Source organism: Marmota monax, unplaced genomic scaffold (assembly GCF_021218885.2).
Source record: "Marmota monax isolate L192 unplaced genomic scaffold, Marmota_monax_Labrador192_F-V1.1 WCK01_AAM20220418_F8-fsc00020, whole genome shotgun sequence".
Taxonomy (NCBI): Eukaryota; Metazoa; Chordata; class Mammalia; order Rodentia; family Sciuridae; genus Marmota; species Marmota monax.
Genome location: NW_026692912.1, coordinates 7,933,416 through 8,219,809, shown reverse-complemented (window position 1 = coordinate 8,219,809; position 286,394 = coordinate 7,933,416). Strand labels below are relative to the sequence as shown.

At 50.8% G+C, this 286,394-nt stretch overlaps 3 protein-coding genes and 1 long non-coding RNA gene across 24 annotated transcripts; 2 read left to right on the top strand and 2 right to left on the bottom strand.

Moving 5' to 3' along the window:
• Nucleotides 1–42,656: 42,656 nt before the first annotated feature.
• LOC124097184 (uncharacterized) lies at nucleotides 42,657–58,196 on the bottom strand. 3 transcript variants are annotated; one of them, XR_006853148.2, is made up of 5 exons: nucleotides 58,032–58,196; nucleotides 55,500–57,169; nucleotides 49,954–50,096; nucleotides 47,281–47,361; nucleotides 42,657–46,977 (listed from the first exon to the last, which is right to left on the bottom strand). It is a non-coding gene; the product is annotated as an uncharacterized LOC124097184 (long non-coding RNA). The 3 variants fall into 3 exon arrangements; XR_009227419.1 differs by having other exon boundaries at nucleotides 42,657–49,269; XR_006853147.2 differs by having other exon boundaries at nucleotides 42,657–47,361.
• Kif12 (kinesin family member 12) lies at nucleotides 45,244–52,136 on the top strand. Of its 6 annotated transcripts, none has more exons than XM_046451443.2 (19): nucleotides 45,248–45,381; nucleotides 45,477–45,542; nucleotides 45,632–45,710; nucleotides 45,867–45,922; nucleotides 46,021–46,096; nucleotides 46,490–46,624; nucleotides 46,780–46,915; nucleotides 47,605–47,696; nucleotides 47,852–48,008; nucleotides 48,645–48,763; nucleotides 48,843–48,947; nucleotides 49,512–49,614; nucleotides 49,703–49,793; nucleotides 49,978–50,064; nucleotides 50,375–50,465; nucleotides 50,539–50,643; nucleotides 51,206–51,306; nucleotides 51,394–51,512; nucleotides 51,770–52,136. In XM_046451443.2, the coding sequence occupies exons 1-19, from the start codon at nucleotides 45,335–45,337 to the stop codon at nucleotides 51,907–51,909; spliced, it is 1,905 nt and encodes a 634-aa protein (XP_046307399.1). In that variant the 5' UTR covers nucleotides 45,248–45,334; the 3' UTR covers nucleotides 51,910–52,136. The 6 variants fall into 6 exon arrangements, 4 of the variants coding, with proteins under 4 accessions (XP_046307397.1, XP_058437624.1, XP_046307399.1 ...); XM_046451442.2 differs by having other exon boundaries at nucleotides 45,795–45,922; XM_046451441.2 differs by lacking the exon at nucleotides 46,021–46,096 and having other exon boundaries at nucleotides 45,244–45,381; nucleotides 45,795–45,922.
• A 2,577-nt stretch (nucleotides 58,197–60,773) lies between the features above and the next one.
• Ambp (alpha-1-microglobulin/bikunin precursor) lies at nucleotides 60,774–73,438 on the top strand. 2 transcript variants are annotated; one of them, XM_046451238.2, is made up of 10 exons: nucleotides 60,774–60,982; nucleotides 61,759–61,901; nucleotides 63,234–63,310; nucleotides 64,234–64,350; nucleotides 64,746–64,847; nucleotides 65,542–65,588; nucleotides 70,921–71,002; nucleotides 72,047–72,214; nucleotides 72,507–72,680; nucleotides 73,304–73,438. In XM_046451238.2, exons 1-10 carry the CDS (start codon nucleotides 60,875–60,877, stop codon nucleotides 73,333–73,335), a joined length of 1,050 nt encoding a protein of 349 aa, XP_046307194.1. In that variant the 5' UTR covers nucleotides 60,774–60,874; the 3' UTR covers nucleotides 73,336–73,438. The 2 variants fall into 2 exon arrangements, with proteins under 2 accessions (XP_046307194.1, XP_046307193.1); XM_046451237.2 differs by having other exon boundaries at nucleotides 65,536–65,588.
• A 3,145-nt stretch (nucleotides 73,439–76,583) lies between these two features.
• Nucleotides 76,584–237,728, bottom strand: Znf618 (zinc finger protein 618). 13 transcript variants are annotated; one of them, XM_058581639.1, is made up of 17 exons: nucleotides 237,620–237,722; nucleotides 169,476–169,570; nucleotides 155,286–155,329; nucleotides 135,592–135,851; nucleotides 126,196–126,291; nucleotides 122,871–122,948; nucleotides 122,270–122,308; nucleotides 117,727–117,816; nucleotides 116,809–116,844; nucleotides 116,637–116,714; nucleotides 110,371–110,430; nucleotides 109,755–109,844; nucleotides 98,533–98,772; nucleotides 95,110–95,193; nucleotides 92,465–92,542; nucleotides 84,557–84,658; nucleotides 76,584–83,948 (listed from the first exon to the last, which is right to left on the bottom strand). In XM_058581639.1, exons 4-17 carry the CDS (start codon nucleotides 135,758–135,760, stop codon nucleotides 82,432–82,434), a joined length of 2,757 nt encoding a protein of 918 aa, XP_058437622.1. In that variant the 5' UTR covers nucleotides 135,761–135,851; nucleotides 155,286–155,329; nucleotides 169,476–169,570; nucleotides 237,620–237,722; the 3' UTR covers nucleotides 76,584–82,431. The 13 variants fall into 13 exon arrangements, with proteins under 13 accessions (XP_058437622.1, XP_046307179.1, XP_046307180.1 ...); XM_046451223.2 differs by lacking the exon at nucleotides 169,476–169,570 and having other exon boundaries at nucleotides 237,620–237,728; XM_046451224.2 differs by lacking the exon at nucleotides 169,476–169,570 and having other exon boundaries at nucleotides 95,110–95,190; nucleotides 237,620–237,728.
• Nucleotides 237,729–286,394: the final 48,666 nt, after the last annotated feature.

The following is a 286,394-nucleotide window of genomic DNA, read 5'->3' as shown; positions in this document are numbered from 1 at the left end:
GCCTCCTTACACCCAGCCCTTCACCACGGAGGGCCCTGGCGCAGAGACAGTGCCCCCCGTGGAGGGGTCAGGGCACCCACAAGCCAGCCCTCAGGGGGCCATCGCTGTGGGGCAGAAGGCAGTAAGCCTGGAGGCCAGGTGGACAGTGAACGCCAGGCCCACATGGGCATTTTCAGGATTGCGGCAGACAGATGGGAATCGTGGCTGATGGGGACTTCGGGGACCACATAGTGATGGACACATAGTAGGTGCTCAGTGACTGCTGCTGAGCGAACCACTAGAAGAAGTCTTCACAGGTGTCAGGGGCTGCACTGTGGCCAAGGACCCATCACATCAGTTCATCCACCAAGCTTTTTCTGATGACCTACTGTGCGCGGGCAGTGCTTCCTGCCTTCCTGCCCTTGATGTGTTACGTCCTGGGGAAAGAGGCCAGTGAGAGGGAAAGAGAGAGAGAGAGAGGGAGAGAGAGAGAGAGAGAGAGAGAGAGAGAGAGAGAGAGAGAGAGAAGCAGGGAAGAAAGTCCTGCCTCGAATCACGCTTAACAAGTTCTGCAGAACCAGGCGGAAAACTTGCTAGTTCCCACTTATCTTCCCAGGCCTGGGCGCTGCTGGACACACAGGAGGGACCCTGCTTTTGCATTTGGCCCCACCCAGCATGTAGCATGGGAGGCGCACCCAGTACACCTCTAATAAGAGTCGTTATTCCCAGGTCACTCAACCCACAGGGCAATGCTGCCCTGCACGGTGCCCTGAGATGGGCACTGGCCACCGGCTAATCAAGCTGTGGTCCTGGAGGGGAGAAGTGCCATGTTTCGTCTCTGACACCAGCACAGACACCATGTCTGGCACCTAGGAAGGGCTCCATGGATGCAGAATGAACAGGAATAAAGGGATCAAAGCGAAGCTCACCTGGTTAGACCACTCCAGCTCCTCCCGCCACCCCCACCCTCCTACAGGATGACAGACCCAGTTTTAGGTGCTACGGCTGTCCAGGTGAGCGTAACACAAAGTGTCCATCTTCACGGAGGGACAGAAAACACCCGGCAGTCTGCTGGCGATGTCAGGTTGCAGGGAGCATTCTAAAAGCCAGTAAGCTGACAGTGGGTGGGAGACCAACGGTGGGACTGTCACTAATGGAGACCAAGGTGAAGCTTCTCCGAGGAGCTATTGTTTGAGCTGCAACCTGGAAGAAGTGAGGGGCTGAGCCATGTCAGTAAAGAACCAGGCCAGTGACAGGGGCAAAGAAGGCGGGATGCCCACCGGCTCCTCCTCCCTGTCGATTCTTGTCTACTTGTATGCCACACGTTCCCTGGGGGCAGCCCAGTTCCACCCCTCACTGCTGCATTCCCCAAACCTAGAACAAAACATTTCAGGAAAATGAGTGAGCGCCTGTGGATGTGCCGAACAGGCCATTAGTGTTGAGCTCTGGGCCACCTCCAGCGGGTGACAGCGGAGACGAGCTTGGAGAGTCTCCAGGCCTCAGCTCCTGGGGCCACCTCTGCCTGGAAGGTCCTTGCTGCTCTCCCTCACTGGGGTCAGCATCTGCCCAGCCCTGCCCCGCCCTGCTCCCACCTGCCTGGTCCGCTGCGCGGTTCACGTTGGCGTAGGTATCCGTCTTGCCCATCTGCTGGATTCATGGCTGGTCGTACTCCATAGAGTACCTCGGTGAGTGCTGGATGACCAAAGGGAGGGGGGGAAGAGGGATGGAATGGGGACAGGGCAGGGGCCCATCTGCCTAAGACATCCCCAGACAGGGCACACGCCCATGGCCTGCCTTGCCGAACCAACAGATTCCCTCCTCGTCCACTCTCTTCTTGGGAATTGACCCTCCTAGGTCAAGGGTTGAATCCTGCCTGGACAGAGCCCACCAAGGTGGTCTCCGTCCCCGGCCTCTGGAATCATCCACACCGGGGCCTCTGTAGACAGCTCACCTCGAGTGCACTCTGCAGTGGGGAACCCAGACTGTGCTGCTTGGAGAGCTGGCAGCCATTTTGCTGGAATGGGGCCCCGTGTCCTGGGTCCCTGGTCAACACACAGGATGGGGAGACGGAAGGCAAAAGGAAATCAGGTCCTTAAAGACTTGTTGTTTGTTGGTTGGTTTGCAGTGCTGGGATCAAACCTGTGACCCCGTGCGTAGGTAAGGGTCCCACCGCAGAGCTGCACCCCAGCCCTGAGGACGTTATTGGATGTGAGACTGGGCACCCAGGCGGCCCTTCCTCAAAACCACTGAGGTCACTTTGAGTGGGTTTCTTTCCTCCAGCAGCTGAGAGTAGCCCAGGTCTCTACCAGAAAGACCCGTGGGTCACAGTGACCATGACAGTGGCAATCGCTCCTCTGCAGACAGCTCTAAACAGGTTCATGTCCAGCCTCTGGGGGTCCACACAGCACATGGGCGGACGGGTGGATGTCAGCGCCTCTGGTTTAGAGAAGGAAGAAACAATCATGAAAGAGCCTCGCCCCAGCTTGGCCAGCAGCAGAGGGATCCCTGGTACCAGAACGCGCTGCCACGTCCAGGGTTCCGTAGGTACCAACCTCACCTGAGCACAGGGGAGCAGGTCCCTGGGCCACGGAGCAGCCACCCAGTGCCAGCAGGTAAGGGAGGGTCAAGCGAATCTCAAAGTGTGGGGATTCCTCCAGTCACACCTGTGGCCTCTCCTGTCCACGCCTGTGACCTCTCCTGTCCACGCCTGTGACCTCTTTGTCCATACTGTGACCTCTCCTGTTCACACCTGTGACCTCTCTGTCCACACCTGTGACCTCTCTGTCCACACTGTGACCTCTCTGTCCCCGCCTGTGACCTCTCTGTCCACACTGTGACCTCTCTGTCCACGCCTGTGACCTCTTTGTCCATACTGTGACCTCTCTGTCCACACCTGTGACCTCTCTGTCCCCGCCTGTGTGGCAGATCTGCCCAGACATCAGAGACGGCGGGTCCGGGAGCCATAGCGCCCCTTCCAGCAGCCACAGGACCCTAGATCCGGTGCCCTGGGTGCTGTGCCCAGACCATGCAATGGGACATTGCCATCTGTAGGTAGCTCCAGGACAAGGTGGTGCCACCCGTCCCTGTGGCCGCTGCCCTCGTCACAACGTGAGAACGGAGGAGCCCCCACCGCCGTGCACACCAGCCTCTCCCACCTGAAGCCAGCTCTGCAAGGAGCTCTTACACGTGCCTCCCAGGTCCCCAGGCCTGCGCCCTTTACAGTGACCGTGGAGAACGGCAGCTCTACTGACAGGAGCCGACTCAGCTGAAACCACTCTGGAGGAAACAGGTTCACCCCAGTTGTCCCTTCCTCCGGGTCAGCCTTCTCATATCTGCCAATCACTCCTCGTCTTCCTCCAGCATCTCCTCCAAAGGTGTAGCAGGTTTCCATATCCAACCACTGCCAAGTGACCATCACAAAGCTCAAGGGTTCAGGTGCCATCCACCCAGCATGGAGCTGAGCAAGACTTTGTTCACCTCCCTCCACACATAGCTGGGCTCCTGTTAATGCAACCCAAGTGCTTATTAGCTTTCTGGGCATCACACGGCAATGGTCACACTAAGCTGATGACCATCAAGAAATCCTGAGATTTTGTTTCCATTTGCCTCCTCTGAGGCAGTTGAAGTTTGTCCCCCATGAACAGAGCCCTTGTTAAGTGTGATCTGTCCTTTCAGCCTGTCTGCCCACTGAATACGTTTCCTTTGTCTTTGTGGCTTGAAGGCCTGTGACGACTTGGCACCCACCTCAGGTCATAATGAGCAACATGCTGATTAGTAGCACGGCTTGTGTCCGTGGGTCTGAGGAGTTTCGGGTGGCCTGTGCCAACCTGCCAGCATTCTTAACTGATAACAGGGAGGTCACTAATGTGTGCCTGGCCCTGGTGAGACCCCCAAAGGGCTCGGCCACCAGGGCTGGTCTCACCGCAGGGTGTGCCAGCGCGACCAGCGGGGGATGGAAGACCCCAGGTGGGGCTGCACTTGGGCTCCCTGGCTCCAAGCTGTTTTGTGCACACACACGTTGGTGGCTCCTGACTGAAGGAGGGAGCGTCCTGGTATGGAGCTGCAGAGGGGACAATGGCAGCTAGTGGCTGTCCTCTCAGGCCTTGCAGCGAGGTGGCCTTGTCTTACCGTCTCCCTCCTCTTGTCCTGCAAAGGACTGTGGGGAACAGGGTGAGCACCTCATCTTCAGCCCCTGGGGCTTCCCAGCCATCAAACTCAGCATGACCGCTGTCCTCAGAGTGGGCGCTGCCACAAACATGGACTTTGCATGAAAGAAGGGAGAGAGCCCTAGCTGCTCCTCTAGGGGCCAGAGATGGCGAGCCACCTCCCCTCCTCCGGGACAGAGCCTGCTCTCACGGAAGGGTACTATTTCTCAGCCTGTTTGGTTCGTGGCTCTTGCCTGTCTGGATACCTGGGAAGGGCTGTGATTTCTGATGAACCTCGAGCCGGCCCAGCCCCTCGGGCAGCTGCAGGCTGTGGTCACACCAACGTGGGTCAATCCCAGCTCCACCGTACATTAGCCGTGGGATCTTGACAGCCCCTCTCTCCCTCTGAACTTCTTCCTCAGCTGTGAAGTTGGGGCAGCTAACAAATCTCCATGGCGAGTGTCCATTTCTCCAACCTCCTGCCCCAGGCTCTCCTGGCCTGCGAAGCTGTCTCCTGCCCTCTGCCACCTTGTCCAGGTTGGGAGCTACAGCAGCAGGCCACCCGCTCAAACCCCAGGGCGAGTCGCTGGCTGGACACGCTCTTGAACCTTTTGTACCCACATCTCTCTAGCTTTTGAAGTGGGATGATAATAGAACCCTCGTATTTTTAAATTGCCACAATAATAATCCCTCCTCGGTGCCCGTGATCGGAAAACGAAATGAACTAAATACACGAGGCACTTGGAGCAGCACCTGGCACCCGGTCAAAGCACAGCCTGGACTGCATTTATTTTTACTGTTATTATTATTTTCTCAGATGGGTTAGGTGCCAGGGACTGCAGAACAAAATAGCGCTCTTGAAGGGAGTGGTGGCCGAGGACATGGAACCTTGTGCCTGAATTGACCTTTGGCTGTTCATTTTCCTGGGCAAAAAAAAATCGGAGAATCTGCTTTTTCCTTAACTCTGGGGTCCTGGGGACCGCTGCCTCATCTTGGGAAGCCCCCCAGAGGTTTGGCCTCACATTCCTGCACACAGCAGGACAGGCTCGTGGTAAAGCCGGTCCAGTCCCTGCAGCTGGGAGAAGGAGCTAGGGACCCCCACCCCGTCATAGATACGCAGCAAGTTGGGACCCCCAACCCTCTGGTGTGCGCGGAGCTCACTGCTCAGTGCTTCTCCTGCCGGCTCCCAGGAGCAAGCATAAGCTCAATTCCACGCGCTTAAGGAAACTTGTTACAGACACAGGAGACACACTCAAACACACCTCAGAAAGTGAGAGGTGCTGTTAACCAGGGCTCTCTTCCCCTGCAGGCTCTAGTGTCCAACACGGAGCCACACGCCACTCACTGTGGCCAGTGCTCTGGGCACACAAGAAGCAGGGTGCATCCAGCTTCTCCCCTGGATCAGTCTTACTTGAGCACAGACCCAGCTACTGCTCCATCTCGGGCATCACTTGGTGCCGTGACCTTTCCCACCTTCCGGAAACTTCCTTCTTCGGCGGCATCAGACATTCCAGCTACGTTTAGCTCCTTGACGTTTCTTAAATAGCGTCCCTTTCCCCATCCCTTTGACACTTTGCACACTGAGTTCTGTCTTCGTGGAGGTGTTCTTTCTTTCTTCCTCTAGATTCTTATTCTGTAAGACCCAGAAGGTGCTGGAGTCATGGTGCAAGCCTGTCATCTCAGCTACTCGGGAAGCTAAGGCAGGAGGATTACAAATTTGAGGCCAAAAATCTGGACAACTTAGCAAGATCCTGCCTCAAAATCAAAAATAAAATTAAAAGGATTGGGGATGCTGGGTATGGTGGTGCACGCCTGGAATCCCAGCAGTTTGGGAGGCTGAGGCAGGAGGATTACGAGTTCAAAGCCAGCCTCAGCAACTTAGCAAGACCCTGAGCAACTAAGGGAGGCCTTGTCTCTAAATAAAGAATAAAAGGGTTGGGCATGTGGCTCAGTGGTTGAGAGCCCCTGGGTTTAATTCCTGATACCAAAAACCAAAACCAAAACAACATAAAAAAACTGGGATTGTGGCTCAGTGATAGAGCACCCACTTCCGGGTTCAATCTCTAGTATCCTTAAAAAAAAAGAAGATCTAGTAGTTACCCTCTCTGAAAACACTTCTTTAAGCCCCCTGGGTGGGCTAGACATATATTTAAAAACCAGCTCTCCAGAGAGGAAGTAGGGGAAAGCCCTGATGTTTAGCGTCTGCCAATTTTCAAGGTGTAAATACCCCCTGGTGGCCAATTGCAAGCTCCCAATATGCTGGCGTCGAGAGTGAGGCTGGGAAGAGATATGCCAACAGGCCTGAGCCAAGTCCAGTGCAGCATGACCTGATCAGATGTCTCTGTCTCACAGCCGCCCTTGCCTTGCTCATCCCCAGGGCTGTGGCCAGCCATATCAGAGATGAGGTCAATGCCCAGGCCAGCAGCAACGATCATGTCTTTATTTGAAAGCTGGGTCTTGCTGGATACAGTGACGCACATCTGTAATTCCAGTGACTTGGAGGTCAAGACAGAAGGATTGCAAGTTTGAGACCAGCCTCAAACTTAGAAGACCCTGTCTCAAAATAACAAAATAAAATGGCCTGGGATACAGATCAGTGGTAAAGCACCCCTGGGTTCAATCCCCAATTTAAAAAAAAAAAAATGTTTTTAAGTTGCATATTTTGTTTATCATGATTTTTTAATTAAAAAATACTGCATCAAAATATTGTTGATCTTGATCACTGCTTTTTTGGCACCACACTGGATTCCGTCACAGTCCACCTGGGAAGCCATGAAAGGAAGCTGGATTTGGAAAGTGAAAGCCACTCTAGGACCAAGGGCAGGGAGTCACAGAGAAGCGACATTCCTTGGACCCCAGGCTGCAGACGCAGCAGAGCTCCTGTCTCCATGTGGGTCCCAGGAGACTGCCATTTGTCAGGGGCGATGGCCAGAACATCCCAGTGCCAGATGCTCCAGGATGACTTTCGGGTCTATGACTGACAGGTCGTCGGCAGTCGGAGGGCAGGGGCTTGCTCCTGGGTCCCTTCCTCGTCATCCAGGAGGAAGTTTCCTGGAGATGTCCCAGAGCTGGCTTTCCAGGCTTCTCACCAGCCTCTGGGCCAGGGTGGGCCTGGATGGAGTTGAAGGGCTGCATTTCTCTAAGATTGGCCGTGGCTCCCGTTTCCAACCTGAGACTATTTCCAAGCAGAGATTCAGCGGACCCACGGCAAAGAGCTTTGCACACGTGAGCTCCTTGGTGGCTCACAAACCCCCAGCGCAGGAGCTGTTCTGCCCGTTATACAGAAGAGAAACGGAAGTTGACAGCTTGCCCCAGGTCCCCCAGCTGATCACTGGAGAAACTGAAACCCTAACCTAGAACCCTCTGGTTCTAGAGTCCATGACCTTCATCACCTCTGTCCTAACTAGGCGTGTCTAAGACAGGCCCCCTGCTGCCTGGGAAAGCCAAAATTAGGGGTGAGAAGGGGATGAAGCAGCTGTTCTGCCCTTCCTCTGACCCGGCCTTGTCACTGGCTTGGGACAGGCTCCTGCTTTCCCCAGTCCGCCATCACCGAAGCGCCGTGATCCCTCTCCACCTCTCCAACCAGTCTCCAGAGAGGCGTTGAACTGTCCTGGCTCAGAGACCGGAAGATCCTCACTTCCAGGGGCCAGGAGAGGGAAAGGCAGAGAAGCCGCAGAGCTGAGCAGTGAGCCTTTCCTGTCGTTGGCTCTGTATTCTCACCCCAGCCAGAGCGTGGGCGACTCCCATTGTCAATCATCCAATATGGTAGCCAGAGCCATGGGTGCCTGTTTAAACTGACATTCCTTCAAATTAAAACAAAAGCAGAAATGAAGTTTCTTAGTCACCCCAGCCACATTACAAGAGCCATATGTGACTATTGGCTACTGTACTGGACCGTGCAGATACAGCACATCCCAGTCCTGGCAGAAGTCCCACTGGATATAGCATGGTATTGAGACAGAACGAGGACTCTGAGAAGTCCTTGCCTAAAGCCACACAGGGAGCCGTAAACAGAACTGGGATGAGACCCATCCTTCTCGCTTCCAAAGGCTCTGCTCCCAGAGCTTGGAATATATTTGGAGCACCTGGCTCCAGAACAAGGAGGATTGTTTGCCCAGGCTGGTGGGTCCATTTGGGAAACCAAACAAGAGATCAGAAGACAGTGGGTGAATGCTCAAGTGGAGATGAGGAGCCAGCAGCTTTGGAGGATTATTTTTATCCAGCCCAGATAGGATGTGAGCTCCTCCCTCCCCACTGAGAGCTATTTTTATCTCAGAGCTGGAATGGGAACGCTGTCTTCTTGGATGGACCAGGGATCCACTAACACACGCTCATCTCTCAGCAGGGATCCCTTCTTGCTTGCTGATTTCCAAGAAAAGGGCCCAGATGTGTCCTCTAAGGCCATTCTGTACCAGCTTGTGAGGCCACAGAGTAAGTGGGGTGTGGAAGCCCCAAAGTTCGGACAGGGAAACTGAGACTTCCTTGGGTGTCCGGTGCTCTTTCCACAGTGTGTGGTGGAGCAGAGGTTTAAACTCAGGCTTCGGGTGTCCTTCCTCTCCGGGCACAATGGCACACAATTGTAATCCGATGGGCTTGGGAGGCTGAGGCAGGAGAGTGGTGAGTTGAAAGCCAGCCTCAGCAACTCAGTGACACCCTGTTTCTAAATAAAATATTTTAAAAAGGGCTGGAGATGTGACTCAGGGGTTAAGACCCCTGGATTCAATTCCAAGTACAAAAAAAAAAAAAAAAAGATGTTCTTTCCTCTTCGTGCCTAGCATGTATGAGGCCCTGGATTTAATGCTAGGAACACAAAAGTTAAAAAGGTTCCTCCTTGCAGGATGGGGACTGGGTTTCACACGAGGGGAGCCTGTCCATTAACAGCCAAAGTCCTCATCAGGGCTTCCTGGCTGAATGAGCAAAATGCTCCATATCTTTGAATTTCTCCTTACTGGTCCATACTCAGAGCTTTCTGATCTTTCTCTTGCTGCCTCAATCCCATGGGGAATCTAGCCAGTGGGAAATCTTCCAGTGAATTGGAAATGACCCAATATCAGGAAAAGATATCTCACCAGCATCATCACCAGCATCATCACCATCATGAAGTGTGAGATCCCTGCCCCTCTCTGGGCCTCAGTTTCCCCACCCGAAACCCGAGCAGTTTGGCCCAGGGAATCTCGGCAGGGCCTTCCTTCCAGCCTGGGCTCGCCGTTTCTATGACCCATTCATTCGGTCAACAAGTGTTTATTGAGCCCGAGCCGCCTGACCCAGTAGGGAAGCGAAGGACGGCTTCTCCAGAAGGCTCTCTGTTCAGGCTGTTTCAGACACATACGCAAATTTCCTTGTGCTTTCAAAAGGCAAATTATGGGAAACATGTTATTCACCAAAACACACTCACCCCATCTCTCGGGGAGAAACCTTCTCCAGCTCCACCAAGAACTAAACTAACAGAGGACAGAAACGTACCCTTGTTCCTCTGGGCAGCTTTCCAGGGGCTCACGTCCCCGCTGCAAAGGGGAAACTGTCTGCGCCCGTGAGTCTCTGGGGCTTCTGCAGGCCCGGTAAACAGCCTGTGTTTGTCTCGGCCCCTGCCATCCTGACAGGTCAGCCATAGCCAGGGAAAAACAGCCCATTCTGTGCCCCGCCTGTCCCCAGAGTGAGGAAAATTGTCCATAAATATTTTTATCTTCATGGTCACCAAGGGAGCTGAGAGGAAGGCTTTGATTCTCCCAGCCCCTGGACCACTCCCTTCCTCCAGGGACCCCGTGGTCACAGCTGACCTGAGCATCCCATCTCCCACCCCTAAATTATAGGCCCTGTCGCCTGCCCCCAGGAGGTGGTGGGATTGGAGGTGGGACCACACTGTACACCGTGGCCAGCCTCAGAGCTGTTGGCAGAGCTGGGCCCGCCAGCTGGTCTCCTGCCAGGAGCTGGGTGGTCAAGGCAAAGGAAGGGAGGACCAGGGACCGGCCTGGGGTGGAGGAGGGCCCCAGGACTGGGGCAGAGACAGCCCAGGGTGGAGTCTGGATCCTTTGTTGCCTTGCTCCTCGGGGCAGGGCCGGTAGAGAAGGTCCTGAGAGCATGGCTAGCCTGGGAGTGGGGAATGGAAGAGCACATCCTGGACCATCAATGGGCTCCAAGACCCAAGGAAAGAAGAGACCAGGGCTCCGGGTGGACTTCCAGGGGCAGCCATGGACCAAGTCTTTCAGGGTGGGAATCCAGTGCCACACCTCCTAAAGCCACCCCCCCCCCCCAGGAATCTCCTGTGTCCTGCCCTTGCTATAATCCTACCTGAAGAAGACTCTGTGACCTTCTAGAAACTTCCAGAAGGGAATGCTCCATCAGGGAGTCAACCAGACTTGGAAACAGCCAAGGTCATCCAAGGGTAAAATCCTCTGATCCTTGGGTTCCTAGATCACTGGAACCACAAAAGTTCGTGCCCAAAGGGCTGGACTTCTAATGTCTCTTGATGCCAGTGGCAGGGATCTAAGATCCTGGCATCCCACCTGGCACTGGCTTTTAGCTTCCATGACTCCAGCTCGGAGGTTAGGGTTTCTGTGACCCTTCAACTCCGCGACCTACTTCAGGCCGACAGGGACCTGGCACAGAGGGCACTCATTCCTGGCAGGGGTTTGGTGCAGAGGAACCCCGAGGGGCCGGCCCACCCCCCCTCCATCCATGACGGGCAGAACTCATGGCCCCAGGCTCCCAGAGCCCAGTGGCCTGCTGACCTTTTCCAGGCCATGTCCTCACTTGGCCCCCACTGACTGCTGCCCAGCCCCACCAGCCACGTCACCAGGTGTGGACAGCAGGCTGCAGCCTCTGGCGCCCATGCCCTGGCCTCCTTGGATCAGCATCCGTTCCCACAGGGCAGAGAGAAAGGGAGGTGGTGAGTACCGGCCGTGTGTCCCCAGGGACGCTGGACTAAGAAACTGGAGAAGGTGAGCCTGTCCCTAGACCCATGCTGACGGCTTCATCCCGACTGACCCAGCCAGCACCAGGATGGCCGACTCCAGGGGTCTCCTCTCCACAGGATTCTCCTGCAGGCAAAGGCCCCTGCGAGCTAGAGGAGGGGGCCTCCTTCCCCTTCTGCCGCCTCATTCATGGATTCGACATACATGAAGGCCAAGTCTCAGTCCTGCCTAAAACGTGACCTTCCTCTGTGTGCTTTTAATAAAGTGAAACCCAGCTTGGAGCCAACATGTCATAGGCTGCAGGAAAATCAGTCTTGGCCATCACTGAGGCTCACAGCCCCCGACCCTGGCTATGCAAAGGTCCTCGGGTCTTGAGCAGAATAACACGTCCCATAGGTCTGTCCTCTGCTCCCATCTTGGCCCTGAGGTGCCCACTACACAGTGGTCCCTTTGTGTTCCACGGCCTGGTGGCACACTTTGGACAGTCCAGCCTGGACAGAGGAGCACAGAGGGAGCCCTGGGGCTTTGCCTACTCTAAGGCGATCACCTTCTCGCCTTCAGACACTGCGCCTCCTTTCCTACCCTCCGGGACCCTTGATGCCTCTGGAAGCCCACAGAAGGCTGAATACCAACAGCCTCCGGAACTCCAGCAGCTAGGCCATCTGGGGGGCTGACCACCTGCCTGATCAGGGGCTGAGGGAGGAGCACGGCCAGCCCTAGTGCCAATGAAACCCGGCTCTTGTTGACTTGCATAGGATCTTGGAAGGTTCCTCGGAGCAGCTGCTGGTCCTCCAACAAGACAGAGCTGCCCTGGAGGGAGGGACGGGCACAGGCTGGGTTTGTGGGGTCAACTAGGAGATGAGGTCTCAGCATGGGGACCTCTGGGAAATTACAGAGGGAGGTTGGGAGGGAGGACCAAGGGAGAAGAAGGGGCACTTGGTCATCTGGGCTCTCCCCGTGCCTCGGCCTGCAGCCTGAGGAAGGATCCTGACCACGGCTAGGGAGAGAGAAGCCACCACACCTCAGGAGTAGACCTGCCAGCCGTGCAAAAACACAGAGTGCCGAGCATGGTGTCGCCCGCCCGCCATCCCAGCTCCTTGGGAGGCTGAGGCGGGAGATGGCGTGTGGAGGCCAGCTTGGGCAACCTAGCAAGACCCTGTGTCAAACAAAACGAAACCAACCAAAAGCTCAGGGTTCACAGTCAGGAACCCCAGCGGCTGGCTCGGGATAGGCCACCACCACTGTGAGACCTCAAGCAAGTGCCCTGGCCAGCTCTGCTCGCCACCTGTAGATAAGGGCATCTGTCTGGATGATACGTGGCCTTCGCCTCCTGTGGGGCCGGGTCCTGATCACTCAGCACCCACAAGGGCTCATCTCCGGCGGGCTGTCTAGCACCCGTGTTTTCTTTGGTCTCCATTGAACCTCCTGCCATCTTGAATCGAATAGGCCGTGGGTGTATGTGCGTGGAGTCTGTTCTGCGGTCACAGCAGTCAGGGCTCCTCCTGGGCCCTTTTCTCCACACTGCAGTGTGTGGCCTGGCACTCCTTCCTCCACCCGTAACCACTCCACACACATGTGCACCTGTGGAGCCTGTCCCTGTGGAGCAGAATAAGGACTCCTGGCCGGCTCCACAGCGGGCCACCTGCAGGGCATCCTGCTCCTCACAGGCAGCACGGCCTGTGGTCCAGCCCTGTCACACCTCTGCAGCCTGCCACTAGTGTCTCTAGCCCACGGGTTTGAACACTCATCCCACCTGAACCCTAGTGGCCCAGCCACACAGATCAGGCCAGGGGTGGGCAGTTGTGGTGGGAAAGAGACAGAGAGATGGATAAGGAGAGACAGACCTGGAGAGAGACAGAGGGAGAAAGGGAATGCGGGTGGGGAGAGGGGACAGTGAGGACACAGCGTCCACAAGAGCAAGATGGCAGAGGCCGGAAGGGAACAGCCATAGGAATGGCGCTGGATGGGGAGAAGAGGCAGGGGCTCAGGAATGGAGAGACAAGGACCAAGGGGGTGGGACACAGCACACCCACACACAAGACCACACGTGTACACACATGCCACACACTCCACACACATGCCACACACTCCGTACACATGCATGTCCATACACCACACACACACACACTCTACAAATACATATTCTACACACATGTGCACACACCAGACACAACACACATATACACACACACCACACATGCCACATACAACCACACACCACACATACTCATACGTGTGCACACACAGACATTACACACCATGCACAGCACACACACACACTCAAGCACAAGCCAGGAGAGGACCTAGGAGACACAGGGACAGCACTTCTCACCAGGGCTCTTCACTCAGCCAGAGTAGAGGGGGACTCCATGCTTGAGGGCCACCAGCGAGGGGAACTGAACGTGGCCCATGGGTGAGGAACCCTCCCTTCACCAGCTAGGGCGAGGCTGCCTGGGGCCTCCTCTCCCGTCCCCGCAGACGGGCCCTCAGCCCCTCCCCAGCGGCCACTCAGGACTGAGGACGGAGGCCTTGGCTGCTGAGTGGCCACGTGGAACAGAAGCTGGAGGCCCGCAGAGAGCAGGGGGCTCCCATTAGGGGTGCATCCCACGCAGAGATTCGAAGCTCCATGCTCTAGGGTGAGCAAGAGAAGGAGGCCCCCAGGTCAGGACTTAGGAAGTTCCAGACTCCCTTCACCAACCACCTAGGACGGGCATGAGCCGGCCCCTCAACTGAAGAGCAGACCCCCCACCCGGCATGCTTCACTTCATGACTTTGGCACACGGGCCGGTCGCCTCCCTGGAGTACACCTCCCCTGGCCTCCCTGTGCCCATCTCAAAGCCAAGGCAAGTGTGGCGGCCGTCCTCAGAGGCTCGCCCTGGAGACCAGGACTGGGGTGGTGTTGAAGCCTGGCATGCCTCCGGCACACCTGATGCCACAGAGCCCCGGCCTCACTCCTCCCCTTTCCTCATCCTGCAACCCTGAGCTGCCTCACACCCAGCTTTATCAATAAGCCACACATCTGAATCCCTCTCACTCTGACTTTGTCTCCAGGGAGCTCACCAGACACCCACCTCTCTGCTTCCATTCTCGCTAAAATAGAGGTGATAAGATGTGCTCACCACCACACCACCACCATCACATCACCACACCACACCACTACCACCACCACACCACCACACCACACCACTACCACACCACCACCATGACCACCATGCTAGAGTCTGTAAACAAGTCAAGATGGCGCCTGGCATTTTGCAGAGGGAGTGGTTTGTGAAGTAACGCCAGCAAGCCATTAAGTGTGGAGATTCCTTATTGGTTGACTGCTGTATCTAGTTTATGTTAATTAAGATAAGCTGTGTGGAATGTATATATACCCCTCCTGTCCTACAATAAACGGCTCCCACTCCTGCTGTATCAATCTACACAAGTTGCTCGTCACCCCCCGGTTATTTTGCTGCAGCTGGACTGCGACACCACCACATCACCACACCACCACCATCACCACCATCACCACCACCACATCACCACCACCATCACTACCACCATCACTACCACCACCATCACTACCACCACACCACTACCACCATCACAACTACCACACCACCACCACCACACCACCATCACCACCACCATCACCACCACCATCACTACCACCACCATGACTACTACCACACCACTACCACCATCACCACCACCACACCACCACCACCACACCACCACCATACCACCACCATCACATCACCACACCACCACCACACCACTACCATCATACCACCATACCACCACCACCATACCACCTCCATCACCACCATCACCATTACCACACCACCATCATCACCACCACCATATGACCACACCACCACCACCACCACACCACCATCACCACCACCACATCACCATCATCACCACCACCATATGACCACACCACCACCACCACCACACCACCATCACCACCACCACATCACCATCATCACCACCACCACACCACCACACCACCACCATCGTACCACCACACCATTACACCATTATACCACCATCACCACCACACTACCACCATCACCACAAACACATCACCATCACCAACATCAACACCACACCACCACCATCATACCACCACACTACTACACCACTATACCACCACCACCACCACCACCACCACCACCAATCACCACCAACACCACCATCATCACCACCAACATCACCATCACCACCACATCACCAAACCACCACACCATCACACTGTCAATACCATTGTCGCCATCATCACTGCCACTGTCTCTGTTACTACCAAGACTGCACAGAGATGCCCAGGGAAGTGATGGGGGCTGTGGATGAATTCCGGGTTTGCTTGTGCCCTCTCAAGGCAGGGGCGTTGCTCTTCCCAGGACTCTGGGGCCCTCCCTCTGTGGAGACCGCCCAGTTTACGCAGATACCCTGCCCCTCAGCTTAGACAGCAGTAGAGGAGGGAGGCTAACCTGAAGTCCCAGCCAGTGTCTTTGTCACCCTCATCCTGTTTCCTCAGGAAGTTCTTCACGCTGGGTCCCTTTGGTGTTCCTACCTATATAATTAAAGCAGGGCTCCATTTTGTTGTCACACCCAGTTTCTACCAGAACTGGTCACCCACCATGCCCTGCTTTTCACTTAAAACTGAGTCTTTGTCTCATTTTTTAATTTCTAATTAATTTTCCCAACCCGTTCACTGCCTGCCATCGGTTTATTTCCGCTGTTTACCGGTGACGAGTCCTTGCTTCCCCAACGCTGAAGTATCACACAGAGAAGCACCGAGGCCAGTGGAGAGTGGAGAGTGGAAACTTTATTAAAGGACAGCAGAAAAGACTTCTCCCCGGAGGAGGAAGGGACGGAGGAAGGGGACCAGAAAGGTGGAATCTGTGGAAGAGCTGGAAGGGCGAGGTCCCCCCTTTTTTATAGCTAAGGTCTTCTTTCAGTCCTCCCACATTCCTGTCCTTTGTTTCCTTTATCCTGCAGTGATGGAACGCAGGTGGGAAGGCCAAAGGTGGGAGACAGGTGGGCTGCAGGAGTAACCTGGGCAGGAAGGGCCTGGGGGGTTGGATCAGCACCTCCCTGTTTGCTGCTTCATTAAGAGTTCCTTAGGATGGGTACGGGGCCTTGGGGACATTAACATTTCAATGTCCCCAAGGGCTGCTCTGCTTTCCTGGATCCATTCTCTATAATGGTCTCCATTTTCTTTATCTTCCTCGGTATTAGACCTAACTACACTAACTACCTATCTGTAAATCTGGCTTCAGGTTAACTGTCCGGCCACTGCCCAGGTTCCCGGTGGATATCAGAAGTGGACACAGTGGGGCCAGGCAATCCTTGGGGTGGGTGGCCTGTCTCTAGCACAATCATCTCCCATGAACTTCATGCCCATTTGCCCAGCTCCCGTGGGTCCTCCCCACTGTCTAATGGACACATCAAATTCAACTGTCCAAGACTAAACTGTCATCTCCCCTGCCTCCCTCTCTCCAGGGCTTCCCTCCGCCTCCTCGAACCCCATTCCATCCATTGCCCAAGATGAACATGTGGGAATCATCCTCGAGGCCCTTCTCTGCCGTGAAAAATTTGCAATCTAGGAGACCTTCCTGCCCCAAGGAAGGGGTCATTTATATTTCTATTGTCGAGGATAGAACCCGGAGTAGAGGTGATACTAAGTGCCTGACCAATGAACTAGTGGGACATGTCAACAAGGAAGCACGTGACTTGTCTAAGAACACGCTGAGCGTGGTGGAAGCTGGAGCCCAGACCCAGCACTCCTTCCGGCCACTTCCACAGGCTCAGCAGGCAGCAGAAGCTGCTGTGCGCCATCCATGGGCAACATCTGTCCCCATCCTGGGTGCTCGTAAATCTAGGGCAACCCCTTCCTGCCAGCCCGGCCTCCCCTGCCAGCCTCCGGAATTAGGGAAACAGTGAGTGGCAGCAGAAGAGGCCCAGGAGACTCCCAGGCTCTCTGTGGGAGCTGGCCACAGGCCTCCGGGAGCTGCCACCCCTCCATGGTCTACCCTGGCACCACCCGCTCGCTCAGCAGGCGCCCGTGCGATGGAGGCGTCTCCTTCCCTCCTTGGAGCAGACAAGCAGCTGTTGGTCTTCGGTCCACTGGTTCCAGGACTGGACAGCCCTGGACCACTGCCCATTACCCAGATGGGAAAATGGAGGCCTGGACAGGCTCAGCCAAGATCACCCCAGGGCTGGCGCAGTGCTTTGTCAACGCATCTCTGAGGTCAGGAATCCCAACAGCTCGGAGAGCCACTATTTATTCAGCCCTTTCTCCAATCCCGGGCACCACGTGAAGTGCCCCAGCTATGGGATCGCAGGGCGCAGGTCTTATCGTCCCTGTCCCCTCTGTCAATGCAGGACGCCGTGGCCTAGAAAGGCCAAGCAAGCCGCTCAAGGTCACACAGCTTCCCACCCAGCCAGGCTGGAACACTGGTGAGCCTGGGCTGCTCCCAGTGCCAGCCGGGGCACAGCCCCTCTCTCCGCAGATGTGCCACATGCCCAGGGGCCTGGGCACAGGTACCCGGTTGGTGCCGGGGACAGGGGCTCTCAGTTCCACAGCCCTCACCAGGCATCCCTCAAAGCCCCTTTCACGGGCCTGTCCACACCCCACTGGGGAGGCCAGACAAAACCGCCAGTGTTGGTATTATTTTTCTATTTCCAGATGGATCCGTTTGCTGGCTCCATCCAGGCCTCCCATCACTGCGTGGGGGCTGGGGGCCCAGCGCCAGGTTAATATTAGGAGGAGCAGGAAAGAAAGAGCCCGACACTGCTCCTCACAGGATTCTGGGCCTTTCCCCCAGTGTAGCCTCTGAGGACTCTTCCCAGGGCATTTGAGGGGCCTGGCAGCCACATGAGCCACGAGGAAGAAAACACTGTTTTATTCCCCCCACGGAAGCTCTTGAGTGTCTCCCTTTTGGCGGAGGCCAGAACAGAGTCCCCAGGTGATCTCAGGAGCTGGGCTGGGCTCTCACACCAAGTGGGTGAGGGCGTCTTTTTTAAAACCCACCATTCACTTAGCCAACCTTTCCTGAGCACCTACTACTGCCAGTTGACCCTAAGGATCTGTAGGTTTCTACCTGGTGGAACCCCTGGTCTAGTGGGGAGATAGACACTTGTCAGATAATCACTCACCAATAGAAACTGACCACTGTTCATAAGGTACTGTGGGAAAGAAGACCAGGATAAAGACAACACCAGACATTGGCTTTTTATTTTAATCGTCCAATCTAAACATATCATTTTTTAAAAAATGAAAAACAGGTAGGACATGATTGTTTCCTAAAAAGGGAACCAGAACTAGGTCCACCCCTTTGACTGGGCCGTGACAGAGCAGTACAGATGATGGAGAGATTCTGGCAACACTGCCCTGGATCTTGGGGAAGTTACACGAAAATCAGGGTGTGGAAAACTCACTGAAGATAATTACTGAAGCCAAGTGAATAAGAAAATTGTCTCCAAAGATCCTGAAATCTGATCATGGAACCTGATTCAGTTGTGAGAAAAATCCAACCCAGATCAACGGCAGAAATGTCTCACCCATCTCTTGGCCTCTGTCTGGACCTTTGATTACCCATGTCCAGGCACAAACTCGACAGGTATGGACAACCTATTGTACGTCTGGATGGGAAGTTGGGGCAAGCCCAGATGGGGGTCTTCCAAGGACTGGTTCAAGTACCAGGGGATGGACAGAAGTCATTGTGTTAGGGGAGAGCACTGAGCATTGTTTGCCTCCAGAAGGACTTCCTGTGTCCATCACCCTTGCCAAGGGAGCCTCAGCAGCTTGCTCCAAAGGAACGGGCGATTTCAGCTCCTGCCTAGGAAGAGGGTGAAAGGGGGAGGATGGGAGGAGGCGTGAACAACCAGTCAGGGGAGGGGAGGAGGGGCGGGACAGAGATCAGTGACTCCTGGCAGAAACTTGAAGGGAAACCTCTGGCCTGTTAAGGACTTGGACCAAAGTCCAGGGCCAAACGAGGTCTAAGATGTTGTCACAAGCGGGATCCTGGCAGGAGGTTGTCCACTCTCAAGGGTTCAAGAACATCAAATGCTCCAGGAAAAATGACCAAAGAACTCGTAAATGATAGCACTGCTACCTCGACCGATGGTCATCAGAGGGGTGCGAATGGACTCCTCAGTGCAGATATCCCAAGTCTCATGTCACAGAGGAACAGGCAGCTCACGGGAACCAGCCAGGGCTGGTCAGGGACCACGGGACTGGCAACAGAGGGAAGCCCTTGCCCTCCATCCTGGAGGGGCGCAGGATGAGAACGTGTTACCGGGGCCACACGAGGGTGGGAGCCACGGAAAGGGGTGCCCGACAGGAGCTAAGGCAGCCATCGCCAAAGCACCCTCCCCGATTGCTCTTCTCTCCTGCCCACCGACCAGCCAATGCCTCTCCTTGACCAAGAGGGCAGGAAGCAAGGAAGCCAAGGCACAAACTCGGGCTGAGGGCAGGGGACCAGGGAAGCCAGGTGAGCAGCCCAGCCTAGAGAGGCCATGCTCCTTGGCAAGAAGGACCAAGGCTGCGTAGGGGTGTGGACGCCTCATGTGTGCACTGACCGGTCCCAGGGGTGCCTGGGGGTGCCCGGGGGGAGCCCTGCGCGTGTGTCTGTGAAGGTGTTTCCAGATGGGTCAGCATTTGAACCAGTGGGTTCAGTGAAGCAGATGGCCCTCGCCAATGCGGGGCTCGTGGTCCAGTATGTGGAGGAGGACTGAACAGGGAGGAAAGAGGTGTAGCTCCAACCCTCTTTTCTTCTTTTTTCTTCTCCTCCTCCTCTTCTTCTTTTTCTCCTTCCCTTCTTCCTCCCCCCCTCCTCCTTCTCCTCCTCCTTCTTTTCTTCTGCCTCTTTGTTGAAGTGGAACATTTCATTTCACCTTCTCCCACCCTTGGCCTGAGGGTTACACCATCCAATCCCCTTGTCCCCAGGCCTTTGGACTTGGACTGAATCACATCACTGGCTTTCTTGGGTCCTAATCACATGAGCCAATGCCTCATAATTAATCTCTCCCCCCGCCCTCTCTCTCCATGCACACAGTTATGCATCACTCAATGATGGTGATATGTTTTGAGAGATGTGCCAAAAGGTAATTCTGTCATTGTGTGAACATCATAGAGTATACTTACCCCAATTAACGAGGCTACAGTGACACTAGGTAATACAATCTTGTGACACTGCAGCCCATCACTGACAGAATGTCATTATGCAGTGCCTGACCATATAGATATAGATACAGATATAGATTCCTACATGTATGTTTCTCACACACACACACACAAACATCACCACCACCACCACCACCACCAACAACAACAACCTATAGACTCTGTTTCTCTGGAAAACTGACTGATCAGGAGGCTCCCAGGGAAGAAGAGGAAAGTCAGAAGAGGTGTCTTTTTAGCAGGTGTCCAAATGTCCCCACCAGTTGTCCTCAGGCCTCAGTGCTCCCAACTGTCCTAGAGTTCAACTGGCTGCACACAGTTCCTGGCTGGCCCCAGGAGGCATTCATGTTTGTGACCCCCAGAAAGATGAACTCAAAGGTGCCTTCCAAGCCCCCTCTGCTTGAGGTTATCAGGGAGGAGAGGATAAGATCAAGACAGTCACTTGTTCCACATACTCTGAGTCCCTGCTCTGTGGAGAGGCCTGGCCAGGCTTCTGGGAGCCAGGGATTGTCGAATCAGATCTGCTTAACTGCCTGATGGAGGCACAGGAATTTATTACTGAACAAATATCCTCCAGGCATGGTCAGGACAGGGCAACAGCGCTCATTCCCTTGGCCTTGTGTCCTGGTTGGGGGAGACAAAAAGAAAAAAAAAAAACACCAAAACACACAATTGCATGATTTCATAAGTCCTGTGAAGACAAACCAAGCAGGCCAAGAAAACTGAACACGAGGAGAAAGCAGAGGCTTATCAAAGTTATCAGTTGCTATATGAAAACTCAGCCACCAACTCAGGACTCCAAAACCACGGCCAACTGTCTGTTTCTGAAGGCTGTTAGGCAGGACGCAGAGGCAGGGCCTGTCTCTGCTGCGTGATACCTGGGCCTCATTGGAGAGACTCAAGCAGGAGTCATTCACCTGCGGTGGGCACAATGATGTCCCCACTCAAGAATTCCACATCCTGGTCCCTGGTGCCTGTGAACATGCTGCCTTATGTGGCAAGAAGGGTTTGCAGATAGGTCGGGCACAGAGGCGCACGCCTGTGTCCCAGCAGCTCAGGAGGCTGAGGCAGGAGGATTGAGAATTCAAAGCCAGGGTTAGAAACTTAGCAAGACCCTGTCTCTAAATAAAAATGTAAAAAAGGGCTGGGCATGTAGCTCAGGGGTTAAGTGCCTCTGGGTTAAATCCCAGAACAAAAAAAAAGAAGGGTTTGTAGATGGGATTCAATTAAAGATTCCAAGTGAGAGATCATTCTGCATTATCTGTGTGGAACCAAAGTCATCGTGACAGTTATCAGGGACAGAGGATCTTAGAGGAGTGACCACAGAAGCAGGAGTAGCCATCAGAGAGGAAGCAGAAGATGCTAGCTTTGGAGTTGGGAGAAGGGGCCCTGAGCTGAGGAGAACCTCTGGGAGCTGCCATGGCCAGGAGCCAGATTCTCCCTGCAAACACCTTGAGTCCAGCCCAGTGAGGCCCATTTGGACTTCTGGCCTCCAGAACTTGGAGGGAATAGACGTGTGTTATTTTAAGACATTTGTTACTAAGACAGCACACCTGAGGCCTTTCCTGGGTAACTGGAGAATGGGCACAGCCAGGCAGCTGATCCGAGCACCCACAGAAGACCTCTCTGGGTGGTGAGGGCTTCCTGGCAGTATGGCCGCCTCAGCGTGGCTGGACTGTCTCTGGCAGCTCAGGGCTCCAAGAACAAGTGCTCCTGCACAGAGTGTCAGAAGCTCCCTGGCCTTTTATGAGTCAGCCTCAGAAGTCCCATAGTGGCACCTCCACTCTCCACTCTCGGAGCAGTTGCAAGCCCCCCAAATTCAAAAGGAAGAGGCAGAGAGCTCACCTCTGTAGCAGGAGGGGCAGAGAATGTGGTGCTGGGTCTTTTCAGTCACCATGAGGCTGGTCAGGGGAGACTCTGCTAACACCCAGGAGAGCCTGGAGGAAGCGGGGCAGAGTCAGGAGAGTGACTCAGCAGGGCTCGAGGGGCTAAGGGAACTCAACTGAGAGCACCCAATTCAGCCTGAGAAGGTTCCAGAAGAAAGGGATGTAAGAGCAGAGGGCTGGCAATTGGAGCTGGGGTGGCCCACCCTGGAGGGTTTGGTGGTTCCTCTCTTCTGCTCCCCCCCTCCCACCGTGGAGGACCAAGGACCAGGGCACACATTTCTCAATGTGGCCCCACTGGACCTGGGCCCCCACGCCTGTGTGCCCAGCCAGGTGCCCAAGGCCCAGCCAGACCTGGGGGAAGGCCTGTGTTTCCTGGGCCTCTCTGGGCAGCTCTCTGCTGCATCCCCTGTCACCAGCCCTGCCTCACAGACGTCCTTTCACAGATGGAGTTTGGCGTCATTAGCCGAGCGAGCGCACAAGTGCACTTTCTTGGAGGTAAACAGAGCCAGTGGGGAACAGAGCGAGGCAGTGTGTGCAGGGACACAGCCTCGGAACCGGATACCGCAGGCCTGCCCGGCTGCCTGCCCTTCGGGGCCCAATCTCCGCCTTCTCCCTCCTCAGCTGCAGCGGGGAAGTGGAGGAGGCCCAGGACCAGCCTGTGAGGAAGAAGCCTCCTCCCGTGCAGGGTCTGCCCTGGGAAGACAGGTCCTTCTTGGGGAGGCCATGCCTCCAGCCCCAGCACAGACCTGGCCTGTAGAAGATGCTCAATAAATGATGGCGAGTAAAGGGGAGAGGTAGGCTTTGCTTCCATGGCCATGGGTTCAAATCTTGGTTCTGTCTTTTACTCATTTACTGGAGGCCACTTACCTGTCCAAGCCTCCGTTTCCTCATCTGTAAAATGGGGATTATGACACCCACCTTATACAATTGCCAGGAGAATTAAAAAGGCCTCCAAAAAGGACGGATGAAGATGATGCTGGTGAGGAGGAGAATGACGGAGACAAGTTTAAGCCTTTGACACAGGCCACCTGCAGCCCAAAGACCTCTGAGCATCTGCGTATCTCATCCTTCCAACAACTCAGGAAGCATGACACAGATGGGGAATCAGAGGTTCAGAGAGCAGCTGAGGGTCACAGAGTCGTAGACCGCGCAGGATGCAAACCTGATGTGGCCCTGAGCTTGCACTTGGACTGTCCCTCCTCCAGAAGGGCCCGGCCTGCAGAAGGAGCCCCAGGAGGCTGGTTCCTCTTCCCAGCGCCTGGTCTGGGGCCGAGTCCACAGAGGGGTGGCCAAGATGGGTGTGCCATCCACAGCAGTGGCACGCTCGTCACATCCTACGGCAGGATCCGAGTGCTCTGCAGTCAGGCGGCCAGGAGTTGAATCCTGGCACCGCCTTGTGCTGGCCCCAAGCCTCAGTTTCCCCAACTTCCTGCCAGTGAGAAATCAGAGTCCCCATCCCCCATGGTCTCATTAGGGAGGTCAGAAGGCACAACACCAAGCAGAGGACGGGGTCCCTCGGAGTCGTGGGGATGGGTTCTAGGACCCACGCGGATACCCAATCTGAGGCCACTCAAGTCCCTTCTATAAAATGGTTTGGCATTTGCACGTGACCTACACGCACCCTCCCGTAAGACACATTACAATCACTCCATCTCGCTGCGGCCACGGAGTCCGCCCTGTTTGACGTGACCACAGCTGCCCCTCCTCCTTTGGCTCGGACTAGTGAGGTCCAACTTTTTTATTCTTTGCTTTTGATCAATTTCTTATTTTCATATTTGACTGGGCTTTCTGGTTTTTAAACAGAGACCCCTTTTGGGTTTTGTACCCACTCTGACACCCTTTGTCTATTGCCATCCTCACCCCCTACATTGGGGATGGAACCCAGGCACATGCTCGGTAAACCCTCTGCCACTGAGCTACACCCCAGCCCTTTCCAAAATTTTATTTTTGAGACTGGGTCTTCCTAAGTTACTCGTAGTGACCTCAAACTTACGATCCTCCTGCCTCGCCGGCCTCCTGACTAGCTGGGATTACAGGTGTGCACCACCACACCTGGCTAGCCGGTGTGTTGTTAATACACAGTCATCCATCGGCACCTCTGGGGAATTGGCTGCAGGACCCCCTGAAGATATCAAGATCCATGATGCTCAAGTACCTAATATGAATGGTGTAGTACCCGCCTATGACCTAGGCACATCATCTCTGGGTGACCTATACGACCTTATACAATGTAAATGCCACATTAAGTGTTGTGATACTATGTTATTTAGGGAATAAGGACAAGAAAAGAAAAGTGTATGCTTGTTCAGGACAACACACTGTTCCCCCGCATTTCTGAAGCTCCATAGGCTGCGTCCGGGAATGCGGAGGCTGAGGGACTGTTCTGGAAGAGCCCGTGAGCCATTGTTCTTGTCTGTGTTATTCCTGCTGCTCTCCTCCCCCGGCCAGGTGTCTCAGTAGGGCCCTGGATTGCAGGGACCACGCTGCCCTCCCAGGCACGAAACAGTTAAGCAGGCTCTTTCTGGAAACAGGTAACTTGACTCCCGATCCCAGAGGCCGAGGCCAGCCCAGAAGTGGAGCTGGAAGGTGAGATGGGCCCTGGGCCTAGTGCTCCGCAGCTAAAGGGCCAGAGCTTTCACCCCGACCCTTCCTTCTCCCACCTTCCAGAGCAGTGGTCACAGACAGAGTGAAACAAGATCAGCCGCAGCAGGGCTGGGCTGGGGTGTGGGAGGTGGGAGGGAGCAGGCTGAGAGGGAGAAACACGAGCCCTCTCAGGGCTCCCCAGACAACACCCAATCTACCCTCCAACTTCCCTAGAGGCTCAGAGAGGTGAAGGGCCTGGGCCAGTATCACACAGCTTATCTGGAGGCCAGTTGGACTTTGTGAACCTGGAGGGATCTAATTCTGGACGGGGTAACACTACCTCTCCCCACCGGCCGGCCGGGATTGCTTCTCGAGGGGCCGGGGACAGCGCTGAAGGCTCCCGGAGCTTCCCCTAGGTCTTAGACGGGGAGCAGTGTGGGGAGGGCAGGGAGTCCTCAGGCAACAGGATCAGGTACCAGGCCCTGCCCCTTTGCCCACAGGTGGGGCCCCTGGGAGGATCAGTTGCTGGAAGGATCGGAGGAGGGTGTGGGGAAGGCCCGAATCCAGAGCCGGAGCCCAGGAGGGACTTTTCCCAGGGGAGGTGCAGGCCTCTCCCTGCCTGCCTCCTTGCTCTGGCCTGGCCCTGGCTGTCCTGGGCGCTCGGCACTGCTCCGGGGCTCTGTCTGCACGCCTCTGTGTCCCCTTCTCTGTGTCCTGCCCCTGTTTCAGCCCTGTCCCTCTGGTTCCCACTCCTCTGTCTCTGCTCTCCCTCTCTTCCTCCATCCAGGGTCTCTTCACTCCCCCACCCAGTTTCTGGGATCTTTCTGTCTCTCCTCATCTCCCTCTCTCTTCCTCTTCCTCCTCCCTCTTCTCTCTCCCCTCTACCTGATCATCCAGGTCACCTGGGAGGAGACAAGGCCTCCGGGGAGGAGGGTGAGCAACAGAGCTGGGAGGTCGGCTCCGGGCCTGGAGGTAGGGAGAGCCCCGGGGGCGGACAGGAGGCTACTGCCACAGTCCAGGCAGCAGTTGGCCAGGTCTGAGCCCCGTGAAAGCAACCGGTGGAGAGGAGAGGGCGCCTCTGAGGAGGATGAGAGGCGGGCCCCGGGCTGTCACAGGCTTGGCCCAGGGGCCAGCACTCAGGGAAAATTCCTGGAGGGGAGACTAGGAAGTGGGCATCTCAGTGCAGGCCTGTGCTAGGTGGCCATGTGGGCTGAACCGCAGGCCTGTGAGTCACGCGGGGAGGCAAGCGCAGGGGCAGGTGCTGAGCCCAGGGGGTTAGGCCAGAGCAGCCTGGGCAGGGCCTCGAGTGCCAACCAGGCCTGCCCTTCAGCCTACAGGTAACAACTTTTTGTGTGAATCTGGATGAGACTCCAAAATTGTCCTCAGACAAATGCACATGCCCGTGATGGGCACCCAGGTCAAGGCTGAGCCTCAGAGGCCCAGAGTGCTAAAGTTGGTTCCAGGCCCTGGGGAGCCATTGACGGTCTCAGAGCTGAGGAGGTGGAGGACTTGGAGCTACATTTTAAGAAGGTGCATCTGCACAGGTGTGGCCTTATTGTACAGCAGAGAGGCTGGGACAGCCTGGCCCACCAGACCCAGGTGTTCCCTGCTTTCTACAGACCCCACAGGCTGCTTGGGCCTAACCCACAGAAGCAGGTCTGAGCTCTAAACCAAGGTGGCTGCAGCCTAGGGTCTCCAGCATCCGATGCAGGGCCTGGGGCTTTCTCCCTGCTGCGGCGAAAGACCCTTGGTTCCTGAGCACCAGGCCCTGGCCCCAGAGCAAAGGCCTTCACTGCCTTTTGGACCCCAACCTGGGAGCTACTGGCTGAGCTTCGCCCAGCCCAGAGGCCCCTGGACATCAGTCTCAACCCCCCCAGATAACTTATGTGTTGAGACAGGAGCAGCCCTGGGGTGCTGCTCTCACCCTGCCAGCTGTGTGCAGACTCCTGTTCCTCCACCCCAACACCCCATTGAACAAATGGGGAACCTGAGTCCCAGGGAGGGGCAAGTTGGTGGCTTGGTTGACTTTTTCAGCCCCGGGACTCTGCCTGTGCTCACAGGATGGTCTTCCAGCTCCCAAAGAGCCCGGGTCCTGGCCCAGCCACCCACCCCCCCCACTCAGGCTGCCCCTGTTAGCTGGAGCAAAAGTCATTGCCTTTGCAGCAGCTGCCATTATTAAGCGCTTACTGTAGGCCAAACACGTGATATGGTGTACCCAACATGTAGGTGACAATGTTATTCCACTGTATAGATAAGGAATTGAGGCTCCAAGGGATCAAAGGAGCCTGCTGTGACCGCCCCCAACCCCCGTTACCCACAGAGGCGGGAGAAGGAGCCCTCTGTGCCTTGCTGCATGCCCCAGCTCTTGTCCCATGTGACATCCCTTTCCCTTTGTGTCATACACCAGGGGCATCACCTGGCTTGTCCAGAAGACCTAGCAATCTGCCCCAAAGACCACATGTGCAGAAGGCAACCCCCGCTGGCACCCCGAAGCCCCGCCAGGGAGACCCTCGGCGCCTGCTCTCAGGGCGGAGCTCTGCTGCCGTGCAGAGCGGAGCTCCAGGTTCCCGCTCTGCCGAGGACTTGGCCCCGCCACCCTCCCTGGCTGTGCCTCTGCCTCCATCTGACCCCGAGGGAGTGGGCCATGCCAGCCGGGTGCCTGCCATTCCTCTGGCTGGAGGAGATGTGTTGGTGCCCTCTGGCCAGAGGCGTGCCAAGCAAGGGGTTTGGCATGCCGTCTGTGCCTGCTCTGTTCAAGGGTGACTGTCTTCTTCCAACAAGGAGCCACCCCCAGGGTGGCCCACTCCAAACCCCAGTGAGTCACTTACAGAGTGAGGGGCCGGCGGGAGGAGCTGTCTCTGTGGCTCTTGGCGACTGGCAGAGCCCACGGCCCGCGAGCCCACGCCGGGCGGGAACCTGTGTCAACCACTGGCTCCTGTAAATTGCGGGGGAGGACAAGGTGGGACTGTCGGGGGGCCTCAGAGAGAAAGCTCAGCCTGTGTGCTCTGGGGAGGTGACCCGGGGGGACCCCAGGCGCTGCGCGGGGGCGTTAATGAGCGCTCCATCTGCCACCACCCTCAGCCACTTGCTGACGCTGACACAGCATTTCAGGGGGGAGAGCGTGTGCTCCAAGGCTGGCAGAGGCTCAGCTTTCCCAATCCGGAAAAATCCGTTCAAAAAGGGAAACTTGGGGATGAGGAGCTGAAGACAGCCTGATGTATGTCACCTCCGTTTGTAGCTTACAGGATGCAGAGCGAACTGTCTCCCTCCCGGTGGAGCTGGGGACACTCAGGCTCAAAGAAACCCAGAACTTCTGGGCAGCCATGTCAGGACCAGCCTGGAAACGGGACCTCTGCTCGCCCAGCCCAGGGCTCTGACCACTTAGCCATCCTGCCTCCCTCCGCCGGCAGCCGGCTCTGCCCTGACATCGGTAGAATGTGTGCCCTGGAGTCTTCTGACCCTGATTTGGATTTAGGATCTTCCCTTCTCTGAACCTGCACCACCAACAGACATTGTATTAGTAGGCACCCCGAGCAGGGCACCCAGCACCCTGCCTTTGGGGAATTTAAAGCCTTTAGGAGACAGAAGGGAGCTTAGGTGCAGAACCAGAAAAATGATCATAATGACCAGCCTGTGGAACTCAGGGCACCCGGGCACAGGTCCTCGTTAAGGGCTTTCTGTGAATTAGCCCACTTCACCCTCACAGCAACCTGTAAAGTCTTGAAGCTCCATTTTACAGATGAGGAAATTGAGGCACCCTAAGGTTAAGCTAGGAATGTGTGTTTCCAACTCAGGCAGCCTGGCTCTCGAGTCTACACCACCAGAGGAGGTACTCACATGGCAAGTGTTGGCGGGCACCATCCTCAGTATTGGAGACCCAGGTATGGAAAGAGTAGACACGGGCTCTGACCTCAGAAACTCACCATCCTTCCTTCGTCCACTCACCCATCCATCCTTCCATGGCCTACTCATGCATCCATCTGTCCATCCATCTATCTACAAATCCATCCACCCATCTGTCCATCCTCCACACATCCATCCATCTACATGTCCATCTGTCCATCCATCCATCCATCCATCCATCCATCCATGGTCTACTCATCCATGCATCAGTCCATCCATCCATCCACATATCCATCCATCCATCTATCCATTCATCCATCCATCCATCCAAACATTCATCCATTCATCCAAACATTCATCTGTCCACACATCCATCCATCTGTCCATTCATCCATCCATCCATCTACATGTCCATCTGTCCATCCATCCATCCACACATACATCCATCTGTCCATCCATCTATCCATCCATCTACATGTTCATCTGTTTATCCATCCATCCAACCACACATCCATCCATCTGTCCATCCATCCACACATCCGTCCATCTGTCCATCCATCCATCCATCCATCCATCCATCCACACAGCCATCATCCAGGACAGCCATCTGTTCCTGATTTCAGTCACTACTGAACGCCCCGTGCTCAGCATGGTACCTGGCACACAATTCCTCAACCCATACTTGCTGAAGGAATGAAAACGGATTTGGGTCTTGCCCAAGAGCTCTGGGTTCTTATCCTTCCCCAGTCTCAGTTCAAATGAGGTAGAACATGCTGCTTGCCCACTTCATGGGATTTCGGAAGGTTCTGGTGACAGGTAGGAGGATGCTCTGCAAACTGTAAAGGGCTGTAAAGATGCACTCAGCATCAGGCAACCGAGCTGGTGTGCAGGCACTGAGGCCTACAGAGCCGTGTCTCTCCTGGGGTCTGGCTGGTGAGACCTGTCACACACTTCCCCTCGACCTGCCAAGAGGCCTGAAAGGGAAAGGAAATTGACATTTAATGAGCATCCATGATGTGCCAAGGACTTTCTCACATTTTAACCCTCTCTTTTCTTTCTTGTATAGGTCAAAAAAGGAGAGGCCCAGAGAAGTCCATCATTTGCCCAAGGTCACGCAGCCAGTGAGGACCAGATCCAGGTTTAAACCCGGGTCTGTGAGCCCCAAAGTCTGTGCTCATGTTGTATACCACCTCTCCTCGAAGGGAATGGGGTTGACTTCCTGACATCCAAGTCCCCTTAAGTCCCTAAGGTTCAAGATTACACAGGAAGCTCCTGGCTAAGGCTTAAAAAAAATAAAATAAAAAATAAAAACCTTTCCCCGATTTCCTTTTGTTCTGTAGTTACTCCCCCTTTGATCTGCAAATAAAAACCAACATGATTGTTCCCCCACCCATAGATCAACCCGTGTGTGACAGGGAGATTCTGGGCAGCCATTTGGGGAGGGGACAGAGGGTCACACTGCTTGGCACAGCTTCTAGCCACGCTGCCCTTGCCACCCTTCATAAGCAGTGTGACCATGTCACCTGGTGCCATCTGTAGCAGAAGCCCCTGACTCCCAATTTACCAGCTTCTCATGACCCTCGGCACAGGACAGGCTTCTAGGACCCAGGTCAAAACCACCCCTCAAGCCCAAAGCCAAGGGCACAGTCTTCCCAGAGCCTCAGGCTGGGACAGAAAAAGAAATGTCCACAGCTGCCATCCCAGGCCACCCACAAAGCGGCTGGCACGGCCCTGGGCACTTCACCAACACCCTCTTGCTGAGTCTCCTCTGCAGGAGGCCTGGTCTCCATGACCCCATTTCACAAACCGGGAGGCTGAGGCTCAGAGAGGCAGTCACCCGCCCAAGGACACGCGGTGGCCAGGGAAAGCCAAGCTTAGGACAACGGCCTTGGTTCACGAGTTGCTGAAGTCCAGGCTAAAAATAGGACACTGTCCATGGGAAGTGTCAAGTCCCCGCCTCAGGCTCGGCACCACCCTCAGTGCCGGGGACCCTGATCCGGAGAGACGCTGGTGGCAGCCAGCACCGGACCTGCTACCGGCCTGCAGAGCGGGCCTGCGCGGTGGCTCCCTGGGCCCGCGGCCTTCCCTGAGTGAGACGAGCGGCCTCGGTGTGTCCTTTGTGACTTTCCTACGGAGCAGCTGGGTAGCAATTCCAGAGTGGGGCTTGCGGTGGGAGAAGATGGCACAGGGTGGCCCAGCCTGGCACCCTGGCTGGGAGCTCCTCCACGGCTCTCCTTCCACCCCGAGACCCTGCCAGGGCACCCAGGGGACAAAACCCCCAACCGGGGTATCAAGGACACTGGGCCTGGAGCTGAGCAGGGGAGCTGTGGCCCTGCCCAGCACCTTGGCAAGAAGGGACCGCACGAGGCAGGGGTAGGACCTCCCTGAGCTCCGTGGGAGCTCCCCCGGCCCCTGTCCCCAGCCCCTCACCAGGGCTCCTCAGGAGCTGGCCCCATCTCCAGCACGCCGGCCATTTAAGGCTCCACCTCAGCCCTTTAAATGCTATTTTTTCAGACCACATTCTTGAACTTGGCAGATAACGTGGAGCCCGACAAGAGCCCTATTTACCCGGGAGCCGTGAATGGGCCCTTTATAAGAAGCTTCATTAATATTTCTACCTATTGGCCAGCTCTCCGCTTCCTCCCCCTGTGCAAACAGATTCTCCACACAGAAAGACTTTTCAAACGCTCCTGTTGACTTTGACCGGCGGGAGGGGCCGGTGGGCTGCGGTGTGTGGGGAGGGGACCTGCAGGAAGGAAAGAGGCCGCTATTCAGGCGGCCGCGCTGGCCGGCCAGGTAGGCCCAGCTCACAAAGGCACACTGAGCCCGGCCGCCCTGCGAATTCCAGAGCCCTGGCAGGGGGAGCTGGACGGTCCCTGTCACTTCACAACCTGGGCCCTGCTGGGCGACCCTGGACCTACTGTGTGCATGTGGGTCTGGTCCACACCCTGGCGGGAAACCCTCGGCCGGTCCCTCAGCAGCCCCCGGGGGTGGCTATGCAGGACAGGCTCCCAGAAGCAGGGGTCTACCAGGTGGACCCTTCCCAGCAGCCTCCCCACGGGCTGTTCCAGGGCCCAAAGGCCATGACAGGCCTGAAACAGCGGGAGATGGCAGCCACTAAGGCTGTTTCGATGTCTCCTTGGTGGCCTCGGCCTGGCCCCCAGCTGGGGCTCAGGAAATGAATGAACAAATGCCAGAGTGAGTTGCTGAGGTCCAGGGAGCCTCGTGCTAGTGACAGAACTGATTCCCTGTCAGCAGCTGAGAAAACTGTGACCCCTTCTGTCACCCTGAGGTCGCACAGTGTTGGGAGGGAACTTCTAACAAGGCAAGGGCTGGGACCAGCTCCCTGCACTTTAGAGACATGCAAGCAGAGCGAGAGGACCTGGGATGGGAGCTGGGGGTGCCCGTGTGTGAAGGCCATGCCTCTGGCTGAGGGAAGGACACTGCGGGGCATGTGGTGTCACTGAGCATGCTCACAGGTGGCATAGGCCTCGTGGTAGACAGACCCAAGTTCAAATGCGAGCAATGCCCCCTCCAACAATGAGGGGGTGAGTGAATGCCTTCCCTTCCATGTTGATTCTATGTGTCCAGCCCTCTGCTGGACCTTGGGGACGTGATGGTCCATAAGGTAGACTGTGTCCTTGCCATCACACGGCAGAGGGACAAACAGCAATCAACAAAACTGAATGTGAATCCTGGAACAGAAGCAGAGAAGGATGGCAGACAGGACATGCGTGTGGGAGGGGAAGGAGCCTGTCACCCAGGGGAGTCCAGGAATGTGTCACTGAAAGGTGACTTTTCAAATTCAAACCTGAAGACAGAGGAATCAGTCATGTAAGGAACCAAAGCAAGGGCACTTCTAACAGGAAATGGCATGTCCAAAGGTCCTGGGGCAGGAATTGCTTGGTGATTTGAAAGGGAATCCACGTAGCAATGACGTTCCTCACGTTCCTCACGTAAGTGGGAGAGGCCACATGAGGTTTAGAATTACCCCCTCAGGGAGTCCCTGGAGAGAAGACGGCATAGGATAGGTGCTCAGATGCTTGCTCTCACCTGGCCTGAGACCCCTGCCACTGCTCAGGACATTATCAGCTGTTGCTTCTTCTTCCTATCTCTTGGGGACAGCAGTGACAGTGCCTCACCTGAGGTGATAGCCCAGGACAGGCTCAGCTGAGCTGGAGGGGCTGGACGAGGTGCCTGTGAGTCTTGGCTACCTACATCTTGCCTTTTGGGGAGGCCTGCCAGCCTCTCTGCCCTGGGCAGCCTGGACGGGAGTTCCTGACCCCCTGCCCAGGTCTCTGCAGCCAAAGGCCAGTCCCACATGAGAGCACAGAGCCTGCCAGCCCGCACCCACTCCCTGGCCAGCCTCTAGGACTGGGTTGGAAATACCTTCTTCTCTCCCCTGGGGCTGGGGCTGGCCCACCACAGGGGCTGAGGTGGCTGGACTGCAAGGGGCTGGCAGGCTGGCCCCAAAGAGGCCTCTTGGACTCCCAGGCAGGAGGCGCCTATCCGGGGCTGGTGGGGAGGGGCTGTTTCAAGCCTGAGGTGTCCATGTACTGCCCAGGAATCCCTCAAAGGCTGCTGTGACATCGGAGCTGATCACCCAGCTGAGGGTGGTCGTGGGAGTTCAACAGCGGAACAGCAGCGCGGCTTTGCCAACCAGGACAGCCCTGCCTGGCCCCGAGAAGAGCGTGGGGCTGGGGTGGAAATCGGACGTTGCATTCGAGGTCACCGATGGACGACCCACCCAGCCCCAGCTTTGCCTCGTGGACAGACCCGACATTTGTGAAGTCTTCAATCCACCTCCTGTACCACGTGGACCCTTATCCCTGCTTCAAAGGCCATTGCTGGATCCCAGTTATGCAAACACGTGCTGAGCCCCCACCGCGCTGCCCCTCCCAGGCATCGGTAGAGAGGGGGCCCCTCGTCTTCAGCCTCGAAGAATTCTTCCCGGAGGCCTCGAGATGGGGCGAGGAAACCAGACCAAGGGCAGAGGAGGAGAATTCTAGATCTCAGACCTGGTGCCTCCCCGTGACTGTCTGCAGGTGATGGTCCCAGCTCGGTCTCCTCCTGTCCCTCGACTTTGGGCAATTTACTGAGCTGCCCACAAGCCTCAGTGTCCCCGTCCATAAAGAAGGGAGAACAAGTAACACCAGAAATCTGCTGCGATGATTCAATGACATCTTTCAACACAGAGTGCTCAGCTCGGGGCTCGGTCCACCCGAACAGCAGCATGAATGTGGGAACTGCACATTCATGCTGCTGTTCAGGGTGGCCACAAAGAGCACACTGTCACCGCTGGGAGGGTGGCAGGAATAAAGTAGTGGTAGTATAAATACTAGTAGTGGTAGTTAGTTGTAGAAGTACTAGTAATGCCAGTAGCAGCAGAGGTAGAGGAAGGGATAGTTAAGAAGGGCTGGTGGTGGGTGGGAGAGGTGCTGCTGGTAGGGTGGGGGCGGGTGGGACGTGGGAAGCCCCCGCAGGCAGTACTAGAGGTCGGGAGCAGCACGGGTGAAGGGTGGTGGTAATGGTGGTGACGGAAGAGCTACCATGACAGGTGGCACAGGAGAGCCAGAGGGGGCCTAGTGCTAGGGGAGGGCAGGAGGTCTGAGAGGGCTCAGTCCCCTTCAGTTCTGCAGAGAAGAGAGAGGGTCCCGTTTCAGGAAACTGAAAGGGAGCAGGGTGCAGTTAGACAGGCTGGCGAGAAGAAGGAAGGGCGCAGAGCCCTGGCACTGGGCTGATGGAGTCCACCTGAGCTTGGTGAAGAGCTGACTCCCTGCCGGGGACAGTCTTGGGGTGTGGGGGGCTGCGTCTCCCCTGTTTTAGCCAGCTTTCCTCTGCTGTGAGTAAAGGATCTGACCAGCGCAACTGTAAGGGAGGAAAATGTATTTGAAGGGCTCAGGGTTTCAGAGGTCTTAGTCGTGAGAAGGCCGGCTCCCTTCCTGGGGCTTGGGGTGAGGCAGAGCATTAAGGCCGAAGAGCCTGACAGAGGGAAGCAGCTCCCATCACCGAGATCAGGAAGCAGATACAAAGTATGTGCCCCAGAGCCACGCCCCCAATTAACCACGACCAGTTAACCACGCCCCCAGTTAACCACGCCCCCGGTTAACCACGCCCTCCAGCCAGGGCCGCTGGGCGGGGCTCCAGTTACCCCTCAATTAATCCCTATCAGAGGATTAATTCACTGATTGGGTTAAGACTCTCACAACCCAATCATTTCTCCTTGGAACCTTCTTGCATCGTCTCACGTGAGCTTTTGGGGGACACCTCACACTCAGACCACCACAGCCCCTCAGGAAGACAAAGCCGTGTTTGCTCTTAGAAATTCCAGGTCCCTGGAAGCAGGCAGAGCCTTAGATTCCTCTGGGCGCTTCTCCTCTCTGAGCTTTAGGGCGGTGTGTAGGGGGCTCTCTCAGTCCACAGAGCCAGGAACAGTTCTGGGGACATATTCCTGCTGCTCCTGGGGACCCACTCTGAGGACCTGGCTGCTGGACCAAGATCATGTGCAAGCCCCGGCTCTGCATTGCTGCCCAGACGCGGAGTGAGCAGCAGGGCCTGGCAGACACCCAGGTCTTGGGAACTCGGTGTCCTCCATGCTGATAGGGGGTGGGGCTCCCTGGGAAGAGTCCAAAGGAGGGGGCAGGCCCACACTTGGCTCCTCCGGAAGAGTGCGTGGAGGAGAGCTTGACGCCAGGCCTGGTCCCTGGGCTTCCCAGGGCGCTTGCATCCTCTGGCAGTTTGGAGAATGAGCCCCTGATCATTCCCATCTTCCGTCCCTCCAGGCAGTAGTTTGTTCTTCTGCTTGGGCTCCCTCTGGGCCTTTGCATGTGCTCTTCTCTTTGCCCGAAATGCTCATCTCTCTTCCACCTGCCCCCATGTCTACCCATCATTTCAAGCCTCCTCCAGGAAACCTTCCCAGATCCCCACCCGACACCCTCGCTTGCGGGCAGGATTAGCGTTCCTCTTCTGTGCTCCCGCAGAACTGAACCCACTCAGATTCTCCCACGGATCCTGCTCCAGGGAGCGTAGGATTCCATGAGGTGGACAGATGTGGATACTTTACCCTCACCCCTGCCACATCAGAGAGAATGCAGCCACTCTGTCCACAACCAAATGGCACAGGGGACCACGTCCCGAGTCCGTGACCCGACAGGTCAGGGAATGCTGAGTTCACACCTCTTGGTGGGCAGCTCTGCGTCACCTCTGCAGAGGAGACCAGGAGCAGGAAGAGTCTGGAAAACTCTTAAAGGATCCCCAGAGCCCCTCCGCAGGACTGGTGGGCTGCCCCCCTCGGCCCGGCCTAGGATTTCTCAATGGATTCCAAGTTAGAAAAGTGAAGAGATCATCCAGGGACCCGGTGAGATGGCTCACCTGAAAGTCTATTCTCAAGAGAAGGGTGAGTACCCTGGAAAGAGCAGACACAAGGTCCCCAAGTGCCCTCAAGGGTCCTGGTCATGGCTGCATCAGAATCCAGCACAGGGCACCTGCTGGCCAAGCTTTGGTCACAGAGAAAACCCAGAAGCTGAGGTTGTCAACTCAGGCTGTGCTTTAAAAATACCTCTGTCCTGACTCCACCTCCAAACTAATTAATCAGAGTCTTCTGGGGCAGGGCCAGTAGGCCCAGTAGGGGTTTCCCACAAGACCAGGGCTGGGGCTCCAGGGAGGCCAGGGGTTGGAGGAAGGACCCAGGGGCAGAGGTGTCAAGGGACAGTCCTCTGCTTCCTCAGTCACTGTTCACTCCTTCAAGCGTCTGAGGCCCTGCTTCTCCCCTCCACTATACTGGGCTGGTCAGCCCTTCCAGGGGACGGGCTCTGGAGAAGGTGTGAAAGAGCAGGACCACACCTGACAAAGAGGCCTTTGTGGGGAGCCTGGGCCACGGCGTGGCTCTGCTGCCCCCTAGTGGGGCCCCGAGATGCGCCCTGCAGCAGCTGCTCAGGAGACCTGGGTTTCCGGCATCTCTCCCTCCATCACAGAGGAAGAGGGGCAGCCTGCTAATAGAGGAGAGACCCAAGACAGAGCAGGGACGGCTGGGGCACACCGAGGGACTCAGAGCCATCGCGGCTCAGGTGTGCCATGGCTGGGGCCTGATCTTGCATGATTAACCTCCCCGAATGAATAAGCACAGACTCCAGAGGAGAGCCATCAATAGTAGAAGTGGAGAGGGTGGTGGCGGTAATGGCAGGGTCGTGACACTCCCGGGCTCATGGTTGTGTTGGTAGATAGTGAAGTCTGGTGATGGTTGGCGATGGCTTGTGATGATGGTGGTGGTAGCCATGACAGATGGAGGCAATGGTGGCTACCGTGAGCCTTCCTGGGCGTGTCCTTAGGTGCCTCATCTCCCCCTGGCACAGCCCTGGAGCTGAAGTGCTGGGACACAGGACAAAGCCGGTTCACTTTAATGTCCAGTGAAGGCTTATTTATGCTCTCACCTGTAACCTGGGGGAGTTCCGGCTGCTCCTGCCCCATACACTGTGTGCTGCATTTTCTCCACTGCTTCCATCCTGGGGTGTGTGCATTGGTCCCTCCCTACGGTTTTAATTTCTCCAGCGTTTATCAGACATCTGGGTCTCACCTTCTATGAAATGTCTGTTGAAATTTCGCTGTCAATTAGAAATTGAGTTGTTAGTATATTTTTTATTGACTTGTAGTTCTGTATACATGTCAGACCTAAGTCCTCTGTCAGATAGATGCACTGCAAATAACCTCTCTCCGACTGTGTCTTGCCTTTGAATTCTCGTGGTAGAAGCTTTTGATGATCCGAATTTTAAAATTTTAATGTGGTCCAGTGCCTTCATTTTTTAATGGTTCATGCTTTTTCGTGAGTTGTCTGGATGATCTTTGTCCATGCCTGATGTCATGAAGACATTTCCTAGATTTTCTTCTAAATTTGGGCAAATGTTTCATTTCAAATTAATATCGTAGGGGCTGGAGAGTAGCTCGGCAGTAGAGTGCTCACCTTAGAGCGCTCACCTAGCACATGTGGGGTGCTGGGTTCGATCCTCAGCACTGCACAAAAATAAAATAAAGGTATTGTGTCCAACTACAACCAAAACAAAATATTTAAAAAATTATATTGTAAATGATGTGAAGGATGAAGTCGAGGATTCTGTGTTCCTTTATGTAGATATCCACTAAGTCCAGCCCAGTTTATGGAAAAGAACATTTTCTCCCAGCTGAATCACAAGGGTTCTTTGTCATGAATCTGGTGATGCAAGTGTCTTCTGTTCCACACAGCTATCCTGCACCAGTACACATTATCTTGAATGTTGTTGCTTTACATTGTCTTGATATCTGATAACAAAAGTCCTCTGATTTCGTTCTTCTTCATTATTAACTAAGACTACAGCCTTGCATTTTCATGTCAATTTTAAAATCAGCTGGTCAATTTCCATTTTTAAAAGTCTGCTGGAATACTGATTGGGATTGAATATAATCTACATGTCAGTTTGCAGAAAAGTAACATGTTCACAATACTGTGTCTTCTTATTCATGAAAACAGTAATACACCCCTTTTATTTAGGCCTTCTTGAATATCTCTGAATAATATTTTGCCAATTCTAATGTGTTGTTTTTACACATCTTTCACTGAATTTATTTCTAAGAAGTTTATTTTTTGATGCTGCTCTAAATGCTAAATTTAAAATTTTGATTATGTAATTAACATATAGGGTATGCATTAATCAGTTTTCCATGACTATACCAAAATACCCAAGGGTGGATACTTTATTTTTAAAAAGGGTGTTTAATTCACAGTTCTGGAGGCTCAAGGGCACATCACAGGCTTTGACTCAGCTCAGGTGAGGGCTCCATTGTCTGGATCATATCATGACAGATGGCATCATGGTGGGAATGTGTGAGAGGGAGAGATCTCATGGCAAGACAGGAAGCTAGAGCATGGACAGAAGTCAGGCTCACTCTTTATAACAACTCACTCTTGAGAGAACTAACTGGAACTAACTGGAGGTCTTGCAAGGACTATGTTAATCCCTTCCAGTGTCCGTGGCAGCAGCCCCAAGGCGGAACTACTTCCCACTAAGCTCCAACTCTTAAAGGTCCCACCACACCTCTTACTGCCACACTGAGGATCCAGCTTCCAATGCACGATCCTTTGTGGGCCAGACTCAAACCATGTCGATAGATAATGTTTGCACAGTGACGATGTAACAGAGAGTTTGCTAAAGTCATTTATTAACTCCAGGAGCTTTTTTGGAGAGTCTGTCTGAATTTTCTATACACCTGTGTATCTGTGAAAATGAGTTTTCCCAACTTGACTTCTTTCTTTCCAGTTGCTACATCCATTTTTTTTTCTTTTTCTTGTCTTACTACATAGCTGGACCTCTGCACCTGTAAGTTCTGCATCCGAGGATTCAAACAACTGTGGATCAATCATGTGGTTCGGCCTGCAAGGGCTTCATCTGTACTGAACACATCCGACTTTTTTCCTGGTCACTATTTCCTAAGAAATGCAATATGACAAATATTTCCGTAGAATTTACATTGCATTTGGTATTACAAATGACCTAGGGATGATTCACATTATATGGGAAGATATGTGCGCATTATATGCAAATACTATGCCACTGTTTATCAAGGACTTGATTAAGCACACATGGATTTGGGTGGGTGGGTGGGGGGTCCTGGAACCAATTCCCCAAGAATGTCAAGGACAACTGTACCAATTATCTACTAATGGTGATGGGAGAAATTATTTTATCATTAGATGTGATGCTACCTGAGGGCTTTTTTTTTTAGATAACCTTTATGAAATTAAGGAATTTTCATGTATTCCTCCTCGTTTTTGAGGCTTTTATTTATATCATGAATAAGTGTTAAATCTTATCAAGTTTTTTTAGTATCCTTTGAGATAACCACTGGTTTTCTCCTTCTCTTCTTATCAATGTGTTAAAATGACACGGATTGAGTTTCCAAAGTTAAGGCCACTTTTGAGTCACTGGAATAGATCCACATATATTAGGCAATTACATATTGCTGGATGTGATTGGTTAATAATCGTTTGGGAGCCTGACATTCGTATTCCTAAGAGATAATGGCCTGTCATTTTCTTTTTGTATGGTGTCATTGTAAGGATTGGATATCAGGGTTAAGTCAGCCTCATTTAGAAAAATCCATCTGGAAATGCCCCCTCCGGCTCCATCCCTGAAAGTGTGGGTAGGATGGATATTACTTCTTTAATGTTTAGAAAGTTTCCCGTGAAGCCATTCAGGCCAAGAGTCTCAATTCAACTTGTTTAACTGATATAAAGCTACTCAAATAGTCTGCTCTTTTCTTCTATCCATATTAGTAAATTGTTTAAGGGATCTGCAAACCCTTCTTTTTTCCTTTCATTCTGAGGATTGAACCCAGGGGTGCTTAACTACTGAGCCCCATCCTCAGCCCTTTTTTATATTTCATTGTGAGACGGGTCTCATTAAGTTGTTTAGGGCCTCACTAAGATGCCGAGACTGGCTTTGAACTTGCAATCCTCCTGCCTCATAAGCTGCTGGGATGACAGGTGTGCACCCATCTGTGATGTCTTCTTATTCTTCTCTTAATGTCTGTGAGATCTGTAGCTGTCTCATCTTTTTTATTTCTGAGATTCATAATTTGCGTTTCCTCTTTTCATTTTCTTGAGTAGTTGACTAAACATCAGTACAAAACCCCGACTTTTGGCTCTGTTATCCTCCAGCCATGTTTAGTGGTCTCTGCTCTGAGCGGTGCAATTTCTTTCCTTCTTCCTTGGATTTTGTGCAGTCTTCTTTTTGGAGCTTCCTGAGATGGAAACTTTGATAATTGATTTTTCAACCTCCCTTCTCTTCTAACATAAGTATTTTGAACTATAAAATTTCCTCTGAACACCGCTTGAGTACCTGCATTATTGTTAACTAAAAAATATTTCTAATAGTTTGCAAATCTTCTTTGATCGGAAGGTCATGTAAACGTGTCTTTTGTTTGATCTCCAATCCTGGGGGGGTGCGATTTTCTAGTGACCTTTCCTTTATTGATCCTAGGTGATTCCTCTACAGCTGGGGAACATACTCAATGGACTCTCAGTCACTTGAAATGGTTGAGGCTGACCTCACAGCCCACTGTCTATTTTGGGAAATGTGCACTAGAAGAGACTGTGGATTTTTATAGTTATTGAACCTGGTGTTCTGTAACTGTCATTTAGAGCAAAAGATAACAGTGTTGTTCAAATCTTCTGTAAATTTTTACCTGTTGGTCTTCGCTAGTGAAAGAGTCTCGCTAAGATCAAATCATGATGGTGCATTTGTCTATTCTCCTTTGATTTCTATTATTGGATGAAAAAATCATACAAAAACACATTTTGTTTGTTGTATCCAGTGTGACAATCTTTGTGAGGATCCCCAAATCCACGATGCTCAAGTCTCTTATATAAAATAGATAAGTATTAACATATAACCCCTGTAAACCGTCCCATACACTTTAACCCTCTCTAGATCAATTATAATAGATGATACACTGTAAATACTATGTAAATGGTTGTTTGTACTGTGCTGTTTAGGACAAAATGACAAGAAAAAAAAACTGTACATGTTCAGTACAGATGAGCTTTATTTCTTTCCTAGCATTTCCATCCACATTTGGTTGAATTTGCTGATTCAGAACTCAAACAGAGAGGACCAACAGGACTTACTGATAAAATTGGATTTAATTGTATCTTGTTGTTTTCTGTTTAATTTGCTCTTTATAACTTTATTTCTCCTCTTTGTCTTCTTTTGACTCAATCAAATAGTTTTGATTCTTTTTTTTCTATAACTACCATCTTAATTTTAACTCTTTTATTTATTTATTTATTTATTTATTTATTTATTTATTTTGGTACTATGGATTGGACCTAGGGGTGCTCAACCACTGGGCCATATCCCCAGTCCATGTGAGTGTGTGTGTGTGTAGAAAAAAAAATATATGTATATGTATATATATAAACTTTATAAATAAATAAATATATATATATACATATATATATATTTGTTTTGGGTTTTTTGTTTTGTTTTGGTTTGTCTTGTTTTAGAGACACGGTTTCACTACATTGCTTAGCATCTTGCTAAGTTGCTGGGGTTGGCTTTGAACTCACAATCCTCCTGCCTCAGCCTCCCAAGCTGCTGGGATGATAAGTGTGCACCACCACACATGGCTCTTTTTTAATTTTTTAATTTTATTTTGAGACGGGGTCCTTCTAAGCTGCTGAAGCTGTCCTCCAACTTGTGCTCCTCCTACCTCAGCCTCCTGAGCAGCTAGATCACAGGCATGTGCCATCAGGCCTGGCTCACCATTATTTTCAGAGCAATTATCTTAAAGATGTCACTCTACATCTCTGATGTATTACCTTAGGTCCACCTTAAGTTAGTGCTTTTATCACTCCCCAGACAATAGAAGAACTCTACAATCCACAGCTGGTCTCCCCCTCCCACCTTTTATTTCACGTGTGTTTGTTTCTCTCTCTATGATCATGGTCGCCAGACACAGTGTTTCTTTCAAGCAGTCGCAGGGATTACTTCCTCATTCTCCGGTGCTCCTTTTTTCTCCTGCCGTCCACATTTCCACGTGGGATCATTTTCATCCGTCATTTAAAAAACCAAAACGAAACTTCCTTGATATGTTTTGCCATGTTGGTCCAGCAGTGGGGAGTTAGGTCCGCTGCTCTTGGTTTGAAATGTCTGTTTTAGCTGCGCTCGTGAAGGATACTTTTGCCGGGCATCCAATTCTAGGTGGATTTTTGTTTTTTAAATTCAGCCCTTTGGAGATGTCACCTATTGTATAATTTGTACTCGAAAGTATTCGTCAGTCTTTGGGATGCCTTTTTTCAGTGCTATGTCATTTTTTCCCCATGGCTGCATTTAAGTCTTTTTCTTTGTGTTGATTTTTAAGAGTTGAAGATGTGGCCAGGTGTGATGGCGCAGGCCTCTAATCCCAGTTGCTTGGGAGGCTGAGGCAGGAGGATCTCGAGCTCAAAGCCAGCCTCAGCAACTTAGCAAGGTGTTAAGCAACTCAGTGAGACCTTGTCTCTAATAAAAATATAAAAAGGGCTGGGGATGTGGCTCAGTGGTTAAGCACCCCTGGGTTCAATCCCTAGCACCCCCCCCCCCAAAAAAAAAAAACCATTGAAGAATGCAGGTGTGCTAGTGTTTGCATTTACTTTGATTTCTCTTACATACATCATCCAATACTTTAACAAATGTTGTCAACTCTATTCAAGATCTGGACACTGCTCATCGCCTCCTTTATGAATCCAGAGTAAAAGCCCGAGTCCTTCAGAGCCCTCTGCAAGCCAGCACTGATGGAGCCCTGTGCCCTCTGGGACCTCCGGTCACCCTTCCCTTGCTCCACCCCGCCCTCCTCTGTTCCTGAACACACTGGTCTGCTCTGCCGCAGGACCTTCCCACTGACTCACCTTTCTTCTGTCTGGGCTAATCTTCCCCCAGATATTTTCTTCCTTTGTTAACTCACTCTCCTCCTTGAAGTCTTGACTCAAATGTCCCCTTCTTTCTCAAAGAGGCATCCCATGACCCCATGACCATGCTGTGTAAACTCCAACCTTCCCACCCCAGCGCTCAGTCCTCCCCACTGCTTGGGACCTGCATAGCACTTCTCCATTTTTAACATGCTCTGCAGATTACATAGGTGCTGATTTTGGTCGTTGGCCTCTTCCTGCTCATGAAAGGCCAATTCTGCAAGGACAGGGATCTCTACCTGTTTTGTTCACTCAGAATCCCAAGTGCCGAGAAGCCTGGCATACAGAGGACACATAATAAAACTCTGCTCATGAATGCTCCCTTTAAGGGTAGCAATGTCCTCATTCACTGTTAGGGAACAAAAAAAAAGGAGCAGACTCTCGCTTGTGGCGTCAGATGATGCACACATTCTGATCCAGGTTAGGATGCCTGGTGCAAAAGTCCCCTCCCAGCAGCCCTCCTGTCCCCAGCAGGCGCATATCCTGCTTTGCACTTTTATCAAATCCCATTCTGGTGGCTCATCTCTGAGCAATGTGAGCAAGGCAACAATCCGACTAAGCCCTGCACACCGGGACACCAATTTCTGATGGTCCTTAACACTCCCAAGGGCATTATAAATGCAACTTGTTCGTCTCTAAATGGAGTTATGACTCTAAGACGCTACAAGTGGCATCACAACCTACAGGTGGCATCACGAGCTACTGCCTGCAGTTTTTGATTTAAACTCTTCAGTTGGGAGGTGCACAGCTGCCTCCTTCTGTGGGGGCTTCTCCTGCTTTCACAGGAGAAAGTGCCTCTTTTCCCTCTTTTTGTTTTTTCCAGGTGAGAAACAGGGATAGTGATTCTTTCCCGATCCACCTCAGGGGTTGAAAAATGGAAAGAAGATCATTTGGGGAGTTTTATTTAGGCTTTCAGGAATTCGTTACCATGTGTGAATAACTTTCAGTTCTGTCTCATGGAACTCTCAAAACGACCATGTGAAACAGGAGAGGACCACTCACCCTGTTCACAGGGAGGACACAGGCCAGGGGGGCCCGGCTCAGGGGCCAGTTAGTGGCAGGGCTGGGGACTGTGTTTCTTGGCTCTACAGTCCCCTCCCTGTAAAGCCCGTCAGAGGACCCTGTAACTAACATGTCAAGTGGCTCTCACGTGCACACCTCCAGTGCTTGGGCAGCTTGCTGCCACCACGGTGGCCTGTATTCTAGAAATGTGGCTTTGATGGTTGGCTGTCATTTGTCACAGAGTGGGTGGATTTTAGGATTTCCAGCTGCTGTGTGTTCAGGGGGAGAGGAGTTTGTGGAAATATTCAGAGAACATATAGAGACAGCCAGCATGACAATACCACTAATAATGCCAACCTGACAGTGTCACTTCCTTGCCTGGGACACACAGTGGCTTCCTGGTTCCCTGAGGAGTGAGCCCAGCTCCTTGGTGTGCCCCCCATGAAGTGAGTCTAGCCTCAAACCACCTCTCCTTGCCACACCCATCTGCACATCCTCCAGTGCCTTCCTGAAGTAAGTGTCCTCTGTCTGGACCACCCTCACCTCCTGGCCCTCGGCTCCTACAAGCCTCTGAGCTCCGCAAAGGCCCTGCACACTGGATTGTTTTCCTTTCCCCTCAGCCAGACTGTGAGCTGGGAGGGACAGGTCTGCTTGTGATTCTTCTGCCCTGGTGCTCAGCCTGGAGACTGCAACAACATGAGCGGTTGCCCAGGCTGCGCACTCACAGACATCTCTGCTGCTCTCAGAAGCCTGAGGGGAAAGTCAAACAGCGCGCTGGCCTTGGATTAGCTTTGGCATTATAGACGCAGGCGCTCCAATATTTATCCAGATGATGGAAACCTGCTCTCAGCTCAGTGACAGGCAGCTGGGACCTCCCTAGAGTTGACTGAGACCTGGGCCTCTCCCTGGTGCCCAAGCCCCTCCCCTCTCTGTGTGCTGAACTGAAAAGTTGGAACTCTTGGGAGAGGGGCGGGTGTGTGGAGAGACAAGCCTGGTCCAGGCTCTGCCCAGGGTAGCTCTGTGGCCTTGACTGAGTCCTTCGCATCCTGGTTTCCTGTCCCTTTGTGCACAAGGAGGCTGGTCTGAGTGGCCCCATGGGTCCCTGCTGATGGAACTGGCCAGGAGTAGGAGATTCTCAGACTGAGAACCCCCTAGCGAGGGGACCTAACTTGGGACTTTCCGGGCACAGTGGTGGGCTGGGTGAATCTTTAACCAGCCTGCCCTGGGCAGGCGGGAGCTTTACGGATGGATGACCGCCGGGCTGGCGGGATGGGGGCGGGAATGTACCGTGTGGAGACAGTCCCCGTGCGGCGGAAAGGAACCAGACTCGGGCGGGGCTAATGCCGGGCGCAGAGCTGGACATGGAGGAACGTGGCTCTCCCGACGGGTAAGCAGAGCCTTGGGACGGTTCCGGGAGCCCTGAACGTCGCGCCCAGCAGACAGCGCGGGGCTCAGAGACCCTAACTCACGTTGCTGCCACAGGGACCCCGCGCGGAGCGTGGAGCAGGGGTCAGAGGGGCCGGAAACGCCCATCCAAGTGGTGCTCAGGTGGGCATAGGTTGACCAGGAGGTACCGGGGCGAAGATGGGACCCACGGAGGTATCAGGATGGACCATCTATGCTCCCTGGAATCCTAGGGTGCGTCCGATGAGCGCGGCCGAGCTGCGTCGAGGAGAGCAGAGCGCGCTGCACTGCTCGGGGACCCGGACTCTGCAGGTGAGAAACCCCTCCAGCCACCCTACAACAGCACACCCGGGGCATCTTGGCCCTTTCCAGAGTGTCCCCCACCGCCCTCCCCAGGTGAGCCCCCCGGGCGGGGGCCCGGACGTGGCGTTCCGCTTCGGCGCGGTGCTGGACGGGGCGCGCACGCAGGAGGACGTGTTCCGGGCGTGCGGCGTGCGGCGGCTGGGCGAGCTGGCTCTGCGCGGGTGAGTGGCCGGGGGCGCGGCGCGGGTGGGGGGTGGGCTCCCGCACCCGCCCGGCCCGCCGCCCCAGCCCGTGTCCAGCCGCGCCCTGCCGCCTGCAGATTCTCCTGTACCGTCTTCACCTTTGGCCAGACGGGCTCCGGGAAGACCTACACGCTGACCGGACCGCCGCCCCAGGTGCGCGGAGCGCCCGCCGAGCCCTCCAAGGTCGGGGCTGGCGGGCGGGGGTCCTGGGAGCTGCAGGCAGCCGGGGGCTCCCCGCGGACGGGGCTTGGATGATGCAGCCCCGCCCCCCCCCCCATTTATTGGCAGAGAACTGAGGATCACGGAGAAGGGACTTGCCCGTTTGGAGCCTTTGGAGTTCGATGTTTGATCCCTTAACTAGTTCTCAGTTTCTTCATTTGGAAATGATGAAAAACCTGATAAGGAAATGATAGTGGGGATTAAATGAGATATTTGGTGGGAACTGGGCAGGGTTCCTGGCGCAGAGCCCGTGCCCGGGAGGAAGGGACTTATCACTGTGCTGCTGCTGCGGGGCCAGCGCCTAGGTTCAGCTGGTTTTGCCCCCAGGGGGACGGGGTGCCTGTGCCCCCCAGCCTGGCAGGCATCATGCAGAGGACCTTCGCCTGGCTGTTGGACCGCGTGCAGCACCTGGGCGCCCCCGTCACCCTCCGCGCCTCCTACCTGGAGATCTACAACGAGCAGGTAGGGAAGGGAGGAATAAATTTAAATAGCCCAAAAGGAAAGGAGCCAGGGACAGGGGGCCGAAGGGGATGTGGGAACCCTTGTCAAGAAGGGCTGGGCGGATGGAGCGCAGAATCAGAGGGAGCCTTCCCCTCCCCTGCTCCCTCCTCTCCCAGGTTCGGGACTTGCTGAGCCTGGGGTCTCCCCGGCCGCTCCCCGTTCGATGGAATAAGACCCGGGGCTTCTACGTGGAGCAGCTGCGGGTGGTAGAGTTCAGGAGTCTGGAGACCCTGATGGACCTTCTTCAGATGGGTGCGAGCTCCTGCAGGCGCTGCCGGGTGGTGGAGGGCTGTGCCTCCACCCAGAGAACTCCCCTGGGGGAGAAGGACCAGCAAACCTGCAACTCAGACCTGGCCCAGTTGTGTCCCCAAGGCCTGGGATGGTGCCTTCCAGACTCCTTTCAGCCCCGACCTCCCTGCAGGTCCAGCCTCCAGCTGGGTCAAGCCTCTTCCCCAGCAGCCCATTTCCAAGCCCCAGGCCACATCCCTTTAGGCTCCAGGACCTCCCACCCCTGCCCTGTGGGTAGAGGTGGAACCTCTTAGTCTAGGCTGTTCGGCCCTTCTGTCCCAGTCTGGTTCCTTCAAGCTTAGAATATTGATAGAATAGTTATGGCTCACCCTCCTCCGGCAGGGACCCAGGGTGTGGGTCCCCAGCTCTGCCATTCCTCAGGTGACTCTGTGCCTGGTCTCCCCCCTCTCCTACACAGCAATAGGAGAGATGTTTATGGATGTCAGGGTGACGTCATTCTTCTGCTGGGTTCTCTCCCCTCTGCTTAGACCTGTCTGCTAGAGCCAGACCCACATCCCATCATTTCGTGAACCAACACCTGTTCTGCCTGTCTCTGCCTCTGTGTGCCGGGGGCCCTCTGCCCGGTGCTCTCTTCCTCATTGGCAGTGACCTTCTCTTCTACCAAGTGCAGCTCCCCCTGGTCGCCCCTGCAGGTCTCAGCCGGAGAAGGAGATCAGCGCATACCCTGAACCAGGCCTCCAGCCGAAGCCACGCCCTGCTCACGCTCTACATAGGTCGCCCCACTGTGAGTGCCCGATCCAGAGGGAGCTGCCCAGGGCGTGTGTGAACCACCTTGGGTGTGTGCTGGAGGTGGGGTGGCAGTGGAAACGCTTGGCCTTGCCACCTTGTGACTTTGATGGGAACCGTCCTCCCAGTCCCCATCAAGCCCTGGTCCCCCAGCCCCAGCAGATGCCTCCCGCAGACCCCGGGGCGCCCCCTGTTGGTGGGAAGCTGTGCTTCGTGGACCTGGCGGGCAGTGAGAAGGTGGCGGCCACAGGATCCCGTGGGGAGCTGATGCTCGAGGCCAACAGCATCAACCGCAGCCTGCTGGCCCTGGGTGAGGCCTGGGGACGCCAGTCTGGTTTCCTGTGTCCCTCCTGTGCACTTGCCCAATAGCTGCGCCCAGCGGGGACCAGAGACGTTGTGATGCATAGGGGTGGGCCCAGGAGCTGACCGGGAGACAGGCCTCCTCTGGCCCCACCCTAAGGCTGACTTTCTTCCCTATTTAGAATGTTGTCTTTCCGACTGTAAACTCTCAGGGTCTCGAGAGTGACATGCCAACTTAGGAGGTGCTGGTTCACCTAGAGACTGAGGCCCAGCAAGGCAGAGAACTGCACCCATGTCCCCACCCCAGGTTATGGTCCTTACGGGCCTGGGCCTTAGCACCTCCCAGTGCCACACCCGGGAGGTGCTCACGAAATTCCTTTTCATTCAGCCATTGATTAGAAACTTCCTGGGTCCCTAACAAGTGCCAGGACCCTGCTGAGCATTGCAGACTAGAGTGGCCAGGCCATCTGAGCGCTCAGGAGGCCCAGGCTGGCAGTGGACACCCATCTGAATGAGCAGTGAGGTTGTGTGGAAGATGGACTTTTGGAGTCGCCTGGGTCTGGGTGGAGCTCCGGCTCTGTAGCATCCAGCTGTGTGACTTTGGACAAGCGGTGCAACCTTTCTGGGCCTTGCTTTCCCCACCCAGGTCACTGCATCTCCCTGTTGCTGGACCCACAGCGGAAGCAGAGCCACATTCCTTTTCGGGACAGCAAGCTCACCAAGTTGCTGGCAGACTCACTAGGGGGGCGTGGGGTCACCCTCATGGTACCCTCGGGGTCTGGCTGGGAGGGCAGGGCCTGGGGGAGGGGCTCCCAGGGAGGAGCACTCAGGGGGTCCTCCCCAGGTGGCCTGCGTGTCCCCCTCTGCCCAGTGCCTCCCTGAGACTCTCAGCACCCTGCGTTATGCAAGTCGGGCCCAGCGAGTCACCACCCGGCCTCAGGCCCCCAAGGTGAATGGGCTCCCGGGTGCGGGGACGGGCAGGGGAGGTGGGCTCCCATCAGGAGGCAGGAGTCGCAGCCTGAAGGCCTCACGGCGGAAGTCTGGGACTGGGTCAGGGGTGGGCTGAGAGCTGGAATCCTGGAAGTGACATCATGGTTGGCAGGTGGGACCAGGGTCCCAGCCAAGGTCACAGTCAGCTTTGGGCTGGTCTAGGGTGGAGTGACATCTGGGACGTGATCCAGAGCCTGGCCAGGACCTCAGCTGGCATCATGGTTCAGTGCGAGTGGAGCTTGGGTCTGATGCAGGGTCCTTTGAGAGGTCAGAATCTGGGCCTTTGGAACAGAAATGAGTTTGGTTTGGACCTAGAGCCGAGTCCAGCTCAGATTGTTCCAGGAGGATGCAGTGGGCACCCCATGCCAGCTCCAGATAGAAACAGCCTGGTGCAGGGCTCGAGGCTGGCAAGTGAAACATGGACTAGATTTCAGGCCCCACTCGCTCCCCACCCCTGCAAAGCCTTGTGCAGTGCACAACTTGTACAACCTTAAAGGGTGGCTCTGGGCCTCTTTCTCTGCAGTCCCCTGTGGCAAAGCAGCCTCAGCGTTTGGAGACTGAGATGCTACAGCTTCAGGAAGAGAACCGTCACCTGCGGTTGCAGCTGGACCAAAGGGACCCCCAGGGTAGGAGCTCCCTGGGGGTGGAGGTGGATGTGGCTGGGGCCTGGGTCTGCTGCTCCTGTGGATCTTGTCACCGCCCACTCCCACACAGGCCCAGAGCTCCGTGGAGCCCGGGTGGCCTGGGCCCAGCGGAACCTCTATGGCATGCTGCAGGAGTTCATGCTGGAGAATGAGCGGCTCAGGTGCAGCCCAGCCCCAGGGGGGGACACTGACCACCGCCCCTCCCTGCCGGGTCGCTTCGGTCAGGATGTCCTGTCCCCTCCCCCCTCGTCCCCCAGCTTCCTGCAGCTGGTATTGGGCTGCAGTGAGTAGGGCCTGACCGTCACCCCAGCACCCCGTCACCTTGTGGGGCCTGTCCTCTCCCAGGAAAGAAATAAGCCAGCTGCAGAGTAGCCGAGACCTGGCCCACGACCAGCAGCGCGTCCTCTCCCAGCAGGTCCTCGAGTTGGAAAGGTGAGCGCAGCCGCAGCCTAGAGACAGGGACGCTGGGAACAGAGGGACTTAGTGACATGGCAGTGTGACCTCTGGGTCCACCTGGGTTCAGTTTCCAGCCCTGCCAGGTCCTGGCTGTGCCCGGTCAGGCCTGTCACTTGGCCCCTCGCTGCCTGGGTTTCCTCTTCTGTAAGATGGGGTCCTGGGTCACCCGCGCCACAGGGCCTGGAGGGCAGGGGAAGGGGCCCTGGGCACAGGACGTGCTGCTGAGGGGGCCTCGAGGCCAGCCCAGGGGGCCTGCGGCCACAGGCAGAGCCGGCTCTTCTTGCAGGCGCCTCTGCTCTGCCCGAACCCCCTGCCAGCTGTGCCCCGCGCCCGGCCCACCGTGCTCCTGCCTGATGGTGCCAGTTGCCCCCTGCCACGTGAGTCTCCCCTCCCAGCCTGCAAGGGTGACAAGCTACGATGCCGCGGAGCCTCTGATGTGCACTCTTGCAGGCACTGCCACCCCTCTGCTCCTGTCCCTGCTGCCACCTCTGCCCTCTGTGCCGAGCACCTCTGGCCCGCTGGGCCTGCCCGCGGAGGGAGCACCACCAGCCGCAGGTAGGAAAGGCTGGGCGTTGGGTGGGGGGGACCTGGGGGACCTGGACCTTGATCTAGAGGTCGACAGTCAGGGAACGGGGACCCCAGGGATCCTGGGTTCCAGGCTGCATCACGGTGGGTGAAGGACTGGCTTGGGGCGCCCAGCCCAGGGTGAGACACGTGCCCTCGTCCCACCCGCCGTCTCTTAGGAACACACCCCTCGTTCGCTGGTTCACTCCTGCACCTGAGTATTTGCCCCTTTGTGCATTTGCTGCTCCTGCGCTTGCCGGCCTTGTCAGTCCCCTCCCCTGAGCTCCCAGCTGTGGGCAGCCTCTGTCCCAGGTGCCCAGGGTTCAGAAATAGCCCAGGCACGGCTCCTGCCTGCCAGGGGCTCCCAGTCTCAGGACACTACATGAGTCATCTGTAGCCCAGAGGAAGGCGACCAAGACCCCGCCTGTTACACTGGCCTGACACTCTGGGCACATGGTGGGACAGGCATGGCCAGGAGTCATGGCCAGCACCAGGAAAGTGGGACACCAAGAGGGACTGAGGTCACCCAGTGTGGTCTCTGATCTTCCTATAGGTGCCAGACCCCGAGGCCCCGGGTGGCTTGCCCCTGTCTGCCCGGCCCCCCGCCTGGGCACCCCCGTGCAGCCCCGGCTCTGCCCAGTGCCCGAGAGGGAGGTGAGCCCAGCCCTGGGGCCGTTTGAGTGGGGAGGAGCCCTGGGGATGCAAATGCTCCCCTGCTACCACCCGCTCACCCTGGCCCAGGAGCCACAGTGACTGGACTGAGACCCGCGTCTTGGCAGAGATGCTGACCGGGGAGGAGGTGGTGCCCTCGGCCCCCCCGCTGCCCATGGGGCCCCCGAAGATGCCGCCAGTGCTGAAAGGTGAATGGGGAGGGGGTCCTGGGGTGCTCAGGCCTCGGAGAGGGGCCCTGGGGTGCTCGGGCCTCAGGCTTCCATGTCTGGGCGGTGGGCTTAGGAGGGACTGCTCAGAACCATCGGCTCCAAATCTTGGAATTCTCTCTTTAGGGCCCCCAGGCGCAGACAGCTGTAGGGAAGGGTGTAGGTGCTGCTCCAGAGGGAGGCCCCGGGGAGGGCAGGAGGCCCGGGGAGGGCAGGCCTCCAGTCTCGCTGCTCCATAGGTGGGGCCGGGGTCCCAAACCTCGCCCAGAGACTGGAGGCCCTCAGACTGCAGATCGGCAGCTCCCTGCGACGGGGCCAGAGCCAGCCACCCACCAGCAAGTGTGCTCAGAGCCCAGACGGAGTCCCCCCTCCCCACTGAAGGCAAAGTGGAGTCTGCCATGGGCCCCGGGCTGGCTCTCCCGGTTCTGTGAATGGCAGTGGCTGTGGCTACTCAGCCTGCAGCTGGACTGGGCAGAACACACCTCCAGGAGCTGGGGGGCTCCTTGGGGGGACAAGTGGAGGAGGCTGCCCTTGAGATAAGACTGTCCTGAGAAACCAGGCAGCAGGGGACAAAATGTATGAATAAAGAGAGGTGTTGGCTCCGGGTCTGGTTCTGTGTGTCAGTCACTTTCCTTAAGGGAATCCGAGACGGGAAGGGCTCTTTGGGGAGTCTGAGGAGGAACAAGGACTCTTGGTACGGATGTGTGTCCTCTTCTGGTCTGGGATGTCCTAGCCTCCCACCTCCCTTCATGTATTAGGCTAGTTTTAATTGAGCACCTACCATGTGCCACTGGTAGGCTTGGCACTGGGAAGGTGTGGGGGCGTGGGATGGTGAATGTCTCAATGGGGGAGGCTTGAGCTGGGGCAGTCGAGTGGCCAGGGTCCCACCTGCTCTGTGCTAGCTGCAGGTCCTGGTGCTGGTGGGCTCGGGAGACCTGGCTTCAGATGCTTCAGGCCTGCACCTTCCTGGGCCACTGTCTGGGGGGGAGACGGCACCTGTCCTGTGACCATTCATGAGGATGAAGGATGTGCGGAATGTCGTGGTCCCTGGTCTGAGTGCCCAGGAGGATGGGGGGTCTGTAGCTATGGAGAGGTCTGGATGTGACGGGAGGGATGGGGAGTGGGAGCAGGAGCGGCTCAGCACAGGAAGCCCCTGGTCAACTCCACGGTGGCGTTTACAGTCCGGGAAGCTGAGGCCCACAGGGCTCATTGGCTCATTCATTCAACAAACAGCCGGTGTCAGCTGCACTTGGAGCTGTAAGCTGCGAACGGGACCAACACGGGACAAGGTGGCTTTCCCTGGTAGCCCCCGCTGCTGCGGGGCAGACAGGCACTTCCAACCTCACACGGGCTGACGGGAAGGTCAGGGCGTTGTGGAGGCACCAAGGAGGGTCTCCCAATAAGCAATTGTGGGGGGCCAGGAAAGCTTTGCCGAGTTGGCAGGTGGAGGGGCCGGGAGGCAAAGGCCCAGAGGCCTCTGAGTTTCCAAATTTTCCAGGACTCGGAATTTCAGGGTCAGTGGGCCACATCCAGAACTGGGGCCCTGTCAAGGGCACAGGGGAGCCGTGGAAGGGGCTGGAGGAGTCACTGGCTTAGATTTGCACGTGGACCACGCTGGCCTTGCATGGATGGTGAAGGGGCTGGAGGCAGGGGACCAGAAAGGAGGCCAGTACAGAGAGGAGACCCCTCAGCCAGCAGCGCTGAGCTGGGCCTCCGGGTGGACACTGTCTGAGACCTGGGGCCTGGGCCTGGGCAAGTCCCCAGGCAGGCAGCTTTAGCCACAGGCCTGGGGAGCTCTGGGGGACCAAGCTGGCCGGGGAGGATGCTGGAGAAGATGGAGTCTCCTCATCTCTGCAACAGGGGGGCCTGGCCTGAGGACTCCCCAGTGCAGGGCCAGGCCAGGGAAGACTCAGGCTCTTCTCCCAGCACTCTGCAGAGGAACCTTGGACAGTCTCAGAATCAGCCCCAGGGGGGTGAGGACCCAGAGAAAACAACAAGGTACCTTGAGGCTACTCTGGGTGTCCTGTGTGACTTGGGACAGGCTATCAGCCCTCTCTGGACCTCGTCAATTGCAAGGCCCCTGGCTCCTGAGTCTGTGTGGCAGGACCCTGCAGCTGAGGCTAACAGGGTCAGCCCAGACTGGAGCCCCTGTGATCAGGTTCTGGGAGGCAGGACTTGTGACGGAGCATCAGGGGTGTTCACCAGTGGTGACCCTGAGGCAGGCCAGGGGCTGGAGGACCATGGCCAACCAGCCAACCAGGAGGGCAGGCTGTGGGTCAGCCACACAAGCTCCAACCTGACACCACGCACCCGGGGGGTGACCCTGGGCAAGTGACGTCACTGCTCTGAGTCCAAGTGACCACCTATCCAGAGTGGGCAGAGTAACAAGGTCCCTTTGAAGACCCCTCACGAGGATGAGACTCCCTGATATTTGGAAAGAATGTCACTGCCTGCTGCAGTGACTTTGCCACCGGCAACCTTCAGTCAGCACAAAACCATCTCCTTCCACAGGTACCTGCTGAGAACCTGCTTTGGGCCAGCACAGAACCAAGCACGAGAGCCCCCCTCAGAGCACAGGAGAAGACACACAGGACACCTCCCCGGGGCATGTGGGGCGCTGATACATCCTGGGGAGCAGAGTAGAGCAGGGGCCGGGCTGGGTCTGGCAGGGGCCCAACTCTACATATGGGGTTCTGGAAAGGTCCTGTGTGGAGGGGACGTTCGTGCAGAGACCTGAAGAGGGGCCCGGTTATCGCCGTAATGTGCTGGCACTACCTCAGCTTGGGTGGCTCAGCAGGTTCCCGCCCAGGCTACCTCCCTCTCCCAGCGCCCTTACCTTGCTGCTTCCAGGCCCTGCAGCTGGGAGGTCCTGGGCCTCCGGCAGGGGAGGCCCCTGGCACCCAGCATGAGCATTCTCCATCCCTGCGTGGGGAGGATTCATGAGGACCACCCAGGGGCCTGGCTGAGCAGTTCTTTTGTGTCTGGACGGTTCCCCTGGAGCCGGCCACGATTCCCCAGTTCCTACTGCCAACTCATGCTCCGGCTCAGCAAAACCCCACTTCTTTCTCCCCAAGAGAGACGCTGGACTTATGGGAACAGGTCCTCCCCTGCCCCGTCTCATGAGCCACGAGCCCACCTCTCCCTCAGCATCCTCCCTCCAAGACGGTGCTTTCCTAGGACCCCCCGAGGCCCTGGGCCTTCCACAGGCCTTAGGTAGCCAGCACCAGACCAAGACTTCAGTCCACCTGGCCCTTCCTGGGAACTTGTGCACTCAGGAAGGTACTTCTGGACCCCCAAGCCACAATCTGTCTGCAGATTTCTGGAACTTGGGGACAATGCTTTGGCCCCTGGAAACAGGGTAGTCGTTCTGAAGCATAGTCAAATTTCAAAGAAGGCGTCTGACCCCTTGGGACATTGGAATTGAGAGAAGCCCTTGGAATCCTGAAGCTCTGGGAATTTCCCAGAGTTCCAATCCTTAAGGATCTCTCCGATTGCAAAACCTGGTCTAGAAGTTGGGAGGGATTCTCTGCAATGGGCAGGTGATTCACGAGTTCCTAGTGCACTGACCAATTCCACGTGACCTGGCTGCCCAGACCTCTGGTGGGTTCCCCAGGTCCTGGCCAAGTGCGCTCAACCACCACGTTGACCGCCACCCAGTGGGACCTCAGCAGGAGGCGGGTAGAAGAGCAGTTTCTAGAGGGAAACTCCACCCAGCCCACACGTTCTAGAACAGCCAGGACCCAAAGAGGCTTGGTAAGGCCTCCCCACCTCCACGAGGCAGCTTCACCACCCGGTGAGGGAGGACTCTAGCTCTAGCACAGCCTCAACTAGAACCCAAAGAATTAGAGGGGGAGCCCTGAAGTCCAGGGTTGATGGCAGAGCCCTGGGTGGGGTAGCAGGACATCTGGGTGGTCTCCAGGGGGACAGACTCTGCCCCTTCGTTCCTCAGCCTACATCTGCCCAACTTACCAATTGTGGGATCCTGGACGGGAGAGTTGACCCCTTCGAGCCTCGGTTTCTTCCTCCGTGAAGTGGGGATAAAACGGAATTGACTGACCCTCACAGGAGCTAAGTGGTCACAGTGGGTAACGTCAGGATGAAGTGAATCCTTGCACACTTGAGACGCCTGGCCCACGGTGGGTGCCAAGGCAACGCTGGCTGTCATTCCTATTATTACTCCTAGCGAATGCTCTCAGTACCAGGGTCCACCATTCCCGGACTCGCCAGGGAGGAATCAGGTCCATGTCTGGACTCCTGCTGTTACAGATTTCAGGTCAGCTGTCCCTTTCCCACAGGGTGTCCCTTCTGACCCACATTCTTCCAGGGAATCAGTGGTGAGTCGGCAAGAGCCAGGGAAAGGTTCCCGCGGCGGCTCCGAGTCAGCTGAGGGGAAGAAATTCATTTGTCTTTATTGAAGAAAGAACAGTGGGGCTTTCCAAAGAGCCCCGCCTGCCTGCGGTTTCAGGAAATGTCATCTCAGTCCTTCCAAGGAGGTTGGGCTGTGTCCACTCGGTCAGCCAGGAGTCAGCGGCCCCTGGAGGTCCTGCTTCAGTGGACAGACAAGACCAGCCGGGGAGGAGTGGGCAGATGCCTGCGTCTCAAGAACATCCTGAAGCCAGGCGTGATGGCGCAGCCTACAATCCCAGCGCTGGGGAGGCTGAGGCAGGAGGATCACAAGTCCAAATCGGCCTCAGCAACTCAGCGAGACCGTCTCTAAATAAAAGATTCAAAAGGGCTGGGGATGTGGCTCAGTGGTTAAGTGCCCTTGAGTTCAATCCCTGGTAGCAATTAAAAAAAAAAATTCTGAATTCCAAACGGGTCCCACTTTATGAGCAGCTTCTTCAGGCTGAGCCACCCCCTCCTACAATCATGAACCCGAAACAGCAACATGGAAGGGCCCCGCCTAAGCTGAGGCCTCTCCAAGGAGCAAGAAGGCCACACGCTTCTTATCCTCAAATCTCCTGCACCCCATGAGCTCTGATTAGTTCATTTAACAGGGGAGGACTCGGGTTCATAAGTTGCTCACTCACACAGGCCACAGGGGCTGCAGCAGGTACGGCACCCACACCTGGGCCTGAGGTTTTGAGGCTGAACTGCTGCTCCTGCCTACAGAACAGACAACCCCCCAAAATGGCCGCAGGTGGACCCCTCAGGGCCGGGGCTCTTTGCTTTTCAGCCAGCCCAGCTGTCCTCCCTTGCTTGCGCATCCACTGGCCCTTGTGAAGGACTCTGGGTGTGATCCCCAGGCCCTGGACTCCACTTCCTGTCTTCTACTTGGGTGGCCCTTCCTGGGGTCTGCCCCAATCAGCATGCACCACGTGCCGTGCACAGTACGGGACCCCAGGGAAAAAGAGGGCTGAACTTGGTATGTCAGACCCCAAGCACACTCGGCGGAGGAGGGAGAGACGGGCTGACCCCAGCCTGGCCCCCACGGTGGAGAGCAAATGAAGGGAGATCCCTCAGCTCCGCGTGTCCTAAAGAACATGGCCAGAAGGTCCTGCTCGTGATCAGGGAGAGCATGGGCAGGCCGGCAGAGGGCCTTGGGCGTTGGGATGACAGTCCTGAGTTTGCATTGCATCTCTCTGGCTGGATGATCTTCAACACCCCATCACCTGATCTCCCAGCCTCAGTTTTCCCATCTGCAAAACAGGGCCATGGCATGGCGAGAACCTGAATAGAGAAGTCGGTGAGACATGCTCCACCCCAGGTGCTCAGCACAGACGTGGTGAGAACTTACTAAGTTCATCATTAAATGAGAACTTACTAAGTTCATCATTCAGATCCGCAGCACCTGTACCCAATCCCCATCCCTAGGCAGAGTTCCCCAAGGACATTTATGTATTCATTTTAAAGGGACCTACTCAGTCTCAAGCTAAAGGTAAAGGCTGAACATTTGACACTCAGCAGGGAGCAAGGAAGGCCCGGCTGGAGCTCAGTTTTTCTGTGGCTCCAGGACTGCTGCCCTTTGACTGTCTAGAACAATCTGAGCTCAAAGCCTCAGGTCTTCCTGGTAGCTCTCTGCTGCCCCCTCGTGGACATGTGGGGTATGCGCCTCAGTGCAATTCCAGCCAAGTACGGAGCCCTCAGCTCCAAGTGGCTGTGACAACGCGGGTCCCTCTTAGGGTGCACCCTTAGGGAGCGTTTTTCACAATGTCCGTCACTCAGTCCTTATTTCAGCCAGATAAAGAACCGGAACGACTGTCCCAGTCAGTCCCATGTCTGGGTGGCCTTGCTCTTGGGGACAGGAGGGAGGGGAATGGGCCACAGAGTCTGGAGAATGTTCCTCCCACAGCGCTGGTCACTGGGTCCTGGGGCCTGCCCGCCTCCAGCTCTGCCTTGGTGACCCTGAGGGGACAGGCTGGGGCAAGGGACTGAGGAGGGCCAGTGTCTGAGGCAAGGCCCCGGGCGTCAGCAGGGAAGGCCACCCACCCTGCCCGCGGTGTCCTCCCCGTCAGCAGGGGAGACCTGAACTCTGATGGCCCCCTCTGGCCAGAGCCTTACCCAGTGTCCTCCATGGCCCTTCCTGGAGGCCCTCCTGGGGAGTGGCTCCTCGGGGCCCCTTCCCTGGTTCCTGACTGGTCTCTCCTGATCACCCATGGACGCCCGGGATGAGGACCAGCCGCTGGGCCTGGTGGCCCTGCCTCCCCGTACCTCGCCACTCCCCCCTGCCACCAAGCTCCTGACTGGGCTTTTTTCCTTACGTTTTATTTTTCATTGCAAACGAGATTCTGCCTCCGTTTCCTCCTCTGTGCACTCGCTGTCCCCTGAGCCGGGAGCACCCGCCCCACCCACCTGCCCCTGCTCTCTGTCAGGAGGGCTCCTGCCCTCGGGGATCACTGTCCCCTCGGCCTCCACTCCCCATCACGTCTCTGTCTCGGGAGCACCAGAGGCTGCGCGCTCCCCATCCTGTCCCCAGCAGCAGCCTGGAGTGTGTGTTGGTGAGAGAACACGTCAGCAAATGGCCGTTGAGGAGACCCCCGGGGTGTCGGAGTCAGGCCCGCCCAGCCCCCAGCTCGAGCCCCTTCCCTCCCTCCTGCCCTGGGCCCCCCTGGGGTCCCTCGCGAGGCAGGCTCTCCCTGTGCCCTTACAAGGTTCTGGAAGCTGGACGAACCCTGTGGACTCTGCACCCTTGGGCCCCCTCCCTCTGCCTGGCCTCTCCGCCTCCTGGGCTTAATGTTTAAACAGCAGCTCAAAGTCCAGGTGGCCTCAGCACCTCCTCCCTCTCTGCTCTGGTTAATAATCTCAGGATCACAAACACCCCAGGGGCAGGAGGTCAACACCCTGACGTCCTGGGGCCTCTCCCAGCCTCGGGGGCTGAGCGCTGAGCGAGGCCCTGTCCAGGGAGGCCGGGACCACCTCGGCTTCTGGTTTGGACAGTGGGGTTGATAACCTGGGTCCTGCCCCCTGCCGTGAAGATCAGGTGCCATCTTGGTTCCCTGTAACAGCCCAAGTAAGGTGACAGATGCCCTGAGGTCACAGGGCGCTTTCACAAACAGTGTCTGTTGACCTCTTGGCAGGCGGAGCAGGGACTGTTGTCTTCAGCTTACAGAATGGGACAGAGGCCTTCAGAGAGAGAAAGCCGCCCAGTTCACCCAGAATAAGAAGTCAGAATGTCTGGCTTCCAGTCCTGTGCACGCCCTCTTGGTCTACGCTGCCCCCTGCTGCTGCCTTTAGCCAAACCACAGAAGACTGAGAAACTCCAGGAGCACAAGGGAAGAGAACTATTCCAGAAAGCTAAGCCAAGGCGTTTGCTGGCTTAAACATCGGTCATGGCTTTGAGCTTCCTGGCAGCCAAAGGAAAAAGGAAATGCAGTCAGTGGCCAGGCTGTCTGTTATGGAGCAGAGGAAACTTAAAAAACAGAGACATGCTCCGGATAACAGGAAAAGAGGGGTGGAACGAGATCTTACGATACACCATTTGTTCATGCACTGACAATGTAGGGAACGCCCCCAAATTCTCACACCGCAGGGGTCTTGTACTTGGAACTGTCTTTCTGAAAGGGTCACCCCCAGCTCTAGCCGGGAGGCTGCTGCCTGGGTGACAGGCCCCTCCAGGAGCAGGGGAGACAGCGGGCAGGGCTTGACCCCCGGAGAAGAGAACTTCAGGGAGAGACCACGGTGTCGCGGGCCAACAGCCTGAGCTCTGGAGACTGACGGGTCCAGTTTTCTGAGACTTCCCATCCACCATCATCAGTCGAAGGACACTGTCCTCACTTCCTGGGGACAAAGGACCACATCCAGGTGGCTGAGAACAGAAGTGAACTCTCTCGCAGGACTGGACTCCGGGGGTCCCAGAGCAAGTCGGCAGAAGAGACTGGCTCCCTCTGGGGACTCTGGAGCGGACCCTGCCTGGCCTCTTGCCAGTCTCGGTCGGTCGACCTGCGGCTGCCCCTCCAGCCTCTGCCTCGTGTCCACGCAGCCCTCTTCTCTGTGCGTCTCTGAGTCTCTGTGTTTTCTGATAAAGACACTGGACATTGGGTTCAGGATGCACTGTCACCCAGGTCACCCTTATCCCAACTAATTGCATCTGCAAGTAAGGGCCACGTTCTACAATTCTGGGTGGTCAGGAATTTTGGAGGGAACACTATTTAAGCCCCACAAACAGCTTCAGCTGTCCCCACATGGCAGAGGTGGTGGTAGTGCCTCCCCGGCGTGAACACCTTCAGTCTCACCACAATGCTGGGAACCAAGGATTGCTGCTATGTCCGAGAAAACCCAGGCACAGAGAGGTAGAGCAACTTGCCCAAAGTCACACAGAAGGAATGCCGTATAGGCTAAGTCCCTGCTCTTGACCACGGCCAAATGCTGTCCTTCTCAGCAGCTCCACTTCCCAGCTGGGGGGCCCTGACCAGTCACCTCACTTCTTGGAGACTCCAACCCTCTGTTTGTAAAGAGGGAAGATAGCACCTCTGCCTGGGTGTAGTGGGAGTGTAACTCAGTTCTGTGGCTTGTGGGACAAAGCCGGGTACCGCAGGTACTCAGTGAGGGAGGCTATTGTCACTATCATCATCTCTACTATTATTTGCAAGGACTTCGGGAAGCCGGTGCCCAGAGAGAGACCCCCGAGGCGGGCGGGAGGCCTTCTGGGGGCCGAGCCCTCTCTGCTGAGCCTGGGTCTCTTCCCAAAGGCCACTGGCCCCCTTTCTACGGGAATCAACCCCAGTGATCGATCCCAGTTGGCCTTGGGCCCTGATTGGTCCCTGTCAAGCAGAGCAAACACCACGGTCACCTACCAGCCTCGGGCCCCTTCCCTAGCCCCAGTTCCCAGCCACCCCTGCAGGAAGTTTGCAACCCCTCTGTCCCCAGAGCAGGCAGTGCACCGCCCGAGGACAGAGAGCAGAGCCATGTGGGGTCTCCGCGCCTCGCTTCTGCTGTTGGCCACCTGCGTGGCGGCGAGCGCTGACCCTGTGCCAGATGACATCCAAGTGCAGGAGAACTTCGACGTCACCCGGGTAAGGCTGTCCTCTCTGGGGGAGGTGGCTGTGGGCGCCTCATGGGCTCTCGGTCTTCCCCTGGAGCTCCAGTGGTCAGTCCCTCCTGTCATGCCATTTGGGCTCTGGGATTCTTCGGAGCTACAGCTCGACCCGTCTGTCCTTCATTCCGTGGGACCTCTCACCTCAGATCCCACAGGTCAAGCATCCTGTCCCCGCAGGCTCCAAGGAGACTCTGGGACCCTCGAGCAGCTGCCCCAGGGCAGGCTTCGTCTGGGACGGCCACCCTGCAGCCCCTCAGCCGCCCACGTGGCGTGGACCTCGGGGCTCGCCCTGTCCCCGCCTTGGTCCTCAGTGACTCACCTTCCCTACACGTCCTTCTGCTGGCCCGTCCCGGGGCCTCGTCCCCACTCATGGCGTGGACAGAACCTGGGATGGCACAGAGCAGGCGTGTGCCCATGAGCCTGGGGGCCGGGGTGGGAGATGATGGGGAGCAGGCAAGCAGGACGGAGCTGGGTCAGGGCCGGGTCCCAGGGCTCCCCGTCCCTGGAGGGGTAAAGACAGGACTGTCTCTTGAGGAGCAGTGGCCGGTGACCTGGGGACATAGAGGTCAGCCCCGTCCCCAGGAGCAACACACTGTGCTCAGGGAATCTTCTGAGTGGCAGGCGGGGTTGGGTGCACCCCTCCTTCCTGAGCCACTGGGGCCTGTGACTCCACAGTGTCGTGAGACGGGAGGCGGGAGGGGAGCAGGCAGGGTCTGGGGCCGGAGGGGACCAGACCCTGTGCCTGCCTCCTAGATCTACGGGAAGTGGTTCAACCTGGCCGTTGGCTCCACCTGCCCTTGGCTGAAGAGGATCAAGGACAAGATGAGCGTGAGCACGCTGGTGCTGGGAGAGGGGGCCACGGCGTCGGAGATCAGCGTCATCCACACCCACTGGCGGTGAGCGGGGAGCGGAGGGGGCACCCATCTTGTCTCTGAAGCCTGCAGGCCTCTGCCCAGCCACATCCTGGCCCCCAGCCCCAGGTCCCTCTCTACCTCCTGCAGGAGGGCCTCCGAGGCTGTCCCCTCTGGACCTCAGCCTCCTCCTCCTCTTCCTCCTCCTCTTCCTCCTCCTCCTCCTCCTCCTCCTCCTGGGCTGTTGCTTGGCTCAGGAAGGTCCCTGCCACCCCCAGGGGCCAGCCTGTCTTCTCCCTCCCCCCCCCCCCCCCGGGCCAAGCTGGCTCTCTCTGGTTGTCTGTAGCAACCTGTGGACTCTTGTCCCCCGTCTACCTCCATCCCCCATCCAGTCCACTCTTCACCCAGAAATCAGAAAGACCTCCTCAAACCCACATCTGCTCAGGGTGCTGGGCTCCTTGGCCTATTCATGGCTCCTGGCTGCCCTTGGGAATTAGACTGAGACCTTGGGCGCAGAGGCCTTCCGGGCCTCCCATGCCACCCGCCAGTCGCCGTCCCACGCTTTCCCATGCACTGTGACCTGCCCTGGTGGACCTGCAATTCCTGAAAACCTTCACCCACTTGACCCCCCACCCCCGCCTTTGCACGTGATGCTCCTTCTGGAAGCCCCTCTCCCCGCCCCCTGGGCTAACTCCTATGCATCCTCAGGGCTCTGGTTCCATGACACTTCCTCCAGGAGGGCCTCCCTGGACCCCAGGTCAGGCCACAGGCCTTCCTTTGAGCTGCCGGAGCACCAGGCTTCCCCAACCTGGCATGGTCATCTGGTTGTCTGCCTCTGGCCAGCCTCCTTGGTCCTCAGGGAGGTCCGCTGCAGGAGAGGCTCGGGCCGTCTTGCTGCGTCTGTATTCCCAGCACAGAGCATGGTGCTGGGTGCGAGTGCACTGCCTGATAAATGTCCCCTGGGTGGCTAGGAATCACTGCAACAGTGACAGCCACCTGCACGCAGCGCTCACCTCGGCTCCCTGAGGTAGACTCAGCGTGTGGGGTAGAGCTTCGTCGTCCCCACTGCACAGAGGGGAACTGGGGAGGCAGGAGGCCCTCGGGATCATGAAGGAACCCACACACGCAGGCACTAGCCCACCCCCAGGGCCGCGGGGTTTGGTTAGGGTCAGTGATGTTGGTGTTGGCTTTGCCAAGCGAATGGCATCGACTGGTCCCTTTGTCCCCTCATAGATAAAATGAGGGCTGGCCTGAGTATTAGACAAGATGCTTGGAAATGTTGATTTGAAATTCAATGAGACAAGAGAAACATGATGTTTGGAAAGAGCCTGGGGGAGGGCCGGGTGGTGCCGACTTCCTCTCCGGGGTTCATTCCAGGAGGGGCGTCTGCGAGGAGACGTCCGCGGCCTATGAGAAGACCAGCACGGCGGGCAAGTTCCTCTACCACAAGCCCAGTACGTCCTCGGCTCCCCTTCCCCACCCCACGACCGTCCCTCCCACCTAGCTGAGGTGTCGCCCAGCTCCCCCAGGCGCCCCTCCATCCCTCCCCCTCTTCTTCTGCCTGCCTCGTCCCCCATGAGCACGTGTGCAGAGGAGGGCAGTGGCGCTGAGCGCGGAGGGTGACGTCAAGATGCCACCAGGTCTTGCTGAGCCTGGTGCTCACTGATAGAGGGCCCTGGGCATGAGTGCATTTGTCAACTCAGCAAATACGCTCCATGTGCCAAGAAATCAGGAATTTACGAATTTTTGCACAGATGGAAGAAGGCATGGAGGGAGGGATAGATAAATAAATGAGTCCATGGATGATCGATCGGTATGGACGGCAGATCAATGAGTCCATGGGTAAATTGACGAAGGAATAAAGGAGGAAGGAGAAAGAAGGGGAGGGAGGAGGGGGAAGGGAGGAGGAGGAGGAAGGAGGAGGAGGAGGAAGGAGGAGGAGGAAGGGAGGAGGAAGAGGAAGGAGGAGGAGGAGGAAGGAGGAGGAGGGAGGGAGGAGGAAGAGGAAGGAGGAGGGGGAAGGGAGGAGGAGGAGGAAGGAGGAGGAGGAGGAAGGAGGAGGCGGAAGGGAGGAGGAAGAGGAAGGAGGAGGAGGAGGAAGGAGGAGGAGGGAGGGAGGAGGAAGAGGAAGGAGGAGGAGGGGGGGAGGTTTAGGGAGGACTGCTGGATGGAGTCATGGGCAGTCAGGGCAGGTGTGGAGGAGATGGCCCAGTGGCTGGAGAGAGGGACTGAAGATGGAGATTGGTAATAAACACCCAGGAGGGCTGGGCAGCCAGGTGGACAGGGGAAGGCACGAGGTGAGCGCGAACGGGCAGCAGGTCTCGAGGTCAAGGCTCTGACCACCGACGCCCGTGGCCTGGCTGCCTTTCCTTTGCAGAATGGAACGTGACCATGGAGTCCTACGTGGTGCACACCAACTATGACGAGTACGCCATTTTTCTGACCAAAAAAATGAGCCGCCACCATGGACCCACCATTACCGCCAAGCTCTACGGTGATGACCAGTGATGACAGCAGCCCCTTGGAGCTGGGTGGGCTTCTGGACAGTCAAGTGGGAGGAGCAGGAGGCTTTGCTTTTCCTTTTGACAAAACTCCAGGTGGGGGAAAGCCTTTGCTCTCCCCGGGGGAGGAAGGGTCCAGGTCCCCATGTGAGGCGGGACCCTTCACTTGACCTCAATCTGGAGCCTCCAGGCCCCCGAAAGAGCTGGTGGGAAGAGCCTGGGGTGGGGACTCGGGAGCCCCGTGTGGGAGCCTGAAGGGGCCCCTCTTCCTGTTGGAGAACCTTCCTTCCCCTAAGTGTGTCTCGGAGTTTGAACAGGTCAGTAGTTCTAGAACTTTCCCTAAGTGAGAACCATCCGGCCTGGTGGCTCCTCTGCTTCCCACCTGCAGGGCGGAAGCCACAGCTGAGGGACAGCCTCCTGCAGGCGTTCAGGGAGATGGCCCTGGGCGTGGGCATCCCTGAGGACTCCATCTTCACAATGGCCGACAGAGGTGAATGGCCCCCGCACCCCACCTCGAGTTCCTGTCCCCTCTTCGTTCTTCATTCCCTGTCCCCAAACCATGGATCTTTTCTATCACCCTCTGAGACAAACAGGGACAATAGTCCCCTCCCTTCTTTACAAGCAGAGAGCCGCTGGATTTGTTCATGTCCTGGGTCTATGGGGCGATAGAGCTGGGGCTAGACTCCATGTTCTCAGCAGGTTGGACAGAAATCCAACATTCCTCTAGGGGGCAACACGGAGCTGGGGTTGGGGTGCAGCGTGGGAACTGAGCGTCTGTGTTCAAGTTCAGTTGGGTGGGTGGCTTCTGGCTGGTCCACCTCGCAGAGCCTCATGTTCCCATCTGTCAAATGGGGATAATAATGCCTTCCTCTAAGGGAAGGCCGGTGAGGGGTCAGTGAGGTCAAGCCATTAAGGACCACAGCATGGGGCCCTCAGGTGCTCTCACTGTTCCCGTGATGGCGCTGGCCGGGTGGACAGATGGCGGTGCTGTGCAGCCAACAGGCTGTAACTTTTTCAGTGAATGACCTTGAGCAAGCATAGTGGTGGTGGGGGGGGTCACGAGGTGGGCTACCGCACAGGATGGTTTCTAGCAGGATGCCATTGGCACCATGAAAGAAATAGGGTCTAGGACCCCCCCAGGCCTGGTCCTCTTCTTTACTCCTTTCTCCTGTCTCCTGACCTAGGGGAATGTGTCCCTGGGGAGCAGGAGCCACAGCCCACCCCACTCTCGGTAAGTGCTGCTCCCCGCCCCCTTCAGGCTCCTCACTGGGCTGCTGCTGGCCTGGCTCAGGCCCTGCCATGGTGCAAGGGTCACTGAGGAGGTGGAGCAGCCTGCCCTGGGCATGGGTTATGAGGTCAGACCCACCTGGGCTCCACCTTGGTGCTGCCACTTGAGCTTGTTGCTGCCCCGTTGGGACCTCACTGTCCCACCTGGGAAATGGGGTCATTATGCTCACCTTCCAGGGCTGTGCTGCAACTCCAGGACCCGTTAGAAAAACTCTGAGCAGGGTCTCAAAGAGGGGAGACGCTCAGCCGGGCGTGGTGGTGCACGCCTGTCAATCCAGCAACTCGCAAGGCTGAGACAGGAGGATTGTGAGTTCAAAGCCAGCCCCAGCAATGGCGAGGCGCTAAGCAACTCAGTGCGACCCTGTCTCTAACAAAATACAAAATAGGGCGGCGAGGTGGCTCAGTGGTCCAGTGCCCCTGAGTTCAATCCCTGGTACCAAAAAAGAGACACTCATCAAGAAAGGAACAGTCTCCAATGAGGATGATGGTTTCAGTGCACAGAAATAAAGGCGGTTGGTGTCCCTGAAAAGCAGCCAATTAGAACAGGCAGCCCCCTCCTCAGCTCCTTCTGAATCTGGGCCTCCCTTTTATTTCCCTGCCTATTGCCATATTGATTACACTTTCTTCATTCTTCATGTTCTCTGTTTGGGAGTTACATTCGTCATACAGGTGTGTGTGTGTGTGTGTGTGTGTGTGTGTGAGAGAGAGAGAGAGAGAGAGAGAGAGAGAGAGAGATTGATTTAGAAACCTACTCTTGAAAATTGGAAAAAAAAAATGAGATAAGAATGTCCTTATCCCACTGGGGACGGTGGCGCACACCTGGGAGCCAAGACAGGAGGATCTTAAGCTCAAGGCCAGCCTCAGCAATTTAGCGAGGCCCTAAGCAAATTACTGAGACCTGGTCTCAAAATAAAAAATAAAAAGAACTCAGTGGTTAAGAGTCCCTGGGTTCAATGCCCAGTACAAAAAAAAAAAAAAAGATTTAAAGTTAACCCTATTGACATAGTACATAATTGCTCCTATGTTTTTAAGAAAAATTACCATTGATCTTATAAGAGTCACATATGCTCATTATGAAGAAATCCATACAGAAAAATATCAAGATAGATTAGTTTTTATTTTAAATCCCACCACCCCCAAAATAGCAGCATTCCCATCATTAAAGAAATCAAATTGTGACAGAAGGAAGGACAGATGGACACAGGGATAGACTGTTATTAAATGGGATTATGCTGCAGATGTCATCTTTAGTTACATTAATCATAGTTTTACTTGGATTTAAAAACAAAGGAGTTGAAGTGGGCTTCTTGAACTTCAAGTAAACATCTCTTCACTACGAGAGATGCGCGTCTTAAGGAAAGGCAAAGTCACGAAAAGATCAGCGGGGCCAGCACCACCGTCCACGACTTTACACAAGAGCCGCTTCTCTGATTAGCTAGACGTCCCCACTCCACGTTGGTTCCATGTCCTCCTCCTCTTCCTTTTGCATTGTCCAGGTTGACACCAGCCGTCTCCAGATTCTCACTGTCACCCCCATGGTGATCCCAGGGCGGGATGGTTAGCCTGAAGACCTGGCCCTCCCAACTCTGTGGGCAGTGGATTCCACGTGTCAACTTTAGTGAATGAAGCCACAGTCACCTGGGCTCCTGAGTCACTCATTTCCAGTGGTCTCTTAATTGGGGCCATTTCTTTGTGGAGTGGCTTTCTTGAGGTGGTTCTTGGGGGTTTGAACCTGTGAATCTTGCATGTTTGAGAATAACCGCCCCATTCTGGAGGATGCAGAGGCCACTTTGCTGGGATACAGCACCCTGGCTGTCCCTCAGAACTGTGTGAACGTGGCTCCCTTATTCTCTTGCCCTGATGACTGTGGTAGAAAACCCGAGGCCAGGGTCATACTTTCTCTCCTTCTAGGGGACTTGTTTTCTTCTGCCCTGGTGCCTGGGAAGCCTTTCTCTATTGTCAAAGTCAACAGGGACACACCTTGGTGTCAAAGATTCTACACAATCACTTCCTGGCACGCAGCGTGTTCTCTCCACATGCAGGTGACGTGTGCTCCGTGTTTCAAGGAAGTCTCCTGCACAATGTCGTGGAACCCCTCTTCTGTGCCCTTGGTCGGGAGCACCCCTTCTCTCACCTGGAGCACCTCTGTCTTCCATGTCGGCTAGTTTCTCCTGACTGTTTCAATGCTGTCTTTTCGGTTCACAATTTATTTGGCAGATCCAAATTCATGGAGTTTTCATTCTCAACTTACTTAGGCTGCGCTCTTTCTCCTACTCATCCATTTCCGAGGTGGATTTGGGTAGTTTCCGTTGTATCTTGCTTTATCTTGCTCTTGCTCTATCTGGGCTTTCTGGGTTTTTTTTTCTGATCAGGTGGGGTGGGGTGTCCTTTAACCTCTTAGTCCTCTTCCCACTGAACTTGAGCCTAAGCCTACTTTAGTGTAAGCCCTAGGTATCTTGTGTTCATCCAGGTTTCTGAAGTCCTGGGAAATGGCGTAGGGGAGGGGAGAAGCCTTCCCTGAGGTGTGCCACCTTGGTCCAGGTACCAGCTCTGATAGTTTCCTGGGGCTGCAATAATGAGGTACAGCACCCTGGAGACTTTGAAATTTATTGGATTCCATTTCTGGAGGCTGGAAATCCAAGGTCAAGGTGTCAGCAGGGCTGGTTCCTTCTGAGGGCTGCCAGGGAGGACCTCGTCTACCTCCTGGTGGGTTTCTGGCATTCTGGGGCTCCTCCTTGGCTGGTAGGTGCCTCACCGACTCCCTGCCTTTGTCTTCACATCAGTTTCTCCATGTAGGATGTCTTGGTGTCAAAATTTTTCCCTTTTATAACTACACTATTCATATTGGGCTAGTGCCCACCCTAATGATCTCATCTTAATTACATTTGTACAACCCTGTTTCCAAATAAGGCCACATTCTGAGGTCCTAGGGATTGACTCCAATGGGTGACTTTTGGAAGGGACACAATTCATTCCATAACATTTTTTCCTCTGCTTATACTTTGAAGGACTGCGAAATATTCTCGGTAGGGCTCATTGCACCTGGTTGGGCTGGTGTCATGTGCATCTGTCTCACGACAGCTCATCCTAGAGCCCTGGACTATGTCACTTCAGAACCTTTCCTTCTCTTAGAACGGAGCTGTATTTTCCATGTTTACTTGTTTATTCTCTGAGCCTATTTTCATGGCTTCCTCTGTCAGAAAAGAAAAACGACTGGGTACCCCTCAATGTTTTTCTCTCTGGATTTGGAAGAATTAGGGAGAATCACAAATTTTTGACATACCACCCCTGGAGGTCAGAGGGCACCGTTCAGAGCTGAAAGATCCATTATGTTCAGTTCCAGCACGATTTGTTTCCTTCCTTGATTGCCAATGTTAACGTTTCTGACTTTAAATCACGTCCCCTTCCCTTATTTGAGTGACATTGATGGAAATTTTGGGACTGTTTTTTTAAAATTATTTTTTCCCAAGTGTTAGGTACTTGGAAGAAACTTGTGAATTTCAATCTTCCATCTTAATCCAGATGCCAACTGGATCTTTATTTCTTTATCAGTGTCAAGAATGAAATAGTAAGTAAGTAATGACTGTCCTTACCAAAGACAGAAATACCCCACATTTCTCTTCCTCCTGTTTCTTACTTTCTATTTGTATCCTTTCGGGTTTCCCATGGTCCTGTTTTTTTTTTATGGATCTGCTCTGAGATTGATGTTGTCATTTTTCACCTTTAAAAAAATCGTTTGTAAAATTTACATTAAATTCCATAATCCATTGTAGCAATTATTTATTTCAACTCTACATTTTATTGGCTTTATAGCTTTCCATATTTCTTCGTTATCATATCTGGTATTTCTGACAGTCAGATTCCATTCTCAATGGGTGGGAATATTTCTATTAGTAATTTTTTCAAGAATGACATGTGGGTGGCAAACTTCTAGGTCCTAGCCTAGCTGAGAATGTCTTTCTGTGGTTATATCATGTGGTCAACAGCTCAAATGAGTGAAGGACAACCTTTGCCTTCTTCCAATGCTCAGATATTGTTTTTGAGCTTCTGCCATTTACTCTAAGGGCCACCAGGCACTTTGTCCTTCATTCCTTGAATATCGAAGAAGGAACTCTTCATTAATTTTTGTCCCATTTATTTTTCCCTTATAATTGGGCAACTCAAGTATTTCTCCAATTCAGAAATGTTTTCTTCTATTATTTCTCCATTGCATGCTTTCTAGGTAGAATTCCTATTATGTGGATTTATTTGCCATAGTGTCTAAACTGCAGCTTAACCCTACTATGTGGTTAAATTCAACACCTTTTCCAGCCCCAATAATTTTCTGCCTTTATACATTCACTGCCATCACTGTTGCCTCCTGTTATATTGATGCAGATCATTTTGAATTTCATTGATGGCTTCTGTTTATTCTCTCTGAGTATCATCCTGCATTGGTGGGAACATTTCTTTAACTCAATACAGTTCTTCTGAGCGGTTGTGTTATTTGACTTATCCCATGATTTTCTTTTCTTCTTCTGTGTTCATCAAGGAAGGTGCACAAGCCACCAGGTTGAGATGAGTCTGGGAGAGATTGGGAGCCCCGACAGTTTTCATTTGTACTTTGAAAGGAGCAGAGAACATTGAAGGGTCTATAATTCTGCTCTTTAAGTTCCAGGTCTCCTTGTGGCAGAAAGGCTGCCTGGTGGCAGGCAGTTTCCCTGCTCATTCTTTGTTTGATTGCGCTGGGACCTATCCTCAGGAGACCCTAGACTCGGGGATGTCTTGACCGCTTTGGCAGCCCGCCCTTCTCTGCGGGCCCCACCACTGCAGCGGGGGTGTTTGGGTCAGTCCTGGGGCTCCTTCTTACTCTTGGGTTGGAGTTTTCCTTTCCAAGCAACCTGTGATGGTCTGGGCAGCGCCTCCTGCAAATCAGCGGCACCCACACTCCAGGGTGCACAGAACGCCTTCACATTTCAAGCATGGGAACAGTGCCCCTCCGGGGTTTCCGGCTCTGGGAGAGACTTTCCCATGGTTCAGTCCCTTTAGGCATTTCACTAGAAGTTGGATATGGAGGCACTGGGCCTTGTGGTTCTGATTTTCATTTCTGACTAGAAATCTACCCTGCGATGCCCATGATGGAATTCAGGTTGATGCTCTTGGGAAAAGAATTCATTAACCAGTCTAGTAGCTCCGCTTCTACCCGTACCCCAATTCCCCAAGCAAACAATTGTTCATGTATTCCAGGGGCACAGGGGAGCACAGGGTCTCTCAACAGCTTCTTTTCTGCCCCCCAGAGAGCCCGGCGGGCTGTGCTGCCCCAAGAGGAGGAAGGATCAGGGGCTGAGCAGCCAGTACCGGGTTTCAACAGGAAGGAAGGTAAGGGGCACCTGCCTCTTCACCCACTCTGCCTTGCTGGGAGAGAAGGGCCATGGCTGGCTCACCCTGGCTACTTTATCTCTGTGAAGTCCCCCTCTTCCTGCTGCAGAGTCAGACTGGCCCGAGGAAAGGCAGAGGGGGTTCTCTGTACTATTGTAGGGTTGTAGCAGACGGGAGGAACACAAGGTCGGTCCTCAGCTCCATGGTAGAAGTGAGCTCTTGTTCTGCCTGTGTCACAGGGTGGCCTCCGGGTGGGACAGTAGCTAGTGGGCCTCTGTGATGGGATAGCAGCCAGTGGGCTGACCATCAGGGCTTCCGTAGAAGTCAGGGGAAGAGCCTGAGGATGCCTGGTGAACTTGACAGTGCTCACAATGGACTCCGTCTTCAATTCACTCGGCAGATATCAGGCCCTGTGCTGGGCACTGGGGTCTCAGAGACAAACCACTCTTGTCTTCTTGAATGTTCTGCTTTAGTGGGAGGGGGGCATCCAAGGGAGAAATTGATGGATCCCAAAGAGAGGATCGGCAAAGGGCTAAGGAAGCTCAGAGGATACTGGGGTGCGGAGGTCAGGGGGACTTCCTAGACCAAGGGAAATTCATGCTGTGTAGAGGCAAGCCCCCTGGTCCTGTGGAAGACACCCCGGAGTCAGGGACAATGAGAGCAAAGGCGTGGGGTGGCACCGCAGTGAAGGGACCAGACCAGCCAGTATGGGGTGGAAATGTATCACGCTCCTGCCACCACAGACTCTCTGGGCAGATAAGACCAACACAGGGGGTCACTAGGTGTCAACTCCCATGTGATGGAGTCAATGAGCACTGGTTTTGGAGTCCAACAGACCTGGCTTGGGACCTTAGTTCTGTGTGACCCTGGGTGAGTCACTTCGCCTTTCTTGAGAGTCAGTTGCTTCATCTATAAAATGAGCCGATGATCTGTCCTTTACCCATGAGGGGAAAATTTACAAGAGATGATGCCGACTAAGTGCCCTGCTTGGTGACAGGTATCCAGTAAGCACTCAGTAAGTGCTGCTCTTTGGCCCCTTCCCAGACTCCTGCCAGCTGGCCCACTCACCAGGTCCCTGCCTGGGCCTGTTCCCGAGGTATTTCTACAATGGATCGTCCATGGCCTGTGAGACCTTCCAATATGGCGGCTGCTTGGGCAACGACAACAACTTCATCTCTGAGAAGGAATGTTTGCAGACATGTCGCACCGTGGGTGAGTGTGGCCCCTGCTCTGCGCCTCCATTCCCCCACACCCATCCGTTCTCCCAGAAGACCCCTTGCCAATGAGCAGGGAGCCATGGGAGGGTGTCCAATGGTGGAATTCCAGGGCAAGCCTCCTGAAGCCATAGGATACAGATTTGGGTGGAGATGTCCCTTGGCCAAGGTGGATCTATTTCCTCATCTGTAAAAGAGGGACCACGGGTTCTAGCTGAGCAGGGCCCTGGCTCCGGAGCCCTTGTGTGTCCCAGGTCTCACTGAAGCACCATGCCTCTCTCTACCGACAGCGGCCTGCAACCTCCCCATAGTCCCTGGTCCCTGCAGGGCGTTCAAACAGCTCTGGGCATTTGATGCCGTCCAGGGAAAGTGCGTCCTCTTCAACTATGGGGGTTGCCAAGGCAACGGCAACAAGTTCTACTCAGAGAAGGAGTGCAAGGAGTACTGTGGCGTCCCTGGCGAAGGTAGGAGGCCCTGGGGGGTGCCGGGCTGGACCACCAGGCTGCCAGGGTCCAGGTGTGAGAATCCTGATGGGGGGTGGGTCCCGCAGAGCTGAATTCCTGGTGAGCAGGCCACCACTTTTGAGGCCTCAGATTCCCAAATGTAAAATGAGCCAAACCCAGGGTGCTACCCGTGCCAGGTTCAGGCATGCTCAGAGGCTGCAGCCCGAGGAGCTGGAGAGCTGGGTTCCCATTCTCATGCTGCCACGTTCAGGCTGGCCGCGGGGCGGGGGTGTGTGTGCCAAGGGCGATTTGAGCTTCCATTTTCTCTTGTAAAATGGGACAAAATACCCACCTCCCAGACTTCACAGTACCTGGCAGAATTAGTGCTCAGCTAATGGCAGTTTCTGCTGATAATGACTATTTGGGGACAGGAGCCACATGAGATTTCTGTGCCTTGATTTTCCCATTGCAAAATGGTACGTAAGGCAAATCAACAAAAAAAAATTCACATCATCCTGTGGCATGCCCCGGGCTGTCACTCGGCAAGTGGACGCTTTTGCCCCCACATTCAGGTGGCTTTCCCTCCCCCACCCCCTGGAGGTCCCCACCCTGGAGCCCCTTCCTGAGCCTTTCTGTGTCCACAGGGGATGAGGAGCTACTGCGCTACTCCAACTGATGGCTGGCCAGTCTGCAAACCAGAGAGTGGTCGGCGTCCCCCCCAGGGCAGGACGGGGCAGATGACCCAGGTCCAAATAAAACCAAATGGTGTCTTGCTGGAATTCCCTGTCCTGACTGCACTGCCACCATAAATGGAACAAGATGGAGGAGGTTGGGGAGGGGAAGAAGCCAGGTGGGGCGTGGCCCACCTAGCATCCAGGAAGTCCAAAGTGCATGGGTTGGAAGTGTATCGGAATCCCCTTCAGTCTGTGCAAAGTGTGCAGCCGCGGCCCCCTGCTCCACCATAGTGCAGAAGGGGATTGTTTTGTTTTGCTTTCATGAAACTCTGGGCAGTTGTTTCTGGGAGATGTTGGATGGAGGTCATGAGTGACCCAGGGTCAGAGGAAATACTGGCGCCCTAGTGTGCCCAGGGAGCTGAGGGAGCACAGCACGTGCCTGAACCATTCCCGGTCCCTGACTGACCCGACTCCTCTCTGGCACTTTCCCTCAGCCATCACCCTGTCCCCATCCCCATCCCCAGCTGCCCCGAGCTGGGTGCTGGGGCTGGTCCCCCACTCATTCTGAGCACCTGTCCCCTGGAATCCTCACCCTGGCCCTGGCCTTGGAAGGAGACTATTCCTTGCTTCCTAAGGAAGCCCTTGGGCAGGCTGCCTTCTTGCATGCTTGGGAAGGTGTAGGTGGGCAGCCAGGGCCGCTCCAGGACCAACTGACCAGAAGATACACCTCCAGGACTCTCCACTTACACACTGGATTTATAAACATCGGACTCATGACTGACTCCTGTTAGTGGCACCCTGCAGACAGCCGGCAGGGCTGGGCCCCTCTTCTCTGGGGAGGGACCAGTGTCCTGAGGGCCAGAGGCCAGTTCTGTCAAGGGCTTGCCTCTCATGCTGACTCAGCCCATGTTCTGGAGAGATCAGGAAGGAGGGAGGGAGTTCCACGTCTCTTGTTGAGGGGGTGACCCAGGGGCAAGAGGTGGGTGCAGGAAGCTCTGCAGCCCCTTCAGTCAAAGACCCTCCTCCCAATTCCAGGGCTGTGGCTTCCAGGTTCCGACAGAACTGTCCTGAAGAACAGTGTTTTTGTTCATGACCAGGACTCCCTGGACAGAAGTGGGTGGGTCAGGAGCCAGGGGAGACAGCTGTTCCAAGAGGAATGACCGGGGGCTCCTCAGCCTGACACTGACAAACATGTCATGCCCATCGTGTCCCCACGTGCCTCACACACCGGATCAGCTGCCGATGGGACTTTGAAGGTGCCACTCTGAAGAGGGGGATTTTGAAGTGACCTGAAGGACAAATGCTTAACCAGAGGGTGGACGCTACTGTTGTAGGCTGGCTTCTGCCGGTGGGAGGGACACTGGGCTCACAAGATACTTCTGTGCACTTCTGAAACCACCATTTAAAAACAGCTTCCGTATAAAACCCAGCCTTCTCAATTCTCATGAAAGCAGGTTCTGGCCAACCTGGGCTGCATCCTTAAGCCAAGGGGGCGACAAGATGCCCCTTGGAGGGCCCTCACCTTGGCGTTCACCAGCCCTATCCCTGACCTGCCTGCTCCCTGAGCCATTTCTTTCTGTGTCACTTGCTACCTATTTTCACCAAAATGAAATAAACTCAGGGATCCTGACTCTCCCTCCAGGGTGGGGTGGGGGCGCAGTGTGACCCTGTCACAGAGCTCGGCAGGCTCATCTCACAAGGTACCAGGGATCGTTCCCAGGCAAGTGGCTGCCCCTTCCCTGAAGATGCACTTGATTCTTCCATAGTTTCATCTCCAACTTTTCTTTTAATGGTGCTGCTGACATTCGTTACAAAACAGACGTGGCTGCTCAGTAAAGTAACACAACTTTCTTTTGCCTTTTAAAAGACAATCTTGTAAAACCCAGAGGCTGGCCCGTTGGCTGCAAGGGCTGGGAGCTCCTGGCCACACCCTGGCCCTATTTGACCATGACCTTCAAGAGGCTCCTCTGCAGGCCTCCAGACTCCTTATTTGAGATGCAGAGAAGCTCCTGCTTCCAACTTCCACTGCACGGCTCAGGCATGTCCAGGTCACCTGGCAGGAGGACACCTGTCCCCCAAGGAGGACAGTGGAGAGCAGGGCTGCTGTTCTTTAGGAGGTTGGTCCAGCTTCTGGAGCCTCTCAGCTGTCACAAGGGATTTGACGGGATTTTTTTCAGAGACCCAAGTAACACATCCTCTCAAAGTCCAGTGACCATTCCTGGAGACAGGAAGCAGGGTCCTGTGATTCACTCACCTGGAGAATCAGAAGGCAGCTTTACCCAGCAGCGGGCCCTGCACGGGCCACAGCTGGTCTTCCGGAAGCATCTCTCTCTCTCACTCTTGACTTGCCTTGGGTCTGAGTTACTAAAGAAAAGCACGAATGACTTGGGGCCTGGACAGGTGCCCCCGGGCGGGTCCCCAAGCTCACAGTGAGGGTGCTGAGAAGTGCCCAGGTGCCATGAGGAACTGGGCCAAAACCAGAGACACTCTTCTCCAGGAAACGGACCGTGACACACAACAGTTTCAACACGTCACATGCGCCATGAGGCCTAAGATGCTGGTAAAAGGGGCACAAGAGCCACATGAATGCCCATAGGGTCTGGCACACTCGGGTGTGTGCCTTGGGCATGGGGCCACCTCTTCTCAGCCATGACCCCCACTCATTCATCAGACACTAGCAGAGCTGGTCCAGTGAAGCTCACCAATGACTCACCGATTGACAGCTGGCATGCCCAGCCTCAGTGGCACCCCCGGCATGTCTCAAGTTGCCACCTGGGTCACCTGCCCATGGCCCACCTCCTCACTCAGTCCTTGTTATGGTTTAGACGTGTGAGACACCTGCAAGAAGGTTTGGAGGAGGAAAGACTGGGTGACCGGGGATGGATCCCTGCTGGGATCCCTGGAGTGGCCGGTGTGGCTGGAGGGGTGGGGATTAGGGCGGGGCTTGGGGGGTCTGTCTATGTATGTGGCCAGCGCAGTCTCTGCCTTCTGATCACCACGACCTGAGCTGCTTCCCTCCGCCACACTCTGCTGCCATGATGTCCTGCCTCACCTCCAGCCCAGAGGAATGGAGCCTGCCGTTGACCTCTGAAACTGACCTTGGAAACCGTGAGCTCCCAGATAAACTTCTCCTTCTCTACAGTTGTGCTGGTTGGGTCTTTAAGTCACAGCAGCAAAAAAGCTGAGCAGACCAGTCCTGCTGGATGGCACGGCCCGACCCCCAACCCAAGAGAAAACATCACACAGCGCGTCTTCCTAAAGGTCGTTTTATTGTAAAACCATAAATACAACCGACATGAATTCATTTAAGCAACTGATCCTCTCTAACCATGAAAAGGATGTTTTGCCTTGGTATCAACCACCGGGGAAGAGCGTGGTGAGAATTCAGGGGCGGGGGGGAGGGCGGGGGACTGAATCCTGGGCTGGGGCTTTTGGTGACTTAAAGAACCCGATGGAACCTTCCTCTTCTCCCTGGGAATGTTCCACTTTCGGACGAGAACAGACAGGTAAAAACAGCAACATTTAAACAGCTCAGTTTTAAATTTTATTACTTAGTAAAAATTCTTTTTTTTTTTTTTCCTGTTCCTTTCCTCCATTTGACAATCAGTAAAAGTTTTAAACATCATGAAAACTGATTTGGGCTGTAAATGGAGAAACGGTACCAAAACAAAGTGAAAAGAAAAACCCAAAGGACACACAGAAAATCCTAAATAAACCCTCAAGATTGGCCTCGGGGGTTCACATATCACAAGAACCTCAACTCAACCCCCATGCAATGACTCCTCGGAGAAGCGCCGAATGTACATCAACGACACAGGAGACCGCCAACAACGCCTTTTGTTAATCAACACAGCAAGTGTGACACTAGGTATTTTTTTTTTAAATACAGTACATGGTACACAGGGTCCCCAAGATGGCCCTGCATAAACCCCCGTGAAGACTTGAGCCAAGCACTGGCTGTTTATAAAAATATTGTGTTGCTACAAAAGTATAAATTAATGCTACCGGTATTAAGAAATATTAAACACATAAAACTTATAAGGATTAAGAAAAATATTCATTAATACCTGTAGAAAACTCTGGCCTAAAAAAGATATTTTTTTTTTGTTTGTTTTTTTGTAAATTTTTTTTGTTTTTTTTTTCTTTTTTTTCTTTTTTTTTTTTTTTTAAGATGATTTGAGTTTCTTGCACTCGGAGAGACAGACACAGTCAGATGTGTCTATGGTATTGCCTAGAACGCTGTCACTACTGAGAAGGGACGAGGGCGCACGCATGTGGTTACTGAGTGGGGGCAGGGGGGCACCAAGGCTTTCTCAAGATTTACCTGATGTGAGCGAATTGCCAACGTGGAGTGTGGGGTAAAGAAAAAGGTAGGATCAGAAAACAACTGGAAATAATTTACGCTTCTTACAAAATATCTCTGCTTCGGGTGGGTGTACAAAATGGTTTCCTGATGATCGGGATCTGTGTGGCCAGGCCGCGTGGCTCCTGATCTCTCCAGGCTGGCAAGTCCCAGCCCACGGCAGTTCAGGAGCTGGCTCACCACGGGGAAGCCACCGCCTCGGCCAGGCCAGGTGGAGAGCGGCCAGCGCCTGGGTTTGGAAGGAGCCCCTCCCTGCGGCTGGCCTCAGACCCCAGTCTGTGCCGACTGGGATTTCAGGGTGCGCCACGGGAATCCCCAGGCCCCTGAGGTTGTGGACAAGGCTGGGCTGTGCCCCTTTAAGGAACTTTGGTTCGATGAGTCAAGATGCCCAGTGGGACGCTTGGGAGGGTGGGACCCTGTGGGTCGTGATGCCACTGCCCAGCTACAGACCTGGCGACTCTTCTGCACAGGATCAGTCCTTAAAGGACGCCTGAGGTGGTGGAGAGGCATGGCTAAGTCAGACCGCGACCTCACAGTTGCCCCCTATCCCAGCGGGAGCAGGTGTGTCTGGCACAGAAACCACAGGCCTCGGCAGGTGAAAGCCAGACCCAAATGAGAGGAAGAAAAACAACTACAACAACAAAATCCCCGGAAGCCCTGGAGCGCCCTGGGGGGAAACATAAGAGGGAAACACTGTATCATTGGTTCACCAAAACTGGCCTAGCAAACATGAGCCACAGTGAGTGGGGGTCCTTCCCAGCTCTCCCACTGGGCTGGGGCTGGCAGGGTAGGGACAGGAGCCCCCATCCACTATCTCCAGGGCACAGAACGAGCCTTCGTCTCTCTGTCCCATCGAAACCAGCAGCCTTCCCAGGGGCCCTCCTTCAGACACATCCAGACAAGAGGCTGTCAAGCTCCCCAGGCCTGGGAAAAGCCCGAGCTCGGTGCAGCCTACGAGGCCAGCAGGCTGCCAGCCGTGCCCTTCGAGAACAGCACGGGTATGACAAGGTCAGGGGGTGTCCCTGCTGGGCCTCACGGGCCTCCCTTCTCCATCCACATACAGGCTTCTCTGCGAGCCTTCCTGGTGACCCCGTGGCCCCAGAGAGCATGTGTTGCATCCCTGACGTCTCTCCAGGTGCCCACCCTGCCAGGAGCCCACCCCAAGTCCAGTGACAGGTGGCCTCACTCACCAACAGGGGACTCCTAAAGGCAGAGGTTCAGCTTCACAGTGGAAAACGACTTGCAGAATTCTTCCCTGGTGTTTCATCAAAGTGCAAGAGATACAGGGTCGAACTCAAAGAGGGGATGCTGGACCAGCCCACGCAGCTGGTGTCCAACTCCTTCCTAGGGTCCCGGAGACCTGCAACTTCTCATCTGTGCCACTGGACCACCCTTCTTGCCAGGAATCCTCGATGTCCTTTCCCCAGCCCAGTGTGAAGGTACCCAGCAGATGGGATGGTGGCACTGTTGTTTCCTAGCTTCTGCGTGGCTCTGGAGGGTGGCCCGGCAGTTCAACCTCGGCACCAGCCACAGGAGGACCAGGCTGGGACGGGTGCATCCACCCATGACCGGGATGGCAGCACAGCTCCTGGTGGGCCCGAGACCGCCCCAGTCTACTCCAATCTGAGACCACAATGCTGGGGTCCTTCACTTGGGCTGTGTTGGTGACAATGTGACTTCAGATGAGGGGGAAAACCCTGCTAAGTGGAGGTGTATTCTCTCCACCTCCCCTCTTGGGGCCATGGACGTCCAAACAGAGGCCATTTCTGTCCTGGGAATCACATGGCTCGTGGCAAGCTGGATCCAAGCCAGCAGGCCACCATCTTGACAGAAAAGGCCCAGCTTCCCGGTTCCCCAGCCCTCAAAGGCCTGTGGTGGAAAGACCTGCAGTGGTCACCGAATCAGGAGGCAGATGACTCTCTGACGGTCAGGGCCAGGCCAGGCACCAGGAGATGAACTGGGAGCGCCTGCCCGGATCCTTTGGCTGAGCTAGAATTTGGTAAGGTGGATATTGCTGGAGACATGGGGCCAGCGGTTGAGCCTGTGAGATCTTTGGGTTTTGTTAAGCTGTCTGCTGCAGCAGGACTGGGGACAGGAGTCCCTGGGGAACCAGAGCTGGCAAGAGAGTAACGACCACCTACCACTTTGCTATCCATGTGGATGAGGCAGCCGCAGGAGACAGCTTGGTGCGGACACAGTGGCTTTCACATCAGACCTGCAGAGGCCAGCTAAGCCCCAAGCACTGAACTGAGGTGCAAAAGAACCAGAGAGAAGGTGACAGGTGACAGCCTGTGGCCAGATACCTTGAGTTTAGACTTTCTCTGATGTGGAGTGTTCTAATTGCACACTTGGGCTTGCTAGAAGCTTTCCAAGAGAGCGAAATGCTTACTTTCAAATTCAGTGGCCCCCAAACAGGGCCACCAGCACAGTTCTGCTCCAAGGCTGCTCTCACTGACCACACAAAGCAGGCAGCTCGGGTGTGGTGAGGAGTGCCAGGCTGTGGCCCCAGCCACATCTGTCAAGCACAGCTGTAGACGCCTGTCTATCAGCAGCAGCCGAGAGCTCCCCTTCTGGAAAGCCCAGAAGGTCAAGAGCCTGCTGCTGTTTCCACTCCAGGAAGTGACCTTAGCTCCTGTCTGGACCTCCCTGTTCTTGTTCCACTGAGGCTCTCCTGTTGACAGGATCCGAGCTGCAGATGTGGAGGAAATCATGAGAACTTCTCCAGGAGGAGAGATGGCAGAGTGGCTCCTGAGACCGGGGCTCGCTGGAGCGAATGTGGAAATGGCCCGCTTGTATTCATTCCAGAATGTCCCAGACGCCGCAGGGAGGGCTGGGCCAGTTCTCATGAGCCAAAGTGCACAGGCTCGGCCCCCAAAGACGTTGATCTGGGCCCTCAGTCATGACCAACTTCACTCCCTTCCTGCCGGGGACAAGGGACAGGGCTGTAGTACAGTGCTTTTGTAGTCGAGGTATCTCGCAGTTGAGTAATGCTTCATTACTGGGAGGGGGAGTCACGCAGCCACCCCCAGGAAGGGAGACGGTTCCTTTGCCAGTAGCCCCCACAAAGGTGGTCATTCTCTGCCTTAAGTGTGACCATCGCTGCCCCACAGCCATGATCACTGAAGGGACGTGGGACCATCAGCTCTACTGAGGTGGGGCGGGTGGGGGTTGAGAGCTGATCTTCCTCTGTGTCACTCTCAGCATCTGGACTGCGGAGAACACAACTGCTCATGGCTGAGGGCTGGCAGAGAGGCCTAAAGACCCTTTCACAGCATCAAGTCCACTGCATCCACCCACAAGGCACCACGCTCAACTACTGTCCTGGGTAGAGGGCTGAAGTGCCTTTGGGGTCCCAGGAGGGCTGTGGACCCCCTAGAACCCCGAAATAGTAGGAGAGGCTGTGGGTCTGGGGTGTGGTGGACGCGAACATGGATCAAGGCAGAAGTCCCTGTTGAGCTGGAAGGGTTAGGCCCTGGTGGGGAGCGCAGAGCACTCTGGGTACGGAAGTCAGAACTCGCGGTACCAGGCGCAGCGAAGCAGGGGGGCGGCTCTTCCGCTTATGTTCAGAACCCCTAAGCCAGGTGCTGCCCCCTATGGCTTCCACCAGACCCCGCGCCTGAGGTTCCCGCGACCCCGCCCCCACCCCTGGTCCGCAGACAGCTCAGCCAAGACCTTGCTCTTGACCTTGCTGCCAACAGGTGAAAACTGGTTGCAGGGGGAAGGCAGAAAAAAACCTTAGGGTACTGAATGTACCTCTGAGATGAGCTAGTTTACAGTGTGACTCGAGGAACGAAAAGGGCGAAACTCGGAAACATAAGTTAGACATTCAGTGCCTCCTAGCAGAGTCTAAATCAAATCGGAAGAAACAAAACAAACCCCCCAAAGAGGAGAAAACTGCTAAAATGTTAGGGAAAAAAAAACGACGTTGAGTGGAGACAGTTAGCTATACTTCTCTGAAAAATGTCTTTTTTTCCCTCTCTTATATTAAAAAGCAAAACGTCAGCTTTATATTCTTAAAGTCTCCTTTTCCTGATTTAGGGAGATAGATAGGTGTGTTTCTAAGGCGGCTGCCTGGAGACACCCCAGGGGGCTCCCCAGGCAGCAGCTCAATGCCCTGAAGGTGAACGAGAAACAAAGTCCAGTGCAGAAACTGTCCATCTGATGCAGTTTGGAGAATCCGTGGCAGAGCAGCTGGGCGGGGTGGGGGCGGGTGGGGCTGGAGGGCTGGGTGTGGGCAGGCCAGGACAGGGAGCATCAAGTCATTCAGATCTCAGCTGCCTGAACATTTCACAACGTCAGCTTCTCCTGATCTGCACACCTGAAAATGGAGTCTTTAGAGCCCCTTCCCGAGAAAAGGTGAAACTTCTCCCTCTTTCCCAGTCACTTGGCTTTCCTGACACACCCAGTCAATGCACACACACCCGCAGGCAGGTGCATGCACATGCACCAGGATTGTATGTGTGTGCACGCGTGTGCAAAGCTTCTCTGGATGTGCAGATGAGCACAAGGCCCCCCACACCCCGGGCACGTGTGTTTGGACACACGCACACACGTGTGGATGTGGACACACATGCACACACACACACACTGGAAAAAAGCACTTAAGTTTCTAGGGGGCGTTTATAATGAGGTCCACAGTGTTTAGAACTTAAATTCCTTTTCTTTGTGACAGTGTTGTGTGTTTTTTCTAACGGTCATTTCTCTGTTTTCTTCTCTTTTTCTTTGTTTCGGAGTCTTAAAGCATGTTGGATTTCAGAAACATGAGTTTGTTCATGTCTTCCGGGCTGAGCAGCCGCCTCCTTTTGATCAGGAGGGCCTGCTCACACATATTTACACACCCACTTCTGGCCCCCACGGCTGGGACCGCCAGGAGCCAGAAGGCAAGCTTGGCGAGTTTTGTGTGCTTTTGGGTCACGCAAGACCAGTACTGGAAGAGGTCAGGGGTGGCCTGGAAGAGGGGCTCCTGCAGGTAGTCGTACACCTCGCTCTTCCCCAGCCGATCATCCTCCTGAGCTGTGGGGTGCTCGCCAGCTGCGGAGCGGGGCTTCTTGGCAGCGGGCTCGAAGTCGGCCTCCTCGGCCCAGGACCCCTTCACCTCGTTGATGAGCTCGCAGACCTTGCCGATGATCTCCTCGTGCTGGTAGGGCGGCACGGGCCGCAGCTTCTGCTGCGGGTCCAGGATCATGGCCACCTTGTGGGCCGGGTGCACTTTGAAGTTCTCCTTGAGCGCCTCCAGGAAGAGGTGGCACAGCTTGCTGACGGTGCCCGCGTCGTTGGCCTTGGCCGTGAACAGCTTCTCCAGCCTGACGTAGGTGGGCAGCACCAGCTGCAGGGTGGGCTGGCTCTCGTTGCTCAACTCGATCACCGCCTGCTTCACGGGCGTCAGGATGGCGGCCAGGTTGCTGAGCAGGTGCTTGTTGAGGCTCTGGATGAGGTTCATCTTCTTGGCCCGGCTGTAGAACTCGCAGATCTGCTCGTAGCGCTCGTGCACCAGAAGCAGCGAGTCCGTCACGGAGTTCCAGCAGGGCGGTGGCGAGGTCTCCTCCAGCGACCCGAAGGTCTCCTTGGCGAGGCCCGTAGAGCCCGCCAGGTCCTCGCACACGTTGAGCAGCTCGATGACCTCGTGCATGCTGCGGGCCTGCAGCGTCCGCTTGCTCAGCACGCTCTGCACCACTGAGTTCAAGGCACAGGCTGAGCAGCGGAGGCACATGCCGGCCTTGGAAAAGGCGGACGCGCTCACCCGGCAATCCGTCACGTACACTGTCCTGATCTCCGACATCACGAACTCCGAGAGTACGTTCTGTACCCAGTGGTGCACCAGGTCACCGCTGTCACGAATGTCTGCGCCCTTCACGCCCAGCACGTAGCTCTTGATGTGGTTGCCCTCGGCCTGGTAGGCTGTGAGGATGTAGCAGGAGTCGGGGCCCACGCTCTGAGAGTGGCAGGTGACACCGATGCCCAGGCAGGCATTGCTGCCCAAGGCGCATGTCACCTTGACCTTCACCTGGTTGTACATACGAGGCAGGTGCTTGAGGGCCAGTGTGTTGAAGTTGCCCAGAATCTCGGTGACCGAGAAGGCCCCATAGCGGGCGCCGCTGTCCACCAAGGTCTGGGCCAGCTTGAGGAACTCCTTCCCGCTGACCACACTCAGCGCGCCCAGGTCGGCGCACATGACTCGCAGCAGCCGCTCGGCGATGTTCTGCCGCTCCTTCTCCGGGATCATGCTGTTGGAGGTTAACCCACTGGTTGTGGCTGGCAAGGGACACAAAGAGAGCTGTGATTAATTCTGCATCAAGGTACTTGTCCTGGCAGCAGCATAATTCTCTAAACATCTAGGACAGGATGACAAATAGAGTTCATCTCACATGGACACTGGGGGCACAGGCTACTTCTAACGTGATGGTCTCACAGGAATAAAGTTCCACAATTGATTAGTAATGTCTGCCATGGGCGTGGAAATAGTGGTATATGTGCAACATACTTGCCCTGTGTGTCATTCAACCAGACCGTTGAAGACAACTAACCTCACCCTCAACGTAGGAATCAATGAAAACCAGGGACCTTTAGTGAATAAAATAGACGGAGCCAGTGGCAGGAAGGAACAGCCAACAGAAATGGCAGGTGGTGGCTCCTAAATCTGGCACTTGCTGGTGCTCTCTGACCACAACACAATCACCTCCTCTCCCAGGGCCTCCTGTCCTGAGTTAAGGATTCCTAGCATGAGGTGCAAGTGTGTTCTGGAAGCCTCAGGCCTCCTCCTGCATCACCACAGGAGGCACAGGGGGCTGTCGGAGCAGGGGAATGGCTGGAGCGGGGCTGGCGGGCCTGGGCGGGGCTCCTGCCCTGTGGAGGAGACCTACTGTTATTGGCGCTGTTCCTCTGGGCCTGGGGCTTCCACTTCTCTTCCACTACAGCAGGTGGAGACCGGGACTGGTTGGAGGCGATGTTGTTTTCGTTGTCAGCTGTGGGCACAAGGGGACAGGGTGTTGCCTTGAAGGGCAAGAGGCTGGCCTTTACAGACAAGGCAAGACTGTGTGGTAGGTGAACCACATGAGGACTCAGGCCAGTCAACCTGGCTTCTCCGCAGACAGCTCCTCTCCCACTTCACTAAAGGATACATTTTTTGGTGTTTTCAATATGATTTTTTTAGCAGGGGAGCAGTACTCGGGATGGAACCCAGGGCCTCCCACAGTCCAGGCAAGTCATCTACTGGCCCTTTTCTATTTTGAGACAGGGTCTCATTAAGTTGCCTAGACTAGCCTTGAACTTGTGATCCTCCTGCCTCAGCCTCCCAGGTAGCTGATATGTGTGTGTCACCACACTCTGCCATATTTATTAGCAGTTTCATTAAATAAATGAAACAACACCAAAGCCCTACTTACATGACACAAAGTACAAAGTTCTGAGGTCCGTATGTAAAAAAGGTTTGCACAAGATGACAGGCAGGTGGGAAAAAGACTTCAGTGCAAGAGGAACTGGGCAGGGTCCCCATCTTACCCAGGGAACTAAATGTGCCACAGACTGAAGGCTGGTCCCTGCTTGCCATATTGTCTTGAGAACAAGCCTCAGAAGTATAAAGGTGATCCTAATGACTAGACTGCAGACAGACAAATCCAACCCTCTTTCAAGAAATACACTGAATCTGCCACTGAGTAGGCAGGGGCAGGAGGATGTCAAATTCAAGGCCAGCCTGAGCAGCTTAGTGAGATCCTGTCTCAAAATACATAAAAAGGGCTCCGGGTATAGCTCAGCGGTAGAGCACCTCCCTAGCATAAGTAAGGCCCTCAGTTCAATCCTCAGTGCCACAATATATAAATAAACAGATAAAAACCAATGACGTCCCAACAATGTAAAAGGCACAATACCAAGTATCCAGTAAGTAGTAGATGGGTACAACTAACTAGGAGAAAAACCAGGCAACAGAAACAGACCAGAGACGACGGAGCAGCCAGTGAAGTCCTCAGAGACAGCAGCTGTCCGTGTGCATGCGCTCAGAGGCACAAGGAGAAACACAAACATGAGGGGGGAGTGGAAAATGGGAAAATGCTCATGTGAAAATGACGGCACATGAGGTGAAAGGAGATCAGACGCCATCAGAGAAGAGATCGTGAACATGAAGACAAAACCAGGCTCATCCTGAACACCAGAGGTCAAGGGCTGGCAGAAACAAACGGAGCCAGAGCAGAATCAGGCCGTTCAATACCCACACACATAGACAGAAACGGGGGTCCCAGGAAAAGGGACTGGAGGGGCCCAAAACTCTCAAGTCAAAATTCTTCCAAAATAGGTGAAGACAACAAATTTTGATTCAAAAAGCTCGATTATGTCCAATGAGGAATAAACATTAAAAACAACAACAACAACAACAACGAACGCACATCATCCCATCATGATCAAGTTGTTGAAAACCAACGAAGAGAAAAAGATCTTGAAAGCAGCTATGGGGGGTGGGGTGGGGATCACGTACAGATGAGCACAAGCAGAACGGCAGCAGACTTGTCCCCAAGAACTGCACAGCCCAAGGCAAGAGAAGGACATGCTATAAGAAAAGGGCCACTGTGCGTCCTGGGTCCAGAGAGTGAAGGACAAACGAGGAACAAGTTAAAGTGAAATAACAGACTTTTAAGACAGAGACAAAAACCAGACTTCATTAGAAGAAATACAGGAAGTTCATCCGAGCTAAGAAAGAGAGGGACACTAAGAATCTGAAGGACGGCTGGGCACTGCGCCTGTGGGTAAGTACAAAACCTCTCCGCATTGTAAAGACCTTCAGAGGGGACTGACTGCCCACTGGAAAACAGTGACCACGAACTGAGGAGATCACAGGTAAGGGCACACCGTGGAACAGGGCAGGACAGGTCGGGGAAACAGAAGGTACCCCTGGAAGGTTCTAGCAACACGGAGAGAGACTGTGGGCAATTCAGCATAGATAGTTTAAGCCCAAATAAAACCATAAAAGCAGAGATTATAGTTAATAAGTCAATTGTGCAGATAAAAAAATGGAATCAAAAAATTCTCAGCCCAAAGTAAGGTAGGAAAATTAGAGAAAAAAGGAACAGAGAACAAACCAGATGAACAGTGAATCAGGAGAAGGACGGCAGATCTGTACCCAACAGGACTGAAATTACACTAAGTGCGAATGTCTCAAAATCCCAAAGAAAACTCAAGGGGTTCTTTAAAAAAACAAGGCTTGACAATACATTATCTCTAAGAAACCTCATTAAATATAAAGAGGAAGCAGTTCAAAGTAAAAGACTAAATAAAAACACCATATGAACAGGGGCAAAAGGAGAGCGGAGGGGTGGGCTATGTTACAGGAGACCAGAGCTCAGAGAATAACAGCAATAACAGGACCAGCAATAATAGGAGGCCCAGCATGATGACAAAGAGGCCAAATTTCCAAGAGTACACAGTCATTGTGAATGTGTACGCAAAAGGTATCAGAGCTTTCAAACTCATAAAGCAAAAATCCAGAGAAACGAAAAACCAGACAAATGCACAATCATAACTAGAAAGTCAGCTCTTCTCTTAGTTCCTGGAAGACTAAACATTAAGAATCTAGCGGACTACGTCAAACAACCTGATGTACATGTAACTGGATTCCCAGAAAAGGGAGTGGGGCAAAAATACAAAATCATATCAAGTTTGGTTTCTGGCTTTGGTATAACAAATTAGAAGCCAATAATAAAAAGATATTTAGAAAAATTACAACTATTGGAATATTAAACATCATCCATTTAAATAACTCATGGGTCACAAGAAAAAAAAAACAAATGAAATTAGGAAAATGTTTTCAACTTAATGAACATAACAAACATTTCAAAATGTGTGTGATTTGTCTATAAACAGGGTTTATCGGTAGCATTCAATACTGAAAAAGAAGTTAGGTTCAAAATCAGTGTTACAAGCTTCCACTTTAAGAGCTAGCTGGTCATGCACACCTGTGGTCCCGAGCAACTTGGGAGGCACAGAGGCCATGAATTTGAGGCCAGCCTGGATAATATAGTAAGACTCCATCTCAAAATAAAGGAAAAAAAGTAGTTTTATCCCTTCCTCACACCATATGCAAAAATCAACTCAACATGGAGTACAGGAGACAGCACAGGAGTCGAGCCTTTGTGATCTGGGGTTAGGCAATGGTTTGTTAGGTATAACAAAAGCACAGATGATGAGAAAAACAGGTAAATAGGCTTCAACAAACTAAAAAAAAATTGTATTTCAAAGGACAGCATCAAGAAAGCAAAAGGACAACCTACAAAATAGGAAAAACAATTTATTTGCAAATCCTCTATCTGTAGGGGTGCTCTAAATGTACAAAGAACTTGCACAACTAAATAACAAAATGAAAAACACTGAAAAAATTGACAAAAGATCTGAGTAGATATCTCTTCCCCATAAGACATACAAATGGCCCAAAAGCCCATAAACAACAACAACAAAAAGATGCTCAACGCCATTAGCCGCCAGTGAAACGCAAATCAAACCCACAATGAAATCCAGTTTCCCTTGCATTAGGATGGCTCTAGTCAAAAAGCAAGGTAACGAAAGTGTCGCGAGAGTTGAGGAACAAGACCCTCACGCACTGTTGGCAGGAATGGAAACATGCTGCAGCCACTGCAGGAAGCTGTTTGGAGAGTCCTCAAACCGTTAAACACAGCACAGGACCCAGGTCTCCACTCCTCAGTAGACACTCGAGAGTTACAACAGACACCTACACAAGGGCTCCTGCACAGCACAAGCTCACAGCAGCTTTATCTGCAATAGCCCCAAACTGGAGACCTACATGTCCATCAACGGTGAATGGATAAAGAACTTGTGACACATTGAAACCATGGAAGACTATTCACCAATTCAAAGTGATTACTGTCACCGAGCAGGAAACCTCCATATGTAAAATGCCAGGAAAGGACGAACAATAGTGAAAGCGTAGTTAGTTCTGGGTTCCATTGCCAGGGTGCGGGGGAAACAGGGAACTTTCTGGGTTGATGGTATTGTCATATATTTTGATGGTGATGGTGGCTGAACAGTGTATACAGTTGTCAAAACCCATTGAATCGTACTCTTAAAAAAAGTGGTCCATTTCATTTATGTAAATTGCCTCAGGAAATCTGATTTTAATTTAAAATAGTGTAAAGAAACCCATTAAGTTGGTAATAGTGGTTAGCTTTAAATAGAGAGACTATGGTTGATTCTTTATTTTCTAAATACCATGCATTTTCCTGGTGGAGGGAATGCATTGCTTTTGATGGACAGAGCTTCTGTTTACAAAGGGGAAATTAATGTCCCCATGGGAACCAGCAGCCTGTCTTGTTAACCTTCTCCCTGGAGCACAGGGATTGGAAAGCGCCGGATGTGAACCCAACTCTGCCACTGGACACTTCTCATTTCAACTCTCTGGGCCTCAGTTTCCCCTCCTCCATGCACAATGCTGGGGCTGGGTACCCTGCAGGGCTGATTCTCTCTGCCTTTACACAGGACGTAGAACTGACAACAATATCTAGTACTGGTCCATGTTTTGTAAATGTTTTCCTCCAGATCCCACAGACACTCCTTCTGATATAAATTAGGTCTGGTTCCAAGCTCTGAAGGGTGCGATTTATGGCTTGTACTGAAAATGAGATTCACTCCACGCAGCTACCTGGACGTGGCCCTGCCCCATGCGTTTCCGTGAGGGGCTGGGTGTGAAGGGGGAATAGTAGTTGTTTTCGGAGAGAACACTGCAGGAGGACCAAGCAGAACAGGCAGAACACGCCCACTCTGAAAATCCAAAACACTCCAAAACCTGAAAGGTTCTGAGCATGACGTCCCAAGTGGGAAATTCCACACCCGACCCCAGGTGATGGGTCGCAGGCCAAACGCAGTGTGTTAAGATAGGATAAGTCACCTTCAGCCTGTGTCTAAGGTATGTGTAAAGCCAAAGGGACCCTCAGGTTTCCACTCATCCTCAAGATAACTTCATCATGGACATGCAACTATTCCAAATTTCAAAATATCCCAAATCTGAAACACTTCTGGTCCCAAGCATTTCAATGAGAAAGACAGGCAACCTGTGCTTCTGACGGTGATGGAAAAACAGGCCCCGGCCGCTGCTGGGCTTGGGACGTGGAGCTCCGAGCACAGGCCTTTTCTGCAACCTGACGCAGCCCTGAGGAGGGTACGGATAAACTCATGCCACAGACAGGAAAACCAAGCCTGGAGAGGTAAAGCAGCTCAGAGGGATCACAAACCTGGCGCAGCCACCTCCCAACTTCATCGTTGCTGGCAAGGCCGTGGGCCTCCTCAGCCATGGTCCTCCTGAGTGGACTTCATTAAGGGGCTGGCAGGGAGGCCTGTGGCCACTGAACCTCCCCAGGGTGTGCTGGTGGCTGCAGGTAAGGAGGCTGGGCACTCGGGCTCTGGAGTTCATGTTCAGGTAGGGAGCCTGGTCTAGTCACCACAGTGATCTCATCACCTGGAGCAAGTCACAAACCACTCTGTGTGTGGGTCTCCTCTCTGTGAAGTGGGGTTAGTACGGGCACTGACTCGGGATCTTCTGAGAGGTAAGGTGAACGTGCACAGAACCCTGAGCACAAAGCCCGGCATCAAGCAGAAGCTCGAGTGATGTCAAGCCGACTCAGGGGCTGTGCGACTGGGGGCCAGTGATCACGTCCCCTGAGCCTCGTTCTTGGCCTGTGTAAATGGACCAACAACGTCAACCAGCTGATAAAAGCCCTACAGAAAGCCCCGAGTGCCACGCAGACACCCAGAGAGCGAGCGCTGAATGCCTGCTGTCGCCAGTATCATTACTGCCAGTACACACTCTGAGCTGTCGCCAGGGTGGACCGGCTTCCTACAGTAGGGAAAGGAAGTTTATTAGTGAGAATTAGCCCGTGCCATTCAGCAGCCTCTTAATGAGATTGGTGTTACTGGAGGCTGATCCTCTTTATCAGTGGCGCTGTGAACTGCGCAGCTCATGACGCTTAATTGCCCTCCCCGGAGCCAATCCTTTAATCCCGACTCAGCTGGCTGGGATTCAGCCGGGCTCTGCCTGGCTCGCTGGCCAGGCATTCTCTGGCAGCGCCGGACCAGAACAAAGCAACTGGAAACTCCTCGGAAACAAGCCGAGATGCCGGGAGAGGCGGGGCCACCGCCAGGCTCAGCCCCGATTTGCATTCTAATAGCCTCCCGTCCTCCAACTGCTGAGAGGTGGGGAAGCTCTGGCATAGACGCTTCCCTAATTAGAGCTCAGCTTCCAGAAGCAGGTCCAGAAGCTAGGAGGGGGTGGGTGGAGCATCCAGGGTTTTGAGGTGGAGGGTGGCCAAGGCCGGGTGGTACAGGGCGGTAGGCCTCGGGTCCAGGCACGTTCAGGTTCAGGTGGTCCCCACAGACTGCCAATCATCACTAGCTCAGGGATGCTGGTTGCCCTGGGGCAAGTCTAAGTGCCTTGAGGTGTCCAAGCCAGGAAAGGGAGGCTGAGGGCAAAGTCAGGAGGAAGGCCCGGGGACACAGGAAGGTGGTGTGAGCTGACAGCTGGGGACCTGGGGTCTGTGTACCCTCATTTTAGGGATGGGGACAGAGTTTCCTGCCTGAGGTCACACAGCATCAGGGCACATCCTTGCAGCAGAACTGGAACTCAAGTGTCCTGGCTGCCACTCAAGAGGTCTGACCTGATTTGAAAGAGCTCCTCAGAAATAATGGCCCAGCCCCAAGATCGTGCGGACCAGTGCCTGATATATGGCAGATCCCCAATAAATACGTGTGGGACGAAGACAAGTGGAGCTCACGGCAGAGCAGCGGCTACCCTAAGAGCCTTGTCCTGCCGTGTTCTGCGCTGGCTGAGCCCGGCATGGAGGATTATATGAAAGATCTATAACCTTCGAGGGGTACAAATGATAGCCACGACAATGACAGTAGCATCAACAGCAGCTGCCAATCAACCGAGCCACCCCGTGTGCAGGGTGCTTTCCACACATGGCTTCTAATGCCCCTGGAGGATTCCCCTGAGGCACAGAGAGACCCAAGCCAGCTGCCCCCTCCGGGATGTGCTTCCTCTTGCAACGTTGCCCGTCAGGCTGTCTAGGGGCGGTGGCTCTGAACTCGCTTTAGAGGTTCAGACTGGTCCTGGTTCAGGGGATGGTCTAGGAGTCTGCATGGAGCAGCCCTCCTGGTGACTCCCACATCTGCTTTTTTCCTGTACCCAGGATTAAACCTCGCATGCACTACCACAGACCTACATTCCCAGCCCTTTAAATTTTTTTTTTTTTTTTGTAATTTCAAGACACAGTCTTGCTAAATTGCCCAGGCTGGCCTCAAACTTGCCTCCTCCTGCCTCAGCCTCTTGAACAGCTGGGATTACAGGCAAGCACCACCAAGTCTGACTCTGAGTGCAACTGTTTTACAGGACACAGTGTTACAGTGCATGGGAGCATCCTAGACTGGCTGAAGCCCAGCCTGGGCGGGAGGCTCCTCACAGCCACCTCGGCCTCTGCTCGGCTGACCTCAGGCCACACTCAACTCTCACCTTTTCCTCAGCCTTCAGGATCAGCGCAGGGCCCAACCAGGAAGCCTTCTTTGACTCTGTACCCCTCCCCCAACGGTGCTCCCACAGGGCCTGTGCGGACCACCCTGTGTCATAAATAACTGGCTGATTAGGGCTCTCTGAGGGTGGCTTTCACATCCTGGGGGGGGGGGGCAGGAAAGTCCCTTTCCCAGGGACCTCAGTTCTCTCTTCCATTTGAGGATCTGAGGAGGGGGCAGGAGAGGAGCCAGGGTTGGCGGGGGGCCCTTACCTGCGTGGGACTGCATGTGCTCCAGCAGGTTGTTGTAGAACTGGAACTGGATCCCGCAGGCTCCGCAGGTGTAGGGCTCTGGGGGGAGACGGGGCAGCGTGAGGGGCAGCACACACCCGGGCACCTTCTGGGGGGACCCAAACATACGCTGGGTCTTTGTGCTCAGGGCTCCGGGCCCAGCCTGTCTGCTCCCCTGCACTAGGCTGGGGACACAGGGAGCAATGGAGAGAGGAAGACATGCAGCTGGAGATCACGGGATCTGGTGGAGTGCTATTTATTGAGCGCTTACTGCGTGCCAGGCACTGTTCTGGGCACTTGGGAGGGACTTGGGGAGGCCCCCATCCAGGGAGCAAGAATTCTCTGAGAACAGTGACTGGTGCCACAGCCCAGCCCTCTACCTGGGGACAACAGAAGTCACATTCACCAAGTGAACAAATGAGTGAATGAATGAATGTATGAACCAACAAAAAAACGGCAGCCGACACGTGCTCAGTGAGGAAGCAGGAGGCCAGGGTGGGGGTGGGACGAGGACAGGAGGAGGCAGCGGAAGGGAGCCAGGGCACCTGGGCCTGGACTGCCAGCTCTGTCCCCAGCACTCCAGGGAACTAAGGGGAAGGAGGAGAGGAAGGAAGTGGGAAAAGAACAGTGGAAGAGTGAGGCAGAGAGGGGAGGTGGCTGGCCAGCTCCAAGGAGGTGTCCAGAGGCTGCACTGATGGCCAGGAGGGGACGCCTGGCAGGGTTGAGGGGCAGAGGCAGGCTGCCTGGGGCCAGGGCTCTGCCCTGCCCTGTCCAAACTTGTCTACTGGCCCTGGGGCCTCCCACCTGCTGCTGCGCCTGCCCAGGAGGGTGGCCTAAGCCAGTCTCCAAAGCCCAGGTCAGGGGTGCAGGAGGCCAGCCGAGTCCTGCCCTACCTTGCCCCCTCCAGCCCCCCAACAGGATGGTCACTTACTCTGCAGGAGAGGGGAAGGATTGGGAATCAGGGGACTTGCAGTTTCTGCAAAAGAGAAACCGTTTAGCTGAGTCTCTCCCAGTCTGCGGTTCTGTGACCGCCATGACTTCTCTTTCTAACCTGTGAGCCGCATGGGGCTCCCAGGAGTGGGGAGCACCCATCAGCCAGGTGCACAATCTGGGGGGAAGCATGGGGTGGTGGTGGCATGGAGTGGGTCACACATTTCAGAGAGTGCAGGCTTCCCGTGGGTGCTGGGGCCTCCGGGCAGGGTGAGATCAGGCAGGGTCATCCCTCCAGGATTTTGTGAGGACACAGGAGTCCTAACAAGAGAACATCCACGTGGCCGTCCACCTGGGGCAGTGCCGGAAGGTGCTCCCGGGGTCTGTCGGCAGGATGGGGGAGTAGCAACAGTCTGCGGCCCATGGGGTTACGAGCAACTCTCCTGAGCTCAGTCTCCTCACTGAGCTCCCACGGGGATGTGGTAAGGATGGAAACGGGTGAGGCACATCACGCTCCGAACACACGCTAGGCACATAGTAAGCGCTCAATAAATGGTGGCTGCCGGCGGCAGCAGCCCATGACGGCATCATTCCCGACCGTGAAGTCAGCTCCAGGGCACGAGGGGCACAGGGGGTGCAGGGTGGCGTGGCTGGGAGCCCAGGGCACATCGGGAGACCTCTGTTCCAGTCCCATACTGCTACTTAGTCCTGCCTGGTGAGTCACCCCTCCACTCACAGGCTGCCCTGGAGAGGTGGTGTGCGTGACATCATCTAAAACCCCAGCCCCGTCCCTAGGCACTCAAGCTTCACTGGTTCACTAAAAAAACAAAGCAAACCAAAAACCCAACAACCAGGAAAAGCCCCACGTGCCTCAGTGCGTCACTGGCCGGGGCACTCACTGCGGCTCCGTCAGGTCACCACAGTGGGGAGAAACGGAGGCACTGGCTGAAGTCGCTAGTGGCCAGGCGGTGGAGCTGGCTCACTCCTGGGCCGGGGCTGCATCACCATCTGTGTCCCCAGCTACCGCACAGAGTCCTGTCCCCACAGGTGCCTCAGCCTAGGGAAGCCACAGTGGCGGGACGCCTGTTTCCTTAAGCCCTGGCTGTCCCTGCTGTGCCTTTCTGGGACAGAGGCTGCTTGTGACCACCTGTGGCCTGCCAGGCTGACCCCACAGCAGCCATGCTAGAGGCTGGGGTGCTCTGCCAGGGTCCTGCCCGAGGCAGTCAACAGGGGGCGCCAGACACCACCAGGAAACGGCAAAGAGCCTGTGCTGGAGGGGCTGGAAGGGAATCCTCCTTAGGACAGTGCCAGGTCCAAAGTGGGGGTGAAATCTGGGACCTCTGGCTTTCAGAGCCTTCTCTACTGTACCCCCTTTGCCTCTCTAGGAAGAAACCGGCTGCAACATTAGTGTTAAAAGCAGCAATGGCTCTCTCAGGCCATCTGGGCTGGTTGACAAGTTTTGGGAAGGGGGAGTTTCTCTCTCCACGGGGAGCAGACAAAGAAGAGCCACAGAAGGGTGGCCCTGGAAGAGAAGGCCCCTCCTGCTTCTGCCTGGCCCTGCTGTCCCTCCCCTTCCCAGCCCCAGCCTCCCCCGCTCCGAACCATCATGCACCAGGAAGACTCAGCCCATAAGGGCCTGTTGCTGGGATGGAGGTGGCTGTGGTGCCAGCCAGCACTGGTGTCACGGGCACACTCACCGCTGGAGTTCTGTGAACTGCTGTTGGTCTCTTCAAAGTGGTTTTGTGCTTTGCCTTCTACTCTCCGACTAAAGGCGCTTTCTGCTAGGAGAGGGACAGGACAGAAAACCATGGGGACAGTCAGCACGAGGTCTCCAGGGAGGGCAGGAGGAGGCCCCGGGGCTGGGTGAATGCCCAGGACTCTCTGCTGGGGGAACAGCACAGGGGGGCCCCAGGAAACCCTCCTGGCCATGCCCAGGAAGTCTAGGCACCGTGGGGGGTGAGCTGCCCAGGGACACAGATGGAATCCAGCCTGTGAGCAGATGGCACGTGGGCCTGGGTCTCCCATCTTTGGTTCCACATGTGTGACACCAATTCGTTTGAACCTGCCAACAGCCACTCCCTCAGCCAGACCCCACTCCACGGCCCCACGAAGGAGCAGGGAGGACGGCGGCCTGTTTCCTGGGGGCGGCTCTGATACAGCAGGAGGTCAAGCAGCAGACTCCAGTTTCCCAAGCTGGTGGTCACCAGCGGCAGGCAGAGCATCCTGGGTCAGGGGGCATGGCCGGCACGGAAAGCGAGGGGTCAGTTCACCGAGGGGAGGGGACCAGGGCCCGGCCACCCTTGAGTGATTTCTGGCATCTCTGCCAGTGGGCTGCAGCTTGCTGAGTGGCCGGCCCTCTCTCTGGTTCTCTTTCAAAACCCCACGATGCAGAAACAGGGTGCAGGCAGGTGGAACACCCCAGGCCCCGCCCCGCCCCACCTGCAGAAGGCACCGAAACAGAGAATCTGCGGTGGAAGAGAACCTGCTTTCCAAGACACTCTTGGCACCACAGGGACACCGCTACTCCAAGAGCTGAAGGCCTCAGGGCACACGTCAACTGGGATGTCAGCCCACCCTGTCCCCTTCGTAAGGAGAAAGAACTTGCAAGAGGACAGCCAAGGCTTGAAGTCCTCCCAGAATGAGACTGTTCGCCTTTACTTAACTCAGCTCCTACGGAACATCAGGGGTCCGTGGAACCCCATTTTAAACATACTAGATTCTGTAGTAGCCCACCAAAGTGGGGACCTAAGAACCCATTTTGGGAAATGCCAGTCTTATCCTGTCCACCCTACCCCAGAAGGGCAAGTGCTCAGCTGTGAGTGCCAGGGCTTCAATGACCATGGGGATGATGGGTGGGAAAGGAAGCCAGAGTAGCTCCACGGCCTGACACAGCTCTCCCCGCCCTCCCCCGTGACAAGGAGCCTCCCTCCTGGGGACAAGGCTCTTTTCAGAGGTGTCTGCAGACTGCCTGGGCCAAGCACCTCAGACAGCACCTGCCAGCTGTCTGTAAGGAGGCCCTCCTAACTGAGCACCTACTCTGTGCAGGCCCTGGTGCAGACACTCCTCAGCTGTGGTCTCCCTTACTCCCCCCATAGTTCTGAGAGGCTGAGAAACACAGCAGAGAGAGAGAGGCTGTTGGTTTCAGGCCCAGGGTGCATTCCCAGCCCTCTAAGACAGCAGTGAGATGTCACCGGGGGAGTCCATGCCTCCATTTATGAAGCTCTGGAGTGAGGAAGCAATTGCCTTCTCCACCTTAACCCTTGTGTCCACAAGGGGACAGGTGCCCACCTCGTGGGAGTTTTGTTCTGACCAACATCTGTTTGGAACTCAGCACAACGGATGTTGCCAACTCTTGGGAGTCCCCTACTGCTCAACCAATTGTGCAAAATTTGCACTGCTTCATGTGCCTCTGACGGAAAGCCAGTGTGTGAGGCTCCAAGCCAAGTCCCAGGCACAGGCGTGTTCTCTCCCACACAAGAGCTCCACACTCCAGGAGGATGAGGGGGTGACCACGTCCAGCTCGCACCACCTCACAGGCCCTGCCAGTTCCTGCTCCCAACCTGGTGTCCTCTGGCCTGCCCAGCTGGGAAACCCAGGAATGATCCCATCAAGACTCTTCTAAGTCACAGAGGCAGTCCAGGCATGCCCCCGGCTTGCTGGACACTTGCTTCAAAACATGGAGGTTCAATAGCTGCCACATGCCACATGCCACATCAGCCCCTGTGGGCAGTGCTCTGCAGAAACTTGGGTGCAAAGTCCCAGCCACAAAGCTCTAGTGTCAGATGGAGACTGAAAGCCAAGATCCCATTATCCAGGTGAGTCCACCTCTACCGCCAATGATATCATCATGACCTGGCTGCTTCTAACTAATTTGTAACTACTGTAGCAAAAACACAACCGTCCCCAAAACCCACGGCCTTCGAGGTGACTGACTCCTCTCCTTTCGGGAGATGTAAGCACTGTAAACATCAACCACCACACGCTGCCCAGAGCAGCCTCTAGAACCTGAGCAGAGGCAAGCACGGCTCTCACCCAGCTGGGTCCTCGGCCACACAAACCAGTGGCTCATTCATCCGAGCACTCAGATCACCTGCATGCTTAGGGGCTGGCTCTGGCCTCAAGGGAACTGAAGGGCCAGAAGTCCCCGGAGCCCCACATGGCCACTCCACCCCAACTCCCACCAAGCCAGGCAGGCAGCCGAGGCTGGTCCTGTGCAGGTATGAATTCAAGCCTTCCCGGCAGGGGTGCTCGGCACGGGCAGTTCTTGTTTGTTTTCTAGATGGAATGACCGCTGGGGACTGTCTGCTGCCTGTTCACCCTTCTGGAGCCAGACGCCTTCTTGCATTGACCAGGAAAAGACTGGAGCTGGCGTCCCCCAGTGCCCTACCAGGCCTCTGTCTCATGCAAGGGTTTCATGGGGAGTTCCAGCTACGGGGCGGCCAGGAGGACGAAGCTCTCATCAGCCGCCTGCTTCAGGGACAGCAGCTCCACAGGGAAAGGACATCCTCAGACTGAGTTGTACGAGAAGCAGAGAGTGCAAGCTCATGCCAACAGGGTCCAGGCAGGTGACAGACATGAATGGGGCGGGATGAACACAGACAACAGAGTGGACACGATGAGAGATGACCCCTGCCTGGGGCTGTGGGGGTGGAGGCAGAGGGCGGGATGGCGGGCTGGAGCACACGTGTTCCCGGGCAAAGGAGACAGTCAATTGCTACCCTGCAGGAACGTGGGCCCAAGAGCCAGGCCTGACTTCTCAGTGTCAGTTAGAAATCAAAATTCTCCTCACGTTCAAATGCTGGCCACTAATAAGTTGTAGAAGCTTACACAGGCCGAATAAAACAGACCCCTGGGCCTTAATTTGGTAGAAAATACTCTATGACTTTAAAAGTTTGCAAATCGTCTTGTACAACCTTCTTATTTAGGGCAAGGGACCTGGCTCAGAGCGGTTAGGTGGCTTGCCATGGTCACAGAGCCAGCCCGCGGCAGAGCTGGGCCCCACGTTTGTCCCAGAGCATGATGGGACCTCTGTTCTTGCTCTTGCAGGGGAACAATGGCCCCAGACACGGCTGTGGCAGGTTGGGGGTGGAGGGAGTGTGGGGTGATGTGGCCACTGGTACCTGCGGTCGCCTTGCTTGCTGGAGATCCCGAATTTGGAGTGCGGAACGTCTGGGTTTGGGCTGCTGGAGGGGTGCGGTGCAAGAGGGTGGCACAGCGGACCACGGAGGCCGGAGCTTTTTTCCCCGACTGGTTCGTCTGGGTCTTCGCTGCCACGAAGCGTGGAGACGGGGTGACCTCTGGATGTGAACACTCAGAGCCCGTGTCTGGATCGTCCGGCGGCTCCCACCCAGGGGCGGCACCTGAGAGGGGCACGCTCTCAGTCCCCGGGGGCCCTCAGGCCACAGGCAGCCATGTGCCAGAGCTGGGACAGCTCTGCCCAGCTGACCCTGGTCTACTGAGAGCAAGGCTCTCACTCCCTGGGCCTAAGAAAGTCCAGGAGTCTAGAACCTTCCCTGGCTTCCTTGAGGAATACTGTCAGCTCACACTGTTACCTGGAGGCCACTGACCAGCCCCCTCAGAGATGACCTGTCCCCCTGCCAGCCCCGTCTTCGGGGCGTCTGAATTCATTACTATAGGTCCAAGCACATCTTCTAGAAGGTGGCTTCTAAGCCCCTTTTCCTGGAAAGGCAGGCGGGCTCAGAGGTAAGGACAGCTGGTAAGGACGTGCTGGGTGGATGGGAGGCTGGGGGCAGGTACAGGGAAAGGGCTCTGCAGTACCCAGTGGACCCCAACGGGAACTGCTGTTCTCGGGGACAGTGCTCAACCCAGTGCCTGACACCGTGGTGGGCCAAATGCAGCAGTCCCCTGAGGCTGTCTGGGGAAACGCCTGTCGCACTGCCCAGGGGCCTTGTCTCCCTCTCTTTTGAGTTTTCTGTAGAAGCCGGGGTCACGGGGAACCGGAGCTGACTCTGGAAATTTCTCCCTCTGGCGGTCGTGTCCACAGTGGTGGGCGGAGCATCACCAGTGGCTCAGCCCCCAGACCTGGCCCACTCCCACGGAAACTAAGAGTGGGCAGGTCTTCTCCCTTAAGAGGTCATGCAAACTCTGCAATGCCCTTCCCTGAAGGCAGGAAGAGGAAGAGGCAAAGGAGAGGGATGCTGGGGTGCTCGCCAGGGGGCCCCAGGACCAGCAGAGCTTGGCATTCCCACGCCTGGCTCCAGCACTGCCTGGGGAGAACCTGGCTTCACTTCCTGCCTCTGGGGGTAGGCATAAGCCTTGTTCCGCCCAGCTCCTAGGACGGTGCCCAGCCGGGTCTCAGAGACTCCGCCCACTGTTTCAGAGCCCAGGATGGAAGGCCGTGACCAGATGGAAAGCTCAGGACAGAGCGGCAGGATGCAGGGCCTTGCCCAAGGCCACGCAGGAAGTGAGCAGTAGGAACCGGGGCACCAGGACCTGGTGTTCCCTACCTGGGGCACAGAGGGGCTCAGTGCACACCTCTACCACGGAGGCCAGAGGCCACGAGTGGGAGTTCTCAGTTGGGGCCCCTTAAGGAAGTCCCACCAGCCCCAGAAAGAAATCCCAAGGCCACTTGGGCTTCCACTCTCTGGACTTTGACTTAGGAACCACAGATACTTCCACACATTCCCTCTGGCTGAGGCCCAGGACCTCAGTGACCCCCAAGTTCAGCTGCAAGTACAAGGACGGTTCTTCCAATAGCATGCCCCCCCGCCTGAGGCCACAGAGTGAACCTGCACAGTCCAGCCCATGCTGCTGCCCAGAGCCCACCTCTGGTTTCTCCACTGTCTCCCTGTGTGAGTGTGGGCACCAGGGCAGGAGGCTGTCACGGGACCCGCGCTGAGACTGGAGTGAGTGAGGCCAGTCACCTCTGAATGCTACCTCTGTCCCTTTTGGCTTCCGGGTCCTGGCCTCTGTACCACCCTCTCCTGGCCTCAGTTTTCCCTGCCTCACCCCACTGCTGAGAGGGACGGCCCCTCTGGATGAGAGCCCGCAGGGATTCCATGAGAGACTCCAGAAAGCCACGGGGGCACCTGGATGGCCACTGCCAGGAGCGACTGCTGGTGTTTCTTAGAAACCAGGAAACAAGGCCCAGACAGGCTGTGAGGTTTCCCATGGCCACGCAGGAGGTCAGTGTGGACAGGACAGGAGCACCGTCTGCCAGCCACCCAGGGAGGCCGCTGCACAACGTTAGGGCCTCCGCCACCTCACCCAGGTGCCACCTCACACATTCCAGGGACTGGGGCATAGGGACAGAGAGCTGCGGACCTGGGCGGAGGGAGAGAGCTCCGAGCAAGCTGCTGTCCCTCTGCAGCCCTGCAGGACATTTTCCAGGATCCTCTCTAGACTGGCCTCTCTCATGGTTGATTTCTGCTGTAAAAACCTGGCACTCCCGGGGACAGCCCTGCTTTCTCTGCGGTAGGGGCCAAAGGGACACCATGTAGCCCCTGATCTAATGAAGCGGGCCTTCACCTATGTGCTGCCAGGACCTGCTGGCCTCTCCAGCGCTGGCCCAGGGCACTCACCTTCTCCAATACCCAGTCTCTTTCAAGTTCACATCATCCCCTCTGCCTGGGACATTCTTCCCTCAAATCCCTGACTGCTGCTCCCGTATGCTAACCTGAAACAGCTCTTCCTTAGGGAGTCCTCCCTGGTCCCTCCTCACCTGGCCACCTGTTAGCCCCCCAAGAACTGACCATCATTTACAATGACATGCTGTGTGACCATATTTCTTTCCCCATCAGCCTGCAAGCTTCCTGAGGGCAGGGGCGCTCCAGTTGCCACCCCTCACCCCATGCATGGAGTCCCCAGTCCTCCCCGACACACAGGTAGTGCTCAGCAGAAACCGCGGCCCCCATGACTGCCAGGAGAGCAGAACTCAGAACGCGGAAGCAGGGAGCATCAGAGAGGGGATGCCAACAAGGGGACAGTCAGGGCACGAAGCTATCTGACCCATCACAATCTCACTGGCCCCGAGGGTGTGAGGCCGGTGGGGCCACAGAAGCTCAGAGAGATCTGGGAACCACTTGAGAGCCACACAGGGCCAGGGCTGAGCCAGGATGAATTCCCCAGGCTCCCAACTCCAGTCACCAACAGTCTGCTCCATCCGTTGACCTTACGTGGAACGCTGGAATCCCTTCCTCAAATTGGCTGGCTTCCCTTGTCAGAAACACAGGAGCCATTCACATATTAGATACCTGAAGACACCAGCACCGGGCCTCTCCTTTGGAACACTGGGAATTTAACTGGGGCAAAAAAAATCACAGGGACACAGGGATTTGAGTGAAGTGACCAGATAACTAAGAGAGTAAGAGACCAGGGTCTCTGAGACCCCATAAGGGAGAGGAAGGTACTTCAAGGCTGATGGAGCCCTGGGCTCAGCATCTGGAGAAGGGAGTGGATGGGAGGCATGAGGTACGAGGAGCCGGCATGGGGACCCTTCCTCACTCGGGCCATGATGGAGTGCCTGGTGAGGACCAGCCCTCCTGCCATGTTCCTCTGTAAAGCTGGAATGGCGACAAAGACCCATGATGACAGGCCTTGATCCCAGGTGGTCAGAACTGTGACTCATCAGATGACAGGAGCCCCTGAGTCGTTCCGGACCTCTGCAGGGCAGAAACAAGTGTTTCCAGAGGAAGCACGCCATCCACTGAACTGCAGAGACAGCTATCAGGGTCGGACTTCTGAGGTGGCTGGAATTCACAGGGCAGAATAACAAAGAGAATTGTGCAAAGGAAAGAATTCCAGAAATGTGCAGAGGGCCCCCTGGATGTCTCTGGCTGAATCCACAACTGCATGTGTGCAGCTCTCTGCAAAGCTGAGCCCAAGACAGACAGCAGAGGGCTGCGACTGAGCCAAGATCAGGAGGTCACACAAGGCCGGGGCTGTCCCACCTGCCCGAGAGCAGCAACGTTGCTGAATGGGTCACACGTTCAACGGAGACCCAGCAAGGCCGTGTGCTAAAGGAGCTAGTGTAACCCTGGAATCAGAAGGTTCCAGACCGGCCCTCCCTGCCTGAAAACAAGCTTTTGAAGTATCCAGTCCACCTGTCAGTAAATAGCTGCTCGCCACTCACGCTCAGCACTTTCCAAAGGAAAACCCCAGATCCAGTCGCTCCACAAGGTAACATTCCAATGTGCAGAACAGAATGAGTATTCTCCTGGTGAGGCAGGAAACTGAGATTAGCAACCAAGAGGAAAACCAGTCAACTGCATCACAGAAATGAGAGGGATGATGGAATTAGGAGACAAGCACCCCAAACAGCTGTTATAAATATGCTCCAAGGTTTAAGGAGGGCTGGGCTTGCAGCTCAGGGGCACAGCATTTGCCTGGCAAGTGCAAGGACCTTGGTTCAATCCTCATTAATAGGGGAAAAAATACGTTTTAAAGGGGAACACAAATATAATGAAGATAAAAATAAAAGCTTTAAAAAAAGAACCAATGGAACTTACAGAGATTAGATGATGCAGAAGAAAAGATCAGTGAATTTGAAGACAGGGCAGCAGAATATACCCAACCAGAAGCATAAAATATATGCAATGGAAGTATTCTTTCAACAAAGCTGAAAGAATGAACAGCTTCAGTTGATCTGTACACATTATCAAATGTGCATCTATATGTAATTAAAGTCTCAATAGGAAGGAAAAATTACATAAAAATATCTAAAAATATACTGATTAAAAACTCCCCAAACTCTTATAAAAACATAAACTAACTGAAGAAGCTCAATAAATCTCAGATAGACAAAACTTTAACCTAGAATTCCATATCCAGAGGAAACATCCTTCAAAAGAGAGGATGAAATAAAAACATCTCAGTGGAGAGCACCTTTCATCAATAGACTTATAATATAAGAAATGTTAAAGGAAGTTCTTCAGGAACAGAAAAAAATGGTAATAAAAGGAATTCATATTTATACAAAGAAAGCACAGAAATGGCACATATGTGGGTAAACATAAAAGGCGTTTTTTCAATTCTTAACTACTTCAACAAATACTTAGCTGTTTAAAGCTAAAAGAGCAATTCTTAGACAATGATAAGAACAGCACAGACTAGGAAGGTAGCAATAAGAAGTATACTGTTGGGGCAGGAGATGTGGCTCAGTGACAGAGCATTTCGCTTAGCAGATGCAAGGTGCTGCGTTCAATCCCCAACACTGAAAAAAAAAAAAGTATATCATTTCAAGGCTTCTACACTGGATGTCATGTATTTGATATACATTCATGATCGACGATAATACATTAAAGATACATAATATAAACCACAGCGTGAAAAAGAATTACTAGTAGAAAGTAAAACAACAAACAACAACAAAAAAACCCCACATTGATTAATACTAAAGAAGGCAAAAAAGAGAAAAGGATAAATGACAAGAACAAATGGAATAAGTAGAAAAAATACAAGATGTTAGACTTAAATCCAACCACATCAATAAATTATATTAAAAGTAAATGGATTAAACACTTCAATTAAAAGGCAAAGATCACTATTCTGGATAAAAGAATAAGAACCAACTATATTACACTTCAAATATAAAGGTATAAATACACTAAAAGAAAAGGTGAAAATAAATATACCATGCAAACCCTAATTCACAAAGGAAGACAAGAAGATTTCAGAAAACCAGGAATCATCAGAGATAAAGAAGGGCATAGCACAGTTTTAAAAACGGTCAACTCATCATGACATGACACCAGCGTGTACACCTAATGACAGTGTTTCAAGTAAGATGAATCAAAACCTGGAAGACCTAAAAAAGGGAAATAACACTTTCCTCTCTGTACCTGATAAGACAAACTAAACAAAAAAAAAGTCAAGAACAGGTGTGATGGTTTGGCTCTTAAAGGTCCCCAAAAGCTCATGTGTTGAAGGTTTGATTTCCAAGGAGGCAGTGTCCGGAGATGTGGCTTTTAAGAGGCAATTCAACCATGAGGACTCAGTTCATGAATGGATTAATCCACTGATGGATTATAGTTTAATGCTTGGGGAGGAGCTTTGTTATAAAAAGTGAGCTCTCTCTGCTTCCTGCCTGCCATGAAGGGAGCAGTGTTTCTCTTCCACGTGCTCCTACCCTGATGTATTGCCTCTCCACAGGCCTAAAAGCAGCTGGGCCAGAGGACCATGTACTGAAACCTCAGGACAAAATAAACCTTCCCCCCTCTTGTTTTTCTCAGGTATTTTGTCACAGCAAAGCAAGCAGACTAATTCAAAGGGCACAGAGATTTGAACAGCACCAACCACTGACCTAACCTACTACAGTATACACCATATAGAAGTGTGCAGAGGGGTGTATTCTTTGTTCTTTTTCTTTTTTCCTTGCAGGTAAACATAAAAGGCATTTGGTTACTGAAAATCAGCAAGTAAGACCATATGTCATATCATAGAACATGTCTCAACAAATTCAGAAGACAAGCAGTCACCCTACGTATGTACTCTGAGCACAATGGAATTAAATTAGAAATCAATCCCCAAACTCTCAATGATTCCGAAATACTTGGAAATGGAATACATTTTCTAAATAATCCTTCCTACAAAGACCAAACTGGAAAAGAAAATTCAAATGACCAACCATGAATGAACAGATAGGGGAAACTGTGGCCTGTACACCTAGACAACAAAACTACTTGTCACATGATGCACAATAATATTTGGGTTGATGACAAACAGATCATGTACATAACGGTGGCCCCATAAGATGAGAACACGTAATGATAAGGCCATCTCAGGTTGTAGAAGCACACTCCTTAATGAACAACAATGAAACCCTCTAGCAATGCATTTCTCCAGTGTGAATCCACCCCTAAGCAAATGCGTGACTGTGTTCATTAATTAGAAGGATGAACTACTGATACCTCCAAACATGGATGATTCCGGAAAAGATTATGCGGAGTGAAAGCCAGATTTCCCCCCAGGTTAAAAAAAAAAAAAAAAAAAGAGTACGTCCTGTAAGTTTCCATATATGTGAAACTGTAGGCAAACTGTAGTGCAAACTACTCCACGGTAACATAAAGCAGATGAGTGTTGGCCAGGGGATGACAATCGAGGAATTAAAAAGGACACTGGGAAGTATTGGGAGTGAGGCATATTGTCCATGTTCGGAATTTTGGTGATCAATTCATGGGTACATACGTCGGTCAGAACTTATTAAACTGTATACTTTAAATCACAAGCACTTTATTGTGTGACTATATACCTCAATAACTTTTTAAAAAAATTTTCACTAGAAATACTTATTTCCTTGATTACAACTGTCATTAATACACAACAGGTTGAATGTGGGGTACTCTATAATCCTAGGACTGAGTTCCCCACCCTTGGAGAGTTTGGGGAGTGATTAAAAAACAGGTAAAATCCTGGGAAATTGTAAATTCTTTAAGGAGTAAGCAGAATGCACACTCTTGAAAGCAAATTAACTGTACAAACTACCCGGGCTTTTCAAGTACTTTGGATGTCTCTGCAAGAACTTGGTGTGGTGATTATCACACACATATACCTGTACATCAAATCATCAAGTTGAACCCCTAGATGTGTACGATCAGAAAAAAAAGATGTTTAAAGAAGGAGATCATTCTTCTGGCAAAGAAGGAACATCGTGAGGTTGCGGCTTCCTCCAGTGCATCACAGTTAGACTTTCTGATGGTCTTCATCTATCTGAATAAAGCGTAGGCCTGGTGACCTCCTTCTTTTTTTTTTTTTCCAAAACCCATGTAATTTACCACACTAAAGGGATAAAAGAGGAGCATCCGCCCCATCATCTCAACACTAATTTACAATAAGAACTTCCAGTGATGTCTGGAGGAAGGCGACTTTGACCAAAAAAGAGCACCCAAGAAAACCACTTCAGCCAACAAGACCCCTGGACGGAAGTGCTGATGCTCACGGTGAGGAGAAACGGACGCCCATGACCGGGAGCCAGGGGCTGCATCGGCTGGTTTCCCCTGTTCAATACGGTGCTGAGGGGCCCTAACCGAGCAAGGTCAGAAAAAATAAGTGAACGAAGAGGGTGCAGACCGGAAAGAGAGAAGCAAAACTGACTCTTTTTTTAGCTTGGTGACCTCATCAAGTACAAAGAAGAGGCTAAGAAATCTACAAACTCCTATTAGAATAAGCAATTTCAGCCAAGGTGCAGGATGCCAATTCGATATACAAAAATTAACTGTTTATAGGTAAGAGCAACAAAAATTAGAAAATTAAATTTAAAAATCAGACTAGCATCAAAACCAAACAAACACCCCTCCACACACACATGAAATACTTAGTGATACCTTAATGAGACCCATGGAAGACATCTACCTGATGCACTGCAAAAAGACAGAAATCTTTGTGTTCAGACGGGGTAGGAACACCCAGGTACCTCTCTGCATGGCTGGAAACAAATCCTGACTGACACAGCTCACATCATTCACAAACGATCACTCCAAGTGGCTCACAGACCCACATGCAAAAGTTAGAACTGTCTAACGAGGATGCGTTCACCACCTTGAGGTGGGCAAGGCTACCCCTGAATTAGGTCCCAGAAAGCGCTAACTGTAGAAAAAAAATCGATCAATAGCCCTTGATCAAAATGACCAACACCTGTGCACCAGGAGGCACTGCACGAAAACCAACAGGCCCGGCAGACACTGGGGAACACAGCCTCGCCTCCTGTGTCTGACAAAGGACCTGGCCCGCAGGAATGTGCAGAGAGCTCCTACAGTTAACAGAAAGACAGTGGACTCACCCCCAAAATGGGCAAACGGCTTAAACAGACAACTTCCAAAGGAAAATGTACAAACAGACAATAAGCAAAAGCAAAGATGTTCAACACAGTTAGTCACCAAGGAAGGGCAAACCCCTTGTAGAAACCGATAGCCCCGGGCCACCTAACACCAGCAAGAACGCGCAGCCCGTGGGACTCCCAGATGTGGCTGGCGGGTGTGTGAGGGGCTGCGGCCATGCTGGAAAATGGCTCATGGGTTCTTATAAAGTTCTACGTACCCATGACCCACTAAGTCCACTCCTTAGCACTTCTCCAAGAGAAAAGGACACGTGCTCTCAGAAAGCTCCACACGACCATTTTCATTGTAGCTTTACTTCTAAGAGCCTAAAATTGGGAACAACCCAGGTGAACAGGAATTTCTGTACAATGGAATACTGACCCTCGTGAAAATGGATAAACGGACACATACGATAACATGTGCGGGTCTTTAAAACATTTTACTGAGCAAAAGCAGCAGACACAAAAAATACACGACTCCACTCATAAGAACACCCACGGCCAGCCTAGTTCCTTCTGCACCCTCTCCGTGACCAGGAGCTCAAGCCTTGGCCTGATCCCACCTGATGACACTGTCGCGTCTTGCCCCGACCTCCGCAGACCCTATCAGCATGCAAATCTCCTTGTCATGGTCCCTCAGAATGACTGTCTCTTAGAGAACCAATCCTGCTGAATCGAGCCTACACCTCTCATGCTGTATTTGAAACACAGATGTAGCTAGAGTCCTCACACTCCAGCAAGGAACAGGGGCTCACTCGATAGACACAGAAAAATAAATAGGATCTAGGACAGAAAGAAAAAGAAATAAGAAACAGGAAAAAGAAGACGGCCCTTTAGAAGTGAAGCATGAGGACGTTCGGGAAGAAGCGTAGGGTGTAAGCTCTGCGTCCCCTTCTTACTGCACGTCCACCATGCAGCGTGGGACCGCCGAGCGATCGAGCGTGGGCCTGGAGTGCAGGCAGGTTCAAAGCCAAGCTCCTTGACCTCACTCAACTCGATATGTGAAAAAAAGAAGCAGCGCTGAAGATATCACCCCAGGGTGACAGCGAGTGCAGGTGGCCTCATACCTACCCTCACGCCAGTGCATTCTGGGGCACACCCTCTGACACCAGGAAGTCACTGCTTCACTGGACAGCCCAGGGAACAGCTGCCCACAAACAGCCCTGACATCTGCGTACCAGCACCAGGGGTCAATCAAATGGCTGGGTTGGTGCCCACCCGGTAGGAACTCTACGTTCTCTCCCTACACATGACCTGGCTATGTGGTGGGCACCGGGGCCACGCAGGTGTCTGCTGGAGGTGCTGGAAATCTCCACCCTGGGCTGCAAGGCCCTGAGAATTCCCACGGATGGGAAACTTGGGACCCGAGAAGGGAACAGCCGTCAACATCACGCAGTGGTCAAGGGTCAGGCCAGTGCCGGACATCAGGACTGAAGCTCTTGCCCCTAGGGACAAGCTTCACCTCCACCACTCTGCCAGCAGGGGACAGCTGCCAGGAAGCTGCCTACAACGTCCTCCGCCCCCACCCAGCACCTTCCAGAGGCCCCTGCTTTGCTGCTCTTCACAGGGCCCAAAGGGTCTGGGGTCTCCCAGACTGTGAGGGGCTTGAACCCCAGGGACCCTTGAGAACGCTTCCCTTAGCCTCCTGACTTGAGTCTTCCCATCCATCCAGTGGGGTGGGATCCCCACGGCTCTGCCACGGATTCCCAACACCTGGCCCGGCTGTCCTGAGATGCCCGGAGCTGCCCCAGAAGCCCTGCCCATCAGAGCTTAGGTTTCTCCTCCTCTGCAGGAGGGGTGAGGACCGAGGGCTCCCTACCTCACAGATTGGGGTAGAGGACCGAGGGGTCTCCTACCACACAGACTTGGAACGGAGCCCCTCCGACATGCGGAAGGGGTGTTGGGAAATCTGCAAGTGGGCCGACAGGCATCATAGGGAGAATGGAAGGAGAATGGACACCTGTGTCCTTGCGGGGAGGGGACTTGGGGCCTGTCTTTGCCAGGCGTGGAGTGAGGGACTGTGCGTCAGAGACAAGAGGGGAGCTACCACTTCCCCAGCAAGCCTCTACACTCAGGGCCCCCAATTTCCTGCTCAGTGCTTCCTCCCCCTTGTTGGCCCTGCACAAGGCAGAGAGGTGGCTGTCTGTCCTGGTCAGCCACGCCCCTAAGCTGGGCCAGTCCCTGCATCTGCTCAGACACTGAGGCATCACGGAATGCTGGCTCTGGGCTAGGAACCAGGAACCTCATGATCTGGATGTATTCAAGGAGGTGGGGACAAGGCCATTGCAAGACTTGGACAAATGACACCCATCTTCCTAACTACAAGTCTACATGGGCCCTAGACCTCTGAGACCATCACGGGAGGGGTCTGACCCTGCCGGATGAAGATGGGGCCTGCCGAGCTACGCTAGCCCCTGTGGTCAGGTGGCCCCGGAACAGATCCAGCCACATCCAGCGACCACAGCTGACTCCCAGGCTCTCCCCCTTCCCTGGCAGAGCTTGACCCTGGCCAAGGGCTGGCCCTGCTGCCCCACCCTGCCCTCCCCACCCCCCACGGGAGAAGGTACTCACTGATGGGGGCGTGTAAGGCCACGTGCTCCTGGTAGGGCGTGTAGTATTTGTACTGCTTCCCGCAGAATTCACAGGTGTAATTCCCAGTTTCTGTCCAAGGAGGAGAGGACCTGTGAGAACGGGCACCCGGCCCCTCCCAGAAACATCAGCATCCCCACCCAACTCCTCCTCCTTCTGGGACCACCAGCTGGAATCCACCCTAACTCTGGAGTCAGAAGGCCTGGGTTCAAATCCCAGCTCAGCCATTTTGAGCTGTGTACCCTCAGATAAGTCTCCAAACCCCTCTCTGTGCCTCACTTTTCCTAACTGTAAAATGGAGTTAATGGTAGGCCACCTTATAGGATTGCTGTGAGGATTAAATGTGTCTGTCAAGTGCTTAGAACAGTACCTGGCACATGCTGTCCTCCTCCATGGCTCCACCCAAGCCCACCCCGGCCGTGACCCCAGCTGGCCTCCAATGTCACTCTCTCCACCAGTCCTCTGTAAGCCCTGCCCTCTGCAGGGGCCACACCCAGGGTCCCGCCTCTCGGGGGACCTTCCCTGTCCCCAGGCACCCCCCTCCCACGGGCAGCAAGGTCAGTTCTTCCTCTCAGGCCCCACTAGACTTTATCTTTACCTCTCTTTTGGCTTTGCCTAACTTCTTTCTTCTTAAAAATGTCTGATGTAATATTGTTCACTGGGGGAAAATTATAAAATACTGATAAATACAAGCACAAATTTTTAAAAATAAAGAGAAATTTCAATCACCTGTAATCCCCAAACAGAGAGCCTCTACCCCCTGGAAGCAGAGAGGAACCTGTCCTCTGGCCCCCGACCCCACCCTGCACTCTGCTCCTCTGGGGCATGCTTCTCTCTTGATATCATTTGTCTGGCTCCTGTGGCCTTGAATTAGCCGGCCCTGATCAATATCCTCTTTGTAACCTAGTGTATTCAATCGACAATCCTTTGTGGACATCTTGCCCAGTCAATAAGTATCGATCTCTGCAGCTGTTATTGGCTGCACGGCTCCCACGGGACTTTGGAATTCGCTGAGCCAGTCCCCTCCACCAAGGGACATTCAAAGCGTTTCAAAAAAATTTCCCCCTTATTTAAAAACAAACAAAAAAAAAAAACCCAAAACAAAAAATGCTGTGACCACATCCTTACAGAAAGTTTTGCACATTTGCTTGTTAGTTTTGCAAGTGATTGCAAAATACAGGTCACGACACAGAATCTCCCTGTTATTTCCTCAGGGTGTATTACAAGAGGTGGGGAAAGGGTTTGCATTTTTAAGGCTCTGGGTAAGCACAGCACCCCCACACCACCCAGAAGGCACGAGAAGGACTGTTTCTGTACTCTGCAGCTGGCGCTGGGTATGGTCCTCTGCCTGCATCTGGCAGATCTAGCAGGGAGAACTCTACAGCACGACTGGCGTATTTTCCATTTCTTTGATTTCTAACAAGATTGATTATTTTCATGTTTAATTAACTACAGTTTTTCTTTTGTGAATTTCCTCTCTCGTTTATGGCCAGTGCTTCGATAGGTCTATCTGCCTTTTTTTTTTAAATCAATAAACTCTGTAGGTTATGGATATCAACATTTTGTTATATATGTTACAAGTCTTTTTTCTTAACTGGTTTCTTGGTCTGTTTTTAGTTTTTTTCCACTCCCAGTACAGAGAGATTCAGAATTTTTGTTAAATAATCTCTGTAACTGACTCATGAACGCTGGCAAAGACATGTATTTTACCTGCTGTTTATGGGCTTCAAAGTAATCAACTGTATTCATTCTATTATTCAATACATAATCTTGTTTGTCTAGTTGCTCTTGCAAAGATAAAATGTGGTGATAAATCCTCCCATTTCATTGCATTTCTAAATTTACTATGTATATTTAGACACAATGTTATTTGATACATAAGGGTTACGGGATAAAAATCTTCATGATGAACTGTATCATGTGTATCCTTCATGAACATGAAACCATCTTCTAATACAGGTCTCCAAGTGCAGCCTCTGGACTAGCAATGTCAGCACTCCTGGGAACCTCATAAATGCCAATTCTCCCTACTTGCCCCCGAGATCCACTGAAAGAAAATTCTAGGTGTGGAGCCAACTGATGTGTGTTGGAACAAGAATATTCCAATGCCTGGGGAAGGTGAAGAATTGCTGCTCTAACATTTGAACTGTTTTATTAGCCTGGCGTTAATGTCAGCTTCTTGGTAATTTGTTGGTTTCTGCTACCTATTTGTCTGCATGCACCTACAGACCCGGTCCTTGCACTTTGACTGACTGGACTGTGCTAAGTGCCAACACAAAATCCTAAGCCAAAACAGGCACGATTCCTGTCTTCCAGGAGTTTTGGTCAGGAAGCTGAGACGGAAAAACCAAGTAGCCACACAAACAAATTTAAAACTGCAACATGACAGATGCTCTGAGGAAACCTACAAAGTGTTGCGAAAACCCATGAGGGGGGTTTAAATCTCTTTAAGGACGCAGGAAATGGCACCTCGGAAAGAGCATGGCTCAGGGTAAAAGATAAGGAATCAACCACGTATATCTCTAATAAACTGTTAGTAATTGGATTATTTTAGATTAACCTGACAATTTTTGGCTTCTAAAAGAGGAGATGATGCCATTTGCTTTTACTGCTCTCGTTGATTTGGTTTTACAAACTGAGCATCCCTAATCCCGAAATCCGAAATGCTCCAAGATCTGAAACTTGAGTGCTGACCAGATGCCACAAATAGAAAATTCCACGTCACAAAACTTTGGGTCGTGCACCAAATTATTTAAAATATTTTATAAGATCACCTTCAGCCTATATGCGTAAGGTGGTTAGGAAACAAAAAATGACTGATGTTTAGGCGTGGGCCCCATCCCAAGGTATGTCATTAAGTAGATGCAGATATTGCAAAGTCAGGGGAAACAATATCCCAAATCCAAAACACTTCTGGTCCCAAGCATTGCAATAATGACCCTTGTCATCTTTTCTCCTTTTCATGCACTTTCTGGTTTGTTCCGTTGGTTTCCAGGTGTTTGGTCTGTGAACTCCATGCTTTGCTTTAAGATTCCATTATTTTCCATAGACTTTTTAAGGTATATCTCTCTAATTGTCAAATTGGCAGGTGGAAAGTTAGATTTTTTAAGTCTGTCATCACACAGAAATACAGTTTAACTCGGGGGCTTCTCAACTTGGGCTCACTTACACATCACCTGGAAAGACTCTTACACAGATCACGGGGCTCCACTGAGATTCGGATCTCAGGAATCCGTGTTAGGACCTAAGAATCCATCTTAAAGCAAGCTTCCAGTGTGGTATTCCTCGCTGAGCAGGAAAGGTTCAGCCTACTTTACTGCATCCCTGCTCCCCTCTCACCAGTTACAAAATTGAGCCCTTACCCGTGCTCTACGGCTTAGCTCCCTGGAACAGAGTTTCGAATAATTTTTTTAAGAAACGGTATGTTTCTGAGCCCTTGCTTTTTTATGTACTAATCATAATTGATTTAAAAATTCTCAGATTAATCCTCTCCCCCTTTTAAAACACATCTCTTCTCTTTCAGCACTTCATGCTGCACGGGTCTGAGGCAAGTGTACCTTGCCTTCGTATGTAGGTGACTGGCTTCCCCACGCCTGGATGCCGGCGGGGCATTTCCCTTTATAGCTGTTTTATTTAGGTAAAGGGCTCTACATTGACTCCACCTGACCCATGATGAGCAATTGGTAAATCTGCACATCCAGGTCTTCCTGCGCCTGAGCGACATTTTCTTTTATTAGATCTCGGAGTGCCGCCTCCGCCCCAGTGGTGTCCCTCCACCAGCTACCTGGATGGTCCCCTGCTGTCTGTATTCATCACGTGTTCCTTGTTACCCTCAGAATTTAACTATGTCCCTCTCCAGTTCCATTTCTTCAGGCTGATTCTGCCCTGGACACCCTGGCGAGCTGACACCCACCCAACATCCTCCTAAACAGTGGGGGTTTGCACTCTGATCTGACTGTCCTGCTGGCCAGGACCCTCCTCCTCTCACACCTTCCTCTTGCCCTTTTGCTTCTCTACCCTACAACTTGAGGCTCCTTTTTTTTTTCCTGCTATGGGCAGAAATGTGTCCCTCCTGTTGGGGTCAGATGAGGTTTTGAGGTGGGGAAGAAGCTCCAGATGTCCATTGGGACCTCTGGTCCTGCTTCTCTGCCCTGTGACGACACAGGGAAAAGCAGGCCATCTGCAAACCAGGAGGAGAGGGAGCCCGGTCACGCTGGCACCCTGACCTTGGACTTCCAGCCTCCAGAACCGTGAGAAATGAACTTCTGTGAAGCCACCAGGTCTAGGTCTGGTCTTCTGTTATGGCAGCCCAAGTGGCTAAGACAGGTCACGCTTCCTTATACTTGACTGAAGACATCAAAATTTTTTCATTTAGGTTTTGTGGAAGATCACTTTGAGAGAGACGCTCCTCCTTGGAGTCTCCTAAATTCTTTCTCTAGTGATGTGGGGTCCCACGCTTGCTTGTTTTCCAAGTGACTCTTCCTTATCCAGGCATAAAGGTGATGTAAGCCAGAAACGAATCCCACTTTACTGTTTTAATAGGCAACATGAACACACTGTCCAATCCTTCCTCTTCCCGGGATCACAGTGGTGACTCTCGGGTCTGCAGCTGAAGGGCGAGGTGACATCCACCCAACACCCTCCTAATTAAGCACGCGGCTGTCTCACTGCTCAGCCAGTGCCACAGGGAAGGCATGCTTGCTGCCAGGGTTGCTCCTCTCCCCTGGACCTGCAGAGCTTCACCTGGGGTAGCCAGGGTCTTCAGAATGCCCCAGTGCCTCCACTGGAGCCCGTGCCCTCTGCTTAGCTGTTTCTAGGTCCTGTGGCACTGGCACAGAAGCTGCAGAAGCTCTAGAAACAACACTCCTCTCCCAAGGAGGGTTCTGAGTGGCAGCAGGCGTCTGCCTCGCTCCATCACACAGAGCTGGCAGCTGGACCCAGTCTGATCGACCTGATGCAACTCCACACTCCTAATAACCTGTGGTAATTCCTCCCAGGTCCTAGCACGGGTTGTCTATCAGATACTTCCAGAAACACAGAACGAGTTTCCTCTTGCTTTGCATCTTCCTGGGGTTAACAGGTCCCGCTGATCTAATGCTTCCCGAGTAGGTATCAAGGACTGGGCTAATTCCCTTACTCATATCATCCCACCTAATCCCCAGGACAATCCTGGAAGGAGAGTCTTATTGTTATCACACCACGTTAGCTTAAAGAGACTGAAGGTCACACAGATTAAAAAACTCGCCGGACATCACACAGCTGGCAAATGGAGAGCATCTCTCAGTAACATGCCTCGTTTATCACCCCCAGCCCAAGCCAGGTGTGGGGCTGGACATTCTGTGTACACAACAGCCCTGGAGAACAGGTCAAATTTACAAGCGAGTCAAGGGACACTCAGAGGGGTAGGCACCCAAGGAAGGTGACACCAGCATCCATACCCAGGCCTGAGTCAAAGCCTGTCTTCAAAATAATGATGCCACAGCTGGAAGGGTGGGGCTTTGGGGACACAGTGGACAGTTGGGAGAGCATGGCACGCTGCCTCTGTCCTCATTCTGACATGGACGTCTGTCCTACCCACTGACTATGCTGGGAACCTGTATGGTTCAGATCTGTGTTTCCTCTGGGACATCTGACTTCCAGCCGCCCCGTCCACCAAGGGTTCACTATGCACGTGGCGGGCACTGTGCCATCCACTCTGCAGACATTATCTCCTCTGCAGTTTCCTAAATGCTTTAAGAAGAAAACCAAGAACCATCCTCTTACCAGGAAGAACAAGCCTCTGGGGGACCCAGCCTTCGCTGGGCTGCACCGGGCTCCCTCTGGGGGGCAAGCTGATGTTGGTGTTATGGCTCCTTTGATTTCTACCCACCTGGATTCCATCACCCCCTTGTTCTTTGTTTTGCAAATGCTCTTGGACACACCTCCCCAGGCTGGCCACCAGTCCCCTCCAGATCCCTCCTCCTCCTAGAAGCCACACTGGTCTTCCTGAAATGCAAACCTGGTCAAATTCCTCCCCACTTGGCAAAGGCTCTGCTCACTCCTGTGAGGAGGAACTCAGGGTGCCACCCTCTGCCCCGAGAGCCCTGAGACCTGAGCTCCTCACCAATTCTCCTTTCCTTTCTCAGAACCAGCGCCCCCTCCTGCCTTTGAGTGTGATGTGAGAGCTCATTCCCCACCCTGTCCCCAACCTGGATTCCCAAGGCTGGACTCCCCGGGCTCCCAGGCTCCTCTCTGGGTTGGGATTCTCTGCCTGGTTAACTACTTGTCTACTGCCCCTACCCCGACCCCCGTGTGAGTTACACATCTGTCCTGCTCACTGCTGTGTCCCCACAATGCTCAAGTCTAAGTCTGCTGGAAACAGGTCACAGGGGTGACTCCTGCCCTCAAGGGGGTTTATGGGAGTGGGACGGAGTGTCTGCAGGCAGCCGCCCGCACAGCCTCATCCACAGCTAAGCCCCTTCAAGTGACTAAGCTACCGTCTGAGCACCAACTATGTACCAGGCACTGTGCTGACAAGCAGCTTCTGTCCGTGATCTCATTTAATCCCCCAACAAGCCTGCAGGAGTGTCGTCCTCACCCACAGGAGGGGAGGCCGAGGTGCAGGATGGCTCAGACTGCGAGGACAACCGAGAGGTGGGTGGGAGAGCCCTGGCTCAGCCCGGGGCCTGGCCACCTGCACTGCCCTGACCTTGACCCTTTGCTGTCCCCAGCTCATGGAGAACTAATGTCCTGGGACTGCCCAGCCCAAGTGGTGACAGGTGGGCACTGTGGCTGCAGGGTGAGATGCCACCGCTCCAGTGACGGGCTGCAGCCCTGCCTCCCTCAGCCAGCCCCGCCCAGCCCCGGCCCCAGAGTCCCGCATACTTGGCCCAATTTTCTGGAATGGCTCTGGGGGCTCCTCCTTCACTTCATCAGTGGCCACAACACCTTGGTCGAAGGGGTCTGTGGGAGAACACACGGTCCTTAGCACCCTCGTCGTCCAGGTCTCGGGAGCCCAGAAGGGGACAGGGAAGGCAGGCAGCCACCAACGACTTACCTGCCCGATTCTCGGGGGCCCCTTCCACACTGAACACTGTGCCAGGGCAGGAGGCAGCAGCCACAGAGGGAAGGAAGCAGATGAGAGCCCTGTTAGTCCCTGCCCGTCACTGCCTCTGTCCACTGTCCCCTGCCCCCAGCCTCAGTTCAGGGGTTGCCCTTGGGGCCAGGAGTGCTTCCTGAGCCAGTGTGGAAGGCCAGAGAGCACTCAGTGCCACCCCCCTCCACTCCAGGCCAGACCTGGAACGCTTCTGGATCCACAGGGCTGGGGTTGGGGTGTTAGGGGTCCTCTGTCCCCTCCATGGGGGGGGCATGTCCCCAGGACAGCCTGCGCCTCCAGCTCCCTCCTTACCCCAGCAGGTGCCCACCCCCTGGGGCCTGCATATGCTTTCTGCCTGGACATGTTTTTGGGTCATCTATGTGCACTCAAGGGCCAGAGCAGGAGCAAAGGGGAAGAGACACGGAGGAGAAGAGAAGCCGAGCCGCGGCTCAGACAGGCCGCAGGCGGGACCGGAGTGGGAGGCCCCAGGTGCTCTCCAGGTCCACTACCGGTTCTCCAGGATTCTTAAGACTCTACAAATTAACTACCTAAATTTATTGTTCTAATTTCAAGCTCCATAATCTAAGATGCTAAAATGTCATCATTCACTTTTAAAAACTGGTTTAATTTCAGTAGAGCATGCAAATGCTCAATATAAAACAGAAAAATGACACGATATGAAATTTCAACATTCGACTGATTTTTGACCTGTAAAGATGGCGATTTCACTTGGCTTCACCTAACAGGAGCATACGTGGACAATGATGGGGACACTCTCTCCCCCAGGATCCTCCACGGTGGCTCACCCCCCTTGTGGTTCTGACTGCTGCCTGACCTTCCTTTGGGTGAGAGGAGGGTGTGGGCAGGGGCAGGGCTCACCATCCACGGCGTGCAGGTCCCGGTGCTCCTGGAAGCAGCTGTAGTACTTGTACTTCTTCCCGCAGATGTCACACGTGTACCTGAAGTTGTCTGCGAGGGCAGGAAAGATATGTGTTGGCCAGGGCTTCCGTCACCTGGGCTGGAGTTTCTGGCCAGTGCATGTGCCTCTGGACCCAAAGCTGGACGGCAGTTTGGAGAATCCACTCCAGAGCATTTGGGCCTTGGCACTGCAGCCTCTTCTGAACCTGGGAGGGCCATGGCCCAGCCTGGACATCGCTCAACAGAGCCCCTCCCATGTGCACATCAGGGCCACTCAGTGCCCCGCCCCCAGGCCAGACCTGTAACGCTTCTGGATCTACCGGGCTGGGGTTGGGGTGTTGGGGGTCTTCTGTGGAGGTGACCAGGGAGCCTGGAAACGACTCCCAGAGCCACCCTCTGTGGGCTCCTAACAGGTTTCACCTCCCGACACAGAAATTATGTGAATATAACAATCACTGCAGCTTCCACATGAATGGGGTGAGCACGTGCAAGGAGCCAGCCTTTCCCTGTGCTTCCTCGGTTAGTCTTTGCAACAGAGGAAGAAAGCAGTCTCCCGTTTCTGCTGGAGGAAACTGAGGACCAGAGGAGACCGACCCAAGGTCCACAGCTAGGAGTGTAGGTGGCTTCAGAGCTGGGGCCCAGTGACCCTCACTGGCTGGTGTCCATGGCCTGCACGACACCCCTGAATCTGGGCTGGACCTAGTGACCTGCCTATAGAATGCAGTGCAAGAGCCTCTGATGAGACTGAGGTCCCGGGGCCAACAGCTTGGGAAGCAGAGAATCCTGCTCATGACCACAGGAATGTGCTCCCTGCTGGTGGAGCCTCCAGATGAAACCTGGTAAAGCCCAGAATGCAGCCCCGTAAGAAAGAGCACCAGAACCAAAGGACCCAGTGAAGCCACGCTCAAACTCGTGGCCAAAGAAATTGGGAGACAACTGGGCCTAAGCAGACGCCAGGGCTGCAGAGATGAGCTGGTGCTTGTTGCTTTCAGTTATTAAGTTTTAGGGACATCTGCTACACAGAGGACCACACAGGCCCAAGTCTGGATGACGCCCAGGTCTACCTAAAGTCTGAGCTACACTCCCACAGGATGGATGATACCCTCCCTCTGCTGGCAACACCCACGTCTGCAGTAGCACAGATCTAAGGAGGCCCATCCATCCCATCTCCTTGGGGACCCCGGGCAGCGAGCAGTTCCACAGCTTGCTCATGGCTGCATGGAGGGAGGGGAGAGCCAGGATTCAAACGCTCACTCAACTCCAAGGCTGAGTTGGGGCACATGGCCCCTTCTCTGCCTAGATAAGCTGTTCCTTGTCCCTGAACTGAGGCACTTCCCTCTTGGCCTGCTCCAGCTCCTCAGCATTCCAACACAGGACCTGATGAGATCCTCATCCCAAGGCTGCACTACCCAGCAGTGCTGTGGAAGGCTTCTGACCCCCTTTTACCTGAACTTAGGGTCACAGATGACGCTGGCATCTCCCCTCCAGCCTCCACCCGTACCCCGCCCACAGCACTGGCAGACTCCCACAGGGCCTTAGCAGACACCAGGGCCGCAGAGATGAGCTGGCACCTAAGCGAGGGGCCTGCAGCCTCGGCACCTGTAGGTGTTCTGAGGATGGTGGGTACCAGAATCTTCCAAGGGCCAGATTGGTGGGGTATGGGGTGGTACTGAGAGATGCACTGTTTCCCAGGACCGTTCCCAGGCTGGTGAGTCCAGGATTCCAAGCCTGATTCAGGCTTCACTCACTTTCGGAGGCCAGCAATCCAGCTTAGGGAGCAACCTCCCCTGTCGCCTCCCATCTGGACCTTAAATCCAGTTTGCCCATCCCACCTGCACTCACTGGTGGACACCTGGGAACAGAGATGGAGTAGCTGAGGGGGCCTATTCCAGAAAGGCCTCCACCCAGAAATCCCTCTCAGGCCCAGTGCTGGCCGCCCTCCACGACTGGCTGGCCCCCTTCCCTCGTCTGCCCAGAAACTCTCCTGCCAGTGGCTGCCCCCGTCGCCACAGCCACAGTGGCCCCTCCTGTAAAATATGGGCTCCCAGCTTTCTGCACTGAGAGGTGCCCAGAAAGCCCTGTCCAGTCCCACACTATCATGTTTCCCCAACATGGAGGGGGACCTCATTCCCAACTCCTAATGGCGGGTAGATTAGGGCAAGAGTTCTTCCCAAGGACGACACAATGGTTTTTTGTTAGTGGAACCACATTTTCAGAGCTCACAGGGAGCCTGGCATCTCAGGACAGGCCCTGCAAATCCATGTGGGAGGCCAGCTCCAGGCTGAGGCCACCTGAGCTCAACCCCACCTGACCAGGCCCCTCGTCCCTGTGCCTCATCTGCAAAATGGGAATGGCGCTAATCCCTTCCTCCCCGGAGTGGTGACAAGGAATACACGAGCACCGTGCCAGACAGCCTGACAAACCGGGGGTATGTTACCCAATGCTGCTTCACAAAGAGAATCAATGTGACAGCAGCAACGTGGGGCCAACTGCCACCTTGTCAGGGGAGGCAGTGAGTGGATGTCTCTACGCCTCCTGGACTAGGAAGTGTGGGACCTGGAGTCCAGGCCACATCCACTGCTCCCAAGGTGCAGGACTTGTGCTCCTGAGGACTCGTGTCCTCACCTGGAAACAGGGCAGGATGGACGTGCTATTCTCTGCAGGACCCTTTCGGCTCCAAGACCCCATGGTGAGGCCCCTCCCAGGAGGCTGGTGTGGGAGCTGACCAAGGACTCTAAGCAGCACTGTGGGCCTGGGTCATGGCGCCCTGAACCATAAGCCTTGACCACCAGCAGGCCCGAGTGCTGCAGAAGCTAGCCAGCACACAGTGGAGGTGATGCTGGAGGCCAGGGCCCAGAACAGGTGAGGCCCAGAGCAGCTGAGGAAGGACAAACGGGGAAGCTTAAATATGTGGTGACCACGGGAGATCCATGGGAAAAGAAGGGAGCCACTGAGGGAGGCAGGAGTCAGGCCAGGCTGGGGGAGGGCTGGGCTGGGCCTCCACCCAGCTCCAGGTATCCAGCCAACCTGCCTGTGGAGTGCAGAGGAATCCAGAGTGGACGGGCCGAGCCTCAGAGACCTGCTGTTAAGACCCAGCCCCACCAGGGCCCTCCTTGAGCCCTGCGTGCCTCAGAGCACCTCTGCCAGCTTTGTTCGGGTTCATTTAGGTTTTGGTAATGTTAATAAACATGAGGAACGGGGATGGGCACACTGTGGGACCCAGGCCAGGTCCTGCCTTGTCCCCTGGTTAAGGACTCAGCTGCAGACCGTCCCTGACAGAGTTCCTGCTACAAAGGCAGGGCTGAGTGTCTGTGTGGAGACGCTGGGCCTCTGCGGCCTGAGCTGCTCAGCACCTGGCCCTCTCCAGAAAGTCATCCTGACCCCCGCTGCAGGAAAGTGCACGGATCGTAAGCAAACATGGTCACTCCTGCGTGGCTGGCCTCTGGCTCAGAGGCCGAGGACCACCACCTCCCCACCCCACCGGTGGTCCCTCTCTTGACTCAACCAGCTCCGCTGTCCCCCGTGGCTCTGCTTTCTGTGGCCTCAGCCTCTTCTCTGCCCCGCCTCTCCTACTCCATGCTACTGCATGGCAGCAGGGGAACATGCTGGCTGATCACTCAGCCAGCCCCGGGCATCTGGGTGGCCTCTGGTTTGGAGCTGTTAGTGCACCAAGAATATGCGACTTTACATCTTTGATGAACATGCGCAGACATTTCTTTTTTTTTTTTTCAGTTGTTGATAGACCTTTATTTTATTCACTTATTGATATGCGGTGCTGGGAATCACACCCAGTGCCTCACACAGGCCAGGTAAGTGCTCTATCGCTGAGCCCCAGCCCAGCCCAGACACTGCCTTTGGATATTCACTTAAGGGAGGAACTGCAGGCTCTGGAAGCTCAGTGAGGGGTGAACACCCCAGTCTACACCCAGCTGGTTGGCTGATGACCAGACCCACAGGGTGTGGGGCAGGCAGAAGCCCAAGTGGGTCTGGGCCTGCATAGCAAAGCAAATGTCAAGGCCCCATGTGGCCCCAGGTGCTGGGATATGGCACCTTGGGGCAAAGACCAATAAGCAATTATGACCACGGCTGCTGTGCTCACGAGAAACCCCAGAACAGCATTTCTCCAAGGTCAGCTCCACCACCCCAGACACGTAAGTCAGTGCCCAAAGAACCTGGGACGCTCCAGGTGGCCTGGGCTGCTTCTGTCCAGGCACCTTGTCCACATGCTTGCTCATCCAATTACAGCTCAAGGATTCCCAAAGTTATTTGGCCAGAGAACCCCTCATGGACAGAACACCTGTTAACCTCCCCAGAACGGAGCTGCCAGGACCCCCTCTGGCTTCTCTGAGGCACCAAGTTCTGTCTCCATATAAGGACCCTCTGGCTCCAGAGGCTGCACCCCTGCTATGTGTGTCTCAGAAGCAAATTTGGGGGCGCCCTGAGGGATGAAGTGAACAGCCCCCTCTTCCTCCCACAGCCCAACCACGAGGAGCGGGGTACTCACTGCTTTGGGAGGCTCCCTCCCCTGAGGTGGCTTCGGTGTCTGTGGGAGAGAGTGAGAGTGGGAAGGAGGTGAGCTGGGAGAAGGCCACGGGGACAGTGAGGGGAGGTGGAGCAGCTGGCAGAGAGGGGCCCGGAGCACTGTGCTGCGGCCTTCTGTGACCCTGACACCAACCAGCCCTGAGTCTGCAGCTTGCTCCCCGCTGCCAGGCTCGGGGCAGGCAGGTGCCGCCCTCCTGGCCCTCAGCTTCAGAATGGGCAGCAGCCACTGGCCCACTCCTCGCTGTCACCAGAACACACAGAAGGACACGAGCACCTGCCCTGCAGGGTGGCCGACAGCACACAGAGCTGAGCGTCCCGGGAGGCACGAAGCCCAGCTGGAGGGGCAGGGAGCCCTGGAGGCAGAGGCTGGGCAGCCTGCCCTGCGGTGCCCCTCGGCTCATGTGTACCCCACACTAAGGAGGCCTCGCTCAGCGCCTTGGCCTTCCCCCATGGCAGAAAGAAAAGCCAGAGCTGGAAAAGCTGGCAGCTCTCTGGGGACACCCATGGAACCCAAGTGGGAAAGTGGGCAGAGAACAGACAGGGGTGGCCTGGGACCCGCTCACCTCGGTGCGCCCGCACGTGGGTCTGGAAGCAGTTGTAATACTTGTACTTCTTGCCACAGATCCCACACTCGTAGGACCCTGGAAAACAGAAGAGGAGAGAGGGGACCCGTCAGCCGCCCTGCAATCCACAGGGGCCCAGGACCCGTGGGTGATGCCACCAGGCACTGCTAACTGTGTCTCAGGGCAGGGAAGTTTCCTAGCAAGCAAAGAGGGGCATGGACCAGCAGAGATGGCCCCGGGTCCTGGCCCGGGTTTGTCTCCAGCTTTGTGCGTGACCTTGGGGAAGGTGCCACCATTTCTGGGCCTCAGCTTCCCAATCGGAAAGACAGAGAGGAGGCGTCCTGGGCTCCCTCTGCCGACACCTGGGGAGGAAGGTGCAGGGGAATGTGGGGTGCTCTGAGAGGAGTAACTGCACCTCCAGGAAATCCTTCCCCAAATGCATCTGGTCGTTTCTGGCTACCCCTTTTCCAGGATGGGAGAGAGGTTAGGAGGACAGACTTCAAAATTAGGAGGTGCCTCAGTCCTTGTCCCTCCTCTGCCTTTTGCCAGCAGCAGCATCTTGTTTTGGGGGGTACCGGGGACTGAACTCAGGGGCACTCAGCCACTGAGCCACATCCTTAGCCCTATTTGTATTTTATTTAGAGACAGGGTCTCTCTCACTGAGTTGCTTAGTGCTTCGCTGTTGCTGAGGCTAGCTTTGAACTCGTGATCCTCCTGCCTCAGCCTCCTGAGCTGCAGGATTACAGGCATGCGCCACGGCACCTGGCTAACAGCAGCATCTCAATCCCTCAGGTACATCAAGCTCTTTCTGTTCATTGCAGACCTCCGGGGGCTCTGCACTGCCCCAGGGCAGATCTTGGGCCCTGCCACAGATCTGCTTGGCAAGGAGAGCACCCCACACCTGCAGAGGAATGACAGTGCACCCTCAAACTCAGAGACCAACATAGTGCAAACGCCTGACTCCGGTCCCCAGTGGGCCTTCCTCCAAGAGCAGACGGACTGAAATAGCTGAACTCCCCAGAGAGCGCTTCAGATAGGTGAAGCTTCAGATAGATGGCGTGGGGTTTAGGTCCATGGCAGGAAGGCAGGCAGAGCCCATGGGACACAGCCTGGCAGGGCCCCTAGGAGCAGAGACTCTGACCCTCCCCTCCCCACCCACCAGGCCCTCACGCAGCCTGGATGTCGCCTGCGCCCAGACCCTGCTCTTCCCAATCCAACAGCCAGGGAGCACCTCCGGGCACAGAGGCCCTGGACCAGTCTCGGTGCTCTAGAAAGGCTGGGGCAGGACTAGGAATCTGCCTTTTCCAAAAAGGTCCCAGGGGATTCTGGTGCCCCATAGCCAGGTATGGGGACACTGGCTTTAGGCAAGGCCTGGGACGGAGCTCAGCCTCATAATTCCAGCTGTGCCTCAGTTTCCTCGCTGGAAAACCAGGGAATGCAAGAGGTCAAGGTCAAGACTGAATCAGCGTGAACTGTGCTCTCATCCCAACCCCGGACATCTGCTGAGGCACCAACCACCACTCTTTGCCGTGCCTGGAAGCTAAGGCTCTGTCCCTGGATGTGGGCTCGAGGAGTCAGAGTCAGCAGGAGAACGCTGGGTGGTCAGTGTGACTGCTGGCTCGGCACTGGCACCCCTCGGCTGCCTGACCTCACACACATCCCTTCACCTGCCTGAGCCTCGATTTTCCCACCTATAAAAGGATTACGCTTTCCACTCCTGATCGCCACTCCCCGCGAGTGAGGTCAGTCCCATGAGCCAGCGCACAGAGGTGGCGGTGAGGAAGATAGGCCGGCGCCAGCGCTACTACTGTGGATCCTCCAGGGCGACTAAGGCCCATGTGGGACCCTGTAGTCTGTCATTTAAAGGTCTGCATTTGTATTCCCTGTCACATGGGAAAACAGACCAACACATGGAGGGCCAAGTTCACACTGCACGGCTCTCTGTATTTAGCCCTGTGATTGGCACACAGTGAGGGTGCCATAAATTCTTGGTGTCTTGCTGCTGTACTCATCTGTCACCAAGTGACAATGACCCTGACTCTCTTCTGGCCGCCACTACCCCTCTTCAACAGTTTCTGCCAATTCCCCTTCAACTGAGCAAGGATTTATTGAGCATGTGCAACAGGCCAGGCACTGAGGCCCCACCAGCGAGCAAGACATGATCTCTGCCCTCCCTCTAATGGGGAGCAGACAGGTCACCAGGCCCGGAGACAAATGGGACCTGCTGTGTACCAGGCACGGTGCTAAAGCCTCGCCTGCCATGGACTTCAGAGAGGAATCCTGAGGTGTGGTCATCCCTGCCTTGTCAGGGGCTCCCCGTGACTGGCTCATGGTGAGTCGGGTCCTGGGGCATGGAGGTAGAACCCAGCCCAGCTGCCGTGAGGGGCGGAGTCCATGGGGTCAATACAAGCCACACCCCCTGGCTTCACAGGATTCTCCCCCTTCCCCTGGAGAGAGCCCCAGGCACAGGCAGCCTTGCTCCAAGGCCTGGCCCCACCCAGGGAGTCCAGGCTGCTCCTGGGCCTTGTCCATGGGCATGCAGCTTCGTGCTCCGGCAGGATGGGCCTGCCCTCGGGTTCCCATCTGTGGAGGGCGCCAGGTGGACAGAGGTGGGGTGAGACGGGGAAGAGCTCACTGGAGCAGCTGCCCCAGGTGCGGCGCTGTGAGCCAATCTGGGTTCAAACATCAGGGGAGCCTCGGGCAGGCCTTGGGATGAGCCACACTTCAGGATTCCTCTCTGCAACATTGTGCCCACAGAACAGGGGGACCGTAACACTGTGGTCCTTATCGCAGTACACAGCAGGCATCTGATAAAGGATAGCTGCTGTTATCATCGGCATTTACAGTTTTTCCTTTGGCGTTCAACTTCCTGAATGCTTCCCAAGAAGCAGGATCGCGGCCAAGAGACTGTGAGGATAGACCTCCCGGTGTGGCCGGTCCCCGGGTCGGACTGAGAAGTCCTGTAGTGAAGGATGCCACTGCTGCTTAACCCAGCGTCTCCCAGACACCTGTGGCCATGGGGCCCTCTTGTCCCTGTCTTTTTCACAGGATTGTGACTCAAAGGAAGTGCTGAGGGAGGGGTCCCGCTTCACAGAACCCCGGATTTCCAAACGCTCCACCCTCCCTCTGCCAGCCACTGTTTCTGGAGCCCCAGAGCAGATAGGTGCTCTCGAGGTGACGCTCACAAGGTGACAGGGTGTTGTGGATGGTCCCTGTGCCTGAGCCACTGCAGGCCTGCTTCCACAGGGACTGCAGCTGGTGGCTACTCAGTCACCGCCACCTCATGCTGACCTGGATCAGGCCCTGTCCCTCGTCCATCACGTACCCGGTGTACATCTCAACGCTTGGTCAAAAATCCAGGTCCCTGAATACCGGCCTCGCACAGATCTGCAGCGGGGGCTGGCTTCGGGCGCTTTTCCATCTGAATTGCATAAGAAATCAGAAAGAGCCCTCAATGCGGGAGAATGCCAGGGAGTTGGGGAGGGGCGGGTCAGCTGTGGGCGCACAGGGCCTGATCCTGATGGCCTGTCCCCTGCACCATCAGGGCTTTAGAATCCTCGGCGCATGTCGGGATGAGGGGCCACCTCCTCACTCATGAGTTCCTACTGCCAGGCAGCCCCTGTGGGGTCCCCCCGCGCCCCTTCAGGGTTCTGTTTCTGTTCTTCACACCTGAATAACTCAAGCTTCCTTCAAGATACAAAGAACTCACACTACCAAGGAGGCCAGAAACGGCAGGAAGCAGCAGCCCAAGACAAACCCCCCTCAAGTTATTTGTGTGTGGTATACAACAGGCACTCAATAAATGATAGCTTCTATTACCATTAGCCTTTCCAACTTTTTGGGTGTGTGTGTGTGTGGTGGGGGGGGACTCAACTTCCTGAATGCCTCCCAGGAAAACAAGGAGCATGTTTTTCTCTATATCCTGGCGCATCACACGATCATAACTCAAGTTTCTGCCCCCAAACCTTCCAGTAAGATGACCTTCCATGGAGATGTGCCCCATGGGCACTGTGCCTGTGTCCCCTGGCCACTATCACCCCCAGGCTAGTGCAGGGAGCACCACAGGAGCTTCTCTTTGCTCTCTGCTCAGTCCCCTGCCCTGCTGATGCCCTGCTGTGCGTCCTCCTGGTCCTCTGGTCCCCAGCTGCTCCTGTCCCTTCCCGAACCTCAGCAGTTACCATCACCACCCACCTGCTCAGTGCCAGGCTCTGCAGTTATGTGCGGCAATCGTCCAGTTCACAAGGGCAGCAGGTGGCCCCGGGGTCCCAGCCCAGGGCTGCTGCGTAGCTCAGGTCATCCTCATGACCCCAACAGGTAAGTGATCACCATCCCCATTTTTCAGTGGAGAGAAGCGAGGACCAAAGGGGCGACCTGCCAGAGGTTGCTGGACCTGCCACGCCACCAGCTTCTCTGGGACAGCGCCTTGTGCTTCTGAGCAGTGGCCACTGACAGCCCCGCGGGCCTCTCCCGCCTTCTCCCTCTCCCCCCTTCTCCCTCTCCCCCCTTCTCCCTCTCCCCAGCCCGCTATCCCACAGGTGAGCACAGGGTCCTAGAGGTTCATCAGCCAATGGCAGGCGAGAAAATGGGCTCAAGGCCAGCCTTCAGGCTCCAGAGCCCTGGGTGCCGGGTCACTTCCTGGATGCCGAGTGAGCCGTGTTCTGGCCAGTCGCAGAGCTCCCTGTGGCTCTGCAGGGCAGCAGAGCCCCCGTCGTGTCTGGTGCAGCCACAGGGCTCCCCAGAGCACCCCACTCAGTGTTCTGGCTCAGCTCCAGGATGGCAGGCAGGACTCACCAGCACAGGAGCCCAACCTTGTGCCCTCCCGTCCGTCTTGCGCGGCAAGGAGTCCCCAGTCCCCAGCCTGCAAGACGAATCCTTGTCAACGCTCCTACCTGCACCTGCCGGAGCACCTGGCAGAGGCCTAGAGCACCCGAGGCAGCCTGGCCAGGTGTGTGGGGAGAAGTGGGCGGGGCCTACAGAGGAGGCGGGTGGTAACCCTCAGCTCCCATCGGGGGCACACAGTTAACTCTAGGGAAACTGGACACCTTTCAGAAGAGAGAAAATACAGCAAGACAGAAACCAAGGCCGATGAGAGAAGGTCACAGGTCAAGTGCTCAGGGGATCCCCGACCTCTTGGTCCCAAGGCACCACGGGAGCTGGCCCAGGGTTTGCCTGAGGACAGGGGTGCTTCAAGAGGACAAGTGGACAGTGGGCTTCTGATCTTTCTGGGGCTTGGCCTCACAATGAATGCCCTCTGAAGCAGGGTCTTCCAAGAGGGGACACAGATCCTGGGGTGCTGGGAGCCATTAGCCAAGTAGGTATGACAATTTCCTTGCCAGCGTACCCCATGTTGCAGTGACATTGAATGTAGGTGACCTTGCTCAAGGACCAGGGCGGATTAGGGTGTTCCCGGTTTAAGATAATCGTGTTTAGGGCGTTCCCAGTTTAGGTTCCAGGTTTAAGGTTTAAGATTATTCCTGCTGGGATTAGGGCGTATCCTGCTGCCTGAGTTCCCCTTGAGTTCTCACGGGATTCAGACAGTATATTTTGGGAGACAGAAGCCCAGTGAATAGTGATTTGGGCAGAGAACGTGGATTTGGGCAGAGAACGTGGATTTCCCCAGAACGTGTTTGTGAGTTCGGGAATAAAGAGTTGCTGTTTGAATCTACAAGCTGTGTGGTGGCTCGTGATTGTGTGCCCAGCCAGACTGCGGCATTTGTGCCCAGCCAGACTGTGGCACTGGGGGGTTGTGGCAGCTGTCCAAGGGACAGTAGTTTTAAGTCAATTCTCCGGACATCAACTTCCAAACAGACTCTTTCCTAAAATCAATGCACCGGGGCTGGTAGCAGGTGGAGGCCCACGCACTGGTCCCCCCCACACCCTCCTCTCACCCTTCTCCCCCTTAAAACCAAAGGGCATCCTTTCCCCACCCTAATCCTGCCACAGTGCCTCCCCGGGGAAAGCCTCAGGGCTCCAAGCACAGAGAAGACCCGGAATACCAGGGTTTGGAAGGTGACTGGATCTAATGACTGGGGACAATTCCATTTTGAATCCAATTCTCTGCTTTCACCCCCAATAAAGAAGGATCTAATAGAGCTGTTAGTGAAGAGACCGTTAAAATCCCGTCAGATCACAGACCCCTGCGTGATTTTTGGCATACATCTTAGAACAGAGTGACACTGCTGAGTGACACCACCGACAGAGCGCCAGCCATCGCCAGCTCCTGATTTACACACTCGAGCTTCCTAAGCACTTCCCCCTGCGAACACCAAAGACCAGGAATAAGAAGGCTGTCTTGTCTCATCCCAGCAACAAGAAATAGGAATTTGCAGATACAGGAGCCAAATGAGGAAGCAAGCAAGCCCCAGCCATTCCATCAGGAAGTGTGCTTTCGATAATTTTTTACTTTTACATTTGCTATTTATCTAAATTTGCTTTTGACGAATTGCATGCTAATAACAACTCAATCTGAAAAAAAATTGTGCTTTAAAATGCAGGGCTTTATGATCTCAGGGAGAAATTTCTACTTCAATTTATGTACCTCTTGTTGTGGTGGATGAGTGTGAAACAGTGATCAATAAAAGACTTTGAAGCATAAAAAAATATATTACATTAGGATAAAACCCCGGGGGGAAGTGGACTGGAAATAAGAGTTCAAGGAGAAAAAGGAAAGATATAAAACACTTGGCTGTTAAAGATGAGCTTGCTCTTATGTTTTTTAAGTGACGATGGCGGATATTCAAATAGCAATGCTGTTTCACGGATTCCCTTGGATACATTTAAAAGAGAGGTTCACAGCTTTATTTCCAAAGTGCCACCCTTTTTGAAATACAGTATTCCAGAAACCGTATCCTTTGCAATTACTTAAACTTTGGATAAAAACATTAGATGTCAACTCAAAAATGTGAAAGAACAAACACACTGCGTCTCAACACTCTTTTAGGAGGGAACAAAAAAATGTGTGACCCACTGGCTTTTTAGTTCCTATCATTCCCGGGTCACCCCCGAGGTGTCAAAGTCCTGATGCCTGCATCTGCCTTGCTTTCGGCTCTCCCTGAAGCCCTTCTCATGTCTACCACTCCTCTCTGCCCTAAGGTTCCCTCTGGAAAGACAGGCAGACATTACCCCACCCACCGACACTCAGGAGCTTAGGAACTCCCGTTCCTGGTCCCCTGACTTGTCCATGAACCCTCGGCATGTGGGGCCGTCCCCTGACGTGCAGTCCAGGAACCCTTTCCAACAGGGATCCTCCAACAGGTCCCTTCCCACTCGAGACCACCAGATGGAGAGTCGTTGCAGAGACCAGACGGGCCTGGAGGGCAGCCAGGACCCCTTCTTTCCGCATGGCGCTGCAAAGGGCTGCGCGCTGGTTCTGGCAGGCTTGGGCGCGAAGTCCTGCCAACAACCCATTGAAACAGGACACTAGCTGTCAGCTGGCTCTGCCAAGCAGGACCTGGCACCTCCACCGCCTGAGCTTGTCACAGGCCGAAACCCACGTGGCCGCGCCTGAGTGGCTGTCAAGCTCTCTGCTGCTCCTCCCAGAGCCCAGCCCAGCTGCCACCTTGGGACTGAGGCTCCCTCCTCTTCTGCACCCCCTCCCTGGGGGCTCAGAACTTGCCTAGAAACCCTGCAGATTCCTGACCCCCGACTCCATTCCTAGAGCCCACCCAGTGACCCCCCTCCTCACCCATCTCCCTTACACACTTACATCGGGGTACCAAACAGTTCCTCAGTCACCATGTCCTTCTTGTTACTGAACTGAAATCGCCTCCTGGTGACGTCCCTGTGCTGGCTGGGCCCACCCAGAACATGTCTGCTCCATCTCCCCCTCGGGCACACTGTCCCCAGCTCTTCCACAGGAATCCTCCGCACAGTTAACTCTCTGGAATAACCTGGCTGGTCCTTCATGAGAAGTGGGGCCCAGCTGAGCTGGATGGCTGGCTCCCTCTGTGGGCCCCTGCCCCACACCAGAAAGCCCAGACCCCTGGTCTCCATGCACCTGCAGCCCCCAGCCCCTCACCTGGCCTTCCTCAGGATTAAGGACCAACGGTCCCATGGCTCAGAGAACAGCCTTCACTGCTGATGGTACATTCTGACCATCATGAGCGGGGCTGGCGTCCCTACCTCTTGGAAGCAGGGAATGGTCCACAGCCGGTTGTCCTGTATAAACCCATTGCCTTGGGTTGGTCTGGGCTAAGGAGACTTCCACTCCAATTCTCCGTTTCTAGCTGACGGGCAGTGACTGCTGGGTGTGCCGGGTTGAGCAGGATTCTGAGGTACACTGCTGTGATCAGTTGGCAATACCATGATCATGGAATTGGACAGTGCCTGTGTTTATCACTCCTCAGAGAGGAGCTCCTGAGACCTCAAGCATGGTCCAGCCACGGCACAAGGTTGTCGGGCAGCTCTGCCTGGAGTCTGTCAAGTGGGCACGGGGTCTGTCAACTTGCTTTCTTTCACTTCTGGTTTTACCTGACCAAGCTGTCAAGTTCAGGATTATCTGTACATTTTTTGCTCAAAAAAAAAAAAAAAAAAAGCTGGGGGGTCTTGCCCCCAAACCCCACACCAGCTCCAATGGCTGTGATTTTTTTTTCAGGGCTAGGGATGAAACCCTACTGGACTACACCCCCAACCCCTTTTTATTTTTCATTTGAAACAGGGCCTTGCTAAATTGCCAGGTTGGCCTCAAACTTGTGATCCTCCTGCCTCAGCCTCCCAAGTGCTGGAATCACAGGCCTGAGCCACAGCGGCCGGCTGGCAGTGGTGTTCTTTTTAAGAGTGAGAAACACCCTTCTCAGCCCAAGGGCTTCCCTGGGAAGCATGGTGTGGAGGCAGCAGCTCTACAGATGTGGCAGCCAGACTCTGGGCACCGATGCCCCTGGCCCCTGCCCAAGGAGCTGCAACGCCAGCGCCCTGGACAATGTCGGTGCTGCTGGGAACACTGTTGGCCTGACGGCCTTCAAAGGCCCAGAGAGGACTTGGGAGGCTCCTTGTGGCGCAGCTCGGGTGACCAGGCAGGAACTCTCTTCCACTCAGCAACGAAGCCCGCCTCCGAGCCCCAGCACGGCTGGGTGAGCGAAGCCCTGACACACCCCGCCCAGTGCCTTGGGCCACATCAACTCCTCAGGCTGGGCCACCGGGGCACAGGGGTACCCTGTGGCATGAGCCCACTTAAAGACCTGGCTCTAACCAGCCCGCACCTCTCCAGGACCCCATGGGTGGTTCCCTCCTTGCTTGACTTTCAGAAGCGGGTGCAAGAGAGGTTCTATGAGGTGAGTGTCACCACCTTGCTATGTGACTCTGGGAAGGTCTCTTCCTTTCCACGGGCCTTCAGCTGCCTCTCTATAAAATGAGGGGGTCAAGGATGTTAAATGGATAGCACATGTTGCCCCACCACTACTCCTGGATCCAGGCCAGACATCAACCATGGATCATGCCACACCCTAAGTCCTCAACACAGAATTCCCAGCAGCAACCGCTTGGACTTGACCCACCAGGTGAGATCTATTTGCTACCTGGAGATGAGACAAGTTGAAAGGTTCCATTCTCACACTGACTTTTTCTTTTCTTTTTCTTTAATGCCTTTCTTTCCTAAAAGGCCAAGCCAGCCTCCTCCTCAGCTGCAACCAGGCCCCCCAGCAGGAAGCCTGCCCTGGGGGAGGTGAGATGAGCCCCCGGGGCCAGCAGGGAGCGCTCTGGCCCTGCTGTGGTACAGCCTCCAAAATGGTGGCTCCACCCCAACCTGCCCTTGGCCCCTACAACTTCTTCCAAACCTGGTGCCAAGACCAGGTTACTTAGATGCTTCACAAGATACTCAAGTACCGGAGGGAAGTCAAGGACTCGCCCAGTGCCAACTTTCCTCCCCAGCCGTACTTCCCCACATCACACTGGCTGACCTGTGAGGTCGGGGGCGGGAAGCAGGGACCGTGACTGTGCCGCACCTTGAAGAGCACTTTCCACTCTGCACAGCACCAACGTTACCGCCCTGGGCTGCTGACTAAGCACCCTGTCAAGCGCTGTGCCTAGGCTTCTTCTGGTTCTCACGTAACCTGGGGAATTTGCAGCTGTGGCACTGAGACACGGAGAGGGCGAGAAACTTGCCCGGGGCACCACACTCCCACGTCAGGGGCCCGATCCCCTCGATCCCCTCGCAGTCAGAGCAGCGGAGCTCATTCTCGGGCAACACCGTGCCCTCAGTGCCAGTTTGGATTCCCACACCCAGGAGGTGGCTGGGGCAGGAACTAGGCCTCATTTCACAGATGAGGACAGTGAGACAGACGGGCCAGGGGCCTCACTGCAGAGCAGCAGCTGAGATGGAAACCCCATCGTGGCTGGCACAAGGCTCCAGGACCCAGGGACTGTCCCTGTGCAAGCAGCGTCACAGGAAGGCTCCAACGCTTCCCTGGCTTGGATGCTCGAGGCTTCCCTGGGGGACCTGAGCCCCGGCTCCACTCCAAGACTCGGATTCTGCTGCCCTCACTGGGCATCTCCTGGTAAGCATGAGACAGCTGCTGGGTCTGGTGAGTCTCACGGCGCACACCAAGGAGAGCAAGGGCATGTCCTCTCCCCAGGAACAATTCCACCCAGGGGGAACTCAGTCCTTGACCCCGGGGGTGGGGGTGACTACTGACGGCAGGAGGGCAGGTCCAACCTCTGAAAAGGCTTGTCTCCTTTGGCACTAAACACCTGTTCCAGACACTCTATTCACCCAGATTCCGGCGGTGGAAGGATGACTGTACCCAGCTTCCTTGACGTTGGGTAGAACCATGTGATTAGCTCGAGCGGACTTAATACCGCTTCCTTTTGGCTACAGCCAACGATTGCCAGGGGAGCCCACCCAGGGCTTGTTTGGCCAGCAGAATTCCACATAAGGGCTGATTTCTGTCTGAGCCCAGAGGAAGGCAGAGCCCCCTGTGACCACATGAACATGCAGTGCAAATAAGAAATAAACTTTTGTGGAGTTTTAAGATGCCAAGATCTCTTTGTTTTAGGACGTTTTTTTACTGCAGCATAACCCAGCCCCATTCCAGCAGTTACAGTACCACTGTGAACATCACTTCCGGAAGCCAGGACCTTGCTAGGTACCATGGGCAGGAGTGGGGAGCAAGGGGACAGAAATCAGGCAGGTCCTGGAGCTCCAAACTTCAGGGGTTACCAGTCACCTGGCCGAGACAGACACAGTGAAGGCCTCTACTGTAAAGAGACAGTGGGAAGGTGTCCTGGTGAGGGCCAGGGTGGAAACAGACCTTCTGGCCAGTGGGATCAGGGGACGCTTCTGAAAGCAGATGGCACAGGTGTGGGGTGATTTGGGAAAAGGGCAAAGGCATTCCCAGGAGAGAGAAGAGCAGACTGCTCTGGAATGAGAGGTATGGAAAGATGGGCAGGACCTGGGGCTACGGAGGACCTGAGGCCATAGCTTCAACTCAGAGACAGAAGAGTCGGTCCTGAGGCTGAGCAGCAGGGAGCTGCATGGGTCTGCTTTGGCAAGGCCTCCCTGGAGCCAGCGTGCAGAGCAGGCGATGCCGGGCAGGGAGACACATAAGCACAGGTGTCAGAGGTGCCGCACGACCCAGGCAGGGCCGATCACAGCCCAAACAGCAGAGGGACGGTTGGGAAGGGGGCACAAGGCCAAGCCCAGTGGCTGGGGAGAAAAGGCCATAGGACCTGAGTGGAACCAGGTGGAACAGATACAGGGACCTTCACCATGAGGCCCTGAGGGCCACACAGGATGCACACCAGGCAGATGCAGGAACTTAGAAAAAGGCAGGCCAGACCAGCCAGGAAGGGCAGGCAGTGACAAAGGAGGCATGGCACTCCCAAAGACACAGCAAGCTCAGGAAACGTGGAGGGCGGCGCGGATGGAAACGGAAGCCCGGGGTCTGACGAGACACGGCGACAAAGTCAGGCTGAGGACCGTGGGCTTCGTTTCACAGAGCAGGGGTGGCAAACTTGTGGCCCTTGGAAAGACTCAGACCCACAAATATGTTCTGTTTGGCAGATTTCAAAAGTGCAATTTGTTGCCAACACTGAAAACCAAAAGAATTCACATCGCAATGCTCATTCCTGGCGTGCAATTTGTGAGAGACCTGGCGATGCTGAGCTCAGAGACCAGCTGAGGAGCAGCCACCCCACGTGCGTAGGGTGAGGGGCTCCAACTGGACCGGTCCCCGCCACCTGTCCTGCTGGCTCCACTCACACGAAACAAGCCTGTTTGTTGGGCTTGTGGGCAGCTGAGCTGTGAGCCTGGCAGTGGCGCAGGGAGCCCTGTGGGGGACCCCGGGAGAGGAAGGAAGAGAAAGCGCTGCTAGAAAGCTGGCTTCTACAGCTCCTCTAAGAGGGCAAGGTGTGGTGTCACTAATCTGATCCTGACCAGGAGTCTGCTCGGGCAGGACCTGAGCTGGGCACTGCCCCCAGGAACCGTGATCAAACCAAGGAGGGAGAAAGGCAGACAGCCAAGTGACCAGGGAGACTCCGGCCCCACACGGGCACAAGGGACTCAGGAGGCCCACAGAAGGTCCTGAGCCTTTGGCTGCCACAAGGGCCCGACAGGTGGGTAGGGTTTTGCAGACAGACGCAGAGGTGGGGCTCAGGAGCACAGGCTTGCCCGGGCTGCTGCGGGGGCTCTCAGCAGAGGACGGGGCAGAGGCCAGGCCCACTCCCCCACGATGCTAGCCCCACATTCCCGCCCTGGTCCTGGCCCTGAGCCTCTCGGCTGGGTGCTCACCAAGGGTCTGCTGGTTGCGGACACCGCCAATCACCACGCAGATCTCTGCAGGCACGTCGCCTGTCCCGTCCTTGCTGACCACCTTCTTCTCCTCCTTGGCCTCACCCTGCCAGATCACCTCCTGGATGTAGTCGTCGGGCAGCTCTGTCTTGACCTTCACCTCCGTCATCGTACCCTGTTCGGCACTCAGCGAGGCCTCAGCTGGCGCTGGCTCTGGACCCTCCACCTTGGTGCTCTTCTGGCTGCGCTTCAAGCGCTCCCTAGGAAAGAGGAGAGTCTGCTCAGAGTGGACACCATCCCTGCTCCCAGGCCCAGCTGGGAAGCCACCAGCACAGGCACCACAGAGACACGCAAGGCTGTGTATGGAGTGGACAGCAGGACCCCCCAGCCCACTTAGCTTCCCACACAGTCCGCGTGGCTGCCCCAAGGCTCCCAGGGGGGCCATGAAGCACAGTTTGAAAACTGCCAGGCTGATATGGCTCCAACTAATGTTACCGTTAGGAGAGCGGGAGTCTAAAGAGGTCCAGATGTGCCCAGTTGACTCCTGGCCCTCGTTGGTGCTGACCACAAGTGAGTTACCAGCGTCCTAGAAGGGTACCTGCAGCTGGCTGAAATCTTTTTCTCAAACCTCAACACGCACCTGCACCGGCTAGGGACCCTGATCACTGCGGGATGCTGCAGCAGGGCTGGGGCCTGGGGTTCTGCGTCTCTGACCAGCTCCCAGGTCAGCTGGTGCCTGCTCCTCAAAGCACGTGTTGAGCAGCCAGGGTTTAAGTGTCTGGCGCAGGCCAAGCGCGCGTGCTGCTCCCTTCCCTCCTTGGCAGGCCGCCTGGAGAGCTCTCCAAGCTCTTCCTGCTCCTGTTTTACAGATGGGGAAACTCCAGTCCCCAAAGGCTCCCGCGATGGCCATGTTGGGGAGCCAGCCCTCGGGCACGGAGGTGGCTCTTCCAACACCAGAGAACCTGGAGCAGCAGGGTCAGCACTGAGCAGGGCAGGGCATGCACTATGGAGTCTGTGTCACAGGAGGACACAGGGGTCAGGAGCAGAGTCGGGACGGCCCTGGGCCACCCACAAAAATAGTGGCAGGCCAGGCCCTGACACCCACCCCAGAGCCAATCTCAACGAGACTCTCCACATCACCCTGTGGCCCTGGGACCTTGTGTGGTAAGGAAGCTGAGGCGTGCACACGCTGGAAATCGTTACATTGCTGGCCTGGGCAGGCCGCCCTGGCCATGCTGGCCTCTCCAGTGCCCTGAAGGGCCTGGACTGTGACCTTTAAGGCTGGCTCAGGCAGAGCCCCCGGGCACACCTACTGAAGCACCCGGCGGTGGGCCTGGGCTCTGGGCCTGGATCTGCAGGGGCTTGCTGTGTGGCCGGGCCAGGACCCGTGTCCTCTCGGGGTCTCAGCCACTCCATCCGCCAGGGACCTGGGGCGTGTCATGCCTGCTGGCCCCAATCCAGCTGTCCCCCAGGTTGGACATAGTTGGGGTATTGAGCCAAGAGGGTAGGTGGGGGCAGCTAGCCAGGAGCAAGCAGAGGCCACCTGGAGGTGCTGTGGGTCACGGTGCCTGCCCCCATTCCTATGCCCTCGTCATCCCTAACGTGACTGTGTCTGGAAATCGGGTCCTTAGGAGGCAGCTGGGCTTAAGGAGGCCAAGAGGGTGGTGGCCTCGTGAAGGGGTTCAGTGGTGTTACCAAAGCCCGTGCTCTTCTCCACACAAGGACAGGGCAAAGGTGGCCACCTGCAAGCTAGGAAGACCCTCACCAGAACTGGAGCAAGCTGGGCCCTGACTCTCGGCCTCAAGCCTCCAGAATCTGGAAAAGAAACTGCTGTTTGGTGGAGCCGCAGGGTCTGTGCGCTCTGCTACGGCAGCCCGCGTGGGCCAACGGGCCTCAGGACAGCGGATGGAGGCCTGGACAGGGAGGCTGGTGACACCAGCCCTGGTGGGCACCGCCACTTCTTCTCTCACAGCTGTGCCAGCCATCGCATCTCCCAGCCTCAGTTTCCCCATCTGCAAACCGGAGCCACGGGAGTTGTCACGTGGGTTTTCATCAAGCACAGGGAGAGCACCACAGTGCCCGGCCTGTGACCGCTCCCACTGCCGTGAATGACAGGCCCTTAGGACCCTTCTCACCAGTGGGCGCAGAGGTGCTGCTCCCACCATGTAGCACGCCAGCACCAGACATTGTCCCGGCTTGGGCTCCTTCCACAGTAGGAAACGTAAGCCGATGGTCCACCCCTCAGAAGTCACTGGCTCATCTGTCTAGGGAACCCCCTGGCTCCCCGTGCCCCGGGGAGTGTCCTAACGCACAGACCCCTGCAGCAGACCAGCTCCTCTCTGCCTCACACTCCAGGAAGCCCAGGCCCTGGCTGGTGGGCTCACATGTCCAGTGGTGTCAGGGCGTGGGAGGTGGGACAGGCACCTGTCACAGGCATCCGGCGCTCAGCCTCAGAAGGGAGCCTCCCCACCTGCAGCCCTGCCAGCCCCCACGTCACCGACTTCTGAACTTTAGTATCCAGAACAGAGTGGAAACCCAGGGCATCTGAGCGAGGGGCAAGACGGGCGGTCCCCTGGCTGCTGCGCCTCCACAGGGGAGTGTGTGGCTGTGTGGCCGGGGCAGGACCCGTCTCCTCTCGGGGTCTCAGCCACTCCATCCGCCAGTGCTTCGCTGCCATCCTCGCAGGCAGAGAAGCCTTCGGCTCCGGGCAGCCAGCAGGTGTGAGAGGTCACAAGGAACCACCGAGGCTTCGGAGAAGGAGGCTATTCTGTTGCTGCAGCCGGTCAGCAACAGTAGGCAATGCCTGGGGCAGAGGCCCACCCCCGGAGGCAGGAGCAGAGGCCGGGGACGTTCCTGTGGAACGCAGGTGTCATGGAGTGGGATGGACCAGCACCAGGCTTGGAAGCTGGGTCAGCCCAGGGCTAATGCTTCCCTGGCGCCCACCATCCCTTGCTGTGGGGCAGGGAGAGAGGAGCTATGGTGTAAGTGCGACCCCAAAAGTCCCCGTGCTGCAGGTCTGGTCCCCAGCGTGGCCATGTAAGAGGCAGAGCCTAGTGGAGGTAACTGGGGTCACAGGTGCCACCCTCAGCAGGATGAGCATGTCCCACAGCGTGCGTCAGCTCCCACCAGAGTGGGCTGCTGGGCAACAGTGTCCCGCTCTCTACGCGCACCAGCTTCCTGTGTCACCATGACCGCTACCTCTTGAACACGTCTCCAGCATTGTGATGCCATCTACCCTGAGGTCTCTCCAGAATCCAGGGCAGCACCACACCCCTGAACCTTAGGAACTGCGGCTCAATAAACCTCTTTTTCCCTTCCTTCCTCCCTCTCTTTCTGTCTTTCACACCAGGCACTGAACCCAGGGGTTCTTTTCTACTGAGCCCCAGCCCCAGCGGTTTTCACTTTTTAATTTTGAGATGGAGTCTCACTAAATTGCTTAGGGCCTCACTGAGTTGCTGAGGCTGGCTTTGAACTTGCACTCCTCCTGCTTCAGCCAGCCTCCTAAGCTTCTGGGATTATAAACCTCTTTTCTTTATAAGGTATCTAGTCTTGAGTATTTTGTAATAGCAGCAGAAAACAGACTAATATAAATAGTGAGCGGAGGGTGCAAGGATAGGACCTTACACGGCATGGATTTTAGTGCACAGGCTGTGGATTCCGACCGACAGACATTCAAACCCAGGTTCTACCACTGTTGGGTAATGAGACAGAGGCCTGTGAGGGAGTGAGGACCTTGTCTAGACCTGTACATGCAGCAGAGACTGACATACTGATGGAGGAGCCAGCAATGCACTGTTTTTTTCAACATGAGAGAAACTGCTAGTGTTCCCACCACTAGCTGAGACCACATGGTGCTAACAGTCGGCCAGTCCTGCCTGTCCTGAGGTTCACTGGGCACAGAGACAAGACAGGAGCTGATGGAACAGCCTCCTCCTCAGAAGCCCGTCACCCCGGCTTCCTTCACTGCCCATGTGCTGAACCTGACAGACTCAGTGTCCCTCCCTGCTCCTGAGTCCTCACTGGTACCAGGACACTATGGTGGGGAAGGGGGAGCTGGATGTAACTCCCATCTGCCCACTCACATGCCCTGTGACCTTGGGCAAAGACTCCTCTCCAACCCTCAGTTTCCCTGTCGGTCACAGGGGACCACGACTCTCGCTGTGCAGGGGTGGGAGATGACGCCTGTGAGGAGCTCAGCCAGGGACCTGGCGTGAAGTGGATGTGCACAGACGGCAGGTGCCTGTACGACGATGGCTTAGTTCATGACGTCCTCCTTGCCTTTGGGAAGCCTTCGCAGCTTGGAGCCTGAGTTAGACTCCCTGTCTGAATGTCATGTCCACCTTGCACGCACAGGTGACGCTTACAGCTGTCCTCCCACAGCGTGCTAATGAATTCATCTCAGGGCACTGGTCACCTTTCTGACCTCCCTGTCTAGCTTCTAGCTCATCACCTCATTTTACTTCCTCTGCAGCCCTGGCCGCTCTCTGAAGATATCTTGTCCGTTTATGACTCACCAAGCCGTTCACACCTACGAGCAGGTCTTGGCAGTCTTATGTAGTGCTGCATTCCTAACATCCAGCAGGCACACAGTAGGTGCTCCATAAATGCTGTACTCAGTCAATGACCAAAAGAATGACCACCTCCTGATAAGATGGCACTGGGACTCAAGCCTCCTGTGCCTCCTGACGGTCCCTTGGGATGGAGCGGATCCTCAATGTGGGTTTGCAGAACTGAAGGACATCCATTTGCAACAGGCCTGGGTATGAATGCATCACTGGAGACCCTCGGCACAGGGCAGAGCTGGGACCTAAGCCCATGAGTCTGGATTCCCCACCCTCTGTCCCTCTGCAAACCTACCAGCCCCAGGAGTTGGGAGGTAGGAAGCAGGGCCCTGGCTCCGCCCGTGGGAGGCAGCCTCTCCTTGGCTCCTTCACCCTCACCCTGTACCCCAACACTCAGAGGCCATGCCGGGTGATACAGCTGCAGCCGTGTGACCAGCCTGACCCCTTACTCAGCCCCTCGAGGAAAGAAGCCGCCCTCCTTCACCCACAGGCACAACGGCTCACGACACCCCCAGCCCCAGCATCAAGGACACAGGCAACTTCCTTCTCCTCCCCCGACTTCTGCACTTTAGATTTACAAGCCCAACGATGCTTTTCTCGGATGCTCTGCATTTAATTAGGTGTCCTAATAACAATGGAATTGCAGAAGTACTTATATCACTTTGAATTAGTGGTGCAGCTCCTTCTAACTTCCTTAAAAAATTTTTTTTCATATATCATTTTTTAAAATAGAGCTCATTATTTTAATTATATCCATTTAAATGTACAGTGGAGCCCTTGGATATTCTCAGCACGAATCATTAGGTATATTAGTGAAAAAGCACTCGGAATCTATCTACATGCTGACACTCCATAATCTATTCTATTTGTGTCGCTGTAAAATAGATTTATATATAGATAACTACAAAATAGTTGCTCAAGATATGCTATGAATTTTATATTTAACCCAAGTCACACTTCAACATCAAATCCAAAGTCGGGCACTAAAAAGGATATTTTTCAGTAAGTACCTGCTATATGTGGTCACTGGTTACTGCTTACGCGGGTCTGCTGGGAGGGAAGCCAGACCCAATGGGCCCCTGCCCAAGGAGACCGGGAGCCCTGGCCTTTCTCTCAGGCAATGGTTCTCAAAGTATGGCCCTTTGGAACTCGGGGTTCCATCACAAAGGCTTCGAGCACACACACAGCTGGAATGGGGAGGTGGCTGTTTCAGTTTGGACCTAGAATGTCCCCACGGTTTGCATGTGAAAGGGTTGGTCCCCAGTGTGATAGTATCAGAGGTGGGACTTTGGAGAAGGGACTCGACCATTCGGAAGGCTCTAAGCTCAGCAGTGGGCTGACCTGACGGAGCCATGACCCCACGGGAGGACTGGGAGGTGGTGGGAGCTGAGGAAGCAGGGCCTCGCGCAGGAAGTGGGTCACAGGCGGGGGGGGGGGGCTGTATCTCAAATCAGGCCCCTTCCCCCTGTCTCTGCTTCCCGGCCACCACGGGCTGAGCAGCTGTGCTCTGCCAGGCCTTCGGGTCCTGACGTCCTGCCTCATCCAGGCCCAGAGCGATGCAGCCAGTCGACCTTGGACTGAACCGTGAGCCAGAATGAGCCTTCTCTCCTTTAAGTTGTTCCTGTCGGGGATTCTGTCACTGCTGACTAACGCGGGGGTGTAGACAGGCCCTCCCTCCCCCTCCTTCAGCACGCACAGCTCTGCCTTTGGTTCTGACACACACGTCTGGACCTCCTCAACTCTGTAATGGGGTACAGGGTGCCCCCCACAAAAGATATGTCCACATCCTGATCCCAGAATCTGTGAATATGGGGAAAGGGCCTTTGCAGTGTAGCAGTTACGGGCGTTGGCGCTAAGCTCACCCTGGAATTACTGGGGGGGCCCAACACGCACCGAGGGTCACTGTAAGACAGGGAGACCTGAGACGGAAAGGGAGGAGGAGGAGGCCGTGTCACTGCAGTGACAGAGAATGCAGTGATGCGGCCACAAGCCAAGGAATGCTGAAGGCCACCCGAAGCAGGGACAGGTTTTTCCCAGAGGCCACTAGAGACAGAACCACCCTGGGGACACTTGACTTCAGACTTATGGTCCCAAGAACTTTGAAACAATAAACTTCTGTTGGTTTAAGTCACCCAGTTCACGGTACAGCAGCCCCTTTTCCCTGTGGGGGACATACCGCAGACCCCAGGTGGGTGTGTGAAACCATGGTAACCACACCCAACCCACAGACACGGTTTGTTTTTTTTTTTTAATTTTCTGTGCTGTCTTGTTTTTTAGTGTTGCCTCACAGCACCAGAGTTGATTTATCCTTCCACGTTTTATACCCTAGTGCCTCCTTCGAATCACTACTCTTGGCCATTATTAAGTGATAAAAGGTTACTTGAGAACAAGCACTATGATACTAGTCAGAGAGTTTACCTGAGAGGTACGAAGTAACCAGTGGGCAGGTAGCACATACAGTGTGGATACCCTGGACGAACAGCGAACGAAGCAGGACTCCATTGAGATTTCATCATGCTACTCAGAATAACAAGTAATTTAAAACTTACACATTGTTTATTTCTGGAATTTTCCATCTAATATTTTTGGACCACAGTTCTAAAATTGCAAAAAGTCAAACTGTGGGGAAGCAGGAACTATTGTCATTTGTTAGAGCAGCCACAGGAAACCCATACATTCTATAGGACTACATTTGAAGAAATGGCTTGAGAACAGTAATGCTTATCAGCCACTGCCCTCGGCTACCCACAGCTTTCGCTCATTTTGTTCTTATGCATCCCCATTACTGAGTCTGGACTGTCCAACGTGCTTGAAGTCTGCCGGGGAGGGTTTTCAAAACAAATCTCTTCCTCTGTGTTTTACCTGCTAATTCAAGAGCTTATACCCACCCCATCACAACCGGCACCACCAGAGCCTGGGCCCAGATGGGGAAACCAAAACACAGAACAGGACCCATACTTTGTTCACTTCCACACCCCGACTCAACATTCACAAGTGAGTAAATGGCAGGGTGACGAGCCTAGTCTGAAAAGCAATTCTGGCTCCTGTCTGCTGCTACCACTAAACCCTGCAGCCTCAGACAACAAACCACATAACTTAACCACGGACCTGAGGCCTGAAGTCACGCTATCTCTGGGCAGGCTGGAGAAAGAGGCCCAGGTGATGCCAGGTGCCCCAGAGTCAGATGACATTGTTTCTAGGCACAATTTCTACAACATTCCACCCCAAAATGCTGACACTTGTTCTATCAAGTCACAGTAAATATGACCAATTCTCAGCCACCTGAGCTTCACTCTGATTTCTGCTGTCAATTTCTTAGGCTGCCCTTTCCGGGACTCAAGTTTTACTCACTATGTGGCTCAGACTGGTCACGAACTCCTAGGCTCAAGGGATCCTCCAGCCTCAGAAACCCAAGCTGCAGGGTCAACAGCCATGCAACCCTGTCACTGGCTGCTGGGACTCAGTCTTTCCATCTGAATAACACAACGAGTGGGCTGGAATCTGAGAAGTCTAAAGCCCTGGTAGAGGCCCGCCCGTCACCCAGCAGATGTGTGCTGTGCTCCTGTGCAGACCCCTCCGCCTCTAGACGCAGCCCGAGGACCACTGCCCTTCGCCCAAGGGTGCCAATTACTCTGGCACCTCACCCGAGACAACACGAGGGGAGGGAAATCCTCCCATCCCAGTGTGTATGGACACCTTGCTGACCTGCCTCAAGACTCAGCTTCATTAGAAGACGCCACTCCGTAGAGAGAGGGCGACCATCTGAGGCAGAGCTTGCTACTCTCCACAGATACACGGACGCTGGAATGTGAAATGAATTCACACACACCCCAGCACAACTCCAGGGCCCAGTTGACCTGCTGCGGAGGCTGACTTCAGACCAGCCCCCCATGCCCCACGCCCTCCTCCCACTGATCAGTGCCACTGACTGGCATCTGCTTGCAGACGGCGGCAGGCCCTCTCCTTGGCAGTACTCCTTAGTCTAATGAGGCTGTTGCCTCGACCTCACCCCCAGAGCTGCCCCTCTAAGGCCCCCTGTGACGCCCGCTGTTAAACCCACGGCCCCGACCCCTGTCCATGCAGCTCACCCCCCCCCCCCCAGCAGCCCTTACAGAGCCGCCCTCTGCTCTGATCCACTCTCTTCACTTGGCTCTGGGTCAACCGAGGGCCAGGCCTCCACTGTGGGGCCACTCTTGTGCCCTTGCTGAGGCCTCCTCACCTCCTGACTCTGTGGGCAGCCACAAGGGTCAGTTCTAGAACTCCTCTTTATCCACACCCCCATAATCTCAGGAAAGCTCATTCTTTCAAATAGTAATTGTACGACGGTGAATCCCAAGTTCCACCTCCAGTCACCTCCACCCCCAGAACTCCAGACCTCCACAACCACGTGCCTGACACCCCCACTCAGTGCCACGTGGGTGCCTCAAATGTCACAGGTCCTAAACTGAGCACCTGCTCTGCCTTACTCTGTGCCAAGACAGGACAGTCCTGCCCCCGGCCCAGTGCTCTCCCCACTCAACCCTGGCTCTCTGACACCACGACCCAGCAGCTGTAGCCGGCTCCACTTCAAATCATCTCCTGGGACAGCCCCCAACTCCTCCCTCTCTCTCACCCCCACTAAGGAACCTACCAGCACATCCTGTCACCTCCACCTGCCAAGTATGGCCAGACCCTGACTACTGTCACTTCCCCACGGCTACCACTCCAGCTTGAGCCACCCTCCCTCCCTCCTGCCCTAATCACCTGACGACCAGGCTCTCTCCTCCCTGTTCATGGCCCCCAATTTATGACTGAGAGAGCGGCCAGAGCAATGCTGTTTAATAAGCCAGACCAGGTCACTCCTGGGCTCATGGCTGACGGCTGAATCATCGATGGTCCTAGCGTTCACCCAGCTATGCTCTATTACCCCGTCCATGTTGTCATCTGTTTCCCCAACTGGAGTGCAAGCCGCAGAGGGATGTGACTTGGTCTCACCGGCCCAGAGCACATGGTGGCAATGGTCAGTAAGAGCCTGTCCACCCCGTGAACCAGGTAAGGTCAGCATCAGCACCTGCCGCGTCTGACACCAGCAGGCCCTCTCTGCAGTCCATCTCTGTTGCTGCAAGTGTCGATGGTCCCCGGCTTGGTGAACGCGCAGCAGTGAGTACTCAGAACTGGGCGACACCTCGCTCACATGGCCCTCAGTGGAACGGGGGCTGGGGTGTTCTGCAGAGGCCAGTTTCCTAAGTGCAGCTTAGTCCTTGAAAGTTGCCGCAGTCTGGCTGGGCACAAATCACGGAGCCACCACAAAGCACTTGTATGTTCAAACAGGAAACTTTATTGCCCGAACTCCACCAGCACTCCTCGCACACTCCCCGGGAACTCTCCCAGCTCTCCACCGGGCCCTATTGCCGGACAGTAAAGGTCTATATACAACTGAATACACAGCTTAACATAACCATCATCATCTCAATGGCTCACTGGTCACCTCTCAACTACTCCCTCTGGCAAAATGCCATGCATCATCCCAACTCGGCTGTGGCCCTCAACAGATAGTTGCTCTTATCTGTCTGATGGAAGACTTCCTAAAATTTCCCACTTTCTGAAATGCCAAGATAGGGTCGCCAGGTGACATCCTGACATCTTCTTCTTCTTCTTTTTAATATTTTTAAGTTGTAGTTAGACACAATGTGTTTATTTATTTAATGTGGTGCTGAGAACCAGTGCCTCTCACATGCCAGGCAAGCGCTCTCCCACTGAGCCACAACCCCAGGAGGTCACCATGATCAACACCAACAGGAACAGACTCAGGCCCTCAGGGGACAGGTGGCTGACCCTCTAAAGGTCCAGGGCCTGCATCCTCATACCATTGCTTCCAGAAATGCCTTTCTCCACTGTCCCTCACTCCCTCAAGTAACATGGAAAGTGACTGTCATGGTTTGGATGTGGTGGCCCCCAAAATGTCCATGTTAGAAAGTGCAGGAATGTCCAGAGGTGAAATTAAATTATGAGAGTTGTAACTTCCCTGTGGATTAACTCACTGACGGGATAATCTGGGTGGGGGGAGAGCTGGAGGAAGCAGGTCACTGGGGAGTGCCCTTGGGGACCTGCCTTGGCTCTGGCCGCTGTGCTCTCCCTCTTCTGCCTCCTGCTCCCGAGAGGCGGGCAGCTTTCCTTGCCCGTGCCCTTCCCTGCGATCCCGGCCTCCCCTCGGGCCCAGAGCGATGGAGTTGGCCGACCATGGACTGAACCTCTGAAACGGTGAGCTCAAGACAAACTTTTCCCCTTTAGGTTTTCTCGTCGGGTATTTTGGTCCCATTGATGAAAAGCTGAGTGACACAGCGGTGACAGGAACCGCCAGGACGTATGGAGCATGTGCAGCACGCCAGGTGTGGTACTTTAGGCCAAGGAGTCACCCTCTCAGAGTTCCTTCCGCCTGACGCCTTCTACAGAGGGCAGTTTCTGTCTCACAGAAGCGTGGGTTGGCCTTTGTCCTGGTCTCTCAGCTTTCTAGTGACAGAAGCAAGTCTACCAGGTCTCCCGACTCCAAAGCTACGACTTCTAACCATCTGGACAATTTTGGCTTCCTCTTCTCAAAAGAACTGAGAAAACAATAGAAATACCTGTTGAATGAACCAACAAATACATGACTTCACCCCAGGAGCTCCCTGAGATGGGGCCCGCCTTCCCTGCCTCCTGCTGGCTCCAGGGAGCCAGGCTAGGCACACGGAGACCCCGAAACAGCAGCATGGAAGTGAGGGAAGGAAGGAAGGGAGGCTCCGCCTCTCCCCTCAGCCTCTCCCCTCAGCCTCTCGCCTCAGCCTCTCGCCTCAGCCTCTCTCCTGGAGCAAGACACAGGCCATCAGCAGGAGGGATGAGCGGCCCTGCACCTGCCGCTCCCCCGAGTCTGGAGTCTGCACACGTCACCTGCTCCTCTGTTACCCCCTCCTCCGTCACCCCCAGCTGTGACTTCCACTTCTGTCGTGTATCGCTGATATATTTTAATAAATAGTCAAGTAGAAAAGATTAGATTAATAGATTGAAACTATTAACCTATTAAACAACTCTAACCAGTCTAAAACTCAAAATAACCCACAATGCATAAATATATCATTAGTTTGAGATGATTCTTAGGCACTTAATTTTCTTCAATGCTCGGTGTCACTCAGCCACAACGTCGGGTAATACTGCACTTTGGAAAGACGACATGAAGATTTAAATATCAAGAATAAATTCCCTGGTTAATTGAAACCTAAAGTGGGGGAAGCAGGGCCCTGGCAACCCCGACAAGGCATGAACCCTAGAATGCGCCAGGTGGGCCCTGCAGTTCCAGCCGGGGACTTCCTCAGCAGGTGCTCTGGCCCCCGGGAGTGGGCCCAGTCCAGGTCTTTAGAAGGAATCAGCGCCGACGGCATTGTAATAGCACACGGCCTTGGTTCTCCAGTGGCCCGGCAGCGGTGCGACTCTGACCTGTCAGCAACATGTGGACAGCCACCCGTGTTCTCCCTGCACACCTGTCCACACACAGAGCGAGGCGAGGCCACCTGCAGCTTCCCCTCACCACGCAGGTGGGGAATGGAGGCCACAGAAGGGCCCATGTCCACTGTCCTGCAGAGACCCTCCAGGGCACACACAGGGTCTCCTGCAGACCACAGCGGGCAGGCAGCACCGGGGAGGAAAGAGTGGGGCTGTCCCCAAACCCACGTGTGGTGTGAAAGCAGGATCAGCGTGATCCTGCCCACCAGCGACTTCCAGCCAAGACTGTGACTGAGCCATTATCCCTGTCTATGCTCTGACCTGGACCCCCTGGACCACCGCCTCCTAGGAGTGGCGGGGCGCGAGCTCCTCAACAGGACCCTGTTCCTCCACTTCCCTGCCCATGCGCCCGCCACACCCCGCCGTCCTCGACGGGCTTCTTCCTCCTGCCGCTCCAACTGGCCTCCCTCCACCCACCAGCCGTCCTCAAGACAGAGGGCGACACACGGAGGTCTGCCATAAAGCTCTGAGCACTCCAGGGAGCCCCAGCCCAGGGTCACTTGCTGCCTAGAACAAGTTTCCCAGAATGCACAACAGGGACTCTCTTGGCCACAGGTCCAGCACTCAAGAGAGATGCAGTTTCCTTAACCCACCCAAACCTCCCTCTGCTCACGTGCAGATCAGGAGTGACACTAAAAACCAACGGAGAATGGAAGGACAGGTGCATAGGAGGCCCACACAGCACCTGGCCCAGCCGGTCCCCCCATCCACAGGGCCCCACCTCCACTGTTCCACCAACTGCTGCCATAAAATACTCGGGAAACCCGAGTCCGTATTGAACACAGACTTCCTGTCTCTACTCCCTAAACAGAGCAGCCTAACAACCACGCACACGGCACTTACGCTGCATTAGGTGTGACAACTAATCCAGAGGTGATCTCGGGGTACAGAAGGATGCACGGGCTCCGTGCAAACGCTGCGCTGTTTTTTATGAGACTCAAGCACCCTCAGATCGGGATCCATGGGGTGCCCCGGGAGCAGTCACATGTAGATTCTAAGGGACAACTGGACCCCACAGGGACCCTGTTAATGCTCTTTGCTCCTGTTCCCACGAAGCCCTCACCAGACAAAATGTGAAAAGCTTGGTCCAACTATGAAAAGGACAAGCTCTCAGGACAACGACAGAATATTTCACACAGGAAGGGAAGGGAGGGATTTTCAGCTAGGAGCGGGAGAGGCTCGGGACACCCCAAAGCCAGGCTCACTGTGGGAGGAGCAGGGAGGGACAATGCAGAAGGTGGCCGCGCAGCCCGCCACCCTCCTTCACCAGCCACTCTGCGTGGAGTGCAGAGGAAGCTCAAGCCCGGCATGAGCCGGCCAGCCAGCGAGGGCCAGGAGAGGCTTTCTGTGATCAAGGGCCTTTGGCATGATAGGCCCAAGAAGCAACAGGTCTGGGCCTCTCAGCAACCACTGAAGGTGGCTCTTTAGGACGTGGCAAAATTCTGAGCGCTCTGAACTGATATCCCCAGGTTCAGGAGAAGAACTGAGTTTGTTCCTGGAGCACCAGCAAATTCAGTTGGGTGGGGGACTGGGCAGAGTTCCCCAAGAGACCCCCAGCTCAATGCTCTTTGCTGGGCCACCCAAGCTCAGGTGCCCTTTAGAAGAAATGGCTCATGGATTTTTATGCACAGGAATTGTGGTTTGCATTTCTAAGACTGTCTCCTAAGGGCAAATTTAAAGCTGCCTGTGAATCTTCCAGAATCTGCCCTCTTCTACAGAACCTAGGGTTAGTGGTAATTGGTTAAGCAGAGGGTGAACTCTGCCCACCAAGGAAGTCTCTGGCCCCTCTGGATAAGGGTACAATCCCCTAGAATCAACCTGCAGTTTTGAGTTTTGTCGACCAACTTTGCTCAGAGTTGAGCAGGGGGAGACTCTATTGTTGGAGATAGAATCTGAGCTCCATGCACAGGAACATAACCTAGAGTCAAGATGAGGCTGTCCTCTGCCTGAAATGGTCCCGGTTTCCAAATAATTTGTTCTGGGAGTACCACACTGTCCACTGACTAGCACTAGGCCGAGTGTGACTGTGAAATTTTGTGCAAATGAAATTAATTTGTTCAGGATGATTTTTATTTTATTGTTGGAAACCAAATGCCAAATAAGAAGATTATTTAAAGAATAATTACGCAGCCACACACACGTGGTTACGATTAAATGGTCCACTGGTACAGACCTTGGCTTAAAGGGTGAGACTCAGCTAGTTCCAAAGACATTTTACTATTAGAGTGACCTCAGAGGAGTCTATCCTCAGTTCACTCTGAAAAAGAACAATTCCAACTGTCAGGCACAGCCACAGTGGTGCACACCTGTAATCCCAGTGACTCAGGTGGCTGAGGCAGGAGATTCTAAGTTCAAAGCCAACCTCAGCAACTTAGCGAGTCCCTAACTCAAAAAGTAAAGATGGGTTGGGGGTGTGGCTCAGTGGTAAGCTCCCTGGGGGCAATGGGGGCAATCCCTGATTTAAAAAAAAAAGAACGACACCAGTTACAACCTCAGAAGGGAGGCTGAGGGGGGCAATGTGATCTGTGTAAACTACAAGACCTGATCCTGGCCCTCCCACAGCAGATGTCATGACAACACGTCATTCCTCTCTGCTCCATATTCCCAGAGGCCCCGACCTCAGGCAGTGTAACAGCCAACGTCCTAACACCTTTCCTCGCTGCCGCAGCAATGCAATCAGTATGCTCCATCCCCACTCTCTTCCCTGTGTCCAGGCTCCCTGAGAAACCAATTGTCACCCATGGCTGCCCTCTCCCAGGAATCCAGCCCGCATGGTGGTGATCAAAGTGAGTGTTTACTGAACACCTACTATGGTCCAGGCACTGTGTGCAGGTACACGCACTGTAAGTAGACTTAATCCTCACTGACAGCACTGGGAAGGTGGTCCTAGTGACACAATCCCTGTTTTACAGATGAGGAAACTGACAGGCAGGGAGGCTATGTGACCAACTCGAGGTCACACAACCAGGCCATGGGCAGCACCAGGATCTGCACCCAGGCTGTCTGAGCTCTTCCTCTCTGGGCCAAGCTGCTTGGGCCCCAGCAGGTGGAGAAGTGAGGAAGATGCCCAGCAGATCAGTCAGAGAGGGCAGGGAGTGGGGGCTCTGGAGGGAAGGCCACCCCAGTCTGGGCCATCCTAGGACGGAACAGGAGGCTGTGCATTTCTGGACGTGGGCTTCAATCTGGAGCCCTCAGGCCTGGAGACAGCCTTCCAGACACTCACTGCTGGCCCCCCGTCACGGTTGCCATCTGTCCTGAACCGAGGCAGCAGCTCTGGGAACACCTTGCCCTCTGCTGTTGATTCACCTCCCGGCAGCCGAGATGGTCCTTTGCAAACCAAGTCACATCAAGGCACCTCTCTGCTCAAAACGTCCTGCGGCTCCCCATCTCATGCACAGTAATGGCACAGGCCCGCGCACGGTGTCCAGTGGCCTTGCAGTGCTCATGGTTGCTTGGGGGCAAAGAATGTCCCCTGCACCGGTGTTCTCCCTGCCCAGAAGGCACTTCCCCAGACTTCCCGGCTCGGTCCCTCACATCTCCCAGAGATGCCTTTCCCGACCTCCCAGATTAAAGAGATGGCACCCTCTCCAGGTCTCCCTGTCCCCCTACACTGCACCTGTGACTGACGAGCACATGGTTTATGTGTTTCTATCATCTGTCCCCCTCCCCAGGACACCACTCCACAGGGGCAGGGCTTTCTGTTCTGTTCAGTGCTGTATCCCTGGCACCGAAGGCAGAACGTAGCGCTTAGTAGGCCCTCTGTAAATACCTGTGAAGCGAATGCGTGAGACTTGGTTTCACCATCTTTTCCCTCCAACCTCCCATCTATAGGATCCTGTCTCATCTTTAGGCAGCTAGAATGTTCCAGGGAGCAAGGGATCACGTGACCTCTCTGCCCTGTTTCCTGATCTCTAAAATCAGAGGGTGGGACTGGACAACCTGCAGAGCCCTTCCGCCCGAGGCCTCCAGCTCGCAGCCGGCATCGCTCTTCCTCCCTGGAGCCTGCAACAGCAACTCCTTCAGAACTCCTCCCCGCAGAGGCCCCAGGCCCAGGCCCTCGAGTAAACGAGGCTCAGCGGCCGCCTGGCCACGTGAGCTGTGACCTGCACACCAGGTCACCCCCGACCCCGGGTGCTGGGTCCCTGGTCTTGTAAAATCCGCCCAGGCTGGGTTACAGGGAAGTAAACCAAGCCACACTCGGCTGTCTCTTCAGATCCAGAACACACCTCTCCTTGTCCCCTCCATTTAACACTGATTCCTTCGCAGCCCGTGCTGTTGGTCTTGGGGTCCAGCCAGAGGCCCTCTGGAGAAATAACAAAATTGCGTGTTCCAGGCCAAAAGGTGGCGCGGGATGAAAGCAGCGCCTGGTGTAATAACAGAGCGACAAGGCAGGGCCGGAGCCAGGCCCGACTGGGCGGGGGTCCTCCCAGGTCACTCCTGCCTGTGGCCCTCTAGCCTCACTCTGACTTTGGGGAGCCTCCACACCTCCGGTTCTCAGCAGAAACGGAGACTAAACAAGCTCTGAAGCCCTACAGAGCATCCCCCGGTCTAAAGCCACCCGGGGGCGTCAAAGCCACTAGTAGCAAGGCCAGGGCCACTGCTACAGTTCTCCTGATGCCTCAGTGTGTCGTTCACTCCTCAGGACGCAGAGATGGCCTTTCAGAGAACGCTACTGGTTTTAATCCCACAATCAAAATATACTCACCTGGGAGCACCCCCAGAGCTCAGCCTTCTTGACAGTCCCCGGCCCCTAAGGGGCTCCTGGAACTCTGTCAACTGCTGACTTCACATGGACAAGCAGGAGGGTGGAGTAGGGAAGTGCAGGCCACATCACCCAAGGAGCCAGACTGGGAAGCAGCCTTAGCCCCGCGGACCCCTGCGCCTCGCCTTCCCTGTCTATAAAGTGGGAATGCTACGAACACCTCCCTGGCAGGGTTGTTATGAAGACAACACCCAATAAATAAATGAATGAATACGTGCAAACCACTTAGCTCAGAACTGGACGTGGAGCCAGGCTACATGACAGTCGTTATTCAAGGCAATTGTGCTTTCACACTTCAAGTCACACCCAACCCACAGGTTTGTGCTGCCTTCCTGGTGGGCACTACAGCCCCGTGGCAATGACATGGGTTCAGTCACTATGTACCTGCTGTGGAGAGCCTAGGCTCCTCAGAGAAGAGATGGCACATATGCCCCCCTTCCCCTGCCCCGACCAGCAGGCATCTCTAATCAATCTCCGCACTCGTCCTGTGGACTGCTGCCTCAGGCTGGGAACACTCACCCCAAAGCTCTAGGCAGCCACGAGCACCACTGGAAAACCTGCCTGCTGTCCTCTGCCCGCCACCACCAGGCAGAGCCCCTATGAGAGACTCAGGCAGCAGACTCAGGTCAGGTGAGGACATCCCACCACTGTGATAAGGTGGACCTTCATCTTGTGGCTCACTGCTGTGGGCCCACCACTGTGCCCACCACCCAGACACTCTTAACACGTCTCCTGGGTGAATACATTAGCATCTGGCCATCGGAGCCCACAGCACACAGAGCGAGTGCCCAACGAACACAGCAGGAAGGACAGTGGTGGGCCAGACCCTGGCCCGAGCCCACCATCAGGTGGAGGAAGTACCGGCTCCGTCAAGCACACAGCCACTTTCTCCCCTTAGGACCCTGAGCAGCCCCTCCCCTGTTCCACAAGCACAGTGACAGGGTGGGGACACCAGTCAGGACTTCTAGTCCTGACTTCAGGTCCAGCAAGTGCCTCCATCCACCACTCACCACTCTAGGGACTCCTCCACCAGGGGTCCAGGACACAGGACACTGGGCACCCAGGTTGCCACTGACATCTGCAGGCCTACCAGGGTCCAGGCCCACATCGCTGCCCAAGACAGACATGGCCCCTGCCCTGGGAAGCTGCCACTCCCAGAGGGAAGGGAAAAACCGCACACACACAAATAATTCAGCTGTGTGGGCAGGTGACAAGGGCCACAGGCTGGGTGGCATGTGTCCCGAAAAGGAGGTTGGGGAAAGCGTCATTGAAGGGAGGACGGAATCGCAGGCTGGAAGGTAAAGGGCACCAAAGTGGGAAGACAGAATGAGCATTCCCACCAGGCACGGTGGCATGGGCCCGTCATCCCAGCTCCTCAGGAAGCAGGAGGATCGCAAGTTCAAGGACAGCCTCGGACCTAACAAGATCCAGTCTCAGAACCAACAAATGACATCCTTCCGAGTGCACGTGGGTGGGTCACCCCTGGCTGCTTCCACACTCACTGGCAGAGCTGAGACACATCAGAGACCACGTGGCCTCGAAACAGAAGACATCTGCCAGGCCAGCAGCATCCTGTGGGTGGCAAGGGCCTGGTGTCTGGAGTCCTGGACTTCAATCCGTCCTGCAAAATGCTGCCAGAGTGACCTTCCTGGCGCACAGAGCCAAACACATCTGTGGATTCCCTAAGTGTGTTCCAAGAGACGCTTGCTCCACGGCATGAGCCCAGGAAAAATGTCCCTCAGTTAATGAAGCTTGAGGACTCCCAAACATTAGCTCTTTAAAGGCTCTGAAACGCCCCCTGCAGAGAAACCTGTTTGACTCTGAGGCACTTGTGGGACCTGCAGTCAGGACTGAGGGGGCCTGGAGCTGGTGTCCCCAGAGAGAGTGGCTGTGTGCTTGACTGAACTGGTGCTTTCTCCACTCGATTCTGCGCTCAACCCACTGACCTCCAAATTTATCTGGCCACAGAAAGAACACTCTTAATTCCCCAACCCCGACCTAAAACACAACACAACACAACTCCAGGAACATTTTAGAGCACTGCTGTTCCCTGGGCCACAGCGAGGGCTTTCCCGCTGGGCATTCACAATCTGCCCTGAAGTCCAGCAGGGGATGCCAGTGCCCATTCCAGAGTCTACGTGTGTGCCACAGAGCCACCTTCCCTGCCCATCCACTACCTTCTTCCTGCTTCCCATGCCCCAAGTAAAGGCCACCTGGTCACTCCAGCTCTGCTCTCCGCACTGCGATAGGAGCAGCACTAGTGCCAACACTGACCAGGCACTTACCTGGGCCCCCTGTGTTGCTGTCCCCAGCTTAGGCCCTCGGGATCTCCTTCTCCTTTCTGGTGACAACAGCTCAGCTTTCCTTGAGGGCCACCCCTCCCCCATCTTCTCCCAGCATCAAAGGTGAAGCTGGACCCCTGGTCTGGCTCCTCGGAGTGCCCCACTGCCCTCACCTGGGGTACCTAGTGAGGGAGAGGAGCACAGGACCCAAGCGCATGACCCCAGCGCAGGGCACAAGATCCACACGCAGATGCGGGGGGAGGAGGTGGCTCACCCCGGAGTCCACACTGCAGCAGCCAAGCTCCCCACCTTGGGCTTCATCCCCAAGTCTCCCCCGTGGGAGGGGCCAATGGCCAGTCAGAAACGCATCATCCTTGAATTCGAGCCCTGGAGGCCCACAGTAGGCACATGGAAAAGGCCGTCTACGCCCTCACACCCTCTGGGAAGCTGTGGTTACTTCTCAGCAAAGAGGGCTGGTCTGACCATCCCACCTTTCAGGGAGGACCAAAGAGTGGTGGCTGTTGGTCGTGAAGACCGGGGACAGGAGAAGGGGCTGGGGCGCAGGGGTCGTACCTGCTGGCAGTGCTTTTCCTTCCGGCTGCACTGGCTCCGTCAGCCTGCAAAAGAAATCCAGAACACCTCCATCAGCCAGGCAGAAGACACCAGGTCCACCCACTGCCACCCGCCAAACTCCCGCTGGAGACCGTCTTCAGACAGAGGGGCGAGCGGGCCACAAGCCCCGGCCCCATTCCTCGGGCTGGGAAAACCTGCCCCTGGTGGTAAGGGGGAGTCAGGAGCCCTCGCCATCCCATTCGCTGGTCCCTGTAAGCCTGGCACCCACTGCCAACACAAACCAAGCAACCGCACAGCCCTGGGGACTCGGTGGAAAGTAAGTAACCAGTTAAATCTGAGATTGAATTGCACCATCTTTATTTTCAGCTGGGATTTCCAATAAAACAGTAGCTGCAGATTTATTCCTACCAACCAGAGGGGGAAAATCCTATTATGTTAAAATATTCTGTCCCCCAAACCCATGAGCAGGGGGAAGGCCAGAGAGTCCCAGTTCTTAATCTCTTTTATTTGGGAGTCGGGGGTGGGTGGGGAGATAAGGCTGACCAAATGAAATTTTCGGGAATCATAAAATTATGGTTCAGAAGGAGAGACGAAGGCCCTGGGCAGAGAGGGAGCTGCCTGAAGTCTCATGAGGACCAAAAGACAAATATCTGGGGTCCTGACTCCTAGGCCAACGCTCAAGAGAACCCAGATGTAGACGGAGCAATGCCACCCCCACCAGCTGACACGAGCACTCCTCAGCTGCCTCGAAACACAGGCCAAGAGGAACCAGAGTTGGGATGATGCAGCTCTGAGACTCTAGTGCGTGTTTACAGAATTTTTCCAAGCGGGCTCAGGTCCTGTACTTGGAAACATCCGGACAGGTGCCGCAGAACCCCCAGGACTCGGCACCGATATTCGGCTGTGAAACACTGGCACGGGCAACCCTGCGCGGGACAATGACTGGCGACCTTCCGTAGCCCCCTCGCCCCCAGGTCCACTCCCGCTGCTCCCTGGTTATCGTCATTTTGTTCCCAAGCTTTTCTAATTTTCAGACTTCCAAAAGTAAAAACAGCAGCCACTTTTTTGATGCGAGCCCAGAAGCTGCAGAACTGGGTGGTGGTCTTTGATGAGAACCCGCAGTCTACAAAAATAAAGGATTTTACCCTCTCCCCCCTCAACAAAGGCTGGATTTCCAACTTCTCTTAAAAACCAGAAAACCCAGTGACACCTAGGCCCAGAGTGACAACCAGCTGGAGCTGACAGTCCTGTTTCTCCACAGTCCCCACCCCTCCCTCTCATCTCTCTTTGGGCACCGGCCTGGCCCTGTGAATGCCACCCTGCTCCTGAAGGTGACTCCCGCCAGGCGTGGGTATGTGGACACGAGCCCATGTGGAAACGTGCCCACGCGACAGACACAGACACTTTCATTTACTAAAAAGTCCCACAGCGACAGGCCCAGGTCTGGCTACTCAGAAGGCCACCTTCAGTAGCTCTGCAATGTTCTATCTCCCACCAACATCCAGGAGAACCAAACAGGAACGGGGTGACACCGCAGAGCCCCCCATTTCCCACACAAGGAAAATGGAAAAGTCAAGGTCTGCCCGCCACGTCACGGGAGCAAAGGACAGATCACTTATAGCCTCTTTCTGCCACCCGGCATTCCTCAGACCTGTACGTGACCTGTCATGATGCTCGTGTCCAAGATGTAAAGTGCTAGAGCATTTCACACCCATTTTCAATGTTGTTGTGGTTTCTTTTCTTTCTTTTTCTATCATAATTTTATGCAGCATTGACCGGGTCAAGTGTGGCAAACCATGACCGAGCATCTTGGGCACGACTGATGGTCTCTTTTATGAGCTGATGGCACTTCAGTTTTGAAGCACTAGTAGTCATAGTCATTTCTGTCTTCCACTCAGTTTTAGAAAACAAAGATAAAACGCCGACAACATTCAAATAGTTCTCAGAACACGTTGTTGAAATGCAGTTGTGTCTGCAGAGGCCCAGGTGGTGGCACTAACACTGGGGTACTGGAGCAGCCAAGGGAGGAAGACCACCTGGGCAGAGGGCAGGGGTAGGAGAGCCAGCCTGGGACATGGACATGCATGGACACAGTGGGAGACATCCATAACTGCAGGTGTCAGCATCACAGCCATCATGGCTTTCTGCCCTCCAGCCAGGGAACCTGTGATGCCCAGAGCTCAACTCCCAAGAGTGGCGATCCGCGGCACACAGGCGGGGTTTGTCTGTATCCTCACAAATCCATCACAGTGGTCCCTTCTGCTTGAATTAAGCTTAACTTGGACCCTGCCATTTTCCTAGGCCCAAAGGTCCAACACCAGCAACTTCTTGATCCCACCTAAAACACAAACTCACCTTTACCCAGCACCATGCAACCTCATTCTCAACTTGAACTGAAGTCCAAGAGCACAGGGCTTTAGTTGGAGCCGCAGTCTAGGTTTTGCCATCGTCTAGCTGTGGGATCTTCAGCAAGTCGTCTATACTCTCAAGGCCCTGGTTTCCTCATCTGCAATTCAGCAGGATGCTAACTCTAGGACCCACTTCATAGGACTGGTGTGAGACTTCAGATAACTTAAATAAGGCGACAGGTACTCAGCACAGGCTCAGCTGTGATACCACCATTAACAAACCTGGATGTAGTTTCAGAGGCCACCATTTATTCAGTCCAGGAAACAGAGACCCAGGCAAAGAAAAGTCCTCGCACAAGATCACACGCGGGTGAATGAGGAGCAGGGCCCACTTGGCTGCCCAGAATCCCACACTGTGCAAGTCAGATTCTTGAAGGTCCACAGCGCTGGCTTCACCAACGGGTGGGGTGCCACTCAACCCAGAACACAGGTGACAGCTCAGGGCATGGGAACTGCACCACCGAGGCCATCACACCTTCCCCTTCTGCCAAGGGACACTGTGCTCATGAAGGACGCAGCTTCTTGCCCTGGCTCCCTATGGGTCTCCCTCTGAACCTCTTTCTCTGGAGCTGAGGGTCTTTGCTGGTGAAAACAGGAGCAGGGCAGAGGGCTGGATCAGAGCCTCCCTTCTCTGCCCCTCCACGTTGAGCTGACCCAACCTTAACAGACCCCTCTACGGCAAATGAAAGATGGAGGGCAGATGACCCACGGGGCCCCTCTTTCTCACTCTCCCATGGCTGGTGGCGGTGGACCCCAAGCCCTCCAGCCCCCATCCGAGTGCCCACCCCCATTCCTACCCCACCTATTCCCTCTCCACCAGCTTCCCCGCAGCACCTGGGCATGGCTATTTTTGGTTTCATCCGACCTTCCTCTTCCCTCCCAAATGAATGTTAAGTTGTTCTTTTCCATTCTCTTATTAAGGGTTTTCTTGGAAAGAAAATATTATTCCAAACCCAGAAATTTTATTTCTAAATTTGTGCAAATGTAAGTTGTAAGACATTAGCTGCATTTCACATTTTGTGCAAATGGCAGAAACAGGCAATTCGTGTGCTACGGGATGGGGGCTGGCCAACGATTTCGATAAAATAAACCCTTTTTTAATTTAAATGCTAATGCACTGAATTAAAATTTAATAACTGAGGAAATTGAAAAGCCGAGCAGGAATATTGGAAATAAATCCAAGCAGAAACAGCTGAAATTAAAAATTCTAGAGAGTGGGAGGACAGCAGCTAAGCTGTCTTATATGATTACATTTTTTTTTTTTTTCAGAATGAAGCAAAAAAAAAAAATCCTATCTCTCGCTGGCTCTAGGGCAGTAAATCCACAGTGCTGTGATTTATTGCTCAATTTTCCTGAGGGAAAAAGGCTTTCTTTCATGCTGAAATATTTCATAAATTTCAAGCCAGCATAAATTCTTAATTTAAAAGTTATGGAGGTCACATTTAGTGCACTGGTACGGTTCCAAAATCTTAAAGGAATAGCAGCAACCAAAAAAAAAAAAAGAAAAAAGAAAAAAAAAAAGGAGGGGTAGAATTTTTTTTTTCTTTCCCATTTTAGATTTAATTCACAAGTTGAAATTTCATTATTAAAGATTCCTCCTGGATGGATAGAACCCAAGCATGTGGGGAACTGATGTGTGTTTGGAAATCTGTTGTAAAAGATAAAGAGATAAAGATTTAATTCAATTATAAAAAAGGCATTTTTTTTTAAGCCACTTGAGGAATTTCTGGTAAAAATTTCCTCCCTTCATTGCCCGGGAAGGGGTGAGGGTGGGGGAGGGTGGCCAATGTAATTGCTTCTCTTAGATCTCCAATCTTTTGTGCACACTGATATATTCATTTGTTATACAGCTGTTCAGCGGCGGAAAGAATGCTGGGGCGCCCATAATTCTAAGCAAATCAATCAAAAATTAATGATTTGTCATGCTTGCACAATGGAGGAAAAACAGCTCCTTGGGTCCTGGCTGCCTGGGCTCGAAGAATAAAATGCCTTTCTGAGATAAGAGAGCTAAGCCAGAGGCTCAGAGAGGCTGAAGTAGCACCACAAACATGGGGGACCCAACGCCCCAGCTCTGTGAGCATGGAGGGGCCACCATCCTGGAGTGGGCATGTCCAAGATGGCGCCTCGGCCAGTCAAGCCCAGGACGGAGCCTACACAGCACATCTCTATGGTGGTGTAATTAGGATCATGCCTTTTCCCTCCCCCACTGCAACATGAAAATCACTTCCTCTTGGGAGAATTGAAAGCCTGCCCCCTCCCCCCCACTATTTAATTTGTCCCTGCTCATTGTTCTCCCAACACTGCTAATACACCACCGTCAACGCCTTCCACCACCTCTAGGAGACTAAGGCCACGGTTCCTGCAGTGCCCACAAAATACCCCCAGACCGGGTGTCACTCCTCCTGGGCAAAGACCACATCCTACAAATGGCCAAGTCTCTAGCACCCACTCAGGGCTTGGCATGGGGCAAATACTCAGCAAATATTGTTGAATCTGTTAATTGGGATTATTTCTCAGGAGGTACCTGATAATGAGGTTGCCTAGATAAATGAACTGCATGGCAATTACTTGGATGAAATACATCAACTGATCAGTAAGAATCAATTGCTCCTTTACTCACTCAGCAGATAGTTCTTGATCACCTACTATGTGCCAAGCACTGCTGGGCTCTGGGTGGGTAGCCTCGATTCCACGGGAGGACAATTCACGGTCCATTTTAGAAAGTTCACTGCGGCTGCCATGGTGGAAACAGCATGGGGCAGGGAGAATGCAGAGGGCTGGCGAGGCTACTGCAGGACAGGAGCATGTGATGTGGTGGGGTTGCAGTGGTGACAGGGGTGAGGAAGTGATGGCTTTCGAATATACCAGAAGGCAGAGTCAATGGGACTTGCAGATGAACTAGGTGAGGGTACAAATGAAAGAGTCAAGCAAGATGCCAAAAATCTTGAGCAAGAGCATCAAGACTTTCCACGTCCCTCTGATGCTCGAGAATATCAACCGTTAGCCCAGCACCATACAGCTCACTTGATGAGGGGAGGGAAGGGCAGGGAAGGGCAGGAAGACAATGCTCCCCTTCTGACCATGAATTAACCCGGCACCCAGAGGGGCCAGGTGACTTGCCCAAGGTCGCAGGGATGGTCCGAGGCTAGGCCAGGCTCCCACGTCTTCTCATTGCACACCCAGGGCCATTTCCTCCACACACTGGGCCCTCTACCTCCAGAACCATGGAATGAGGCCTGGCCCCAAGCAAAGAGGACCTGCTGCTTCCCCAGCCAACCTCAGCCCCCTGGGCACAGAGAGTCCTCACTTTATTCACCAAGTGTCCTGAAAGACACCTTTTAAGGGTGACTGTGCCAAGGCTGAACAGTAGCTTTTCAAGTTGTAAGGAAGACTGCTCTTCTCAAACTAAATGCATTATAAATTCTCTAATTAAACCGTGTCTCTAATTATGATTCTAACATGTGGTACTTGGTTCTTAATTCTGTTTTCTTTCCCAATTGAATGTGACTGCTCTAAGCCACTGACCGCCCTGGGTTCCAAGCCTGAGGGGTGGGTGGAGATCCTGGGTGAAAAGAACTAGTGGGAGGACGGGTGCCTGCTGTTTTCCCGGAAAAACTCACAGGGTTCACACAAGGAGTGGGACTCTGAGCACAGTCTGGGGGGCATTCCCACTAAAATGAATCAGACATGGCTCCTTAGTATTCTCTCACCCGAACAGTTCTGGGTATTACTATTAAAGTGCCTACCATGTGTTGGGCACCAGGACAGCTGGGGACACAGCCCCAACAAGAATAATCAGGGTGATAGGCAGCGATGGCTTGGTGAGTTCGAGCTATCCACTTTTAATTATCAGCTGATAATTCTGAACAGAAAGGGCCAGGTTCCATGAGCAACTTCGACAACATGATCTAGCAAGAATTCAGGGTCAAGGGCCCCCGAGGGAGGGGTGTTTGAACAGGAAGCCCGGAGCTCCTAATCCACACCCACAGGCAGAATAGAAAATCTAGAGGCCAACGGAGCTCACGGGCTGGGGGAAGGCAGCAGTGTCCACCACCTTCCGGGCAGCGAGAGGGCACCACCTTGTCCGGCTGGGAGCCAGGTCGCTCAGCCAGGCAGGGCTGCTCGATGGCCTGTGTCTCTGGAAGAAGGAACCGGCCCCACCCCCTGTGAACAGTCTCCGCCTGGAGGTCCCGTCCAGGCTCCCAGGCCAAAGCCCAGGCCTCATTGAGACCTGGCAGAAAGGAACATGGGCGGGGGGGGGGGGACCTCTTTTCCCTGCCATTTTGCCATGGAGCAGCAACAGTGCTCCGCGGGAGAAACGTGAAGGCCGTCCACAAGGGAGGCCCAGAGACGCCACCATCGACTGGCCAAGCCTCCAAACCAAGGGAAACTCGGGGAAAGACTCATCTCCTCCTTTCTCCCAGTTACGGGGCCTTCTGCCCTTAGTCTCTGAGGTCAAGTGTCAAGAAATGAATCTGGTTTCTTGGAATAGAACCAACATGGGCCTGTTTCCCAGGGGCGGGGGCGGGGAAGGGGGTCCAGGGTTCTTCTCTATGAGCAGCTGTACCAACTGGATCTAGACCCCAATTACTGTCATTGTCACCAATGGCAAGCTGGTCATTGTAAGCACCTGTAAATCAGGCAACCCTGATTCTGAGGCTTACGGACAGCCCTGAATGTACCCGTTGGTCCCCATATGGAGAGACCAGAGGCAGGGGACCCAGAGCAAAGGCTACTGTCATCTCCCAGGATGAGAGCTGAGACCTAGAAGTGAGGAGAAGGTTGATCCTGAAACCCAGGGAGGCCTGGCTGGGGTCTGAGCTGAGGAAACTTGGGCCTGATCTCTCTCCCAGGGCCAGCTGCAGGACTGCACTGAGGACAAGGAAGCCACTGGCCAAGGCGAGGACAGCCATCCTGGGAGTCAGCCTGGGCGGAAGGCCCGCCACTTACTGGTAGACCTCTGACAAGTCATGGCTTTGAACTGTCAGTTGCAAAGTGGGGTGAGGGTTGGGGTCCTAGTGCCCACCCCTCAGGGCTGCTGTGGGGTGAAAGGCGCCAATGGGCCCACTCCTGGAATGAGTCTTCACATCCACATGGGGTCAGCCAGAACCACTAACTCAGCAGAGGGACTCAAGCAGGGTGACCATTCAGGAGTGGCTGCATCTGCTGGGCACCTCGGGGTCCACCAGCTGGGGCACAGCGTGCAGCTCTACTCAATATCCCCAACAGCCCTACAAGGTCTATGCCAGGAGCCCCAGGGCCAGGAGAGGTCTCAGAGGCAGCTGGGTTTGGGGCCAGGACCCCACCCTAGCTGCTCCCCATCCAAGTCCACCTTCCAACCCTTACTCTGTCCTGCTACAGGGTGGGCAGGTGACCTTGGAGAGTGATTTTTCTCTGTGTTTTGGAGACGACACACTCCTCTGGGTCTACAAATGCTTCTCTATTTGTTTTTTCTTTTTTCTTTTTTTTTTTTTTTTTAAAAAAAAAAAAGCATCTCAGTTCCTCATGCTCACACAGTTAATCTCTCCATTTATAAAAGAGCGGGTCATGTGACTAGATTCCACAAAAATTCTCTCTCCAGGTTTATGATTTTACAGAAAACTCCAGGGAAAACCGCCTGGAGCGAGTTAAAACCAGATCAGCCATAAACCATGTCCTGGTACAGCCTCACCACGCCAAGACTCAGATTACTCATTAAATATGTGATAAATATTCACTTCAGATCAGCAGGAAGTGGGGGAGGGTGAAAAAATAGAAAACTTTTTTGAGTCCTGGGGAGGGGGAAATCTATTACAAACAAAAGGAGGTGAAAACTCCAAATTAGATAAACCCGGAATTGGGGACAGGGTTCTAAGCCACCCTCTTAGGAATCTGTAAGTGAGGCAGGAGGAAGAGGCTGGCCTCCATTTCCTTCAGGGGCACCCAAGGCTCGAGCCCCCTGGGACGTGGCCAAATCAATGCCATTGTGCCCAGACAGGGAGAAAGAAGCAAGAGCCGCTCAGGCCAGGAGAGCCCTCCTCGAGACGCCCTAGTCTGCCCAATAGGGCTGCCAGCTGATGGCCTCTCAGAGACCTTCCAACCCTGACACCTGGGGCTCGGCAGACGCGGGTTCACATTCTGTCAGGGCCACAGACAGCTCCGTGACCTTCTCCAGTCACACCCCATCTCTGAGCTTCTATCTCCTCCAGAGTAAAACAGGTAAAAACCACCCCATCCCACGGCTGCTGGATACTGAAGTCTTCGACACTGTCCGTCAGGGCCAGCAATACCGCAGGTGTCACAGACCCAGACGATGTCACTGTGATTACACGGATGGTGGGAAGTAAAATTAACACATTTAAAACATTCTGATTGTCCCAGCAGGATTTATTTGGCCCAGTGGTTCTTACCATGGAGCTTGGAAGGAACGGGCTGGGCTCAAACCCTGGCTCCATGACTCCCAGGCTGAGTGACAATAGGTAAGCCACTTAAACTGTGACTCAGTTTCCTCATCTGTGAAATGGGAGTAACGATGGTACTTACCTCACAAGGTTACTGAGGTCTAAATTGTCTAACCCACATAAAGCTCTCCAAATAGTGTCTGACACATACCATTACCCACAGAAGTCTTACCTATGTAATTGTTTTCTATTCAAATGATTTCTCAGTTTATAATAAATTTTAGCTATAAAATTACCATTTATTAAAACTCAGGAAAGCTGGGCACAGTGGTGCACGCCTGTAGTTCCAGCAGCTTAGGAGGCTGAGGAGGAAGGATCGTGAGTTCAAAGCCAGCCTCGGCAAAAACAGGGCATTAGCAACACAGTGAGACCCTGTCTCTGAATAAAATACAAAACAGGGCTGGGGATGGGGCTCGGTGGTCAAGTGCCCCTGAATTCAATCCCTAGCACCCACCCACCCCCCAAAAAAAGAAGAAAAAAGAAAGAAAAACACAACTCAGGAAAGCCCTCTTCCCTCTAAACCTCCGTTTCCCCAACTGTAAGTGGAGAGCTGGATGATATGGCCTGTGACATCCTCCTCGTTCTGCACCTTGCTGACTCTGTGGTTCCCCTCTTTGCTCCTCCAGGACCACAGGACAAGCCTGCAAGCGGCCCAAACACCACAACTCTGCAGCCTTGCCCTGGCCACACTACAGGTTTCCCGAGGCTGGCTGGGTTGAGCACCCTGTGGATCTACACACCCAGGGCTGTGCTGCAGATGGGGCTTCGTTGAGGTCAGTTAAATGGACTAAAACTAGAATGGCACTGCCAGCACTCAGAGAACCGTGGCAGTGACGGGTCTAGGGGATCATCTAGTCCAAGAATGGCAGACCATTGCACTTTCAAGGCCGCTGTAATCCAAGAGGAGTGGCTGCCTGGCACAGCGTGGGGAAGGAGGGCCACGGGAGCTCAGCAAGGTAGTGCTGTCTGCTGTCTGCGGTGGGCCCAGCGGCTGCTTGCCCCTCTTGGAGGCCAACATGGTCCTTGTGTAGTCAGAGAAATTGAGGTCTCCTGACCTCCCCCCCCCCAACACCCTTTTCCAGGTCACTACATTCTCATTTGCAAAAACGTTCCTACGTAAAGGAGCTGTGGTCTGCTAAAATTTGAAGTAGAAGGAGACATCAAAGAAGGGAGAAGTTCAGAGACAATAAATACACACGGGGAAAAAATACGAGGGAAGAGCAGGGCTTACTTTTGTTGTGGAAAAGAAATAACTACAGAAAGGCAAAGTACTTGTTCTAAGTAAGATCGAAAAAAAAGAAAGAAACACAGAAAAGTCTGGAACACAAGCTCAAAGTAGAAATCTTATGAATTCCTATTGCAAAATAACTCCTGGTCAGCCGACCACGATCTCTATAAATATATCACAAGATCAACAGTCCGGGCAAGCAGGGAGGGGAGAACAACTGCATGAATTTTTTTTTTTTTCATAATCAAAATAGTTCCTCTCACAGTTGGAAAGGAAGGGTCCACCCATTTTCCTCTAAATGAGAGGCCCATGAAGAAAAAAGACAGTGTAATTCTACACATCCCAATGGGTGCACGCTAAAGAATCCAGGCAGCCAGACTATTTTGAAATTATTCTACAATTCTGTTTTCTTTGCTAAGAAAAAAAAAATCCTTGTGTTCTAAATTCATTAGGGCAGACGTGATTATACAGTGGCTTCCATGGGACCATGTGGAGGGGAGGAATCTGATCGGGGACTGTCCTGTAGGGTCTGGGCCAGAAAACCAGAAAAAGCCCTCTAGGTCTTCTAAATAGAGGCAGTGTTGCACAGGGATTTGAGTGCGTGGTGACGGATGAACGGAGAGGCTCAACAGGACAGAGGGGCAACCGGGATCAGTCCACGACCTGCTGCTCCCATGCCCAGGCCTGTCCTGAGAAAGGGAAAGAGATGGCACTGCCGACAGCTGGAGCTGTCCAGCAGAAGGCAAGCGCTGCCCAAGGGGGTGGACCACAAAAAGGGAGGGCTGGGCTATGCAAAAACCACTGGGAGAGCCCAGGATGAGTGGGGACCTACAACCCAGGCTTCCTGTTCCCAGATTCCAATCTTCCTGCTGAGCAGCCCAGAGGAGAGCAAGGGCTCCTGGGAAATGTAGTCCTGGGTACCATTCCAAGCACAGCAGGACGAGGAAGGGATGGGGCCTATGGTTTAAAGGAATCTGAAAGTCTGGGAAACAGACGCCTGGCCACCAGATCCCAGTCCCGTGACACGCAGGATGCCTGGGTCCCCCAGCAGAGTTCACCTCCAGCTCTGTGGAGAACTCCCTAGACGAAAGAAGTCTGAGGCCAGCTGGGCTGAGGGAAATCCACTCTGAGGGCCCCAGAACTTTCCAACTTCAAGGCCACTCCGGATCCACACTGGGACTTTCTGTGTCGTTTCTTCAATACCAGCATAAAAGGCAAAAGCCTTGTTAGCCTACAGGAGCAGGCTTAGCCCTGTGAGCCTCTTGTCCCGGCTGCTGAAGGCTCAATTTAACTACATTCTGCAAAGAAAGAAAGGGGCCTTCCCTTGCTTTAAGGCTCCATCTTGCCTCCCCCGGGCCACAGGGCCACCGCCCTCCCAAGTCTTCTTAAAGCACTTATTGCCTGAGCCATTTGAACGGTATTGATCAAGCGGCTGGTTTACTCAGTCATCTTTTTATGACCTGTCTTCCAGCTGCACCATCCATCTTCCCCAGGCAGAGGCCATGCCTCTGGATTCCCCAGTGCCCACCAGACAGCCCAGCGCTCAGGGAGCGTCCACACAACATCCTTAAAGGGGAAGACGACTCGGAGGCCCAAGCCTGGGGTGAGGGGGGAACAGCACCTTCCACCAGGGCTCCAGGCGCATGTGTGTGGTGACTGGGGCGGCTCCCCTTCCACTGCTTCTCTTAGCCCTTCACAGGGCAGGAGTCGTGACTTCCATATCAGAGAGGAAGGAGCAGAGGTCAAGTTGCTCTAAAGTCCCACAGTGACTAGCGGAGCTGAGATTCAAACGCGTATCACCTTCCAAGACAAAGACCGAGCTCCCCTTTCCAAGATCCCACACCTTGCTCCTCTTTTATGAAATGACTTGATTTAATGAAGTCATTAAAAGAGCTCATACACATGACTTCTAGACAGCGGCTGGGGCACAGACTGAGGGCTACGTAAGCCCACCACCGTCTCCACTGTCACCGTCCTGACAGTGCCTCTAAAACCACCAAACTCATTTCAAGAAGTCAGCCTAACCCAACGTCAGTGCTAACCAGTATCACAGCGAAAGCAGGGGACTCCGGAAAAACGCCCACATTCAACTCAAACTGGGAAATCACAGAAAGTCCTGTGATGCGGCATTTGAAGACTTGTGTTCTCACAGGTCCACTCAAAGCGCTGACCTCCCCTGCACCAGGCTGCCACCAACATGATCCTCAAAGCTGGGCTTGCCTCCTGCCTCACATGGCCTTCCCTCGTGAACACTTCAGCCGAAAACACACACGCTGTCCCTCACGCTCAGCCTTTAGAGCCAGAAGGTTGGTTGGATGCAAGAGAAAATAAAGGCCTGGAAAGAGATTGTGCGCGTGGGCGCACGCAATCTGCAACCCCTATCACAGGGGCCAGCCTCACCCCTCCTCTGGGGTGCCCATGTGGGCCTCTGATCACGGGCTCTGAGTATGAGCTTTCAGCCTGGCATGCAAAAAATTAACATTCCAGCCACAGCTCACGGTTTGGTCCAAAGTCTTTGGACAAATAATACAAGTCAGCAGCCACCAACCCCAGCTACGATGCAGGTCGAGGAGGCAGCAGGGTGGCCAGACTGGCACGCCGGGTCTCCCTCAAGGATTCTTCTTCAGGCACCAGCACAGCAGATGTGTGCTGCAGCTGCCGCATCCACTGCCACAGAGCCTGGTCCACTCTCAAGTCCTTGGACTCCAGGACTTCACTTTGAGAAGCAAAGTCTGAATATTGTGCAAAAGAAGAAAAAAGTTTCCTGCGCACAGACGTCCCCTGCATCGTTTACAACACATATTTGGGGAAAACCAACGTGCACAGTAATGCCAGCTAATCCCTGCTTACGAAGCCACGGAGACGATGCTGGAGCTGCGTGGAAAACACGTGCTAAGACAAAGTGACAAGGACAGAATCAACAATCCACCTGACTCAATGTAACATTTACATCAACAAAGGCTCCACGCACACAGACTCCCCAAAAGCTCGTGCCTGGGATGATTAAAACACGAGTGGCTTTTTCCCTCCTTCCTGCTCAGCCTCCTATTACTACTGCTTTGGGGGGAACCAGCCTACTTCAAACCACTCATGCTGCCCACCTGAGAGCAGGAGTGGGACCAGGCGGGGTGCCAACTACTCCAGACTGAAGATCTGTGACTTTACCAACATCTGCCTCTACTGTGTGTCCTGAGGGTGGACCACCACCTACGGGGCAGTTCCAGCTCTCAGGGCGTTCCCTCTCCACCTGGGCGCCCAGCAAGAGGGCCCTGGAGGACCTTCAAGCACTGAGCCTCCTCCTTCTCAGGAGCTCTGGGAGCAGTCCTGAAGCCTACTGTTTTCCAGACACAGTGGACCATGCAAGTGAGACTTTCAAGTTGCGGTGACCTCAGCAACAGGGTGAGCACTAATGTGCTCCGACACTTAGGTGCCAGCGACTCTAAGAGCCTGACAAAGTGCGTCTGATCTCACCGACAGCCTTGTTTGCCAGGGCCTGCTTGTGCCCTTTACAATGGGGAAACTGACGTGGCACGAGGGGGTGCGGCCTGCCCTTCAGGGAACTGAGTCCAGCCGAGGACGGCTGGGGAGGAGCAGTCCCACTGCTCGGCTTAGGGTGTGAAGAGGGCCAGGAGACTCGGCGCCCATTCACCTGCCACCGCTTACCCGTGCGCATGCCAAGGCACATCAGCGTCACTCTCCTGGGACTTCCTGGAGATCCTAACACTATTATAAGTTTCTAGATAGAGAAACAGATGCTCAGACGGAGGGACTCACTAATCCCAAGTCACGTGGCTGAGCCTGAGCTCTCTGGCCCCAAAGCCCATCCCCAACAATCATGCCATCGCTAACCCCAAGATGAAAGGCAATGAGGGTGCTACCAGGGGTCCGAGTGCACCTCAGTAAAACAAAACACATCCAGTGTCACACTCAACGTCACCAGAAGTGGTCAGCTCCCTGGGGAGGCCATCATCAGAGAGCACACAGCCATGTGGTGAGGAAAAAACACCAGTGGGTTTGAACAAAGGGATGGACCAGCCCCCCAGTGCAGGAGTGGGGCAGCGGGGAGGGAAGCTTCCGGAAGAGCCCAGACCTTCTCGACGCTCCTCACACCCACCTCTCGCCCAGCTTCCTGGGCTCCTCACGGAAGGGCCACCATCTTTGAGTGAAACGCAGCAGACCAAATATTTCATTTCCTTTATTCTCCTCTTCCTGGTTTCACAAGTGTAGTAAAAAGTTAATGAATCTATAAATTGCTCACTGGCTTTAAAAAAAGAAAAAATAGTTAATGGAAATTTTAATGAAACGCCCGTCTGCACAACTGATAGGGAACCCAGGGTGGGAATACCTGGCACCTTGTGGCCCAAATGGGGACAAGAGTCTGAGAGCGGTCCCCAAAAGAAGTGGGGTTCAATGGCATCTCTAGCCCCAGCTTCAGGGGTCACTTGAGTGACAGCCGTCCAGAGGGACACAGGTCACATCAGTAAGCAGGAAACCCTGTTTGTAGGGACAGGAGTATGCACTGAACGGTGCTCCTGAGGCACATGGCCAAGGTGGCATAAGGCATGACAACTGGAAAGCCACCATGTGCCCAAGAGCCTGTCACCATCCAGCTGTCCAACGTCCCCACCTCTGGAGACACCAGGGTGGACAGGGATGAGCCCCAGGCCTTGGGGCACCAGGTCCCTAGCCAGACACCACCCTGATGCCCACTCTGGGTAGGTGGGCTGGAGCCACTGCAGACCTTATCTCTGACAGGCCCTCACTTTCACCTGGTGAAGAAAGAGGCTCAGTGACCACCCAAGGTCACACAGTTCGACCAGTCCCATTGCAGCCCGTCATCATTCCTGAAAACCACCTCGGCCTTGCTGAGGCTCCTCTCAGGCCTTCCTGCCTCTGCTCAAGGCTCCTCCCGGCCAGGAACCTCCCCCTGTTGCCTGTCCCGCCTCTCTAGGGGGTTCCGTCTGTCCCCCTGTCCCTGACATCCCCTGCTCAAGCATCTTCTGCAGCAATCCCAGTTCCCTCCCCAGAGAGAACCACACTCCTCCTCTGGGCTCTCACCTGCGCCAAGCCACACCTGACGTTCCTAGACCCCCACACTCCCTGCTGGGTCAGCCCTTCCCCCATCTTCCAAGCCCCCCTTGCACCAGGAAGCCTCCCAGACGTCACCACCACCCTAGTCCCCAATGCCATCTCACCCTGCCACCAAAGGCAGGTCTGGAGCCCCTCTGATGTCTACTTGTCCCAGTGATCCCAGGGCTCCATCACTGTCCACCTCCCTCCCCAGGCTGAGGGCACACCAGAGGCAAGGACCAAGCCTCCTTTGCCAACCACCAGCCTGACCTGAAGAGACAGGAAATGCCAAGCACAGCAGGGGTGGGGGTGGGGGTGGGGGTGGGAGATGTCTCCCCACAGCATCCCCGCCACCCAGCCCCGCTCAAACCCTGGGCCAGGGCCAGCACTGGCCTCCCCAACCTTTTGGGGGAGGACCAAGGGGTCATCAACCCATGGCTGTTGGGCATCATGGAGCACTGGCAGAGAGGATGAAGAGTCATCACCTCCAAGGCCGTCGGTCTCCTCGCCTGCACCCTTCACCCTCCTCGCCTGCACCCTTCCCCCAGGCTCTCATGGAGCCAGCAGAGCCAGGACCCAGGAAGCAGAAAGCCAGGAGGGCAGGGACCAGGACGGGGAGTGGCCACGGCGCATGCTCAGGAGAGGAGACTGGGACTACGTGCGTCCTGGTGACATTCTGAGCCAAAGGCAAGCTACGTGGACAAACACAGGCACCAGCCTGCCAGCAACTGGGGACGAGAAATACCTGGAAATTACAAGTGCTGCTTCCAGTTTCCAGAGACTTTGACGCCTCGTGCTCTTTGTTTTTCCCCTAAACCAGTTACAATTAGCATGGAGGGATATAATTACGTTGTTAGTCTAATTGCCTGCTTGAAGCAGGATCTACGGGGGCTTAATGGAAGATCTGAAGGGGGGGGCAGATAAAATAAAAAGTCAGGATAATCACAGAAGAGACATGGCATGACTTTCTTCCCACATAGGTAGACCCAGGCATGGGCCCTGCCAGAGGCCTGGAACCGCCTCCCGGGCCAGCATCGCGGCCGGGCTGGGCGGGGAGCACAGCAACTCCGCTGAAAATTGATTTTGGAGATGCTGACCTAATTAATCAGTAAAAGGATCCTAGAAAGGCCCTCAGATTTGGAGCCTTCGCACTATTATTGGCAGTGACACACTTACGTGTTGACGGGCAGTGTTTTCCCAGGTGGAGCCCCCCCCCAGGGTAGTGGCGGCTGATGGTGGCCATGTGGGGCCCTTTGCTGCAGGAGGGAGATGGACACACAGCCCTTGGGGCACAGAAGTCACAGGGCAGCAGCCCTGAGTCTGGGATGGAGAGGAAGGTTCCCTTCCAGGGAAAGCGTCTACCTGACAGGTAACGAGCACCTGACAACAGGCATTCTAGCTGGACAGACCCTGTGGTGGGGACGTGGGGGTACCTGCTGGAGGTACCAAAGGGCTCTGAGGGACTGTCCAGATGACACGGAGGAAGCAGTGTGCAGGGTGGTGGAGGGAAAGGGCCCCTCCCTGTCAGAGGACCATCCCAGCCACAGATGGCCCAGCAGAGGACTTGCCCTGGGAGGCCCAGCCCTCAAGGGGAATGGGTTCCTTATTTTTCCAAGAGCACACAGCCTCCCTGTGGAAGGAGGGAAGCTCCGATACAGCAGTCACAAGCCCAGGTGATTGCACGGCGATGACGGCCACCATCACAATGGCCTCCCTCTGTTCCTGAGCCTTCTCCTCCCATCATCCACTTAATCCCATCGCAACTCTGGACAGGGGACCAGGAAGCCCACGTTCAAGTTTGATCTCTGTAACGTCAAGGCTGAGAAAACAGGCAGAGATCAACTGCCCCCTGTCCTTGAGCTTCCCTCCTGGGGACAAGGGGGTGAACCCAAGATCGAACAGTGACTTTAGGTACAGAAAGCTTCCCGGACAAACCAGTGAGATGCAGAGACAACTGACCCAGGCCTGACCCTGGGGACACCCTCATCCTAGCAGCGCACAGCCTTCCCTGTCGTGACCAGCAGTACCTTCTGTACCTGCCACCTGGTAGGAACACCCAGGTGCACCCAGCATAGTGCACTCCACGTGCGAAGGGGCAAACAGTGGGCTCAGACATGAGGGTCCATCAAACAACCGATGGACCCTTCCCTGGCAACTGCCAGGTGGGTTTAATGAAATAACATGCCACAGTGTTTTTTGTTTGTTTGTTTGTTTGTTTTCTGTTTTTTGTGATGCTAGGGATTGAACCCAGGGCCTTCTGCATACAAGGCAAGCACTGAGCCATGTCCCCAGCCCAACACGTCACCTTTTAATGCACTAGGTTTCCATCTGAAACAGCTCAGGTTGCGGACTGCAGGAGAGGACTTTTGGAATCCTTCTTGAACCTTCCACTTCCCACACCTGTCCTCATGCCCTCCAACCTGACCACTGTAAAGCTGTGAGGCGCAGGGCCTCGGTGACACTCTAAAGCCCTGACCCTTGCACGGCAGAGTGGGGACCTGGACTTCCCACAAGGCGTGGGAAAGGCAGGCTCTGCTCCAAGTCCCGGGGCTGCCGGGGAGAAGCAGGCCGTGCCGGGCCTTCTGCCCCTTCCCGTCCGGGCTGACAGTGGCAGTGGGGGTGCTGGAGGTTCCACGCACCAGTCATGAAGCTGCGCTGCCCAGGAGGCCTGGAGCAGAAACACCCAGGAACCCAATAAAGATGAGGGCGGGAGGCTGCTCTGCTGCTGGAGAGGCCGCGGCGTCCCCCTCCACGCAGCCCACATGCTCTGCCCATGGCCCAGGGAAACGAGCCGCCATGCTGATGCTTGGTCAAGAGTGACAAGACCAGAGGGACTTCATCCTGGACCTCCCCTCTGCCTCCCATCCTCCCAGCTCCTTGACATAAAGGACTAAAATGTCTGAAGTGGCCATGGTTCCCTTGAAGGGGACAGGGAGGCAAAAGAGCAAAAAATTTTATTTACAATAAAATGTGACAACACAGGTGTCGTGCTCCGTTCTCTAGGCCAGACTGGCAGCTGCTTCCCATTCTGAAGGGCAGGGAGGCCTTCGGCCTGTGCAAAGTCCCCTGGGGGCATCCAGCCTCAGGTGACATGGTGGACCGCCTGGCCCGTGGCCCAGCACTGAGCTGCGGAAAGCACAGGGCAGGACTGGCGGCTCAGGCGCGCTGTCAGTCATCCGGTCATCACTGGAGGCATGTTCTAGTAGGGTCCGCTGTGCCAAGCTCTGTGCTGGGCTTTGGAGACTGAGGTGGCGATAAGGTGGACATCTCAGGGAATTTGCTATCCAGGAGGGCCTTCCCGACACCAGGCGAGGGTCACTACGTGAGCAGCGGTGTACTGCGCACCATGCCCTCGATGCCCTTCGGTGCCTAGAGTCAGGTGCGGATGTTACTCAATGGTGTAGATGGCGAGGCCAGAGCACAAGATCAAGGGTCCTCTGGAGTGCAGGACCAGGTTCAGACCAGCCCTGTTCCAATCCCGAATCCCCTGACCATCCCAGCCCAGCCGCGGAGGAGGAGTTACCCAAAAGCCAGAGAAACCCACATGGGCATGAGCTCAACTCCTACTTCCTCCTCCAAACCATCCCAACCCAAGTGCCTCCTGTGCAGTGGGTGCATTTGTGCCACTGGGTAACACGGGCCTCCGCTCAGCAAGAAGAGGGAGACGTGGTCTCTGTCATCCTCAAACAGAACCAGGATGTGAGAACAAAGGAGAGCTGGGCGGCGGCGGCTACGGGCTCCTCAGGAAGCAGGTCTTTCTGGAACCTCCTAGGGACGGGGCTCCCAGGAAGAGGAGGGGAGTCTGTTGCTGGAAACGGGCAGGCACCTGTCATGCAGCGTATGGAGGGAGCGAGGTCCAGAAAGGACTGCAGGACAACTGACCGGGGGTCCTCTCAGCTCTGAGAAGACGGATGTGCAGCCACTCCTGGCACTATCACCTGGTGTCACTATCACCGCAGTGCGCCCCCACCGCGCACTGGTAATTACACACTGGGTCAGGGCCGGGCGCCTCCCTCCAGACGCCCCGTGAGCCAGCCGGGCAGTGGAGGTGGGGCATCCTGGAGGAGCCAGGCAGAGGGCTGTCTCCGTGAACTCACAGGAAGTCCCAGGACTCCGCTGCTTCTTGGAAAACAGTTTCTGGACTTGTCACCAATAAATCATCTCAACCTTTTCTTTCTTTTTTTTAAAGGCTCCCCCAGCTTCACTAATTGCGTTCACTGCCTTTTTCTCCATAAATTTAATTAACTTGTGATGCGACCTTGGGTTAGGCAAGCCACTGCCCTCCTTCAAACTCAGTTTCCCTCTCTGTAAAACAAGAGCAGGGCTACACCCCCACCCCACCCCCGTGCCCCGACAGTTCCAGCATCCAGGGACTCCATGGGGCTGAGCCCTTGACCTTGATATTCCGGGCTGCACCGCCAGGAACTCCCCAGAGAACCAAGACCCTCCTGCCCTCAGCCCGACAGTGGCACTGGCTCTGAAGGCCTTGCCCCCTTCGAGATGAAGAGGCAGTCGGCCTAACCCGGCAAGGTCCTCTCCATCCCCCATGGACCCCCAAGCTCGAATCCGCCTCCGGCATGTGAGCAGAGCTGCCGGTACGTGGGAGTCGCAGAGACTCCAGATCAGGGGCTGGATCCAGAGCATAAGCATGAGGCTGAAATTGTAATAATAATAACTGACATTTATATCACGCCTTTCATCCCCAAATCCCAAATTAATTAACTTTTTACGAGACATTTTTAAACTAGTGCCATTTAATAAAATTCTATTAGGAGAAGTCTTTTTTTTTTCCCCAGCCCTATATTTTTATTAACAGCCACCAAAAATATAATTTACAGGCAACTGAAAGCCAGTCAAGAGACGGACAGGGAGAGGATGAGCCGGCCAACGACAGCAGCAGACACCACGCTGGCCGTGGGGCTGAGCTCCTGGCCCCAATGTCAGGGGCCTGGGTCCTCTGGGAGCCCCAAGGGACTGACTCTTGACCCAAGTCCTTCATTGCATATTTATCGATCATCTATTTTCTGTGGTCACTATACTAACTACAGTGGGTAAATCAGGGGACAAAGGAGCCACGGCCTTCACACTCGGGCTCTCACGGGCTAAGGAGATAATCCCCGTGTGGCAGGGCAGAGGAGGAAGACCCCCACCCCACCAGGACAGCAGCACCTGCCCCGTCGAGCCCCGTGAGAGTCAGTGAGGCGGGGAAAGTGGATGTTCAGCCCATAAGAGGGTTTGGCCCAAGCCAGCACAGGGAGCGGGAGGGCAGGGTCCAGACCACGGGGCAGCACCTGGGAGGCCCAGGGCCTGAGGAAGGAAGCAAAGGCCGGCGGGACGTGGGGGACGGTGTAAGATGGGGAGGGGGGTCAGCTGGAGAAGCTTCATCCTGGGGACCACGAGGAGCCCACCGAGGCTCAAGCACGCCAGCCACAGCATCAGCCACGTCCTTTAAGCCGCCGGGTCCCCGCTGGCTTGCACACGCTTTCTTATCTATCTGTGGACATCCATTTCTGTATGCACTTGTTCCAGCCACACTGCCACACCCCCGTGCCACCCACCACATAGGGTTCCTGGGCTCTGCAACAGGGCTGAGCCAAACCGCCATGCGCCGTCATGCGGAAAACGCACGCTGATTTTGGACAAAACACAAAGTGTGTGCTACCTTAGTAAGAATTTTTATTGTGATTACACGTTGAACTGATAACACTGCAGAGATACTAGGTTATATAAAACATTATTCAAATTAGTTTCACCTGTGCCTTGTTTCCTTTTTTAATGGGGCTACTAGAAAAATTGAAAGTGACACACGCGGCTTGCAAGGTGTTTCTATTGGCCAGCTCTGTGGCACCCATCTAAAGACAAAGAATTTTAAATAAAACATTCATCAACCTGCTGCGGGGGAGGGGGACACACTGGCTAGGGTGGCAGTCCCACTGAAGGGCTAGTTTAGGCCATGAGTGTATTCATAATCTGGAAGGAAGGAAGGAAAAGGCATTGTCCACACAGGCCCAGACTGAGAAGCTGAGGACGGGGATGAAAGGAGGCTGGAGGCCCGAAGAGGCCATCAGCCTTAACGCTCGCCCACCCACTCCCCAGACATCTAGTAACAACAACAACCCACGTTATAAGAACAAAACCCAAACACAAAACCCAAGCCTCCCCAGACTCTGCTGCCCCGGCTCCTGGGGTAAAAGGTGACGAGGGGAGATGGGTTCTCAAGTCCCTGCACTCCTCTCCAGAATCAGAGGCTGAGCCCTCCTTCCTCCTGCAAAGGGGAGGCTGGGAAGGACAGTCATGGCCAGGATGGGGCCCTGAGTCCCTCTGAGCCCTGGTTTCTCTCCTGCTCCTATAGGGGTTCCACCAACTGGTGGGCTGGAGTAGAGACTTGGGAGAATTTTACATTATTTAATTTTTTTTCAATTAGTGGCCATGACTTAAAATTTTGGAAGGTCTACATAACAGCCCAGATTCAGAGCTTCTCTTCAAAAGAAAAAGAGAAAATCAGAACACCTGACCACAAGGGGCCCGTGTCCAGCCACAGCAACACCTGGAGGAGCCAAGGGGCAATCGTGCTCCTCGGGTGGGGGCTCCCCATCTGCCTGCGCGGTGCCTGTGTCCTGCCCAGATGTGCCCCAGCGGGACTCAGGATGCCCAGCTGCCAGGTGCTCCCAAGCCTCTGTTGGTGCTGCTGAGAACACCCTTCCTGCTCGGTCTAGGGACCAGCTCCTCGTCCTCCTGTCTGCCCAGCCCTGAGCTTCCCTGGGCCCCACCAATCCTGGGGGCAGACTCACCAAACCCTACTGCAATGTTGCATCCCCACACCTGCTCAGAGGCATCCCAGGGCGAGGAAAGCATCCTGCCTGTCCCGCCAGTGCCACTCAGAACACAGATGCTGAAAACTGTGTGCCCTGTGCTCCGGGCCAAGGAGAAGGGGACGTCCAGAATCCCTCCCACCCCACCAGGCCCCTACTGAACTTCTTCCTGGTGGTGTTTCCAGAATCACCCGGGACAGTCATCTCGCGGAAACCAGCCTAGGATAGCCCTCTAAATAAGTTACACTCTCCCCTGTTACCTTAGAGGTTAATCATCAGAACAACATTAGACGCTGAAAATTATAGGGTGTTTGGGGTGACTTTGAAGCCACGTAACCAAACAGCTCTTTCTGTTGAGCAAACAAGAATTTCTTGATCGCCCTTTTTGAAGCTGCCAGAGCCCTGTCTTGCTGCTATTAAAACGGAGTTTCACAATGGTTCCAAACCAGTTCTTCGAGTTTTCCTGAAAGAACTGACTGTCCAACCACAAATGATGTCTTTTATGAAATGGCAAATGCACGGGAGAATGAAGCAGCGGCTCCTCTCCTGCTCTGTAAGCATTTTCTAAGCACCGACTGCACGCGGGACCTGGGGACACAAAGGTGAGTGTCCAGTCCAGCGAGGGGCCATGCACAGAGGAGAACATCCGAGGACATGCCAGAGACACGTCGTGCAGGAGGACAGCGGGATCTGGCAGGCCAATGTGAAGCTCTGTCTCTATGGAAATAAGGCTCTTTCTACACCTGGAGTCTGCCTCTAACAAGGTCACATGAGCCAGGAAGACACTGGGGAACAGGAGAGCGGGGGACTCGGACTCACGGTGAGGAGTCACTCCCTCCGGCCATTCCCCCACTGCAAACCTACCCCGCGCCATCACTCTCAGCAGGGAGAGTGAGACTCACTGGTCTTGTCCAACCGTCCAAGCCCAGCTCAAAGGCTCACTCCTCTTCCATCTCTGAACTACGGGGAGAACAATTCCCGTTACTGACGGCTTCCTCCAGGCCACGCCGTCCCCCGTGTTGGCCTGCTAGGTCCTACTTCATGGCCAACAAGATGAGGAGCTGGGAGCTGCTCTCATCTGCCTTTTCCAGAGGACGAAAGTGAGTCCCAGAGAGGGTCCACCAGCTGCCCCGCTCGCTGGCATCCCAGGCAAGCTGGCGATCCAGGCTCCACCCCCAAGACCCAGTACTGGCCCAGTGTCCCCTCAGGTCTGCAGAGCAGGGAACAGAGCAGAGAAAAAGGGGAGTCCTCTGAGCCAAAGACCCGGTGCTCAGGGGGAAGAGGAATGAAAGTAGACACTAGATACCGTCAGACAGCAGGTTTCCACACTGAGCACAGAGGAAATCCTAAACGCTTCCGTAAAGGAAAGGGAAACAGACTCGGCCTAGCTTCGTTAAGATCCAGGGAGAAGACAAGAGCACAGTGGTCACAAGGTTCTGAGAGACAAGCACCCAACCCAGCACTCACGGAGACAAGCACCCAAGGAAAGGAAAATAACAACTCCTCGGACCCCCCGACTCCGTACCGCCCCAGCACTTTTTCTGGAAGGAACATCGAGGAAAAGGAATCCAAGAGAGAAGGTGCCAGAGAGAATTTAAAAAGGGACAACGTGACCCAACAAAATAGAGAAGTCTAAAGGTGACCGAAAACACAGGTGGGGGGGATTCAAGGCAGCTCACACTTAACTCCCAAAACATGATGCAGAATTTTTGTTTTGTTTTGTTTAAAAGCTGGAAAGAAAAACCCATATCCTGTTAGCCAAGAACAGACCGTGGAGGAAGGATAAGGAAAGTAAAAGTGCATTTAAAGGTCAAGTGCACTTGGTGGTGGGGGGGACTCTTTAAGGGGAATTAGAAAGACTTCTTCTTGCCCAAGTTTAACTACATGTTTAAAACGCGCGCCTAAGTAAGAAATGAAAACCAGGACGAGGACTTCCAGATCATTAAGAGCCAAGCAGGGAGGGGCAAGGCAGGTGGGGTTGGGGGTGAAGACAAGGGAAATAAAAGAGTGGAATAAAGAAAATGCTGGGGCTGGGGCTCAGCGGTAGAGCCCTCACCAAGCACATGTGAGGCCCTGGGTTCGATCCTCAGCACCACATAAAAAATAAATGAGTGAAATAAAGGTATTGTGTCCAACTACAACTACAAAAAAATAAATAAATATAAATACATATATATATAATTCAAAAATAAGCAAGAAAAAAAATCATGGAAAACCAAAAACAAAATAAGGAGGCAAAAGGCAAAAAGAAGCCAAAACTTAAACAAAAAAGCACAGTAAATATAGATGGTATATAAATTCCCATAGGTAGGTGAGAAACTAACTCCGAGAAGCTGGTGAGGAGAGACCCACAACGTCCCTGCAGGGGGCACGTGGGAACAGGCTGTGCTGTATCAGAGCTCCTTTAGAGTTTTACTTTAAAACAAAAACTTAATTTTTTTTTTTTTGGAACAGGGGATCAGCAAAACTACTCTAGACCTATGTCAACAAAAAGCAGAAATGAAAGAAGACTCCAAACAAAAAATTTACAATGGACAAAAAAAGATTCCAGAATTTGCCAGAGGAATTTTTTTACGTATCAAAAACTACTGAAAACACCAGGAGAAATGGAAAACAATCTGTTATAATGATCAGCTGCAGGAGGGCTCCCAGAAGTGGAGAGACGGGGCGGGGGCCGAAAAAAAAACAACCCACCAATAAAGGGCATAAAAGGCACCACCAGTCCGATAGTTTTCAAACTTAAAAAACAATGCACATCTCTTCAAAAACCCATGGAACAATTACAAACTGGGCACGTGACAGGCCACAAAGAAAGCCTCAATGATTTTTTTTTCAAATTAGAAATTATGCAGGCCATATTCTCTGACCACAGAGCAATAAAACTAAAAATTAAACAAAAGGAGAGCCTTGAAAAATTTAACCACTTGGAAATGTAACCCAAAGGTTATTTAGAGGAATATCTTTTTAAAGAAATTAAAACAAAGTGCAGACTATTTAAAATGAACAATGAGAGCACTATACAGTGGAACCCAGGGGACGTGCCCAAAGCGGCCACTCACAAAAACATATATGAACTAAGAGGGAAAAACTCCGAAATAAACCAAAGAAAGTAGAAAATGAATAAAAATAAGAAGCTAAACAGAAAGACAACTTGCTAACATAAGCAAGGGCAGGGTCTTTGAAATCACTAATAAAATAGCTACCCTGCCTCCCCCATGCCTCTGGCCAGGAACATAAAAAATAAATTTAGAATATTAAGAAATGAGAAAAAGACTATAGGTCTAGAATCAAAGGGAGAGATGGAGGAAGAAAAGGGAGAAGAAAGACTTCATATTTAAATATTTCAAGGCATTCGAAAGACCATTTTTAAATCATAAAAATTACTGAAAATTGACCCAAGAAGAAACAGAAAACATCAACAGACCAATACTCAGGGGGAAAATACAAAATCATAAAATTACTGGGATCATCCCAATAATGTTATTGGCAAATTATGCCAAATTCTCAATAAACAGATCTATATTTTCTACGTTGCTGGGCGGGGGTGGAAGCAGCATTCCAATTCTTGCTACAATGATAGCAACATAATTCTCCTATTAAAACTAGGCAAGGATTTTTTTTCTTCTTTTTGCAGCACTGAGGATGGAGCAGGGCTTGTGCATGCTAGACAAGCACTGAACCACTGAGCGACACGCCCAGTCCAAGGAGAATTTAAGCGGCAGAAAATTATGGATAAAGTTTACATACATCCAGATCCAAAATTCCTACATAAATGTTAACCCCCCAAAATGGTACTAAACTATACAAGCAATACAACTCCAAAAAAATACCACTCAAGGGCTTTTGGGAGTTTTGGATTTAAAAAAAAAAAAAATGGATCAATATAATTCACTAGATTTTTTTAAAACCTCCTTTTTGAAGTGTACCTCTCAAAAACCTCTGGCAAAGAATTCACAATATAACCCCAGAGCTACTCCAGTTAAAGCCAGAGATAACCAAGAGCACCCAAAATCTCTACCACAGGTTTCCAAATGATTCTGGAGATCCCGGCCCAGGTGAAAAGGCTGAGAAGAAGAAACAAGAAAAGACAAAGGTGGGAAGGCAGGACAACCCTGCCGTCATCCGCAGATACAACTTTCAAGATCAAGAACATAAAGAGAATCAACTGAAAAACTACTTTCAGAACAAAAGAGAATCTGGCGAAGTCACCGGACACAGGATGGACCTTCCCGAGCCACGGCTTTCCTGCCTGCCAACAATGATCAGTTAGGAAACGGAGGGAGAATGCCACTCCTGGGGGACACCAAGAAGCAAACCTAGTGTGACCCCCAGGAAGACTGGGATGCCCTCCCAAAGCATCCAAGACGTGGGCGGGGAGGAGACCTGTTCCCCTGTGGGAAGACTTAATATCATAAACGATCCCATAAACCCAGGGTGACTCCAGTCAAAATCCCAACAGAGGGCCTCAGAGACTTTGTGAAGCTGACATAAAGCTCACGAAGAAGAAAAAAAAAATTTTAAGAGTCTCTCGTCTAGACTCCACACTTTTTAAAAGAATAACATATGAAATCACACCAAAAGGTATAGTCATTAAAACAGCTGGCCAATGGAAAATGGTGCAGAATTAGGTACACTTATCAATTTTAAAAAGTAAAAAGTCCAGAATCCGATCCTCTGCACATAGGAGAATTTAGGAAACTACAAATGCGTCATTTCTAATGAATGAGAGAAAGAGGGACTGGTCAACCTATAACACCGCCCCCTGAAATGACACTCTGAGAAGGCTCCATTGTCACTTCTGGGTATTGGGTGCGGGGGGTTGCTACCCTGAATCTAATTAAAGGCAAGATGGAGAAACCCAAACAGAAATACTCTGCAAAATAACCTTCCCGGTCTCCTCAGAAGTGTCGAGGTCATGAAAAACGAGGACAGGATTTCTTCCAAGTTGAAAGAGACGAAAGATAAGAAAACCGGGCTCCCACCTGTGGAGGGGATTGGCTCTTCCTATGCAGAGCACAGAACAGATGGTGAAATGTGACTAGGGTCTGCAGAGGTACTAGTGACAGTGACACTCTGTGTGGACCCTCACTCTGACCACGGCACTGTGGCTACGTGAGGGAATGTCCTGTTTTGGGAAATACACTCTGAAGTAGACAGGGATGACAGGGGCATCATGCCCACCAGGCCAAGCAAATAGTTCAGCAAAACAATTTTACAGGAGAAAGAGTGGGGGCGGGGCGGGAGGAAGGAGCGAGAAGAACCAGAACACGGGAGGTTAACATGCCAGCAACGTGGGCGAAGGGGATGAAGGGGACGCAGGAAGGAAGTCTTTGTACTATTCTTACGACTTTTCTGTAAGCCCGAAATCACATCAAAATAAGTTTTTTAAAAGGAAAATGTACGTTGCGTTGGGATTCCCTCGGGATAGTCATGGTTTGGTCACACACGGCATATCACAGAACGTGGGGGAACTGTCAACCTGTCAACTGTCGTACTCAGTTGCTGTTACCCCTGGAGAGCCAAGGGAACCAGGCTGGGAAGGAGGTTTCTGCTCTGACCATAAAGTTTTATTATCTAAAATCAAATAAGGTAAAAACAAATAAAGTACATAAATGAAAAGATAAAGAACACTTGGAAGAAAACACACCCAAATAAATTCCAGATGGATTAAGTGGCTTAACAGAAAAAAAAAATCAAAAATACTAACCAAATATAGATTTTTAAAAAAATACTACTGCCATGAAGAGGGTTTCTGTTTTGCTTTGCTGTGTGGGGGATGGGACCCCAGGCCGGGAGCATGCTGGGCTGGGGCTCTACCACTGGGCTCACGTCCAGTCCACGAAGAGGGGTTTGTAACCATCTTCAGAAAACAAACACTGACCATCACAGAGTAGCAATGCACCAATGTGCCAGGTTCTGTTCTAAGCACTTTAAACACGGTTTTTCCACTGAGCCCTGGATCAGCCTGATGGGGCAGGTACATGGGTGAGGTTCAGAGAGAACCTGTGGCCACAGGCCCAAGACCCCTGCGAGACTGTAGATTCTGCACCAGGTCCCAGCCCTCTATGCCTCTCCCCGCAGAAGTTCCCCGGCCTTTGCAATTCTACACAGTAAGCTTTAGAAATAATCCAGGAGCTGCCAGAGTCTAGAAAATCCCCACTCATTCCTTCAACAAATATTTACTCCTCTTAGATGAATCACCTCTTTATTGGTACCACAGTAGGCACTTCACTTACTTTATTTAAATTTCTCACCACCTTCATGCGGCTATCTTTTATTGTTCCCATTTTTAAGCTGAGGTGGCCGAGGCTCAGGTTCTGAGAGCGAGCTGCCAAAGAGCCTGCAGGGCCATGCGGTGCTGGGGTCTGGAGCACGTCGTATGCCTCTGGAGCCTGGCCCTGACCACCAGTCACCACCTCTGGCTTCCCCTGGGGAAGGATACGAAATCCCAGCCTGTGGCCTCGAGCCAAGAACCCTGTCCTGGGATAAATGCATCCAACCAAGATACCAAGAGAGACAAATCTACTACTGCTGTTGAGCTGCCTCAAAGTCACGAGGGACATGTAAGCATGAATGTGATCACTGAACAAACATGCTGAGCAGCTACTACGTGCCCACCCTGGGGACACAACCAGGAGTTAGAGACTCATCCACAAAGAGCATGGAGTCCAGACAAGCTTTCAGTGAGTCCAGCTGATGACGAAGACCAGTAAGACTGATGGGTCAGGGGAGGAAGAGAGGAGGCAGGGGTTTTGAGAGGGGCCCCCACACTCCATTTTTCCAAGGGTAACCCCCAGGCCCAGAGACCTGTTTCTTCAAAGCCCACCTGGCCAGGAAGAAGAGACTCAAACTCAATATTTCCAGTCCCTGTCCCATGCAGTGCTCCCTCTCTGTGCGACAGACACTCTGGGCCAGGTGGAGGAGGGCAGGGGACCAGCCTGTACCCAAGTGCAGCTACGCGGGAGCTCCAGAGGACATCAGCCCTGCCCTCTCCGGCACCTGCCCCTGGGCTGGAGCTCCCACACTGGCTCCAACTTTGATAAGGGGCCCCCTCCGGGTCCACAGCCCAACAGCCCGAGGCCTTCAGCTGGACTCCCCCTTCCCCAGGCCTGTGGCCTCGGTCGGCAGCCTGTGCCACGCAGGGTCTGTCTGGAGTCCTGATCTACTCTGCGGCTGCAAGCCCCCCTGTTCGCCTCCGCAGAGCTGCGTGGCAAATGAGCTTACAAGGCATGAAGGGTCGCACCAACAGGATGCCCCAGGCCCAGCCCTCCCGTTCAGACCACGGCCAAGCACGTGCTCACGCCCAGCTCTTCCCGACCCTCACGGCGCTGGTCACACCTGCTCAGGAATTTGCTTAATCCACACGGATCATTATCCATTTCTTCACCAAGTGCCTGAACACCCTGCCTCAGCCGCCGGCCAGAGCGCACAGACACAAGGGCTGGGTGGCCCGAGTGCCCTAGGGAGGCCGTTCCCCACAATCCCATTTGGGGGAATGCATGCATTTGCAAATCTTCCACACTGAAGGACGGCTCTGCCTCGGTGACAAGAGCAACCAGTCAGCATGCACTCTGCCTCGGTGACAAGAGCAACCATTGCCTATCCCGCCATCGAGCGCCAGGCTCCCGCACAGCCACGCCTGTGGTCCATGTGGTTCCCACAATCTGCAGAAGAGGCTGGTGTGACTGTCATGCCCTGGGGACACAACCAGGAGGAAGTGTCGCCAGGCCAGCATGGGCCAGGGTGCGTGCGATCTCACAGTGGGCGCTGCCTGCACTAGTGTCCTCGCCACTGCCCGTCACCCCCACAGCGCTGCCCCTCTGGCCCCCAGAAACCACAGAACAACCAACACAGGTGCCACCACCCACCAGCCCTGATGGCACCACAGCATCACTGCAGCCCCAGCTCACTGTCCTTCCCGTCTCCGTTCCTTCTGTCCCCAGTTCAAGCCATATAAGCACTCCCTAGCCCCCCACCCCCTGGCTGCCAGCTCTTTGACCTCCTTTCTTTCCTGGCCTTCCTCCCCCACCCAGCCAGCTCTGCCACCTCCTGGTGGTCAGTACCCTGGACCCTGGTCTTGGTGACAGCTCCACCCACAACCTCAGCACCCTGTCCCCACACTCCCACCATCCTGACCCAACCAGGCCTCGGGACTCTGCACACCACCAGGGCCTTCCCTGCCCTCCCTCGCCCCTCTTCCCCACCCTCCCCGCTGCGTCCCAGCCATGCCAGACGGTCAAGGCACCGACCCAGCATGACCGTCCAGCCTCAGACCCTTCTGTCTTCTCACGCCCTGTCGAAACCCCAATCCCCCTGCCCGGCTCTGGAGGAACACACCACCTTGCGGGTTGTCACCCGGCACATCTGGCCACAAGCCCCAGGTGGCCCACAAATTCCCCTTTCCGCGCTCCTGGAGTGAACATTTAGACCTTCATCAAGTCTCAAACCACTGCTCCCCATCGAAAGCCATTTCCCTGAGAAACTGGGAGCAATCAGAAGAGAACAAGCCACACTCCTGCCTGCCACACCAACAGGCCACCTCACTGCAGCAGGGTACCCCTGCCTGTCACCCAGATGAACTGTGCACGCCCAGCCGGGACGCTGAGGTCCACGCCCTCCTGTCTCCTACAACATGCGTCTTCCCGTCTTCCAGACCCCTGCTCAGCTCAGAACAGGCCTCCACATCCCTAAACCCAACTACTCCCCTTTAGAGCAAACTCTACACTCCCCTTGCTCACTGGCTCCCCTCAACCTCCACTGACCCCTCCAGGGTCACCAGTGGCCAGGGCTGCCGACCCAAGTGACCTGGTGCAATGCCCAGAGTAACTGACATGGAGGATCTCGCCCGGCACCTGGAACACCTGCTCCTGGCTCCCCTCCCTCACTGGCTGCTCTCTCCTTGGACTTCTGGTCAGAGACTCCTCCTCACACCCAAGAGCCACCAAGGTCCACAACTGACAGCCCCTACCAGCTGGTGATTCGCCAGTCCTGCTGCGCCCTGACACTGCCCCCCCAGGCTCCAGGCTCCAGACCGCTGCTTACTCGACATCAGCGCCAGGACACCAAACACTGGAATCCTAAAAGGTCCCATTTCTTACCCCCACCCCTGCGCCTCACCCCACTGGCAATGGGGCCACCAGTCACCATGTGCTCGGGCCCAGCCTAGGCCAAGTCAGCCTGGACCCCTTCCAACCTGCCAGGAAGCCCCACTGGCTCTAACATCACCGTTTATCCCACATCTGACCCTGCCATCCCCTCTGCATCAATCCTGCTGACCAGCACCACCGCTCCTGGGCTACCCCAATCTCCCCTGACTTCTCACCTCCCTTCTTTCCCCTGGCGGCATCGTGCTCCAACCCCTTCTCAGTGGCCTCTAGATCCTCCCTGATCCCAGGACCCTGCCGACCAGGTGACCCATCTTACTTTCTCCGTCTCTCCGCGGGCCTCTCTGCATTCCTGAGACACACCCAGCTCGTCCAACCTCAGGGCCTTTGCACCTAGGGTGCTGGCCAGCAATCGCTCTATCACAGCGGCCTTCCTGACTCCAGATCTCAACAGCCTCCAGCCCGTTCCCTGGCCCTTTCTACACCCCAACCCTGTGTCATTCTTCTTTGCAGCACTTAATGTTCTCTGAACTCTTTTACTCATTCAGTTCTTTCATCTCTGTGAGGGCAGGGTCGTCTTATTTACTGTCTCCTCAACGTCCTTGGCTCACAGAAGGCTCCCCCCCACACACACACACACCTCCCCCCATACAGATACATATATACACACACACGTGCTGGGTAACATGCATGTTGGATGACATACTATATACCGTGGGTACATACACATGTACACATACTCGTACATACGTGTCTGCTGGATGAAGAGCTCACAAATCAATGGGTCGGTTACCGGGTCGGTTACCAGGCCGGGCGGGCTCCCCAGCCAGAGCAGAGAGCAGCACGACCCAACAGAACTACAAAGTGAACCTCAATAAATTCTAAATCCTTAAAACTCGATTTAGGAAATATTTTTATTTAGCCCAAGGTGTCCAAAATGATACTTCAACAGGATATCCACGTGGAAGGGGCTACTAATGAGCGACGTTACGCTCCTCGGGCCGTCTTTGGAATCTGGCGTGTATCTCACCAGGCTGGTGCGTCTCCTTTGACGCAGTTTCAGGGCTCGGCTGTCACACGTCGTTGGAGGCGGTCATGTCAGCACAGGAAGGGAGACAGGAACCTGACCTGGTCGCTCTTGTGCCTCAGCCTTTCTCAGATACCTCATGGCTCCAGGGTAAGTCCCCAGCCCTGAGCCAGGCACAGACCTGACAGCAAGGGCCCTCTGCGCTCCCCTCCATACGCCCCCACTCTAAGCACACCTTCAGAGCCTTGGGCCACCCAACCCAGCCATCCCTCTGCCTCCTCTACTCCAACAGCCCCCACCCCTGGAGGTGTGCAGCGTGCAGACGGTGGCTGCAGGGCCGGGGCCCACCCCTCCTGCTCACGTGGCTCTCAGCGCCCCCACTCTGCTACTCACTGACCTCCCGAAGCCGAGCCAGCGCATCCTCTCCTGCCCATTCCTTCCTGACCCACCACTCTTGAACTCCACCAGAAGAAAGTAAAATCCCACATAAATCCCTTATTTCCCCTTGATTCTGAAAGGGGGATAATTAAACTACAATTCTGAGCCCCGAAAACCAGCAGATCTACTCGAACACCAGAGGCAGGGGCAGCCACCACCACGGCCCAGGGGCACCACTGTTCTAGGAGAGAGATCTGAGCAAGAAAGGCCCAGGATCAGAGCCCCCTTTGCACGGGCCCGTCCTGTCAGACTCTGATGGACGGAAAGGGGGTGTGCTACTGTGGGATCCAGTCAATGCCCTCGGGAGCTCCCCCTCTGCAGGGCCTCACGCCCAGGGCTGGGGGCGGTCTCCAAGGGCACAGATGACACTGGGTGTTTTCCTAAAATGGCAACAACTTCTTGTCCATTCAAGCTTCGACCTGTTCCTTTTCAACAATTTTCTTTAATATAGGAGACCCCTGAACCTAGGAAGTACACCATAGTGAGGGTCAATGCACGCCCCAAATTTTAAACAAGGAATTCAAGTTGTAGAATTGGGATCGCGACTTAAACCAACTGCAGTTTTAAATGTGTACACCTAACGTGACATGCTCAGGACCAAACCCAACACACAGAGCTATTCTCGCCCCCAAATGGCTTAATCATGGCTAAGAAAATAAGCAAAGATCACCCCAACTTACATTTTAGCCACCTTGCCCCCTGCTCCTCCTCCAAATTTTGATTTTCCAGAAGGCAGGCAACTTCCGAAAGCCTCGGCTTCAGAACCTACAGAGGACGTGTAAGTCAAGGCGTCCTCTGCAAACAAGAAGGAAGGAAGGCAGGCCACTGACGCCCCACCACCCAGGCGCCCTCTCCCCCAATCACAGACGGACCAGGCTGTTACCGGAGGACTCACTGCGCAGAAACACTCACCACGGAAAGAAAGCCCAGGGTCAGCACGCTCTGCCTTACTGGGTGTTCATGAAACATCGTAAGACTAGTTCCACTGTCTCATTAAGAAGCCATTTCATTATTCCAAAGGAACGACGAAGACGAAGCTGCATCTGGAGAGTTCCATGAAGCAGGCACTCATCTCCACGCCGTCTCCTTATCTCTGGGGAAGCATCAACTAGGGAGTGTTATGTCCTAACAGCACAGACTTCTAGGGGACCTACAACCCTGTCCCCACCGCAGAGCTAGGCCCAGAGAGCAGAATTCAGATCTGAACCAGGACTCCCAGCCCAGCCTGGTCCACCCTGTGGCGTCCCCTCCGAGGCAGGAACGCCAGCCCCTCCACAGACAGCAGCCATCCGACCAGGCCAGGCAGGACAAGACGGAAGGGGAAGGAGGAGGCACTGTTCTTTGCCTGGGCCTTGGCCGTGTCCCTGTGTCCCTGTCCCTGGCTGGCTTAAGCACCAAGTCCAACCAATCATGACATCAAAGGACGCCAGGCCCACCAGGCAGGGCCTCCCAGTTTCTGCTCTGCCATGGAAGTCATCACTGCCGTCCTCACAACAAGAAAAGCGACGGAAAACCGAAAATCCACAGGAGAACTGAGGTCACAGAGCGAACCACGACTCTGAGGACCGGACTGACGTGCAAGGCAGAGGAACCGGCTGCTGTGGTTTGGATCCGTGGGCGGAAGGCTTGAATGCCAGCCTGGGATGATCCTGGGAGGGAGAGGTGGGGCCTGGCGGGAGGAAGTTAGATTGCTGAGGGCCCCTGACAGTGAGCTTGGGGCCCCAGCCCCGTCCTTCCCCTTCCTCCTGCTCTTGCTTGCTTCCCAGTCACCGTTAGGAAATGGCTTTTCTCTACTGCACACCCCTGCCAAGATGTTCCGCCTCATCACAGGCCCAGAAATGATGGCGCAACCAACCATGCACTGAAACCTCTGAAACTATCAGCCAAAATAAACCTTCCTTCCTTTCAAGTTGCTTTCCTCTGGTATTTGGTCACAGCAAGACACAGCTAACTAAGACAACAGCTTACCAGGAACTAGAGGGGGGAGCTAGCAACTGGTAGGAACTCTGAAACAGTAACTAACTAAGTGCTAGTTAAAAAAGGTTAGAAACCCTCCACACTTTTAGGTATTTAGCCTCCAGGAGCTTCCAGAAAAACCACACTGGCTTCAGAGACAATTTAAAATATAACGGGGAGAGTAACCATCCTGGGACAGCGCAGGGTATCTCTTCTTGAGAACGAAGGAAAGTTACTTCCCCACAAACTTACCTGGCCCGGGGAAGGGCAACCCCACAACCCCTGCCTTGCTACCTAGCCTTCCTGTCTCACCTAAGGGGACAAAAAGAAAGGGCAGAGAAGTAGTTCTGAAGGTCACAGCTCAAGGACTCGGATGCACTAGGAAAACTGAGCTTCAGTCATAAATACTGATCCCTTCTTCCCCAACACCGTCACAGCCCACAAAGGCCACTCCAGAGCGTAACAGCAGGTTACCACAGAGAGAGCTACAAAACAGACCCTATTTAAGAAGGAATTCTTAGGGAAACCCAAAGACAACAAGGGAAAAATCACACACACACACACACACACACACACACACACGAGAAATTAAAGTATCTGACACCTACAGCTACAAACGTTAACGGGAGCCCAGTTTCTAGCTACATAAACCTGAAACTTCACACTAAAATCCTCTTGACCTCAATTCCTATTCCTAGATACATCATGTTTGGCTTTCAAGAAAAAGTGCACAGCCTTCTAAATGGCAAGGAGAAAAAAAAAGAGAGAGAAGGCATCCAAACCAGGTTCAAAAATGACAGATTCCGGAAGAGCAACAGATAATCTTAAAAAGACTATGATCAGCCAGGTAGGATGGCCCACACCTGTGATCCTGGCGGCTCAGGAGGCTGAGACAGGAAGATGGCAAGTTCAAAGCAGCCTCAGCAATGGCGAGGCACTAAGCAATTCAGGGAGACTCTGTCTCCAAATAAAATACAGCCCAACTCCCAGACCACAACATAAAACCATGTGCTACAGGCCCACTGACGTCAGTCCTTCCACCTGATGCATCGAGCCTGGCTTTCAACCTCACCCTAAAATGCTGGACACCCCAGTACCTGTTATTAGTCACATCATGTCGTCCAGTTTCAACAAAAAAACCACTAGGCACGTAAAAGGCAAAAACAAACAGACATTTTGAAAAGACACAGCAGGCATCACAAGGAGACTCAGAACAGAGATTTGGGGACTTAAAATAACTACAAATACTGTGTCAAAAGCTCTGGGAAAGGTGGACCCCAGGGAAGAAGAGATGGTGATGGGGACAGAGAGGTGGACACTCTACACACAGTCAACAGGAAACAAAGAGACATGCAGAACCCAAGAGGCAAACAGAAGAGAAAAGCAAAATGCAAAGCCCACTGTCCACGAACCACAGGGCAATTATGGAACAGATTTATCCACGTGTGCTTATGGGTGTGAAGGGGGCAGCCAGACGAGAACAGAGACAGAAAGAACAGGAGAAATATTTGAAGAAACAATGGTTGATGATTGGGGGTGGGGGTGTGCTGCGGACTGAACTCGGGGGCACTCGACCACTGAGCCACATCCCAGCCCTGTTTTATATTTTATTTAGAGATAGAGTCTCACTGAGTTGCTTAGTGCCTCACTTTTGCTGAGGCTGGCTTTGAACTTGTGATCCTCCTGCCTCAGCCTCCTGAGCCGCTGGGATTGCAGGTGTGTGCCACTGCGCCCAGCCTAGTTGATGATTTCTGAAAATCATGAGCACCAAGCCACAGATCCAGGAAGCTCAGAGAGCACCAAGCAGGATAAAAGTAAAAAAAAAAAAAAAAAAAACTACACCTTTGTGTATCATACTCAAACTACAAAGACCAAAGACAGAGAAAATCTCGAAAGAAACCAGAGACGGGGGAAAAACTACCTTTAAGAGGAACCACGTGAGGGGCTGGGTGCACAGTCTGCGGCACCCTGCTTGCCTGACATGCTCAAGACCCTGGGCTGATACCCAACACCCCAAAGACAAAATAGCAGGGGGGATAAAAGTTACGCCAGACTTCCTTCCAGAAACTACACAGCAAGGAGATAGTCAAGTGATGTACTGAAATTGTTAAAGGAAAAAAATCATCAATCTAGAAATCTGATCCAGTGAAATTAAAAGTGAAGGACAGGCCTGGGGTGGAGCTCTGGGTCCGATCCTCAGCAACAAAATAAAAAAAAAAAAAAGAAAGAAATCAAGACAAGACAACCTAATTGTGAGGGTATTTGTTGCCAGAAGACCCACCTTTCAAAAAAATATTAAAAGAAATTCTTTGGAGAGAAGGAAGATACTACAGGTCAGAAACTCAGGTACACATGAAGAAAGGGATGGAGTAGAGAGGAATCACTGAAAATAAAATAAAATCTTTAATTCTCTCATTCTTGATTGATATAATAGACAACAGTCTGTTCAAAATAAGACCATCAACAAAACACTGGATTTAACGCTTCTAGATGAGAAAACTAAATGTTACAGGGGACTGGGGGAGGAACTGGACTACAGACTGTCCCTGACTTACAGTGGTTCAACTTACAATTTTCAACTTTACAAAAGTATTGTAGAAACCTATTAAGCGCATTTTTTGACTTACCTGTGTTTTTGGCTTATGGGGGGGGGGGGGTTATGGAGAACATCTGTATTCTGTTATAAGGTACCTGGCACTAAAGGAAGTGACAGGGCATTATTTGAAAGGAGAATCAGATTTGACTATAAATGCATATTGCATCTTGGGCAATCACAAAAAAAAAAAAAATTTAAGAACTGGTATGCCATAAGAAGGGAGAAAACAATCAATTAAAACAAGTAGAAGGGGAAAAAAAGTGGAGGATTAAAAAAAGGAACATAAAATATGGACATCAAATTGAAAAAAATGCAAATATGGTAAATAATAATATAACTACATTATAGTCACTTTAATGTGAATGGTTTAAATACCCAATTAAAAGACAGAGACTACTGGGTGTGAATTAAAAAAAAAAAAAAAAAAAACACCAGATTTCCTTCCAGGAACTACACAACTATATACTATCTACAAGAAACACACTTTGAATATAAAGATACAGATATATTTGGATTAAAAGAATAGGTGTAGAGAAAGATACTCTAGGCCAATGCTAATTAAAAGAAACCTAAAGTAGTTACATTAATTTCAGACAAAGAAGTCAGAGCAAGGAGAACTATACAAGATAAAAGAGGACATCTGGTAATGACAAAGGAGTCAACCCTTCAAGAAGCAGCAGTCTACTATGTATGCGTTAATCTAATACGAATGCACCAATATAATTTGTATGCATCTAGCAACAGCATCAAAACGTGAGGCAAAAATGGATAGAATTGAAAGTAGAAATAGACAAATCCACCATTAATATTCTTTATCAATAACTGACAGATCCAGCAAGCAGAAAATCAGTGCATATATAGTTAACCTGAACAGAACCATCAATCAACTGGATCTAATTGACATTTATAGAGTATTTCATCCAACAATAGCACAATACACATTCTTCTCAAGCTCACATGGAATATTCACCAAGACAGGTCACATTCTAGGCCATATATTCACCAAGACAGGTCACATTCTAGGCCATAAAACATACCTTAACGAGCCTAAAGAAGAGAAACCACCCCAAATATGCTCAGACCATAATGAAATTACACTAGAAATCAAAAACAGAAAAGACTGCTGGAAAATTCTGAAATAAATGGAGATTAAATAATGATAATACAACACATGGGTAAAAGCAGAAATCTCAGGAGAAAATAAAAACTATTTAAAAATACATGAAAATGAAAATGCAATTATTAGAATTTGTGGAGAGCAGTCAATTATAGGGTTAGAGAGAATTTTATACCACTGAATGCACATATGAGAAAAGAAGAAAGACCTAAGAGTCAATCACCTGAACTTCTACCTCAGGAAATTAAAGAATGTAGAATAATATAAACCTAAAGCAAGCAGAAGAAATCACAAAAATCAGAGAAGAAATCAATGAAATTGGAAAAAGAAAATGAAGTGAGAAAAATTAATGAAACTAAAGACTAGTGCTTTGAAAAGATGAATAAAATTTATAAACCTCTAGTCAAAAAAAAAAAAAAATAGCCAAAAGAAAAAGAAGACACAAATTACATCAGAAATGGAAGAAGGGACATCACTACTGAGCCCACGCATCTTAAAGGATAATAAAGGTATACCATAAGTAACTCTGAATTGTCACACAATTTGATAACTTTAAAGAAAGGGACCTAGAGGCTGGGGCTGTATCTCAGTGGTAAAGTGCTTTCTTCGCATGTGTGAGGCACTGGGTTCGATCCTCAGCACCACATAAAAATAAATACATTTACAACTAAACAAATATTTTTTTAAAACGGGACCAATTCTCTGAAAGACACATGTACTAACACACAAACAGATCCATCTATCTATGCCTGTACCCACAGAAGCTATAGTTAATATCCTTTAAAAAAAACAAAAAACACCAGGTCCAGTGGGTGAATCCTATCAAACACTTAAGGACAAACTGATACCCAGTCCTCGTGATCTCTTCCAGGAAACGGGAGCAGAAGGAACACTCATTCTATAAGGAAAGCATTACTCTACTACCAAAAAAAGTTAAGGATAATATAAAAAAGGAAAGCTACTTTTTTTCAGAAAATATCTTTTATATAAATAATAATATATAAGTAATATTATATATTTATATATATATAAATAATCAGCAAAATATTAGCAAATCATATTTTAAAATGTATAAAAAGAAGCATATGCCAAAACCCCATGGGATTTATTTCAGATATGCAAGATTGGTTTAACACTCAAGTATTAACTGGTATATCTCAACATCACAAGGATAAAAAAATAAAAATCATATGATCATATGAATAGATGTGCATTTGACAAAATCCAATGTGCAATTAATGATTGAAAACTCTCAGCAAACTAGGTACAGAGAAGATCTTCCTCAACTTGCTAAAAAATGTCTACAAAAAGGCCTACTGCCTACAACAACAAACAGGAGGAATCTAAATGCATTTCCCTTAAGACCAGGACCAAGGCATGCACGCTCTCCATTACTACTCCTATTCAATATCATACTGAATGTCCTATGCAACAAGACAAGAAAAGGAAATAAAAGGCATACAGACTGGGAAGGAAGAAATACAATTGTCTTTATTCACAGATGGTGTGATTGTCTACAAAAGAAAATTAAAAAAAAATGGAAGGTTGCAGAATACAAGCTTAATATACAAAAGTCAATTATTTTCACATATAACAACAATGAAAAAATGCAATTTCTACCCCAAAACACAATACCACTTATTTATCTAAATTTTTTCTGGCACCAATATATTTAACAAAATATAGGTGAGAACCATAAAACTCTGATGAAAAAAAATAAGATCTAAATAAATGGAGAGACATCCCATGTTCATGGAGAGAAGTCTCCTTATTATTAAGATATCAATTCTTCTCAACTTTATGTACAGATTCAACACAATCTTACTCAAAACCCCAGCTACTTATCTTAGGGCTACTAACAACTAATTCTGAAGTATACGTGGAGAGGCAAAAGACCAAGAACAGCCAGAACAGCAAAGCTGGAGACTTACTAACACTACCCAACTCATGATTTAGTGCAGTGTCTGCAAAAGAAATAAGTAGTCCAGAGGAACAGAGGAGAAAGCTCATAAACAGACCCACACAAATACAGGCAACTATCTCTGGCAAAGGTGCAAAGTCAATTAAACAGAGGAAGGACAGTCTTCAACAAACGATGCTTGAACTACTGGTCATCCACACGGAGAAAACAAACAACAACAAAGGCCCTCTTAGGCCTGCTGCCCACCACAGCCACTTTCTTTGGATTGCATGTGCTCACCCCTGGACAACGGTCAACTTATCTTCTGCCTCATCCATCCCCCATTTTATGTCAATTATTCCCAACTTGGAATCAAAACTCTGAGTCCACGGCAACTTTCACTATCGATTTCAGGCCTTTCCTCTGTCCCATTTCTGCTCCAACTTCTTCTCTTCCTTTGAACATAGTTGATGCTCCATAAATACTTTCTGTATGAATAAGCATTTAAGTTATGTGCATGACCTATGTGTACTGAATATATTCTTCAAAATATCAATATACTGGCACCCAGAATGACTATTTCCAAATGGGAAGGTTACGGATGATCTTGATGTTTTTTTCATTCCTTTTCCCATCTGGACTTTCTAACTACTGAACGGTGAACATATATTATTTTGGATAACAAAAACAATAATAGAAACGAATAAAAAGAAAACACAACCTAAGAAAGGCCAGATCTATACAAAGGAAATATCAGGAGTGACAATTTACTTCATAGAAGGCATCTTCTGCTTTGTAAAAATTATTTTCCTAAAACTCTTTTGTGTAGACAATGGTTTTAAAAAAAAAAATGGATTGGCAGGGAACTTCCCAGGGCAATGTGAAGTTCAAAAAGCCCTTTCCCTGAGGGGAATGGAACACATTTTCCCCCCTCCTTTCTTTCCAGATCACACACTGGTCACTGGTTCCTTCTCTTCTCCTCAAGGGTGGGCCCCAGCTGGTCAGTTTCAAGTTCTGTGACCTCTGAAAAACCAGAGTGGCACTCCGCTGGGCAGGACCAGGAAGGAGCCCCCAGTCCTGGATGGAGAGAGAGCACCCTCACCAAACAGGGGGAGAGCTGGAGAGACTCCCAGCCTCCGACCTTGTGGAACCCCCTCCACCCTAGAGGACCAAATGGTATCAGAAAGGCCATCCCCACCTTCATCCAGGCCTGCTGGGTGCTCTGCGCGCTCGCTCGCTCGCTCTCTCTCTCTCTCTCTCTCTCTCTCTCTCTGAACCCCAGAGCAAAATCTAGGTGCAGAACACCTGACCCAATTTCACAGATGAGGAAATAGACTAGAGAGGTGAGGCAGTGTGCCCACAGTCACCCAGCTAAGTAGAAGAGACAGGACTCAGGATTCCACCCTCGGTCTGGTGGATGACAAAGTGTCACAATAAATAAGAGGAACTTCAAAACGCAAAGGTATCATATGCTACCTGTGCCAGGTTCTTCTGAGAAATGCTGAGCCTGGATCACCGACGAGAGCTGCCGTCACCACCCTGGTGGAGTGTGATGCTGGGGACACCTCACCCAACTCCCAGGACCACAAACTGCCTCCCAGTTGTGCATTGGGCTGCCCAGGTCACGATTCTGCCCTGAGCCAGATGGGACGCAAATGCACGGCTAAGACTACCATGAGCCACATGGCCAACCGCAGAAGTCCCCAAGGCTAAACCCAGGAACACTCCACCATCTGCCAAGGAAACGACACGTCCAGTGTGCCAGGACAGTGCGGGGTACCTCACGTCTGTTAATCCGTGCAGTCCTCACAGTCACCCTACAATGGTGACTGATGGGAGAGGCTCTTCTTCCCTTACAGCACCCTCCCCACAACCTGCAGAGTGCCCCATGCTCAGGCTGCCTCTGCAGACCCCTCTCCACCCCAAATCTCAGATGAGGGGCCTCCTGGCCTCTCAGGCTCCACACTGACAGCTTCTCCTGGGACGAAGGTCTCAGAGACCATGGGGGTGCTTCTGCATCGCCATGGCAACGGGTTGAGGGAAGCCGTCAGGATGGTGGGGCAGGAATGAGCAGAGGAGGGGCAGCTCCCATTCTCCACCAGGAGAGGCAGAGGGCCTGGCACCCAGCCAAGGTGTGGCCCCCAACTCCAGCCGGGAGTCAGAATCCTGCCCAGGGCAGCCCACACAGCCCTACAGCATCGCACTCTGCTGCAGACGGACTGCCGTTTTGACACCTGTCAGGACGCCCGCAGCCCTCAGCACTGCTGAGCCTCAGTTTCTCCATGTGTGGCCCGCTTCCCATCAGCACCGGGCAGCAAAGGCGGAACACGCGGGGCTGCTCTGCAAACGGGGACAGCGGCCTCTGGGCAGCCCTGGCGCTACCATTCACTGACCGCCCAGGGCTCTCGGAGGGCACCTGCAGCAGCCAGCCAAGGGCCAGCCTCTCGACCACAAGACAGCGACAGCTCGCCAGGCCCGCCCTTGGCACCGAAGCTGCCAGCAGGGATGACCGACAGCCGGCCAGCCAGCTTCCTTCTTCAGGGACACACACACGCGTACACACACACACACACCCTTCAACTCATAAATAAAAATCTGATTATCACAGGCTTTTCCAAAGCCAATGTGACTGAGTTTTAATCTTTTATAAAGAAAAACTCATGAAATATTCAAGTGGGGCCTGCACATCTCAGGAGACGAAAGTGGCTCTCGGCAACCACCAGCCACAGGCCCTCTGCCGTCACCCAGCAGAGGGGCATGCCCGCGGGGCAACTGCTCCACCCAGCCACCCGCAGTGACAACCTATGGGCCAGACCCTTCCTCTCCACCACGCCCTCTCCCCGGCTGCTCCCCACACTGGGCTCTTCCTCGTCCACAGGCCCCACAGGATCGGGGGCGCTGGGCACCTCTCCAGCCCGCACAGCACTTGAGGACGCAGCAGAGGACATCGTGAGGAAGCAGGAGGAGCCCTGCCTGCAGGGTCCCCGGGAACGGGGCCGTGGCAGGAGCACCACATGCAGCCCATTCGTGCCCTTGTCCCCTGGTCCAGGAACTCTTCTCCAAGAGCTCACACTGCGCCTGACACCGCAGGGGCACCAGGGACACGATGGTGACACAGGCAAAACCCTCCAGCCCTGCTTTGTGCAGTGAGGGCTGACTCCAGGGCTGGGTGCAGGATGAGCCTGGAGCGGCGCAGAGACCCGCGTCCCGAGGAGCCGCACATGAGCGGGCTGCTGCGGGCCGCGCTGGGAAAACAGTGGCCATAATGAAAATGCTAGCGATGGATTATAGATCCACACGACAAACATCCAGGAGCCTCGGATGACGTGAAGGAAAAAGAAAATAAATAAATGCGGGAGAAAGGAGGGCTCGTTCTACAGAAGAATCCCAATTAATAAATGAAGAGGGGTGATGGAATAGGAAATCACTATTTGGCAAACAGCGAGGTCATCACTGTTGCAGGCAAGAATCAACAATAGATGCTAAAATTAGAGAACAAACAGTAACAAGATACTGGCTCTGTCTCAAAGTATCTGCCCACAAAATACTTATTAATACAAAGGGTAAGAGAATAACTTTTCTCAAAGAGGAGGAACCTGGCAGGCAGCCCCTCAACCAAGTGTTCAAAGTTAACACCACCGGTGATGAGCCACCAACCACCAACGTGAGGCACTGGGGAGGGGGCAGACAGCCTCACAGCCAGGCCGCTCCCCCAGAAGGCACAACCTGGTCATCCAACACCACCTGCCAAATCCAGGAGGGGCGCTCTACAAAATAACCTGCGGGAACTCTACAAAGGGGTCAAGAACTTAAAATTCAAAGAAAAGTCAAGGAACGTCCCAGAATGGTGGAGACTGAGGAGCCAAGAGCACTCGACGCAACGTGGGAGTGGCCACTCTGGGACCACTGGTGAGATCTGAGTAAGGTTTGTAGGTTAATCTGTGGCACTGTGTTACAGATTGAGCACCCCAGTCCACAAAAACTAGAACTCCCAAACGATCCCAAATCCAAAACTTTTAAAAGTATACGCGTGTGCCTGAGAAAATACTCAGCCACAAACAGTCAAGTTTTGGATTTTGGAGCATTTTGCCTTTCTGATTTTCAAATTTGGGATGTTCAAACAGTAAACTCTGTACCAATATTCCAAGATCCAAAAAACTACCTGATGTGCTTCTAAATCTGAAAGACTTCTGGTCCCAAGCATTTCAGAGGAGGGATACTGCACCTGGAATTTCCGGTATTAAGTTCACAGTCACTCGAGCACTATCTCATCATTATATAAGGTTAACACCAGTGAGGGGGGATGGAAACTCTTGGTATTTTTTTTTGGGGGGGACGGGTATTATTCTTACAAGTTTTTATAAATTCTTTCAAACTGCAAAGTTGAAAATAAAAAAAAAAACACTTAAACCCTGCCCTCACAAAACTTACATTCAAGGAGAAGGGGGAAGATAGAGAAGTATCTGTCTTCTTTTTTAAAAAGGTTAAAAATCCCCCTACATGGTGCCATGAAGAAAAATGAAGCCGAAAAAGGATACAGAGGGTCTAAGTAGCACTTAAGAAAAGACTTACTGAAAGGAGGAAGAAGGGAGATAAGCCAGAGGAGAGAATGAGCCAGTAAAATAGCTGGGGCAGAGGAGCAGCCTTGGTGCAAAGGCCCTGAGGCTGCAGTGCCCAGCATAACAGAAAAACAAGGCCAAACTGAGCCGGGCCAACCTCTCCATTGGCCAACCTCCCCGCTGGCCACCCCATTCCCTGCTCCCTGCCCTGTTCCTCCTGATCAAGCAGCAAGCTCAGCCGCCCAAGGACATCTGAGTTGTATCTTCGGGGGGATTAAGTCCTAAAGTCAGTACATAAAGTTATAACTTTTTGAACTGGCCCTAAGAAGACCCTCCCATTTTCCTAGAAATCCAACAGCCAGTGCGTCCTGCAGAACGGGAATGCCTCTGTGCCTCTCCAGGTGAACACCAGACAGAGAGGCTGGCTTGCATGGAGGTACTGTGTGTCCCACCACCCAGCACCACAGCCACCCAGCACCACAGCCGGCCAGCACCACAGCCGGCCAGGCAAGATGCTCTGGTTCCCACCAAAGGATCAGCAGTCCTCCGTTCCTGGTGGGGGTCACCCTGGGGCCTCTGCCACCTGCATGATTCCCGCTCTCCACAGTTACATGCCCATCTGGTGAGAGACTGATCCTCCTTCCTCAGCCAGGACTCTCTGCTCAAACCCCTCAGGCTCCCGCTTTCCATGGGGCGGATTCCAGGCTAGACTGTGACTCAGACACGGTGGACATTTGCTGATTGCAAGAGACACTAATTAGAAGTCAAAACTAAATTCAGTTTTAGGCCTTTCTTCTATAAATTCTCCACTGGACCTGTCACCTCCTATCTGTGACGAGCTCCTCATGAGCACCACAAAGGAACCAACTGCAAACTAAAAAGACGTGGACTCGACCAGTCCAGCCACATCGTCAGCCTGCCTCATTTTCTGGGCCTGGGCTCGTGGCGGTGATATTTTATTGCAGTCATACAGCACGATCATATTTTCTGCTAATAAAATTGTCCCTAGGTCATACAATGGAATCAAATTGATCAATATTTCACAGCACTGTTGCAAAAAAAAAATTAAAAAATAAAGCTTTCTGGTGTAGCTGTGTTTCACTCCAAAACACACACTCTCCCCCCTCTGAGGATCCCTGAGAGGAGCCGCCTTCGATAGCACAAGGGAACTCTCCTCACAGGGGTGCCACAGACAAATGCAGTAGATACTAAGTCTCTTCACTCGTTCACTCGACCAATATTTCTGAAGCACCTGCTGTGCCTGGGTACTGAGGTCACAGTGACTAACACAACAGACACACCATGTCCTCGTGGGACTTAAGGCCTGGTCACATTCAGTTCCTTGGCTAACAAAGCTCTCCACTTGCTTTTCTGGGTCCTCCCAAGGACGCCTAGCCTGTGTGTGTGTGCCCACCATCTCCCGACCTCTGTGCCCCCTCCCCTGCACCCCACTCGCAGCCCTATGTCTCACCACTCCCCAAAGCCTCCTGCCAAATAGACCACCTGCTATTTTCAGCCTCCCACAGAAGATATTTTTAAGCATTTTGAAATGTCATTTGCATATAAAGCCTCAGCTAATTATCATCTCTTCCTTAGAGCCTGGGATGGCCTCTCTTTCCCCACACCTGTCTCAGTATGAACCACCACAAGGTCGCACACCTCTGCTGACAGGCACCTGTTGCCCTCCCCACCTCTCCCTTCCTCGTCACGGTCACCAGCCCTAGAGCTTCGAGGGAGTCGAGGGCCAGCCTTCCAGAGCTCACCCTGCCCTTCACGCCACGTCTGACAAGAGCAGGGACCAAGGGCAAGGATCACTTCTGCTGTCGAGGAAACCTCCACCTGGGTCCAGCTCAGGACAGCAGCTCTGGTGACACCTGGCTGGTGCCAGGAAACATCTTCAAGAGCCCCCAGCAGTGCCCAGCGGCAGGAGGCCAGGAGGTAGTTTTGCTCAGCTCTGGGTCCCAGCGCCTCGCACACAGCCTGACACACAGAAGGTGCTCGTTAAATAACAGTTGTGGCTGTTCAAATGGTTCTCTTTGAAAGCTTTACTAAGAATTTCCTTTACAGTTAAATGGAAAGAGATGAGCCATCTGACGCCTAGCTGTGTTCTGAAAACACGGCAGAGAGGGGTTCTCAAGAGTCAGGGGTGCAGATTTCAGGGGCACAGGCGCTGGGCAGGGGCCAGCAGTGGAGAGACGAGGGGGCTGCTCCCTCCAAAGGGTCACAGTCTCAGAATACGTGTCCACCGCTGCCACTGCAGCCAGGCGTCACAACAAGTGGGAACTCAGAATGTTTCAAATGAGCAACTAAAACCCTCTGCTGTGGCCAGACTCCGGCTTCGCCTCTGTTTAACTACCCGCCCCACCCCCCCACCCTGTTTACACCAGTTTTGAACAGAAAAGGTGTTTTTATAATTAGCATAGTGTTTATATTCCAGGGGGAGCTTTCCAAAGGCTTAAAAATAGACTGACTCCTCACACACCTTAGCCTCTGCCCCTGAAGATCTTGTTTACACTAGCATTTTCCTTAGCAAATCTTCTCCCGAAAAGGTCAAGTGCAGGTCACAAACTCCTGAGCAGGCAGCTCCTCAGGACTGGGGTTCCCAGGGCACCTCTAGGCACCACCCCGGCCTCACCCTGGCTCTTCCCAGTGGAATGCGGTTTGTTCCCGAAGATGTGAGGAGAACCCCCAACCCAGGTCTGCCAGGTCTTGAGAGCCTCTGGGATCCCGGACTTTGGTGACTGAGACACCACCTCGTCAGGGGCTGGCTTAGCCATCGTTATCCTGACCTGACCAGGGTATTCCCAAAGCTGGTCCAGGGTCCAGCGCAAGCCGGACAGAGGGGGAAACTGAGACCCGAGAGGCTGGGATCTGTCTACGCGCACACAGCAGGCCAGGGGTGGCACCGGCCTCTGACACCCCTCGGTCCCTGCTTGAACACATCCCACGATGGGGGAGGAAGACAAGGCGTCCCCAAACCCTCATCACGTTCTGCTGATTTTTTAATAGACTTTAACAATTTACTGACACCAGCGGAGCTTATAAAGTAGTTTAATTGAATTAATTAGGCAGTCACTACTTACTCCTGAGTTCCCCCTTTGGCTCGGGGGAGACTGGCAGTCGCCTGTTTAACCCCTCACATCCTAGAAAGGCTGTCACTCACTCTCACATAAGACAGTTCACCACAGTCCCATGCAGTTTCCTTCCAAAACCCAGGATCTGGGCAGAAGATCACCTCTGTGCCTGGATCTGTAGGGCCAGAGCTTGTGGAATCTGATCCTAATAAAATTTCCAAGGGGAAAATCCCCTTATGTGGACCACACTCTTTCCTGGAGGATCCCCTGGTGATGGGGCAGCAGCATGGGAGCCACTCACTGGCCTGGCCAGGCCAATGCCCGCTCCCCCCACCCCACACCCTCCTCTGTCCCTAGCCTCAACCTCCCTCCCAGGAAAGGGAGAGGCTGACTCCTGCACTCACAGTGCAGGCCACAGCAAGCCGGAGCCGCACTGGAAATGCAGACTCTCGGGCCCTGCCACACCTGCTCACACACCATCTCCAGAGCGGGCCCAGCAGTGTCCACCCAGGGGACTCCAGAACCAGCTAAAGTCAGAGAAGAAGTGGTCTGGGTCATGGGTGAAGTTCCTTCTAGATTAAAAAGACTGGGAAACAATCCAAAACATGAAAACCGATTCACTTACACCATGTTCTTCACAGTATTATTTATGATGGAGAAAAACGGGGACCAGCAAAAAATTCCCCAGATACGGACCAGCTGGGCAAATGAGGATACAGCCATCGCACAGGGGACCTACAGTCAGAAACAGCAGGAGGAGCACAAATCCTGTGATACCGAGGGGTCTCCGGACAAGGAGAGAACTGGATGGTGCCTCTACGCCCGCTGGTCAAAACCAACATCTAGAAGGCAAAGGGTTGAAATGTCCAGTGTCAGCGCATGGGACGGACCCGCAACTGGCTTGCTGTCTTCCTCATACTGTTTGGTGTTTTCCAACTTTTTCCATAAAGAGCACTTGCTACTCTATTAAAGGAAAACAAACATGTTTTGTTGTTTTAAATAAAACAGAAAGGTCCTGCGAGAAGCACTGCTTGGAGAGCAGACCGTCTGCGCTGGGAGTGGGCCAGCCAAGCGCCTGCCTAGCACTGAGGGGCCCTGGGTCTGACCCCCAGCAACCCAGAAAGCTCCCCTAACAGGAGATGGGCTTCTGGGCTCTGGGGCCAGGGTGTCCCTGTCACTGCACTGCGGCATGGAGGGAGGGAGGGAGGTGCTCTCAGATGACCACTTCATGACAGTGACTTCTCCCCAGCACATAACAGGACAAATTGAGAGAAAAAACAACCCTGAGGAGCCTGACCCAAGAAAGAGGGACATCCACCACCAGGCCCACGAGGACACCCTTGGAGCAGCGCAGCCCCCTGAACACACCTGGTGGGCAGAGACTGCTCATTAGCAGGCCAGTAATAAGTCAGCTTCCAGGAACTTCTAAGCACCTGAAGCTGGGCTTGGGCAGCAGGTCCAGCCCAGCTGGCTCATGGCAAGTGGCCTCGGCAGGATCGGTAATTACCAAGTGCAGAACAGGAACCAGGTGAACAAACACCAGCCTAGGATTAGGACCTGGCTGGCCGGGAGGCTCAGCAGGCAGGAGGGACAGCATGAACAAGCGTGGACGCGGGGATCGCAGAGCCCCCAGGAGCGCCCCTTAGTATGGCAGGGACAGGGACGGCATGCGGGTAGAGGGCACAACCCAGGCTGGGCTGCGGTGGGTATCATGGGCAGGGTGTGGGATGGGGGCATCCTTCATCCCGGCACCAGGGGCTGGAGAGGCTGGATGGAAAGAGCACTTCCTGCTGCCAAGCCGCTGCCCAGCCCTGAGCCTCAGGCAGCATCGCTTTCCACCTTGGCCAGCAAGCCCCCCCCAGGGGGCCTCCCCCACACGATGGAGTGAGCACACAACACCCTGTGAGCACTGGGCAAGCCTCCTGGACGATCTCGGGAGAAGCCCATCGCGATGGCAGGCTCCTGGGGGATAGGAGGGGCACGATGATCCAAGGTCACAGGATCCCCCCCTTCTTTGTTTTTCATTTTATGATTTCACTTGGCCGTCAGCAGGCAGTTCTCATCCGCGCTCACGGCAGATTTCCGAATGTGGTAACGGGGACACGGGTCACCAAAGCACAGGGCTTGGTGAATCCCCACTCCTCTTCTGGGACAACACGGGACGTTCCTTATTTCTTTGGCAACTCTGTTGAGCCTCAGTGTGCACACCTGGAGTCCCCACCTCCTGCGAGGCAGATCACAGATCCGAGTGCCCGAGGGGCCGCTTCCTGAAGCCCACCCCACGGACGGGCTTATGGATATCGATGGGGTGTCCTGCGTCACCACTTTGCCGAGGGTAGGACGGCCTGTTCATCTCTCCATCCTTCCTGAGGGAGCCATGTGGCAGGGCCCATGTTGGCAAAGGAAGGGTGTGAAGGACTGTGGGAGGGAGGGCCAGGAAGGGCCATGGTCACAGGGCTGCTTGTCCTCCTCATCACTACACCTGTCCACACCTGTCACCAAAGCCCCAGTGCTGCACACAGACCCAGAGGGACAAGGGTGCACAGAGTGTGCACCTCCAAGCCTGACCTCCAAGCAGAAGCCAGCAAGCTGTGTGTCCCAGAACAACCTGGACTGTGGGCGCCAGGTGCCTGGCCATGCCCTGGTCTCCCTTTAGCATCACACAATGGTAACTGGTGAAAAGACCATCACCTCCAACGGCTCCTTTCCCAAGTGAGGCAGCCAAAGCTCAGAGAGGGAGAGTTCCCATGCTTGGGCCACACAGCAAAGGCCTCTCAAACCCCAGGCTCCTCACTCCCACTGCAGCCCAGCGGTGACTGGCCCTACCATGTGCGCTGGCCCAGGTGGACGAGTGGTGCTGAACCCAGGAAGTGACAGTGCAGTGAAGTCCTACAGACCTGGACCAGAAAGGAGCGCAGAAAGGAGCACTGCGTGTCCTTCCCTAGAAAGGTCCAGGCAGAGGCTGAAAGATGAGCAGTCAGCAGGGAGGATGCTCAGGAGACACATGGACGAGACCTCAGCTTTTATTTTTCTGGTGGGGTAGGGGAGTGGAAGGGGATCTTAGTCCACTTTCTGATACTGTCACAGAACACAGGCCTACGGGCGGGGCAGGCCAACACAGAGCTCCTGCCTGGCGGTGCGACGCCCGGGCCCCTACGTCCTTAATTTAAAGAAAAAAAATCCCTTGTCTCTCTTCAATAGCATCAGCTCCGGGGTAAGACTTCACTCACAAACGGCTTAAAAGGGTGTTGAAATCTTGTAGTGGGTAAAAATGATGATTTTCTCTACAAACTGTTGAGGTCTTAACTTACGAGCAAGTGAGCTGTGCTGTCACACCAGTCCCCGAGCTTCCCCAGACCAAAGGGCTCCTGTGGTTGCCGAAGCCTCCCAGTTAACATGGCTGGTGCCTCGTGTCACTGCTTCGGGGGTTGGGGCTTCTTAGCAAGCAGGGTCGCTCCCGGTGTGTCACCCTTTCTTGTCATGTTATTACATCTTGAGACGTGGAAAGTGCTAAATGAAAATAACGATGCCCACCTTTCCAGAAAGGGACCCCCCACTTCAGGCCTGTCCCCCAACAGTGACTCTGCCATTATCCTGAAAGGCAGCAACAGGAACGAAAGAACTGCTTGAAACTAGAGAATCCCTCACGTGGTCCCATCAAAGGAGGGAGAGTCCTTTCCCAGACACCCCAGCTACCCGGGGACAGTCATCTCCCGGCAGCTCTCCCCTTCACGTGTGAAAGCACTGCCTGCAGAGCTCGTTCAGTGTGAGGATCTCACATGTACCTCCCAGGGGTTCACAAATGCCAGGCCTGGGAGGGGACCTGCACCTGGAGAGGCTGCCTAGCGGCCCTAACACAGAGGGCCCTGGACCACCCTCTGAAAAGTGCTGCTCTATTAACGACGTAGGATGGGGCATGGGGGTGCTCCGACCTGCTGCCAATCACTGAGTAAGGGCCCAGCCTCCGTTCAAGAGCCTCACAAGGGGCACAGAACAGTGTCACTGGCTCCTCTGTCAACACACAACACCTCCGCCACCACCCCTCCCTAATCCCTCTGCTCTCCCAACTTGAACCGCCTGGAGCAGCTCAGCCTACCTGGCGCTTGGGACTTGGCTCCACACTGAAAGTCGCAGCCTGACATTCCCCCACAATCCGCTCAGAGCTCACACCGTGCAGCTCTGAGCCAGAGTCTGCTCCAGAGAGAGGAGCTGCCAAGAAGCCCCATCCTGGGGACAAAGTTCCTGCCCAAGATGACGAGAGAGAACAGTGGATGGCCAGGACCCAGGTGGGCGGAATGACACTGTCAAGCCAAGGCCAGATGAGGAAAGCTGCCCAGCAAGACAACCACACTGAGCCACTGGAGTCCGAGGCCCACGTTGGCAGAGGACAAGGGGGTGCAGAGCACAGGGCTTTGTCTCTGCCTACACGGCACCCCTCGACCAGCACAGAGCTACTCACCCTGCCAGGAGCCCACCCTCTGAAGAGCTTTCAAAACCCCCAACGCCAAGGGGGAATCCAACCACCCAGACCCACTCAGTCGGAACCACACAACACCCTTCTGGTGCCATGACCAGCAGCGAATGAGCCTGTGACCCGTGCTGGGCCAGCGACAGCCTCCCCTGGGACTCTTGTTGGAAGCCCTCTCTCCAGCAGGACGTCCCTCTCGGGATGGCCACGTGCCTGGCACTGCTGCAGCCTCGTCCACCCACCACGGCCGGGGCAGGGCTGGTCTGGCCATCGCAGGAAACAAACAGCGGAGAGGAAGGGGGGCTTCTCGGACCTGATCTGCACGTCTAACCCAGGCCTGGACTTGGAGGAGGTACACAGGGCACGTCCCCGTTGGCTTCAGCAAGCTTGACGTGAGTTTCCATCACTTGCAAACTAAGGGGTCCTGATTAAAATGGAGAGTCTGTTGTATGAACTGGCAGATTAGGTTTAAAGGCAGAAAAAAGAGAAACTTCCATTGCTGGGAATCAGCAGTGTGATTCTGTTCCATCCTGAGCTGCCTCGGTTGTGGTGGAAAATTACATGATTTCACGATGGACGCCTGAAGCCCTTGGGACACTCTCTGGCATTTGTAGATGCTCAGAAGACACCAGGACAGAGAAGAGTGGTCTGAAGGAAGGCACCCACCCCCACCTCGCCACCCTCAATTGCTAAGGAAACAAGAGTCCTACAATGTCTCCTGTGACAACAGGACTATGGAGCCTGCGAGTAAACGGGAAGACCAAACGGCCACCACGGGAGGCCCAGGCCAAGGGGAAGCGGCCGGAAGCCTTTCCCTTTTGTTAGTGTTATTTTGAGACAGGGTCTTGCTAAGCTGCTGGGGGCCTCACTAAGTTGCCCAGGCTGGGCTCGAACACAGGATCCCCTGCCTCAGCCTCCGGGGGGAGCTGGGGTGACAGGCGGGCACCCCCCCCCGCCCCGGCAGAAGCCCTTCTTAGAGCCCATAAACCCTGGCATGTTCCCACAGAGCGCCAAGCAGCGTCCTGTCCATCACGTGTCCCCACAGCCCCTGCTGTTAGAATGGGATTCTCAAAGGTATACAGCTCAAAGGCCCAGCTTTCCCAAGGGCCACTTTGGTGATATCGTTAAAACACACCGTGGATGACAACACGCTGCCCCTTCCAGTGTGTGACTTCCAGAAGTGCCCTCCTAAGTGCAAGATGACACTGACCTAAGAAGCACCTGTGGCCTTAAATCACACTGAAGTGCAAGGGTCCAGATTCACCACCACCTTCCACAACTCGGAAATGAGGGACGAAGCACAGGAAACGGTGACTGCTGGCCACCAGGAAACAGGTGACACTAACTCCTATAAGAAGCAAAGCCCTCCAATTGGGCCCTCCAACTGTCCCTGCCTGCCGCCTAGAGAAGTTGGAGGCTGCAGGGCAGGGAGGGGTGCCAGGCCAGCCCAGGGGTCCCCCTGCCCTAGGGAGACAGAGTTAAGATCTGAGGAAGGCAGGACGCGGTCAGAGTCTGGAGCGAAGGTGCAGCCGCTTCGCTGAGCGCACGCAGCCCCTGTGCAAGAGCAGCGTGGGGACTGCAGCAGGGACCAGCAGGGAGCCCGCACTGCAACTGGGGGCACAAACACGGCCAGAGTTCTCCTCCACACCTGGGCTGAGCACTCTGAATGGGGGGCACGTACCCCTAGACCAGGGGCTGGACACTTCTCCTGAGAAGGGTCACAGTGTAAACGCTCTGCGAGTCACTGCGGAATGAAAGCCACCAGGGACAGCACAAAAGTGGACAGTGAGCCAGACGTGCCCCCAGCTGTGGTGCCCACCCCCCTGTTCAATCCTAAAGGCTGCTTGGTGGGAGCCCCAGAGCACGCCCTGGATAGACGGCGCCGTCTCCCAGTCATTGGACCACTGCGGTGATCACAGCAGTGCCCCACGACACCCAGATCCTGATGTCCACAACCACGAGTCAGGATGAGCACGGAGCCCGAGCCCCTCCTCAGGCGGCCTCGGGAAGGGGACAACTCCTGGTTTGCTCAGCCAGGCCCAACGCAGGGTCCCTCTAAATGGGAGAGGAAGGCACAACAGAGAACCAAAGAGACGACTGCTTGGGAAGGACAGTGTCCCCGACTCTGAAGGAAGCAACGGAGAGACTGGCCCAGGAAGGGGGTCGTTCCTAGAAGCTGGAAAGGGACACATTCTCCCCTTGGGCTGCTGGAAGCCCGGCCGCAGCTGGACTTTAGACCGGTGAGGCCTGTTTCAGATTTCCGACCTCCAGAACCACGGTCAAGCACCACGCCAGGACATTTTGGTCAATGGCAGATGTTTCTGTCCTACTGTGTGTATGACAGTGGCCCCATAAGTCATGAAGGAGCTGGAAAATTCCTCCTGCCTAGTGACCGTAGCCACCGTAACTATCTAAAGTCACATACCACTCACTCCCGGGGGACGCTGGATGGACAGGCCTACTGAGCCACCAGTTGTACAAACGCCTAGCGCATGAAACCGCGTAGGTACAGCACCATGGCACTCGGTAATGGGTAATGACGGTAGACCGGTGTATGAATCTACCATATCACAGTTTATCACTGTTCTAGAGTGCACACGGTCAACTTAAAAAAAAAAAAAAAAAACCAGTTAACTGTAAAATAGCCTCAGGCAAGCCATTCAGGAGGTTCCAAAAGGACACAGGCATTGTCACAGGAGATCACAGCTCCATGTGTTGTGACTGACTCTGAAGATCTTCCAGGGGGACAAAATGTGCAAGAGGGAGACGAGTGATACTGAGGATCTGGCTCTGTGTAGGTCTGCAGCCTGAGTGTGTTTGTGTATTCACCTTTAACAAAAAAAGCTCACACAACAAAATAAAAATTTTAAATGTAAAAACCAGAAAATAGCTTACAGAGGGAGCACATAAAGAAAGACTACCTTTGGCTATGTTAACGCCAAGTGTTATGGCAAGGTCAAAAGCAGTTCTAAAAAATGAAAAGTTTATAAAGTAAGAAAGTGACACTAAGCTAAGGTTAATTTGTTATTGGAGAAAGATTTATGAGAAGCAAATGCAGGGTAGCCTGAGTGTGGTGTTTATAGAGTGTACAGTGACACATGTCACGTCCCGGCCTCGCCATGCAGCCGACTCACCGGAGCAACTTCCCATCCTGCAAGCTCCACTCGTGGAGGGGCCTCCTACGTGGGCACCACTTTTAGCTTTCACTGTACCTTTCCGTGTCTGCACCTGTATGCACCTGTTCTAAGTTTAGATCAAATACTTACCACGGTGTCATAACCACCTACAGCATCCAATTAGCAGCCCAAGACCAACAGGCTATCCTGCACACAGCCAGGTGTGTGCTAGGCTACCCCATTTCATGTGGTGAGAGTACACCCTATGATGTCACACAATGAAAAAAATCGCTTAGGACAAATTTCTCAGAAGTTATCTCCATCCTTATGCGGCCCACAACTGTATAAGATCCTGAGTTTGCATTGTTCTACGCAACTAAGCTCGTGATGATCTGTTAAAGCAGCCACAAGCGATTAATACTCCACTAATAACAAAACACTGCACAAAAATATTTAAAGAAATACCAAAACAACCAGCACCAAACAAAGTAAAATTTACAATGTCTGTCAATCAAAAATTATTACGCCTGAAAGAAGTGGAAAAATCAATTAACAGAAAGAGACTCAAAAATGACATAAATGACTGATTCGAGTACAGTGAAATAGGTATCGTAAACACACCCCGCACACTCCAGAAGGCGGAGAGAACCAGACGTGTCACAGAGACGCAAGCGTATGAAAAAGCCCCGCACCAAACTTGCAGAGACGAAAACACAGGGCCTGGGGTAAAGCCAGCCACCGGGCAGCATTAAGAACAAACCAGGCAGGAAAGAGCCGAAGACCCAGGACGTACAGGCGCGGGATGGACCAACAATAAAACAGAAGGGGAAGGTGGGGAACATCACAGGGCACCTGTGAGCTCGGGACAAAGCAAAGGGCCCAACACTCACACCCATGAGGGCGCAGAGAAGATCTGAAAAAATAACATTCCAAGTTTCCCAATTTGGTACAAACTATAAACCCAGAGAACCCAAAAGTACAATGAACTCGAAGTAGCAGAAACTTTTTTGAAACTACCCAGAGCACATCCTAGTCCAGTGCTGAACGTGAGACAGAAAATACTAAAAGAATATTACGTGAGAGGAACAAAGGCGAGAGTTATACCCAACTGCTCATCAGAAACGAGGAGGCAGCGAAGCCGCCTTCCAAGTGCTGAGACAGGGAAGGGGCAACTATCAACCCAGAATTCTAGAGCCAGCAAGAACACAAAGGCCAAAGGAAGAAGTACAAAAGCCACAGGGATTCATCCCAGCGCCACGGGAAGCACTGGCTCCCTGGTTGTAACAGCAGAACACCCACCAGGAGGGGACTGGAGCCATAAACCATGGTTGATCCTTACCATGGAATATTGAGAACTGAGACCAAAAAAAACCACAGAAGCAGATTTATTGGAGCTCACGTGGAATGACCTTGTGACATCCTGTTAGGTGAGAAAAGCTAAGCTGTAAAACAATACAAATGGCGCGCATTTGTGCTTGTCGACTGGAAGCCTGGTGTATGCACAGTCGCAGGGCTTACCTCCCAGAACCGGGCTCTGGGGGACGGGCAGCAACGGGAATGCACCTTTCCCGTCTTATTCTGTACTTCTGGGTCAGGTGTGTGCTAGGCCACCCCATTTCATGGACGGTTTTAAACAGTGTGTATTCATATGGTTTCAAGTCAAAACACGTAAAAAGCAAAACTGGTCCTTAGCTGGAGTTCAAGGCCGACCCTCAGACCACTCATTAACGGGCCAAGTCCTGTTAGTGATTCGCTCCATTCAGAGTCCGAGAGCACCCATTTCTTCTGCTTCCTTCCAATGCTCTCTATTTCTTTCCATCCTACATTCTACCCTGGGTACACAGGGGGTAAAAGGTCTCAGGAACCACGCAGGAACCTGCACCCAGCTGCTCACTGAAGCTTCGTCTGGGGTGAGAGGAATTAAATGAAGGTACAAAAGCCTCTAGGCACTCATCACCCAGCCCCATGCCACAGAAGCACTGGCTCTCTGGTCCCGACCTCCGGACAGCTAGGCCCAGCCAAAATACCCATCTGAAGGGGACTGGTTCCATCTGTAGGGTGCAGGCTGAGGATCCCTTACCCAAAACACTTGGGATCAGACAGGACTGAGGCTTTGGAGCTTTTCCAGATCTTGAAGTATCGGCACAGGCTTGACTAGCTGAGCCTCCTTAATACAGAACTCCAAAATCTGAAATGTTCCAAAATCCAAGTCTGTCCTCACTCAGAAGTTTTCAGATTCTGGCCCACTTCAGATGCTGGATTTTGGACTGGGCCCCTGGAGAACCTTGGGGGTGGGCTACGAAGTGAAATGTGGTGAGAGGTGGAGGGGTGAACTGGTGGCTTCACCCAGTACCTGCAAATCGCGTGGGTGGAGCTCAGAAACTCGGAGCTGAGGGACAAAAATAAAGAAGAGGATGCGATCTAAAGCTGCACATCCTTTATACAAATATTTAACTTACCTCATGAAACAGCAGTACACACGTCTAAGAACACATATAAACAAAAAGGTGCACGTTGCACACATCACAATGAGTGGCTTGGAGCTAGACAAGGAGCACAGCTCGTGGAGAAAATGGGGATAAAAACTAAACAAAGCAAGAAAGGCTGTGCATGAGCCAAAGGCAGCCACGGGCCCTAAGCTGGATGTAACTAACCTGCCGCACCTGAGCTTAAAAAGACACACGGTTAAGTTCTACTATGTGCCTGGTGCTTTACCTGTATTACCTCATTTAATTCTCTTATGGGTTCCTCTGACCATGTCCCATCTCCAATCAAAAAAGAGGAGACAGAGAGGTTCGGCAACTTTTCCAGGGCCACACAGGGAGAAAGTTGTGGAGCCAAGACTCCAATCCAGGCTGGCTGCTCCAGGGCCGGTGCTCATCACCTCCACCGAGTTGGCTCCTGACTCTACTTACCCCACTCAGAATGAAAAAGTGGAGCTGAGCACAACGGCGCACGCCTGTAATCCCAGCGGCTTGGGAGGCTAAGGAAGGAGGATCTCAAGTTCAAAGCCAGCCTCAGCAACAGCGAAGGACTAAGCAACTCAGTGAGACCCTGTCTCTAAATAAAATACAAAAAAAGGGCTGGGGAATGTGGCTCAGTGGTTGAGTGCCCCTGAGTTCAATCCCTGAACCCCCATCCCGCCACCCACCCCCCCAAAAATGGAAGCCTTAGCCTTTCTCCTCATATCGGCAGGAACTTAGAATGAGAACCCTCTCACGTCTGGCAAGACCCCTTTATGCAGATGTAAAGAACAAGCCCCCAAAGGCACCCAGGAGGCACGACGGGCCATGCCCAACACTGCGCCCACTGTGGAACACGGCCAGCTGCTTCAGGACCAGTGTGAAATGTGGAGAAGAAACAAAACCAGGCAGCCCGGAGACAGTAAGCGGGAATGAAAGAGGGAGCGTCGGGCCCACGGCAGGCTGCAGAGAGGACTCTCGCTTCCAGGGTTTGACCCAGCCTCAAGCCTTCGTCCAGCCTAAGAGGAGCTTCAGGAGCCCTGTACCTTGGCTGGCACCTGCCACTCAGCCAAGACGACGACTCCAGCCCAGAACAAGGGCTTTTGCTTGGCCCTGGTTCGGCGCATCCTGGAAAAGCCCGTGAGGCCCTGGCATGGGCACTGATGTATCTGCTAATGTCTCATTCAAGTTGTCAGCGTTTTGTTAGAGCCAATTCAGTGGGTAATTAAGGAAAAGTTGGGACCAGATGGGGAAGCAGATGCTAGCTCAGCCAAAGAGCGCTCCCTGCAAGTGCGCAGGGAGCACAGCGCTATGCAACAGCTGCCCGGGGCTGAGCGCCCCAGGACAGGCCCATTCTACAGAGGAAGAAACTGAGGTCCCAAGAGGCAAGACAACCTGGGGCTGTCAAGAGGATGGCAGAGAAAGAGAATGAGAGGAAGACCAGAGCTGACAAAGGTGGAGAGGACCGAGCTAAGAGGCAGGAGCCCGAGTGCCAGGCTCAGTTCTGCCACTCGCTGCCTCCCTTCAGAGAAGTCACCTATCCTCTCTGTGCCTTAGCTTACTCACATGTGAACTGGAAGCAAGAATTCCTGCACAGACCCAAGTAATGATGAGGTTAACTACTTGCAGAGGTGTTGGGGTCAGACTGGGTGCATGTTGGCATGCTCCTGTCATCCCTGCGGCTCGGGAGGCTGAGGCAGGAGGATCGCAAGTTCAAAACTAGTCTCAGCAAAAGCGAGGCGCTAAGCAACTCAATGAGACCCTGTCTCTAAATAAAATACAAAATAGGGCTGGGAATGTGGCTCAGTGGTCGAGTGCCCCTGAGTTCAATCCCCAGTACCCCCTCTCCCCCCAAAAAAAGTGTTGGGGGGGGTCAATCACATTTTAAAAGTTTGCTGCAAAAATAAAGTACAGAATTACCATGGGATCCAGCAATGCCACTTCTAGGTATACGCACCCAGAAGAATTGGAAGCAAGGTCTTCAGATGCTATTTGCACACCCAAATTCATAGCTCCTCGCAACAGCCAAAGGTGGAAGCAACTCGGGGTCCACTGAGGAAAGACTGGATGAGCAGGTGAGGACGTATCACCTGACCTTCAGGATAGGGAAAGCCTGCCGGGTGCTACAACACGGATCAAGCTGAGATGTGATGCTAAGGGAAATAAGATGGTCCCCAAAAACCACATACTGTGTTACTCCATGTCTGTGAGGTCCCCAGAGCTGTCAGAAAGACAGTGGATGGCGATTTCCAGGAGCAGGAAGGAGAGGGAAATGGGGAGCTACTGAATGAGCAGATTTCAGCTGCAAGATGAAAAGCTGGGGCGATGTGAAAGGACCCACCACGTGCCTCTTAGTACCCAACAGTGCACTTCAAATGGTCCTAGTCATGGTGCGTTTTACATGTGTACTTTATGGCAATTGAAAACTACTGAAAAAAGAGCATCCTAACATGTAGGTGTCACACGCAAGCCACCTATCAAGGAATTTCTGCTAGATGTTGGGGGGCGGGGAGCAACGGGCATCACCAGGGACCACAGGGCATCACTAGGGACCACCTCACAGCCACCCTCCTTGAGGCCTTCGAACTGCTAAGATGAAAACCAAAACCTGGGGCCGGGGAGGGGGCAGCACCTGCAGGATCCCCAGGGTGGAATTCCCAGAGAAATCCCAGGGGTAGCTGAGCCACTTCCAGTGGGGACTTTCTAAGCCACCAGACCCTATCAGGAAAGAACCTGGGCTCCACCACTAGGTGCTTCCTAGGGGTCTTTGCCAAACCCCATGAACGGAGCCCACCAAGAAGCTAGCCCCCACCCCTCAACCTCGGGCTGCTGGCCCCCTGACTCCCAACTCCCCGCCCTGCCTGTCCAGCGCAGCCTGCAGAGGCGGCCGCTGGTCACCGAGGGAGTGAGACGACACCAGCAACAGCCACCCCAGGGCGAAGGACACGGAGGGGGGCGTGAGAGAGGGGACCCGCACCCCACGCCGGGTCGGAGGACGAGCTTCCCTGTGGAAGTGGGGAGAGGGCCGCCCGACTCGCCCCCACGGAAACGGAAGCTGCCCATCGTGGACACGGCCAGGAACGTGGCGGCCACTGCCTGCGCACCCGCACCCGCATCCAGCGGGCTCGGCAAAACATGGACAAGAGCCACAGGGTCACAGGGACGGTGAGACTACTGACCACTCCAGACAGGTGGCACGGGGACACCCGGGGCAAGCCTCTTACTCAAAGCTGCCCTGCGACGCCAACTACCCACGGGCAGAAGAGGTGGGGTAAGGTGGGCTCGGAAGAGGAGGGATGATTTAACCAAAGCTAGATGTCCCCAGGCCTCTGAGTCACCTCCCAGGGCATCTGCAGGGTGACTGAGGGACGACCCACACCACCCCCAAATGCTCTATGAATCCAAGTTACCACTCAGGAGAGAAGAATCAAAACACCTTCTTATCTAGACCAGTCCTCGGGGAAAACTGTGATTGCATGAAAGAAGTCCCGGGGGACACATTAGTAGTCACTATAATAAACATAACAATGGGGTCCATTCTGTATTTAAAAACCCAAGATTCTCAGACACTGAGTTTTTCCGATATGGGAAAAAAAAAAAAAAAACATGTTATCTTGCTGGGTGCAGTGGCACAAGCCTGTAATCCCAGAAGCTTGGGAGGCTGAGGCAGGAGGATCGGGAGTTCAACGCCAGCCTCAGCAATTTATCGAGGCCCTAAACAACTCAGTGAGACCCTAACTCTAAATAAAATACAAAAGAGCAGAGGATCTGGCTCAGTGGCTAAGCACCCCTGAGTTCAATCCCTGGCATAAAAAACAACAACAACAAAATGTTTTCTAAAAGAACTATAGCTTTTTTTTCCCCCCTCAATATTATATGAAAATCAAAAGTAAAATAAGTATGTAAAACTATGCCAGGTAAATTTCAACAAGAGAATCAGGAAGTGCTTTATAAAAAAAAATCACTACAATTAAAGGTGAAGATTAATCGATAAATGTGTACGATTACTGTGTGTCAAATAAAATAACAACTACTCAGAAAAAACTGAAGGTGAGACAGAAGATGAATTACAAAAGTTAGAAAAACTAGAACAAAAAACAAAGTAGAAAATAGGTCAAGGCAGGACTATTTTAACAGATTAAAGGTGTAATCCCCAATAAAGTATAGAGGGAGGGATATTTCTGTTAATAATAGAAATAAAAAGACATAAAGTAAAATATACAGGGCTGGGGATGTGGCTCAAGCGGTAGCGCGCTGGCCTGTCATGCGTGCGGCCTGGGTTCGATCCTCAGCACCACATACAAACAAAGATGCTGTGTCCGCCGAAAAAACTAAAAAATAAATATTAAAAAGAAAAATTAAAGTAAAATATACAAAGCAAAAGGTAAAAAAGGAATCTAAAAATAAATTATTTAAGTCATTAGCAGATAATTTCTTGAAATAATAAATCCCCAGAGGGATTTAATCTGAAAAATATAATTAATAAAGCCAATGATGTGAGATATATATGTACACAGCCAACAATAAGCCCTAAAAATAGAAATTACTTCTTTCCCAAGCAAATAAAACACATAATATTGAAAAAGAAGTTCAAAAATCTCAGTTTTAGTTACAAAAAGAAAAACTATCACTGGCAAAACTTTCTCATGTAAAATAAAACTAAAAATGCATAAATGTAATCTCAGCTATGCTGGAGGCCGAGGCAGGAGGATCTCAAATTCAGGACCAGCTGGGGCAACTTAGCAAGACCCTGTCCTGAAATAATAAAAATGGTAGAGGTGGGGTTCTGTGGTAAAGCACCGTTTGGTTCAATCCCCAGTATTGAAAAAACAAATTACATTTTAAAGTAAGTAAAAATAAAAACACATAAGAAAAAAATCATGCAAAAATTTAAATTATAATTTTAAATAATCCTTAAGCTAAAGAGAACATCAAAACTAAAATTAGAGAATATTTAGGGGGAAAAATAATAATACTTCACAGCAAGACCTACTACACATGTGACCAAACATGTGCTCAAGAGGAAAAGTCACTGATTAAGCACGTGTATTACTACACAGAAAAAAATAAAGAGCTCAAAAATTCAACTCAAGAATTTAAAAAAATCTAAAGGAAGCAGGTTAGACTTATTTAATGTAAAAGTATAATAATCTGAAGATGAAAATTTCAAGCAATTACAATTGACAAATAACTTTTTAAAAATGTAGACAGACCCCGAGCATGACAGCGCACACTTGCAATCCCAACAGCTTAGGAGGCTGAGCCAGGAGAATTCCAAGTTTAAAGCCAGCCTCAGCAACTTAGTAAGACCCTAAGCAACTGAGCGAGACCCTGTCTCAACATTAAAAAGTAAAATGGGCTGGGGATGCAACTTAGTGATTAAGCTCCCCTGGGGGTTCAATCCCTAGTACCAAAAAATTAAAATTATAAATAAAATTAATTTAAGCAAAGGATACAAAAACAACAGCGCCAGATACTAGTCACTCAACCAAGAAATAAAGAAAAATAACATAACTACAAAAAAAATGAGATTAGGCAATACAACCATACAGAGAACATTTCTAAAAATAAAATTATATTCTGCCCTATGCAAAATAAATTCTGATGAAATGGATGTTTCTACAAAAATATAAATGATCAAAATTGTCTTCAGAGCAAAGCCAAAAAAGTTATTGAAGAAAGGAGTACAGTGGGAAATAGCTCCAAAAACTTAACAAGATAAAGACTTTTAATGGCAAGTTATTTTAAACTTTCAAAAGATAGATAATTCCTGTGCAGTATAAATCATTCCAGATAGGGGCTGCAAATAGACATCTGGCACGCACACTTAAACTCTCATTTCCTACATTCTTACAACACCCTAAATTGTTTACAAATGGCAAGACCTCAGAATCCTCCTCAACACAATCATCTCAGCAGCCGCCACCAGTGAGTACCCAACTTGGAATGTTTTATCCTCCATGTTCCAGATCATTAGAAATGATGGAGAGCTTCCCAATCTATAACCCACGATACTAACATAATCTGTACTTAAAAATGACAAAACAGCACACTGAAAAGAAAACGGCAGTGTGACCTCACTAACGGATATGGACAGATCCACTGCAACGGACCCAGGATGCACCCAAAGAATGAAAACTATGAGCAAATGGGTTCCTTCCAGGATAGTTGAATATTAGGAAATCTATTAATATAATTCATCACATCAGCAGATCAAAGGAAGAAAACCATATGGCCATCTGGATACGTAATGAAAAGGCATTTGTTAAAAATTCATCATCCCCGCCCCCTCCCATTGCTAACTAGCCCTGCGGTGGGGGAGGGTCGGGCCGCTAGCCAAGTCACAAAGGAAAACTCAAACACGGGTGGAATCCCCCCTCCTCCCCATAGGGCACCACTCACCTCCGTCCTGGCAAAACTTTGAAAATAAACAACTCTTAGCCACTGGGAAGGACGCTTATTCAGTGATAAAGAATATACTTCTGAAACCAAAATAAAACATCCTACTTGATCACAGAACACTGGCATTCTTCCCACTAAGGTAAGAAATAAAATGAGAATCCTTGTGACCCCTGCTATTTTTCAAATGGGTCTAGAAGGTCTGGTCATGCATAACAGGAGGAAAGGACGATCTTGTAGAAGAAGGAAAACGAACATTATCCACATAGGGCCTTATAACCTACCAAAAACCACCAGAACTAAGGAGGTAGTAATTATCCACCAACAAAATCACCACATAAAAACCAATCGCTTTTCTATATACCTGTATTAATTAGGCAACATATAAATGAAGAAAAAAAAGATACCACTCACAGTTGCAGTAAAAATATCAAGTATCTAGGAAAAGACTTAAAAATAAATGCCCAAACTTGGACGGAAAACTCCAAGCCTTGACAGAGTCAGAAAAGGAAGCACAGAGGTGTGAGGGACAGACCGAGTCACTGGGCAGAAGAGTATCCGGTAAGACCCTCTTCCCTGCCTGGCTTCCCTTACCAGGAAGAGGCCCTCACTCCACCACGCCCCAAGACAGGTCTTAGAGCAAAGAACTTCCTGCACCACCTTCCAGAGGACTGTGAACAGAATTCACACCAAGACCACCACCCTCACTCCTATCCAGGGTCAGCACCCACAGGTGGCCCAAATATGTAATGGACGGTCAGGTGGACGGTCATATTCAAAAGGTGATCATCATGCAAAACTGAGTTGGCAGCACGGATACAGAAAAACTGGTCATTAAGAAGGCTGGCTAATTAATATGAGATCCAAAACAATTCACTGAACCTGCACCTCAATGGAACAGCAGTTACCTAGAATATGTGAGGCCCTGGGTTTGATCCACACCATGAAAATAAATAAGTAAACAAAAATGGTTACTGCAAAATCAATAATTATATGAAGAGATAATGCAAGGACAGATGCAAAATTGACAGAAACCATCATGGAGAGTTGCAGGAGTTACTGCATTTTTTTCTTTTTTCATATATCCTCTGAATCTTCTTCACTGAACATTCCTGTATGGAACAGTAGTCAATAAAACATTTTTTAAAGAATTTAGTATGTTTCTTTTCTAAGGCAACAGAAGTTCCCAAGACCTAGTACCAATAAATGCCAGAAATGAGACAGGAAATACGGAGATGTGTTTAACTAATAACTACCCTCGACCCAGTAATATCTCTGTGGGAATAGAGCAAAGGAAATGTTTTCAAAATATCAAAATATCTTCTGTAGGAAAATGTTTATTACAGTGTAATTTTATAAAAATGAACAATCAGAACCAACCTAACCATCCAACAGCATAGGAGTTGAACACACCACGTGCATTCTCTTCTGTGAGTATTACAAAGCCTTGAAAAAGAACTGCAAGAAGACTCAATTTGACAGAAAAGATGGAGAAAACACAGAAGCAAAACTCCCACACATTATGGTTTAAATAATAAAAAGATGCTTAAAACTAGAAGAAAGTACAACAAAATTTTGATGAATAGAAGGAGCTGAATTTTTTTTCTTTGGGGGGGGGGGTACTGAGAATTGAACTCAGGGGCACTCGACCACTGAGCCACATCCCCAGCCCTATTTTGTATTTTATTTAGAGACAGGGTCTCACTGAGTGCTTAGTGCCTTGCTTTTGCTAAAGCTGGGTTTGAACTCGTGATCCTCCTGCCTCTGCCTCCCAAGCTGCTAGGATTACAGTAAAACACGCTGTTTCCAGGTATTTCATGTTATAAAATCTAGAAGCTCACAGACATATCAGATAAAATTTATTTAGGACAATCTTTTTATTTCCTTATTTTTTAATTTCTCCTAATATCATTAGCTACTGAAAAATTAACTTATTAAAACAAATATTAGCATGCACCCAGCTGAAGCCAGGGAAACATTTCAGGGTACGCCTCGACTCCTGCTTCCCTTCCTGTTCAATAAGCAGATCTTCAAGGCACGGGGGCCAGGCACTCTGGGGTCCCGGGCAGATGTCCATGAATCCGGGAGACACAATGCTCACAGGCTCTGCGGACAGACAGACCCAGGCTCCCTCTCCACCGAGCCTCGCTGAACCTCAGCTCCTCCCCTCATGACCGCCAAGGCCAGCCTGGGCAACACAGCAAGTCACCCCAGGAAGGAGCCCGCAGGCAAGCTACCTCATCTCAGAGAGTACCCGGGTGTGATTTATGCGCTGCCTCTGATGTGGGCTCTTAAGACACGATTCCAGCGTTATGGTGATCAAATTAAAATAGTTTGACACCTGTACATCAAGAGAACACAACAGGGGTCCGGAAACAGACCTGATTCCTGGAAACTTAATATAAAGACGGCATTTCAAATCAGGGTGCCAAAGACAGCTATTCAAACATGCCGTGACAGCAAGCAGCTCGTCCTGTGGGGAAAACAGTCCGATCCGACGTCCCCTCCTTTAAACCAAATATAGTCCTGGTGGAGAAATCATTTAGACATAAAAACTAAAACCAATATAAAATTATAGAAGAAATGCAGGGGATTGTTTTTAAAACTTCCTTTTGTTCTGTTTCCAGGTGTTTCATGTTCTAAAGTCTAGAAGCTCACAGACATATCAAAAGCGTTTCTTGGGCGCTGTTCCTAGAAGATGAAGCATCGCTCTGTTAGGTTATGTAAATGTTTAACTTTTTCCTTTACTATCTCAACCATTTTTAACTACACAGTCCCTGAAGGTAAAGTGTATTCACATGGCTGTGAAACTCATCTCTTGGAGTTTTCTACCTTGCAAAATGGAAACTCCGTGCCCAGGGAACAACTTCCTGTTCCCCTTCCTCCAGTCCTTGGCAACCACCACGTACTTTGTTTCTGTGAGTTTGATTTATAAACCTCATGTAAGTGGAATCACATAGCACATGTCCTTTCAATGTTCTCAAGGTTCACCCATGCTGTGGCATGATACCATTTCCTTGTTCTTAAAGGCTGAGTAATATTCCATTGTATGGATATACCACACTGTGTTTATCCATTCTTGCTTCAATGTATATTTCAACTGATTCCACCTTTTAGCTGCTGTGAAGAATGCTGCTATGAACATGCGTATGTGTATAAGCGTATCTTGCTTTGAATTTTTTATATATATACACCCAGAAGTGGAATTACTGGATCATATGTTTATTCTATGCTTTAGGGGTTTTTTTGTTTTGTTTTTTTTGGTTTTGAGGAACGACTGTACACTATCTTCCACAGTTGGGTCCCATCAACAGTTGGGTCCCAGTCTCTCCACATTCTCACCAACACTTATTATTTTCTCTCTTTTTTTAAGAGTATCAATACTAATGGGTGAGAGGCGCTATCTCATTGTAGTTCTGAACTGCATTTCTCTAATGACTGATGATGTGAGCACCATTTCACACTTGATCTTAGCCAAAAGGCCAAGAAACACTTCATATGCTTACTGGACATTTATGCATCTTTGGAGAAATATCTACTCAAGTCCTTTGCCCATTTTTCAGTGGTTATGTTTTTTGTTGCTGATTTGTAGGAGTTCTTTATATGTGATGGGTATTAACCCCTTACCAGATATATATAATTTGCAAATATTTTCTGCCATTCTATAAGTCATCTTTTCATTATAAACTCTTAATGTGGTGGAGGCTTTTTAAGAAACATGCAAAATAAAACAAACCAAAAAAACGGAATCTAAAACAAAAAAGTAAGTATTTTTAAAAGGTAAACATTTTATTTAACTACCTCATTTACTAAATAATATTAACTATGTTTTTAAAAAAGAGTCTGGAGGGGGAAAAAAACTAAATACCAAAGAGTCTCTGAAATCCAAAGAGCTTTAAAATAAATAAAGGATAAATACCCCAAGAGAAAAACGGGCAAAACAGCTGAACAGGCAATTCACAGAGGAAGAAATGCAAGTATTTAATAAAAAAAAAAGTACTGATGGATATTCGACCTCATCCATTTGGCCACCAGATCATCAAAGGTTAAAAATACTGGCAACTCAAGGTGAGGGCCAGGACGCAGCTCCCCGGGGCAGCAACTGGAGAGTCCTGTCTACGGGGAGAATGTAAATCCTATGTGGCTCAGCAGTGGACTTTCCCGAGTGTCCTGGCACGGAGAGCACCACACACTGAGAAGCACTGAGTGTAAAGAGAGGTGGGACGACAATACCGAAAAACCAAAAAGGACCGAAATCCAATACGACGCTGAATTTGGGAAAGTACACAGAGTGGAAATACAATGTAGTCAGAAAGGTAATAAGGAAGATCTACAGTCACGGATAATGAAAAATGTCTCTAAGCAGAAAAGAGAAGGCCAGCTACAGAATGGCAAGTGAAGTGTAATCCCATTTGTGTAAAACTCTAATCACAGATACTTAAATATGTAGAAATGACTCGAATGATGTTCATCAAGATGCAAACAGTGTTATCTCCAGATCAGGTGATTTTTTTTTTATTTTTTTAGACAATAATCTCCCTGCTTTTCAGTACTGCCCAAATGTTTTTGTAATGAACATGTTATTTTTATAGTCAGGAAAAAAAAAATAAACCAATTTGCATATGTGTGTGTGGGGGGGAACAGGGGAGCAACTCTTAGGGAGACATTTCACACCCAGACACCAGGTCTGGGCCCGGCTCTGCGGGGGCAGCGCTGTGGGGCAGTTCAAGTCCCCGCCCCAACACCAACAAGCTGAATGGCCTTGAGCAGACTCTCAAGCTACCCGGTGCCTCGGTTCCCTCCCTGGAAAACAGACATGATGACACCCCACGTCTCGAGCTGTCCTGAAGATCAAGAGGTGACACACTGAGCGAGCCCCGTGCCAGGTCATTCCCCCTTATAGCTCCTTACTGAAAGCACCTTGATAGCCCTCCCCAGACGCACCAGGTGTTCAAGGTGTCAGGCCACTGAAGGGGGCGGTTGGATGACAACAGTCACAGGGGAGAAGGGAGCTCTGAAGGATGGGGGGGATGGCAGAGAGACGAACAGCTCCGAGGACAACCTACGGTGGACGGAGATGTGGCCCCTAGTCTCCCACCCAACATCCCGACATGCCCCCAAAGGCAGCGAGCCAGCTGAACTGGGGCACAGCTTTGTCACTGCCTCCTCCCACAGAACGACCCGAAGTCATGTCACAAGATTGTGCAGGCTGTCGCTGCCCCAGCCTGGCTCTGCCTCTTGGTCCCCGTGACTCTGCAGCCCGGAGATGCCACGCATGAAGTCCCGCCGTGTGTGAAGCCACCCAGCTGGGGAGACCTCTGCATGGGGCGGAGGATGAGCCTTGGCCATCTGACTCTAAAACTCTGGCAACGGTGACAGTGGAGAGGCTTTTAAGATGACCCCAGCCCAGCCACCAAGTGACCACAACAGAGAGACCCTGAGCCAGAGCCCACCCTAGAGCTGCTCCCAAATTCCTGCCCCACAGAAACCACACGTGAGTACGGGTGTTGGAAGCCACTGAGTTTGGGGGTAACTCGTCACACAGCAATAAACATCTATCACAGGAGGTGAAGGGAGCGCGCGGTGGGAGGCTGGACAGGCACTCAGAAGACAGTAACGCACATGGAGCCCCGGGAATGGGCACTGTCCAGTGCCGAGGGACACCTCACCATCCACGCCTCCCTTCCCACTCCAGCAGCCTCCTGGTTCCCTGCGGCGTCAGTCCTCTCTCTGGTCAGCTGCACAGACCTCCAACGCCAGCCTCCACGCCGAGCCTCAGGTCAGGTGCCTCCTGCCCACAGCCCAGCTGTGCTCTCCGACACCCTGCTCCACGCCTCTGCTGGACAGCGCGGGAAACCGAGGCCCAGAGGGGAAGAGACAGGCCCCAGGTTGGAGCCTGGGTCCCTGCCCTACAGCCCAGGGTTACTCCTCCTCCAGCAGCCCATGGGCTCCACGTGTCCCTGGGTTCCCCCTCTTCTCCCGGCTGCCACTCTCCCTTCAAGATGGTGCAACACTGCCGGCCTGCTGGGCCCCGCCAGCGCTCTTGGCTGCAGCGCACCTTACATCTGTCTGGGCATACATTTGCATTCTGAATCCGGGAGGCCCCGATTCCAAGTATGTCAAATGTAATTAATTACAGCAAACCTTCTGCAACTGTTTTCAAACGCAGTATTAAAGGCTTTGTGCACATGGAACACACAGCCACCAGCCCGCTGAGGCACGCGCGGGGCCGGGGATGGAAGCCAGGCAGACCTGGCAAGAGCCGCGCTGCCTGGGGAAAGCAGCTTCCCCAGACGTCCTGGTTTAGAGCAAGGCACGGCGGCCAAGGAGAGGGGCATGGGCAGCAGTGCCAAAGGATCCACGTTCAAGTCCCAGCCCAACCAACATCTCCTCATCCTGCCAAGCGGCTGCACCTTCCTTTACTGTGTGTCGGGAGAGACCTGCACCTGGAAGAGCGCACTGTGAGCCTCGAACGTGGATCCACCCAAAAGTGAATCCGGCTGAGACTTCTTCAGCTATATGACCCTGGGCAATTCCTTTCACCTTGGATCCCAACATCTTCATATTTAAAAAAAAAAAAAATCCCCAGGTAATAGTACTAAGTTGAGATACTAGATGTCAAATGCTTAGCCCAGTGCACGGTATACAGTAAGCGATGATTATACTTCAAGGCAAGAAATGTCCATTTTACAAAAACAAAGTGATAGGAATACTCAACCTCAGCCTTTCGACAGAAAGACTTTCTGATGAAAAACCAAAAATGTGTAAGGCTGAACCTCCAACCCGGCTCCAACTCCTCTGGGAGCACTCAGCGGGAGCACTGTGCTGAGAGGGTAAAGGTGCTGCTGCCCCTTGGCCAGTTGCCCCCTCCAGGTCTTGAACTAGGTGGGAGGCCGGGGAGCTAGACGGCCCCTTCCCTGCCAGCTCTGCCCAATATGGCAGCATGCCCTCTGAATCTTCTAGAAGCCATGCTACTCAAATCATGTCATGACTCAGCAAAAGAATGGCTCCCAGACCCCCTGCCCAGGACCCAAATCCCACAGCCCTCAGAGGGACCTGGGTCTCCACGCCCAGACAGCCGAGGCACACCCTGACGCAAAAACACCTGGGTTCAAACCCAGGGTGAACGGGCTTTGGAATTCTTGAGCAGGCAGAAGAACTGTGGGCGTGATCTTTTAGACCCGTTTCTGCCCGTCTTCTTGGATTTTAGGGAGGTGGGGTAAGAATGAGGTGGGAAACTTTTAACTTTTTCCCTGGATTACTAGTGCACGCCTCTCTTCCTCCCTCTGCGTGGTATGTGTGCGGGTGTGGGTCTCAATAACTCCCACTGCCCCCTCTACCTGAACCATCCACATCCTCATCACCCTCCGTCTCATGCCAGGTTCTGAGTCCCGTACATCCGTCTGTCCAGGTCCCTGAGGAAGCTACTGTGTGACCCTGAGCAAACCAGTCCCGCTCTCTAGGGTGCCACTTCCTCGAGTACAGAAGGAACTGCCTGGCTTAGACCAGCACTGTCCAAGAGAAATATAAGATGCACTGGGAGCGGTGGCACCATCTGTAATCCCAGAGGCCGAGGCAGGAGGATCACGAGTTCAAAGCCAACCTCAGCAACAGCGAGGCGCTAAGCAACTCAGTGAGACCCTGTCTCTAAATAAAATACAAAATAGGACTGGGATGTGGCTCAGTGGGTGAGTGTCCCTGAGTTCAATCTCCAGTACGACCCCTCAAAAAGAAATACAAAATGCACCACGGGGATAATTTCAAAGTTCTTAGTGGCTGCATTTTTTTTTAAGAGAGAGAGAGAGAGAATTTTAATATTTTATTTTTCAGTTTTCGGCGGACACAACATCTTTGTTTGTATGTGGTGCTGAGGATCGAACCCGGGCCGCACGCGCGCCAGGCGAGCGCGCTACCGCTTGAGCCACATCCCCAGCCCTACATTATTCTTTTTTAAGTAAAAAAAGAGTCAATGAAATAAATTTTAATAACATATCCTATTTAACCCTATATACAATATTGTCGTTTCAACCTGTAACCAATATTTTTTAGAAAATCATAACTGATTGTCTGCGACATTCTTTTTCTTCCTGTTGAGCCTTTCAGCCCTGATGTGGACTGACTAGCCACACTCCAGCTTGCCAGTGGCCACACGCAGCCAGTGGTTTCCAGAATGTCCTGGGCGGCAGAGGCTCAGAGCATCTCCATGGGCCTTTGACTCTAGTCTCTCAGATAAAAAGACCAGCCTCCCAGCACACTCCCCTTGAGGCCAGCAGCACCCTGGGGACCACTCGCTTCCCAGAGGCCTCATTTCAGGCCAGTTTCAGTTTTATTTCAGATCAGTTTCACTTTCTGCTGTTCCAGGACACATTATGAGAAGAACCCACATAAATACACTTAAATTTTTATAGTTATTTTTCCCAGTTGATGAAATTAAGGGGGAAAAAAAATTCTCCAACATCCAAAAACGTCTTCATCTCTTCTCCCCGGGCATTCCAAGTGCCCTGATTATGTCCCCTTGGCTCACAAAACGCCAGCCCGAAGAAAATGGGCACACAAATTCTCCGCAAAAGTCCACCCGAAAAAAATTCCCACCCTCACACTCTCCCCACAAAGTTTTCCAGAAAAATGTCGAGGCGGATGGGAATCAGCGCGGCGGGACTCAAAGCCAAGAGCAGAACGGCCAGCTCCCCGGGCGCGGCGTCCTGGACAGTAACCCTCAGCACAGAGCCACAGCCGCTTCTGACTCTTTCGATGTTACCAGCAAATGGCCAGCCACGGACGGGCCCCGAGCCCCGGCCTCCTTCATGCTGCAGAGGCATTTCCACCCCTGGGGGAGCCATCAGGCCCCCACCCAGGGCCAGCGCTGGCCCCCAGGTATCAAAGAGCAGACCCTGACAAGGGGCTGGGACACCAGAGGGCAGGTCTCCCTGCGTTTCCCACAGTGGGCTGGAAAACCAAGCACCACCTGACTCTGTCTCTTCTCTTACACGGAGCCCCGCTCTGCTTCGTCAGCCAAAATATTTATATCATTTTTCTGTCGACTCAATACCATCCTCACCTCCACCTCCCTCCTCTCCTTTTTAAGAAAGGGGTTGTCACCAACAACTTCTCCACCTCTGGGCTGGGTAGGGAGCGCCATGGAGCCAGCCACTCATGGGATGCTTGCGGGAGGCCTGGCGGTGGGAGAATGGACTGTTGTCCCCCCTAATAGACCGAGGCTGTGTCGGGGTCCCAGTCCTCAGCCACCCACGTGGGGCCACCCACAGCATTGCTTGAAACAGCACAGACCCTCTGAAAGGCCCCCAAGTTCCAAACTTTTTAAACCCTAGGCTGGCAAGGAGATAAAATACAACACCAGGAGATAAGGGACCCATTCAGCTTGTGGGCCCCAGTCTGCGCCTGTCATTCACACAATCTACCCACAATTGACCCAACTAATAGTCAGGGATCGGAACTAATTATAAAAATCAACACAATATTTAGGGCCACAGAGTTTAAGACTATATTCAAGTCTTATCTCACTTCATTCCTATGCAGGATTATTCCCAGCCCATTTCCCAGCCGGAGAAAATAAAGATACGGAAGAAACGAGAAACCCGACTGCTCTCAGAGTAAGAGCAAACGCGGACCAGGCCGCCAGCTGGGACTGTCAGCTGGGACCCCAGGGCCTGCCCAGCTCCTCTGGCTATCTGTGTACTGTACCAGTAGGGAGGGACATCCCCTCCAGCCATGGCCACTGCCGCCTCCACCCCCCAACACCTCCCCTTTGAAACCTGATCACTGGCGACCAGTCAGAGAAGCAGGTCAGCCAGCCTGCCTTTGATGAGAGCCCCAAGGGTATCTAATTATAACAAGGAAGGGAGGAGCCAGGATTTCTCAAGACCAAATTAACTTTAATTCCTTTTGACACCGTGTATGTGTATGTGTCTGTCACAGGAAAAGCATCGGCTGAGGAGTTAAGAATATCTGAGGCTTTTAATCCACCTCAGCCTAAAAACTGAGGTTTTGGGCAAACCACTCCACCTCTCTGGACCCCGGCCTCAGTTTCTCAGTGTGTGTGCTGGGAGGCTGAATGACCAGATCAGGAAGGACAAACTGGCTTCACGGCTCATGCTAAGTTCAAAGACTGGTAGCAGCATATTGACAGGCACTCTGAGTCCACTGGCCAGATTCAGTGGAAAAGAATGCTATGATTGATTAGTAATGTCTGCCACTGGCCCCCAAATGGGAAGTGGCTGCATGTATGGAACCTGTTTACGGCACTCAGCCCACCTCCACACACAGATGACACACAAATCAACACTCGGCCTGCCTGTCACAAAGCTCTCTGATCTGTCCACCCCATGAAGCACTGTGATCTCCACCATCACTGGTAACAGGATTATCACCCCCAAGCTACAGGTAAGGAAGGTGAGGCACCTCAGCAGGGAGCGGAGCACCTCAGCAGAGACCACAAAATGAGCACGTGGAGGTGCAGAGAGGGGAGCCAAGCTTGTCCCTCCAACCTCCACCTGTTCCTTCTGCCCTCGGAAATGTAAACCTGGTGTCCCGCCACTTCGAGGCCCTCTCCTCCAGGGGGCAGTCCAGAAGGGAACACCCACTGTAGGGGCCATTACACCTTCTGGATTATAAAAATCCCACCCAAAGACCTGGAGGAAAGGGGGGCTCAGTCAGAGGCCCAGAGGCTTTGCCCAAGGGGAAGTCCCACTTCAGGGTCCAGGTGGAGGAGCCTCGCCCAGACACCAGCAGCCTCAGAAGAAGGAAAAATAAGAGGGAGAAACTGTTTGCCCAAAGAACCCAGCTGTCCTACGGCCGATCTTTATTCCGAAAGTGTGGAAACGTGGGAAGGGAAACACAAGGGTGCCTGGTCACCTTGAACTGGGTGTGGGTGTCCACGCTGCCTTGCTGAACTGGGCCCTAAAGCGCTCAGAACAGGGGTGTTCTATACAGAACTTCACAGAAGAAGAAAAAAATTAAGCAAATAAACCAAATGTTCTCAGCTTTCTCCCATAAACTTTCCTTGAATCTTTGGCATCTGCAGACCAGAATCTGACCAAAGATAGGGTCCGGTTAAACATCAAATCACACATTTGGCCACTTCAAGCTTTAGGGTCCCTGATGTCCAGGGCTCTGCAAAAAAAACCCAGGCGTCCAGTCCTGGGCACCTGGCTAATATGACCATCTCTCTACACAAATGCAGGACACTGCCCAGTGTTCCCACCTCCCCAGGAACACGGTCACGGTGCCTGACAGGGGCCCATCACAGAGCAAGCGAGGAGCGCAGGGTAAATGTGTACAGAGGAACTTTTTTTAAAAAAATTCCCAAGAAAACTGGGCATGGTGGGGCATGTGTATAATCCCAGCGACTCAGAAGGCTGAGGCAAGAGGATCACAAGTTCAAGGCCAGCACTGCAAGTTAGAGAGGCCTTAAACAACTGAGACCTGTCTAAGTTCAGTGGTCAAATGTTCAATCCTCAGTACAAAAAAAAAAAGAAAGAAAAGAAAAAGAAAAACTCCCTAAGACATGTCAAGTCAAAGGAGCATTTCTCCTGCCTAAAGGCCCGGCTTGGATTTACTAATCCAAGGAAGCCCTGGGCTTCAGAGTCAGCTGTAAGAAAATGCTGCTTATGGCTCCCTGAGAAGACAGTGGTTCTGATCAGACGGCCAAATTGGTCATCCACTCTTCACTGCCTTCAAATCCAACTGAGCTATTTCCAAAAATCAAATTAAGTCATCAAGTATTTATTGAGCTGCTGCTCCATGCCAGACCCTAAAATGAGTGAGCCCTGGCCTCCAGCCTCAAGGAAGTCACCGGCAGGCTGGAGAAACCAAGGCACACCACCAGCCCTGGGCCTGCCTGTTGAGGATTCGGGAGGCCCGGGGCAGAGATTAACCATCTGGGGAGGACACGTGGCTGGTCTCAGGGGTCTCATTTCTCATGTAGCAGAGACCTCAGAAGGAGGGAAAGGGCCCCACAAGAAGGGGCTCCGGGTGATTAAGATTCAACCCCTCTGAAGTCTGTGCCACAGGCTCAGAAACAAATCCAGAAATACAGAGGAGCTGGACCGTCCCCGGAATGCGAGCGTCAAGAACTCTGACAGCAGAGCCTTGTCCCAGGCTGTTAGAAAGGAGCAGTGACAACACAAAGTGTACCAACTCTGTCGCTGCCTGACTCTGACCACTAGAGAGGCCACCAAGTTTGCAGAACTACCCTAAGTGCTCCAGGTGGAGACCCACGGGCCACTGGGACAAGAGTCAACCCAAGTGTTGAGCGCCTTCTAAGGGCCCAGGGCTGGCCAGGTGTTTCCACGCGGGCTGCTTCATTTAATCGTGGAACACCCTTCAAGGTCAGGGTCTATCCTTCTCTCTCACCCTTTTCCCAGATGCAGAAGCTGTGGTTCCAAAACCAGAAGTGACTTTCCCAAAGCAACACGAAGATAACCAGCCTCGAGCTGGATTTCCAACTCTGGCCTGGCTGACCTCAAACCCGGCTTCCCATTTTGCCAACTGGGGTGAACTTGGGGAAACTTCTGTGAGTCTGACCTAAACCCTGGGGAAGCTTCCTGGTGACTCCATGCCTTGGGTTTCTTCACCCCCTCCCCCGGAGCCCCTCTCCCCCCTTGGATCCCACCTTTGGTCCTGGCCACCTGCTGTCCCTGTGCCTTCATCCTTCTTTCCAGCAACACTTCATTTAAAGCCCACCTCCAATGTCTGCCCCCGCCCCACACTTCTTTCCAGGATCATCTGCCATTTCCAACAATAGCATTCTGTCCTGGGGGAAGACTGCTTCAGGACCAATGGAGCTGTGGGCCACTTTAGCCAGGAGGAGCTAACTGGATGGGCCTCATCACCACGAGAGGCTGGGATGCCCTCAGATGGGACTCAAGTTCAAAGTACCATCAACATCACCAGGAGGGTTGGAAGACGTTGCTAACCTTCCAAGGCCAAGGACAGCAGCAAACAGTGGTTTGGCCCTGCACTGTCCCCCATGGTAGCTACTAGGCACATGCAGCTACTGAACATGAGATGTGGCTAGTGAGAATCGAAATGTGCAAAAGGATTAAAATGCACACCAAACCTCAAAAACTTAATACCCCCTCAAAAACAGAAGAACGTGAAAGGCCACACTATTAATTTTTTTATATAGATGCGTGCTGCAATGATAGTGTCGTACATATACTGGGTTAAACAAATGCACTTTACTAAAGTCAATGTCACTTGCTGCTTTAAAAAAAAAATAGGTTACCAGGAATTTAGCATGTGTAGCTTGAATAGGTGGTCTGAACTGCATTTCCATTGGACCACACCGTTCTCACACATTTAAAAGACAGGGAGATGAAGACAGCATTCTGGAGTTTGGAAGGAAGTTCATTCACAGAAATACAGCCCCAACACACAAGCTGATTAAAACTTAAATACAGCTCTGACCGGACCAACTCCAGAAAACTTTCTCTGGCAATATGGAGTAAAAATGGAGAATCAAAGTGACTGTAACAGCTTCCTTCCCACAATGGTGGGGACTCTGCACCACTTTCAATCTCCTCTCCAGACAGGGGACCTAGCAAAGATGCTGCCCTCCAACTAGCACCTGACCTTTCAGTCCCCTCCAAGGGCCAGCAAGTTGGGATGCATGACTGACCCCACCAGTCATTGGTGGCCCTTACAGAGGGTTCAACCAGGGGCAGGTGGCACAACACACCTACCCCACAGGGTTCACCTAAAGTCAACTGACTAATAAATAAAAAAGCATAAGCAATAACGTGGCACACTTGTGGCACATCACAGTGGCTCACTTTGACCAATACCACTCAGACAACGTATTTCACACCACACACACACAACTGCAAAGACGAATAGAGCAAAGTTCCACCAGACAATACCTACCTGTGCCCTGGGCTGCACCTTAACTACTTCTGTCTCTCTCCTATACTATTCTACTTTATTCTCTTTTGATTGCTGATCGTGACTCACCAAGTTGATGTCACAATCCATCAATGGGGCAGCGATGGTCTACTTTGCCTACCATCATAAGAAATGCTCTCCTCACTCTGATTTTCACTGCCATTTGACCACCGCACCTTTTTCCAGAATATGGGAATTGGAATGTGACCTCGGAATCCTTCTGAACACAGTGACCCAAGCAGCCACAAGCAATTCCTTGGAGTCAGAATCAGAAATGAAATCTATTTATTGCTATCCTTGATTTGGTCCAAAGTGCTCATTTTGTAAACACAATCATTGTTTCCTGAAGCTGTGTAGGAAAAAGTGATTTGCCCAAGGTCACAGAGCAAGACCTTGAGAGACTCCGGCTGAGTATCCACAAAACTACTTCTTTACATCCCCAGAAAGGAGACACAACTGAGATAAAACATCATAAGAACATGGAAAAACTAAAAATTTCCTATAACCACAAAAAGTCAGCTTATGTACAGGCTGTGGAACGTGGCGAAGAACTTCTTGTCGCCCACCGAAGAGAAGATAAGGAATCTGAGGTCAGTGGACGCAGCCATGCCAAGAGCTGACTCAAAGACAGGGAAAAAACTGACATTGGAGGAGTTTAAAACTATTCCTCCATTGAAACAGGCCATTGGTGTTTATCTTCTAGCACCAGGGAGAGGTCAGCCTCACGCTGACCAGCCATCTTTGTAGCTCTCCTGCTAAAGCAAGAACCCTTGTTCAAGTTCACCTCGGTGCAGGGCTAAGAGTATAAGCAAGCCCTTTTCCTAGCTTGGTGCAAAGTCAAGCTACAAAGCAAGCCCTTGAAATTTCAAACCTATTAGAGAAGAGGAGGGGGGTAAGAACCTCCTTAGGCAGAAAAGCAAAACATTAAGTAATAAGAGTCTCCACTGTGGAACTGAGTATAAATGATCTTTCACCAAAATAACTCAGACCATCATCAAATTACCACCCCTCAAGTCCAATTTGCCAGATCTTTTGCCCAATATTATAAGAAAACGTGATGAACAGACCGGGCTTAGAAAAGTTAGCTCCTATATCCATTTCTGGTCACACTTCCATCTAAAAGAGGTGAGAGAGACAGGGCCTGGGTCACATTTCAATCCAGAGACACCAATAGAAACAAAAGAAAACTAGCCCCGCCCCGCAGGACCATCATGCACTTCTGTTTCCTTTACAACAAACATGACCAGAATAACCAATTCTGTAAAAAAGGTGGGGGGAACAAAACAAAACAAAACAAAAAACAGGTCTACAAAGACAAATGATTTTCAAATTTTAGTGCTTTTAGACTGACAAGAGAACAAAATTTCAAGCAGAATAGAAAGAAGGCATCTGAGTTGTGTGTCAGAAGATTCCAGGACACACACAGAGATGTGCTGCAACATTTTTATTCCTTGCACCAAAAGAACCTGTTATCTACAACCCCAACTTGCTCTCAGATGCCCCATCCCAACCCACCAGCCCCAGTCAATCCTCCTCCATCCCTGGCTGAACTCAGGCCTACTATCTCTGGAGGCCTGCAGAGCCCCTTGGAAATTACAAATTCCGTGACCGTCCTAGGCATCGGCCTAAATAATTCAACAGAAAAAAAAAATTTTTTTAATTATGCTACTTAAAAAAAAAAAAAAAAGCTCATTCCAAATATGCCAGAATATGGCCAATCAGCCCTGAAGGATTTGGTTACTAAAAAAATAAAATCTTCCAAATGCAATGGCGATGATGGGAAATGTCAACCCTACGCCACAGAGTTAGTAAATCTTCAGAAATCCAATTTCAGAAAGCAGGATTGGGGCCAACAGTTCTTCAAGACCAGCTGGGAACTGGCTATGGGGTTCTAGGAGTCTCCTATCCTTGCCCCATGTGACCCACCCAAAGTCCCACCCTACAAATGCTACTGATGGACTTCTTTTAGAGAGAAAAATTACAACTTTTTTTGTGGGGGGTGTTGGGGAAAAGGGCTCAAAATTCCCAGCAAGTTCAATTTATCACAAATTACCCTTTCTCTTTGGATAGGAACCTTATTTTTTTATCTGTCAAATTTCAATTCAGTCAATATTTGTCATCTAAAAAAAAAAATTTTTTTTTCTTTTTTGTTTCACCTTCACTTGATTCATTTTAAGGCCAAAAACTCCACATGATATACTGTTTGCACTGATGCTTTTCTATTCCAAAGGCACATTCCTTTGGGTTTGGCTTTTGTATGTATTGTGATTTTTATTTTCCTTTTTTAAAAAAAATAATAATTTTGCTGCTAGCATCAGCTCAATTGGTGTTTTAACCTAATTCTTCAGCAAAGTGTCCTACCATGGAAGATGAACAAGAATCAGAATTTTCATCTCTCAGTCCTTCCCTCTTGATAAAAAGATATATATATTTTTTGTTTAGTCAGTAAAATTTGTGCTTTTTTTTTTCACAACACCCCCCTCAAAATGATCAAAGCTAATGGATTTCTTCCCCCTCTGAAAGTAATCAAATTTCTGAAAAATACCAAATGCTAATCAACTACCAACCCCACATTACAATCAAAGAGGCCAGAAACCAATCTGGATTTTTTTTTAATAATAAATTTTTCAAATTGAAAGAGTGAACAGCATAGAAAAGGAAAATTTTCTTTCTTACCAAGGATTCCTCAATCCTTGTCTCCATCAATTGATTCAGTTGCATGTCATAAAAAATGGGCTTCTGTGAATCTACTGTTAGTTTTTTCATAATAATGTTAATTATGCATATCTTATTTTAATGGCGGTCTCTCCTACAAATCTGTGGGCTACTCAATTTGTATAATATATGAATTTACATTTTTTTTCCACTGAATATTGCTCAATAAAGGTTCCTGACATTTTCTGGATAAAACAACAACATAAAAGAAATGGCTAGACCTTTCAGGAAACAAAATCAGAAAACAGTCTTAATTATTCCATCAAAACAAAAAAACACACACAAAACCCAACAAATACAGAAAAAAGAAAGATAGGTTTTTCACTCTTTTACAGTTTCTGGGTTTTCTTTCTTTCTCTTTTTAAAAAAAAAATCTTAGGATTTAAATGCAGTAAAATGTAAATGCAAAATTTAAAAAAAAAAAAAACTACAATTTTTGGGTGTGTCCAAAGCCAACATTTTAGGGTCTATTTTCTCTTTTAAATCCTTCTCTCATGAAAATAGAAAAATTTAAATATTGTCAAATGGTAAAATTAGTCATTTTTGCCCGCTGAGCTAAACAAGTTCCAAATTACAATGAAGTACGATTTCTAATTGCTTCATAAAGCCAATTCTCCCAGTTTTCCCTCAACTCAACAATTTCCCTCCTTCCCTCATTCCAATTAGTTTTTTTCTCAAACTAAAATTCGTTGGGTAGTCAAACTGACTTTGCTTTTAGAAGGTTTTTTGCTTTCTCCCTTCAAGAACTGAATTCATTCAAATTCTAGCTTAATTTCCATTTACATATTATCTGGATTTGGCTTCAGAAATAAAAATTGTCTCCATGCCCCTGCCAGAATCAAAGTGAAAATTTTCATCCCCAAAAAGAAATAAAAAGAATCCCTTTCCCCTCCACTGCCTTGTAGAGCAAACTTTTGAAAAAATAAGAAATAAAAAATATTTCTTTTCAATTTTAATTTCTTTTTTTTTATTTACAAAATAGTATCCTCTAGGTGGCGTCGTTTTAATGGGAAAAAACTACCGTTTGAAGAAAAATTAGAAAAAAAAAAATTGAGAAAGGGAAATATGGCCTAAAAAAAAAAAAAAAAAAGATTGTTACAAAGATGGGGGGCCTGGAGGACGAGATCTCCAGGGGGGGTCATCAGGGACCCCGCGCTGGGAAGGTCAGGGGGAAATTGCAAATTTGGGGGGGAGGGGGAAGAGCTGGAAGGGGTTGCATTTTTGCAAAATGTGAATTGTCCAAACTGAAATGGCTGCTCTGTTCTCTCGCCGCTTTGTTTTCTGGGCTCCGGTCCGAGCCCGGGGCTGGAGGGGGCGCCGGGTGGGGGCCCCCAAAGGCCCCCTCACCACCCCCGCCCTCCTCACGCCCCGCAGCGCCCGGGGGGGCTCTCCGGACCCCGGCCCTCCGGTTTGCACCCACAAAAAGCCCGCAAACGTGCCCAGGCACTTTGCATCCTGCAACCCCGGCGCTCAAGTGGCGCAGCGCCCCGGGCCCCGGCCCCCGGGGTCCCCCGCGCGGAGCCTGCCCCCGGCCCCCTCGTACCTGCGGAGCCGCCGCGCCGCCCGGCTGGTTCATGGGTCCGTGCGGGAGGAGGCGGCCCCGGCGCGTCCTGCTCCTCCCGGGCCGGGCTGCTGGTGCGCGCACAATGCCAGAGCCGCCGCCGCCGCCGCCGCCGCCGCTCCCTCCTCCGCCCGCCCCGCTCCGGCCGGGGGGGCGGGGGCGCAGGGGCGCACGGGGGGGGCGCCGGCCCTCGCCCCCACCCCCGGCCCGCCCGGCCCGCGCGCCGCCCCCGCCGCCCCGCCGCCCCCGCGGGGCCGCCGCAGCCCCCACGCCCCGCCGCCCCCGGCCGGCCTCGCCGCGCGGCCCGCGAGCTCCGGGCCTCGGCCTCGGCCTCCGCGCCGCCGGCCTCCGCGCCGCACACAAAGCCGGCCGGCCGGGCGCGCCCGCCGCCAGCCCCCGCCGCCGCGCGCCCGCCCCCCAAACTTTCCCGCGCCGCGCCCCCCACGCGCGCCCCCCGCTCCCCGCTGCCCTCCCCGGGTCCAACAGCCCCTCGGAAACGTCATTTTCGGGTGGGAGAAAAAAGTTTGGGGAGCCGGCTCTGGGCGGAACGCGAGGGGTTAACGGGAACTCTGTGCCCCCTCCCCACCCCACCCCCCAAAATCAGATGGGCTTTTAAAATAAAAGTTTCCAGAGCGGGCCTGCTGCAGGGCTGGGGGCTCGCTGGGAATATTCCCAGGCCCCACCGCCCCGGCCAGGAACCTCGGGGACGGGAATAAAAGTTTGAAGAAGTGCCCCAGGTTGAGATAAGAGGGGTGCAGGGCCCGCTCTCTAGCCCCCCAATCAGGATGACTTTAAGAATAAAAATCCAGGCGTTGCTTTCATGTGAAATGCCCGTGAACCAACTAGTTCTACCTACCCCTGCCAGATTTTTTTTTAAATCATATATTTTTTTGAAGTTTAAAAAACTGGCCCTATTGTAAGACGAGAGGGGTTCGAAGGTGGAGAAGGGGGAGCCCCTTCCCCAATATTCCCCATCCCATTGGTATAGAAGAGAAAAACTTGGAAAAGTGCTTCTATGTCAACCTTTTAGGTGAAGGAGGACCTATCTTTTCGACATCCGAAAAAATCAGATTTTTTTTTTTTTTAATTGGTGAAACTGCCTCCTAATGATTTAGGGAGGCTTAAAGAGATTTTCTGTTTTTCTGTCCTCTTCTCCTTCCCCCCAAAATCAGATTTTTAAAAAATGTAAATTATGAAGGGCCTGCCCTAGGTAGAGACCAGGGTTACTGGATCCTTCCTACACCTCGCACAACTGATTGAATTTTAGGAAGAAAGTGGAGGAATTGCTCATCTAGGAGACAAGGAATCAACCAAAAATCTGTCTTTACCCTTCCTCAAGAGAAAACAATAAGCATACTTTTTAAAAATAAAAACATCAGAAACTAAGAGTAAACAGGTGTCTTTTCTCTATCCCCCACCTTAAAAAAAAATCAAATGTTCTTTTTTCATGTTTAAACAACTAGATCAGTATGAGACAGGAAGGGTTACAGAACTGTTTCCCCTACAACTCCGCTCCCCAAGGTTATTGTTTGGTAAGTACCCCTCTCCCAGAAGAATTCATGTGTGGGAATTGGGCCCAACTTGGGAGGAATGGAATTAAGAAACACAACTCTCACACCCCTGCCAACAAACACCAGCGCCCCCCCACACACACACACAAACACACACACACACACACACAAGCAGTTGAGAAGAATCGTCTAACCACTTCCCCAAACCGCCTCCCCCCCAAAAAAAGTTGGAGATTCGTCAAAAATAAAAAGTGGCCGTTTCTCTTCCCACCAGCCTGGCAAGCATGTCCCTGGCAGAGATGCGGCAGCCTCTGCCAAGCCTAGTGTGGATTAGGCGTTGAGGGGCGCAGGCAGCCTGAGGAGTGTGGCAGAGTTGGGCGCCCAGGAGCCCTGGGCCTAAGTGCTGCCAGATAGCCCCTCCCTGCCTGCCTCTCATCCACCAGGGCTGGGGGCCTTGATGCCTGGGGAGATGTCCTGATTCCATCAGGGCAGGCTCCTTCTTCTGCCTAAGCCAAGCCTGAAACTTAGGAGTAGAGAGGAACTGGACCCAAAATAACACACAGTGCCTCAGTCACCATGGCCAAGAGCTGTAGAGAGGGTACCAAGGGAAAAAAATCCCACCCTGGGAGTCAGGAAAACTTAACGCAATAAATATTCTTTGAGCACTTAGTATGTGCCAGAGTGTGGTATCCAGTAGGGCGGACACACTGTAAAGAACACAGCAGCATGCAGTAGCCCTTCTAAACCTGAGCCATCCACGGATGACCAGGAGGATCTGCTGGTCCCACCCAGCAGTTTCTAATTTGTTTGGTCTGGGTTAGGGACCTAGAATCTGGATGTCTGACAAATTCCCTGGTGATGCTGCTGGTTCGAGGACTACCCTCTGTAAACCACTGCGATACACCAGCCACAGAAAACAGTACAGCTGAGGGAGGAAGAGGAAGGAGTCCACCCACCCAGGGGGTCAGCGAAGAGTCCAAGAAGAATAACACTCTGCAAGACTTAGAGAGACGGCAGGGTCTCTGTACAGCAGGGATTCTTAGACAAGGTCCTTGGATAGATTTGATAGCCCATAAACACCCTTCAGCAAATTAGCGTCTACCTGTGCATTTGGGGGAGAACATCTCTGATTTTCACCAGTTTCTCGAGAGGGTTCAGTCCTCAAAAGGGTTTCTCAAAAGGCCCCTAACCTGGAATGATCTGCAGCCTGTCTCCAGTCACATCAGGCCAGTAAAATCGGATGATCCTTCTCAGCCATGGCTTTCTGGATCATTGCAAGTGCTTTCTGCAAGTCCCATTGCCGTGGGCTATGCCTGCTCAGTGACGGAACAGGCTTCAGCCTTGGCCCAATGACCACTGGAAGGCCGAAACTCACACTGTTCCATCGGTAGTCCAGTAGGGTCCTCCAGAGTCTCTTCTAACTTTTGAGGGTCTGTGGTTCGATTTGGCATACCTGGGTTTGTCAAATTCTGGAAACTTCAGAGCCTTCCACACCCAGCCCGCTACCCCCAGCACCTACACAGCATCATTTTTGAGAACCCAGCCTGTGGAGTCAAACGAGGGTTCAGCCGTGGCTCTGGTCTCCCTCTGTGATTCAAGTGACAGCTTCTCCTCACCTCCACTTCCTCGTCTGTGATATGGTGTTGACGGCACTTCCTGCCTCACAGGGGTGCACTGAAGATTAAGTGAGGACCGCGTGCTAAGTCTCTAGAAAGTGTCTCGCACAGAGAGAGCACTCCATACCTGTCAGCCAGCAGAACGCTGCCTCTCACTAGCTGTGTGATCCTGGCCTCCTGGCTTCATCTCTGAACCTAAAATCTGCCAGTCTCATCAGCTCTCCCAGTTGTAGTCAGTGGAAATAAAATCACACTAAACTAAACAAGAAAAGAAACAAGAAAGATGGTATTTTATTAAGTCAGGGGGTAGATCCTGAGAGGCACTGCCGAGGGGAGGGAAGGGTGTGGTGGCTGGGCAGACCTCTATGGGCACTCATTAGGGTCAGGGACGGAAGGTGCCAGAGCCTGACACACAGACCCACTTCAAATCTGGCATCACCAGGGGAAACCAGGGTTGAGGACGCTGATGTCCTCGGGGTGAGGAGCAGATGTCAAGCCTGTGTCACAGGCAGGTGGGTTGGGAGACTGAGTTGCCCCCAAAGAGGCCACACCTGGGGTCTTAGCTAAAATCTGGCGGTGCACTTTGTTAGAAAAGATGGGCTTAAAGTGAAACGGGAGGCTTCATGGTGTGGGACAGATTGAAAGCTGGGACTTTGCAACACAGTGTCTTCTGTGAGCTAAGAGGTTTTCATTTTTTAGACTAAAAAAAAATGAGAGAAGTGCTCTTTTTCAACAGCCCTGCCAAGGAAACCAGGGCCCCCCAAACTTCACACAATCCTGTCAATCCTAAGAGATTCCGTAGCAGGATTTTCTCACCTCTATAAGGCGAACAGAGGAGGTACACTCACCCCCATTTTAAGGGCGAGAAATTTGAGGCTTAAGGCCCTGGGCCAAACCAGTAAGTGGCAGCCCAACTGCCCCCCCCCCGGGTCCCCCCCCCCCCCCCCCCCGCCCCGGGGTCCCAGCTGCCTCCATGAAACTTTCTAGTGATCGTAATAAAAATCAATCGATTCGTCACATCATTTTTGCTCAAGAATTTCTTTCTTTCCCTCCCTCTCCTTCCCTATTTCACAAAGGGAGACACTGGGAAAGGGCCAGATCAACCAAAGCAATTTATTTCCCTAAGAGGGGAGAATCCCTGCCAATCAGGGGGAAATCTGTGGAGAGGCAGGGACCTGAGGCCTGGGAGGTCTCTCAGGAAAGTGAGCCCAGGAGGACACGTCAGAAGGAAGGAGGAAGCCAGGCTGGAGACCTGCAGACAGAAGGGGCAGTCGAGCTGGAGTCCAGACCAGGCACCAGAATGAGGCCTGCTCTGAGCAGCTGCCCGGGGCTCAGCCACACAGGCCTGTCTAAAAGGCATGGTGTGTTTCAAGGACCCCCTTCCCACGCAGGCTGCTATCCTGTGAAGCCCAACCAACGTCCAGCATCCTGGGGACAATCTCCTCTAGGATCTGCAGTTAGACCTTGTAGGTCACTCCCCCAACAGTCACCAGATTTTGCCTCAGTTTTCTTATCTGGGAAAAAGAAGGTGCCCACCCTTACATAAGGCTCAATTCATGTTATGCACTGTGCACAGTGTATTCCCAGCCGTCTCCACTTTCACATACCTAAAGAAATCTGGGTCCCAGGTAGGGTGGGGTGGCGTCACCTCCGTGAGCAGGGATAGCCAGCCACAAAGGGAACGAACGAAGTCAGCTCTGAGGGCAGCTGCCCATGTCCAGCAGCCGTTCCCTCACTATGGCAGTTACCCTGATTCTAGTTCTGCTGAGACCAGAGGTGGGCCCAGGACCTGGGGAAGAAGGAAGAGCCATGAAGATGGCAGGGGCTGCTCCAGGATGATTTCTCCCACGTCATCTGCAGGCCCCCCAAAGAGGCTTCAGTCTACTCTCTCTGCTTTGGGACACACGTGAGTGGATTAGCTGACAGTATGGCATGGGATGCGATTCAGGCTCTGTTCAAATCCAACTGGCTCAAACCCCAGCCCCAGCTCAAACCCTCGGCCCTTTCCAGCTGCATGAGCCTGAGCATATCATACCACTGTCCGTGAGCCTCCGTTTCCTTGCCTGTTAAGTGGGGATAATAACGTTTACATTCAGGTTTTCTATGAGGGTTAGAATAAATGGTGAATGCCAGCGCACAGTTGGCATGCTCTATGTTAGCAATGGTGGTACTGATCAGGACAATGATCTCAGTGGCCTTTACCTGCAAAACTACCCAGTGGCCGCGGAGCATGTTTGAAATGACATCTGAGCCATGACACCACTCAGCTCTGCTCCTTCGTCCTGTCCATTAGCAGACAAGGAGAGCAGGCACAGAAAGGGAAGGTGACACGTGTCTTTTAAGTGACAACATGTGTCTCCTGACAGATGCACCAAAAAGAACCGACAGCGCTTACGTGGAATTCCTGCCCCAAATGCATAATCCAAATCTGAGCACGAGGGCGCACCAGAAAACCCAGATCAAGAGACACACCATACAACGGTTGGCCTATGTTCTTCAAAAATTGTCAAATGTCTCACCCTTCCACAGCAGAGGACTAAATAGATGAACAGGTCATTAAACAGTCCTGGGTCCTAACGCGATTTTGGATCATTTTTTTTTTTAATTTGTTTTTAGACTCTGGATCAGGGTGGGTGGAAATGATATAAAGAACATTTTTGAGTATTTGATTACATTTGATAATGGATAATAGTATTTATTTGTGTCAAATTTTGGATTTGATCGTTGTTTTGAGGCTGTGTATGGTGATGTTCTTGCCCTTAGAAAGTACACTTTTTCAAAAAAACAAATCTTTTTTATTTTTTATTTTTTTATAGTTGTAGATGGACAGAATGCCTTTATTTTGTTTATTTTTATGTGGTGCTGAGGATCAAACCCAGTGCCTCACGCATGCTAGGCAAGCGCTCTGCCACTGAGCTACAGCCCTTCAAGTACACATTTTTGATGTAAAAGCATGATACCTGGTTCAGGGAAAAAGCGTGCACACACACATATGCATAGGAATATTCATTATGTATGTATGTGTGCCTATATGCTATATATACATATCTGTCTTTTTCACATATATATATTTGATATAGCAACAATATGTGACTGCATATTAACAATTGGGAGTTTGAATAAAGGAAATGCAAAAGTTCTTGCAACTTTTCTATCATAAATTATTTTAAAATGAAAAGAAAAGCAAACTATCTGAAAAGTTTGAAAAAGCTAGAGGCCTACATTGAAATTATTTTCATCAGAATAGACTCTTTTCATTGCATTTTGACCAAAAAAAGAATTGATTCATCGATTAATGACTTGTCTGTATCAAGATTTGCTGTTTGTTATTTTTTTTTCTAACAACATTAGTTGTTTTTTGTTGTCATTATTTCTACCAGGTCCAATTTTCCTAGACAAATTTTTCTGAATTTTATCCAGAGTCTATTGAGAAACAAAATTCCATCCATCAATTTTTGGTCAATGACATTATTTACTGTGTGCAAGACCAGTCTGTCAGTTTTATTTTCTATTGCTTATTTCTGCCAAGTAAAAAAAATATATATTTTTTCTGTTTTTGCCATTTTCAGTGTTATCAATAAGATGTAATTCTTCAAATGTTTTTTTTTCCTCCCTAAAATTAATTTTGTAGCATGTGTGGTCTAGAGGGAGTCTTTAAACCTACATGGGCATCTCAATCACCTGGGAGCTTTGGATATGTACCTGTTTTCTAGCCTCTGCGCACTCCCAAGAGTCTGATCCAGGTGGGCCTGGACATCTGGGTTTTCAACAGGCCCCTCCTCTCAAGTTCCACCATAGTCACAGGCCCTCCTGGTGTGGATGTCATCTTGTCCTGTGTTACTGGTGATATATAGCTCCCCAGGCCTTGCTATCATCACTACTTTATCCGTCATCTCCCCAACTTAACCATGAGGTCCTCGAGGACACGGGCCAAGCTACTGATTTCTATATGGCCAGCAAAGTGGTTGCATAGATTGAGTTAGGCAGCGAAAGTACCTTAGCTGTTTGGTGGCTCAACCAAAGCCTTCACTATTAGCATCAAATAAGGGAACTCACATTTTTTCAATTGTGGTGAAATACACAAAACCTAAGATTTACCACTTTGGGCCTATGCTTCAGTGCATCTGGGCTGCTATGTAGCAGCATCACTATTCATCACAAGATTTTCATCGTCTCAAACTGAAGTTCTGTGCTCACTGAGCTCTCACTCCCCATCACCTCCTGCCAGCCCCCAGCCACCGATGTTCTACTTTCTGTCTCAATGCAGTTGACTTCTCTAGACAACACATATAAATGGAATCATGAAATATTTGTCCTTTTTGTCTGGCTTTTTGGGGGAAGCAGGTACCAGGATTGAACTCAGGGACACTCGACCACTGAACCACATCCCCAGCCCTATTTTGTATTTTATTCAGAGACAGGGTCTCACTGAGTTGCTTAGTGCCTCACTTTTGCTGAGGCTGGCTTTGAACTTGCAATCCTCCTGCGTCAGCCTCCCAAGCCGCTGGAATTATAGGCATGCACCACTGTGCCCCGCTTATATTTAAAATATTTTTAAAGTTTTATTTTTTTACTAACATAATATCTTTAAGTTTTATCCATGTTGTAGCATGTACCAGAATTTTATTTATTTTTAAGAATACTATTCCAGTAGGTGTATATACCACATGTTGTTTAGCCATTCAGCCAGTGATGGATACTGGGTTGTTTCCACCCTTTAACTCTCGTGGGAAATGCTGTTATGAACATTTGAACACAGGTATTTCTTCAGCTCTTGTGGGTACATAACCAGGATGGAGTTGTTGGATCCTATAGTAGTTCTATTTTTAATTTTCTGATGAACCACCATGTTTTCCACAGCTGCTAAAGAAACATTTTTAAAAGCTGCCTTAATAAAGGTAGAAAGATGATTAATCCTTCCTGAATTTTATCCAGAGTCTATTGAGAAACAAAATCCATACATCTATATTTAGCAAACTCAAAGGATCAAGGGAAGTTAAACTCTCCTTTTGTTCTGTAGAAAATTGATTGCATTAGTGTCTGTGAGCTGGGGATTTAATCTCAAAGGACCATCTAGGTTAATTCCCAGCCCATATATTTGTAAACTACATAAATGCCCCTTGCTTTATGGTATTGAGTTTTGGGGTGGTTTGTTACACAGCATTCATGTGGTAATAGATAACTGATACACACATGCCCTCCTCCTCTGCCAATCTGCTGCGGTTTCTGCATCTGTCAAAGGGCAAAGAGACAACCAATGTCACTGACTTCATAGAACTGTCACGATAAGCAAATGACAGTATTGTTCAGGCCTAGCACTGGGAGTTGTGTTCTAAGAGCTTATTTTCCTCTTCCATCTCAAAGGCTGCCTTCCTTTAGTTTAGTGGGAAGGAGGGCTAAGAACAGTATCTGTTGTTCATTTCCCCTCACTTTGGTGATGCCATCTTGATTTTTCTTGAAGGATGGGCCCCTTGCCCTGCTCAGCCTTTGTGTTCTAAATGGAGCTGTTCCAACAGACTGCCTTCAGCAAGTCACCAGGCTTGGCCAGGCAGTGGACACCATCCCCTTAGCCCCAGATTGGTCCGAGGGTCACATGATAGGCCAAGCCAATGAGACTCAGATTCAAGAGTTTGAATGGAAGTTTTTTTTTTTTCCATTGAGATTATTGGGAAGATATAAAGTCTAGGAGAGCTAAAGGTACCATCTGAATACACAGACCAGCAGAGCCAGAAGATGGGAAGAAACTGTCCTGATGATAGAAAATGATTGTTGTTTAAAGCCTCTATATTTGGGTTAGTTTTTGACCCATCCATAAAGAATGGAACAGAGGTCTTGCTTTAAAACTGCACATCAAATATGGCTTTTCCATGGTCCGAGATAGAAGTGAACCCCAATAGCTAATGTCGCTGCTGGGTCCTCTGATCCTCTTGCTCCTCAGGAGCACGCTGCAGGCAGTTTGCAGTGAACTCTAGGCCGAGGGTGTGGTCTTGTCCCGGGCTGCCCACCAACAATTGATTTCTGAGCAACGTAGATCTCCTGTCCAACCTTCAGTGCTATTGCTCATAAGAACCTGATTAAATTCTAGACAAGGGCCAATCCACTTCCCATGATTCGGGTGGATGGAGAAGGATTTTATACTTTCAGTTTTACACACTTCAAATCTTTTTAACTTCTACATTCTCCTGAAAGGCTCCGATGAAGGCCCTAGTCTATCATGGAGGAGAAGAGGAGGGATGGAGGAAGAAAGGGGTGGTTGGGGGACTCGTCAAGAGGATGAGGTTTAGTTCTTGCCCACACCACACCGGCTCACTGACTCCCTCTGTGCACACACGTGTGTGTAAACTCACTCACACACCGACACACACTTATGCACCACTCCTTCCGTTAGTCTCCCCTGCTGTAGCAGGCCCACAAGTAACTGACCTGTATGTATTATTTACAAAAATAAAATAAAAATGAAAAATATGTATATATAGCAAAAGCATGAGTTTGAAGAGTCTTCCACAAAAGAAACATTCCAGCTGAGTTTCTCAAGTACTTGAGGATTTCCTCTCTATGTACCATAGCTTGCATTTCAGTCATTTGGAATGGAAATCCTTCTGGATCAACAGATAGCATCATGGCCCCTGCCCATGGCCTGGCCTATTAAGACGAATTAACTGAGTGCAGGATGTTTGTACAATGGAGTGAGTTTCCCAAAGGAAAACATTCTTACCCAGACTTTTGGTAAGTTTCTTCAGAAGGTAATGTTTTACTCTATGAAGGGGGAAAGAGCTCTTCTATGGTAAAAATGTGTCCTTCCTACCGAAGGTCAAATAAAATAACTCAGATGTCCCCAGGCCTTGCCAGCCGTGCTTATAGATGATCAGATGTCCCTCTCATGTAGATGAGGTCACATTTTATTTATTTAACAAATACTTACCTATTGCTTGCATATTCTAAGTGCATTAAGATCAGTTTTTTTTTGGACAAAGATACCATGGACATTCAATGGGAAAAAAGATAGCCTCATTAATAAATGGTACTGGGAACACTGGATACCCACATGCAGGACAATGACAACTGTCTCAAGTTCAAAAACCAACTCAAAATGAATTAAACAACTAAATGCAGACCTAACACTGTAGAACTACTAGAAGAAAACCCAGGAGGAAGCCCCATGATATTGGTCATGGACATGATTTTTTTTTTTTTGGGATATGTCTGAAAGCACAGGTAACGAGAGCAAAAACTAGACCAATGGGATCGTATCAGGTGAACAAACTTCGGCACAGCAAAGGAAGCAACCAAAAGAGTGAAGAGAGATCTGCAGGATGGGAGGAAGTACTTACCAACCGTAACTGGGTAAGGGTTATTGTTCCAAATATATAAGGAACTCAAACATCTGAACAGCAAGAAAACAAATAGCCTAATTTAAAAATGGGCAAAGGGCCTGAATAGACATTTCTTTAAAGAAAACATGTAAGCTGCCAGCAGGTGTATGCCAGGGTGCTCCAGGTCACTAATCATCGGGGAGATGCAATCTGTTAGATTAGCTATTGTCAAAAACTCACAAGATGGCCAGCACTGACAAGGATGTGGAGGAAAGAGAGCCCTGGCGCACTCTTCTTTATGGGGATGTAAATTAGTACAGTCGTTTCGGAAACCAGCATGGAGACTTCTCAAAAAATTAAAAATAGCTGGTCATGGAGGCAAATGCCTGTGATTCCAGCTACTCTGGGGGTTGAGGCAGGAGAACTGTGAGTTTGAGGCCAGTCTAGGCAACTTAGCAAGACCCTGTCTCAAAATAAAATCAAGAGCCTGAGAAGTAGCTCAGTGATAGACACTTGCTGAGCATATACGAAGCCCTGGGCTTGATCCTCAGTACTGCAAAAAATAAATGAAATGAAATAAAAGACTAGAACTGCTATATGATCCAGTAATCCCACTACTGGGCATGTAACCCGATGAAAGAAAGTCGGTATCTCAAAAAGATATCTGCATTCCCATGTTCACTGCAGCATTGTCTGAAATAGCCAAGTCATGGGTCCAACATGGGTGTCTATCAACAGATGCATGGATAAAGAAAATGTGGCGTTTATCTACAGTGGAATACAATTCAGCTCTTAAAAAGGACATCCTGTCATTGATGACAACATGGTGATGAACCCGGAGGACACTGTGCTGGGGGAAATGAGCCAGGCAAAGAAAGACAAACACTGCCTGATCATATGTATATGTGGAATCTGCAAAAAAGGGAACTCATAGTAGTAGAGAACAGAGTGGGGATTTTCAGAGGTTGGGGTGAGGGAACTGGGGAGACAACGGGGAAAGAGTACACATTTCCAATTAGGAGGAGTAAGGTTAAGGGCTCCATTGTACAACATAGTGACTATAGTTAATAACAATGTACTGTACACCTGGAAATCACCAAGAAAGTAGATTTTTAAGTGTTCTCACCAGGGGGAAAAAAGAAATGTGAATATGTGAGGTGATTCAGATATTAATGAGCTTGATTTAGTCACTTCACAACGTATCTGTATTTAAAATGTCATGTCACACAACATAAATATATGTAATTCTTACTTGTCAATTAAAAATGTTAAAAGATTTTTCTTAAACAGTCAATCCTTAGAAACATTTTTATGAGGTGGGTGTTTTTATTTATTATTCTCTTTATTTTACAAGTGAAGAAACTGAGGAACAAGGAGGTAAGGCCCCTTCCCCACAGATGCAGAGCTTATGAATGGATCTAGGTTTTCAACCCAGGAATCTGACCCTGGATCCTGTCATTGTGTTACTTAGCTACCTTGAACATCATTCATGTGGTCCCTTACCTTCTGTGGCGGAAGCATTTGAATCTCCCTTTAAAGGTTCTCTCCTTTTTATAATTATCCCTATTGTCAGAGCCCACAGAAGAAGGTACTGCACGTGGACTCAGTGTCCCTTAGATTCTGCTCCTGGGCTGCCACTATGCATATCCTACCAACTGTCTATTACACAACAATGCTGTGCAACAAACATCCCCAAATGGCAGTGGCTTCAATCAATAAGCATGAATTTTACTCATGAGTCTGCAGTTAGGTTGAAAGGTGTTTCTGGTCTTGGCTGGGCAGGGTCATATGTCTGGGGTTGGCTGGTTCTTAGCTGATCTCTGTTGGCCAGGACAAGTGGTTCTGGTGCCTGTGTCTCTCCTCTTCTGGCACGCTAGCCTAGCCACATTCACTTGGCAATAGCAAAGGAACAGAAGCAGAGGAGCCCAATTGTGCAAGTCCTCTGCCAGCTTTGGTGTAAATCACATTTGCGAGCATCCCATTTATCCAAACAAGCCACATGGATGCACCCAAAGTCAAACTGAGAAGATACTGCACAGGCGCATGGTACAAGAAATGGATACGGGAAGAGGGGATAAAGAGTTGGGGTCAGGAGTACAGTCCGTCTACCACGCTCATCCCAAACTTCCATCCTTCTCAAAAAAAAAAAAAAAAAAAAAAAAAAATCAGAAAAATTTTAAATCTCAAAATTAAAAAAAAAAATCATTTAGATAAATGTGTCCAAGAGCCATAAGATAGAAGCTGTGCTCTGAGACACCACAAGGAAAGAAACCAAAAAAGAGGCAATCTGCACAAGTGGTTCTTTATAAAAAGAAAATAGCAGCATTCCTCTGCAAACAGTGGGAAATAAACTGAGAATCTGGAGCCCAGCCTGCCAATGTGCTGGGAAGGCCCGCATTCTGGTGGCAAAGTGACAGTCAGCAGCGGAGTCATTGAGCAGGCCTGGTGTCTGAGCAATAACGTTAGCACAAAAGTCACATCAGAGCGGCCAACAGCAGGACTGACTGGGTTAGCAACTTCTTAGCATATCAATGTCTCATTTTGTTTCTGCCAGGGAGAGCTCAGATATTGGATTGCCTGGTTCAAAACTGGCCCCAGGCAGCCCCAGTGTTTCCGGGAGGGCACAAGTGAATAGGTACTCCATTCGGATTCCTGGAAAGCAGGGGCTGTCATTTTCTGGGCTCACACACCCTGTGCGTAGCCTGATTGGAATTCTTTCTCTGAGAAATGGGGGGACATTAGGAACACAGCCAAACTGGTCCCCAAAGATGCAGATCCATGGCCCATATCTTCTACCATGAGAGTCACTGGAAATAGCCACTTGCCGGAGGTGGTAAGGGCCAAGGGCTGTGGATAAATATTGACTGATTATTTTTTTAAGCAAAAAAAAAAAAAAAAAAAGCCTCAGTAGACGTAAAGCTTACCAAACAACACCAAAAAGTGAGTTGGAGAGCCTGGAGCACCCTACTTTTCATTGCTGGGTTATCAAGACAGCTAGAATGGAAACTCATTGCCTTAAAGTGGGGAATTGATGGAGGAAAACAGGTTACTGGTGTGGGGGGTGCAAGGGGATGGAGGGGTCTTGGCTCCCTTCTTGGAGGGCATCAGAGTTGGGAGGAACCCTTGGAATCCTTTTTTTTTTTAATCATATACTGGGTGCTTCACACATATTATATCAATTAATTCTTCAAGACTCTCCCAAAGGTGGTCATACATATCTCCATCTTCCACAAGAGCACACCAAGTCTCAGGGATGGAAATTGTCCTAGTCACACAGCATGTGGATCTGGCTCCAAAATCAGCCTTCTTAGTCTGACTCTGAGAAAACTCCCATTCGGGGTGCCCCTCAGATACCACCAAGCCTAGTGGCCATCAAATTAGGGGGCACATTCAACAGCTGATGCAAGTTCCAAGGAGTGACTAGCACAGAGAGCTTCAGAGAATCCATTTCTAGCTGGGCACAGTGGCATATACCTGTAATCCCAGTGAATCAGGGGGCTGAGGCAGGAGGATCGAAAGTTTGAGGCCAGCCTCAGCAACTTAGCAAGGTCCTGTCTCAAAACTTTACAAAAGAACTTGGGTAGAAAGCCCCTGGGTTCAATCTCCAGTACTGCAAAAAAGAGAAAAAGAGAATCGATTTCTAGGCTCTTAAGTTCCAAATGATTTCCTGAAACAGTACTATTTGAGAACTCCCGGGGAGGGAACAGACCCGGTTCTCTCTCCCAGCCGCCCTCTCCCACTCAGCACTGAAGGCGCATCCGCATCCATCCCAGATCTGACCAAAGGGAACTTCTTGCAGCGGAAAAGGCCTGAGTCCAGGGAGCAGAGGTTCTTTTAGTCCAGTCCCCATGATCCACCATCCTTCTCACTGAAAGGTGAATTTCCATGAATTTTACTTTTTCTGCTTAAGGATGACCAAAATTTTGATGCACTGTATCCTAAAATTAATTGTGTCGATGACTCCATAAAAAATGCTTACCTATTAGAGCCTTATGATCCCAGGAAATATAAAAACTTTTAAATTGCCATCTATAAACCCAATTTTTGATTTAGATACTGTGCCAAGATGATCCACTCGAGACTCAGGAGCAGAAAAATATATTATGTTCCTATAAAATTCTGTGGGAGAAATGGAATGGAAAAAATGATTTAAAGGACAAAAAAGAGCATCGTAAAAGTTCTGTTAAAGAGGAGTTTGTTCATCTATTTTTAAAGGACGATGGTGGGTATAAAATCACTGTGATATCGAAGTACCATTGGATATATTTAAAGAGGTGATGTAACTATTTTGTTGTACCGTTTTATTTTTAAGCATTAATATTTACAACACGCAGCTTACAACTATTTAAAACCCTTACAACTATTTAAAACCATGGTGTAAAACGTTGAAAATATGTGATTAATGTTGTTTTTCACAATTCTTTTGGAGGCGAACTGGGCAAAGCTTCTGATGTTGTCCCAACTTCTATGGAAATTCACACTAGATAGGATTTACCAAAAGTCACATGGCAAAGTAGCATGTGAGCCAGGGCACTCACTAAGGTCTCAGGACCCCCTAATTGATCCTCTCTCCTTCTCAGTGCAGGTCCCAGCTCTCTAAAGGCATGAGAGGGGTGGAAGCTTATCACACGTCTGTTTACAGAGGCAAGGTCATGGTCAAGAGGAAGCAACAGAGGGTGGTAAAGCCCCAGGGACTAACAAGAGGGCAAGGCCATGTCCACCTCTGGCTGAAAGGGCAGGACAAAGTCAGGTTTTCTCACTGCTGTGACTAAAGATCTGACCAGAACAACTACAGAGAAGTAAGTTTATTTGAGGGCTCACATCACAACGATCTGGAAGCACAGAGAGACTCCACTTGTCAGATACAAATATATCCTCAAAGCCACGCCCAAGTTCCCACCTCCTCCAGCCACACCCTACCACTTCAGTTACCACTCAGTTGATCTCTAGCAGGGGACTAATTCACTGATTGGGTTGACCCTTAGAATCCAATCATTTCTCCTCTGAACCTTCTTGCATTGTCTCACACATGAGCTTTGCAGGGACACCTCACATCCAAACCATAACATCCCATCCCTGGTCCCTCAAAACTCACAATCATCTCACAATGCAAAATAGAGTTTTTCCATTTCCAAGAGTCCCCATAGTCAACAGTTCCGAGATTGCTCAAAGTTTAAGTCCAAAGTCTTCTCTGAGGCTCAAGGCAATCTCACCTTTGAGCTCCTGTAAAAGTAAAAGCAATTTACAAGAATCCAATATATAAAGGTACAGAGTAAATGTTTCCATTCACAAAACTAGGGGCATAGAAAGAAGAGATAGGACCAAAGCAAGACGGAAATCCAGCTGGACAAACAAGTCCTGTAGCTCCACATCCAGAATCTTGGGCACATGACATCGTAATGTTCTCTCCAAAGGGCATGTGTAGCTCTGCCCCTGTGGCCTTCTTGGTTGCAGCCCAAGTGGCCTTTCTGTTGGCTTGTCTCTGCTCGATTCCTGCAGCTTTCCTAAGACCGTGTCCATGTTACTGGCATTTCTTAATCCCGGGGTCTCCACTGTAGCTCCTCACATCTCCACACTTTGACTTCTCAGGAGACGCCCACAGGCACTGCGACACTACTGCACTTTGCCTGGCTTCCTAGGCCTTCCTTTGAAATCTTGGTGGAAGCCTCCATGACCCTTAATTCCAGCATCCTGCATTCCTGCAGAACCAGTACCACATGGTTGACCCCAAGGTCTGCCACCATCTCGAGCAATAGCCCAGCCTCCAGGGACCCTGGCTGCAGCCTTCTCTGAGTGTCTGGGTGGCTGAGCATGTTGAAAAAACTTCCTAGGCCCCATTGTGCAGAATGGGGGCCCCACTGGTCTCTTCTCAAGAGAATTTTTACCTGTACTCCCTTGAGCTTGCCATGAGTGTGATCTTGCCAACTCCTGAGATGTCCTCAAGTCGTCTTTCTGGTTCTCTCTCTGCAAAGTCTTTAGCATTTCTTCAGTGATGGTAATGTCTTTAACAACTGCAACTTCCTTTGGCCCAGTTTTACTCCCACCTTTCAAGTCTAAGTTTTTCAAATCTTTCTGCTCTGCTTTCTGCTCTTGATTATAACAATAAATTTGACTAAAAGCCACCAGCAACATCCATGTCACCATCTGAATGGATGTTATGCTGCCTAGAAATTTCTTCCACCAGATTAAGAAGTCCATGGCTTCTAAAATCAGGCTCACAGAAAGTCTTTGAACATGGGCAGATACAGACAACTTCTCAGCCAGAGCATAACAGGAGTGGCCTCTACACCAAATTCCAAGAGAGTCCTTCTTTTCTGAACCCTCTTGAACCTGGTCTTCACTGACCACTATCCTATTGGCATTCTGGTCTTCTGAGGTCCCACCAGAATCAGCCATTAATTTCTGCTTACAACAATCTAAAGCATTTCCAGCTAAGCATCTCAAAATCCCTCCCATCAATTTTAAAAAGCTCAAAAAACTTCTGAACCACATGGTCAGGTTAGTCACAGCAAAGACCCCACTCCTGGTACCAATTTCTGTTTTATTTAGTTTTTTTTTTTTTTTTTTTTTTTTTTTTTGCTGCTGTGACTAATCACTGATTGGTTTAAGACTCTTACAAGGGCTGGGGATGTTGCTCAAGAGGTAGCGTGCTCGCCTGGCATGTGCGGGGCGCTGGGTTTGATCCTCAGCACCACATACAAATAAAATAAAGATGTTGTGTCCACCAAAAACTAAAAAATAAATATTAAAAAATTCTCTCCCTCTCTCTCTCTCTCTCAAAAAAAAAAAAATCAATCATTTCTCCTCTGAACCTTCTTGCATTGTCTCACACATGTGATTCTGGAGGAAACCTCACATTCAAACCATAACAGAGTCCCTACCTGAGAGAACTGTAGCTATAGTGGAAGGCCACCTACAGAAGCTGTGTCTTAGTAGAGAACGTCACTGCCAAGCCACAGCTAGAAAAGGAGAGAGCTGGGGAACCTCTGCTCCTCCTGCCCCCTCCTGCACGGATTTCCTGCTGGCACCTCCCCTTGGTCAGATCAACCAGAAGCCAGAGGGCACCAGGGCTGGTTGGCAGAGTCCTCAGTAATGGGAGTCTGTGGGCACTGAGGAAGGTTGAGAAGGATAGAGTCTAGTGGGAAGATCAGGACATATCCACTACACTTTCCATTTTGAACCTGATATTTGTATTTAAACAAAGACAAGACTTCCCAGTCAAGATAAGCCAGAGCAAACCCAAGAGATCTGCCCCCAGAAGAATCAGAAAGCCTGTGTGTATAAGACAGGAGGAATCTCAGAGCAGTTTAGGATTTTCATTTTTCGTTTTGCAACTGTGATGCAAAGGTGCCTACTTATTGTAATGCTATAATTTTTTTAGGGCATCTCCTTTCATTGAAAACTGATCTTTATTTCTCTAAAAACTGGATGTTGTAATAGGCTGCCACAAACACCAATCCAAACCCCGGAATTGAAGGAAAGTTCCTGAGAAAAGCAATGCAAATGGACATTTTAAACAGAATCATATTATAAAAGATAATAATATAAATTATTAAGAACCATCTATTAAACACAGATTAATCCTGCTATAATTAGATTGAAAGAATGTATGCAATTGCCATCATCCAAATGCTTTAACATTTAAGTCATTTTTCTAGACAACCTGTGTTGGTGTTATGGGAAGAGGAGCCCCCTCTAGGGGCTGAAAGCTCCAGTGACCTATTGCCCTTTGACCTCTGCTTTTTCTTCCCCCATTGGAGGAGGATTGGGATGGGGGAGGACTCACTTCCAGCCAGCTGGATGATACACAGAGACCATCATCTGGGAAGCAGAGACCCCAAGTTCCAGTTCTGATACAAGAATTGACTCTCTGTGTATTCTTGGCCAATGTCCTCTCTAAGCACAAGTTTTCTCATTTATAAATATCCATTTTTGGTATCTCTTATATTTAATTGTCTCAGTTCTAAAAATAGAATAATAAAAAATAAAAACATATATTGTCCTGGGTACCAAATAAAGTAATGCTTATGAAAAGTCTTGTAAATTGGCAGGTGCTAAGCCAACGCAGTGGAAGCTACACGATACAAGAGAAAGATCTTGCCAGCTCCTGAGATGCCCTCAAGCCATCTTTCTGGTTCTCTCTCTGCAAAGTCTTTAGCAGAGAGGTTGTCCTGAGTTTAAAAATATAGTCTGAAATTTCCATCTTCTGGCTACCGTCAAGTGAGAGGATCACCAAATAGTCCCCCAAACAGCAACTGGATAAATTTGACAAAATAACCCTCTCGAGCCCCTGGAAATCAACTAAAGACCTACCATGATCCCAGAAGAATTTATGTTTGAAAAATGATTGAACTTTGAGTAAGAACAATGGGAAATGTAGTGTCCTTGCCTGAGACTGCTTCTAACCCTCCCACCCAGCTTAGTTGGTGCAGAGGGATGGGACAGGTCATGAGGTCAGGCAGCTGTGCTGCTGAAATCACAGGGGGCCTACCCAGTTTGGAGCTGCAGGTCCTCAAGTCCAGTAGTATGGGTGAAAGTGACGAGGCAGGAGTGGGTGCGCTGGGAGGCCCAATGGCTCTGTGGTCCGGGGTTCTTTCTGGTCATGGAGCATATTTCTGCTAGAGCAGCACATATAAGCAGTAAAGACCAGAGAAGACACAAGCTTTAGACACAGTGCTGGCTGTACGCATGTGTGCCTGATACCCAAAAGGGCCTAGCAGGAAGTAAAATGCTGGGGTAGACATTAAAATGACCTGAACTTTGAATATTTCCTTACCAACACACAGATATCAGCAGAGGACAGAAGCTCTATTCTCTTCTGATGCTTCAACACAACCTGGGCCCAGTCATTGACCGACTATGACAACACACAGACACAGAGGTGACCCTTAGGAAGAGATCTTTAAAAGAAAAATAAGAAGTAAAACATAAAATCTGGGCAGAATATCAGTAGCTGCATATCACTGGGGAGAGAAACTTAGCTAAAAAATGTACAAAACATACAAATGTACATTTAAAAAAATACCCTTCAGGGAATACAGAGTTGCTACGGTGTGTATCAATCTATTTTCTATTGCTAAAATGATGTACCAGAGACTAGGTACTTTATAAAAAAAATAAGGTTCTATCTAGCTCACAGTTCTGGAAGTTAAGATGGCAGGTGCCATCTTGGCTCTGGTGAGGCCCATCTGGTGGATGACATCACGACATCACAGCAGGAACATATGGAAAGGGAGAGATCACATGGTAAGACGGGAAGACAGAGCAACTGGGAATGGGCCAGGCTTGCTCTTTTATAACAGCCCTCCTGTAGGCACTAACCAAGGTCCCATGAGAACTACACAGTTCCCTATAAGGGCAGGTCTCCACCCCACCCCAATGACTCAATCACTTTGAGTAGGCTCTGCCTCTTAAAGGGCCCACCATCTCTTCACATTGCCACAAAGAGGACCAAGTGCATGTGAACCTTGGGGGACACACCCAAACCATATCCACACACAGAACATATATTAACTGGAATGTTTTCAACAACAAAAATGAGGCATGCAAAGGGAAGGAAGTGTGACCCAGACTCAGGAAAAAGAAGAAACAAAAGCCACTTCCTCTGAGTGCTTCCAGGTATTTATTTTAGCAGACAAAGACTTCAAAGCAGATAATTAAATATGTCCAAAGGACTAAAAAAAAAAACAGGTTTAGAAATTAAAGGGAAGTATGGCAGTAAGGAATTAACAAAGAATTTCAATAAAAAGAAGTCATTGAAAGGAAGCAAATGGAAATTCTGGAGTCAAAAGAACAACTGAAAAGAGAAAGTCAGCTAGACTTCAACAGAAGATTCAAGACGGCAAAAGAAAGAATCAGTGAACTTGAAAATTGATCAATAGAAATAATCCACTTTGAGGGACAAAAAGAAAAATTTGAGAAGAAGTGAATGAAACATCAGGGATCTGTGGGACAAGACCACGCTACCAACGTACCTGCAACGGTGACAGAAGAATGAACGGGGAAAAGAGAGGGGGGAAATATTTGAACAAATAATTGCCCAAACTCCAAATTTGAGGAAAAAAAACCAAAACATTAATGTAGATATCCCTGCCGTTCACCAAACACCAAGGAAACAAAAAGATCCACAGCTAGACCCATCAAACTGTTGAAGTCAAAAACAAATAAAGATCTTAAAAGCAGCAAAAGAAAAATAATTCAGCACACACAGAAAGTACAGTAACTTTAACTCTTGACTTTTCATCTAAAATAATGAAGACCAGAAGGACGTATTAAATGTGCTGGTAAAAATAAATAAATAAACGTGTCAACAAAGAATTCTATAGTAAGCAAAGTTACTCTTCAAGCAAAAGCCAAATAAAGACAGCCCCAGATTATAAATAATAAATAAATAGAAGGGCTGACAGAACTCATGGCTAAAAGATCTGTCTTATGAGATGCCATATAAAGTCTTACAATCCAAAAGAAATTGATACTGGGTTGTAATTTAAATCTTCAGGAAGAAATGAGAGATAACAGAAATGGTAAAGATGTGGGTTAATAAAATAGTATCTCTCTGTTTCTCCCTTTCTCTTCTGTTTAATTCTCTTTGCTTTTTAAAAAGATATACATCTTTTTAAAAAGATATAAGATTAACATTATATCATTAGGTTTATAACATATTCTTTAATTTATGCATATATGAGTGTGTGTGTGTGAATATGAGTGTGTGTATGTGTGTGTATACACATATATACATGATATATATATATATACACACACATATATATACACAAACACTGATAAATACACACACATATACATATGTTTATGTGTGTGCGTGCATATAATTAGTAAAGAAATCTAACTATCAATTAAATTCCTCCCATAAAGAACTATATATATATCTGTGTGTATGTATTAGCTCAAAGGATGGTATAGGTACAAAATTTTTATATTTTACCTGAATTAATTTCATATTAATTTGAAATACATAGTGGTGCATTTACATGTATATCATAACCCAAGAGCAACCAATAAGAAAATAACTAGGAAATACATAGGGCTGACCTAACTTTCTATGTACTTACATGAATATACTACAGTAAATATCAACTTCATGTATATCCACAAGGCACTGATTTAAAAGAAAAAATTATAAATAAATAGAAAAATTGGTAGAGCAGATGGAAGGGAACAGGGGAAGGGAGGAAGGGAAGGAAAGGAAAAGTACTGGGAAATGAATTAGAGCAAATTATATTCCAGCTTGTATAATTGTGTCAAAATGAACCATAATGCTATGTATAACTAAAATGAACTCAAAATAGGCTTACTCAAAAAAATTATACACAAAATAATTATTTAATACAAAATAAGCAAGTGGAGGAAAAAAAGAACAAAAAAGGTAGAAAAACTACAGAATGGCAAATTTAAATCCAGCCTATCAATAATTACATTAAAAATAAATGGTCTCATCACCTCAACTAGAAGGAAGAGACTACCAAACTGAATAGTAGTAATAATAATAATAATAATAATAATAACCCAACTGCATGCTCTCTGTAAAAGGCATAACTTAGATTCAAAGACATAGACAGGTTAAAAGAGAGAGAATGGGAAAACATATACCACATAAGTGGTAACCGAAAGAGAGCTGGAGTGGCTATATTACTACCATAAAAGTGAACTTTTTTTAAGACAGGAAATCTTACTAGAGACAAAGAAAGACATTAAAGAATAATATAAGGATAAATGCATTGGGAAAATACAGCAGTTATGTATGCACTTTATAACACATCCTCAAAACACCATAGCAACAGGATTTATACAGCACTATCAACCAACTGTCACAACTAATATCTATTTAATATTTTACCCAACAACAGCAGAATTACATCCTTTTTGAGTACACATGGAACAGTGTTAGGACATTAAGCAAGTATCAACAAATTCAAAAAACTGAAATAATATATATACACATATATATATGATATATATATATATATATATACACACATATACACAAACACTGATATATACACACACATATACATATGTTTATGTGTGTGCATATAATTAGTAAATAAATCTAACTATCAATTAAATTCCTCCCATAAAGAAAATTAAGGTCCTGATAGCATCACTTGTAAATTTTACCATATATTTAAAGAATAATACCAATACTTCTTACTTAACATAGGAGAGAGAGCCCTTTCTAACTTATTCTATAAGACCAATATTATCCTGATACCAAAACCAGACAAAGACATTATAAGAAAGAAAACTGCGGACTACCATCTCTTTTGAATCCAATCTAGATGCAAAAATCCTCAAGAAAATAGAAAATGCCAGCAAATAAATCAAGCATTGTATGTGTGTGTGGGGGTGTATATATATATATATATATATATATATATATATATATATATACATTTTTTTTTTGGTACCAGGGATTGAACCCAGAGGAGCTTAACAATTGAGCGAGGCACCTCCCCAGTCCTTTTTGTTTTTTAATTTGAGACAGAGTCTCTCTATGTTGCTTATGGCTTCACTAAGTTGCTGAAGCCAGCTTTGAACCTACGATCTTTCTGCCGTAGCCTTCCAAGGTGCTGGGATGGATTCAGCATATTAAAAGGATTGTACACCAAGACCAAGAGAAATTAATCACAGGAATGAATGGTTGGTTCAGCATATGAAAATAAATCAGTGAAATACACCATACTAATAAACTAAAAAAAAAAAAGAGAGAGAGAGAGAGAGACCCACTCAATATCAGAAAAAGCACTGGAAAAATATAGCAAGTAGGATTGTTGATTAAGTTCTAATAAATGAGGAAGGACAGAGGTATCTACATAAGAGCCACAGCTACCATCCTACCTAATAGTGAAGAGAGAATGTTTTACCATTAAGATCAGACAAAGGAAAGAATATCTGCTTTTATAACTTTACTTAAAATTGTATAAGCAGTTTCTATCAGTGAAATAAGACAGAGAACAAAAGAAAGGCATATACATTTAAGGGAAAGAACTAAAATTACCTTTATTGAGATGACATGAACCTTTATGTACAAAATTCCCCAAAGAATTCATGCTAGAACTAAGAGGCAAATTCAGAAAGGCTACAGGTTAGGAAATGAATATACAAAATGAATTATATTACCTTTGACTAGCAACAAATAACCCAATTAAGTGATTCAGTGCAGACAAAGGAATTGCATTCATAATAAAAAGAATACAATGTATTTAACAAAACATGAGCTAGGCATGTACATTAACATCTGCAAAAAAAAATGGTGACAAAAATAAAAAATTCTAAATAAATTAAGAGACAGCCTATGTTCATGGATTGGAAACTCAACAAGGCCAACAGGCAATTCTCCCAAGTCAATCTATAAATCCATTCTCTGAGGAATCTTCTTAAACTCTCTGAAACTTTTTCTTCACCTGAAAAATGGATACAATAATCCTATTCTCACAAAGTAGTTCTATAAATTATGAGATAATCTACATCCAATGATTAGCACAGTATCTGGCACAGAGTAAGGGGTCAATAAATGGAAGAAAAAAGACAAACCCAGATGTTGGGGGGACCTGAACCATTTTAGGAAGTTGCCTGCATTTCTGTTTTAATTTTGATCACAACTTTTACTTCTGCTAAATTTTATTAGCCTGTATTAATTGCCCACTTTTCAAAGTTCCCTTTAAATAAATTATATAATTTATTTAAAGTTGCAGCCATTGGTTTAGAAAGTCTTATTTGAGGCAAAGAAACATCAGGCCACTTTTGGGCTGATGTGCATGGAAACTGAGTTTCATGACACTTAATTCTTTTGCAAGAATATTAATCTGTTCAACAGCATCAATTTAGTACATACTATGTGCAGGGAGAGTGGAAATAGAGCAGTGAAAATATTAAATGTTTCACCATGGAGTTTACATTATAAAGAGGGAGAAAAATGATAAATAGATAGATATTTTTTAAAAACATCATGTTATCCATGAACCCAGCCTCATTCCATCTTAACATTGGGAGCCATCTCATCACAAAGTCATGAAAAGTTAATTTTTGTTTTACTATAATTTACTGCGATTTCTAAACTTGTTTGAAATTCCTGCCCGTGCTCTGAACTCACCCATGCCTGGCTTTCCCTGACCAGATAACAACCCTCTCTAAAACCTTAGTGGCACCTCATAAATCCTGGCTCCCCCTGACCAGATAGCAACCCTCTCTGAAACTTCAGCAGCGCCTCATAAATTCTGATATTGGGATCTGAATTTACTCTGGACCTTGAAATATCATGCCATGTAGATCATTAACCTACTATCTGCCTTTGTATTATGCTTGTCGAAATCCTGTCATCTGTAAGTTCTCAAGACACCCCCCCTTTGCAACTTTTTGTGCTATAAATCCTTGAGCCACAGCTGATCTCTAGCCGGGATTGGGAGAGACTGCCGCTAATCAGCTGTTTTTTTTGTGTGTGTTCACAACACAAGCTTTAACTTGATTTAAAATTGGAGTGGGTGGTCTTTTCTTTGCGTTGGGATTCAACAATTATGTGTTAAATCTTGAGAAGAACATAAAGAAGGATGGAGGTACAAAGAGATAAGGGACGCCATTTGAATCTGGAGGACCAGGTAGGTCTTCCCTGAGAGACCGGAGAACAGCAAGTGGGCCAATCATGTTAATGTTACCATTGCACTTTAAAAAGTTGTGTTCTGGCTGGGGCGGTGGTGCACGCCTATAATCCAGCTACTCTGGAGGATGAGGCAGGAGGATCGCAAGTTCAAGACCAATCCCAGCAATTTAGTGAGGCCCTGAGTACTTAGTGAGACCCTGTCTCAAAATAAAAACAAAACAAAACAAACAACAAAAAAAAAAAAAAAAACGGGCTGGAGATGTGGCTCAGTGGTTAAGCGACCCTGAGTTCAATCCCCAGTACAAAATGGAAAAAAAAAAAAAGAGTCGTGTTCTGGGATCAAATAGGTTTGGGAAATGGGAGCTGAAAGGTTCCCTCCTGAGCACTCTGTGTGCCTGCCTTATTAAGCCAATTTGCTTTGGGCCTCTCCATGAGGAAGCTGTGGATGGCACCACTTCCCAAACTCCTTACCTTGGTGCCTTCTTCCCAGAGTCTTTTGCAGAATCATGTCGCACCGAGCAGGGAGATGCTGGGTGGCCAACCTGAGAGCACGGGCAGCACGGTGATGCTTACCAGCTGGCCATGTGGGTTTACCAGAGCAGGCGCTGGCTGGCATTTTAACGCCCCAGGGTACAGTACAGCTCAGAAGCCGCACCAGGCGACGGCAGACTTACAGCCGGAAGGCATCTTTTCCTGAAGAGAAGGGAAATGTCACTCTGCCAGCTCTTGTACACAAGCCTGTGCAGGGGGGGTAAACGTGTGCTGTAGCTGCCCGCCTGCCCCACCCCACTGGCGGTACAAGGTGTGCCAGGGAAATTCAGCAAGGCAAGAGAATGGGCAACCCCTTCTCCCCAGAACTTAAATGTTTGAAAACAATGGCTCAGCTGTTGCTCAGAGGGAACACACGGCTTTGTGGGAGGCACAGGCCGGGGAGGCCAGAGACCAGGGTCTTAATGGCCAGGATAACTGTCTCCCTGGGTGAGCTGGGGCAAGTGACATCTCCTCTGGGCCCCAGGAGCCTTATGTATCACAGGGGAGCTCTCAGGTCTCACCGTGAACCAAGTTCAAGGACATGGTTGGTAGGGATGGGGTTCGGGCAAAGTTCTTCAGTCTCATCAGAGATGGCTACTCTATAAATATCAAGGAAAACAACAACATCAACTAGGCTCCACTTATTGAGCCAAGTGGGGTTTACATATGTTAGATAACATACGTTATTTAATTTAATAATCAAAACTATTGCATAAGGGATGCATTATTATTGGCCCAATTTTAAAAGTGAGGAAATAGGCTCAGAGAGGAAAAGTCAGTTTCCTAGGGTTGCTCAGCTTCTCTGTGGCCAAGCTGTTAAAACTGGATTCCAATATTCTATGCTCTTAGAATTCTCTGTTGAAATCCTTGGCTTATCTGTCTTGGTGCGAGAGCCAGGTAGAAGGAGTAGGAGGAACTCAACCAGTCCTTTCTCCGCCTACCCCTATAGTCCATCACTCTGGTCTTCTTGCTAGTCACTACAGAGGTATTTGCCAGATGCTGGTGGTCTCTGTTCAGGCAGAAAAACAGGTATATGAGGGGCACAGATATTCCCCAGTGAGTACTTGTTCGGATGAATGGATGGTATTGGGGAATAGCAGGCAAAGTGAGATTTCATCCCAAATATTTGAGGGTTAGTAACAGGTTCACTGCATCTAGTCAAATACTAGGGCCTCAGAAGAGTGAAATTATGGCATTTGCAGGAAAATGGATGGAGCTGGAGAATATCATGCTAAGTGAAATAAGCCAATCTCAAAAACCAAAAGCCAAGTGTTTTCTCTGATAAGTGGATGCTGATCCATAATGCAGGGGGCAAGGGAAGAAGGGAGGAACTTTGGATTGGGCAGAGGGGAGTGACGGGAGGGGAGGGGGCAGGGGGTGGGAGAGATGGTGGAATGAGACAACATTATTGCCCTATGTACATGTATGATTGCATAAATGGTATGACTCTGCATGGGTATAACCAGAGGAATGAAAAGTTGTGCTCCATTTGTGTAACAACAAAAAGACCTAGGGCCTCAGATACAAAGTTGGGTTCATGGGCTGGTGGAAGACAATTCTGATGGAAGATATGGGCCCATAGCAGATGATAATATGGGGTGATACTTCACTTATCTGAGTTCTGAACAAGGCAGCTTGGTGGTATTTGTCCTTCTTGGTGCCATGGTTGGATCTAAAAGAGAATGGTAATTAGTCATCAAAGAAATAGAAAATTCTGGAATCAGAGCAGGGTAGAACCCACACTCTCCAGGGATTGGTGTCTAACGCCCTGGCATCAGGGGACAGAGGACACAGGATCATGAGATGGGGCAATTTGGCATAGAGAACACTACTGTCTGGGAGTCTGGGGCTTCCAAGGGGGCTGTGCCTCCAGCTAGAGGAGGATGCACACAGGTCCAGTTCCCCAGATGCCCAGGCAGCTTGGCAGTCCCCTCATTGACGCCTTTCACACCTGCCAACATCAGTCTCTAGGAACCTGAGCCAGTCCTGAGAGCAATCCCCCACTCCCCATACAGAGCTGTCAGAGCACAGACGTCTCAAGTGTTAAGACCAAACCTAATTACCTAACTGTAGCAGCCTAAACAAAATTAAAGGATATATTTAAAAGTCATCCATGTCTAGTGTCAAAAAAAAAAAAACAACAGATCAGCAAAAAGTAAAATCATGTGTAAACCTATCACTAAGACTAGTGACTGTTAGGTTCTCAGTGTAAAACCTGACAATTACTTTGTAACATATAGAATAGATATGTGATTAATAAGCTTTCAAAAACAATGAAATGAGAGTCGCTGTGTTGCCTGGAATGGTGGTTTTGCTAATCAAACTGTATCACGAACCTGTCTCCAAATCAATAAGTATACATCATATTTAGTGATAGCATACTGTTTCATCAGCTGAATCATTTGTTATATGGTAGATTTGGTATACTATGTGATATAGAAGAACACACCAAGCCTTGTTACATGGTGCATATGAATATACCAAACCCATATTATTAACCATTTATTTTCTTTTCCCTTTCTTTCTTTCTTTTTTTCTCTTTTCTTTTCTTTTTATTTTTGGTACTGGATATCGAACTCAGGGGTGCTTAATCACTAAGCTACATCCCCAGCCTTTTTGAAAAAAAATATTTTTTTTGGTTGTAGATGGACACAATATCTTTATTTTGTTTGCTTATTTTTATGTGGTGCTGAGGAGCAAACCCAGTTCCCCACATGTGTGAGGCAAGTGCTCTACCACTGAGCTACAACTTCAGCTCCATTTTTAATTTTTTATTTAGAGACAGGTTCTTGCTAAATTGTTTAGGGCCTTGCTAAGTTGCAGGGGCTGGCTTTGAACTCGAAATCCTCCTGCCTCGGCCTCCCGAGCTGCTGGGATTACAGGTGTGCACCACCACGCCTGGCTATTTTTTATTGATAGAGACAATATTGTAAAGAGCATTCTTAACCCTCCCTGTTATGAATCTTCCTGAAGAGTTCCCTAAAAATGGAATTGCTGGGCTGGGGTTGTGGCTCAGAGGTAGAGTGCTCGCCTAGCATGCATGAGGCACTGGGTACAATGCTCAACACCACATAAAAATAAAACAAAGGTATTGTGACTACCTATAACTAATAAATAAACATTTAAAAAATGGAATTGCTGCATCAAATATTAGGGAACAATTTAAGAACTTCACGAAACACTTCCAAATGATTACCCCACCCACACCGCAAGCAATTGCTCTAATTTACACTTTGCTTCCTCTAAGCTGTAGCAGAGAGTTCTCTTTACTTTTGACCAATATGATGTTGAAAACTGGGTTCTTATTTGTATGTGCATTTATTTTGTTGTATGATTTCATGAGGCTTCTAACTTTATCAAAATGGTAGACAGTATCATTTTGTACCACTATTTATTGAATAATAATTTTTCCCCTTGTGAATTTTAGATGCTATTCTTATAATATATTAAATTACTATATGCCTTGGGTATTTTGGGGACTATCTATTCTGTTTCTTTAATATGCCTATTTATTCTGGTATTAGAACTATGCGATTTTCATGCTGCAAACTAAATGTACATACTAACATTTAGTGAAACAGACCCAATACTCTCTTGCTGGGAGCCATTAGCCAAGTAGGTATGACAATTTCCTCGCCAGCGTACCCCATGTTGCTGACATGTTGCAGTGACATTGAATGTAGGTGACCTTGCTCAAGGACCAAGGCAGATTAGGGTGTTCCCGGTTTTAAGATAATCGTGTTTAGGGCGTTCCCAGTTTAGGTTCCAGGTTTAAGGTTTAAGATTATTCCTGCTGGGAATAGGGCATATCCTGCTGCCTGAGTTCCCCTTGAGTTCTCACGGGATTCAGACAGTATATTTTGGAGATAGAAGCCCAGTGGAGGTGGATTTGGGCAGAGAACGTGGATTTCCCCAGAACGTGATTGTAGACGGCTGGTGTGAGTTCGGGAATAAAGAGTTGCTGTTTGAATCTACAAGCTGTGTGGTGGCTCGTGATTGTGTGCCCAGCCAGACTGCGGCATTTGTGCCCAGCCAGACTGCGGCACTCTCTGCCTAGTTCTTCTTTTCCAGATTTTTTTGCAATTCTTGCATATATATTTTAGTCATACTTAATGCCTACATACATATCTTTTAAATAATTTTACAAAGTGTAAAACCAGTATTATTTTGATAGAGATAGCATTAAACATCTGTATTGACTTGGGAGTTACTATACTGAACACTGTCATTTAGGATACAAATGTCTTCTTTTCTGTCTCCTGGTCAAGTTTTGTCTTCATACACATCTTGCTTATTTGTATCAGTTTTAAATTGTCCTTCCTATACAGGAAAGCTAGATATGGATGTAAATGCAGATTTATATAAATATATATATGATATATATTATTTATATAAATCATGTATATTATATTATATATATATACCATATATATATTATATATATATATATATAGAGAGAGAGAGAGAGAGCCTTTTTTTTTTTTTTAGCAATACATTATTTTAGCAATAAACTTTCTTACTAAATGTACCTAAGTACTTTGGATATTTTTTTTTCACTTTCTCATCTTGACTGTCTTATATCAGTAAGCCACCTACTAAAACAACAACTGGAACCCCTTCGTAAATATCTATAACTCCCGGTGGAATGATAACTGTGGTACTGTCCAGTAACCTTGCCAGTCCTTATATTCTGGAACACTTTTGCATCATTTGGTAAGTAGTGACTGATGTCAGCAATGAGACATATTCTGTTGTGAATTGGTTAGCTCCAGCTTATGGCTATAGCCTGTGACATCTGCTGAAAAATGGGCCTCCATTTGTGGTGACAATTGGGCAATTTCTTTCGCCAGTTTGGACCATTTCAGAGAAGGCAGTGTGGTGTCAGGACCTGCGCTGTAGGAGCAGGTGCAACACACTCAGGGCAATGTTCTGAGCTTGTGGGCCGCTGACCCCCTGGGGGTCCTGAGCGTGCATGCAGATTTCCAGAGCTGGAGGATCACAGCACACTCAAGGCAGAAGCAGGTTCTGAGAATCCAACTGACTTCTATTAAGCAGACATTGGAGAGATTTACAAGAGTACAGTGTCACTTTTCTCACTATTTTTTGTTTGTTTTGTTTTGGAAAATATAGATATTTTCATAAAAATATTACTTACGTTACCATTAAATAAGTTCATTATTGTTATTTTTACTAAATAAAGAAAAATTAAAGTGCTGTCTTCATGACTAACATGGGAGTTTTGATAGATAGAATTCACATAAACAAAAGCTCTGTAGGTGTCCTAATTTTCAACACTGCAAAAGTGTTCTGAGGCCCAAAACTTCAAGAACCATGACTTTAGGAAAACCCACAACTTATTAGTGTGCCCAAATTATGTTATTGCTCCTGCTTCCAAAGGCTCAGTTTTGACTCTGGTTTTATTGTTAGAGGACTATAACTCTTTGTGTAAGTAGTAATTGTGCAGTGTTTTGATGTTATAAATTCAAGACTTCATAATGAAATATTAAAAATGAAATCCAGATTGAAGATACAGAAGAGTTTGGGTAAGTTCCTTAATGTTATTTTTAAATATTATAAACATTTTAAAATATTATAAACATCTGGCAGTGGGAGAACAAAGAATTATTATTAATAATGAACCATTCAGGAAATAGCTTCTGCTATTGTACAGAAACCAGAAACTGGCACATCTTTTGAAACTATGTAAGGAATGGTCCAAAATAAAACCAATATTTTTTATATGTGGAATGAAAAACAACTTGATTATTTCAATGAAGATAATGAATAAGTTTGTATCAATAAAGTGTGAATGTTGCTCAGATCATCAGAGTGCTCAAAACCTTGGAATTAAAAGTTGAAAGTGTTATACTTCCACATTTCTAAAGAATGGCAATTAAGTCCTGTTAACAGTTTAAGAAAAATTTCTCTCATCAATGAGGGAAAATTGTAAAAACATTATAAATCAGTTTCACATAAAAAAGTATTAGCAACCATCAAAACTCCTAAAAAATTTATTGGAGTATTGATAAAGGTAATGAAAAACATCTAGAAAATGCCATCTGTATGTTTAAAAGTAATTGAGCATTCTCAGACATAAAATATTTAATAAACTCCAAGAAAAGGAAGTAACATCGATATGAGTTTATCATAGCAATCTAAATGTATGGACTTGCTTGCTGCAAAAATATTTACTGATATGAGAAAACAACTTTTTGGAAAATGTATAAATCAAGCAGTAAAATTTCAATCATTATTGATGAAGCCTCAACTGTTTCACATAAAATAGTTTGAATAATTTACTTAAAATGTGAAATTCAAGACTTTGAAGATAATTTAATGTTTTTTTGTTGATCTCGTGAATCAGGAAGGAACGACATCTGAAATAATTTTTCAAAATTTATTGTTGACACATAAGAAAAATGGTTTCAATGAGAAATATTTCCATGAAAAACATATTAGATTTTGTATAAGCAGTGCCTGTGAAAGAGCTAGGGAAAGACAGTGCAGTTTCAGCAAAATTTTAGGAATATTTCTGGATGTTTTAATTTGGTACTATCCAAGTCACTGAAGTCAACTGTCTCTGAGGGATAGGGTGAAATTCAAAAAGCAATTAAGTAATTATAAATGTTTTCTCAATGAACTTTTAATTTTCATGCATCATATAGCATCGGGAAAAGTTTAATAATATATCTGAAGATTTGGGAATTGAAACATTTGGGCAATGATGGGCAGCCTATAGTGCTATAATTGCAAAAGTGGTTTGAAAATTATGTCATTTATCAATTTAACAATAATAGTGTCATAGGAGAAAACATTTAGAAAATTACCCTTATAAAAAGTCTTCACTTTAAGTTAATTTGAAAGTAAAATATCAATAATATCTTTAGCTTCATAGAAAGCTTACTAAATAGGAGGCAGATTAATGTAGCAAACATTAAAAATAATTTGAACACATAAAACTAAAAAAATGGAGATTTAAAAGAAATAAAGAAATATACACTTTAAAATAAGAGAAAGTATTAATTTAAAGGGAAAATATATCAGGTTGATAAATTGTCAGATATATATTGATAAATGGCCAAAGTAAAAACATAATAAAATTTTGTTTTCTTTTCATTTATTTTTCCTTACTAAATTGTGTCCTTTAATTTATAATTACTATGGCTTTGGTTGTTATTTGGCTCTATGAATGGATTGAAAGTACATTATGGTTCAGAATGATTAAATGCAGCCAGGCATTGTTCGGCAGCTTCGAGCAAAGTACTGTGGGACAATTCCATCCATGGCAAACGCCAGGGCGCCCTCCTACACACGCCAAGGTGTCATGGGCCATGACGTCACTAGGTGACATCATCTTAAAGGGTGACCATCTTATATGAGTACTGTACTGTTGAAAAGGTAGACAGTTTTGTGGCTTATTTGATAATAGATTTTAAAAACACAAATTCCTGAGTATTCTAAAAGTTTAGAAAAAATTTGGATTAATTTCTGTAAGTTCTGCAGAAGCCGAGAGTTGGCAGTATGAGCAATCTTGTGGACCTTAAGAGATCCAGTTTTTCCAAGTCATCCACTAACTAATGTTAAGTTGTTGGTAGAATTTGATGTGCACATAATTTAGATTATAACTCAGGAGGAGCAGCATTTAATTAGTGACAACTGTATTTTTAATAAAATTACACCAAGAATTTCTAAAAATCAACAAAAGATTTGGAAGTGACTGGAATAATTTGTCAATTTTAGCTATAATCTCTGCTAATTGCAGGAGCTTTTATATATAGATATAGAGAGAGCTTTGTTTCCATAGAAAGTAAAAGGGAGTAAAAGTTCATATTTTTAATGTATATATTAGTTCATATTATTAAATCCCTAGCTCAACATTTTGAATGTTCTCCATGCTTTTATTACAGTTTATCATTTAATTGGAGGGGTAGGCCCTGGTATGACAAACTTATGTAACAAGAATAGTTGGGGGCTTTGTTATCTTTTCCCTGAATTTTATTATAATAATTTTAATGCTTTGCCATTAAGCATAATGATAACGTTTGATTTGACATAATTAAAAAATAAAATTGTATAAGTATTATCTCTGGTACACAAAGAGTTTAATAAGGTTTTCCATCTTGGACATATTAATAGTGGATTTTTTTTTAAAAAAAATTATAGTTATAGATGAACAGAATTATTTTATTTGTTTATTTTTATGTGGTGCTGAAGATGGAACCCAGTGCCTCACATATCCTACGCAAGCGTTCTGCCACTGAGCTACAACCCCAGCCCTTAATACTGGATTTTAAACATTGAATTGACCTGTTTTCATAATGAGCCCTATTTAGCACTAGTATATTATTTTCTTAATGTATAGCTGAATTCGATCATCCTTCAACTGTTTAAAAGTTTTTTTATTTTTTGGTAGTTATAGATTAATTGCATGCCTTTATTTTATTTGTTTATTTTTATGTGGTGCTGAGGATTGAACTCAAGTGTCTCATACATGCTAGGCAAGCACTCTACCACTGAGCCCCAGCCCCAGTCCCTATCCTTCAATTTTTTAAAGAAATTTTATATCCATATTCCAAAGCACAACTGATCATTGTTTGTTTGTTTTCCTGTGTATATCTATGAATGTCATCAGGCTTGGGTTTGAAAGGTCTACTGATGCAACAATATGAACTCAAGGGTACATTCTTTGACAATCATTTCAAGTTCTTCTATGGGTTTTAGTCTATGCAGGTTTTCTATGTTTTCCCATTCATTTATTTATTATTGTTTTCTAATGCATGTATCTTTATTTTTTCCAGCTTCTATTTCCTTTTGAGTGTATTTTAGGGAGTTAGATTCTTAAAAAATAATCTATCTCAAGGAAGCCAATTAGTATACATTGTACAAAGAGGAGACTCATCGGGAAGGAAAATGTCCCTAATGTTTTTAAGGGAAGCCACCTGTGGTCAGCAAAATCCTGACCCATCCTGGAAGATGTCATCACTGGTAGAGGAGTTCCTAAAAGTAACCCCTGAGGAGTCTCATCTCACTTTAACAGTAAAAAGAGACCATTTGGGGGCAAACACAGGAGTCACATACTTGGAAGAATAACCAAAGACAGATGTACTAACATGAGGGCAAAAGAAAAAATCAGAGGACAGTCATGCATGAACATTTAAGAGAGAAAGATAATAGTCCTTTTAAATGTAACTCAAGATGTGGATGTGCATTTGTGTCAGCCCTACCAAAAATAAGTAAAGATGAGAATTCATAGAGAAAAGGGTCTCATGCATGACTGTCCATTAATAAAGAGACTCTGACAAAATTACAAGTTTGTCCTGATCTAATTTGAGTCTGATCTAACAGATCGGCTGTTGGGGAAAAAAATCCAGATCTTGAGATGTGTACATGTAAATAAAAGCTATTAAAGCTTACTGGCCCTGCCTCACCTGGCTGTTACCACTATTCGGACCTTTAGCTACTGTATTTCTTAATCTTCTAATAAAATTTGTGTCTTCCAGATTGCAACAGTTCCATGGGGAAGATGATGGCAAGGCAAAGATCCCAACACACCTGAACAAATGGAGAGCAGTTTCTCTAGGGTCCCCATTACATTAGTCAGGCAAAGACTTCAGATCTTTGGTTAGGCAGGGTCACTGCCCCTTGCTGGCTGGAATCAATCATGGAAGATAGACCTTTGCACTTTATTTACCCTTAAGAATAGGGATCCCAAGTTTTTTGGGGGAAAGATGATATATGAATTTGGGGATACAAATAAGAAACACTAAGTCTCATGAAAACAAGTGCCCTTGAGCCATTGGAATGCAAGAAATGCCCATGGACTTTTAAAATGCAAAACAAGCATTTCTGAACAATCTGTCTCAAGTCCTTAGCCATGCCCTTGACCTATGCCCTCACCTACAAAAAGTATCTCGAGGGGAATACACAAGTGCAGGGAAAACTGGAATGAAATTGTATAACTTCATTCTGACCCCATCTCTAGCAACTGTCTATAAATAATAACACCCCTCTCCAAGGGGTTACTGTCTCTAAATGTCATTTTCCCTTGAAGGTGTGTGTATTCCTTACTTGATCCCAGAAGACATCTCTCTTGATGTTTTCCCCCTTGAATATATATCTGTTTTCCTAAATAAATCTGTCTGGAAAAAATAGAGTTCATTAAAATTTCTAATTTTTGAGCATAGTATTTTTGTAATTTCTATATCACATGACCTTAAACATAACCTTTTCTCCCAGATCTTTAATCAAATCACTTTATCATTCTGAATAGTATAATTTTTAAAATTGAGATATAATTCACATGCCATAAAATTCATCCTTTAAAGTTTATAATCCGCTGGTTTTTGTTATATTCACAAGTTTTACAACCATCACTACCATTTAATTGGAGAGCATTTTCATCACTCTTAAAGGAAAACTGGCACCCATTAAACTTCCATTACCCACTGTCCCCTCCCCTCCCCCTTCCAAGCACTAATCTACTTTCTGTCTCTGTGGACTCACCTCTCCTAGACATTTCAAAGAAGTGGAATAATACATTACTTGACTTTTTGTGTCTGGCTTCCTTCATTTAACACAATATGTTGTAGCATATATCATTCCTTTCTATGGTTAAATAATATTCAATTATATGTATGGACATATCAAAAAATTTTTCTATACATTCACCTTTGATGGACATTTGACTCTTCACATCTCCTGACTGTTGTGTTATTTTAAGTTGGATAATTTGTCTTCCTATTGTTGAGTCTGTAAGAGTTCTTCTGGATATATATCTTATCATATATAAGATTGTTATATAAAATATGATTTGAAAATATTTTCACTTATTTTGTGGGTTGCCTTTTGAACTTCTTGATAGTGTTCTTAGAAGCACAGAAGTTTAAAATTTTGATGAAGTCCAAATTATCTATTTATTTCATCTTTGCTTGCTTGCATGTTAGTTGTTATATCCAAGAAACTATTAGCCAATTGAAAATCATAATTAAATCTTATGTTTTTTTCCTAAGTTTTATAGTTTTAGCATTTGTATGCGTATTTGAACCATTTTGAGTTGACTTTTAGTTAATATACAAAAATGCAAAAAACTTCACCATTTGCATGTGAATAGGCAATTATTCCTTCATCATTTTTTGAAAAAAGTAGTACTTCTTCACTGAAATTTCTTGGCATCTTTGTTGGCAACCAATTGATAATAGCTGTATGAGATTATTTTTGGACTCTCAATCTATATCATTTGTTGGATACACACATACACACACACACACACACACACACACACATATCCATGCTTATATCATTACCACACTATATTGGTTATTTTAGCTTTGTAATCTAAGTTTTGAAATAGGGATATATGGGTCCCCACAATGTCATTTTTCTTTTTCAATGTGGCTTTGAATATTCTTTGTCCCTTGCATTTTTATGTGAATTTTAGGATTGGCTTTTCAATTTTGGGGGAGGGGTCAGGGAGGCAGTTGAAATTTTAATGTAATATTAGAGCTTTTCAAAGCCTCTGCGTATCTCCATCTCCAGCTTCTCTATTAGCTTGTTTGTAATAAAAGCCACCATCTCAGGAAGCCAGGAAGTTAAGCAATTGCCTGTAATTGTTTTTGACAAACACCTCTGGGAAAGAGGTTTTTTGCATTAGGTGACCACTGAATTAGGTCAAACAAAGATGGCTTTGAAGATGGGATGTTTCAGAGACCACCACATAGGTCAAATAGTGAAAATTCACTGGGAACAAGGCTTTGAAAAAAACAGCCCTGTCCTACTTCCTCTGGTAGCTCCCAGACTGTTGGTTTTCACTGCAAATTCAGGCTGTTGGCGTTCAATGCAAGTTCAGACTGTAGGTTTCCAAAGCTACTGTAGAGCTGGAGAATGGGAGACGAGGCAAAAAAAAAAAAAAAAAAAAAATACCAAAAGTTGCTGGGTTTATCCCCCTCCCTCCAAGTTTTATCTATTTTCACTGAAAAAACAAACAATAAAACCCAAAGCCTCTCTGCATTGCTGCAAAACTTTAGGATTTTTCTGAATTGTGAAAAAGTTGATTCTGACCATTTTTACTAGTTTTCTCATTACTTTTTTGGAGGATGTAATTTTGGGATGTCTTGGCTTTGTCATTTTCATTGACAGCATGCAAAAATGTTACTTCATCTTTTTTCTCTCTCTATTTTTTGGGTGGTTGTGCCAGAACTCTGTCTTACTGTGAATTTTTTTTAAAGAATCAGATATGGAATTTAGTAATTCTCTTGTTTTCCATTTTTCCAGTTAATTAATTTCAATCTTATTCATTTTTCCTTTAGTAAAGTCATTTTATTTTCCTTTTTACTTCATGAAATGAATTTCTAGCTCATTTATCTTGAGTCTTTTTTTGCTCCATAGTAAACTATATTAAAATTATGAATAATCCTCTGAGAAATACCATGGAGTCTCATGAGTCATGATACACAGTGTAATCATAATTATTTTCTAGCCTGTAGTTGCAGTGTGATTTTTTTTTAACCTCAGCTTTATTTATGAGGGGATTTTTAATTTTCCAAGTGAGTTTTATTTATTATTTTGCGGCCTGTTCCTTATTTCATTGCACTGCAATATTTAAGCATGTCAGGCAAATCTCCTTTTCTGGGATTCAGTTTTTTCCTTTGTTACTCACAAGATCATTAATTTTAAAAATATTCTGTAAACATCTAAAAATAATATATTCACAGGATATTCTTTACTCTCTCACATCTATCATGATCAAATAGATTATTCATTATCTCTATTCCTTATTTGGTTTATCAAAGACAGAAAATTATTTAAATCAACATTATTGATCTAGACAAAAATTAATTTATGTATATGTTACACAAATCAACATATATTCATTTTAAATCTATGTTATCTTTTAGTGTGACTGTATCACAATCAAGTAAAGAACATTTCTATGGTGCCAAGAAATTCCCTGTGCCCTTTTCAAGCCAACTCCACCCCTCTAACACCAGTCCCAGGCAGCGATCTTTCATTTTCTGTTACTATATTTGCCTCTGTAGATTGATACATAAAGGCCATCACACAGGTTGTATTCTTTTGTGTCTGTCTTGTTTGGCATGATAGTTTGTGATTCATCTAGATAACTGTTAGTATCACTCATCCATCCTTCTTTGTTGCTGAGTTGTGTTTCATTGTATGGATATACCACAATGTACGTACCCACTGATCAGCTGATAGGCATTTGGACTGTTTCCATTTCAGGCTATTAGGCTTAAAAATGCTGGGACTCTTTGTGAAAAGTCTTTGTGTGACCTCTTGTTTCATTTCTCTGGATTGCATTGTAAGTGTATTATTAGCTTCATTGGAAACAAACTTTTTCTCCACAGTGGTTACCCATTCTACATTCTTACCAGCAACATAGAAGTTTCAGTGGTTCATGTGGTCACTGATGCTCTGAGTTGTGAAAAAGTTTGATTCTGTCCACTTTTACTAGTTTTCTCATTACTTTTTTGGAAGATATAATTTTTGGATGTCTTTTAAATTTTGGCTTCTAAAGCAAATGTATCATGTATCTCAATCTGTTTTTAATTCACATTTCCCAGGTTGCAGACAAGGTTTTCTTATTTTCCACTTTGGATATCTACTTTTGTGTAATTATCTGTTTCAATTTGTGCCTATTTAAAAAAAAATAGGTTGTTTCCCTTCTAATTGAGTTGAGAGAGTTCATATTATATTTTTGAAGCAAGTCCTTGACTGATAGAGGTATTGCTTACTCTAGCTTTGTGAAGCCTAAAATCAGATAGATTGCTTTCACTTTATTCTTTTCCAAAAAAAATTTTAAACTACTTTTGTTTCTTGGTCCTCATATATACTTGTCATCCACTTAATTAGATGTCCTCCGATTCCTTTCGTCAGCATTTTACATTTTGCAGAATACAAATCTTGTGTGTTTTGTTAGATTTATACCTAAGTATTTCATTTGTTTTGAACAATCACAAGCAGTCTTGCATTTTAAATTTTTGTGTCCATTGATAGTATATAGGAATACAATTGATTTTTTAAAAAAATGGTTTATGTTCTATCCTGTGATCTTGCTGAGCTCATTAGTTTCAGGATATTTTTGTAGATTGCTTGGGATTGTCTGCATAAATAATTATGTCATCTGCAACTAGAGTCTGTTTTCTCTTTGATCTATTATTACTACTACTACAACGCTCAATAGACATAAGCATTACTCCAGCACTAAGTTGAATAAGAGCAACGAAGCAAACACCCTTGGATTTTCCAGTCGTAGGAGGAATCACTCAGTGTTTCACCCTTAAGTGTAGTGTTTGCAACAGGGTTTTCGTACATATGCTTTACCAAACTGAGGAAGTTCCCATCTAGTCCTATTTTTCTGAAAGTTTTAATCAGGAATGGGCGTTGAATTTTGTCAAATCCTTTTCCTGACTCACATAATCATGGATTTTTTCCTTAACCTGTTAATATGGTGGATTACTTTGATTGATTTCTGATTATTGAATCAGCCTTGCATCTTTGAAATAAACACCCCCATGGTCTCAGAATATAATCCTTTTAATAGATTGCTAAATTCTCTTTGCAAATACATTTTAAGGAATTTTGCATCTGTATAGATGAGCAATACTGGCTTATAGTCCTCTTTTTTGTACTACCTTTGTCTGGTTTTATTAGAAGAGTAATACACAAAATATATATTTTTAAAAAAGAGAGACAGAGAGAGAGACAGAGGATTTTTTTAATATTTATTTTTTTTAGTTTTCAGCGGACACAACATCTTTGTTTGTATGTGGTGCTGAGGATCGAACCCGGGCCGCACACACGCCAGGCGAGTGCGCTACCGCTTGAGCCACATCCCCAGCCCACACAAAATATCTTTAAAGTGTACCCTTTTGTTCTGTTTTCTGGAAGAATTTGGCTTAATTCTTCTTTAAGCGTTTGGTAGAATTTTCTGGTGAAATTTTCTGAGTTTGGAGATTTCTTTGTGGGGAGTTTTTAGATCATAAATTTAATTTCTTGTAAGGTACAAGACATTCAAATTATCTACTAAATACTGGCTCAGCTGTGCTAGTTTCTACTTTTCAAGGAATTTGTCCCTTTCCTCTAAGTTTCCCAGTTTGAGTGATTGTGGGGTGGGTTAGGTTTGTCTTCTACCCTTCTGACAGCTGCAGTCTGTGGTGACTACCCTGCTTTATTGCAGGTATTGGTAAATGTGTCTTCCCTTTTTCTTTACATATTACCAACAAACCAACTTTTCAACTTTATTGATCTTTTCAAAGAACGAGATCTTTGTTTCATTACTTTGCTCTATTTGTTTTTTTTTTATTTCATTGATTTGTTCTTATATATTTATTATTTCCTTTTTCTTCCTTGCTTTGGGTTCACTCTGTTCATACTTTTCTAGATTGTGTGTGTGTGTGTGTGTGTGTATGTGTGTGTCCAGGAGTGGAACCCAGGGCCTCCTGCAGGCTGGGCCAGCACTCTGTCACTGAGCTACATCCCCAGCCCTTGTGCTTCTAGATTCTTGGGGTAAGAGGTTGGCTTTCTTATTTGAGACTGTAACTTTTTTTTTTTAATATATGCATTTAGTGTTATAAATTTCCCTCCTGGCATTTCCCTGACTGTGGCCCACAAAACTTGACATGTTGTGTCTTCACTTTGATTTGATGTGTGTTTTTACTCCCTTTGAGACTTTCTCTCTGACCCATGGATTATTTAGAAGCTGTTAAGTGTTCTCTTTAGTTTCCTTGTGTTACGAGATTTCCTGTTGCCTCTCTCTTATCGATTTCTACTTGGATTCCATGTGGTTGAAGGACACACTCTGTATTATTCCAATTCCTTTAAATCCACGATGCTTTTTCAGTAACCTGAAACGTGATCTATCTTGGTATTGGTTCTCTGGGCACTTGTTTTGTGTGGCTCAGGTTGATTCAGTTCTCTGGTTGTATTTTCCAGGTCATGGTCTAGTTCCTCTGTTGTCTTCGTTCTGTTCTTGAGTCTCCCCGTGGAGTCCTTTATTTTGGTCACTGCATTTTTCATTTCTTATGTTTCCATTTAAATGAGTGATTTTTTTTTTTCCTTACAGTCTGGGTATTTGAGATACTGTATTATGAGCCTATGCTCGTCAGCTTTTTGTTGCTGTGACAAAATACCTGAGAAAACTTGGTTCATGGTTTCAGAGGTCTCAGTCCACCGTCCACTGGCTCTATTGCTTTGGGCGCCTCATGATCTAGTCACTTCTCAGAAGTCCCACCTTTGAACACTGCTGCCCTGGGGACCAAGCCTTTAACACATGAGCTTGGGGACATTCCAGATACAAACCATGACAAAGGCTATGGATGGTATCCAAACTTTCTGTTTTACCTGGCTTACTCGGACATGCCTGGATATTGCCAGGAGATAGCAGTAATCTAACTTTCCCATTCAGCAATGGACACCCAAGATGGGTGCTCTTCATTATTGTTGGCCTACATGGCCCTTCTGGCTTCCCACCAGGCCCGCACTACCACCCATCTTCCTGTCCCAGAGGGTCTGGAGTATCTTGTTGCCATCTCCTATGTGGCCTCCTTTGACACCACAGGGAAGGATGGCCTTATTATTGTTGGGATGTGGTATAAACCCCTCTTAGTGTCCTCTGACACCGACTAGCATGTGGGTACCTCTCCATTGCCAGGTGAGGGTGGAAGTCCAGGCTCCCCACCTGGTCTCCAGTAATACTCTCGAGGGATGGCCCTTTGCTACTACCAGGGATGAAAGTCTCATCTCAGCATCCTCTGGTGGGAGGACTGAGGTGTCTCATTGCAGCCTGACCAAGGTGAAGTCCATGCTCTCCACTGGACCTTCTCTGGACTGTGCTTGTGTGGAACCACAGATTCTTCTGTATTATTTAGATGCACTAAAACATATAATTTCTAAATTTTATATCTTCCTAGACTTCCTCTTTTCTTGGTCCTGTGGCTAAATTCCTAAAAAAGTTTGTTGGGGATATTTTTTACCTGCTTCTTCTCTTAGTCAGTATGGGATGCTCTAACAAATTACCATAGACTATATGGTGTGAGCAAAAAATATTTCTCTCTCCAGTCCTGGAGACTGGAAACCTGAGATCAGGGTAACTGCATGGTCATGTTCTTGGTGAATTCCTCTCTTCCGGTTTTCAGATGGCATCTCCTTATTGTATCCTCACATATTGGAGAAAGGAGAAAGAGAGAAAAGCAAGCTCTTATCTTCTTACCAGGGCACTAACGCTATTCCTGAGGGCATCCCCCTCATGACCTGATTGCATAATACCAATAATGAGGAAACTTTTAGTCTGCAAAAAGAACGATAGGACACTATACATATAATTTCAACATACAAACTTTGTGGGAACATGGATATTTAGGCCATAACATTCTGTCTCGCCCCCACCCCCAAATTCATGTCTTTCTTATGTGCAAAGTACATTCATTCCATTCCAATAATCCTCAAAGTCTTAGCTCCTTCCAGCATCAACTCTAAAGTCCCAAGTCTCACCTAAATGAGACAAAGGTGAGATTCAAAGTACAATTAATCCAGGAGTAAAATTCCTCCCCATTTGTGAAACTGTGAAATGGAACAAGTTACATGTTTCTCAAATATGACGATGAGACAGTCACAAAATGGACATTCCTATTTAAAAGTTGAGAAGTAGGAAAGAAGAAAGGCTTAGCCAGTGCTGAAACCTATAAAGACAAACTCCGTGAGCTCTTAAGTCCAAGAACAAACTTCCTGACCCGCCCAGATGGCAATGCTATTTCCACAGCTCAGAGAGGCTCCACCTAGGCCCCAGCTCTGCTGGGTGTTGGTTATACCCCGAGGGCTTCACCAGGAAGTCCCAACCCCATGGCTTCTGTTGGAGACCATCTGTCCTGTTGATGGTCTCTGAATTGCATTTGGGAACCTTTTCTTTCTTCAAAGGCTAGTACATATTCATAAACGCCCTTCACTCCATTGCATTTTCAAGGTTTTCTTAGTCCCAGATGGTGGAGATGTTAAAATCCCATCTCTCATCCCAGCTTCTGTTGAGATGGCTGATGAAGACCACAGTTCACACCCACGCTAATCTCTTTATGAAATTGTTAGCTCTATTCTTTCTAGTCTCTTCCAAACATGGATCCTCATTTTTTGCAACATGGACAGTCTAAGAATTTTTCAAATATTTAAGTTCAGGTTCCATTTTGCCTAACAATTCCATCTTCAATTCATCTTTCTCTTCTTGAATTTTACTGTAAGCAGTGAGGAGGAACCATAATACTTCTTCAACACTTTGCTTACCCACAAAGTGTGTAAGCTAAATATCCAATGGCATTGCTCAGAAGTTCTACCTTCCATAAAAAAAAAAAAAAAAAAAAAAAAACTGGGTTTTAACAAGGGTTATTTTTTCTCCCTCATCCAATAACATTGCCTTATTTCCACTGGGGGCCTCATCAGAATCACCCTTCACATCCATATTTCTACCAAAATCCTATAGGTAATTATTCATGTCATCTCTAAGACAGAAGTTCTCACAATAGCTCGCTTCTTTCTTAGCCCTCATCAGAATTGCCTTCAAAAATCCCTTCACAATACTGTCAGCTTTTTCTAGCTTGCCCCTCAAACTGTATCCAGCTTCTACCTATTGACCAGTTCTAAAACCAAATTAAAGGCTTGAAAGCCAGAGAGACAATGGTATGGGTTCCAGTCCAGATCCAAAAGCCGGAGAATTAGAAGTGCCAAGGAGAGAAGATGATGTCCCAGTTGATGCAGTCAGAGAGCAAATTCAGTCTTCCTCCAACTTTTTCTTTGATTGTAGGTCTTTAACATACTGAATAGCGTTAAGCCCCACTGGGTAGGGTTACCTATTGTATTTAGTCCTCCAATCACATGTTAGTCTCTTTTGGAAATGTCACAGACCCACCCAGAAATAATGCTTAGCCAGCTATCTGGGCATCCCATGAGCCACCCAAGTAGACACATAAAATTGACCATCAAATTCTATTGGTGTTCTCAGGTTGCCACCTGCTCCAGTACCTACCTAGGCAGGGATATGAGAGGCAAAAAGAAAACAAAAAGAATTATGCTGTTAGGTTGTTACTTGAGTCCAAGTTTCCTTGTCACTCTGGCATATTTCATAGCTCTTTAAAAAATTAAAACCAGGGATTTAGCTGTACTTAGTAAGAGGAATAGGAAATATTACATCTGCTCTATTTTCTCAGAAGTGGAAGTCCATACTACTGATTTTTGTATATTGGCCTTGAATTTGCAAATTTGTTACTCTTTTATTAAATTTTAAACATTTTATTAGTCTTCATTATGTATATGATTGAGACATCTGAAAAGTAAGTGAGTTTACTTCTTCCTTTCCAATCTTTATGTTTTTATTTTTCTTGCCTTGTTGCACTAGCTACAATCACCAGTGTGGTGCTGATGAGCAGTAGTGAGAGGAGTCGTGTGTGCCTTGGTATCTGATGTTAGTAGAAAGCATTCCTTTTCACCTTTACATATAACAGTAACTGTGAATTTTCTACAGATAGTTTTTATCAGCTGCTATTCCAAAGTTGCTGAGAATATTTATCATGGATGGACGTTGAATTTTGTCAAGGGAATTTTCTGCATTAATTGAAATTAGGATGTTTTTCTTACCACTCTATCTAGAGGTTTGTTCACTTTTTTGCTTTTCTAAAAGAACTTTTTATTTAATTGATTTTCTGTGTCATTTTTATTTTCCAATTTCATTAAGCTCCATTGTGATCATTATAATTTCCTTTCTTCTGTGTCCCTTGAATTTTATTTGCTATTCTTTCTCATTTCTTAGGATGACAGATTAGATACTGATTGAGACCTCTCTTCTTTCCTGATAGGTGTTTAATGCTAAAAATTTCTCTCTAGGTACAAAATATTCATTTCAGAATACTTTGCCATTTCTTTTTTGACTGATGGGTTATTTAGAAGTATATTATTTAATTTCTATTTTTTTTGTACTGGGGATTGAACTCCAGGGCACTTGACCACTGGGATACATACTCAGCCCTATTTTGTATTTATTTAGAGACAGGGTCTCACTGAATTGCTTTGTGCCTTGCTTTTGCTGAGACTGGCTTTGAACTTGTGATCCTCCTGTGATTACAGGCATGTACCACCATGCTCAACTCTAAATTATTTTCTGTTATTGGTCCCCAAATTATTCACACTGTGATCAGAGAACATACTTTGTATAACTTGAATTATTTTAAATTGAGATGTCTTTTATGGCCCAGAATATGATCTATTTTAGTAAGTTCCTCATGCACACTTAAGAAGAATGTATATTCTAATGTTGGGTTGTGGGTTATATAAAGGTCAAATAGGGCAAGTTGGCCAATAGTGCTCTTCGAGCATTCTATGTTCTCACTGATTTTTTTTTTTTTTTGTAAAAGGGATTGAACTTGACCACTGAGCCACATCCTCAGCCCTATTTTGTATTTTATTTAGAGATAGGGTCTCACTGAGTTGCTTAGTGTCTCACTTTTGCTGAGGCTGGCTTTGAACTCTCGATCTGATCCTCCTGCCTCAGCCTCCCCAGCCACTGGGAGTTCTTACTGATTTTTAATTGATTAGTGCTTTCAATTGGTAGGAGGGTGTAATATTTTCACCTTCAGCTGTTGGTTTGTTGCATACCTCCTTATAATTTTATCAGGTTTTTGTTTTATATTGTTTGAAGGCACATAGACCTTCAGGATCATTGCACCCTGATGAACTGACCTCTTTATTATTATAAAACTTCCCTCTTTACTCTGACAATATTCTTTGCTCTAAAACACATTTTGTCTGATATTAATTCACATACCACAGATTTCTTTTGACTAATATTAGCATGGTATATTGCTTTCCATACTTTAATTTTGATTTCTTTTATGGGCTTATTAGCTATATCTCTTTAACTAAAATGATTACTTTAAGGCTTATAGTATACATTTTTAATTTACCATCTACCATCAATTGATAATATAATATTTTACTGGTATATAATGCTTTCTTGTTTTCATTCCCAAATGTTGAATTCTTATTTTATCATGCATTTTATTTTTACATGTTATTTTTGCTTCAAACAGTCAAGTATCTTTTGAAAAGATTTAAATAATAAGTGTTGGGAGTCGCCCCGGCTCCAAAGACTAACTTCTCCATTCCCCCCAGAAGAGCCGACCAATGGTTGAGCCCTGCTGGCTCACATGATCCTGCTGTTCAATAGTGAGCCCTGCTGGCTCACATGATCCTTACCCACCAATCAGACTAGCCCTGATGACTCACATGATCCTTACCCACCAATCAGAAAGCACCCCATGCCAACTGTCAAACCGTTCAACCATTAAACTGTCATAACTGTCAGACCATCCCCGGCTCTATAAATATGCAGAGCTGCCTCAATAAATGGGCATTTTCTCGAAGGCAATAAGTAACTATTCTTTTTCAATAAGTAACTATTATTTTACTTACCCAAGAAGTTGACATTCCTGGGGTTCTTCCTTCCAATGAGCTATATCCCCAGCCCTTTTCCTTGGTTTTGTAGAGTCACATTTTCATCTACTATCATTTTTTCTTTGTTTGAAGGAATTTCTTTAACATTTCTTCCATTACAGGTGTATGGGTGACTTCTTTTAGCTCTGTGCATCTGAAAAAGTATTTTACCTTTGTTTTTGAAAGATACTTGTGTTGGATTGAGAACTTTATGTCAAAAGTCTTTTTCTTTCAATACTTCACATCATAATTGTTTGCTTTGTGTATTGTAATGTCATGTTATTTAGTACCTAAGGTTCATTTGTTTTTATAAATAAAAATTTTATTTTTATAAAAATAACTTAGTCCAATTTTCCCATTAAAATTTCTGGTTTGAGTTCAGATTTTTATATGTATATTGTCCATAAGTTCTTTTTGTTTTTTTTTTTAGAGAGAGAATTTTAATATTTATTTTTTAGTTTTTGGCGGACACAACATCTTTGTTTGTATGTGGTGCTGAGGATCGAACCCGGGCCGCACACACACCAGGTGAGCGCGCTACCGCTTGAGCCACATCCCCAGCCCCATAAGTTCTTTTTGAAGATTAATAGTTTCCTCACATCCTTTCATCATTTGTTTTAAAAATTTATTTATTTATTCTAATTTGTTATTCATGACAGCAGAATGCATTTCAATTCATAGTACACATACAGAGTACAATTTTTCATGTCTCTGGTTGTACACAAAGTAGAGTCACACCGTTCGTGTCTTCATACATGTACTTGGGGTAATGATGTCCATCTCATTCCACCATCTTTCCTACCCCCATACCCCCTCCCTTCTCCTTCCTCCCCTTTGCCCTATCTAAATTTCCTCCATTCCTCCCATGCTCCCCCCTCCCCCCATTATGGTTCAGCAGCCACATATCGGAGAAAACACTCAGCCTTTGGTTTTTTGGGATTGGCTTACTTCACTTGGCATGATATTCTCCAACTCCATCTGTTTACCTTCAAATACCATAATTTTATTCTCTTTTAATGCTGATAATATTCCATTGTGTAGATATACCATATTTTCTTTATCCATTCATCTACTGAAGGGCATCTAGGTTGCTTCCACAATATAGCTATTGTGAATTGAGCTGCTATAAACATTGATGTGGCTGTGTCCTTGTAGTATGCTGCTTTTAAGTCCTTTGGATATAAACTGAAGAGTGGGATTGCTGGGTCAAATGGTGGTTCCAAGTTTTCCAAGGAATCTCCATACTGCTTTCCAGATTGGTTGCACAATTTGCATTTCTTTTGTTTTAAACATTATCCTTTTGGTTCAAGTAGAGTTTTTCTTTTATACTCAGTCCGATAGTCTTCTTCTTTTAGGAGAGGAGTTTGATCTTTTTATATTTATTGTGATGACTAACATCTTCTGTCACTTTATTTTATGTGATTTCTTATTTTCTTTTCTACACTTTGGTTCATTGTTCACATTTTCCACCTTGTTTTTTCTATTCTTTCAGAAGTTACAGATATTTTATTTTGATTGACTCTATTTAAAAAATTAAAACCTCATTAATCCTTGTCTCATTTCCTATGTTTGCCATTTGAAAATTTCATCAGGACGTGTCTGGAGGTTAGTGTTTTTAAAAAAAAAATAATAATTTTACCTGATCTTCATGAGTGCTTTCCCCCTCAAACTGGTATTGCCAATTTTAGA

What these genes read in the sequence shown, in the direction of transcription:
- Kif12 (XM_046451441.2), top strand. Translation starts at nt 45,244, where the DNA reads ATGACCGCCGGGCTGGCGGGATGGGGGCGGGAATGTACCGTGTGGAGA. An exon ending in CCCATCCAAGTGGTGCTCAG is followed by an intron (nt 45,543 to 45,631) that starts GTGGGCATAGGT and finishes CTGGAATCCTAG; the next exon opens with GGTGCGTCCGATGAGCGCGG. An exon ending in GGACCAAAGGGACCCCCAGG is followed by an intron (nt 49,615 to 49,702) that starts GTAGGAGCTCCC and finishes ACTCCCACACAG; the next exon opens with GCCCAGAGCTCCGTGGAGCC.
- Ambp (XM_046451237.2), top strand. Translation starts at nt 60,875, where the DNA reads ATGTGGGGTCTCCGCGCCTCGCTTCTGCTGTTGGCCACCTGCGTGGCG. An exon ending in GGGTTTCAACAGGAAGGAAG is followed by an intron (nt 71,003 to 72,046) that starts GTAAGGGGCACC and finishes GCCCCTTCCCAG; the next exon opens with ACTCCTGCCAGCTGGCCCAC. An exon ending in CTGTGGCGTCCCTGGCGAAG is followed by an intron (nt 72,681 to 73,303) that starts GTAGGAGGCCCT and finishes CTGTGTCCACAG; the next exon opens with GGGATGAGGAGCTACTGCGC.
- Znf618 (XM_046451223.2), bottom strand. Translation starts at nt 237,652, where the DNA reads ATGAACCAGCCGGGCGGCGCGGCGGCTCCGCAG. An exon ending in AGCGTTGAGATGTACACCGG is followed by an intron (nt 122,949 to 126,195) that starts GTACGTGATGGA and finishes TCTGTTTTCCAG; the next exon opens with GGTCCTACGAGTGTGGGATC. An exon ending in CCACGTGCGGGCGCACCGAG is followed by an intron (nt 122,309 to 122,870) that starts GTGAGCGGGTCC and finishes TCTCTCCCACAG; the next exon opens with ACACCGAAGCCACCTCAGGG.